Source organism: Anopheles arabiensis, chromosome 2 (assembly GCF_016920715.1).
Source record: "Anopheles arabiensis isolate DONGOLA chromosome 2, AaraD3, whole genome shotgun sequence".
Lineage (NCBI taxonomy): Eukaryota > Metazoa > Arthropoda > Insecta > Diptera > Culicidae > Anopheles > Anopheles arabiensis.
This window is the reverse complement of record NC_053517.1, coordinates 73,977,486-74,231,491: the sequence shown is the minus strand read 5'-3', so window position 1 is coordinate 74,231,491 and position 254,006 is coordinate 73,977,486. Positions and strand designations below refer to the sequence as shown.

The window sequence follows — 254,006 nt, the reverse complement described above, 5'->3', positions numbered from 1 at the left end:
AAGAATTGATAAAGTGTCCCACAGCTATAAGAACTCCTGGAAAACCCTGCAAGCTCTACCTTCAATTTTTATCAAATCCTCCTCAATTTTCGCGACAAAATTGATGTATTGCAGCTTTTGCATCATGATCCTGAGAATTTCTGCATGGGATATACGACCGGATCGAGGACTAGAGTGTCATATCTAAATACAGGCGAAATTCACCTAAAATGGTCGCATTGAGTAATGGCGTTATTGCTCGCCGCTGCGAATCCAGTGGACGCAATTTCTGCTTCTTGATATGTATGCTCATGTTTCCCAAGTGATATTTTACTGTTTGGCCGGTTGCATCGTCCTCCCGGCCAAGGCAAGCGACTTGTCTCTCGGTCGGAATCGTTAGCATCGTTAGAGCAGCTGGAATGGATGGAGCGCCTTAAACCAAAATAATTTCAGCAGTAAATGTGATAAGGCGGCAAAAAAGTTAGTGAAATAGAAAAAAAAATCTTTAAAAAATGAGCATCCTTGATTTCGATTATCAAAATGAAGGATAAACAATTGACAGCAACCTAGATAAAACACAATACAAAAAAATAAAAATCAATGTCTGAGATATCCTTCTTGTCACTCGCTTCATTTTTTGTATGCTTTACGGTGCCATGTCATCTGATGACCAAACTGCATCCCTCATCAGTAGGGTTTAGGGTCGGTTGATGCTGCAAATGTTAGATCAATTTCCTAGAATCACTGTCAATTACGGTATTTAGTCTGCTGTTCTGTAGAATGCCAATCAGGTTGATTTGCTGAGGTTAGTTCCAGATCTTCTTTTCTAAATCTTTTCGAACCTTACAAACGCTGATTGTTTAAAGTTGGGCAGAAACAGTTGAAACACTAAAAACGCATCGTAGACATACATCGACACACACTTCGCTACAGTAAATTTATTTATTGTTATCCATATCAAAAACTTTCACGTAAAACCTTCAGGTAGCAAACAAATGTATGAAACCCTCAGTAGCGTATAACTAAAATCCAGTGGCGGTTTAAGGGTATCGGGGGCCCTAGACAATTTTAGGCCCCCTTTAAATAGTAAATGGTGTCCTAAAGGGGTGGGGGGATAGGATAGTACTGAACTGAACTTGCTGTAGGGAGATGGAACAGTAAACTTGAAATGCAGCCAAGGGGGCCCTACGATAATCAGTCACAAGCTCTCAATTTTTTGCTGGCGGTAGGGGGAGGGGGCGGTGCAAATGATTCGTCAGCCTTGGGGCCCCAACGTCCATCCTTCCGGGGGCCCTTGTCGCTAGTACTCTGTCCATACGACATACTATAGACTACCGATCTACGGGGCCCCTAAATCGGTGGGGCCCCAGGCGACCGCCTAGTCCACCTACCGTTAGATCCGTCACTGCTAAAATCACCACCGATCTTGGCTAATCAAGTTCGCTCGACTATACCAGCGATCGGCAAAGTAGGACTCGCTAACCGCATGCGATTTTTTGCTGTCTAGATGGCGGCTCTTTGCCGTTTGTATATTCCATAGAACTTTTCAGCTTTTTAAGGTAAGGCCTCCTTTCGTCGAGAAAGGCATCCTGGAAGGCTCGCCCAACTGTCCTGAATGTGGGGAAGCCGTGGAAGACGTTGAACACGTGCTGTTCTACTGTCCACGATTCGATCGGATCCGGAATGAGATGCAGCAGCGGTGCCATTCCCGAGTAACAATGGATAACATTGTCTCGGAAATGTGCGCCCGCAGCGATACGTGGGAGGCCGTTCGCGCCGCCGCCAGGACAATCTTCTCCACTCTCCAAGCGAGATGGGATGTTGAGCGTCCACCAACGGCAAGGCGACACAGGCGGGCCAGACGGCGGGCGAGGGACGCAAATAGTGGTCCCTCAGACCCTGCGGCACGGCAACAACCCGCGCCGCAAGGGCCACCGTAAGCTGTAAAGTTACTAATCTTTTATCTCTTTTCTTTTCGTTTCTTTCCAGCTTTGTTTTTCTCTTCTCTCCTCTATTTTCAGCTTACTTCTATCTCTTTCTCTGTTTTCTTGTTTCCTCTATCAAAATTTCGTTTCAGGAGAACTGCCTTACGGGCTTGGAGTGGTGACCAACGATGTAGACCCCCCATTGCCCACCCGAAATGTGGGCGATAGGACCAAAGGGACAGCGTCGCACCACGGAAAGCAGCGTAATAAGCAGAATCAGCAGACCAGATCGCCGCAGAAGATGCGTCGTGACCCAGAGTGACACGACTCCGCATGAAGTAATACGCACCACAAGCGTACCGGCCGAGTTGGGTGAGTCGGAGAGGGGGATGGAATATGCTCACTCTTCGTTAACAAAAAAAAAAAAAAGTTAAGGCCTCCTTTCCTGAACAATTCCTGTCCCTTACTGCCAAAGTGAGAGAGGCGTCCCTTTTCATTGAGAAGCGATCTCCGCGGTAGATATACTTATAATAATATGATCAGACCCGCAGTCCTATACAACACGGATAAACCGCCTTCAGCGTATTTATCCTAGAATGATAAAGTAGAAGACAGCCAGCGATCTGCAGCGAGAGGATCGTCTTCTTTAATTTCCGAACCGTTGTGAAGGTGGTTGAACCTCTCTAGGTTGACACAACTGTCGTGTGTGTCGATCCGATTTTCAAAGAGCCCCGCAACAATCAGCCTCTGAGCGTTATATGATTTACTAACTTATCAACAGTATATGATGAATTACCCTTTAGTCCCTTTAGACCATAAGTGTAAAGTAAACCGAGAGATCTAAAGCTTTATTAAGACCAGAGAGACCCCTTAAACATCAAAAGCAAGGTCTAAGATGCCAAATACTAGCAGTGTTCTGAGCTTGAGGACTTTGCAAGAAACTAGAAAATTTATGAAAAATAGTTCCATAAATACGAGTAACGGATCGAGTTCTGATTTACATTTAACCAGGAATGTACCAAATCGGGTAATTTCGATTTCGGGAAAAAGTCCACGGGTAAACTTACCCGGTAAAAACGATATTTTCCCGGGTAGATTGGGGTTTTTTTCAATTTTTTCAATTTTTTAAGCGCAACCGCTAATTTCAGTTTTTAGATACTGGACTTAATTGGTATCAATGACATGACTAAGATATAATGGTATCCAAAAGAAATTTGAATTGAGAGTGTCAAGCATAAATGCACAAAGTTTAAGTGATTCCAATAGAACATATATTAAATGTAGAACATAGGAAACATTACAGCTACAGCTCCTAACAGAAAGCGCTTAAGCTATTGTATTAGTGATGAGAGGGTCAACTAAAACCTACCGTGTCGGAGCCATCCGTAGAGCGACCCTGAGTCATACGGGTCGACCCGAAAGGTACATTAGGTTCAGTAAGTGCAATGATTCCGGTAGGTGAAAGACACCATAAACGACTACAACCCGTTGATGTAGCGATTTCAGATCAAGTAGGGCCAAGGTAGGATCAGTCCGTTCCATAGGTCCAGCTGGGTGCGAGTCCGGGTCGACCCGAATCATCAGTAGGTGCGAGAAAGCATAAGCGATTCCAACCCGATTCTGAGCGTTCCCGATTCCCGATTCCGACCCGAGTACGGATCGGGACGGGTTAAGGTAGGTTCAATACCCTACCCGTACTCGCACCAACTGGTTGGAATTGCTTATGCTTTCTTGCAGTTTAACATCAAATTTTCTTAATTTTATTGCGTCATCATCTATACAAACATTAGATGACTATATGCCTTTTCTTAAACCGTATTTGTACGACAAATACGTCAATTTTCCGCCTCGATTAACGGATAATCTGTTACGTTTTTTTTGTGCTTCCACTCAAACTTGCCAAAAGATCTTTCAATAGTTGTCAATTTGTTATTTTATGGCCATGTTGTGTATAAACTAGTGCATTTTTTATCAGATCCTAATTGCCTACCTTCAATTAGATTTAATTTGGAGAATGCCAAATATATCAGGTAAAGTGCTTTGATTAATCGCGTTTCAACTTATTGTTTAAACATAGTTCTCAATTCGAGAAAAAAAGTATATGCTCTTGATGATTGAAGATGTTGAAAACTTTGTGAAATGTCAAATCGTCCTTTTAACTGTTTGGTCGAGCATATTATTAACAAACCAAGGTCTCAATGAAAACATAGAAGCATTCTCGTTAGAATAACATTTATCAAATATTTAGGTAAAGAAAGCATGTATTTGCCTAAACTGAATATAAGAATATAGAAAATAATAAAATAAATAATTAAAAATAATGATAATAATAATAATAATAATAATAATAATAATGATAATAATAATAATAATAATAATAATAATAATAATAATAATAATAATAATAATAATAATAATAATAATAATAATAATAACAATAATAATATCTATTTTATGTAAACTTTTCAGAAATACTTCAAATATAAGTAATAAAAGCATTAAAAATTCCATTCAATCGAAAATACCCTATATTAACACTAGTAAAACGAAATGTAAAAACCCAGAAAAACACCCAAAAAATAAATACCGTTATTAAAAAAAGGTATTTACCCCAAGATACAACACTACATGCAACACATACACGCATGTAAAAAAGGGGTTCTAAATTCCTTAATTACACCACTAATAAATCGCAATAGATGAATGAAAATTTATAATCAAAATGAAATGTTAATCTGTGATCTTATTGTGAACCAAAATCTCCATTAAACCGGGTTTAACGCACTCTAGTTGTTTAAATTAGAGAATTGAATCGAGGAAAACCACTTAATTTTTTAAGTTTTTTTCTTAATTGCTTAATTTCCATTTTTATCGTATTCAATAAAACGTAACTCATATTTTATATGAGTTATATGATTTTATATTTTATATGAGATATTTATATATTTTTTTCTCATGGTAATCAATGCACATGATAGTAGGATTTTAATTAACCTCATTTATTCTTGATGCGGTTGTGTGTGCGCAGGATGATAGGATAGAATAAGTGTAATAGTGTAATCATGGAAAAAGGTAGAAGTCGCATTTACTAAATGCTTTAATTTATGCTCTAGATTGTAAGAACATCGAAATGCATATACTCTTGCTTCAGACCTCGCAGCGAAAGATACTTACTTACTTACTTATCCGGCGCTACAACCGCTTTGCGGTCTTGGCCTGCCTCAGGAGTGTCCGAAACCGCTCACGGTCTCGCGCCTTCGTCTGCCAGTCCGTTATCCCGGCCTTAATGGCGGACGCCTCCACGCCATCTTGCCTCCTCAATTTGGGCCTATCACGCCTCCTCGGTCCTTGTGGACGGCCTTAAAAGACTTTACGGGCTGGGTCGTCCGTTTCCATGCGTACAACATGGGCAGTCCACCGGAGCCTGGCGAGCTTTATACGCTGTACGACAGTGAGGTCGCCGTACATCTCGTATAGCTCGTCATTATAGCGGCTCCTCCATTGTCCTTCCGCACATACGGGGCCAAGTATCCTTCTGAGCATCTTCCTCTCGAACGCGGCTAAGAGGGTTTCGTCAGATTTGGACAGTGTCCATGTCTCAGAGGCGTATGTGAGCACTGGTACTATATAGGTACTATATAGTCCCAGCTTCGTCCGTCGCGACAGGTTCTTTGAGGTGAAAGCGAAAGATACTACTGCAGACATAAAGAATTTCCCACGATTGATTGGTTGGTTCTTGTAATTTGTTGGGTTCGGCTCACAATTTCATAGATTTTTAAATCGTTGCCACGATTTCGAAAATCGTTCAAACATTTTCGGAAGACAAAGCTTTAGAAAACCCTGTAACTTACTTTTCTATAAAAAAAAATTTGTTTGCAGTGCCTGACCAAAATATAGGATATTCTCCTGAAAATCAAATACGATAAGAAACTTTGTACGGAATTCGGTTTGACAATTCTTCTAACGACGTAAAATATGTAATGTAATGTCCACATATGATGCGAAGATGGCTATTTGTAGTTTCAAGTGACGTTGTTGTCCAGTAATAATGATATGAGTTTTTCAGATTAATAAAGAAAACTCTTTAAAAAAAACCTTTCAAATAGTTCATTTGGCATAAATTTTTAAATCAATTTGCAGGTATTGTAGCTAATGCTAGCTATTGTAGTAATTAATTGCAAAATAAAATTTTCCCTTTTTCTTTTCTTTTACTTTTTGATTGCTTTTGTTTTTCAACAATCTGTTATACTCCACCTCCAATTATGAACCGTTTTCAAATATCAACTTTTTTGAATAACCTACTATAAATATCTAAACCAAAACGTAGCAAATGCAACACTAACCGTGATTCACTTCGGTAAATGCTTTTTTATTATCCAGGACATCAAGATAACCATAAAGTAACGCTGTTTGACCTTTATATATCGAATTTCTAAAACGGAGTAAATGAAAATGATTGAATGCCTCATTCAATAGTTTCATGAACTCTCTCCTTTATCAATCTTAATGTTTGTAAACGGTAATGTTTCCACATCATTGAAAAAACACCCACACACACAAACCTCTCATAAACCACCCCTTTATCAGCTTAGCACAAAACTGGAACAAGGCTAGAAATGAAAATAAGAAAAAAATACGAAAATCTTTGATCGTTTCCACACACTGTAATATTTCACATATAGCCATGCATGTTGCCCTAACAGCAAGTCATTAGACTAAACAAGGACTCTTTGCCCTACCCTCTTAGGGACCGTTCAGCTGAAATCAATAATCGATAAAAATAACTGTTCACACCACATCACCAATCGAGTCGAGCACTTTATCGCCGGGTTACGATACACTGCAATCAATCACGTAACGCTGAAGAGTGATAAAAACAAAAACAACATCAACAACAACGGCCACCCCAACTACAAAACAGAACACCCTCGTTTACCATAATAACACAGCAATACCACATCTAGATAAGCCGCTCAATAATGGCACACACACACACACACTTAAACACGCACAATATAACAATCTTTCGCCGATAACTGCCACTCGGTGTTAGTGAAGGGCTGCGTTTGCATATTGAGTCACACGCTTTCTTTTCCTCACTTGATTAAATGTTTCATTTTCCCCTGTGTATTTTTTCACTGCACATTGCGAAGAAATTTTCTTTTGCTTTTCTGTTGCTTTGGAGCTTAAATTTCGATGTACAACACTAGTCAACTACGTGTATTCTCAAGCAATAACAACATAAACAGTGTGTTAGTAACCCAAGAATACGCGTGGCCAACCAAGTTTTGCGATGAGTCGATGCACTTGCTTACTTTCACTATTAAGTCACTTTTTTTAATTTTATATCACAAAAATAGCTTGAAGCAGCACATATCAATTAAACACAAAAACTTAAAAAAAACAACAACAACAATCCTAAAAAACAGACATTGAAAACAATAATAATAAAGGTAACACAAAGCTTCAAGAAACGAAATGGAAAATTAATAAAATAAAAGAAGCGTAAGTATATATAAAACATTCAGAAAAAAGCACACCCTTCAGGCAACCGAAACCGATTATCCCGTTACACTCACCAAGATATCGCGATTTCGAGTCAAACATTAGGCGCCCAATTTTTCACTCACCCACTCACACCCACCACGTTCCTGTTCCCATCAGCATTATTGGCTGCCGCCGGTACAATAACGAGTTAATTAATTTCCTTTTGCTTTTCACGCTGCACCACCACCCGGCCGAGGCACGCTTCCGACGAGGTGTAATACTGTGAAAAGAAGTGCCAGAAGAAGAAGAGAGAGAAAGAGATAGAGAGCAATAACAGGAGAAACAGGAAACGGAAACTGGAAGGGAAAACATACACAAACACGCACACTCTCGCACACCTACACCGAGAAGCCAAATTTGGCGGAAGTGAAGGTAGTTCCAGCGAAGGAAACAAAAAATAATAGGAAAAATAACCCAAACTGAGCTAAAGTTGAACCGTGCCAATATTACCTCTGCGTAGAACACGGCTAAACTTTCCACCCCTTCACGGGCCAAAAATGCACGCAATCATGCTGCCCACCAACACAGGGCCGGGTGTGGAAACAAGGATGATAAAGAAGACTCGTTCGCATGAGGATAAAATTCGGCCGGGTGCACCCAGAACGGACGCAGGCAGACGATGCCCGATGAAGACCGAAGACGCCGTGGTTGACGTGGTGCCCGGGAGGAGGAGGGGGGGTGGCAGTGGCAGCAGGATGTCGGTTGCACGGGTGAAACCGAAGGATGGGGGGATGATGGGTCACAAAACTTATTATATTAATTTAATAGAGGCAATTAAACACACCATAATGGGCTTTTGTTGTTGTTGTTGTTGTTCGAAGGACGAACGGATGGATGGATGGGAACGAACCCGACACCGGAAGTAGTAGTCCGGGCCGGTCCGACCAGAAAAAGGGGATTCTTCCCTCCAGTCTGTGGTCGGACTGTTTTTGCCGTCGGTGTGGTTCCCTGTAAAAAGGGATAGAATTAATTTATTATAAGCCGTTCCCCGGTTTTTCTCACACCTTCTTCACGCTTGTAAAACGTGCCCCGGACCCTCCTGACCGTCTTTGCTCTGCCTCGCACAGTGCAGTCCAAACCGATGGACGCGACCGAAACGCGCGACGCAATGTGACTGCTCAGGTGTTTGTTCGGATCGTTTGAGTTTTCATCGCACGAAGGTGTCCGTAATTGGCGGCACTATCACGTGCCAGAGGCAGCACACTGCCGGTGCCCCGGAAACCGCACACTAAACTGCACTCCAAAGCTCGTTGCTCGAGCAATGTCGAACACACAACGCGCACGATGGTACAGACGCGGACTAATAATATCAATATCTCTTGTGAGCGAACGGGGTAACGACGACGACGACCGGCAACACCCAAGGCACTCCGGTGAGCTACAGGTTGTGCGGTCACTGCAGCCAACCAGTGACAATGACCGTTAACTTCCGGCGTTTCTTGCGACTGTCTTCTGAACCCTGCACCACTCGGAAATACGGCACGGAATGGCTTACGATGTCATTTAGATTGCACCACCGTGGCTACGCGATTATTTAACGAACGTGGTCCTGTTAGATGCTCGGGAGCTCATGCGTGCTAGAGGGATTATATTACTGCCGGTTGGAATTCTTTTTCATCCCTTTATTTTGCAATAAAAGGATGGCTCTTTTAGGGTGTTAAACCGAGAGCGAAAGAAAAAATCTCATTTCGATTGTCGTGCTACCATTTTGTGTTGGATAAAACTCACTGCACTGCTTGAGCACAGTGTCCGGGATCATTTGTGCCGCGTAGGGCCTTGGAGCTTGCTCTCGGTACGGTAAAGACATCTTTCCAACAACAGTGTCATTCCCACACCGTGCAACCGGATACCAGTTTAAATAAATTATAATTAACCTCAACCTCAAGGCGCTCGCTCGGCCAGCGCGAGACATCCCGGCAGCGTCCCACTCACCCATCGCATCGGAACCGGAACAAGCGACCGATAGCGCTCCGATGCCCCCCGGAGGGGTGGTACAAGTATGGCTGGTTGTGCAAAAAGGTCGTAAAAAGTATCAGTTGATTCCGAGCACCGAACGGCTAATAAATGAGAAAATATTAATCTCAGCTGAATGTAGACAGAACGAAGCTGGGGAAGACATCGGGATGCGCAACGTCTTCGTTCTCATCGTCATCGTCGTCGTCATCGTCGTCGTGGGAAGCGGGAAATGAATAGCGATCGTATTACCCCACAGCCCATCGTCACTTCTGTCCGTCTAGTGTGGCCCGAGGGACGCGTCCAGCGCGCGTTCCACCACTTTCAAAAGGGACACGAACGGAATCGCCAGTTCGAATTGCCACGCTGGAATTGCAACGGTGAAATCTCACACCGTTGTGCCGACCCTTTGGCACAAGACTTTCCCAGACGCGCACACACACCCAGCCACACGCAAACGGACGTAAGGGAAACTTCCTTTGATGGAGGTGCGAATGGAGTGCGAGTCTCGCGGGTGAAACCGAAGAAAGTTATGACTTAATTTGGAACATGACACTATTTCTAGCTATTCCGCCGTGGCCACACCATCGTTGGCGCTGGGATCGAGCAGGGCGGGCGGTCGATTACATGCTCGTTTCGCAATGAACTTTCCAACCGTGGCACCGTTGTGGCGTGGTTGGGTGGTGTATGTTTTTGGCTGCCGGCGCAAACCCTCGGTCCTTGAGGAGTTTAATAAGTTGCGGAAGTTGCGGCTTGAAGTTTGCGCCCGATGGAGGTTGGATTTAAAGGGAGCGATGTTCATTGAAGTGTGCTTAATTAAAAGATTTAAGACGCTGTATTTGTGTTTCGTGGAATATTGCTTCTATAGACAAATTTAAGGAATGTGCTTTACTTCAAAAGCTGTGAAATCGATAGTTAAACGTTAAAAAAGTATGTTCTTTCATGGTAAATTTTCTTCAAGCTTTTCTGTGGTATTTAATATGTGTCATGTTGATATTACTTTTAAATGATGTGAATGCGAAATTAATTCATCAGTTTCTAGACAATAATCAATGATAGTGAAGAAATCCCCTGTTACTGATAGGAGTTGATTCTATAAACAAGTTTGAACAATCTAATAATCTTTTGTTCAAATTCAACTTTTGTGTTTTGAGATATATCAATTTGTTTATTTTTCGCTCTTTATTGTTATATTGAATAGTTTGTTTTGTATTTCAAATCAAATCTGGCGTCCGAATTCCTTCCATTAACTTAATCTTATATTGTAATTTTGAAAAACCTGACTCGTAAACGTAATTTTTACAAAGTAATATTTAAGAAAATGAATACTAGTAATTGTTCCAGCTTTCACAATTTCTTGAATTTGCTCCCTTTCTTGAAAAAATCACCTGTTCATGTTGCTAAATAATTGATTTTACATGATTAAAGAGAATTTGCTATGTTTTTTTTTTTTTTTTGAAGAATCAACATTTAACAGTCTGCACCACCCATACATGACTTTGTAAAACTTTTGAAGTTGTGTGAATATCATTTTGATGAGTAAATTGAATTGAAGAACTCGTGGATCAAGGGCACATCGACCCTGTCCAAACAAATAGACTAGTGCTGGGTTGATGAGCATACCTTTGCAAGAAAACAGCAAACAAATGTCAAATACGAACCCACGTGTAACATTCTAGGAACTGTACGCATTGCGCAACAGGTCATCCTTTATAGGCTTGACCTTTTCTGATAGGTACCGAATTGGTATTTACGTTGCGTTAGTAAATGCAATTGTAGAAGTTTTTTTCCGAAACAGTGTAATCGCATGAAATGTCTCGAATGAATCGCTAAATAACTTGATTGATGACAGTACTCCTAACTAAAAAAATATAAAAACGATTCTTCTTGTATTAGTATGATGCTCATGATCATGTTCATGATGTGTATTTGTGGTAATTGGTAGAAGTATTCAGTTTCTGTGGAAACACTGAAGAATCAGCTACTCTAAAGATTTAAAAACTTTTGACTCATTTTTTATTATATTTTTAGTACTTTTTCATAAATCTTCAATCTATATTTAACTTTTTAATAACATTATTTAAGTCTTTTTGTCACATTTCATCTGCATTTCAGCGGATAATTTTCACTTAGCTATTGAGTTTTGAAAAATGTTGATGTCGATTGCTTTTTATTTGATTGATGTGATGATAAACAATATAACAATAAACAATAATTTTATATTTAAAAATCAACCAAATCCAACATTAAAAATGATGTAGCTTTTTCAACAAAAACTGAATAGCCTAATTAAGTCAGATTACACAATTTGTAATAATTGCAAATGGATCTAAAATAACTGGAATTCCTGACTAAAACTAACTAAACCTCTAATCAATACATTCACTCCTGTCGTTCCAGCACACACGAATGTGTATCTCATCAGAACATGTGTTCAAAGTTAACTTCATTAGTAGTGCTTCGAAATTGGCTGGAAAAAGCTCACCGACCAGAAGCTATAAATACGCTTCCAATTGATGGAACACTCGAACAATAGGAGCATTAAATTAATTCATACGACTAGCTGCACCAATAAACTGGTGCATAAATCAACTCACCATATTTCGTACGACGAGGCACGAAAGGACGCTGATGCTCTGCTGCTCGTGGACACTGCGATCGTACCATACGCTTTCCATTCTGCCAAACAGCACGTCACAGTACTACGAAGCGCATCAAGCATGCTAATTTAATATTAAATCGAATGTCTACCTACCTGTCCCCGGGCTGGAGGAAGGACCCGGTGCCTTGTCTTTTGCAATGAGGTTTGAATTTTAAAACACAACCATATCCTTTGGAATGTGGATGTTGGTGTGTCTTTTGCAAAGAAAAAGGATTGCACACAGGTTTGCACCAGCTCCACACCCTCAAGCGGATCGCCGGCGACGTGACTTACATACTTTTGTTTGGCTAATTAATCCCCACTTGAAGTGGTCAGCAGGAAGTGCCTACAACCGAATGGTAATGTGCCTTACCAACCTGAGGCTAATGAGTTTTGTAATTTGTGTGCAACTTTTCAAGCTGCCGGGGCGCAAGAGAAGGGAAGCACAATTTTCCAGCAATTTGTTGCCTTATCATTTGGTCGCTTTTTTGCTGCTCGCGACCTGCTGCGGTACAAAAAAACCACGGCGCAGAGATTCTTCAGTTCGTAGTACGGCTACGAGAAGAAGCTGAGAAGGAGCAACAGAAAAATGGGCATTATGATAATGTAGAAATAAATCTCATTACACAGAAGCTAACTCTTTCCTGTGCAAGCAAAGAAAAAAAACTATGTTCACAATATTCTTTACATTTAAACGGAACACTTTTATTTTAAATCAAAACAGAAGATTGATTCATTGGCCAACTAATAGAGCCATTTGTCGTTACGTATGTTCAAACAAATTTAAACACGGATGGAAACATATAACTTCGACCTGTTCCCCGACTCATTCAACCGTCCAGCGCAACCGGTTGGCAACCGTCGGTACCGTCGAAAGGCACCGAATCAGATGGAGGTAATTATAATTTGCATGCAAATTAACATAATTTCCTCCGGTGAACGGTGCGCTTATGAGTTTGTCTGGCAGAAAGAGAGAGAGAGAGAAAGAGTAACAGCAGCCGCTGAAGCAGCAGCAGCAGCGTTCTATCGTGAAAAACCATTCCCATCTCACCACGCACCACTCGATAGTCGGCGGACTATCATCCTGCCAGGCTCCACTTTGAACGAGCGAAATGCTAAAAGCAGACGCAAAAAGTGACAGAAAGAAAATGGGAAAGGATACAAGCACATCAGTCGGTCGGTCGGTCGGTCGTGTGTCTGCTGCAGTGGTGGAAATTTGCCTTCGCAACCCACCGGGAATTCCGTAGTACCGTGTGCCGTTAAATATGCCACCGACACAGACACGCTCGAGCTTGAGCACAAAACGAGCGACCTGTTGCTCTTCAACTTTGCCACTAGCTACTTTGCGGTGTGTTGTCTTTTAGGGGCACAAAGCTTTCCCAGCGATGGTTGTAGAGTGCGGGGAAATTACAGTCAAATGTGAAAGTTTTCCATGCTTTTGTACCAAGTTCGAGGGGAGAATTTTGGGTTATCTAATAGTTTCCATTTCGTAATCAAAAACAATTGTTATTTATTATGCTACGTTATTTTAAACACTTGTGAAACTTAAACTTTTTTTCAAATTTTAGCTTTAAAATAAGATAGCTTATTGTTTAGGCCGGTCTCATGGTACAGTCGACAACTCGCACGATTTCATAACATGTCCATCGTGGGTTCATGCCTCGTATGGATCTGTGAAAAACCCATGGCTATTCGGTATGGTACTTAGCAAGACCCTAAAATATACATTGTGCGGCATAACAGCGTAGGTCGATACGCCAAATAGAAGAAAAAGAAGATACGACTATTTTAATACGTAGTTCATCGAAAGTAATCGACGCTAGCTTACTTGTTTAGTTAGGCTACAAATGTTTAGTTATTTATCTGTACACTCTTTTGTTTGTTGATGCTCTTTTATGTTTTATGCTCTTATATACAAATTGAAGGTATGTGTATTACATTGGTTGAAATTCATTAGCTTTCATTTTTTTACGTACCATTTACTTCGTCTAGTTGGTTAATCCATGATTTTTTCTTACTTTTTTCGTTGTTTTAACCTGTTCTCCATAAACACTGTAAAAAAGAGAAAATCCCGAATTGAAGTTACAAGAAGGAGTTAAAGAGTGGAAAAGGATAAAAAGAACTTTTTCAAAATAATTAGTGTGTTTATTATAATAAGTAAAGCTAAGTCGTAAGTATACGTCGCATTGCTTCTAAATTGCCTCCTTGATTCTTCTTAAACATAACAATAATGCTTACACAGCCACTGCAATACGAACCGACCTGTTTCACCTTAGACAAACGTTCGCCACACCATTCACTGCCTCCATTCACGCTGTCACATCATCAAAACACATTCACACCTTTCGCGTCAAAACTCATTACTTTCAAACTGGCGTCAAGCTAGGTTAAGTGAAAGTGAAAAACAAAATAATCAAAGCCCCAATCAGAAGGCACATCGGTGAGGAAGCAACAAGCAAGCAAGACATTCACGTTACGTTGCCAAAGCAACTCGTGGAATGGGCTGAAAAGTTGATGATATTGTTGTTGATAAATGTCAAAATAAACAAACAGAACCGTCTGCAAAGTCTGCAGCACAAGTCACGGGTCAGGGTGGAAAAAACGAGGAAAAGACAACAACACAACACACGTCTGTAACACGAACGAGCGAATGAAAACCGGCTCGAGAGAATGGATTCCTTACATTTTGGGCAATCGCGAAACATTCGTTGTTGTTTTTTTATTCGAGTAATAGTAAGAAAAACACTGAAGACTCATAGAAATACGTTTCCCAACCGTCCTTTGCCCGACAGCTCTAGGAAAACGGAACGACGGAAAAGGAAAGCACCGAAGAAAGAACTGCAAAACCGTGTCATGTCCGGGGTCGAAATATTATTTTGAAGCTATCATCAATTGAAAAGAATGGTGAGCGTGCTTCCCTCCCCAAAACGCGCTACGAGAGGATGGAAAATTGAAGTGTATAAATAATACGACTGACTGAAGCAAAGCACTGAAGCTACTTTCGGGCTGCTCCACGAAACTCAACGTTATACTCGCTGTGTCCATAGGGCGTCTAACTATACAGCACCTGGACAGCATGCAAGGACAGTGAGGATACGAAGCAACGAATGAGAGAGAGAGCGTGAAAAGCTGTCAAATGTTCATCCCGTCCCAGACAAAGCCGTTGCTGCGTTTGTTTTCGCGTTTAAGCGCGATGGAGTGAAGCGAGAGCGTATGGGGGAGGGGAAAAAACTTTGACGTACTTTTTTTGTACAACCCAAAAACCGGAAGCAAGGAAAATTCGTACCGGAAGTTGGCGCTTTTCTTACATTGTAGAGCTTACATTTTACTGCCTTACTTGTTGCTTCGGTACTTACTTACCGCAAACGTCACCGGGAACGGTGAATTGGATGAAAATCTTTTTACGGGTTTCCTGAACGAAAGAGATGGTGCCTCACTTTGAGGGAATAGTTGGCATATTTTTACACAATAAAAGAATTTTCAAATCATTTGTTCGACTCCGTTAAACACAACCAAACCGTGGGTATATTTATGAGTGTATCAGCGACTAAATGAGATACTTCATCTTAAAGTCGTAGCGTCGAACTGAATAGAGAATATCTGAAGTTCTTTCACAGTCCTTCATTGAAAGCGTTAGTTGGTCGGGAAGATATTTCCTCAGTCAGTGTAGTACTTCTTTCTAGAAGTAATAAGTAGAATAAAGCAAAAAATATACCACAAACACGCAAAACCATGGACAACAGAATAGAAAAACAGGGAATAAAAAACGTTGATTTTTTCTAAGAAGAAAACAACATAAAAAAAGAAAAGACCACGCTTTTCCTCTTTCCCCTTGCATACACACCCGATGAAAGTAGAGAGAAAGTTAAATAAAAGAAAAAACACAGCACGGGAAGGCGCGGCAAGAAAAGAAAAGCCAGCCTGAATAGGACAACAACAGCGGCCAAAGCCAAACACAAAAGAAACATGGTTTGTTCATTTGACGTTATTGTGTGGTGTAGTTTCTCAGTTTCGTCTGATTCTGCTCCTCTCCTTCTGCCCTTAACTCTAAACCCGGGGATGGAGAATGAAAAGAAGAATAAAAAATCTTGCAACTGGCATATATCTCTTTCGATCCTTCCAGTTTTACGCTTCCCCCTACGTCTCGTTTACTCTTCCCGCTTTACCTAAATACTACCCCCAACCGGTGTCCTACTGGAACTGGTGCGTTCCGTCGCGAGTTTTCGATGCGGTTTTTCATTTCATTTCAAGCAATTTGAAGCACTCCAATGTACGTCAAGGATCTTTCCACTCTCGCCTCGTCCAACTGCCGGATGCTCTTTGATGTATGTGTATGGAAAACGAACCACAAAACGTGACGCTGTCGGTAGGTTTCCCGCTCAGGCGCCTCCACACCGCCATTGCTTTGTGTAAGAGGAATCCTCATTTGTGCTTCGACTTCAAGCGGTAGATGGGTTTTTTGTGTGCTCTGTTTGAAGACGGGCAGGCTTCCTTTCGAACCAACCAAGGAGGTTACTTTTTCGTCGCCCTTTTTTGCGTCGCCGTAAATGGAAAATAGAAGCAACGCGAGTATAAAGGAAAGCCAAAACATTCGGCGGTGCTAATTGTTTGGAAACTTGCTGTCCTTAGTTGGGAGGCGGGTTTTTTGTTGGGTGCTTGTTGCGTTTTGGGCAAATGGTCAGTGGTTTTGCGCAACGGTAATCAAAAGCAAAAGGGACAAACAAATGGTGTTGACGATCCTTTGATTGATGACGGCTGTGCAGGGGGTTTCACCAAAGTGTTTGTTTGCGTGCGGGATTCCTTGCTTTGTTGTTTTGTTTTGGGAAGATTTTGTTTGTCTTTAACTTTGTACCGTATCGAGTCCTTTTTTGCGGGATTGCTTAATTGTTAATCGAAATGTACTTTAAAATTAGTGCTCGGTTGTTGAGATTTGAAAACTGCCCTTCAACCTGTTTAACGATTCGGCTTGAAAGGATTCATTAGCTCAGTTTGTGTTAACATTAGAAGTAGTTATTTATTCTTCCTACAATACACATCACCTAAAACAATCTAATGCAAGAGTATCGCTCATCGTTCGCCACCTGCTCAAATTGCAACTGCGCTGAAGATATGTTATACTCAGCTTCACAGTAATACAACTTCGCAATACGAATGCATCGTTTACGCAATGTTTGCGGAGCCAACCACCAATCATTCAACCAATATGCAGATGTGGCAGACCGTAGGTTTTGTACAGGACACAGAGAAAAAGGAATCATTCGCAACGAGCCACACCTTCCCGGTGGAAAACATAATCGTTACGATTGGAGAGCGGGAAAAAAATCTCCAGCCCGGCATCATGAGACGCTCACATCAATCATCACGTCGCTCGTGATCACGTTCTTGCTCATCCTCCAGGCCGTTCTGGTTGCTCAGCCGTAGCCAACCACAGGACACAGCATTCCAACATGACACGGCCGAGCCTTTTGTAGTCAACCGTCCTGCAGCGCCGTCTGATCAAATAATTCCCGAAACATTAAAAATAGCACGAATTATTTATCCTTCGTGACAATTATTCCATCACGGGTGCGGCAAAGCAAACGAGGCGCCCGATGAGCCGGTGTGGCTGGCTGCGTCAATACAAACAACCAATCAATATGCTCCGGCGACAGTTGATTGGTTAGCATTTTCACGCGCCCCACCGAACGGGGGGACGGGGGCTCGGTTGAGAAGGATTCAACGGCGAGCAAAAGTTTGTGTCGTTAAAGGTTTTCCTAGCTCCTGTCCACCGTCCACCATCCGCGGGACGAACTAGTGCCCTTGACAGTGTGGGTTGCACAGGCAGGAAATGGGATGATTCGAGGCAGTACGACGGGAAGGAAATGACAAACAAGCTGTAGCCGGGGTAGTTTATCGATTTAAGCAACGACGCTCATGTGCGGTGGGAAGAAGTGATAAAAGGAACGTCTATTAGATTGGGGAAACCATTCGCCGATTGATAAGATATTGCGTTCGCATGGTCGCGAATTTGAGACAAACATTTAATATAAGCTATAAAATTAAAATAAATGATAATATTAAGGCATATGATGAAACTGCAACAGCTGATTTGAAATACAATAAAGGGGAACAAAACATTTCGCGCATTTTCTTTAGTTAATTAAAGTTAAATTAATGAAATAAATAATTAGAAGGTGAACAAAGATTTATGTGATATTTTAAAGTCGTCCTTAAAACCTTAATCAATGACCTTGATGAATTTCCTTAAAACATGTTATTTCATTGCCCAATAAATCAATCTATTAAACTTTCTTCTTCTTCTTCTTTGGCACAACAACCGCTGTCGCTGCCTGTAGCCACTAGGGAAGTGAGCTTGGCTTTCAGTCACTTATTGTTACCATAGCAGGATAGTCAGTCCTACGTATGGGGGCACGGTCTATTCGGGACTTGAACCCATGACGGGCATGTTGTTCGCCATTAAACCATAGTGTTACGCTTGATAAAAATTTGTTTATTTGATTCGCTTTTTAGATTTTTTGCAACTGTCGCTCGCGTGATAAAATTTTCGCCGATCAGTTAAAAAAACAGTCTTTTTTGCTTCGAGTTTTGTTGACAATTTACTGCTTGGTGGCACCTATTCTTGATCAGCTTATTAGTCTTGAACCCGCTGGACCATTTTAGATTATTTGACCCGATTTGATTATTCAAATTATATTTATTGATTTTATTGATTATTAATTTTGTTTTCATAGTCTGCAAAAGTAAGAGTGAATAACAAATATTAAATAGAACTTTTTCAATCACAAAAGATAAAAAAGCAAAATAAATTTTTTTTACTTCAACATCAATGATGTTGAAATTCGATTAAGTTGTACAGAGCAAATGATTTTTAAAAATAAATTCCATTATTTTACATTGTTGATGGCATTTTTTGACCGGATACTGAACTGATTTTGTTATCTAAAACATTGCATTCAGAAACAAACATACTATGTCCTACCAACAAGGTAAAAATATAAGACAAAACTAGTTACCACTTTCTTATTCACTTGGTTCAATAGAACTTTTCCGAACAATATCTTACGTGTCACTCATGTGCTTTAAGCTTTCTAAAACAAAACGCTTCGATAAAGCTATAAAAATATTCATATTTCTCAAGTACCTAACACCTTTCCCTTCTTATCACAAACCCATATTCCTAAAGTCACAAGCAAATCGTTCAGAAGCTGTCAGCCAATGGAACAAGAAAAATTGACCCATAACCTTCATATGTATTCGTGTGTGCAACGCATCATGTGAAAGTTGAGTCCAAAAGAAACAACCACAAAAAACCTTCAAACCCTGAACCCAACGTACGACACCCGCCAGACAAACTCACTTTGTGCAATCTCACTCGAGCGTTAAAAACACTCGAACGACTGCTTATATTTGCTCAGAAAGGTGAGCGAAGTATGGCAAATTTATTTTGCTAACTAACTTCATTCTCCTCTTGCCCTCCCACCACGGTATTCGGCAACTTTTCGCGTGAAAGGAAAATGGTTGAAAGTGAAAAATATCGATAACGACCGGAAAAATGCCAGACACAATAGAAGCGCGAAATGTGAAGGCGATAGAAAACAGAATGAAAAACCCCCCTCCAGAAATCGAGGAGCATAAAACAACAAAAACTGGCCATACACAGCACGTGTTGAAGCGTGAGGATGTGGAGCAAATAAAATTGGGGAATGAAAGAATGAACAGGGAAACCCAACGAGCGATAGGCGAAGACGTAACGCTGTATCGAAACGCAACCAACTTTTCTTCCTACTTGTATGAGTGTGTGTGTGTCTGTGTGTGTGTTATTTTGCCCGATCGGAGTGGTTTGTGACACGACTTTACTGTCGGACCGTCGCTGTTCCACCTAGCAGAACGTTTCCGCGTTCGCAAACGCTTATCAGTTTTTCTGCAAGACTGCCTTCTCACGAGCACACTTCGCAGCGTTGTGAAGGGCGGTGGGAAAATGAGCGAGCAAAACGGGCGAACCGAACGATCGAGAACGACTCCATAGTATCCAGGCATCAAACCGGAACGACAACGAGCACCCCTTTACACATGCTCTTCCGGTGTCTCTATCTCGCGGCGAATGGTTTTCCCTACTCCTCGTTTCGGTTGGCGCGCACACATCACACAGACACACGCACACACATATCAGTCGGAAAATGCCATCCGACCGTACCCTCACACACACACACACATACGAGGGCGCGCGTATGATGGATGATGATCGCAACAATGCCCCGCCGATGACACATATGAGCAGTGACAAGCATGAGGACGAAGACAGCGTTTGGTAAAACCACTTCAACCGACCCGCCAATGCCAAGATTTTCCTACTCCACGCACACACACACACATGCGGACACAAAGGCGACCACAAAAACACGGGCGGAAATCGGAACACGCAATGGAACGGCAGGAAGGAAGGAAGGAAGGAAGGAAGCTTTTCGCTTCCGCAATGGGAAATAAAAGCGTGTGCAGAGATATTTTTCCAGCGATTATGTTTGAATAAGTTTGACGGTAAACTGATCCAGCGTGCAGACGGCGAACCCGGGCGCAATCCACAAACAAAAAAACTTCCTGGACCTGTGCGTTACGTTCCTTGCGCTACATTCGAATGGTGGAAGACTATCGCTTTTGTTTGCGGGCGACCCCGTGGCGGAGAGGAGCGAAGAGAAAGTAAAGAAATACGGGCCAAAGAAACGGCCATATTCCATTTCTTCCAGCACATCACATCACATCAGTGCGCCGCTTGGTTTTGTGGGGCGAGATGACATCCTTGGGAAACGTGTGTCCTCGTGGTTTTGCTTTCGTACGTGTCGTTCAGGCACGGTTCAAGATTTGCACTTCACACCGATACGAGGGCGACATGGGCAAAAGATTGATGCACATACTTGTTACTTCATTTTCTGCCCAATGGCACCCTCACCCTCTTGTCGGGAGCGTCAGCGTAAAGATAGCAGCTACCACCCATCCCGGGATCGATAATAGATTTCGCAAACTGAGTTGACAAAGAGGGCTGCCCAAACTTAAAGGTGTTGGGTGGAGGGAGACGGGCAGAAGAGTGAGGCATGGGCGCAATATAATGTATCTCCTCTCATCGTTGGTTGGAGCGTGAAGATGTCGGATGCCGGAAATATTTTGACACGAGATAATTCGCTCGCCGTGTCACACCAAATGGAATTTGTCCGCACGGCTGCACACGGCCGTGCGGGTAGGGATGGACGTAGCGCAGGGATGCTGCTGAAGAAGGCAGAACAGAAAGTTTTTGTTGGTGTTGTTGTTCTGCTCCCAGCTCCCTATCGGTCAAAGTTATTTGTAACATTTCGGTCCACTTTGGCAAAGGCAAAGGCGGGTGGTGTATCTGCACACCCACCGGGGACATATTTTATCATTTTAATTAGGCCGAATTATTTTCGGTGACCTTTTTTTGGAATTCGTTTTGGTGTGTGCTTTAAACATAACGAGCAACAGGAGCGTCATGCGTTTTGGAAAATGTCTTTGGCTAAATAGCACCGAAGATGTCGATGATATAATGTTTTTATTTATTAAGAGGAAGTAGCAGTTATTAAATTCAAATTAAGTTAACAAATTGTACCATAAAATGTTATATGCCATTGTGAAAAAATGTGGTTTAATTTCTGCTACACATGTTATAACATCGGTTTAATTGTTAAAAAGTCATAATTTGTGGTTCGTTGAAAGTGATGCTTTCATTTCGCGAGACATATTGAAAATGTACTTTAATTGAGATCAGTAAAGCCAATCTTGGCCCAATCTTTAGTGTGTGCGTATGACTCGCAGGGCTCCTCTGAGAGTTTTCCGATGCCACCACTTGCTCGAATTTGTTTTTTTTTTTCATTAGACTTATTAGAGTAAAATTATCTTATGGATACTTTCGTCCTTCTCAAACCTGCTTTAGGTTTATCAAAAAAATACCTGCTTTAGGGTAAGAGGTGGAGCATATCATCATCATCTAATTCTTGACTTTATTTATTATTTAACTTTATAGCAATAGTTTTTTATTAAAAAAAAATCGGAAGAACGTAAATCAACACGAATAGTAATTAGTTATAATGATAATAATTATTATTACCTTAGCCATGATCAAAAGGAGAAATATTCGTCACACAACGTTTCTTGTTCTTGTTTTTATTAATCCTGGTTTGAACATAAATATTTAACACAAAAATGAGTATTTTCGAGATTGTTTTACTGTAGAATCATTTGGATTCATTGTTACAGTCGTTGTTGCTAAATTTTGACTCTGAATCACTAATATCTGTCTCTAAGGCACCAATTTTTGACAGCGTGTCACATTTGCTTGTCTCTAAGGTATCCATTTTTGACAGCGAGTCAATCGCTTTATGTGCAAAATTCCTAACTGAGTATTCCTTTTTTATTGAAATTACGTTAAGTAGTTAAAAATTTCATTGATAGAATTCAAAATATAACAATTGTTATACCAATTTTGGAAGGTTCAATGGAGTGAAAAAAGTGGGCATGTGTTTCCAGGTGTAATGGCTTTAGAATTAATAAAATGTAAAAAATAAAAAAAACGATCTATTTGCACAGTTTTTGTAATGTTTATGTGTTGTAAAATACATTTTTTTAAAATCTGCTTTAAAATCTTGAAGTGCAATGTAAAAAATAGAGCCAAATTTGGTGAAAACGTCTCTAAAAGAATGTAATTGAACTCTTTAGAAATACTTGTTTTTATAATTATTTGACAAGCCGCTAAGGTTTGTAGGAAAGGTTATTCCTGGGAACATTATTTATTCTTAGTTAAAATAACTGAACTTAAGCCCTTTCCATCTTTTCCATAAACTGCAAGTATAAAAAACTTTACATGATTAACTTATGCTTTAAGCCACCAATAACAATGCTGAAACCAATTCAAACAAAGTGCATAGATCAACGTAGCATCATAATTTAATAATTACTCCAAACTCATAACCCGGCTATTAGCTTTCCGTTTGCTAACCATTATTGACAGGCGGTTGAATAATGGAAAAACCGCCAAAGCTATTAAGGCATCTCCCGGGAAACCCACTTCAAACCAGCGTTTACCATTTCACTCACCACTTGTATGGTCTGCTGACAAACAGTGTAGCTTGATTTCATCCTAACATCCTTTTTTTCTGTGCAGTCGCCATAGCACATACGAACACAATCGTTATTAGTTGTTATTAATTAAGATAGAAGAGAAATCTGTTCAAACAATCAACCAGAGCGATGGTCAGGGTGTGGTAATAACAGTGTCCGAGCAAATAGTACAGCTCTAATGAAAGTTATTAAATTTCCGATTGTTATTAAAATGACCACCCGTGTGGGGATGATAATGCAAACTGCCTCCCTTTCGCCACCTCTTTCCTCTGCATCTTCACGCTGCTGTAAAGAATTATTGCAATGACTGAGAATGCACTGAGGCAGGGAGTGAGAGAGGGAGAGAAAGAAAAACGTCATCATACAACCATCATTAATCTAAGCCCAGCACCGATGGAAACTGGCCTCTAGTACAAGTGAAATAAAATGTAAACCCAATGCCGCCGTTTGATGTCGATATGGTTTTCCAACCACTTTTCGTGGTTTTCATGCCACACGTCTCCCCTGCTTGCTTCCGATGCTTGCGTGCGAGTTGAACCAATTACAGCCAACGCAGCAGCACCAACACGCACGATGAGGCAGAAGTGTTGCGGTAACGTTTTATGTTACCGACCAGCTCTGCAGCCCCTGACATGCATCCTTCGGCACTCTCTCGATCCCTCCACTTTACAGCAACCGACACCGAAACCAAAAATGCACCAATTATGAGCTTTTGTTTGTAAATCCATGCAACTGCTCCTGGACTACCACGAAACCGACCGTCAATGGGGGGAGCCGGCGAATATTTCCCGCACTTCCTGCGTGTGTGGCAAAACATAAAGTGCGACTATTTGGAATCTCTCCCAAACAGTGGCAAAAAGCCGTGGTTGTAAGCCGTGGTGTTTATTGTGTTATTTTTTTTGTAAAAAGGGTTTTTGCGTCCCAATTTGTTCGCTGCATTTGCAGAGCAGCAGTGTGCAACATGATCCCTTTTTCCAACACGATGGAACAATGTACCAACTGACAGACACCCGGATTGATCATTAACTGTACCCCCGCTTCGCACGATAGTAACCATTGAAATGAGTAAAACAATATCATATTTCGTGTGCGGTTTGAACGATAAAAATGAGCCCCACCGTGAAACCAACGCTCAGCGGCCACAATATTTAACGTCCACAGCTTCCCGCACTAATTAAGTTCGGCGAAAGGTTTCCGCCTGCTTATGCGGGCTGGAAAACAGAGAAAAATGGGAACTTTATTTGGGATTCCCCGTAGCTCGTACCGCATGCTGGGTGGAATACTTTAAAAGGCTTCAGGCCGGGCTAACGGAATGCATAATTGTTTCAATTTTCCTGTTCCCCGAAAACCAAATCAATGTGAATGGAAAACTTAAAAGAAAAGGTAAAAAGTTATCTCTTTATTTACAGCCGGGAAATTTTAAGTGGGAGCTCGATTCAGGCGAATGGTTCTCTAAAAAAGCGAACTATAGAACGCCTACCGATAATGCCTTCGTTCCTTCGAACGGCACGAACCGATCAAGTAGATAAAGGAGATGGTTTTAAAAGTTGGCTTACGGAAAGTGAAACAAAAACAAATAAAGGCCTTTTCTCTGTGCTTTACTTTAGCGTCTCAAGTCTTAAAAGTAAAACTTCCCGCTCTCGGATAGATGGCGAAGGCAGCGGTGCCAATGTAAGTCCACCCGACGCAGCTACGCAGGATTTCCGCACAATTCGTTTAAACCCTCGGACCCACCGTCGATGGGGATTAATTTCCATCATGCCAAATGGATTTTCCCGCAGCGGACAGCAGAAAAGATTGGCTCTAAAATCCTTCGAACATGCTGGGTTTAATGTATCTCACTGGCTGGCTACCGAATGCTAACGCTACCGCTGCACCCTCCCTGACAAGACTTAATCCTTTGGCTGCCCACTCGAAGGAGTCCGGATCAGGCTTTTTCCTCCCTTCGTCCGCTCGGCAGCATAAATTCCAATGATGGTGGAAAGCTTGCAGAGCCGCCGCCACCGGATCTCCTCCGTGTTTCACAGTTCATTATATTCATTATTTAGCAATTCGCTAAATTAAATTTTACAATTAACTCCATCTTAATCTAAATTTAACGATAAACGAGCCACGAAATTGCCGACGAGCGGGCGTACTTTTTGTGTGGTGAGCACCGGACGGTCGATGGTCAGAACGAGGGTTGGCCGCCGTAAAGGTGGGCCGCAAAGGCAATATAAAACACCGAATGAAGCAAAACCGGGCAGGAATTACACGACCGAGAGCAACGGGTTGGGGAGCAACCGGTGCTCAGTTCTTTCGAAAATGGACGCTTTGCTCCGCTGCCCGCTGTAGCGTCTGGTCCCTTTTGCGAAGGAAGGTGCAAAAGGTGATCGTTAAATTAAATCTGGAAGAAATTTGTCCGCCGCACACGAAACGACGATGCCAGTCGGTGGTCGGTGGCAGCATGGGAGTGCGATGAAGAAAAACGACACATAGATCCTAGGACCAGAACGGTTTTTACTTGTTTACCTTTTCTTTGGCTGGATGGGTGGTGAGTGTGACTTTCAAGCCGGTAACTTGTTGCTTTCCTTGGTTGGGTTGGTTGTGCTCTGGCCTGACTCTCTCCCTGCTGGGTGGCCGGGTTTGGTTCGCTGCTTCGAGTGCTACCGTACCGGGGCTACGCTTCTACGAAACGACGACCAATTGCCTGCGAGAATCACGGCTTCCATCCAACCCATCGGATTACGGACGCGAGCTGCTCGACCCCGGGCGCCCCCGACGCTTCGGTGTGGTGCTTAATGAAGATAGATGTTCCTCGTGCTTCGTGCAACAGTGAGACACACGCTTCTTCGCTTTCGGGTTTGTTTTTTGCTGCTCGCCGCTCCTTCCCAGCAGTGCCAAGGTTTGGCCTTCGCCAAAGATAACAAATGGTTTACCGCACCTTCCCGAAACTTACGCACACAGCAGCGAGTGGGAGAGTGCAGGTAGCGTGAAAAGATTTTCTTGCCTTACCCGGAAGATGGTGCAAGTTTCGACAGAAAGATGAATACCTCGAACCCTTCAAATAGCAGCAAGAGGATGCGAGTGACAAAAAACAACATTCTCAAGAAAAAGTGCTCAGCACGAAGCATCCCGCTCCAAATTTCCCTACGAAAGGATTGCCATTCTGGCACGGATCCAGAGTGGAGCACGTAACCCACCGCCCGACAGAAAGACACAACGCGTAAACAACACCATTTACACTAGAGCTGCCCGCTGTTAAGTCGTAGATTTCGCTCTAAAAAAAGAGTTTATTTTAATTAAATTCAAAGCCATAATGTAGATGGGAGAATACATTCTGGGACCGAACTTCGGCGCTACGACCATTCCCGTCTGGGCTGTGGTCGCGCACCGCATAATGTCCTGTGACCAACCCTCACCAATCTTGTCGTCCGAAGTAAGTCAGCTGGAGTGGAGAAATTGGTTTCACCCCTTTATTCCTTGCGCTGGAGAAACACCACCTGCGGCCAGGTTGCCAACCACAGCGAGCCGAATCGGTTTCATCCCGATACAGTCGCAAGAAGTAGACGTCCCCTTTTTTCTTTGTTATCCTCACGACACACTCGGGTGGCAAGCTCGTTTGCCGGTAAAGCTTCACTTTAGCCAGTTGCCGTGCAGAGAGCTCTTTTTTGCTATTTCGAAACAATCGAAGTAAAAGCAACCAAAAGATACGGTAGCGCTGGTGGTTGCTAAAACCAGGAAACAAATTTAATTCCAAAGCATGGTTAAACACAAGGATGAGTTTCTAGGGCTTGGCTTACTTGCCGGTATGATATACGACGTGGGCAAAGGGCTAGAGCGATGGCTATTGGGTGGAGAACTACTGCACCGGAATCGGTGAGCGAAATTTACTGAGCAGTGTTTTGTGTTTTTGTTTGCTTGTAGTTGGGTTGGTAAATTTATGCAGCTCGAGTCTGATTATGTTTTTTGCGTAAAGGGGGTGCCAGACAATCTGGGTGATTGCAACGTGTAAGTGGTTGGCGTGACGATTGTACGATACAACCTACATATAATACAGAGTTTAACTGAAAAAAATACTTGAACCACTAGTTATACATTCTTGAATAGATTGGTCCTCAAAAAATGATTCGAGTGAAATGCATAGAATTTTTTTTCAGATATTACTTATATTTTATAAAATTGAAACATAAAATTAGAGGTTAGCCAACATCTCAAGGACTTAATCTTTTATCTTGAATGTAGCTGAACAGGTGCTTTTTTACATAATTCCATACAGCTATTTGAAATAAAAAAGATTAAAATAATAAGTTAAATATAATAGACTGTTAGGTCCACGCGATCGAAATGAAATAGATATTGAAGTTGAATGTGTTTTGGAAGGTTTTCAATCACAATTTTTTTAACCAAACTTTTTGTTATTGATTGATTTAAACTCATACGGAAATTGAGTGATTGTTCATACCTTTTTGGGTTTTAAACATATTTGTTTACCGGTGACTTCGAATCTGGTACCACTAATCTCATAACAAATCTGACAGATATTTAGTAATATTATTTCGCTGAACGTATATTGTAGAGTATACGTTCGTAAAACGCTGGGAAATATTGCGTAATATTTGGTATGGAGTGTGTGCGAAAATAGTGTGAAAAGCCCATTTCAGACGAATGGAATCAAAAGGAAACTTGACGAAAACTAGTTTCTCCAAGTGAGTAGTGCGATGTCGGATAAAAAGGACTCTGTATCAGAACCTATATAAAACACCCTCGGGCTTGGGAAGTGTTCTTGGACTACTTGGTTCTTCTGATAAATAGTGCGTCGGGTCTATTAGTAAGTTCTTGGTGAACTTTTTCATTACATCTATTAGAGTAAAATTGTATTATAGATACTTTCGTCCTTCTCAAACCTTTGTTGAGGTAATAGGTGGTACTCAACATCATCATCTTTATGATTAGAGCGTGAGTTGCCACTCGCGATAGTGATCATCATGAAAATGATTCCTTAATTAAAATACACTCTCGCTTGCACTTTTATCCTTATCTTGGTGGTGAGGTCAACAAGCAAAATTGTCGTATTTGGAACGCCGGTAACTTACACTTAATTAAAGAATTGCCGATGCATTCATTGCTGTTTTGGTGTGGATTTTGCTCGAAAGGCATCGGCGGTTACAGTCAATTGTGAGCGATATAGGGCCATGTTAAATTATTAATTTTTTCACAACAAAGTTCCTCGCCTTTGCTGGTATTTGCTATCAATACGATGGCGCTCCATGCCATACAGCCCTTGTTACAATCGATATTTTAAGGACAATTTTTAAAGATCGAATCATCAGTCGAAATTCTGATGTCATTTGACCACAAAGAAACTGCTATTTGCAACCATTGGACCATTATTTGTGTGCGGAGACATGAAACAAACCAGCGACAAACGAAATTAAAAAAAACACCATTCTCAATGCCATAGTTGCAAAATATACTCAAAAGTTACATTGGCCTCATATACGGTCGGACCGTACTTCATGGCTAGCTGTGGTAGTCATATGGAAAAATCATATGAGTTTTTTGCTTTTGAATACTGAGATATGATTTTATGAACGAACGGAGTTTACCAAGAATCAACCAATGAATAACAACTCTTCCAAGAAGGCCCTTCCCTTAAACTACTGCCAAACGTTTGCCATTTTCCATTACATTCCAGCACAGATTACACATATTATAGAATACCGTGTTGCGAACCGTAAAACGTTGGTCAAACAAACATCCATCTATCGGTCGCTGGAAAACAACCACGGACGCACGGTAAAGCGTCCTATTGCACCGTCGTACTTAATCACCCAAACCCAATAACCCATCAACCGCTTCAGCACACACTCTATCGGCTCCAAAAATCTGTATACATTGCGATTCGTTGAACGATCGTGGAACCGTTTGCGTGTCTCGGCCCTGAGGTGAAAATGGCTTTCCATACCGATATTGGTCGTACGTAAATCGGAACGCGTCTATCGGGCCTGTCGGGCGAGGATGACCGTATCCTCGGCATATCCTGCGGTTAGACAACACGATCGCACACCATCGCCGAGCGATTGCTTCCCTGCCCGCGTGATGTTTTACAATTAGGTCAGAAAATCAAATTAACTGGCACTCGTGAATAATTAGATAAATATCGTACCCATATGTGCGAACGGTGCGTGCCTCGCCAGGCGGACGGGCGCGATGTGGCCGCTGTTGTGCGCAAATCAGACCCCGGAACCGGTCCCTGTGGAGTGCCCTATTTGTTGCGGTGGGTCACACATTTTCGATGTCCCTTCACGACAAGCGGGCACGTTGCAACCGTTTCTGGCACTTTGTTCAATGCCGGCCAGTCGAGCGTAGAGCAAAAGGTGTAGCCCCTTGAACGTACCAAAAAAGGGCCACTTCTGTGCGTGTTGTAATTTTGGCGTGTTGGGATTGAATTTTCGGCAGATCGCACATATGGTGACACGATAATTGGATTACGCTGTACCTTCCAGACGGGTCGTGCGAGTAAGTGTAGTTCAATGGTGGGTAGGTAAATGGGCGTACATTGGTATGGGAATCCGGGAAAGCCTCAACCGATGATTGATGGACGGTTCATAATGCAAGCTGTGGGTTGATAAGTCTCTGACTTTGAATTTTATTTTGCAATAAGCTAAAAATATGTGTTATTTTAAGTCATGCTGTAATAAGTCATTTATGTGAAGTCATTCTAAAACTCACTTAAATACAATTTATGTAGATCATAACTTGTTTTAAGTTTAAACACTTACTCAAGTTGAAGCCATGCAGGTGGGAGTTGAAAGTGATCTGTTGAAAAAGAGAGAAAAATGTCAAGCTCATTAGTATTTAAAGCGATTTTTAAAGTTCATTACGCACGCTTGCCATTGTTGTGACATAATATTATTTAAAGAGCACACAAATACCACCACTCTGTATATTTAAAGTTGCTCGGAAAGCAGTATGTGCGGTCATGTGTAGTCACGCGAGTCCTATGAATATGTTTAACAGCTTGCTCAGTCAAACCTGCACCGATGTGGAACAGTTCTTATCGCAGGGCAGAAACGGCACGGGTAAAGTCCATTTCATTTAAGCTGCACCCATCTAGCCTCGGGCTGTCTCGATGTCCCAAGCTACAACAGGTTCGACCCGTTTCTAAGTAAAAACACGGCGAAACTACCGCATCTAAACTTCACAATATTCGTTTATCGCACGAAAGCTCCATGTTGAGTTGTCTTCATTTCGAAGGGGGAAAAAGCAAAAACTGCAGCGCAAAACACAAAAAAACGACGTTGTGTTTTTTGTAATTAATGATACCGCTTAGCGAGTGGTTTGTTATCACATTTACACACAATTTATGAAACAACGCCAGCCGGCAACAATGAGGGTCTATTTTTAGTGCGCCCTGTGACGCCTGTGACTGCTCTGCATAGCGCAAACAACTCCCCCAGCACCTCCACCCCTCCCAATCCGACCGAATTCTATTGACTGCTCGTCCTGAGCACCGGACAATTGGCCTGTGTGGGGATAGGAGCGATACGGGAGGCGCAGTTTGGGTGTGGTCCTCGAATATGGTCGCCGAACCGGAAACGACACGGATCCGTGTCGCAAACCGGGGGGGGAGGCGAAAACAATGACAGTCATGCAACAATGGGTTGTTTGATTAAACGCTACCATTTCCCCATCCGCCAAGCACGCAGACCCTGTTGTCCTGATGTTCAGCTCTCGCTCTCCCATCCCACCATCCGTACACCCATCCGTGACCCGAGGGGTCAATGGGCAATTTATTAAGGAAAACATTAATTAGCATGCTACCGCACGCATTCACACAAATACACACCGGCATATTATGCAGTTGATAAAATAAAGCGTTCGGTGTGCTTAATGGAATGTGAGAACAGGGTTCGTAGTCGTACCTTACCAATACTGATTATTAATCTACGATTTACTACAGTATTTTTAGTTCACGGTGTTATACAGAGAATAAAATTGTTTATTTCTACAAATTTTAACATCTTTCACACTCAAGTTAGTTGAAACTAAGTCATTAAACTACATGAACTTTATTAGTCCCAACTTTCTGCTACAAAATCACAATGCACTTCTTCGACTGCTTGGCTTAATTATAACTATTTCAATTAACACTTACAGACATAAACTCGTAGGCTCAAGCTCAACACTTCCGGCAACGGAAACGTACCATTATCACGCCCCTCTATTGGCAATTGGGTGACAAAGCAAACCACGGTAAGGCAATAAAAACTTATCGCCCCAATTATCCGCTCCGGATCCACAATAAAGCTCCATCACGCACTCAATCGCGTTTGTGGCAAAGACTCCCCTGCTCCCCCACAAAAAACATGGAGTCTGTTGGAGGGAAAATTAGCTGCAAATTAATCGTTGGAAATTTTGTTACCGAACCTCCCCCAAGTCCCCAACAACCTGTCGAAGCGATTGGCCCTCCGGCAACCAACCAACCAAAACCCAAGCGAAACGAGTGTCACCAAGCCGCCTGCGGGCCACACACACACAAAATGGGCCTCCGAGAAGGTGTCATAAAAATTTATATGTCCTTTCCGGGCTCTTCCCCCACCCAGCTGGCAAGTGGCTGGGAAAAAGAGCAGTCGCGTCACATTTACGTCTTGCCGTTCGGGCGACGTGTCTGGGAGTGTGAAAACGAGCCGACGTTCTCCCGCCGCAAGGTGCTTTACGGATGATGGGTCTATCTCGGTGTGCGTATTTGTGTTCTCTGATGTGAATGCTGATGAGCTTGTGGTGGGTATGTGGTGATATTTTTGTGTCTCTCTGTGTGAGTGAGTGTTGGAGAGTGAATCAGTTTGTGGGTACGTTTGGTTTCATTCAGTTCGTTTTATGCTACTACTTCCATTTTTTGTTGTTGTGTCGCCATGCTTTGCCGTTTGTGGCACAGCGGAACAGGAGCGGTCTGTCTGGAGGGTGAACGTGCCCGTCATGCCCGTGTGCCAGCCAGTGTGACAAACAATCGTCGCACAGGCTGTTGCCATCATCCTCCTCGCTCCTACCGCAGCATCACTGACATGGCCACTTGAAGCAACCCATCCTCCGCCCCCCGGGGTACCCGGCGAGCACGAACTGTGAAGTCGGCAAATGTTGACGGTAATAATAACAATGATCATAATAGGGCTCATGATTTATTCGTTTCCCTTAACACGGCCACACACGGGGTAGGAGAAGGAGCTCTGGTGTGGATGATGAGGACGGTAAGCCTGAAGCTGAATGCAATCTGCCTATGAAGTTAGTTGGAGGATTAGGGGGGCGGGTTGAAAACTGACCGTAAAATTTATTTCAAGATTATTGAGCCGGTTAAATGAGGATTTCTGGGCGATGTTATATTCTTTCTGTTTTGAAATTATTAAAATATATACAAGAAAAATCTTTCATGCATGTCATGCTTATTTAAAAAATAAAAAGGTAAATCAAAGTCTAGATAGAGCAGTTTTATTGTTCATAGATTTTAGTGCATTTTGTATCGCTTAAAAAAAAGTAGTTAGAAACAAGTTTGCCTTTGATAAATTATTCATTTTATTATTACCGTTATTAGTATTATTAGCATTGTTTTTTTTATTCAGAAAGAACGGCTTTGGCCGTATTGCTATTATAAGCATTGTTGTTATTATAATAATTATCATTATTATTATTATTATTATTATTATTATTATTTTTATTATTATTATTATTATTATTATTATTATTATTATTATTATTATTATTATCATTATTATTATTATTATTATTATTATTATTATTATTATTATAATTATTATTATTATTTTAATTATTATTATTATTATTTTTATTATTTTTATTATTATTATTATTATTATTATTATTATTATAATTATTATTATTATTATTTTTATTATTATTATTATTATTATTATTATTATTATTATTATTATTATTATTATTATTATTATTATTATTATTATTATTATTATTATTATTATTATTATTATTATTATAATGATTATTATTATTATTATTATTATTATTAATTTATCTTATCAAAGTCATCTATCGGTATACCTAAGTAACCAAATACTTCCATTTGACAAATTTAAAGGTACAAAAAACTAACTCAAATATGTAGACACAACTGATACAACTGACACATTAGGAACAAGGATAGAAAGCAGATAACTTTAACCTGTTATATACTTCCATATTTTAGAGTAGTAGGTCGTTAGCACCAAACACAGTTCATCTAAAGGGGCTTTTAATAGCTCCCTACGATTCTAAGGTCTCTGGAGGGAGTAGAAAAGCTTATAACCGTTACATTTGAAAACATCGAATCTATTTGATTCGTATTCTCTATAAATAATCACGTTATTCCTAGCATAACATCAACATTCAGTAGATTAAAAATCAGTCAGTAGACTAATATAATGCATTTCCAGGAATGAACAAAAATCGAATCTTTTTAGATCCAATACTTTTCATCTCGCCCTTTGACTCACACCATAATGCACGATTTTCCACAAGCCAGCTGATCCACACGCACGGGCTCGACACGAATAAACGATGCAAAGCGACCCGCGGTGAGGTATCATCCTTGCACGTGCGATTCCCCACCTTTCGGTTCCACATCATCATCATCATCATCATCTGCGTGATCACCATCACCATCATTACCATGTCATGCTCGAGGGGAATGCGTTACTGAAATCCTCATCGTATAATTCCGCCCAAAAAGGGATATCGGGATGGTGAAGCCTAGCAGCGAGTCAAAATGAAAAAAAAAAAACGAAAGCAAATAAAATCACAATGTAGTACATCGGTGAACGCGTTTCGCAACGTGCATATCCTTCAACCCGCGGCTTGCGCTGAAAGATTTTGGCCATGTGCTGCCTTCCTGCCCACAGAGGAAGCCTACTACCGATGCTACACGACTCAGCCACGGTAAAGCCTGCGAGGGCTGAAGTCAAGTGAATATATCCATAATTCAAAGCGAACGAGGTTTTTATGAGTGTGCGATCGTTCATGAAAGCTTATATTCCTCTGTGCCCAAGGTTTCCGTTTGTCTTGCAGCCAAACGGGTACGGCACGGGTGCGTACACAAAACAGCACGGTCGAGTTCACACACATCGTCATGCTGCCAAGAACACACACATACGCACACATCCACACACGTGCGCAAACCCTGGCAAGAAGCTGCTGAAGGCTTTTGTGCGACCAGCTTGTGCTTGCCTGCCGCATCCTGGTCTCGCATGTGAATGTGTTTTATTATGTGTTAAGAAGGATGTTAAAGGATTTATTCATACACGCCAGTGTCGCCAGTCTGCTTTGCGAACTGGCGGGCCCAGTATTACACGGTGATGATGGTGGTAGTGGTGGTGGACCGGCCGGAGACGTTTTATGGGTTTCCGTGTTTCGTGCAAGAGGGTTCTCCTCTTCGTCGCTGCAGCACGGATAGGCCGGCTAGCTCTAGCGCCACCAGCACCAGCTTTTCTTCCCGACGATTTGATTAAGATGGTAAGCCCGGTACCCAGTTTAATTGTGCCGGCATTTATCCGGGTAACTCCTTTCCGGGAGGAGTGACGCAGCCACTTTCCTGGGACTGCCGTTTATCCACGACCGGATCTGGATTCTAGATCATTTAGCTTTCACGACATGACTTTGTGCTTGTTTCGTTCCCCGCACCGCCCACATGTGTTCCTTGCATTTGCTCGCCCTTAGCTGGCCGAATCGCTGTTGGACGACTCCGTAAACCTAGGGTCGTCATAAATAGGAATCAAATTGAGAAGTGTACATGTTGCGTTTTTTTTTCTTCTTCTCTTCTTTCGTTGGTTCCCTTTACGTCCTCTGATTAATCGCCATGTTCGTGCGCAAGGACGAGGTACATGTTGCTGTGATGAACGAAAATGTCTTTTTCCTCGTGTAGTCGAGACGCTGCCGCGAGCATAGGAATGTGTATTGCATGCATGTTGAACAAGCATTTGGCACGAAATGAAAATTGTACACCAAAAAAAGTTGAAACGGGTTATTTATGGATCAGTTATGGAACTGCTCAACATGTTTATGGGGTTGATAGGGTGTTTGTCAAAGGGTAAAAGGTTCTTGGTGGAAGCAATATAGTCATGTATAAACCTTCAAACAGTTGCCCAGTGCAGCATTAAAATGTTTTGATTTACATTAAAAAAGCTTATAAGGCTATGGCTAAATCATGGTTTCAATGAAACTGTGAAAAGGTAAAACATACTTTTAACTCCGAAGCTCAAGAAAAGCATTTTACAAATCTTGCAACTTGCAACATACCATTTGTGCAGTAATATAGTATGCTGTATATTAATCTTAACTTTGTTTGGAAGCTGTGCACACAATCTTATAACGTAGATACATAGACCTAGCGTAACCTTAAAATGAGACAAATCGTAGATACGTAAACTAAAGACTTACTTCTCAAATCACCACGACTGAGCATTTGTTACCTTATTATTCAAACTTATTTTTTTGGAATACCATTCACTTGAAATTCCACCAAAAAGTATTACTCTGCATAAAAAAAACGAACAAAAATCTTGGTGAAGAAATAAAGTCAGAATATAATCACGCTGAAATACTATCAAATACCACCACTCGTACAAGATCGTAAACAAGCAAAGTGAAATGACAGCTCATTTAAACCTGCTCGTCACCGCTGCCAATTTAAATCAGCTACATCAAACGACTCCTAGCAGCTTCGAGTAACCGGCAGAAGCATCGGCATATCAATAGCTCTAATGTAAAGCAAACATGTTCATTTGATAAACACCAGCGCTCGCTCGCACGCTACTCAACCATCGCGCCTGCCCAAAGGGCACACGGTCGCGTTAATTCCACGTAATGGCTGTCGGATAGTAGCGGGCGCTAGCGAGACTTTTACCGCAAACCGGAAACGTAACCCACATATATCCACTTCCACCTCGCAGCGGAAAAGCGCTAGGCCCACCCGTGGAGAAAAATCAACAACAAACCGCACAAGCTCGCGTTACTATGTCAAACGTTGACAAAACAATCAGGCACCCCCGGAGCACCCACGGGCGTGGAGGAAATAAGCCTGCTTTGCCATACCATGGGCCCGGGATCGTTCGACGTTCGTTCGTACGCACGCGGAGTGTAAGTGTCTTGCCTGCTAACCAACGGTGAATGACGTATCATCGGCTGGCGGAACACGTTAGGGCAGCGTCATAGCATAGGAAGTGATGTGTGGAATCGATGGCATCAAAACATGGTTTCACTTTCGTTACATCCCAGCAGATCCCGCTGGTTGTGCCAGTATTGCCTCCAACCACCAGCGGGGTGCGGCTACCTCCCACCCGCCCTAGATTTCGCAAACGCGTAAAATCATTTCACGGCAAAGATGCTTCGGGCATTGGACCACCGCAGCGGTTTGACGTACAACGCCCATCAATCGATTGAACCGGGGCACACTCGTACGCGAACGTTGCCAACCGAAACCGTAGCCTGACTTGCTCTGAGGTCGTACGAGCACAAACACATACGCACACCCGTACACAAGCATACACATTCGACGCAGACGTTGAAAGCATCCGGGGCAAGAGATGGAAATTTAAACGCAATGACGCACCTTCGACACACAAACGCTCACAAGCGCGCGCTTCCGGGAGTGATGCTCCACTCCCGTTTGTAGCTATCGTTTCGGGTGAACGGACTACAAACCACGCCAAACAACCGAGACCACACCGTGAGACGTTACGTCGAAGGGTTTAAATCTGATCGGGATGGAAGAGGGATTAAATAAACTCCCGGTGGCACCACAAGGCGCCTCCATCGATCGGCCTCACAACGTGATGGTTCCGTTGTGTGACAAACAGAAAAAAAACCTAAAAGAAAATTCATCACATAGGAACAGGTTTGTCTCTATACGTTATACAGAGTAAGTCCAAACGCCAAACGCCCGTAAAGTTGCGTCCAACGATGGAAAGGGAGCGCGGATCCAATCCTCCGCCAGCCGCGTTCGACCGTGGGGTGTCTAGTGAATTTTTGTAATTAAATTAAATCTTTTCGGCGGTGGAGACAGATCTTTGTACCCGGGTTAATGTAGCGGTTTACCGACGAAATACGCACAAGTGAGCACTCGTCGGTGGGTAGAACAACAAGCGAGCTAACCCGTGTTTAGGGCAAACCCAACCCAACTTCCCCATGCCTCTGTGGTTGGGTGATATAACGATTTTAATCCTTCAATTTAGAACCTCCACCTTCCTCCACCAGCGTCACCGGCAACCGGGCGTAATACAAGTATGTAAACGAGGCGGAAATCGCACCGAGGGGGCCACGACACAAAGGAGGTAAAGCAGAACGGTAACGTTGCCTGGTTGGAAGCTTTTGCAATTTAGTGCCTTGCCTTACGAGCAGCCCGCTGGATGGTTTTGCTGACTGCAAATAACAGACACCGCCATTCAGCTTCAGCTTGACTGTTCCTCTTTCGGCTACAGCCGTCACTACTCCTTTCCGCGCCACTTTGCACTGCTGTATGTGGGTGAGCGACACTGGAAAAGGAACAACAAGTAGCAAGAACGAGCAAAGAAACGCTCCCTCCATCTTAAAGGCCAACCGCGAACAGCGAGCGAGCGAGCGAGCAAACACTGGTACACGGTATGGGCTGCGGTTTTTATGTTTTGATGGCTTAATTATTTCAGTATGATGACGCATCACGATGAGACGTTGGAGATGAAACGAGATGCTTCAATAAAATTAGCGCTACAAGCAAACCGGGACGCTTTACGGTGGGATGAGAGTTAAGCTAATTTAACAGGGCGCAATGTAATGTATTGTTGTGGTGCGTCGCGCGTCGAAACAGAAAAAAATGTTAACCAGTTTATTGGGTTTTCTAGGTAAAAGATGATTTGATAATATTATAAAGTATGGTTTTGTATCATTATGATGAGTGTAAAAACTCATTTAAATAAGAAATTAAGAAACATTATTATAGAAAGAAACAAAACGAAAACAAAGCTATGAAAAGATTAAAATATCACAAAATGAGGAAATTTTGCGAGAATATTTCAGTTGCATAAAATAGTATAACGCTTACACCTTAATAAAAATATAAAAGACATGAATGGAACCCTTTTAGACAATTATTTCCCGAGGTAATTAATTACCGGTTAGCCGGTCTCGTGGTACAGTCATCATCTCGTACGACTTAACAACATGTCCATCATGGGTTCAAGCTCCAAATAGACCGTGCCGCCATACGTAGGAATTAATTACTGCCAATAATAAAACACAACACAAGCCTCCATAAAAAGATTAATTTGATTTCTAATAACGATGTTCGCAGTTGAATAACGAAAGTGATTAATCATCATGTTCGCAGTTGAATATTATACTTTAAAACATCAAACGTGTACTTAACTGTTAATCGTGAAATAAATATAAATCAATTCTTCTCCTTCTGAAAATTTTTGGATTTAACTATGGGCCACCATCTTAAATTAGTAACGTAGCTTTATATTCTTCACGAACTCAAAAAAACAATCATCTGATGCTAGTTATAAACGAACGCCCAACACCTTAACTGAGTAAAAATTTGATTGGATTGTCTAACAAATTGGTTAGCTGTCTGGCTTATAGGTTTGTTTGTTCGATGAATCTTTCAAAAGCAGCAGCAAACACTTGTGTACATATTGCTTATCTTCTTATGCTCAATTCAATGTGGAAAAACCATCACCTTATGGCTCACCAATATAAATCTACGATCCACGAACATTTCTTCTTCTCATTATAAATCAATTGATTTGCTCGAAGGTAATGGTGCTAAACGTCACGGTTAGGTAGCACCATTAGAAAACGTTTGCAGCAAGTGCTAAAGCTCAATCCACCACTCATCGCTTCTAACTTTCAGCACAAGTAGATAGCACGAACGATTTAGATTCATCGATGCAATTTCGCCTTAACGATCCCACGCCGGTCACACTGATAATCATCTAAATCGGGATGTAGGTCTGCCGTGGATTGATCCAAACTTTCCCTTCTCAACCAAAAAAAAAAAAGGTTGAATGATTTTCCTTGCACGATTTCTGTTCCAACCACTGCCCAGCAACCAGCGTACGGCCAAAGTCAAACAGCAACAAGTCGGGCCGGATAAGCTATACCCCTCGGGGAGGACCTTTGCAACGGTTCCACGGTTCTAATCCTTTCCACTGGACAACTCGGCCAGCAATGGTTAGAACGTACAGCAATAGCATAAAAAAGGGACCGCCATCGGAAAGGACCAGTCTTTAGGGCAAGACCAAACCAGCATGTAACGGAGTAAAACGGACACACACAAAGGTTTTTTGTGTAGACACATTCAACAGATGGATTCATCGGCAAATAGTAGCAAAACAAACACACACACCTACACGGTACCCAGCAAGTGTGTTGAAAGGTCGTTCAAAAAGGACGTCTTTGTTCACTTTCCCTTTCCCGAAACCCGTCGAAGTAAAAAAAAAACAACTCTAACAACTTTCCCAAAACGCCCAAAATCTCGGACAGAACTAACCCGAGACCCGAAATAAGCTTTAAATCGTAATATGATAATCCATACCCCATAACACACAAAACCCCTAGCTACGGGTACGGCAACATTCTCGCCGCTGGAGTTTGGCTGAACCGTCCCACAGTCGTCGTGTGTGTGAGTGTGTGATTGTGTGCTCCGTGCGTGCTCCACCCAAAGCCAGAAAGGTTCTGAACCAATTTCGGAAGGAGGAGAACAGTTAGTTTACTCGTTTTGCTAAGTGGGACCCATTTCGATACGATTTCACTCCTACCTGTCGGCGGGAGTGAGTTTCGAGTCGGATGCCAGTCTCAAAACGATACCCGGAATTGTTCCAGAGGAAAGCCGTTCCCGGGCGAAGGGGTAACGATACAAATCTCATTTTAACTCCTGCGGCAAATGGTTGGCACGGGCAGACACAGCACAAGGTGTGATTCGGTGGAAACGTAGCCGGTGGGCAGTTACGGTGGAACGGTCGCCCGAAAGCTAAACGATATGTTTGGCTCCGGACTGCTGTTTGGCTGTTCTAACCGCCCCCAAAAACTAAGCAGTGCTGATCAACTGAGCAGCGTAAGCCAGCCTTCCCGGGGAAAGGTGCAAAGCATCGCATCCACAGTGGAAGTTTGCCGAGATTCAACATAAAACGATTTATACGTAAAGAACAGATACTATCCCTTACCGCCAAGCGGTGAGTCGTTTTCCGTCACTCCACTGAGCCTCTTGCGTTTCCTCTTCCACTCAATGGAAACGAACTCTGCACCATCCGCGATAGTGCCGGTGTGGCAAAGTACACACCGAAAGCAACTTTGGGAAGCTTGCGCCAAACTGTTGCATGCTGAAAATTGGCGTTCTTACCATACGTCCAAACTCCTCTTTGCCCGTGCACTAGCGCGAGAGTGGCAGAATAGTTTTGCTGATTGTTGCTTTCCCGTCTGCTTGCTGCGGAGTAGCTGCTACTCTCATCCAACGGACGGATAGGTCGGAGGGATTTGGAATGCTTGCTTTCGTTCCGCCCGTGCCCGTGCCACGGGTTTTGCAGTTATTTTTGATCTGAAACACAAATTGCCATTACGAAAAGTGCTCGAGAAGATTGCGCGCTCTTACTTTGCACCTGGGCACACACTTGGCTGCCGCTTTGACGTGGTGGGTTCGTTTGAATCGGTGTGTGAAGATTGTTGCACAAGAGTGTTTTGAGACAAACTTTTCAAATGAATGGTGACAGTTATAATAGTTGTTGTTGAGACCGCTTTCGAGACGTATGCAGGAGGTTTTATAACTTTTCTTATTTTCAATCGGGAAATTAAAATGCAATTTTTGAAAGCTATTTTTAATCTACGAAATCTTCATACCACTGCAAATTTTAACTGCTTGGTTATGACATTTTTTAACAATAACATTTTAAACAATTTTTGGTTTAAGCATTTGCTGCAAATAATTAGAGGGATTGGCTTAATTCGGAACAATAAACGATATTTTCGGAATAGTGAATAAAATTAACTTGAAAATTGGAACACCTTTACCTTATCCTGGAAAAAATATTTTCAGAACAAATAAGCCGAGCATAGTTTTAAATTCGGATCATTTCAATCAATATTGCATACAATAAAGTTTATATACACAGAAGCGTCTTTATAAATAAATAAATAAAAAAAATTAATAAATAAAAACTTGTCACGCTCATAAACACATGAACACACATGATGTTGACAATTGTGAGCTTGATTACACATCGGCAGGAAAAAAATGTATCAGAAACACAAACGATGTTGCTAGCTATTTGTGATTTTACTCGTTTAAATATTCGTTTTGCGGGGTTCCTCTGTAATAAAATAATAACAATAATACACCAAAAGAGAAACCGAGAACCGAGACTTTTAACAATGTTATAATGCTTCTTATGCTTCACGTTAACGTTCGTTTTGGAAAACAAGAGCATTGACCGAGCAATTTGACAGCAATGTCTTGGGTGAACGAAGGAAATATTCAACAAAAATTGTGAAGACTCTAACGACCTTCTATAATACCGATAAAATATCCGTTTGTTTGGAATGTGTTTGTTTGACTCTTTTCCGTTTGACTCACATAATTGTGTTCTTTGTACGATGTTCAATTTCTAAACAACTTTTTTTTATTCAGGAGGAACAGTTCGAAAAGACCGTATTGCTTCTACTATAACTCATATCATGAACATATTTAGATATTATTATTATTTGATACATAATATTTTTCATAAATAACCAGATGCGGTCGCCCAAACAATCAAAGCAATTGTGAAACTCGTGTATATTGTAGTGGTTGTGAATAACAATTTTATTGCCAGTGTATTGTCATATTTTTCATTATTGGACAGGCGCTCCGTGGTGTGTGATCATTTGTATTGTTTTATAAAAATGACTCAATGGATACAATCTAAATCATAATCAAAATGCTTGTGGTGATTGTATCATCACGCTTTCAAGCATACTCGAGAACTTAACAACTCTACAATGGGCTGCATATTCACAGCAGTACCGTTGTGTTTGAAGTTAAAAGCCCTTCACCGGACAAGCTGTCAACTTGTAACGCAATCGTACGTAAATACTTCATTGCTTCAGGAAACCACTTCCAGGGGTCGAAAGGAAAAAGTGCTTTGGACAAAACTATGATAGTTGCTAGCTATATTAACCAGCACTCCCCTTCTGTACAAGGGCCACTTGACCCATATCTTGAGGTTTTCGACTATTATTTCCTAAAACCGACAGGACCCTGGAACTACGAAACGCATCACGCCGAACAATAGTTACAATTACAGTACGGTCAGCAAGGGCGAGTCAGGAAGCACATCGTGCGACATTCACGGGATCGTTGCGAGATTGGGTGGGATTTTCCATTAGTACGCTTTCATTCGGAAAACCCATTTGGTGCTCCCGGTCGCTCACACGATGGCGGCTGGGCACCAAATTGGTCAGCCAAGTCGAATGCTGGCAACAGTAAATCATGGTCATCGATACGCGACCATTCTTGCCCGATGCGAACCGGACCAGAGAGCGGTAAGGTGAACCTGTTGAAGCGTATACAGACGGTCGTCGTCGTCGTTGTCGTGGTAGTAGTCGTCGGATGTGAACCGTTCTGCACCCTCTCGCCATTTGCTATTCGATCCACGGGAGTGCCCGCGTGGAATCAAACTGTCATTGTTCTCGCGCTAAAGGGCGCGCTTCGCTAAGTGCAGTTCTCCACCATCCAAAGGCAATCGAACCGAAAAGGACAATGTAAATGCGCATACGGGATGAGACACGGACACCCCTCCGTGGCTGGGTGGGTACGGGAGAAAAGTCATGGTCGGACCACCCAGTCAACAGCAACAGTAATAGTCCCGGGAACGTCAGACGATACCGCGCCAGCATTCCGAAGGTGCCGCTGCCTGCGAGAGGTGTCGAGAAAATGGATTGAATATCCCACTTACTATGAATAGCATTGGCTTTGGGTGGTGGGGCCAGCAGTACCGTAGGGCAACGGTTGAGGGAGAGCCGCAGTCACCGTGCCGTACAGCCAGCGATGGATAAACTCCATATTTTACAAGTAACGATCCTTGTGCGATCCTTGCACAGCGATACCGTCCACCAGTGTGGGCCACTTGTGAACCTGGCTGCTGGTCTTCTCCGTCTACGCCCTACTACACTCACCACCAGTGCGAGTGTTAGTTGCCACACTCGACAGGATGTGTGCCGGGACACACGAAAGGCGGAACAGTCGCTTGACGAAGTGTATTCATTGGAAAGTGCTCGAGCGTGTACATATTGAGCGGAAAAATGCTTGACACTGTGCGCGTACCCACTACCACCAGCGCTACCCAGCCTCCTGCTTCTTCGGCGGGATGGTTACAGTCTCCATTCTCCCGCCACGTCGCGAACGTATTCGGTTGTAGTAGAACGTGGAAATAGCTTGCCGTTACCGGTCGCTCGCTCCGGTGTGACCGGATGCCGACGTGATCCGTGAGATGAGGCAGCGAACGTTACAGCCAAACGGAAGTGGTTTGAAGCGGCGGATGTGGGCGAAGGGCGAACACGATGGCGACATAAAAAAAATGGAAGCAGAATTTCAATCCCGCAAAGAACGTTCGTACCGGTTGCAGAACCCAACTACCGGCTTCGCAACAGGTCGCAGATGCTTCCAACTGTTGCATTTGCCGCCTGTTGCTTTAATTTCCTGCACTCTACCGTCAAACCGACTCCAACCTGTCGCACGTTTCCTTGTGCTCGTTAAATGTTTCGTCCCCTCTCCCCTCTACCATCGGCGTTATTTTCGCTCTTTCCTCATCCACTCTTTTGCTCGCTGTTTTTTGCGCATTCATATCCTCCCAGCAAGTGCAATCCTTGTTGTAGGAAACCGTTTTTCATTTTATTTCAATTCACGTCTCGCGCTCCGCTTTTTCCGGCAGATGCGCTGAATTTTCCCATTCAGCGAAGGGTTTTTCCTGCCGCGCATAGAAAGTGCCAGGAGCCAGGGAAATGGTTCGCGCTACGTACGGCTGCACCCGTACACTTTAAATTGGCGTTGGCGACGTTGGGCGGACGGCGAGCGACGTTGCTGCCCAATTGGTTCCGTGCAATAGTTTTCCACCTAGTTGGAGATTTATTAGACAAACTGCTTCCATTCAGGTGTCACTTTTGTGTGTCTTTTGTGAATGAGCCCGGCACTTATGCTTTGGGGAAGTGTTGGCAGAGTTCTTTCTGCTCAATATATTCACATTTTCATTATTTTGGGAACGTTTCTGTACTTTAATAAAAATATTGCAAATAAAATACAAAAAATCCACCGAATTAAAATAAGCTCAATTATCAAAGTTTTTCAATGGTTTTTGATTGTTATGCCTTTGTTAATTCTAAGCGTAAGCGATTAGCTACCTAAGAATAATCCCATGCTACTGAATTTGCATTATTCTGCTATGAATACACCAATTAGTCATAGATTGGCACAGGCAGGTCTAGATCACCTCGAAAGCCTAATTGTGCCAAATAAAAAGGAAGCTTAAAGAGTGAAATTCAAAGCTGTTTTAATATTTTTTTGAGGCCAAAACACGAGAACATACTTTACGAGGGGTTTATGTGCAATGCTCCTTTGTTCAATCCTTCGAAGGTTAATGTTTGATAAGTTATCAATTTATTCATTGAATTATCTTAAATTTAACATCATTTTATACGATCCTGTTTGTGAACACGAAAAAACGAAATTGATTGTGCAAATAATTTTTTTCACTATTTAAAACTATGCTTCATAAACCAGCAAAAGAGCCTTTTCCCAGACTCCCATTGCCCGTAGCACCTACTCCCCAACTATCGTTTGTCTCTATTGACAACCGATATAGTCATTTAAAAACACATAATATCATTAAGAACGTTTACGTTTTACGGTCTGAGTTTTATAACGAGTCTCACGCGCACCCCTCCCTTACCTTCAATCTCGCAAGTATTCCAACGAATCGGTACCGTTAAAGTTAACATCTTTTTTATGATTACCCCCATCAAACCCCTCTCTCGGAAATCCGAGAGCGTCACACGCATAAAGCGCGATTTCATGCAAAATTAACCACGTTCCCACAGTGGCAAAAGTGCTATGTGGATGCACTTTTTAAATCACACGTTTTGCTAGCACCATAGCGCAGCAAAAGCACGGCAACCGAATGCATTAGCCACCCTCACATGCTACCCCCTGGCTGCTTTATGAGAGCGTATCGAACCGAAACGGCGCTGCTTGTTCGTGCGACTTGCTGGATGGTTGAAACTCGTTTGGTTATGAATTTAAATTGCGATTGCAAACCACTATCAAACGGCGAACGGTTCACTTGGTAACGATGATATCGCATAATTTCGTTGCCGGCCTTTTTTTTGTACCAGCACGAGACGAAACCCCATTTACGCTACGACCCGGTGGCCCGTCTGCCGAGGACGGGATTGGAAAAAGGAGACGCAGTTACGGGTTGCGGGTGGGAAGCACGATAACTTACTTTACGCTCGCTGATTTATTCCTTTCCAGTCGGTGCTTAAGATGCGCAAACGAAGGGGAAAATTAAATATTGTAATAATAAAGATGTTTAGTCCGGGCGTTCATGGAGTGGCAACCGAGTGCTCTGTCCGCCCAACACCCGCGAATGCTGGCTGTGCAAGACCGCCCCTCCGTACGACATCAACGGTGGCAACAGCGGGAAGCGGCAAACAGCGCTCCTCGCGAAAGTTTGTTTGATCAGAAAAGTTCAAATTAAAAACTTTTGCTATTTTCGAGTCCAACCCAACGAGTTGGTGTGTTGCCGAGGGGCCCCGAACACGGGCAACACGCCCATCCAACTCGATACCCGTCTTCCGGATGCCGTGCCAATCGAATGCCGTGTTTGGCTTGTACTTGTGTGCACGCTGCTACTGCTCATATTGCTCGCCTCGTCTGTTCGCATCCCATGCCGCCGACGATAGTGAGGCTGTTTGTCAATGGAGAAAAATTACATTAATTCCGGAGGAAAATCTTTGATGCCTGGCGACAAAGCCAGGGCGCGGTGTAAGGAATGTGTTTGTGCGCCGTGCGGAAGGAAGCTCAGGAAGTTTGATCAAACTTTACCGACCGGTGTCTGTGCTGGCTGCTGCTGTATCGAACATGGTTTGACGAAAATCTGTTTTATTTGTAGATATTTTATTTTGTAGGAGCTCATACAAGAAATATTAGGAAAAAGATTAACAAAGATTTTAAATATAGTGTCCCAAAAAATAGAAAATGTTTTCCGCTATAAAACGCCGTAATCAACCATTAGGAACAGCCTAAAATATAGCTTCCGCTTTAAGAATGTTTTATAGTCTCCTGAAAAGGATGGTTTTGACTTCATTCTCATCACGCATGTAAATGAGTAACGCGAGCCAACGATTTAGGTAAATTGATAGCATAACAACACGAGTGAAACGATTAAAACTTTATCAACTGCCAAGTTTGCATTTTAGGGAAGAAATTGTCTCTAGATGCAAACTTTCCTTGCAGCCAATTACACATCCTTAGCCCAAACTTTGCTCCGTTTCCTTTCGTACTAATTGAACAATTACCAACAGCCCGTAAATTGGCTCGTAATCCTTGTAATCACTTTTAAGCTTTGTTACTGAAACATTCATTTCGTAATTAAAGACCAGTATCCCCCCACCTCGGAGACGACATCGTTCGCTTACGCTCAGCTCGGCTTATCAATTGCCCGGCCCGCTTTTGCGTATATGTACGTGCTTTGCCTTTGCCGAGTACCGTCACAGGATCGATTTATGGTTACGATTATTAGTACTATTATTGAGCATTATTATTCACAACATTTTTCATCCGATGCTTTCTTTTTGCCAGACCCGAGCGCACACTGTCAATAACGACCGCCTTCCTCGTGTTCCCGTGCCCCGCGTCGATTCCTTCGTACCGTTGTCGGAGAAAATTTAAATCTAATCATACTTTCATAATAGAATCTAATTTCAATGGAGGATAACCAAATATAATGTTCAGGATCGAGTCAGATTGAGAGCTGCCGAAGGCTTATTTCTTTTCGCTACCTTCGGTTCAGTGTTTCCTTCTTTCCTGATGAAGCCATCACGCGTCCTCTCTGTCTCTCTCGTTTGTGGATCACCTCGTCTTCAATGGTGTCCTTTTTTAAGGAACTTTTTTGTTGCGCTTCCTCATGAACTGCCGCTCGGAGTGGAGATTTTGAAAAGATATCCTCCGTTCTATCCTCTACCACACGGTTTATCCCGATCGAAAATAGGCCCGCCTATCCTGGAGGATGAATTTTCTATTCAAACGGTCGCTTCCCATACACGATGATCTTTAACGGAGACCCACAGCAACCTTTAAAAAGAAGCGGGAGTTCTGATTCCCAGATTTTTTATATTTAATTTTTTGCTACTTTTCATTCGGCGCCTTCTTCCGTACCTTCGTACCAGTGGTTCACTCTCGCCCTTATCCCCCTATCGGCTTACGCCCACGGACAATGAGGTTGTAGTAAATAAATCAAAATATTAGCCAGTCCATAAGATCTTCCCCGTGGGATAGCATTTCGCCCTTCGCTCCTCGGGTAATTGTCTCTCGCTGGCCTTCTTCCATCACGGTACATCTGCAATTCGCCCCAGAGCCATGACAAACACTCCAGCAACCCTGCCCGACTACTGCTGACACTCACAACGAAACGCGGGGATACGGCGGGTGTGGCGGCCCAGCGGCAAGGTTAGGTTCGGGCTGCTTATGGCTCCAGTGCGTTGCCGGGGTGGCATCGTTTATCTTCATCATAATCACGTTACATGCCGCTTTTGAAGTGCTTTTCGAGTCAATTCAAACGGCAACAGCGAAACACAAGCTACTGGACGAGCGCTGGAGGAAGCACAAAGACGATGAGCACGTCATCGTCGACTGTGCAAAGCACGATAGGCCCGGTAAGATTCTAAAGGAACGTGGCTTTGCGTGTCTTGTAGACAAATGAGAAAACAACATTCTCTCATCCACTGGTTGGTGTTGTGTGTGTGTGTGTGTGTGTGTGTGTGTGTGTGTGTGTGTGTGTGTGTGTGTGTGTGTGTGTGTGTGTGTGTGTGTGTGTGTGTGTGTGTGTGTGTGTGTGTATGTGGGGGTTATGTTTTTTCGTTCGTGTTGAGCCCACGAGCTATAATTTTCCCCATGGCTGCCCTGGCTTGCAACAACCAAGCGGGAACGTCACCGGAAAAGTCAATCTTGGCCAACGCCGTACGGCGTGAATGACCGGAGCGAGCGAAAGAGACCATTCTAAAGCCAGGAGTGACCTGAGCAGCTTCAACAATCGTAACCTGAGGCTGAAAATTCTTTCTTAGCAAGGAGAAGAAAAAAAAACAACACTCCAGCAAAATATGAACAACATGGAAAAGGACCTCGTTTTCGGTGAAATTTAAGCGTGCACGTGGAAGCTCGTGTTCTAATTTGCTCACCATATTAAATCTGCTGACAATGAGCAATCCTTGCCGCGCGGGCAAACAGGGCCATTTGTTTTTTCTGCTTTGAAATCTTAGCCCCAGGGACGCATATTGGACGGCAGACACACTTTGCCGAAAAGTGGCTCACAATTTTGGAAAGGTGAATACTAAACCGCACCACTGTGCTCGTCACCGTTTGACTGAACCATGACACAAGTGTGACATACACCTAGCGCCGAGCAAAAAAGTGGATTGGAGAATTGTTGGAGCTAATACTCAACTAAGCAAAATGATAAACGTTATTTTAACAAACAAAAAGCTTAGATTTAAACACAACTATAAGTTTATCCATTGTTAGAAAAAGGGTGACATTCATCATTGATATTAAATATTCAAACAACTAATAAAATAAGGTTTAGTTAATTGCCAGCTACATAAGCGCAATGAGATTAAGCGAAGCGTGATGTAGGTTCGGCCAACTATATAAACTAAATAAATTAAATTAAAGTTAAATTAAACTCAATTTATTTTTTTATCCGTTTTGGTAGGCATACGCGTCTGAAAATGTTCCTGCAACAAATAAACGTGAAATAAATCGGTTTGTTTCTCGTGCAACAAAAATGCTCCCGCAAGATGAGTTTGGCAGTTCGTCCATACGATTTGGTGACAAATGTTCAAAACAAAATTTTCATAGACCCGGGACTTTGGAGTCGTCCGTAATTTATGTTTAGAAAGTCTAGAAAACATGTCTTGTTCTTCTACTTCATTAATTAAACAACATAAAACGCTATTAGAATGCATCTCTATTCAAAGTATCTATAAGTCTATGAAGACATATTTGTTCTATCAACAAATGATATTTATAAATGTTGTGTCTCATTCAAAACCCTCAGAGGCTGCCAGTATGGACATACCGGCTCTAATCTGTATCAAACACCCATTTCAAATAGCATGTATAAGGATACTTAACATTGTATAGAATATGCACTTTGTAATAGATTACATAACTGTATGACTTTTTAAATATATGGACGAATTATTCTCTTATATGTTTAGTTTTAAAATTAGAAAAAAAAACAAGTGCACTGGTACATTCGTGATAATCACTTGCGCGAAAGTCACCACTCAATTTTTAAGTACACAGAAAATCGCTTTTGATGCCTTTGAACATTTCGTGTATGTGCTGTGAAACTCAATGGTGTAATTTTATGAAGCGTAATTCATTCGAAAACCATACATAGTATTTGAAATGTGTTGCAATGGGTCAACTCTTTGAACACCGGCGTAACAGACTACCGTGCCAGCTTATAAAAGGCCGTTCGGATTTGTTTTCTATTCGGATACATATTCCATAACTAAGATATTGGTATCAGTAGCTACATCCTTTTCTAGAACTGCATGATGGCATAGATCTTTTAGATAAACCAAACGAATTAAACGAGGAATTTTGACTAACTGAACCTACAGTGAAATCTTACAACAAATATCATTAAAACCATGTTGCAATCAACGAACGCCACCCTGTCTTGACAATTGATAGTTTTTCACTTTACCTCTAGTGTGTTGACTTACATTTAATATTTTGATCAAATTTAGCAACCCAATATTTTGAACAAAACATATCCAGCCTGTTTTCATTTTTAATCATTTGTAAATAAAATATTCACTTGTCATAAGTATTTCATGTTTTGTTCTTTACGTTGCCTTAATCAATCAAACATAACTCTCTGCTCTTCGCCACAGTTTGTTGTTACCAGCCGCACCGTACCGTGCGAAACAATTGCAAACGAAATGCTACACCATTTAGTGGACACATTTTTCCTTCAATTTCCCAACGCACATCTCGCAGTGCGTAAAAGTTTTAATTTCGTCCCTGCTTACCGGCCCAGGACGAATCCAACAATCAGCCTGAAGCAGCGGGTCGTACCAATCCGAAAAAGTCTTACCATTCCTAACTGGCCGAGGCGAGGTTCAAAAAAGCCCTTTTCAAACATCCCAACAATTTGCGAAATGAATTAAATTATTCATTGCACCACATTTATTGTCGCTCGGCGGGGTGGAACTGGCGCACATTGGATTCCTTCGCCCACTTAGCTCTCCATTCCGGAGAGTTGTTTATCGTTTCATCTTCAACGCGTAGCTCGTGTCAGGGCACACATTTTCCCCACTACTGCTCCCTTACTGTCAGACGGATTGTGTTCGGCTTTTTGGCCACTTGGCTCGACACTTTGCGCCAAACTTTTATCCCCCATGCCCCACCCGACGGTCACCGGAATGACAAGAGTTTCAGTGACGGATGATCTCTTCACTTTGGGTTTCACCCCGGACCTTTGCAATCGCAAGAACGTTTACCGCGAGCAGGAAAGGGAAGATCTTACCCACTGCCTTCGTTTTCACAATCTTCTCAACGTGAAAGGCTTTAATAATTGAAAACGGTCAACTTTATCTACCGTTTTCCGTAGATCCCGGCCAAACATTCCAAGGGCCAAAGAAGCTGGAATTGAGTTTGGAATGATTGAGTTTGAGCGAGAACAGTTCCTGTGAAACGGGTAACATCCGGACACTGTCCAAAGGTGCTTGTCAAAAAACCTAAAAATCTTTCCCCTCTTTTGCTACTGCTCTTCTGTTCTCTTGACGCCCAGTGCCATCTATGCTCCCTGACTGCGAGAAATTCTTTCTTGGAAGCTTCCGACTGCTCTGCGGCTTCAATGGTTGCGGTAGCATAGTGCCATAGTTGGTTCTCTTCCTTCGACGGTCAGAAGTCCACCCGTACCGGTGGACGATCCAACCATGCGTCAAGAGCAATGATGCTTCTCTCGATAGCCAGAAAAACACCAGCCAACCGGTCCACTTCCTTGGCTTGGCTGCACTGACTTCTTCGGTCGTCTTGCGTAGCGAGGAATTTCATTTATTTTCATTTCCTCTTTCATCTTTTCTGATTATGTCATTCTATCCAGGCGCCTGCTTGCTAGCGTCCTGGTGTCAGCTCCGAGGGTTTCCAGGATTTCTAGCGAAACCTTTAGTGGTTTGTCCAAAACCAAGGATTCGGTTATTGGTTGGTATAAATTGTATGCCACTCAAAAAAATACAGCTTCTCAGAGTCTTCTAACGAGAATTTGTGACAATAGAACCAGCCAGTAGCTGTTCAAGACATTTTTTTAGGGGTTTTCTCATAAATTATAAGTCAAACTACCTCTAATTGCGCAAATTTTAGTTGTCATTTGAACAGAAACTTACATATTTCATAATAATTTTTTCAACTCATCATGAATCCATTATTGCACACTTATTTCAATTTTCACCCAAGCCAATAAATTCAGTGCTTTTTTACAATACACACATACAAACGCAACCCCAATCTTACTCACTCAACACACAGCACAACGTGTCCCGGAAGAATAGGTTTTTTTGTTTGGTCGCTTCCCGACGTATGAAGACAGTCTATTTGCACATCTAGTTTTTTCTGCACACCACCATCTTCAACATATCGCACACATCGTTTTCTACAGATAAAATGTGCGGCTAGATATCGCGTTTGACTGGGCAAGTGAGTGCTCGGGTTATGTTTTATGAGTTTAGCTTTGCGCTATCGCCTACCAACGCTCCGTGGCCCCCTACCAGCGCAACACACCCGTCAACAACCTTTCGTCAAGTGCGGCAAACACACCGAATTCATAGTCCGACAAACGACAAACGAACGAATGAACGGTGAAAATGTGAAATGAAACGGAAAACGACCGAAAATCAACAATACCAACACCGTTTTCCACCCATCGACCAACGGGTCGGCTGAACTTTGGCTGAAGTGATTTCACCACGGCGAGAAACGTGACGAAGCAGCAGCAGCAGCAGCACTACCCATTTGACGGGGTAGCCACAACCGGCGGCGATGAAAAGGGATAAAGGAATCTCTGTTTAAATTTAATATTACCATCTCGGGGAAGTTTGCACTGCACCGCGAGGGTGGGTTTGGTCGAGCAGAGGTTGCGCGGTTGCAGACGGGTTGATGCGATACGAAATCAGGGCGAGATGTGTCCGGAACACGTGAGATCTCGTCTATGCAAGGATTCTTCCCGGCTTTAAAGCCCCCGCTTCGTACTACTGCCCTCTCGTTGCTGCCCCTTTGCAAATCGGCGTGCCCAAGTAGCTCCCGTGGTGGATCAAGGGACGTAGGGCAAACGGGAGCGGCTGTTCTCCGGAAGCCTTGGAGACTGTGGAAATGACATTCCAGGCACTGTTGGAAGGATTGCGCACGTGGGACGTACGAGACATGGCAGATCCATTCAGCACGAACTTTCCATTGGCGGGAGCGTGTACATGTGTGTGTGTGTGTGTGTGTGTAAGTGCCGAGGAAGTGAAACGCCAACAATGGCACACTCGGTTAAAGTGTTTTCAATGCTGCGCTGGTTTCGGTGCGACTGAAGAAGTCACACAAATGCACCTTATTTAGCGTTAGAGGACGAGGTTCGAGTGGGGATTGGAGAAATTTGACTTATGCGTTTGAAATGGAATCGATGGGCTGGAAAGCTTGCTCGAGAGTGCTCGTGTTGCGTGATGTGTTACGCGTGTGTTATCAAATATCAAATAATATTCGACATCAACTGGTATGATTGCTGCCGTCTTGTGTGTTTTATTTTCATGCTGTTTCTCTGAACCATTGTGCAGCTTATAGGGCGTGAGTATTCTTAGTACATTTCTTTTACAGCTGATCATAAACGTATTCAGCAGTAGTTGTAGGTTTCTCTTAATGATTCTTACAAAAAAGTTAATAATATACTTTAGACATATAACGTTAAGTCGAGATGAAAGATGAAGTGATGAAAATTGGCCTGAAGACTACTTCAATTGAATCAATCAACTTTATTTTTGGCACCATTTGCACCGAACATCATGTAACTCCTATTATCAACAAATTTTCTGAGTATATAAGTCATACATTCTTTGTATTTATCAGGTTCCATTACTATAGGTTAAACAATTAAATTTTAATGATAGCATTATACCGATTTCTTACGTTAATAATAAATAATCTTATAAATTATTTTCATTAGAGCAATTAATCAATATCCATTTTTTTCGTTAAATTTCACCTCTTTCGATGGTTCAAATGCTCTTATTGCAGATCATAGCACAATTTCAAAAAATTTATATATATTTTTTACACATTTTTTATTTTCGATAAAATATTAACGTTGTCAATGTTTTATTCGTAATGTACTAACTATTTTATTTCAATGATCATAACAAATAAATATCATAGAAAAAATGGAATACGGCCAAAGTAAATCGTAACGTAATCAAATCATCAATAAATTTCCATGTGCAGTAGAGCTCTAATACAAAATTGACGAATGCTTTAAACCAGTACAAACAATGTTTTCCTAATTTTAACACAAATTTTAAAACGCACACAACTGCTATAAAGGTATAAAGAAAAAATCTGCTATAATACCACCAATATGCATTCGTTAAACCACGCTTTCCCCATTCTACAATCCTTTACACTTTTGTTGGACATTACATCGTGTGTACTATATCCCACAGTTTCATCGCACTATTCAGTATTTCATTTACACGGATCAAATGAAACTGCTGCATTCCAAAGAGTAAAAGAATGTAACACCCCACTGCAATGCTTTCCGAAAACTAAATTTTATTCCACTTTATGCAATTACTGCCTGCTTCCCAAAAATGCTTTTCTTTTGCTTTCATGTACGTCCGCAGCATACCACAAATCCCCTAAACAAAAAGCTCGGTACACACGTACACGGTGCAGACCGACGAACAGGATCAACTCGTCGTTGGGTCACTGACAGCTACACCAGCACGACAATGGCACAGAGCACCCGGCATGTAAATGGCGTGATTTTGGTAGCTCAACAAAAAAATCCACTCCTTCCCAAAACTCATCATCCATGTCACGGCACCGAGACGGTGCAAGTGACGAACCTCTCCACTCTGCAAACCTGTTGCTGACGAGCCCGTTGACGTACGCACGGGAACTGTGTCTTGTGACGGGAAAATCTGACATCCTCACGCACACCATGTTGGCCAAATGTGACAAGGCTCCCAGAGAGACCTGCAAACCTGCTGCAGACGGAAGACCGACCGTACAACGTCCCTGTCCCGGCGCATCTTGCGCTCCCCATCTTCCCTCCCAGTGTGTGAGTTTGTCGAGTTGGAGACATAATTAAATTTCATTCATTGAATTTTCCTTTTCGAGCATCTGTCGTCCCTCCCAAAAGCGGAGCGAAAAATGGTTGACTTCCGGAGTCTGTTGAAGCAACAGGCACCACCGACAACACTGGCGATGGCAATGATGTCCATAACCGTACTGTGCTAGCACCCGCAACGGCAGACGGATGGTGAAGAAGTTTGACTCGCGAATGCAACAGATATCCGGTCTTTGCACGCTGGTAGTCCAGACCACCCTACAAGAGTTTCTCACACACACATATACACACACATCCGACAGCTGACAAAAATGGACAAACTACACGGAACAAACAAGGAGCAAAAACGGAACAAATCCTACAATCCCTTGAGAAAGCAGCAACGCGCTACCATCGAGACGGGACGACCGAGAGCAGAAGTGAACAAATTTTAATATTATAATAAAGTAATTATACGATGAAAACGGTCGAATACGGGAGTAGGAATCATGCTAAAAAAGCGTGTAGAAATTTAAGCTCACTAATGAGCGCAACTTCACTCACCGTATGTAGCTGGCCCGGACGATGGCACTTTTCTGCCAGTAAAGCTGACCGTTATGGATGCTGCCCTACCACACCGCACGTTAAAGTTCTGCCTTCGCTTGTGTGAGTCACTTTTAGTCAATTTACCGAGCCCACACTGTCACTGTCACTTCCGGGCATGGGTAGATGGGCCGTAACACCGCGGACACTAGCTCAAATCGGATCAAACAGAACAAGACTTGATAGATTGTTGGACATTTTTTGGAAAATTTCGCTGCTTCCCAGACCACCGCCTTAGTGCCGTGCCGAGTTCCTGCCTCCCGATTTACACCTGATTTCAGACACACTGTTGACGACGCGCACACGACGCGGACACACCGTTCCCTGCTCGAACTGTTCATAGTTTATTAACTCAATTTAACTTTATTCGGCGAGACGGTAATGATTTTTTCCCGACTACTCTACTCTCGCCTGCTCTAATGTTCATCTTTTTTATACGTACCCTTCTTAGCCGTCGTACGTTCTGGTCTCAATTTATTGACATTTGGTCTAGCCCAGTGTATGGAGGAAAAAAAACTGAAAAGCATACAAGCTAAAACGTAACCCGTGTGCAAAAGCGAAGGTGCCAACCGTGGCATAAAATCAAACAAAGCCGAATGGCGAGTAAAAAGCACCATCGATTGAAGAGAAGAAAATAAACTAGTACCACCAGGTTGGACGAAATTTTCCAATAATGTACAGGGTTTTTTTTGTTAGCTCCACTGTCGATGGAAGCACCTTTTTTCAATTTTATTTTCCCGCTTTACTCTCTAGTGTTTGCACTTCAACGCTTCCCTGCAATGAGCGAAAGTTCGTTCCACTGATCGAAGTATAATGATGGAAGGTGCCCCGTGATAGAGAGGGAGCAAAAAAAAGCACCGAACGCCAAAACAAAACAACATTAAACATTAAACAAACTTTTACCCAGCCGGCCAAGAAGCCACTGCAGGAGAAAAGTCTGTAGATGGCACTCGTTTGTACTTTCGGTTCGTGTTCTATGAGTTTTTTTTGCAAACACTTTTTGCTGCTTTTCTATCCGCCTTCTTTCGTGCGCTTTTTTTCTAGATTTTTTTGCCATATTTTTTGGCTTCCAATTTCAATGCTCTCGGTCGGGCAGTATTTGCTTTCGCTTCAGGATCTTAAATTTGCGCTCAACCGATGCGACTGGCGTTGTGTGGCGCTTGTTGGCCGGCGTCCGAACGAACACGATGCACTTGACAGGACCTGTTGGACCTGTTGTGGCTGTGTGTATCTGTGTTGAAACAGGAAACACACAAAAAAATGAAGCATATCCAATGCACAACGTCTCTTGACACCCGGGCCAAGAAAAACTCCGCAAGTGCACACAGGAAAAATCTCGAAAATAATTCACTACAACCTCCTCCAATGCCAATGAGTGTGTGTTGTGGGGAGCCTTCAAATTGTCCACTACCACACCATTATGGTACCAACCACCGACTACCACTCGGCTGCAAAGGATGCTTGTAAGGATGGTTAGAGTTTTAATTGGAAAAATATTGTCAATCTTCCAACCATCAGCTTAAGAAGAATCGACCCCGTTGGTTGGTGGAAAAATGGAGTTGAGTGTCTGGGTGGTGCGAGTTTTTGGAGAGAGGGTGAACGCTGAAATCGTGCTGCTGTGAGACGGGACCACAGTTTTACACGACACCTTGTTTTATCGTTTTCTCTATAAGAGTTTTAGGAGCGAGTTTAATTTAATTACTACGAGATTGGGAACCGAGACTTCGAAGCCATCGAAAGCAGGAAGGTGACACTAAATAAAACTGTGTTGAGGATGATGAAAGGAGAGATGAAAAAACTCATCAACTAAGTGTTGTAGATAAAGTTCGATAGAATGGTTTCCTACTGGAAATGGCGAGTAAAGAGATACAAGTATCATACGATAAAACACGATTACTGCACAAATACAAAAGCAGAAAGTCGCCTCCCTCTTTCTTTACTAACAAAAAAATTTGAAAAATCATTTAACAGTTTATCTTCAAAACAAAAGCGCTCGAGTTTCAAGTCCATCTGAGGATGGTTCCAATCGGCTAGAACGGCCAGCAGCTACACTTGTACGAAACAAGACTAAATTTAATGCGAATATTGCACCACACCAAAAAAAAACATCCCCAAACAATCTTGTTGCTCTAGCAAAGTAAACCTTTCGCCAACCTGCCCCATGCATCCTTCTGCTGTTTGAAAAATCAAAAGACAAATACAGCCTTTGCTGGATGCTGCACGCAAGCGAACAAGCGCAATAGAACACGGCTGGCTGCATGAAAGGATGCGGCGCAGAAAACACCAACCAGCCCTGCCCGATAGCAGAAGACTTAAGTCAACAAAACCACAACCAGATGGTCCGTGGGTACGGCCCCGGTAGGTTGGGTAGATCCGTTTTGCAACCTGGTTTTTTTTCGTTTCTTCCATGTTTTTAACTTTTTTGTGTGCTAGCTGTTACTTTTGTTATGATTTTTACTTTCCCCAATATATTCGCTCCCTGCGCTCATCAATGTTTTCATATTCTGCAGCCAAATCGAACGGAGAATGATCGCAGCCATGTTTGGTTGAAGGTAAAACAATATTATTTGAATTTCATCTTGCCCGCAGTCTTGTTTCTTATCTTGCTCGCTACCTTGTCACGGTTCGGTGGATACTTTTTTATGGGTATTTTTTTCGTATGCTTTATGCGACCGTAAATGGAAGACTTTTCTGTTAATATTCAAATAATATTTGCTGGCAAGAGTTAACCTCACTATGCAATTTTAATTAAACATTTCGCGAATTTGTATTTTATGTGGCTCTTTTCCATCTCGCAAAGAATTATCTCTTTGCTATCGTTATTTTCCCAAGGTTAACTGAAACGAAAACCTTTAACTACTACACAATTACTGATTTACTACGCATTGTCAATTTCTACTCTGGATGTTTACCAACCTCTTGTATAAGTTTCTCATAAGTTATCACCAACGAACCAACAACGTTTGCACACCTTTCTTTTGCACATAAGGTCTTTTGTGTGTCTTGAAGTACAGTTAAATGCTACAACCAATTAAGCTTAACGAACGCAACAGTGTGCCATCGGTGTGGGTTTTTTGTCTCATTGTATTTGAGAAACACTTAACAAAATAGCCAACAATAACTTAAACAACTCAACATAATCCTGCTACACTTTCTACAAAATTACACACAAAAAAAAACTGAACGAAATTCGCGGAGGATGAAGGTACGTAACTAAAGCGGCCAAAATCGGGCTCGCCCAGCGGCGAACGGCACTTTTCGGGCACAGGCTGGTTGAAACACTGGCAGGATGTTGTTGCTGCGGCCGCTACCAACTGACGACTGACACGATGGTCTAGCGCCCGGAGTAAGGTTCTAAAAAAAGTTCCCCAACACGGTCCTTCCCAGCCCCGCGACAGTTCTAAAGACGGCGACGGAGTGCGCACATACACATCTACAAAAACACACCCACTCATGGCACGCACATCGGGTGGCACTATATCGCATCCGCCCGGCCGCCCGGAGTCCCGAGCTGTAGTGCCGAAGATGCGGGCGACCAGAAGTTGTGGGAATGGAAATTTTCGCCCGTGCGTATGACGAATCTCGCTAAAAACTTCCCCTCCGGTGGTCGGGTGCTTTAGGAGGAAGTGATGAAGAGGCAGATGGAAAATCCACCCTCACCTAGGTACGAGGGGTTAAGTGGCATGAGGGTAAAGGAGAGGAGAAAAGTGACATCGATTCCATCGGGCTGTGCTGCTTTCCGCTAGTAAATGTGTCCATGTATTGGTGTGTTGCCGACGACCCGAACCAGCGGCTGACGAACGCCAGCCGAAGCCCGTACGGTTCGTGTACGCACCCTTATATCAACCGCCTGTTGATAAGCAGCAACAGTTTGGTGTGCCTGTCGGCGTCGATTTTTTTTTCTTGTGTTGCCTTTACGATGCGATGCGCGTTTGCGCACGACACGTGTCGTGCCCTTTTTGCCCTGCCCGGTGCCTTCGCATGCAGCCACCACCTCCTACCTTACACTGCCTCCCCGCCGCGGGGTCATTGGTGGGGAAGCGCCACCAGGGACGGGGGTTTCATTCTCCTCCCTTACGCCCCCGTTTTACGTCTGCGTCGCTCCATCGCATCGTCAACGATTTCAAACTCGACGATGTCACACCCGCATCGTGTCCAGCAGTTCCACACAGGCACAGCACGTTTCCCTTGGCTACAAATACACTATCTCCGGCAGTGTGCTGGTATTGGGCCAGTTGGGAAAATTTCCTCCAACGTCGCTCACTGTTCGCCCTCTGTTCCCCAATCAACGATATGCTCCCTCCCCCACACGGTGCTGGTGTTGTTGTGCACATCAATACATGTGCACACGCACAATACTGACATAATCACATGCTTTCACCGTCTTGCAGCGCTTCAGCGAACTGGGCGGGTGTGCAAGAAGGCATTTTTTCTGCTCCTTCTACTTCACACCCCGAAAAACCCCCCTGGTGCACCTCAAAGTCACATGCCGGAGGTCGAACTTCATCACCGTATGGAACCGCCGGTGCACGTAAAAGCAAATCCACGGTCGCGAAACTTTAAACCCGCGCGTAAAACACAGCACAGCATCCTATCCGACAGATCCTACAGATCAATGGAGGTGTTGGCGCTTGGCAATGTTCGTGAGAGAGCGAGAGCCGGGGTTGGTCAATCCCTGGTTGGTTGGCTGGCAGCGACGACGGTAAGACATCGAATAAAAACGCCATAAAGTAAAGCTCGCCGATCGATTGCAAAATATAAAAGATGGGCTTGATTTAAGGCAACGGCTTTTTGTCCCAACCGCTTCCAGATGGTAGCTGTGTGGGGACGTTTCTGGGAGTGGTATTTTAATGTTGCTCGGTGTGTGATGTTTTGTTACCCTGTTCTAGTGATTTTCCTTTTGTAGTATGCGAAACACTAAACTAAAGTCGTTGAAACTGCTTTGCAGAATTGAAATAAACCTTTAAACTCAAAGTCGATTTTTTGCAGCAGTTTAATATGATAAAGCAGCAGTTAAATATGACAAAATAATATAAAAATTTTTACTACGGAAATAGAAGCCAGTATACTCAGTTTTCCCACCCTCCTAGCACCCTTCACCTCTTTTCGTATCACCGACACGGGAAGCTGGCCAATCACTACCGCTTCCGGTTTTACGATTTCAGACAGTACGGCCACGAACGCTTTGGTGGAGCTTTTTCATTGAGTTTCACTTCCGCCAGAGTAAAAGCATCCAACATACCCCCTTCCGTAAACAGAGGGTTGCTTTGCCTACCCGCTCCTTTGCTGAGGTGGGTTATTTGGGATTTTTATGTTACGAATGAGCATACTTTATACTCCCTTTCTGATGTTCGCTTACTCACCCTCCGCACGACACTGCGAACAGAAAGCACCAGACAATAGCGTAGGGCTTTCGGTGCGGGCGAAGGTAACATAAAGTAAAGGGATTTTATGTGAATAGGTGTAGGGTGAGCTATCGAAACCAGCGGAATAGAATGCTGAAGAAACCCCAGACGTTTGGATGAGCCTTCAACGTCATTTAAATCGTTCACAGTTTTTTTTGTAGCAATTGGGTGTGAATAACACGTTTTTGGCGTTTACTGTGACAAGAAATATGAATGTTGGTGGTTACTCACTTTTGACTTTTATTGATAAGTTGAGATTATATTGAAGTTTGTTCACTTTACATCATAAAGATTGAATAGGATTCCCTTCTTTTGAAAAACAATAATCAATTCTGTTCCTCAAAGCTGGTGAACATTTCTTATGTTAAACTACCATTGAGGATTTTCAACGAAAACTTTTGAATTTGTCATCAATAATTTGTCAGTTTTTTTTTAAAACTTCTATGCCGTGTTCTATGCTTTTGAATTTGTCATCAATAATTTGTCAGTTTTTTTAAAACTTCTATGCCGATTGTTCAATTTCCCCCTGAAGGAATCTTGTTAATAATTTCGTAATGGGAATACTTATGTGTCATTCAAAAAGAATAATCGTAATGGCAGACCTGGATCGACAGCAGCTGTTGTGCCAAGTATGAAGAAGAAGAAGAAGTCAATTATTAGACCTTAAAAAGTGTGATGACATTTAAACTGTATCATGAGGTTTCACTCGGTTGTAATTAAATATTTTCTCGTCATATTCGTTGGGGAGAGAGCTCATGGATAAAAACAGATAATTTCATGGAAAGTTACAAATTATTGTGACAACAAAAGGTTACCCAATTCTTACATACTTGGAACAATTTTCAAATGTTCCCACACACACATATGCTTTCAAAATATTTTTAAAATCCTACTACATGCTCTGCTATGCAAACAAGTAGTAAAGCATCAAAATGTTCAGTATACCAAAAAAAGCAACATATGGAAACTGCTTTTCGCTTCATCCAACCACACCATGACCGTCAAACCGCAACACTTACCGCACGATGCAAACGTATGAATTTTCCACCTCTACCGATTTGCCGACCTGCTTCAATGAAACGATGGACCTCAGGCAGCCCACACATCGGTTCGTGGTATCTAAATTTTTGTGGCTTTCCGTGCGGTTCACACTTGACCGAACCGGCTCGGACGTTTCAATGTGAGTGTGAGTGGAGTGGAGTTCAATTACTGTCGTTCCAATGGAATGCGAATGCATGCTGCCTGTTGATCCTTTCCATCAAGCGATATGCGCCAACGAAGACAAAAACGCACGGCCAACCATAAGAATGAACGGCTAGATTCAAAAGATGAACCTTTTTGCTTTGGTGCTCAAAAAAAGATAGTCCGCTCGAATCAGATCGGTCCTTTCTACCCTCGATTTGTGCTGTCCAACATCTTTAGAGCGTGAAAGAACAGTACAATATTTTACTTGTGAGAAAAGGATAAGTAAAATAACTCCTCCAACTTCTCAAACGTAATGTTTCCCAAACGGAAAATGGCACTGCAGCAAGGGGGAGCGTTTCGCGACGTTTGGTAAACGTTTTAGAATGATTAGAAAATCTTCAAGTGCTCCAATGGGAACGGAAAAGGGAAACTCCGCACGGAATGGAAACGGTTTGCGGTAGCGTTTGAAGTTTTCTCAATGTGTCCCGAACGATTACGCAAGCCGCACGATGTTGGAAAGTAGCGAGGCTCCGGGAAACATGGATGAAAAGGTTAATGTTTAGCAAATTCGTCAACGGAATGAAATGTTGAACCTCGTCTTCCTTCCATCATTCATCCTCACCATCATGGAAACATGACAGTAGCAGTCAAAAAAAACACGCACATATACACTTATAAAAACCTTTTCCACAGTTATTGCATTGGGAAAAGTTCAAGCAGTAAATGGCTTCCATTTTCCCCGGCTTCTAAAACATTGCCATGCCTAATCCATTAGCGTGCGTGTATTGCCGATGATTAAGCGTTTCAGGTGCAGAAGAATTGTGCGCAAGAATGAATTGTTCGAACGATTCTTTCTCTTAAACTTTGTTCTGTGAATTTCAGCGAGGAAGTGGGTTCTTTAAATAAACTCCAAAGCTATTCACAATCCCCATTCCCCCATACGCCTTGGTGGTAAATACGATAAGCATATGTCAACAAAGGCTCAGGAAAAGAATGGTTTGAAATCAAGCCATTTCGCAATTTATTTTTCACTTTCAAGAGGCATCCAGTTTCCAGCTGTTAATTTAAAGCTAATTGAATTAACATGATCCTTCAGCAGCATGTATTTTCTAGACGAAACTGCACACAGCCGCATTCTGTCGGGATCAGAAATCACATATTTATCCGTTCTCGGTCGATGCGTTCTTACCCAGCTGTCAATTCAAGCTCATATTACTCGTGCACTAAAAAGACACTGGCTGCACTTGGAAGAGTTTCGTCATACAGATGAGTCTCCTTTCACCTTTTATTCCTTTTCTCTTTCGTCGGGTGCTGTCGCAATAATCTAACCCCCCCCCCCCCCCCATTTAAGCCTTCAAGTACGGCAAACGATTGAAGTAAATCGATTCCACTGTGCAGACGCTGCTCCCAGACGTCATTAGCAGTCCGGTGTAAGGCAATCGCTCTGCACCTCCGTTCCCACGGGACAGGCCTTGTTGTAAATTCTTGCCGCACTACTCTCAACCCCCTTGTGCTATCCCCTACTTTTGCTATGCTCGGTGAAACTCGGCAACCAATATTTGCACAAAACTTTCACTCCACTGCACGGGTGGAAGAAACTTGCGTTGAAGATCGCATAATCAGTTCGGAAAATTAAAGACATCATAGGTGCACTCTCGGTGATGCCTCCCTTCTTGCCAAGCTGTTTCGATTATCGATGGTTTTGCAACAGCAACCGTCCGTGCACGGATTTCGATGGTTGATTGGAAACAAGATTTAAAAGGAAGACTATCTCTCTCTCTCTCTCTATGCTTGGCTTCCTCCTCACTCTGTGCTGTCCATCGTTTTCCTTATCGTTTCGTTGTTACATCTTAGGCGGGAGTCTATGGAACCGCCTTATGGAGCTATCAAGCGTAAGAATTGCGTGCCTCTCGTAAGATGGAGAGTACAAGTAGAGGGAAAAAAACGACACTACGATCTAACCAAGTACTGTAACCCTGCAGGCATGGCAAAAGCATCCGTTCGAACATTGAAGCCACTGCCAAGCACAGCAGAGGTACGGGAGCAGATCTGCATATTAGAAGAAGACGTTCTCCCTGACTACCTGGATGTAGGGAACATGGCAAAAAAAGATGCAAAAAACAGCCCTGCACAAAGAAGTGCAGTGTATGGGGCCATACAGGGCCAGACATGCATGCATAAAATGGGAAATATTTTCATAGCATCATGCACACACCACACCACACCACCGATTGCTCGCAGTTTTTCCTGGGAAGGCACGATATCGAACTATGCTTTTGCGAACTGTACCGAATTCTGCTTCGGTTGAAAGCGTACTTCTCAGATCTGTACGGTTAGGCGGGCCGAATGGAAATGAATAGCAACAAAGTAAATTATTCCCTTTCGATCGATTTTGTTGGTATTACCATTCTTTTTATTGTGACTCGAGAGCACTATTTGTGTGCTCTTGTTTCTTGGAGTCCGAGTTTTTTTATTTTCTGGATAATCTTATTTAACTAATTTTTAACTACCTCGTCGATAGTCAGATTAACTTACGACTCCCACCACATCTGTTCCACCGGTGAAAAAAGATGGTAATAACAAAGCTTGTAATAGAGTGCTTTGAGTATAAAATGATTCTGGTGGGATACTTTACTTATGTTTATGAGATATTGAACCCATGATGAATACAGTTTTGATTCCCTAATCAATAAAATGATGCAGCCAAAAATGAACAAATATTCAAGAAAGTATTTTATTATGATTTCGGTCAAATTACAATATAAGAAGTAACTAACCCGGCAAATGAATATGAGAAGCTATTAAGATTCTTCGAATTAATTAAATACGACTATATTATCTGTGTTTTATAATTTATACCTTATGCATATTAAATTGTGTATATTTTCAGAATATACTTTAACTTTATGCAATTAGCTACTCTACATATTAATGAAAAACATGTATTTATTTTAGTAGCTAAATGTTATTTGCTATCATAATCCAACGAACATCAATGCTTCTAATGCATTAAAATACTGGCATAATTGCCACATATCATATTTTTCCAGCTTGAAGTGTTGAAAACGAGAGCAACAGCAAATAACTCATCTTGTAATCGTTTTTTTTTTTGTGAAATTCCTTACCCTTCTTCAGCAGCATACTCTAAAATATTTGGCTACCCTTATCGCTGAGAAACAATTGACATTGATAGCAGTGCAAGCTTTAACCAATTTTAAAAGCAGCTCGTCATAAATATTTAATAATAAGCACTGCTCGGCTAGCAGCAACGTATAAAAAAAACCCCAGCAAGACATCCCCGCGAGCAATAAAGGTTTGCAAATACATGATATCCACTAAGGTGCCCGGGTTTCGGTTTTCTGACCCCTACGAAAATTATATCCCCCCCCTCCCCCTCATATACCCTAGAAGCCCCAAAAAGGGATTCGAAATGGATGGCTGCATTCCGATTCATTACGACTGCCGCTAGTCTTGAAATGCTAGATTAATTAGACATCAATCATTCATTGCCCGGCAAGACGCTGCGGGGTGGCAGCAAAATTTGTGTACATGTGTATTTGTGTGTAATTATATCGGGTACAGAAGCTTGCAAAGCTAACCGGGTGCCTTTCAAACCGGTGCGCCAAGATTAGGAAGGGTTTTGGATGCTATCATTCCCCGAGCACTCAGCAGCAGCAGCACGAACCGCTCCAACACGAATCAGATCTGCTAGTTACTGCGCACGGTGGGTGCGGTGCGTACTAAATTAGATGAATTCCAGGACATCTTTTGACGGAAAGTTGAACGTTCGCCGAGCCTTGTGACAGGCACGTGCTAAAACATTTGTGCAGCTAAAGTATTTGTGCCCGATGCTCTCTGCGGCACGAGTGACGATTACAGCAGCGTAACGAGCTGCGTAATTCTCCGCGATGGATGGAATGTGTTTGATGTTGCTTAGAAGGATGTGCATTAGAATTAGGGGAAAAAATCGACTTGATATATCCTAGTATCTGAAAATAAAATAAGAAAACATAATCCTATGAAGCATCTAATAGCACCAAATTCACAAGCTCCAGAACCTTTTCCGTTTGTCCCCACCACTAGATTACAGCAATAAAGTCACCTTTTTTTTTAAAGAAATTCGCCAGAACAATCCCATTGAACAATATTTGTAATAAACATTCCCGTTGAAGTAAAGTTCCGAAAGCCGCAAGTTCGATTCCCCTTCCGGTGCTCCCTCGTGCTTTCGTTGGCCAACATTTTGAGCGACTTAAAATATTCTTCTGCGAGTGTTTTTAATCACTTCTGTGGCACGTCATTCAGCTGAGCCTGCGATTTGATTTTGGTCAAAAATTTCGTCCAGGCGGTAGGGGATAATTGTGGGCATTCTTCATCTTCAGCCACCACCCATTGTAGTCTCGCCCGGGCGCTTGTACAGACGACGGAGGCCGCAGGTTCCATTATGACGGCGCTACTCCACCCCAACCGAATAAAGTGCCATTAAAACTCATTTCCAACACCATAAACACTGGTTCACACTTCACACTGCGACTTTTCCACTCTTCCATCAGCACGTTGGCGTATCTCTGCGTACGAGAGATGGTGGGGAGGAGGACGGTGAAGCCAGGCAGAAAGTATAACTTTAACTCTTGCCCTGCGCTCGTGCCAATCCAATCCTTCCAGCATCCTTCCACCCACAGTGGCTCTCCGTAAACCGAAGCGATGAGCGAATGAATTGTGGGAACGATGCAAAAGGGATATCTGCTCGACCCTGATCGCTCAAGGGTCCTTAACCCAGATAAAACCGATTCTATCTCAGCGCCTACCTTCCCTTTCATTCCCCCCGAAACGCAACCCCCGCAGAAGGTTGGGTGGAAGCACGCAGTCCGTACGCAACTGGTTCAGCGCGTGGTAGGCCGGTTTGTCTTCGGGGAAAGAAGGCATACGCAAGACGTTGCGTACAGCGAACGATTCGAGGCAGGCGTAGGCCAGCATCATGTTGCTCGGCCGAGGGTGCGAGAGCGAAATGAAAACCGGCAAACTTCTTTCTGCCCTGTGTACACGTTACGGCCGGACGGGGGCTGTTCCTTACATTCTGCTGCCGGCGTTGTTTCAACGAAAACCGATATTGATCACGGAAAATTTAAAACCTCCCCCCTTCCATGCTTGGTCACCACCATCATGCTTGGTAGGCGCGTTGCTGGATCAAATGCGAGAGAGTGAGAGAACAAGCGAGGCTAGAGAAAGATGAAAGGACAAAAATAGGGCGAGGCAAGCGAAGACAAAAATCAAATCAGTTTATCATAAATTCTTGGCAAAGTCTCTCTTTTCATCGATACCGAATGGTAAGGTATGGGTGAGTGTTGATGTGTGTGTGCGTGTGTGTTTTGAAAGAAGCAACCTTCTAAGAAAACTAAACTACGTACACTCCACTGCAGGAAAAGCTGGAAACTGCCGATGCACAAACTCGTTTTCGCAACCATATGGAAGAACTGATGCAACAGAAACCATCGGTAAATGCCTCCCACAGGACATCGGCCACATGCCACTCAGTAGACGTAGTTTACATCACCATCATCGTCATCGAACGGCACTGTTGTCATGGTGACACCCTTTTTATTCTCAGCACGAACACAATTTTCAACACCGATCGGCCAGCGTAAGAGTCATTTTCATTCAACACTCGGGCCCGGCTGGCAGGGACAGCAAACGCGTGAAGGACCGATGCCTATATACAAAGCGGGATCGAAGCTTTAAGTTTTCTAATGAACTTTTACACCAAGCGGTCGGCCGAACCAAGCATACCTTTGGCACTATGGTTGTTGGTAGAGGTTGTACCAGCGTAAACAGCTGGCACGGAGCGCTATGACACTGGGGAATGGATCCTCCAGGCTGGGGTAGAGGCGATCGAACATGGGCCGACTCGCCAGATGGGTTAAAGGTTAGGTAATACACGCCTGCATTGAGCTAACCAGCAAGCAGCTTAGATGGCCGAAACCGGATGGACAGGGGAGCTGCTACTTGCTGATGGGAGCGACCCCGTCCATCTTTCGCTGGAGGGCGCAAGCACTTGGAAGGATCTTTGCCTGAAGTACGAGGGGGAGGAAAAGGAATGAATTCGCTCGGGAACAACTGGGTGAGTGTTATTTTCTCATTTTCATTTTGATAATGTATCAATTTCACCTTACACTCGCTTGCTCACTCGCACGCCCGTCCATATTGGTGTTGTGTTATTTTATTCCCGGTATTTTATTCCTGCCCGAGCTCTATTTGTTTGTGTGTGTGTTCGTGTGCTCGTACACGTATGCAGTGTACGTAAATGAGGCTTGAGGAAGCGCAAGAGGGACGCTATGGAAACTCACGAAGGAACTTGTACTACGCAAACAACATCCCCACTTGCTCCCCTTCGTAACCGTGTCTGACCCGGTGCCCATGGGTTGCTGGAAGCCTTCGTTTCACACAAACACACAACCGAACGTGCACAAACGCACACTTTTCCGAGTCTTCGCTTCGGGTTTCCGAGAAGCCGAAAAGCTTTTCGGCAACAGCGCTGCGCGATTTTCCCCTGCCGCCGAGTGCAACCCGAAAACGAACGCTTTTCCCGAACGAAGTCCTTTCCGCCTGCTTCAATTAGTGCCCCAACTCCACGCTCCACCCGTAAGGCAAACGAGTGAGATAGCGAAGCCTGTTGCTCGGGGCCGGTTTCGAATGGCCCACCAGCTATCGAAGCGGGACAGCAAAGCTTGTTGAATATCATTCAAGCGGGTGGAAGTTGGCGTTGGGATTTTTTTTTGTTAGTGCTGTAGCATAGCAAACAGCAACGAAAGCTTTCAACAGGTTTCCCATTTCGGAGTGCAGGGATTTTGTTTCGTCGTGCTTGGAGGTTTTTTTGTTGTTGTTGTTTTGCTAGCAATGTGTTGCTCCCGATTGCGATGCATTGGATAGTGGGCGATGTTTACCACGGTGGACTGGGCACGCGGTAGCAAATGGGCACTTCCGGTGCGCTGGTGAGCTTTTTTTGTGCGTATGGGTGAAACTCATACAGATCGTACCGCAAACCATCGGAAGCGAGGAAGCCCCCGTCCGGTTTGATACGCACACCAATGCAACGGTGAACCGTGTTGCTTCAACCGGCACCGAGCAGTATAGTGGCCACACTACACGATGGCAACACGATGCGAAGCAACAGATTTCAATCGCCTGTTGCTAGACAGCCTCACTCCACCGATCGTTCGTTGGGTAAAAAGCTCGCCATTGCGACTTTTTTTTATGTTTGGTCGTCGTGTACAATGATGGAGCAAGGAGCATAAAAAAACACTCGCACACACGTACACATGGTGCAGCGTTCCCTGCCAGGCATTTGTTACCACCGAAACGTTAACCGCTCGAGCTTGAACTTGCTGCCGATGTTTTGCGATGTCGCTCCAAGGCAAGTAGCTCGTATTTTCTAATGTAGCACCGCTTTCGCTGTGTCCTCCTTGGGGTTGTTCTCAACCTGTCTCTTGTTTTACTTTGGATGTTTGTTGTGTTTTTGTGTGCTTCCTACACATTCCTCGTTCCCACTCTCTCTCTCTCTCTCTCTCTCTTTCTCTCTCCCGCACGATTTATCCGGCAACTTTGCCAACATTTTATCAGCCTGGTCTTGTGGAGTAATAAATATCTCTCGACCATACACATGGTTTATAAACTTGCCTGTTTCCTCCCTTTTTGTTTCTGGCTTCTCTTATCATCTTATCTTCCCTTACTTCTTTTCCACCTTTCCGTGTTGTTAACGCGAATTGCAAAGCTAGTACGGATAAGGCGGGAGTATCCCAGATGCACCGAACGTTGATGGTTGGCAACATAAAAACCACTATTCCTAATGGTGCTGCTGCGATATTTAATTCTAATAAAAACAACAACAATATCTAGCCATTTCTATTTCAAAATAGCTTAGGTTCACTGGATAGTATATTCGCTATTTGTTAAGCGCTCAGAATAAATTTAAAAAAATCACAAAAATGTATGTTTTTCGATGTATTACACGGTATCATGAGCCACCATAACCTCGCATACCAGAGTTGGTTCAATTTTTAAAGCCTTTAATTGTTTCAGACCAAGGTTTTACATTTATTTAAACTTATAAAAACGGAATCAAGATTGAGGTTAATAAGCAATGCACAGAGGACGGTTTGGAACGATTGTCGGGATTGATTGGTATTTTTGTTTTTTTTTCGATAAATTGCCCTGCTCCTATTAATGTATCAATATTTGACAGGTGTATATTCTCAAAATACATGTATTTTTTATCATTTTCCTTTGAAATAAGCAAAATTTCGTAACATTCGTGATCGCGCTCGGTAGCATTTAGTTTTTTGACAAATGATAGCCAATGCTTTAGATTGCAATGTATTGAATTTAAAACCTTGGGATCTGTTGAGACTTTTTTTCACCTGTTTGAATATGAAAAAATATGATAATTTGGGCTGTTTTTTTAATAACAATTGACCGTTTTGTTATTTGAGATTTCTCTAAAATATCCGCAGGTTTTCCACACTGTTTTTGTTTGTTAAGCGCAGCATTTGAAATATTTTCCAAAAATGTGCAATAGGGTAAATGTACCTATAGTGGTGGTAGTACCAATAGTGGTGCTATTGCACTAAAATGCGGTTCATACGGCAAATTACAAGTAATTAAGTTATTTAAGTTAGTGTGAAATGTTCTTTAGCCTTTTACAAAGGGTTTAAAAGTTAAATGGGGCCATTCCGTTACTTAGTGACCGAAAAATCCATTATTTTGTTAAATGAGTCAACATTTTTCCAAAATCCTTAGGATTTCGTAACGAAACTCATTTTTCTGTTAACGTTCTAAACAACCACATAACCACGCAATTACTAGTTTTTCAACATAACTGTTATGAAATGTAATTGTTTTACTAATATTATTTGCCTTTTGACCATATTTATGCATTTTTAAGTGTTTTTTACCATAGTGCCATTATAGGTACACAAAACAGGCATGTTCCTATAGTGGTCTTAGTTCTAAAATCAATAAAATAATGACATTTTTTTTGACAAAATTTTCGACACGTCGTACTGTTTTCACTAAAATAAGCAACATAAATGAGTTTTATGTAGGTAATTTACCAAAAACAGGCCAAAATTCGCTTATCTGGCAGAATGAAAAATTGACTTCAAATCAAGCACACTCCTCCGGGTGTAGGTTGACGACAGGTGTGATGCAGTACTTTAGTGAATAGTTTCATCAATCAAATTTATACATTTTTTTACGATCAAATTACGCAAAAAACCAATATTATGGCAGTAATCCTTGCTATTCATACGAAAACAGCTTGTAAACTAAGTTTCATTGATATTATACACCATTTTTATGCATCTTTGTTTACCACCACTATAGGAACACAATACGACGACTATAGGAACCATACCACCATTATATGTACAACGAAGCAGTCCCAAAAATATGTATTTTTTCGTAATTTTGATGTATTTCATGATAAAAATGGTTGTGATTGCGAAGATAAAACATATTCCAATTGCTATGTGTTAAAATATTCAGAAATTGTCCTTCCTGATACTTTAAATCCATTAAAACACATCGGTACCACTACAAATTGCACCACTATTGGTACATTTACCCTAATGTATTCATATTTTAACGATGTCAGACATTGATGAGTTTTAATTTTAAAACTGTTTAATACAAAATTTGAAAAGAATAAAGGATTTATCACAATGTAATCCTTCTTCTTCTCCTTTTTCTTTTTGGCACAACATTGGCTGTCGGTCAGGGCCTTTCTGTACCACTAGTGGGGTTGACTTTCAGTGACTTATTTATTACCATAGCAGTATAGTGAGTCCTACGTATGGGAGCACGTTCCATTCGGAGCCCATGTCGGGCTTGTGGTTAAGTCGTACGAGTTGACGAGTTAAATTTCATCCCAGCATATACCCACTGTGCAGGGGTGATACTTTTAAATTGAAATACATGCAAAAATATTTTTACTTAGGACGAAGAATAATTACCACCATCTTTAGTAAAACTCTATGTAATAAATAAAACAATTTAGAAGAATGCTAATTAATTAAATTTTGCAAACAATCTTTTACTGCGTACTGTATCGTATGCACTGTATGCAAACGGAGCTTATGAATTTGTTCAATACTACTAAGTTGAAGTGGACTGAATTTAATTCGGTATTTTAAGATAAAAAATAAAACTAACAATAGATTTAATACATGTCAAACATAAGCATGTAACGAAAAACAGTGTATCAAAAAAACGAAAAACAATCAGTGGTAATCAATTATTGGTTTAAAAAGTATCACCAATAAAAACAGCAGCAAATGTGTTCAAATAGGTTTCGTCCCAGAACCACCATACCAATAACCTTTCTGGATAATTCAAAAGAAATCATAGAGCGCCGCAACGATGAATCCAATGCACTTCACTAACGATGTCAAGCACAACCAGGCAAAGCAGTTCGTGTTAATTAGGAAAGACTCAAATCAAATCCCACTTCCATCATCAACCTGCTGCTGCTACTAGTGCTGTCGCCGCTGCTACCGTAGCAAATAAAAGAAATAACCCCGAACCGTACCAATCAAAGAACGACCAAACAAACAGACGACCAGGATTCCTGCTAGACGGAGCATCGGTGTCGACCCGGTGCATCCTTACGTGACCCACGGTGGTGTACAGTTTGGTGGAAAAATATAATTGGAGCTCGACCAACCGCACACAACGCGACCGGAGGAGAGGCGCGTGCGGAAGTCGCCGGACAAAACAAAGACAACATCGAGACGGGTAAAACAATACCGAAAAAAGGAGAAAAAGAAAACATCGACTGACACCGAAAAGACAGCGGGCGGAATAATTGTTTGAAAAACTAATACGGTGGAAAATATTGTTTATCGACGTATTTACTGTTGCGTTCGTGACGAGATTGAAATTGAGAGCGACACCATCCGCCTGGGGGAGCGGCACTCGAGATGGCACTCCACAAAAACATGCCAACACTACCACCAGCACGATCGGTACCACGAAACTGCCACCAGTAGTCGATCGGTTGCAGTTTGCAATTGCAGTGTTTGTGTTAGGATGTTTCATTTGACCAAGCGTTCTCGCGCTTCGACCGCTTCCCGCTTCATCCCTGTGTGCGTCGCGATGGTAACGCCATCGATGATGGGTTATGTGACGAGAGATTGTGTCGAGGAATCAATTGATTGAATTGAACAGTGGAAATTGCGCATTTGCACTCGCGGTGACAAAAAGAAAACAAACTCTACACTCCGTAAACCCGTAACGCGAGCTGACTAACCGGGGACTCGCTAGTTGCATCCGGCAAATACTCAGAGAAACGAAAAGCGCTTCGACAAAGGATTTGCAGCTGGTGCGCTTGGGTGGTAACAAAAAACTACCCGCAGGATACAAACCATCATTGATACTGTGTTGTTTAGCATGAAGCTATTCATGCGTGGGATTTTCTGACCTTTTTCGTTGTTGGTTCTTTTTTTGCATTTTTTTTTATTTCTATACAATTTGTCACGTATGCTGAAGATACGCTTGTAAATATAATTAAAATCAGTTTCAATCAGCGCCCCATTCCATTCAGAATGTAGTGTCGACGCATTTCTCTGATTAATTAGATCGAAAGCTACTTCGAGCGAAAGATTGATTTTTATTCAAAACCGATGCTCCGTGTATGTGCCGGAGGTTCTGATTGATGAATAGAATTTGCACGTAGAAATGTTAAATTAATTTGATGCGATGGTGAGCTTCGCTATGTTATAACTCACAATTTATAGCTAGTGCAAAGAAAAAAATCCTTTCGTTAGCTTTGAACATGCCATGCTTTCATAATTTAAATAATATTAACATTTCAATGTAACAAGCTGTATCTATTTTTGTTGGGTATGGTTTAGTAACATAGATGTTTTTATTTATGATTTGTATTTTATTCTCTTAATAACCTGTATATAATTTTTTTAACATGTCAAATGACGACTCACTCAACCAATAAAAATAAATATGCCAGAATAACAAATGATATCATATTAATGACAAATGCAGATGTCTCACTGATTCTCCGATTTGTCAGTGATTTGCCGGTGATTTGTCGAAAACATGTTATTTCCCAGGATTCCCGCTTATAAGCTCTCTAAAAAAATCAAGCAAAACTCTTTCAGTCATGGAAGCGGTAAAACAGGACTCCGAACATAACAGGTAGCGTAACGTAAGCAAGGAAATATTGCAGCTGATGTGACTGACGAGCAACAACAAAAAACATGCAATCTCTGAGAAAAGAGTGCGCCATAAACGCGAAAAGAGAAAGGGACAGAGGGAAACAAACTGAATCGATTCACTCTGCAAGCGACAACACAATTGAGCTATTGTTGTGTTGCTTTCGAAGGTACGAAGACGCTGACGTTCAAGCGAATCCGTTGCCCAACATCACCTGTTGCTACGGTTCAGGCACCGTCACCGATAGTTATGGTGACGTATTGCCCAGAAACGTTTTCTGGTGGCAAGCAATGAGAATACAATGCAATTCGTCGTTTCATTCGCCAATCTTGTCATAATAGTTTTCGTAACCATTACCCGTCTCGGTGGTCTTCGCTTGCAGCCGTTTATAAAGGGCTGGGCGTCTCCATTTCGGGCGAGATACCACCTGCGAGTCAAGTCAAGTGAGGCCAATGCTTCACTGTATCTCGCATTTTCTTTGTTACAATGCGACAACCGAACAAATGTCTACATCAATAAGAGGACTTGATTTATGCATGTTTTTTCTCTTTTGATCCGATGTATCACTGCGATTTCAACCCGTTATTGGAAATGAAATGCAAGCCAAACACTTAACTCATTTACTTTCATATACGCGTATTGATGTAGAAACACGGTTTCTATATGACTGTAGAGAGATAATAAGAGGTAATGGAAGAATTATTTTTTATTGAGGAAAAGGGCTGCAACGTATAATAGAAGCTTTTTCTACATAAATGCTGGAGTGCTGTAATAACAGCAATGATTCTTTCGCCCGAAAATGTGCGAAAGAAAACATCACCAAAACCATGCGTTTTTTTATTTGCTATAAGTAAAAGATCAGTCACTGTTCCGGCGATAAAAATAAGAATCGCTGCAGGTCGTTCCCTATGCCACGATCGGGAATTTCTAGTAATCGAGGATCATCGGATAGATGGGATAGATAGATAGTGTCGTCTACCGTGAATCATGGAAAACCAAACGAACTAGCAGAACGATCATTAATATGTAATAATCATTAGTAAAATTGTTGATACCACCCAAAACAAAAATGTAAGTGTCACTAAGTCACTTCAAAGATCTTGTATGCGCATGATCTCATATTTATATAAAATGTTATTTTAAAATATTAAATTTTAAATTAATACAATAGCTCTTTAATCTTGCACCGCAGAGAAACCTTGTTGTTAAAATCGAAAAGTTTCGATATCAATAGACGAATAGTATGCTGTGAGACGTTTTATGAAGGTATATTTATCTTTGATTATTTTCTTTGCACTGTATGTAAGGGAAATTTTAGGAATTGTAGCCAGTGCAGAGCCAGAGCGGAAATACCTTCAACCTAACAACGCTGTAGATAGCTCAATCTATGTTAAAATGTACAATTGATTCTCAATACCACATCAATTGGCTTTACCCATTTCTATCATAATGGAGACAACTATCCATTCGTCCGCTCAAAGAAATTATGGTTTGTGGTGTGCGCTTGACGTAACGATTTTCCTTGGTGCTCTTTTATGATTTGTAAACAGTAAAGTAAAAAGCAGGACACTGTATGGATACTACGATGAAAAGTGGAACTTGATCGTACCCTTTACGAAATGCTGCTATTTTGGTTGCGTATGCATACTCGGTTTCTTGTATGGCTCCTCTAGAAGCCCGTAACAGTATTCACAGTATTCAACGTAACTTTTGAACCTAACAGAAACTACAACTCATCCCCACTTCCTTTCCTTCTCATAAAAGCGCTTTTGCACGGTCTTCAATGCAAGGCTTCCTATCATTTGTGTACAACCACCAATGTTGTAAGACTTGCTAAACTTACGTAAATATCGCACCGTTGACTAGAAACGAAAATAGTACATCAAAAGTGAGAATAAAAGCAAGAAAAGACGGTGTAATACAGAATGCATCATTGTCAGGAGACTTTCCTGCGGCTACATTCCGGACGATGGCTTCTTCCCCTTTGCTTAGAAAAGTTGCCAAATTCAGCAACGAGAAGCACAAGGAGCTACACGATTTCAAACAAGCAGGTTGAAGATCTACGCTTTTGTAATGCTTTGTTTGTAAGAATGCATCCGACATCGATAGTTGCATTAACTAAATTCGTAATAAGAAACAAATATTTTTGAAATGTGCGCAACCCGTGGCGATCATTCCCACGGATAGTAATGTGTTACCTACACACAAAAGTCTTAGTGGAGGGTTTCACGGGAATGATTTATGTTTACAAAAAATACCGACAGACGGTGAGTGAGTTTATGATATTTCATATAAGAATATTTTAAACTCAAAAATGTGGTTTGACATGTAGTTTAAATTACCTTGAAGGCAGCAACCACATTCAGCCAGTTTAACACTAGAACCGCCGGACTTTTCAACCTTACTAAAACCGTCATATGGGACAATTTTGTCCCATTCGTTATGTGTACATATTTAGACATGTTTATTATTTCCTAAGGGTTTCTTGTGGCAAAATAATTAATTAACTTCATAATTAAGAACAATAAATCTTTATAAACAACTCAATCAATAATAAAAAAAACGAATCGCGATCATATCAACCGCATACCATGGATTTTTCTTTGCATTAACACTTTGACCGCCAGCCTGACGTCACAGTTTTTGAGTGAGCACGTAGCGCATGGCAAGAGAGCGATGAGAGCGACAGTTTCTCGGGCCATTGTTATCACTCTTTTGTTTCATTGCGATAAGCGGCGTAGCACATGTCGTTCTCGTTCTCTCTTTCCTACCTCATTCGTTCTCAAGAGAATCACTGAGCGTCAGATACAAAGCTGAGTGGTGAGCAAAGCCGTCATACGAAATCATATGACGCGGTGCTTAAAGTGTTAATATAACAGTATAGGGCTTTAAGAGATAAACGCTCATAATTATTCCTTACAGGGTTGAACGACAGTAAATCTAGACTTATAACTATAAATTATTTAAACAATCAAGTGATAAGTAGAGTTTTTAAGATAATGAAACAAGTCTTTTGTTCTTAGTTCTTTTGATCTACGTGGGCGTCTGTCACTCCCTCTAGAACCATTAAAAAAATTCGACCATTCAATATAGCTCTAAATGACCAAAAGAGGGCAAGGCTTTTTTCAAAAGCAAACGAAACACCTAGATTAATTATTTCAAGCATCTACAACATATCTGTAGGTTTCTTGGCATCAGGAAAAAATGTGTTTTTTAGTACATTGCTTCATCAGAACCTGGCTCACATGAAACTCATACGTACAAAATTCTTTTAGTACATTTTTTACATACTAGTCTGTTGCATGTGAATTATTCGTTAGCACTTTTGCCCTCGTGACAAGACATTTCAACCTGACACTGATTTTTTTAAATTACCATATGAGATAAAAATTGTTTTAAAGGTGCATTCAAAAGATCATTAAAAATAAATAAAAGTCTGAAAATTTCAATGAGTTGCCACGACGGCAAGCGGAATAACACACCGTTCTCGAATGCGATGGGACAAAAAAGTCCCATCGGCGGTTCTAGTGTTTAGAGGCGAGTATCCATTAGACCCAAAGCCTCTATGAAGCAAAATTTGAACCAATATTCAGGCAGTAAACAGTACAAAAATTATCATAGTTCGGAAAACTACACACAACCTAGTTATTGTAAATTGCATGTAATAAAACTATATGAAATAATTAGACTACATAATAGCCTTGTTTCCTTGGAACGATTTTTCGTCCAATCTTTGCTTGTAATCTTTTGACAGGTGCAAAGAAAATTGTGTGTTTTGGTATTTACCTAATCGCAATGTTTTGCTGGAGATGGTAAAAGGCATTACTGTATCGACAAGTGGCAACAATACTGGAGTTAAGATGATCTTGGTCGCCATTGTCATTCCATATTACCGAAGGTTAACCCATGGTTTAGAGGCGTGAACGTTGGACGTTCTTTTATCAGGGCTATGCTAAGACCGATTTCAAATCACTATGGGCTAATCGCTCATCTCCAGCGCATCGGCTTGTCCAAGACAAAAGAGTGTCCGTGTGCTAAAGGACAGCATGCCATTGACCACATATTGTGGTCATGTCAAACGTACGAAACCACTAGATATCAACTCCTTGCATCTGACATCTCTAAAAAATACACCATTTATTTCAGTTCAAGACCTATTAGCTATGTTAGATATTGATTATATTAAAATTATCCACACGTTTATTAAAAATAATATTTTTTTCCATATAATCATTACATTTCGCAATACTTACACTTAATCATAGAGCTCACAACAGACAGGGTTTATTTATCTTTCACAAAATTACACTTCCCCGAAAGGGGTTAACACGGCCAGGCCGTAATAAAAAAAGAAAGAAACAAACTAACAGACAGGATAAAAGTTTAATCTTACTGCAAATCGATTTCACGAGATTTGTTCCACAAGATGTAAATATGATTAGATGATGTACCGTACTGCTTCCAATTACGGACACTTAAGGAATTTTTGGCATGTAATAATTTCTCACTAATTCATATTTAATTCGTCATACCCCAGCATAACCCATTTTACTGAAGCAAACATTCTACAATCGAGAAAAATTAAAAATTAAATTAAAATTAATTTCAAAAATTTCAAAACACTGCAAAAACTCATGAAACTGCAACGATATTTTAATTCATATTACGGACAGTCTCATATTAACGGACAGTCATATTAACTTACACACTACACCTTTTTTTGTTTTTAACTATATTTACGTCCGGAGAACAAATTCTCCTGGGTCGACAGGACAACGGTCTTACTGACAATGGGGTTTGCGTGCGATTTTCCTCTTGCATTCAACCGAAGTACTGTCCGGAATTAAAATCAAGATAAACAACATTGCTCCGAATTCCAGACAGTATTAAATACGTGTTTTTATGAAATTCAGAGCACAATATGATACAACACTATTGTTTTCGCGCTGACAACTACTTCCACAATGGATTCTGATATATTTCAATGCACGTTGACGCGAATAATAGGAATTATCGAAGAAATAACTCTGGTGTGGATTTGAAGCAAAACTGCTTAGAAGGTGAACTGACCGACAGAAAATATTTATTTACTGTGGCATCATATTTTTAATATATTCTAGCACATCATGGCAATTATATAAAATTAAAAAGCGGTGTGGCCAGGGACAAGATGCGAAGCAATTCAATAAAATCATGCCGAACATCCGGAATATGAAGCTGTCCGTAATTTGAAGCATAACGGTATATGCGTGTGATATAAACTTTTTGTTACGATAAGTGTATTGTTTTGTTGGATTCGTCCAAAAAGAATGTCTAATAAAATTGTTCTATGCCAGTTTCATTTTACGAAACATTAATCTAACCCCCAGAATCTAGCAATGACAGTATTTGAGAATTCATTTTTTTTCATTTACAGGCAAAACCAAAAACAATCACAAACAAAACACATAAAATTCTTATCCCACTTTGTATGCTGATGAAGAACAACAACATCAAAGTTCAATCAAATCTCAACCATCTGCAACCATCGTGGCAAATCCACTTCCAAGCGTCCGCTACAGCTTAGTTTAATTTTTTGTTCGCTAGCTCTCACCGCTTTCCAAACACGATGCACTGTAAAAGAATTTCCGCTCAATGTGTGCCCTAGTGACGATGGTAACGTCACGTAAGGGACGAGCAATGTCCAATCACGTGCACCGAGCGCTCTTGCATTTCACCTGCATATCCTCCATCGCCGTAGCGTTCCGGATCCATAGCGGATGGTGCGATAGCAAACATACACACTATAGCTGAGTGTGGCCCTTCGTTCAAAGGCCCTTTGCCAGCGACCACTAGCCCGTCAATGGATCGACACCGAATACCGGGATTCGATTGGAAAACAGGAAATGAAGATACGCGACAGAAAGGAAAGCGTAAATTTTCACTACTCATCTTGCTGTCCTAACCCTCCCCTATTTCTCACTCATACAACCCCGGATGTATACCGGCCGTCCTGCAACTATCGCGATTGCCAATTCACCAAGGCCATGGTGACAACAATGACTATAAAGCTGGCGATCCCGGCGGAAAGGCTAAGTTAAAACGTGTTTCCCTCACAACACATGGCCAATGGCAAACCAGGACATGGGGTTTGGAGGACCAGTTCGGCAGAGCACCACACAGAGATGAGACCATCATCCGGGACCAATGAAGTGGATGCAGAATCAGACTGAGCGGTAGTGAGCACGCGGAGTTTATCTGTGTGTGTTTCAAGTGTGTATGTATGCGATTTGTCGACCACTGCGGCTCACGTTGCACCGGCTGGACAGTTGCAATGTGGCTACCCATCCTCTGTGCACTAACCTCACCTATCCGGTTGGCAAATAGCAGCATGTGACAATTTTATTCAACGCCAACGGGAGACCAGATGAGTTGGAGTGGGGCAGAAATGGGAGGGAATTTATTGATGTGGTCAATTACGGTGCACTTTATTGACAATTATTTGAAATATTATTTCAAATCGAAAGGATCTCGTACTGCAAAGCGGTAAAAGTGCCGGTCCGGCGTCGGCAACAGTCATGGCCGGTATTGCTTCAGTTGAACGGTCTAAAAGATTTGTAGGCTAGACAACCAGCTTCCTGATATCACTAATAAGTGATCATCAGTCTTATTTTCTGCACTGAACTATCACTGAATAACAAAACTATTTTATTAATTACACAGCTTGTAAAATATTTTCATAGGCTCTTATATTGAGCATAGACTTGAAAGAATTGGCTTTGATATATCAGTGATAAATGAGATGCCTAAATTAATTGCGGTGTAAAAGTAATATAAAAGATCTTCCCTCTAACTCATAAGAAAATTTGTTAGTTTATATAAACACATGTACCTATTCCTTAAAGATACATCTGCAAGGTGAGTTAAACTCAAAATTACAATACTAGTTTTCAACTACCCAACAAGTATAATTAGGCTCACACTCCTAATTACAAATTTTAATGAGTAAATCACCCAATAAAACGGTTCTAGCCTTAAATTAGATCTCTACCGTTTTGTTATGATTCAATTTTGTGCAATAATTCTTCTATATAAACCTGCAAAATATTCTAAAATTAAACATAAGAAACTCCAAACCCAAAAAATAGACGTTATTAAACACGTTATCAAATATTTTTACTTTATCAAAGTCATGTTTGGCTCTTTTTGGGATTTATCAGCCGGGGATGATAGAATATTCCTGATCCAACGTTCGATTAAATATATTTCTGTTTCAAACATGCTACAATCCAATTTCATGAGATCTCAAAAACATCCAGAATGTGGTGAAAAGTCTAATTGCTATGTGAAGAAATTGCCAGATGCCCATTGATCAGATCAGTGCACATCGCTACCGTAATACGGCTAATACTCGTCATCTTTTTTTCTAGAGGTCCAGCAACGAAGGAAAAAGCGGCACCATGATCGGTAATTCCTTATTGTTCCGCACATAAAAACAAATCAAAATTTATCTCATTAAAAACAGATTATGACTCGAACATCCTCTCGACGGGATCAGCACCATCTTCATCGTCGTCATCATCACCGTCGCCAAGCAGCTGTGTACTGCATCTTGTGCCAGCCTGGTGCAAGAGATAAACAGGATGCAACCCAAAACAGCGCGCACCACCAGCGCCGGAGATGGCTCAATAAAATGCTCTATAAAATAAAATAGAATTTCAAGTGCAATCAGACTTTTCCTTTGCACCATTTCCCCGCGCACTGCCTTACGGACGTTTGACAGCGCCCGTGAATGGTGACAGGTTAAAGGCTTCGTCACAGGTTCGAAGATTAGCCCGGTGGAGAAAGGCGCTTGTCTCACCGATTGACGAAGGACAGCTTCCGCAAATCACAGACACCGGCCCGTGCATACGATGTCGCTCACTCCGTTTATATCAATTTTATTTCTTCTGCTAGCGAAAATAGATAAATCTGCATCAGGAATATCGGAAATTGATTTTCGATGTTCGTCACTTTAGATTGCAGTGACGAAAAACGGTCCCTTTGTCCATGGTCCCATGCTTTCAAAACCCTCGCATCGTAACACACCACCTGTCAAAGTGGTTCCGGCTTTTGGGGTGACCTTCTTTCTGTGGCCTTAGAACGGGCAGGGAATGGACAGGGGGAGTTTTCAGTTTGCACTTTACAGCGAATCTCGTTGAGCCAACGTACATCGTACAATGTAATACACCTGGACAAAATCTAAACCTTATAGTTTTTTTCTAATTGTAGATTACTCTTCTGATGTTTCAACTGTTTGTGGTGTCCCATTTTTATAAGGAAACTGTAATTGGTGTGGTACATGTCAGTCAGCTTAGTTAGGCTATTTTCAAGCAACAAAGCATATAAGGAAAGTTTTGGACGAAAAGTTGTGGTTTATGCATTAACATTGATTGACAAGTTAGCAAATAATTAACCAAGCATTCTTTTTTTCTTCTTCTTTTTCTTTTCGAACCTGTTTTAGGTAATTAATGTTTTAGTGCGTTCGGAATTCAATAGAAATAATGTTCTTATTTCTGTTTCTATACAGCGATGCCGGTTGTGGGTTCAAGCCTAGAATCGACCGTCCCGTCGTAGCAAGGACTGACTATACGTCTGCGTGGTACTGGCTAAATCTAGAAAGGCTATATTTGTTGGCATGTTTTAATTATTTATTTGTATAAAGATATTATTCATTTATTATATTATGTTTCTAAGGGGTCATTCAGATTTTATAAAATATTTCTATGTGTCCAATAATCAGTCGAGCTCTGATCTCTATGCTTAGTGAATTTCTGGTCTTCTATTATGTTTACTCCCAAAGAACATTTTAAATCTTATCATACTTTGAACGATGTTGTAACGCCTACTTCATTAAATCTTTCTTTTTCATTGGAATGTCTTGTATGACATAATAAGACTATAATAAAACTCACTTAAGACTGAAAAAGCTCATTTACAGAACTCTGTAAAGACTACTAGTTAAAACCATTTCTTAGCCTTCAGGTTGTGAAGCGTAAATAAAATATCAGAATTACAGAATTACATTGCTATGGATTTTTTGTGGGACAGTAATGAATTCATGATAATAAAGTCATAATACTGTTTGAGATTGATTGTTAAATGTTGACTGGATATTTTTCTGCTGAATTCGCTTGCGTATGAGCAAATATCTATGCCAAGAAAATTTCACCGTTGAAATACTTCATTATAATTTGAAATGTTTCTTGGGCTGGCAGAGTTATTAGTTGTGGAGGATATTATTTGTAAATACATTAAAGGCAAACTTCTTTTTCTTATTTGGCTCAACAACCGTAGTCGGTCAAGGCCTGCCTACCACTTGTGGGCTTGGCTTTCAGTGACTGACGTAGGACTGACTATCTTGCTCAGACACATTGACAAAAGACATTGAAAAAAGGCAAACACATTGACATAAAAATGCAAACGTACACATTTACAGGAATTTTAAGCAATTAAATCATCTGTAATGTTCGATACCGGTTCAATCAATTTGGTGCACAAGGCATTTTTATAATTATTTTCTTAATTGCTATATTTTTTTTCAAAATTCCATAGCAATCAAGCTAATTATTCAAGAGAGTTAATGGTGTTTTTCAGTATGTATGACTTTCAACCTTTAAAAATATGAAAGGCCATGGTGAGACCTTATTCGAAAAAATATTTGATAATCTCAATCACTTTAAAAGTCACTTTAAATCACTTTATAAAAGCATTATTTTTATGGTTTTTTTTTTTATGTTTATACAATTTTAATTCATTAAAATCTTTTAAATCCATATTTCAGTGTATAATCTGATTTTATAACGTAGATAAGGTTCTAAATTTGTATTATTTTATAGTTTAACGCTAAACCCAGTACCTTCCATTATACTATAAGAAAATAACGACTATAAGTTCTTATAAAAAGTATTGTTTTAGGCTGAAGGCTGTACAATCCAAAAATGTTACGTTTGACAAATAAAGGGTTTTACAGTCCAATAAACAATCATCAAGATGTTTAAAACAATGCCTGATTTGAAAAACATAATTGTCTGCCACTAGTGAATACGTCAATTCACATTTTGTACACTGTTCACATGATTTAAATAATTTTCGACTATTTTCCAATTATGTTTTTCAAATCAAGCATTGTTTCAAGCATCTTGACGATTGTGTATTGGACTGTAAAACCCTGTTACTAGAAACTCTATTTTTTAGGCTTTTATCCCTTATTGGCTCATTTCGTATTAACCGGATTGAAGATGGTGTTTTTGTTTGAACTTCATTGTAAATATGTTTTACATGATATAATTCCAACCTAAAAGACAATGCAGTACAGTATTGTACAGTAATGAGCGTTCCTTATGAGAATCGTTCCACGCCTGACCATGTGGGAATATGGAAGTTTTTTTAGAAGGAACGGTTCAGGGTCAAATAATTTTATTTGACTACAAAATCAACAGATTAAACCATACATCGTAGATAAGTTAATACTGAAATATTTCCAAAGACCCAAACGGTGTTTGTAATGGGAAATATGGAGAAAAAGTTTCAAAACAATTTTATTCACACTATACTAACGTTAGAGAAAAAGCCTTGAGCATAAAATGTTTAACTTGTAATCTATTGATTGATCGTTGAATTCTCCCAAAACATCGGTTTCGTGTTTACATACACGCTACCAAAGAGTCATGCATCAGTTGAATTCTGTGAAATTCACAAAACTGCCCTCAAATGAGACATTTTACGACAAATTTTACCAATACTTCGATAATATACAACAAGATATCCACCAAAGTTAGTTGGCAACTCGTTTACCAAAACCAAAATTCCAAGCATTTCACAATCCGACAAACAACAAAATCAATCTCCCAAACGCTAGTGATCAGTTGTCCGCACACTTCCATCGCCTTGGGAGTGTAATGAAGCATACATACACACATATGCACGCATACACAAACACAAACAAAGCTGCAACAAAGTTTCACCCCACGGCTTCCCATGTGCCTGTGATACATTTACTGCACGTAAACATTTTCCAATCAATCAAAATTGATTGACACGCTAAAGGAGCCGCGGGACCAACACATTTGACGAAGGACAAACAGCTTTTCTTCGCGTTCTAAAGTTGCAAACGTTAGCACAAAGAGAAGTTGCTCTGGGACAGTCGGAACCGATCGGCACTATTTCAGCAAAGGGTAAAATAGTTTATCAAAGCTACTTCTGCAGCGAGTTGGCAGGTGGACGGAGTGATGAACAGGGGTATCGAAAGGTAAAGTTAAGTACCATGTTTCGCCTTTTATCCTTCCAGTTTCGGTGACATCTTTGGTGTACTAATTCTACAAGCAACCCGAAAGGTTAGCCTCAGCCTAGCAACGATGCTATCTGCTACAGTCGCATGGACCGACTCGCTACGCTTGACTTGGTGGAAAACAATTTTCCACGCGATTGAACTGTGTCACAATAATTATGTAAAGAAATTCGGAACAACCAGATGTACGAGTGTGTTTTCTAGAATTGATAGGAAAAAAGACACGTACAAAAACATATCCAACACTACACCAGCCGAAAAAGGGTTATCAGTGGGCGCTGTGGAACGGTGAGAGAGCAATGAAAAATGCGACAAAAAATAATCTCATGCAGCGAAACCATACAACCGATTCCGATTGCTGATTACCGATAACATATAATTGTTCCATCTGGCATCGAATGGATGGAAGGGACCGGGATTGTCAGTGCGGTTCACCAATCAGGGACAACAAGTATTCGTTATCTGTATGTATGTGTGTGGTTGAGTCAAAAATTGGATACTGAACCAAACGCCTTGCTTCACAGCGCAGTTGAAGGATTTCGTCTGCCATTTTTAAATATAAGGCTTGACCAACGATCAAAACCGATCAATTGCTGTACAAAAATTCATTCTACGCCCCCGAACTAAGCGAAACCCTCTGTGTGCGTTAGTATAATGAATCGGAAATGAAATGAAATATAACATCATTAATTAAGGCTGGGCTGGTAGCGCAGAAACCGATCCAACTGATGCTCGAATTGAGAGGAAGAAAGGAAGTGAGCTTGGTGAGGATGGAAAAATACCAACATTGGTACATTCTCGTGCCAGAACATCTTCTACTTAAACACAGATTTTATTTCAAAAATGGTATTTTACATCTAACCAATTTAACAATCCGTAAGCTGTACAAATCAACTGAACGTATTACCATTTCTTGTCTTCGTAAACTTTTTGTGGTCAAACTCCACCCAAAGTAATACTGTATTCAAAGTTTCAAATATCCTACCGATTTCCAAAGTTAGCTGAGTTATCGATTATTTTACTCAATCAAAATCTAATTAAATAAAATTAATATTCAGTATTGTACACTCAATTCAGTTTGTTTCCGATCACTTTCATTATATTTAAACTTGCGCAGTTTATTCATGTTCATGACAGTATTTCATGGTGATGATGATGACATTTAAAACATTTTAATGACTCACATTTTAATAACAGATCAACTTAGAAATTTTTATTTCATTTTTTTCAATTCGAACATTAAAAACATTTAAGCAATACGGCCGAAGCCGTTCTTTCTGAATGAAAAAAAACACATTAAAAACATTCATACGAGAATGTTGTCATTTTGAAGAGCCATAATATATCTACTAAATTCGTTATTGTAGAAAAAAGCATTAAAGATTTAAAACGATTAAACAAACAAACACATTTTTGTTCCCAAATCTGACGAATTTCCATTTCCGTATCTGCACGGTATGTTGACCTGCTTCATGAAATGTGCAAACAACTATCACTACACATTTACTAGCAACTTAGTTGTTTGTCAAACTTATATAATTCTTTGAACTTTATCTTTAACATTCATTTTATCAGAGAAAACAGCGCATTGTCCAAAACAGTGTCCAAATATTGCAAATATTCTATAGTTTACGTGAATGATGATTTTCCAAATATTCGATAATTTACGTAAATGATAATGAACAATGATACTAGAAAAATTAAAAATGTATTCGTATTTTTGATGTATTCATTGGTAAGATCTTCCAAAAATCGACCCTTTCGAAAGCTTAACAGAAAATGACCTACCGAAGGGGTACACAAATCTTAAAATCTTTTTCCATTCCCAACATACTGCGGAAACGCCATAGCGATATGATAGAAACAAACAATTATCGAATCATTCAAATGCGGCTCTTGAGGATATGATTATACACATAGCTACTCACAAGTTTGCTCCGACCTCTTGAGCCTCTTGATGTATGTACTGTTCATCGCGTCGGTCCACACACTCGCACAAAATACTATAAACTCTCGCAAAACCACTACAACACTGTTTAGTACCTAACACTAACACCTCACCCATGCGGTTCGCATATTCGCTTCACTAATGCTTCGTTTTTAATTCATTCCGCTACGAAGTAGGAACACACTACACTACAACGCTGGCACACAAACTCCATCCGATTGACGTGCTCAAACATTACGAAAACAGAACCGTTCAGATAGCGACGGTTGATGCAGGGTGGCAAAAAGCCCGTGCATCCACTCCTAGGTAAGCCAGGCTAAGCATAGAGCACTGGCATCGCGCGGTCGGACCACTTTATATGCCACTTTGCTAACCCAGCTGGCGTCTAATGAAGCGTTTCCATGCACCTCGCAATTATTCTGCGTGGTTCAAGTGTTTTCTCATTACAAAACCGTACCTGCACTACCACCGCCACTCATCGAGGGACCTGATTTGGGAAGTTGGCTTTTTGAGCTTTACTGCTCATTAAAATTGTGCCCGGAAAACATGCTCGCCGGCTTCTAGAGCGTTGCTTCTAGGGCCAGCAAAGCTCACCCTCTGCCAAGGCGCTACGCAGTGCCCGGGTATGTGCCCTCGGTCAGCCGGGCGGGCAGTTTCAAGGAACTCAAGAAATAGAACCCTACTGTTTTGGCTTCCTCGAGATCAATTCTACCGTCCATCGAGTCGTGCTTCGGAGGAAGAGGATTGGTGTCGTTATAAAAAAATAACATCATTTTCTCTACCTCGCTCACACAATTAGAAACGAAGAAATTGACCAAAACAAAAAGCATCAACATCAAATGTTCTACGAATTCGGACGCTTCTTATATAGGGGCAACAAAATACTCCAAGTGCGCAACAGGCCCGTGAGTAACAGCCATGCGTAAGAAAAAGGAAAGAGATTCCTTGCGGAACGGAACGTTAGGATGTGTAGTAGGTAGCGTGCACATGTCCAATTATCTCTGTTTTTATTGGATGGCATCAGCTTAAATGATAAAACAAATGGATACAGGTTTCCTAATCGTGCCACTCAAAGGAACAGACAAAGGCAACGGAATATAGTAGAACCTTTTCGCCAAATTCGGGTGAATTCTGTGCTCAAAGGTAAATTTAATGACAGTAAACACGACCCATCCGTACAGTGCGTAGATGGGGACCGTGGAATGTGTTTGAATTAATTTGTTTAATTTTCCGTTTCATGTTCCACCGCACGGACCATACCAATGGTGCGACGCATAGCAACTGTTAGCATAAGTACAACCACGGAACTGCTGATTTATAATCATCAAAATACACTTATATTATAAACTAATTTTACATTGTTAAGTCACACTTCCGATTCTGCCAATTATCAGTGGTAATATGTTGTATGAAAACAATATCAACTACATTTATTCAACTGTTGGCACTAAAATACATTCCAGTAGCATCCCACAAACGAGACTAATTAAACTACATCTTTTCCTACCCAAAGTGCTAGAGTTCAATTCGATAGTTGGCTGGACTACTGGAACCATACCAATCCTTACGTATGTGTGTACACACTAGCACACGTGCGTACACAAACAGGGCAGTCACCTTTGACAAGCTTCTGCTCACCTGGCGCATCCAACATACTCGGCAACATTATGTGGCTTCGGAAAGGAAATCTCACTTTCAGCACCGGGAGCGACCGTGGTCGATTATGAACGGACACTTTGCGGGGTAGGTAACATCATCACCAACAACTGGGAGCTGTCTTCAGTCCGGAACCGGAGACCGAAAATGCACACTGCTGCTGGTAGGTCCCCTGCCTGCCTGTTGCATCAAACAACTTTCAGAATAAATATCACTTTCCGAACTTTGGGAACTAAAAATAAACAGCAAAAGTACATAAATATGATTCCATATTTGCATATCAACTGGGTAGGGAGTATTATGGCCTCCCGTGTGTACCGTCACCCGTGCAGCTACGAATAGGGACCGGAAGCAAGAACGCCGAACTACAAAACGAACAAACGAACGAACATACGAACGATTCACCGGTACATCTATTGGAGTTTGTGGGCGTACGAAATGGCTTATCCTTTCAGACATCGTCCGTCTAGATGAGCTTTTGGACCCGAAACTCTTCAAATTACTTTCCGTGTTTAACTTCATTCTTTCGCTCTTGACGCAGGGCCTAGGAAGCATATATAGGGGTTTGCTTGTTATTTTCGATACATGCCCCGCACAACAACACTACTCCACAAACAAACACATAAAGTTTCAAGCATTTATATGTACTACTCTCGAGTGGCTATAAGGCTGTATTATTACTGTAAATGTGAATTTTAATCACATTAATTACTTACTTTACTAATCACATTAGGTGATAACTGTGAAACTGAACTTTTGTGAATGTGAAACTCAAATAAAATGTTTCCGTACAATGTGGCTTTACCTTTCGGCTGGTCAAACTGTGACACTATGAGCGTATTGTGCGGCTTAGGGCTATACAACATTATGTTGGCTGCCAATTTTGATTGCAGCTTTAACGAACATAGAGTTGATTATCTGCTGATTATAGGATGGTACTGTAGCGTTGTCATCCTTATTTGGTTTGTATTCCATGTTAGCTGTACACTTTGCTCACATGTTTTCAACATAGCTGGAGTTGTTTCAGTAATTTTCTTCTTTAAGTTTGATTTAGAAATAGAAAAACAATTCCAGTAAAATGCAATGTTCAATCATTTGCGTAGATCGATACGTATCGAAATATCGCATGAACATTTCCTCCCAAAAATTTATTGGAACTATATTATTTCTAATGTTTTTGGCTAGAAAGTAGCTTTGCTTTTGAAACCGAGTGCGTTTTTGTAAAGATGTATTGATAAAAGGGCCAGTTCTCAATAACTTGGAAATTGAACTGATCTCTAAATGATTCTTTTTTTATGAACGCCAATCGAATACCTATACAAAGTTGATTATAGGTAACAACATTTTACGTCCACAACATTTTTGACGAGAATCGGTAATGATAAAGTGCATCGTTCTCCTTCCCGAGGCTTCGCGCCTACTTTTTCTTTTGGCTCAATAACGGTTGTCTGTTAAGGCCAGCACCTGTACCTACATAGCAGGATAGTCCGTGAAACGTAAGGCGGCACACTCTATTTGGGGCCTCAACTCATGACGGGCATGTTGTTATGACGTACGACTTGATGACTATATCACGAAACCTGCTTCGCGCCTTCTAGGTATAATGAAATTATAAACCATAAGCCATAAACCATAAACATGATCTCTTTCTATTCATGGGCTACTGAGCAAATAAACACTATTTAAAGTATTCGTATCAACAATCACCAAATAATGAACAACGATATTAAACATATTTAAACATACCAATAAGAGACCTGTATATTTTTGCTGAGCTCTGACGAATTGTATGTTTTTGAAACACGATCTAACGAAATATGGAAAGCTATGTTGCTTTTTATCGAGTTTTATGAACAACTGTCCATCATGATTCACTAAAGCAAGTGGGAATGGATATTTTTGTTTTACCATTGATCACAATGACGCGCGTTTACATTCATTTTTCACTCGCATGATATACGGTTTCACTTTACTTTATTGAAATATTTATTCAGAACTCACTTGTAAATATGATCAAATTACCTTTCTCTGTTTGATGATGCTACACAAAATACGAAAATCGTATAACATAAATCACACAATTGAACATTCGATTATTGTACGATCAAATAGAAAAAAAAACAGCATGAAGTATTTTATCCAGAAAGCTAATAAAAAACGAATCAAAACATTGAAAAAAATTTAAAGTGCTTTTTTAATGTTTTTTTACAAAATAAAATATTACCTGATAACGTACAAACATCAATGAAAGATAACAACAAACGGTTTAAATTCCAGAAACCTAATATATATCCTCTATCATCTAAATCTGCTTAAGCCAGAAAGCAGACATTTTAAGCTTTTCAGTGGAACAGTATTCATCATCCGGGTTGTATTCATGTGACTATTACGGTGATTTCCATACCATACGTGATTTTAGCAATTTTGTACGAACAAAGATGCAATGTTGGTTTGTTTTCTTTTCCCTGTTTGTAATAAGTTATTGTACTTTTATGAAACTGAAAAACAATTATCCAACGAGTGTTTGACCTTTCTTAACACAATATTTATCCACAATATTAAAAAAAAACAATCCTTCATCAACTTACCTGATTGTGCCTGTCGGCGTTTATTTATATATTTTTCAGAACGAAATATTCTAGACTGCAAATCTGTGGCTAGTTTTGTGTGTGGTTTTGTATGAAGTGTTGACATGATTTCAGCCACCAAGTGTCAAACTCCATATAAATCAACTTCGCTGCCCAAATTTTGATAATATTTCCGGTAATCTATCCTTTTCATTACGTTTACGGTTGTAAAAATGTTTGCCATTCGATATATCATGGGGCTCGAGTTTTTTCTGTAAGCCCTTTTAATTAAAGCAGCATTCAAACATCTCTACATCCCCTTTGCCAGCCCAGACATCAAACAGCGCACAGTGTTTTTTCCAATACAAAAGCGCATAATTTGATCAGAGATAGTACTCACGCAAATTACTATAATTTAGTGTCATCAATAACGTTGTTTGTAAGTGTGGTTTACGAAACACCGCTTTAAAGTATCTCTTAGCACCAAAAAAAACACCCCTCGCCCTCGAATCGATAGTCAGTTACAGTGGGACTGTTTGGGTGCTAAAGGTGCCATGGGCAGAAGGGGGTAGCAAGATGTGTCGTTTGTATCGTTTGTGAATTTTCACCACAAGTTTCCGGTCACCCCCGGGGAGCTACAATTTTTCGGAGCAGCAACGTGCACATTAGGAAAAGCCATTGTCGAAGATAATAGCGATGATTATGATCTGTTGATGGAAACTAGTCACACATGCTGTCTCTGGGCGCTGTTCCTGCTGCAGCAGGACGACTTCTTCAAGCAAAATATGTTGCTTTCGAAGCAATGGTTACGGGACTAAGGGAAAACTGCCCCCGCAGCACCCGTGGTGAGCGGGCTTGACAGCAAACAAGCGATGGTCTGCTGCTAGGATGGAATCCTACATAACAACCGACGACGCACTCGGTGAGGAACGTTGCTAGTTTGCCGGCTCGTTACGGTCGCCTAGTCTAGTTTCTCTATAATTTTCCTCAAACGACTCCTTTTCTTAAGCTACACCATCACGCGGCAAACGGGGACCAATTTGGTCCGAGGCCATCCCGGTGCCAAGTCGATGTAAAAGCGGCTGCAAAGGTTGTTGTTTGCCCGTTTTTCGCCGAACTGCCTGCGACAGTTCGGTTGCGTTGGCGGTGAATCAAGAGCAAAACGGAAAACACATCGAAAACGTGCTCGCCGAAAACGAAGTAGAAAGAGTCGGTAAAAGTAGCGGTAGTAGCACTAGTGGCTCCACTGACGCTTGATGGTAACATATCGGCAAAAGGGTCACTACTAACAACCGAGCGCAACAAGTCCTGATCGTTTCGATCCAATTCTGGAAAATTCAGCTCAATACTTTGGACCTTTACGTCATGCTAATGGGCAAACGTGTTTTAGCAAAACAGGGCAAAACGTCGTAATCAAATCTCAAGGATCTTGTCTAAATTATTATGTTAATATGTATGATATAAGGCATACCAAGTGTCTTGATAATGCCATAAATGGTGTAGGTTATTTTTACAAAATTATTTGAATATCATGCCATCAAACATTCCAATCATCCAATTTCCAATCATACTTATAACAAATACCTCTGAAATATGATTCTTAAATGACAACCACGTGTTTGATCGTTTAGCAACAGATCATTCTACAAGAGTTCTATCTTGTGCTGTTATTTGTCTCTAATTTAGAGTACAGTCTTCAAAACAACAGTGTAACCATTATGGCTATGTGGCGAATAGTGTGGCTTTAGTGAGTCTACAGATTTCATCACTGCAGATGACAATACATGATAATACATTGATGAAGGTCCTAAAAGGTTTGATGGAATTAAAATAAAAAATAAGGTAATGTTGACACACAGGACAAATTGAAAGTTTAACTAAACAACTCACCACGATTCCTTTTCCACCCTACGGGATATTCCTGGACACATCTGCCATGTAATGGGAGGTGAACCCACACTACATCAATTAAACTACATTACTTTTAAGTTCTACATAATTATTATTACCACTGTCACCAACTATCATTACCGGCTACCATCATCAAAAACATCATCAAATCAAAAGCTAATAAGAGTTAATTTTAGTTTCAAATTACGACACGCTGGGAGGATATTTTTTCAATTTAATTAGATAAATAAATATAGCCCCACAGGCGCATGTGATGCCCTGCGAAAATTTCCTACCCCCTCGGCACCCATTTTCAGCCCCCTGGTATGAAACGTCCGTGGACCGAATTTTACGCACAACATTTCCCATCCAATGACCGAACACGTCGAGGGTGCTGATTACCTACGAAAACAAACAAGCTCCGTCCGCTGCAGTGCCGTACGGAATCGATACCAGCGGGAGAGAGCATTCGCGGAAGAAACTAGACTCCAGTGAATACCCGCGGGCTAATAATCCGTACCGTACCGTATCGGTGCGTACGAGCCCAACCAAGCTCAGGCCCGTCATCGTCTGCCTCCGGTTTCGGTGTCCTCATTCGCTACGGTTGACTTCTTAAACCTTTGCAATCAGTGATGCGACGCTGAGCGATTGCTCGATCCCAGCGACTTCTTCAGTAATTGTCCACTTTATCACTCAACCAAAATAATCTCTGGAACCGGTGTGTGCGAAGTGTCCTTTCTGCAGTAGCTAAGGATTGGCTACCCGTCCCTTTCCTGGTCATTTTTATCACGATGCGTTTTATTTTTTACTCTCACCGCGGTCGAACCTAATCTGCTCCTTTTCATTTTACCTGCACACAAAGGAAAATAACTTCTCCGAAAGAAAGGAAAACAACACACAAACACACAAGAAGCAAGAATGAGCAACGACAACACGGCAATCGGACAAATTGCACCCAACACAAAACAAGCAAGCGCACGGGTGGGATCAATCTACCCAGTGCTGGTGAAGGCGAAAAACAAAATTTCCATGCAATTAGTGGTTGCCAAGGTGCGTCTTGCTCAGCTCGGGTCAACATGCTTCTAGATAGATCGCCGAGCAGGGCATCCACTTACTACTGCCCTTCCCTATCGAGCACAGCGAAAGAAAGCGCCATATCCTAATTCCGGCATCTTAGCCCATCCCTCTTGGAACCGCGCGGAATCGTCCTCTTCGAGTCCTGCCTGCAACCGAACAAGCTCGTAGCGCGCCGGATCGAAGATAGCTCACAGGAGGAAAATAACAAATAATTATACCTCCCAGCTATTAGATGCAGCCCGCGCCGTTCCAGTCCGTGCACTGGTCGCGCTAATTCCTTTCGGTCGTATTTTTAATTCACCGTCCGGTCGAATCATCCTGCCCTCGCTCCCGATTTGGTCCCGGTGCGGATTGCGCCTGCTACCAACACGCTAGCGCATAATCAGCAGGAGATCCTCCGAGATCCGGGTTTGCGTCGTCCTGCATTAAAATAATTAACTACTTTCTCGAACGGATGTCGGTGGTCGCCTCGGGGTTGGTAACTGGATAAGCAAGCGAAGCATCGTTAAAAAAAAAACCAACAACAAACCCAACGATGCAATAAGTGTTTGACAATTGTTTTTGAATTAGTTTTTTTTCTACATACATTCCACTCTTTGCTATACCATTTCTAAGGCGCCGGTCATTATGGAACTGTAAACAGTGACGACTACATATCAGGGCTCAGATTCTCGGATCCTATTGACGGTTGTTTGTGTGCAATGATTACGCTTACCAAGCGTATCCATTACGAAACGGAACATTATTCTTCGCTAATGATGTGTTATGGAATGCAGAAAAACACTTAGTGTTCATAATTATGTGAACATAACATAATATGTGAAAAACGAAAAATACATTAGCAGACATATTTCTTTCAGTATAGCTACTTGTTCAATAATAAACACACATAAAAGAGCAATCAAAAGACCACCTGAACAAATAATACATATAAGAGGTAAAACCGATCAAGTATAACATAAATAAGTCTCGAAAATTATTGTTTGAGAAACATGGATTAGAGTTAAACAGCTAAAAGTTCTATTTTCTGTTTGTCATCAAAATTTGAGCCATATTCCCAACCATTGTCTATTTAGTCATCTAGTGACAAATGAGATACATAGTGCGATAATGAAACAAGATACAGTGGAGCGCCGGGTTTATCCGGGTACCTTTTATCCGGCTTTCCGTTTATCCGTGCTGTTGACAAATGACAATTCAATACAAAGGTGACATTGTGTTATGAGGAGGATATTTAAAAAAGCAGTTATAAGAGCACATTATCATAGCAAAAAACACTATAATTCATGGCAATTTTCAAATATTCTCATGAGAAAAACTGAAGTTAATAAAAACTGAGTTATTTCTATCAAAAAATAGGAATTTTTTAAAGAACTAATCAGAAATTGGTGAAAAATATATCGTTTGACTCATTTCCGTGTCAAGTACCGAGAAGCCCGGATAAACGGCGCTCCACTGTATTACATTTAAGTTCGTTAAATCAATCAAAGATTATTAAAAATCGTTACATTTTATATAAATATAGTGTGTCCCCTTCTGTTTACAACAAGATAGTAGGATTTGGGGTATTTATTACATTCTGCAATGCTTCTACAGTGACTGCTAGAATCACCAAAAAACGTACTAAAAATATGTACATTATACTTTTTAATATTGTTTGTGCACAATAAACTACAGAAAGTTTATTATAAATTAATAAGTTAGAAGCACTAAGCTTTATAAACAACTCTAACCAAAACCACATTTGTAACAGACAATAAGTCAACGGATAGCTTTAAGTAAACCAAGTATACTCTGTATAAGGTAACTGCAAGCCACAAATGGCTTGCAAAGAAGAATGTTAGATTTTAAGTATAGAATTAATTAACCGATTGTAAGAGTCGAACGAGGCCAATTGACTCAAAGTCTCTGTAAAAATAAAGAAAAAAAATTAGAAGCGTGAATAATGAAAAAAACAACACAAATGAAAGTTGACAAGATGTTCTACAATGCTTAAATCTATGTAATTAAATATTTCTATCAATCAAAATCATACATTTCTGAAGATTAAATTACACATACATTCAATGTTATGACATTACTCCATTCATATCAAATATTCATATCAAATGGTCAAACAGTCAACGCTAAGCTATATTCCATTAAATTTACGTTATTTTTTATATTTTTTATTATTTGCGGATACCACTACCTATAAGGACACAGTTTCAGTCAACTGTCAACTAGATTTAAACATATTTTATAAAAAAAAGCTGTGAAAGAAGCCAACAAAAGATATTTATTTATTTATTTGTATATTTTTATTTATTTATTTATTTATTTATTAGTTTACCAACATATGTGTCTTGCACTCTTGAGGCTGTGGCAAACTAAGTACTTAAATCCTATCCTACACCTAAACCCTAAATTTTTCCCCTAACATCTCCCTTGATCGAGTATCGCCAAAATTGAAAATTAATAAAATGTTCTCTTTAAATGCATTGGTCGTTAAATTAAAATCAAAGTGATGGGACCATGTATTGCACTCAATATACTGTATGTTGACCACGGCGAATGTATTTACAAAGCTAAGTGGTGCGTGATCCTTAAAAGGTAGGAGAGCACCGAACTAAAGGAACCAAACCAAAATAATGTGTACATCGGAGCTGCCAGAAAATACTATGTTTCCGTTAATGAGGAGTTTTACAATACTAGGCAGTTTTTTTTAATATGGTGTTTGTCAATTGGTGGCTAAAGCCATGTACACTCAGTACAAAGCCAATTTGTCAGCTCACGAGGGAAAGAATTGTTTTAGCTAAACAATAAATTTTGTATCAAGGAAGGCTAACAATTGCTTGGATTGATTTTTTTAGTTTAATAATAGTACTTTAAAAGCAATACGGCCTTTTTGTACCGTTCATCCTAAATAAAAAAAAGTAAAAGTACTTTAAATCATTTCAAACAGAAAAAAAGAAAGCAAACCGATTTGAAAATGTGTCTTTGATTGTACACAAATGGTGAGATCCAATATGGAGGAATGTAATTGTCAAATGGATACAACCTGGATGATGAGTACTGTTCCACCTACTGGCTGAAATTTCAGCTTGTTGGCTAAAAATAGAAAACTGGAACGAATAAAAGATTTTCATTCGGAATATGATGTCATATGTAAACATTCTCCTTATTAACACATACATTCCATGAAAAAATATCTGTTCCACAACAAATAACCACACTACAGTGGTGCGACTACCCTATTAAAAATTGTTTCTCGCAACCGAAAAAAAACAACAGCAACATACTTTAATTTCCAACTCATATTTGAGACAGAATCAATAACATTGGAGTAAAATTTGTTTTCCATCGTTTCGTTTAGCAAAAATGAAATCTCTTTGAAGTAATTCTTTAAATAATTATTATTATTCCTTTTATTAATCGACCAGTTTTGAACCTCACACACACCAAGCAACCCCTCACAATTGAATAGCAACTGTACGCAACATAATTGTCACTGTTGACGGCGAAATCTCTTCACCCTGTTAAACAGTCCGTTAATGGACGAACAAATATGTACACCCAGTTACTTCTACGCGTGATAGCTTTATTATACGTTTTCGCACCGATTAAGCTGTACGAAAAAGCTGTTCCATAAAAATGGGTTTTTACACGAGTGAGTATAAAACAACGGCATTCCCAAGTAAATGTTACAGCAACGCTTAACACACACTCACAGGAGAAAAAAAATCTGCATCCGGAAGGTTCCTTTGGGAGAAAGCGTCTGCGTGCCCTGGGAGCAATCAGCAGCAGCAGCAGCAACAGCAACAGCAGTAGCAACAGGCAAATATGGGCAATGCAAAAACGCTCGCACCAGACCAAGCGCAACAGTTTTCCATTATCATAATCATGTGACATGGTTAAATTAATTTTATGCCACTTGTTTTCCAAGTTTTCCAGCGGTCACACTTCATTTAACAATTGTCAAATTACATTAACATTTTCATGCAACCGTAGTTCCCCGCGCCACGCGTTTGCGCGCCGCTTCATTCCGGTGTCCTCTTTTGCTCGTAGCAAACCAGCCGCTATAGCTAGGAGTCACCGGAAGTATATGAAATGGAAACGATTCACTGACCCGGGGCGGGTGAGGGAATGAGGTTGAGGTTGAGAGAAGCGCATCGAACATCGATAGTTTGGTTTGGTGGCCTGGCGCGATGCTTCGCAGTACAGATGCTGAGAGGCTTGGCAGCGAGAAGAAGGTGTGTGTGTGTGTGTGTCGCGTTGTCAGGGCGGTGAAGGGTCACCAGTGACAAACAGTCACAACCTCAACCTCCCGCCTAACGCATCCTCCCACCTCCAACAACGGCCCAAACCAGGCAAGCGATGACAATGACGATGTGGCATTGCGCGAGACGTGAGCCTGATTTGCATAAGCAAATAACGCGGGCGCGCGGCAGCAAGTGCCAATAGAGTAGTGTGGCCGCATGTTTATCCCGGTCGTAAGGGTGGCCGACCCGCACTGCAAAGATAAGCCATCCGGGCGTGGCGGTGGGGCAGGAGTCCGCAAGAGGGACAGTGGTAGGGGGAGCCCTCATCAGCAGGCAAAAGTCGACGCGTTCATCATACGGCACATTGTTCAGTTCACTCATTTATTTGCCATCCATAATCATGCTGCCACCGCATCAGGGGTGGGTTCCGAGTTTTCCTCCATTTTCTTCGGATGTTTCAGTTCGGACAGCTGCTTGCCCGTCTCCCATACCCTTCCACCCACACACACACACACACACACACACACACACACCATGATAGCAGCACGTCATAAATAACAACAGCAGCCCGAAAGCGTACGACAACACCTAGGCGTGGAATAACACTTGACAGCTTTCCTCGAGCAGAGAAAATCGAACCACCAGCAGTATTGGAAGCTGTCCAACGGTGGTGGAAGAAAGGGGAGGCGGAGAAACACGTGCGGAAAAGTGTGTGGGAGGCATAGAAGCCTGGAATGGGGAGTTGTTTTTCTACTAACGCATCCAGAAGTGAGGAACGTAAAAAAAGAGCATCGTCCACACACACTCACACACACACCAACGTGTCTCAATGTCCACGGGCCGTTGGCTGGATTTTGGGGTGCTGATAAATATGAAAATAATTGTCTCCACAATATCGAACGCTTCATGGTAAATGGCAGCACATTCAGTCCAATGGATTCTTGTCTCGGCCGACCAAACGGCCCTTCTGCGCGGCACCGTCCACTCGTTGATTAAGTTGGCGTGAACCTGATTGACACATCGAATTTCACTGTGACGAAAAAAAAAAAAGCCTAGCTACACAAACATTATGTTGGTACGGAAAACCACAAAGAAATGAAGCGTTTTAAGCGAAAGCTTAAAATATTTATCATCACCTAGACAGTAAAAAGATTGAAGCATGAGGTATTCTTTTCTATGATTTTTTGCTCGATTGTTTGTACTGATTGTGATGCTGAATACTGAATACTTTGACTAGATGGTGATGTTTTCAATATTTCATCAACAACAGATATCAATCGGTCTGTCATGTATGAGTTTTTGCAGATTAAAATAGAATATATACCAGGAAATGTCGATTATAAACGACGACAATAACAGACGAAAAATGTTCATAACACTTCAAGTGCTACAATAATATTATAAATCATCAAGGTCTTTCGCATTTTTCATCGTCAGATTGCTCATGTATGTATTGAAATAGTAAAAAAATAAGTATGAAGTAAGTTACGGAAGTTTTTAGGAATAAAAAATAACTGCTCAATTCTACCTGTTTTTATTTGAGTTTCGGTGAATTTAATATTATTATCATTTGACATCAGATAGCCAATGTAATTAAATTCATCGAGACAGTTAATGTCCTTGGTGGTATATTAAAGCCTAGCATCAATCAATTTCAGAGTGCAGCATGGTGTCAACTTCCAAAATGGGATAAACAAAACATTTTGAGGAAGAAATCTCAGCATGAATACATGAAGCAATAATCATGTTTTTGTTTAAACTAGGAGATAAATTGTGTTTCTAGAAGATCATTTTGCTAGAAAAGTTGTTGAATGTGGAATTACTTCTTCTTCTTTGGCTCAACAACCGATGTCGGTCAAGGCCTGCCTGTACCCACTTGTGGGCTTGGCTTTCAGTGACTAATTGATTCCCCCCCATAGCAGGATAGTCAATCCTACGTATGGCGGCACGGTCTGTTTGGGGATTGAACCCATGACGGGCATGTTGTTAAAGTCGTACGAGTTGACGACTGTACTACGAGACCGGCTATTACTGGAATTACTTATATGCCTTAATTATAGTATTATACAGTCTGTTCCCGAATTACACGGTTCTCGACTTACGCTGATTAGGAGAAACGCAGTTTTCTAAATTTGACAGATAAATGTCAAATCAGTACAATTTGCTTCAAGTTCGGTATAAATTTCATTTTTTAACAAATTGAAACCGCTTAAAAGCCAGAAATATTAGAATTATCTGCACAAATCATATCAAATAAATGATAAAGTGTATAAAAGTATTAAATTAAATTAAAAAAAAACACCGAGTAATCAATAGTATTTTAGACAAAAAACGTGAAATTCTATCAAATGGCTTTCTAAGAATGTTATGTATTCTACTTGCACTCATGAGAACTACGTGTTGATTAATCATTCATCCAAGCTATTTTACTAGATTCAACAGTGTACCTACCCCTATAAAATTTCAGATAACTCCGCTCAAAGTGCGAGTTTGTTCTTTTGGCTGGTAGGTTACCTTCTAATCTGAAATGCTCTGCAGGGCTTACAAAACTTTATCATTCACATTGGAAACATTTCCCATTTATTAAATATGTCCACTTGTCAGTATACGAGTGTTTATTTGCATAAATGGAACATGGTTGTAAACAATTTCGCAAATGTATGTAAATTTAATGTGCACCAAGCGGTTGAAATTAAGAGGAAAATGATTACATCACACCAGAAAGTGTACAATAGTTCATATTTGTTTTGAAAATTATTTATTTCAGGTATCATATTCAAGTCAAACAACAAGGCAACATATTTACTGAAAGAACGGTAACAATGTGTAAATCCAGGTTTGGTTAGATGCGTTATAAGAGAGCTTTGTTATACGAGTGATGTTTTAGACAATGATTATCTGATTATATGTATAAAAAACGTGTATTTAGAAATTCAAATTCATTAGACATATTTATACAAAATTGAAATAGATTTCGAACTAGTTTTTAATTAAAATTGTTGTCATATTTAACGTTACGAAACAGACCAACTCACTGGTCATACGAAAAAAATGGCGATTGCAATACAAAGCTGTTTGGATATCAGTAAAGTCAGCAACTTAGAGATTTTGTTAAACCATACCATACCATACCATTAAGTGACTATTATACAAACAGTAATAAGAAATATCCAAATCAACAACCATTCATATGTACAACCAATCAATTGGGATAATTTTTTGTAAAATAATGTTAATAAAAAAGCGTATATTTTGATCCTTTTTACACGAGTGCAAAAATTGTATGTGAAAAGTAAAGTTGTGCAATATTTTCAATAGGATGAGTTTTTAAATATCATTATAAATTGTGGGCTAAATTTGAAATGAATCCAAACCAACTTTAAAAATCTTTGAATTCATTCGAATCACTTACATTTCCATTTTCGCTACACATTGATTGAATAAACACAATTTTCTCATCAACAAAAATCTGCCTCTTGCATCAAATTTCCTTGCTACATGCATGCTACAGCGAAACTGTTTTTAACACATCTTTCCCCAAACAAAAGAAACAATCTAAATGCTATAACCCCTTTTATTTTTCTCAAACAGTTGCCTGAAACAAAACCAAAAAAATAAGTGGAATGCTGTCCCATTGGTGTGCCACCCCTTTACGCTTAACACCAAACGACGTGCGAAACCCCCTACGAAAACCAAAACCCAATTCTCAAATGGAAACCCGACACTTCTATGCAAATTTAAATACACGTAGGAAAAATCTTTCACCAAGCGTTTGGCCACTGGTGCGCTACTGCTGCTACTGTTCGTACTCGGTGCACCACAGCACGATTTGATCTGATTGACCAACTTGACTTGTGGAACGAACGCTACCCGAGCGAAAATCGACCGAGGGTTTTGTAATCTAAAACCCGTTCCGGTTCATTAGCTGTCTTAGGAATGTGTGATGATCGGGGTTTGAATTCGAACCATCGTACAGTACACTGTCCGTAACCAATGCCCGCACCCTGAGTATAACCACGCATGGGGTGTACCCAGATTTCGGTTGAGATGGTGATTTGCGAAGGTTTGCGCCGCTTCTTCGCTTTGGGTTCTGCTAGCGTCGTAATCATCGGCACCTCGATCCGCTCGCACTGACCTCAAACTGTCCAATCCACTCTAAATTTCAAATCGATTTCCCCGGAGGAATATCTCGTCATTGCCAGCTCGTCCGTCCGTGGTCGGGCAGGTTGACGAACGTGGAAACTTGGTCGATGCGATATCAGTCCCCCCATTCGGGGTTTCCTTCCTACATTCCTTCCTTTGCACGTCTGAGTGTACGGCTCCGGTCAAGACGGCGGTACCCGCCGAGTGTGATGAACCGCTCGGCACTACCGATTTTCCACTCGCCAGGTCTGCGGCCTGAAGATGAAATTGATACGTTAGCACCAGGTTCCGGTGGCGACCGGTGGCGCAATTTATTGGATGTCATTTCCATCTCTTCCCATACTTCGATTGCTACTGTTGCTGCTGCTGTGTTTGTATCAAGCGCTCCGACTAGCGCACACCAGACCGATTTTCTTTCGTTTCTGCTCTCGCTTCCCTGCTTTGGTTTAGCTTGCTTAGACCGATGTACTCATCCCGTAATACGCTGTTGCTCAATTTCGTTATTTTTGTATTCATTTTACTTTACATACAAACTCCCTACAAGCATTTCCTACTGCTTTCTTACTAGCTTTTTTGTTCGTTGTTTCTTACTTAACCTTCCTGAACATCCGGCAAAAACATCCCGTACCAACCTTTCTCGCCACGGGAAGCAGTAGATTCGTATGGATTGGGTTTTGCAAGCTAATGCTTCGTGCTACGGGAGGAGATAAAGCGGTGGGAGGAAGAGACCATGTTTGCACTGCTCCACCGTCAACCGTTGGCAATATGTCAAAAGCATAAGCATAATTATCGATATGTTTTGCAGCCGATGACAGCCAATGAAACTGATCACTTGACATGGGTGCAGCACCGTACGCAACCGGGCTGCCCTGCCTGCCGTCAGCCGACACGGGAAGAAGGGATTTTAGGTTTTAAACTTTTGCGTAACAGTACCAGCAGCAGGCTGGAGTACGGTTCAACGGCACAGCAGTACCTGCCATGTGATAAAGGCATGAATTTAACGCTATTAAAATTTCACGATACGAGGATTTGACACGTTGATGGTCTGCTAAATTTGCAACAACACGCACATGAGCAAGTAGTAGAGTAGCAGTATAACCATTGCAGAGGGAATAAAAGAATACATAACGAAGGGATTTTATGCGATTTCGGTTACAATGCAAGTGTGACTATAATATGCACGCTAATGTGGAGTAGTATGTCAATTTATGCCTTCGTCTTGAAGACATTTTCTGTGAAGGGAATACTTTCTTTCGAATCCCATTTGCTATGCACTACGAATATCGAATGGAGTAACAATTGAAAGGGTGGAACAGTACTTCAAGCAAAGCTAAATAGTTAGTCATGATTATTTGGAATTTAACCCTTCTAAATAAATAAATAAAAAAAAAACAAACCTTTGTTGTGAGACAAACATTTTTTATTCATTATGCTAGCGATAGAGAAATGGCCGTTTTTAATTATTCAATTGTTTGCCCTAGTGGATAACGTCTCAATGATAACACATATTCTGGAAATGTTTCATCTTATGGTGGATATGTAACTCAAATCTACATTAAAATTATACCACGGAAGAAGAACCACATGATAAGTGGCGCATAGCGTTCTGGTACAATTCTGGTGTTCGCAAGCTTAAGTATGTTTACTTTTAATATGTTGACCCCAAGAAGACTCCAGCTATAAAGCTCATGGAAGTTCACTTGTTTAGAGGAAATTCTTAGATTTAAAGTGGTGTTAAGAAAGAATTTTACAAGCTACTCTTTGAGATGTTTTACTCACGACATACTATCAAAGGTTTTGAATCGGTTAATTAATCCACTTTCATAACGCTGTTTTATGCACAAATCCCCGTTTTGCAGTCTTTGGTGACGAGCCGTTCCATTCAAAGACTAACTGTAATCCATTCCCGTTTCTGAAGAGTCTTTTCATTTGCAATGTTGCAAGTAGTTCCTTGCAGTGTTGCAAGTAGTAGGCTCAGTAATCAGTGATAGATATTAATCTGATACAGATAGCACAGTTTGGCCAAAGACTATTAAATATTCAAATAATGAAACAATTCTACAATCACTCTTGCAACCCCAATTGCAATAACCATGCAACCTGTTTTCCTAAATTCAGCTTCAAACAAGAATTCCAACACTCTTTTTAAGACCGACAACATAACATGACCAACAACGGTTGTTTGTTGTCTAATAGTTCCAAGATGTCGTAGAAGCCGGGACAGGCTTATACGACGACTACAAACTGCAGCACGGGATCCGTTTTAGACGCTACAGGGTGCAGTTCTTTGATTGTCCACGCTTCAGCACAAAGTTGCTTCACTTTTTTGGCCATCATGGTTAGAGTTCGATTGATAGAGGTGTCAAACTTTTGGTTAATGTTTCGTAAGGGTGGGTTAAGATCGGCTTTTTTTCTTTTTTATTTTTCATGCAAACGTTACATGGACTTTGTATGAATTTGACGTACAATAAAGCTTTCTGCACAGAGACGCTCGAGTATATATTTGCCTATTATTACATACTATATACTATAATTTCTTCTTCTTCTTATTCTTTTTCTTCTTCTTCTTCTTTTTCTTCTTCTTCTTCTTCTTCTTCTTTTCTTCTTCTTCTTCTTCTTTTTCTTCTTTTTCTTCTTCTTCTTCTTCTTCTTCTTCTTCTTCTTCTTCTTCTTCTTCTTCTTCTTTTGACTCAACAAGTGTTGTAAGTCAAGACCTGCCTGTACCACTTGTGGGGTTTGTTTTTAGTGACTTTTGGATTCCCCTCCTTATCAGGATAGTCAGTCCTGCGTATGGTGGCACAGCCTATTTGGGGGTTGAACCCATGATGGGCATGTTGTTAAGTCATACGAGTTGACGACTGTACCATGAGACCGGCTTTAATTTCAGATGCTTATGATATGATAATATGATAATTTACCTATCATATTTTACTCTTGCGCAGATCGTTCAGAAGTTGCAAGAGCGCCAGATCTCTACGCACCACGATTTAAAGCTGGGCTACAGCATCACAAATCAGACAGAACTAGCACAATTTTTCCCACAAAAATGCAAATGTTCAAGCTCAGCCAGTAAGCACTACTTATACAATGTTGGTAATATATCCAATAACGGACACAACAATCTGTTCACCTTGACTTTTCATACATTAATCAATTAGTAATGGATTAGAAAAGTAGTTTTAATTGGGTTAAGAGTTTAAAGCATAGACCTAGATGTCATAAACTAAATTCAATATATTTTCTTTCCAATTGTACTCATGAATTGATACACTAACTCTTATAACTATTTCGTAATGTTTATTATTCTTTTAGCACATTTCTTACTTTTACAATTAAAACATCAATATATTGGCTTGTGATGAATGATTTTATGAAGTTGTCGTCAGAAGTTTGATCAATCAAAATAATTAAATAATTACGCTTGTATCAAACAATTTCCCCTAGTCAATTGAATCATATGCTTCAAACAAAGAAATACAAATAAACTCCCTACACAGGTTTAATATTATGGTACAGATCTGCTAACCCAGAGCAACATATGCAAAAAGTGAACGCACTGCAAAATGAATATCTGTACTTCGTTCACCGGTAGTTCCGGTACTTTCTTTTGAGTTTTTTTCCTTCTTCGAACTTTTTCAAACCTCCTTTACCAACCAAACTCGCTTCCATTCACTTACTACTGCGTGTTATTTTTTTTAGATCTTTTATGCCTCAGTTTTTACACCAGCAGCACTGGACAGTGGACAATAAAAGAATGAACAAAAACTACTTCCATCAACCACAACCACCACGCGAAGAAACAAAGAGACCGTCATCCGAACTAATAAAACATCCCTTTCCCTGCCCTCCAGGTCAGTGTCCCGCGCACGGCAAGTAGTGTCCGGAAGCAGGACTTTACTACCCCTTTGCCGTACTGCCCACTCGGTACTATTCTCCCTTTTCCAGTGCCGCTTGCGGCAAGCCCTTCCTCGAAGCGTAACGATTTCCTTCATAATTGAAATGCCAAGGCGGAAATCGTGTGCTGTAGGTGTGAAACTATTGTAACTTTTCCTTCCGGGAAATGAACCATACTTCGAAGCCACCTTACGTTTCGTTGTTCCGCTTCTCCCCTTGCTGGCCATCCGATCACAATGCCCATTCTTCGCCGCCGAGCATCCGCTGAGCATCCGGAGCCGATCGGGGCGCAAAACGGCTCCCCGGCTCCCAGGGGCCCGCCTGCCTTATGGATTGTGTAGTGTATTTGTGTATGTGTATGTGTGTATGTAAGACGATGCAGCTCGAGTTGCCGTTTGATTCTTCGCCGGGTGCCGTTAAGTTGCCACCGTACTCTGTGCTCTGGCGTGGGGAATCGTGCTGCAATCGTAATTGTCTCAAGACGCTGACGACAAAGTTAGTAATTTCCTATTTTGCTAGTTTCATAAACAATCATAATTAAAATTAATACCGGGTGCGGGCTGCAAGGCGCATAAGATGGATGGAAAGAGGGTGGACAATCATTGGCAACCAGTGAAAAAGGGAGAAATTGAGCAATCGGTGGTTGGTGATCGTGCGAAAGCACACAAAGCATCAAAGGAAGTTAACACAGAGACATTTGCTCAATGATGTTAAGTTTCATCGTTAACTAATCAGAAAGGAAATATCGAACAATGTATTGCAGGTAGATAATCAAAAAGGACCCCTCGACTTTTGCTAGATGTTTTGAGACTGTTTATTACTTTAAAAGAAGTCTAAGTTTTAGTATTTTTACGCGAAGACCTTAACTTCTATGATTTAGAACATCCCAGTACCTGTAATGTTGTTAATGTCAATAGTCTGCCTTACAGGTTACACATATTTTCCTTAAAAACTATGCTATCCTATACTATCCTAAATTAATTAGCCTATGCTATTACCCAACTAAAAACATTGAAAGTAGCTTGATCAGAAATGGGAAGATAAATTTATAGAAGATCTTAAACCGAGACGGAAAACTAACAGGGTTATGTGGAAATCAAAAAGGTTACATGAGGAGTTAAACGAAGACAGTGCAAAACGGATCGTTACGAACACATGCAGAACGGCGTCTTGGAATTAGTAAGGAAGAGCGAATACGGATCGTTTTGGCAAATAAATTGCAATAGAGCTGAGCTGAGAGCTGATTATATAGAAGGGAGGCAACGATTAAGGATTGGGCATGTTAGCGGTGGATTTCGAGGAAGTCCAGACCCAGCAACCGATACCTAGATTCATAATCGGGCAAGGATGCATAAGGCCCACCAAATAATCTGCTGGCATCTAATCTGGTGAATGCCTTCTAGACCCGCTCGACACCCTTAACTTATAACACTCGTGACTATACAAAATCACTGTTTTACCTCAATAACAACCATCAATAGGGGAAAGAGGAGGGGAACACAACGAGCTCGACAGCTCGATTAGGTGAAGCAAAACCTGTCGATGATAGACACCCGATCATGGATGGGAGGCTGCTGCCAGCGATCGAGTGTCCTGAAGAGTTATTGTTATTATTGAGTACCAGGCCATTTCACGACACCGTCCTCTTTTGTGAGTGGGCCAACAAGTGTGAGCGAACGAGAAAGAAAAGGTGTTGAATGGAAAATTTTATTGAATTGAAGGCTAGATTTTTAATAAAGTAAAATTTAAACCAGCCCATTAACATCCCTTCGCGACGATTGAGCATGGATGGAAAGTAATTAGCAGCAAGAATCCTAGTTACTAGGTCAAATACTTTGTTCACAATTACTTCAGTTATCGCTTACGACCCTGTGACTCTTTCATTTGGTTAATACTTTGCGTTGCCTACCGAACAAGTACTTAAGCTAAAAATGTTTTTTTTATGATAATGATGATGATAATGATGATGATGGTCCCACCCATGACAAAGGAAAACTATCAAGTTCCACTAGTTCCAATCATCTTGTATACATTGGCCCATGTTCATAGTATATGTTTAAGTGCGAGAGACATGAAAACTCTGATTAATATGTTTTACATCACTTCTAGTTAACAACTTTGTTTTTCAAAATTATTTAGTTAAAAAAAGAAAAACATAAAATAAACACGCGCGTTCTAATAAAGCAATCGATCTTATTTGTGTACCATGAAACGGATTAACGTATTTTCCCTATCCGCAAAAGGCGGTTTTCGCCGCGATTTCCGACCAAGCGAAAACGTTTTTTTCACGATTTGTATGGAGCGAAGACACACACCCAAATTATGGTCACAAATTATGGATGGGAAGTGTATGGTTCTGACTTCTGTTTCACTCTCGCTCACAGAGGATGATCTCCCGTCGCATTCTTACAATCCCACCGGCTCTACGGTTTGGTCGTTGCTGCTCTTTCTCGCACGTGAGGGAGTTTTCTTTCTCCTTGTTTTTCCCGTGTGTGGCATTGGGTGCGAACGATCAGTATCCTCATGATCCGTTAGTTAAAGGTAAATTGCTAGAAGCAATGGCTCTGGCACACCAAATGCTGTACCTATAGAATGCATTTGAATCGTCACTCTGCTGCTCTTTTCGACATGCGTTGCGTACCGACTCCTTCGACGCAGGCTATGATTAGACCGGTTCCTACGAGGCCAGACGAGATCGATTCTCATCAGGACCATTCCCCCGATAGCTAGAACCGAGTATCCGATAGCGTGACTTTAGTACGGTTAAGGAGCCACAGCATTGCTCGGTATATAAATCATGAAGAAAATTTGTACGGGAGGCTTGGTATACAGATGGCAGGGACCTGTGGGGTCTTATCGGCCACGGGCTGTAATCGACTAACCACGTAGTCGTTCCAGTACAAGGAACGCTGATATGTGGTCAGCGAGGCGCCAGGTAATTCGGCAGGTACCATTCCGACTCGTGGGAGCAGCGATTTGGAATGGAATCGTACCTTCCAAATGAGCCGGATGGTTCCGACCCGGTAGGTCGACCCGCATCCAGTGGCGGATTAGCACGAGTGGGGACCCTAAGCGGACACACGAAAGTTGACTATTCGGATGAGTCGAGCGAGAAGTTGTAAGAGGAATTCTAAACCAGAGAAGGATTGCGAAGCACTTTTACTTCCGTGTGCGAGGATGGGTTCTCTCCTCGGGGCCCCACGCGGCCGCTTAGTTGGCGTACTGGTTGAACCGCACCTTACTATTGTTTGCCTTAAGCACGGCAAATACAGTTTACATTTTACATTTAGTTTACATTTACATCCTAACCCATACTAGCTTTATTGAACAGCAACACGAATAGAAAGGAAAGAAGGGGGAAGGAAGTAAGGAAAAGGGGGGCAAACAAGAGCGGAAGGAGGAGCGGGAAGGGTGATAGTCGAAGAGGTGAGATGAGAAGATGAAGGCGTGGGTTGCGTGCAGCAGCGCGCATTGTTCTGGAGCGACGATGGGTTCTAAACAATGGAGGACGAGAGCGAAGCACGCTGAAGGGAGCATACAGGAACGGGGAGGACATACCGGAAGGGATCAACATGCATATTTTGTAGGTCGATGTTCTTCCTTCCAGCCATAATTTGGAATGAAATTTCGGATAGTTAGCCCTTGCTACGAGAGATAGTCCATACGAGGATTGAACCGAAGACGACCATGTTGTTAATTCGTGCGAGTTGACTTTACCTGTTATTAATTGGTTTTCCGGAACAGCGGGATAGCCAGTCCTGGGTCACTATGGCCACGCAACGGGGCTTGAACCTAGGACGGGTATGTTGTTGTGTTGTGTTCTGGTAGCACAACAACGAGGGGCAGTCAAAACCAGTCAAGCCATCCATATAATGCGGGGATGCGTGGCGTAATGGAGCAGCTTGACGCGTGGCTCCGGTTGCATCACCGTCATTAGGGGTAAGGGAGGGGGGAGGGGGGGGCGGTCGGTACAGACAATCCCCGAGCGCAGTCGCAGCGCCATCGACAATGCATACAGCATAAACGTCACTTACGCATGCTGCGTCAATGGCGAGTGCAGCGACGGGCTAGAACACAACTCTCTATGCCACCCTCCAGACAGTGATATGACCGCGCAGCACCATCCGCAACGATGATGCGTCTCCAAAAAAGAGCGAGAGAAGGAGCAAGCTAGGCAACGCAAGCGAGCGATGCGTGCGCCACCTAAGCCGAGGCGGGCCCTGTTCGCTTACAGCATTGAGCGAGAGGCAGGGGAGACGTGCCTTTTTCTCTTCCAGAGAGGAGCCCCCGTTAATTAGGAAGAAGACGGTACAATATGGTTGTTAAATCCTTACCTGTATTCCCGATTGTGTGGAAAGGATGGAGAGGGGGGGGGGATTGGAGGAATTGAGCATTGTTGAATAAAAACAATAAAAAAATGAAAAGAAAAATGTGTTCAAAGACATCATCCCTCATTTGAATATTTGACAATTTTAAGCATTGGTTGGCTTCACATGATATGTTGTGTGTGCTAGTGCATTGATGATCGTCCATTGATTGATTATTTTTTTTTACAAGTGCAACTAACTGCATTAAGAAACAATATAAAACCCGTACTCAGCATGCAATCAATCGATCCGGTAAATAGCTCCAACGGTAAATCTATTCATACATCCACGCGACAACTTGCACGCTGATCAAATCCAGATTCGAACGACGGCTCTAGACAACGCGCAATGCATCAAGCAGCCAAAAAAAAACGGGAGGGAAAAAAACAATAACCCCTAGTCAAGCGCGCTCACACAAGGTCAAGCATTCGCCAATAACTGCTAGGAGAGAAAGGTGGGAATGAGGGAGGTGGGGAAGCAACGTCACTCAAAACGAATATGATCTGGGTGAACGGATAAAGAAGACAGCAGACAAGCGATATCACTCCCGCTACCATGTGAGAATAGCGAGATGGATCGTACGGTACCCACCCAGAGAAAGAGTGAGGGGGAGAGAGGGTATCGACTTTTTGAACCACTTTTTTATGGCCATTGTCTTAGACAAAAACCACGAGCGAAATACTCCAGAAAACATGCCATAATTGTGGCGTTTTTCGTTTGAAAAAATTTCGCTTCGTCGTATATTGACTTAAATACGACGAGCACCCGACGTCGGGTGAACGTTCACACGACGTACACACGACGTCGAAAATATTTGAAATTGTCGGTTGGGGAGCAAGCTAGGCAACGCAAGCGAGCGATGCGTGCGCCACCTAAGCCGAGGCGGGCCCTGTTCGCTTACAGCATTGAGCGAGAGGCAGGGGAGACGTGCCTTTTTCTCTTCCAGAGAGGAGCCCCCGTTAATTAGGAAGAAGACGGTACAATATGGTTGTTAAATCCTTACCTGTATTCCCGATTGTGTGGAAAGGATGGAGAGGGGGGGGGATTGGAGGAATTGTGCATTGTTGAATAAAAACAATAAAAAATGAAAAGAAAAATGTGTTCAAAGACATCATCCCTCATTTGAATATATGACAATTTTAAGCATTGGTTGGCTTCACATGATGTGCTGTGTGTGCTAGTGCATTGATGATCGTCCTTTGATTGATTATTTTTTTTTACAAGTGCAACTAACTGCATTAAGAAACAATATAAAACCCGTACTCAGCATGCAATCAATCGATCCGGTAAATAGCTCCAACGGTAAATCTATTCATACATCCACGCGACAACTTGCACGCTGATCAAATCCAGATTCGAACGACGGCTCTAGACAACGCGCAATGCATCAAGCAGCCAAAAAAAACGGGAGGGAAAAAAACAATAACCCCTAGTCAAGCGCGCTCACACAAGGTCAAGCATTCGCCAATAACTGCTAGGAGAGAAAGGTGGGAATGAGGGAGGTGGGGAAGCAACGTCACTCAAAACGAATATGATCTGGGTGAACGGATAAAGAAGACAGCAGACAAGCGATATCACTCCCGCTACCATGTGAGAATAGCGAGATGGATCGGTACGGTACGGAGTAAGGGGGCGAGAGAGTATCGACTTTTTGAACCACCTTTTTTATGGCCATTGTCCTAGACAAAAACCACGAGCGAAATACTCCAGAAAATCCACCATAATTGTGGCGTTTTTCGTTTGAAAAAATTTCGCTTCGTCGTATATTGACTTAAATACGACGAGCACCCGACGTCGGGTGAACGTTCACACGACGTACACACGACGTCGAAAATATTTGAAATTGTCGGTTGGGGGGGTCGGTTTTAAGACAATGGCCATAAAAAAGTGGTTCAAAAAGTCGATACCCTCTCTCCCCCTCACTCTTTCTCTGGGTGGGTACCGTACGATCCATCTCGCTATTCTCACATGGTAGCGGGAGTGATATCGCTTGTCTGCTGTCTTCTTTATCCGTTCACCCAGATCATATTCGTTTTGAGTGACGTTGCTTCCCACCTCCCTCATTCCCACCTTTCTCCTAGCAGTTATTGGCGAATGCTTGACCTTGTGTGAGCGCGCTTGACTAGGGGTTATTGTTTTTTCCCTCCCGTTTTTTTTGGCTGCTTCATGCATTGCGTGTTGGCTAGAGCCGTCGTTCGAATCTGGATTTGATCAGTGTGCAAGTTGTCGCGTGGATGTATGAATAGCTTTACCGTTGAAGCTATTTGCCGGATCGATCGGATGCATGCTGCGTACGGGTTTTATATTGTTTCTTAATGGAGTTAGTTGCACTTGTAAAAAAAATAATAATCAATCAATGGACGATCATCAATGCACTAGCACACACAATATATCATGTGAAGCCAACCAATTCTTAACATTGTCAAATATTCAAATGAGGCATGATGTCTTTGAACACATTTTTCTTTTCATTTTTTTTATTGTTTTTATTCAACAATGCTCAATTCCTCCAATCCCCCCCCCTCTCCATCCTTTCCACACAATCGGGAATACAGGTATGGATTTAACAACCATATTGTACCGTCTTCTTCCTAATTAACGGGGCTCTCTCTGGAAGAGAAAAGGCACGTCTCCCCTGCCTCTCGCTCAATGCTGTAAGCGAACAGGGCCCGCCTCGGCTTAGGTGGCGCACGCATCGCTCGCTCGCGTTGCCTAGCTTGCTCCTTCTCTCGCTCTTTTTGGAGACGCATCATCGTTGCGGATGGTGCTGCGCGGTCATATCACTGTCTGGAGGGTGGCATAGAGAGTTGTGTTCTAGCCCGTCGCTGCACTCGCCATTGACGCAGCATGCGTAAGTGACGTTTATGCTGTATGCATTGTCGATGGCGCTGCGACTGCGCTCGGGGATTGTCTGTACCGACCGCCCCCCCCCCCCCCCTCCCTTACCCCTAATGACGGTGATGCAACCGGAGCCACGCGTCAAGCTGCTCCATTACGCCACGCATCCCCGCATTATATGGATGGCTTGACTGGTTTTGACTGCCCCTCGTTGTTGTGCTACCAGAACACAACACAACAACATACCCGTCCTAGGTTCAAGCCCCGTTGCGTGGCCATAGTGACCCAGGACTGGCTATTCCACTGTCCCGGAAAACCAATTTTTAACAGGTAAAGTCAACTCGCACGAATTAACAACATGGTCGTCTTCGGTTCAATCCTCGTATGGACTATCTCTCGTAGCAAGGGCTAACTATCCGAAATTTCATTCCAAATTATGGCTGGAAGGAAGAACATCGACCTACAAAATATGCATGTTGATCCCTTCCGGTATGTCCTCCCCGTTCCTGTATGCTCCCTTCAGCGTGCTTCGCTCTCGTCCTCCATTGTTTAGAACCCATTGTCGCTCCAGAACAATGCGCGCTGCTGCACGCAACCCACGCCTTCATCTTCTCATCTCACCTCTTCGACTATCACCTTTCCCGTTCCTCCTTCCGCTCTTGTTTGCCCCTCTTTTCCTTACTCCCTTCCCCCTTCTTTCCTTTCTAATCGTATTGCTGTTCAATAAAGCTAGTATGGGTTAGGATGTAAATGTAAACTAAATGTAAAATGTAAACTGTATTTGCCGTGCTTAAGGCAAACAATAGTAAGGTGCGGTTCAACCAGTACGCCAACTAAGCGGCCGCGTGGGGCCCCGAGGAGAGGAACCCATCCTCGCACACGGAAGTAAAAGTGCTTCGCAATCCTTCTCTGGTTTAGAATTCCTCTTACAACTTCTCGCTCGACTCATCCGAATAGTCAACTTTCGTGTGTCCGCTTAGGGTCCCCACTCGTGCTAATCCGCCACTGGATGCGGGTCGACCTACCGGGTCGGAACCATCCGGCTCATTTGGAAGGTACGATTCCATTCCAAATCGCTGCTCCCACGAGTCGGAATGGTACCTGCCGAATTACCTGGCGCCTCGCTGACCACATATCAGCGTTCCTTGTACTGGAACGACTACGTGGTTAGTCGATTACAGCCCGTGGCCGATAAGACCCCACAGGTCCCTGCCATCTGTATACCAAGCCTCCCGTACAAATTTTCTTCATGATTTATATACCGAGCAATGCTGTGGCTCCTTAACCGTACTAAAGTCACGCTATCGGATACTCGGTTCTAGCTATCGGGGGAATGGTCCTGATGAGAATCGATCTCGTCTGGCCTCGTAGGAACCGGTCTAATCATAGCCTGCGTCGAAGGAGTCGGTACGCAACGCATGTCGAAAAGAGCAGCAGAGTGACGATTCAAATGCATTCTATAGGTACAGCATTTGGTGTGCCAGAGCCATTGCTTCTAGCAATTTACCTTTAACTAACGGATCATGAGGATACTGATCGTTCGCACCCAATGCCACACACGGGAAAAACAAGGAGAAAGAAAACTCCCTCACGTGCGAGAAAGAGCAGCAACGACCAAACCGTAGAGCCGGTGGGATTGTAAGAATGCGACGGGAGATCATCCTCTGTGAGCGAGAGTGAAACAGAAGTCAGAACCATACACTTCCCATCCATAATTTGTGACCATAATTTGGGTGTGTGTCTTCGCTCCATACAAATCGTGAAAAAAACGTTTTCGCTTGGTCGGAAATCGCGGCGAAAACCGCCTTTTGCGGATAGGGTTTTTATTTAAATTTGGTATTAGCGACATCTACAGGATACGCACGGGAACCATTTTCAGCCGTCCAGTAGCATACGCCTGACAGTATGCAATATTTAACGTCATTCAGCACCTGCATGCAATTTGCGGTACAATTTCCGCCACAAACTATGCAATATGTACAACACAAGTTGACACAATCCGCCCCTTGGCTAAAGTTCTTCCCGTCTGATCCGTTTCCATGCGCATGCTCGGTGGATGTTGCCGTTATGGACATGTTATTAATTTATGTTTAAATATTTATTTAACAGGAATACATCATACGGAAGTACATTTCCAGAACCAGCTGAGGTTACATTTAGTTTCCCAATTGCCATCTAGACATAACCGAACATTCAAAACATATTAGAAAACTGTCAACCCGGCAGTTCCCGGCAGCGCTCCCAGCGTGTTTTTTCGCCCTACCTTTCTATCTCTCTCACACCCGGTTCGCCCGATTCGCCCGCTTACTGGGGTGGAACGATTTTCCGGCAGCAGGAAAATTGTAAACAGCTAAATTTTCCTCCGTACCTGCACGCATGCGAACCCCCGTCACGGGCGTGTAGTTTGTCTTCATTTCGATTCTTTCCCATTTGTTCCTTTCTCGGTGTGTCTCGCGTTTTCGTGTTTCGTGATTGCCTGCTGTACGTGTTGGGCATGGCGTGAACAATTAGAATCAATACAAGCTGGCACTTGGAAAGTGGTCAAACGCTTTTCCACCTACCGACCACTTGGTTCGTTTATGCGAAGCAACGACATCGCTTTTGCTGCAGGCACCGCAGCATACCGGTATTGTGTGAAGCAAAAGAGTGTCGCGAGTGGTGAATGGAAAGTGAAAAAATAAACACGCGCCCAGGACAAAGCAAGCAGCAAGCGAAAGTTTGTGCGTTTTTAGTGCATTCGAAGCTGCCAACAGGATACCCCTTCGCCCCGGTTCGGATTCTTAAGACGTGCAGCATGATTGGCGAAGAGTAAGACAGCGTAGCGATCGCTGTGTCCTGTTTCCTTCCACTGGCGTTCGAAGGAATTTATCGATCCGAGTCGCGCAGGTATGTGAATGTAGCCGAAAATGTAGTATTCTTTGCTTCCCGAGCCATTCCTCTGGGCAAACTCGCATTTGTTTATGCAATGCAATAGTGTACGGGGATGTTTTCAATTAGGGAAATATTTAAAAAAAATCAATGCATTGTTTAGGTAACGCAAGTAACAAAATCATGTTTCCCAAAATATTTCAATTTAATGTTTTTTTGTATGTTTGTTGAAAACAACTTCCTCTACACAGCTTAAAGAAACTCTTAGTATCGGTTTTACTGCTCCTTACTAAAAATACTCAAAATAAACCATAAAAACACACCATAATACACTCGCGATAGCACCATTTCCGCTCCCGGGAGCGCCTTACGGCAAACGCTGCTTTACGGCACCGGAAACCACACGTACCTCGCACGGAATCGAAAAACGCTTTTGTTCTGCTTCGGGGAGTTGTTCTTTTGCACACTCTGTACACCCGAAGATTTCTTTACCACAGGCTGCTGCTGGCAGCTCATAAAACATACTTTTTATGACAAAATTATGAAACGCGCACGCACCGGGGCAACACAAAACCGCAACCAGTACCAGCTTCTTCGCACCGGCGGCAAGAAGTTTAGGTCGGTTAATTACTACTTTTTCCAGCACGTGACAACCGGGGCTTTTGTCGTGCCCGGTCGTGCTTAGTAGGCTGGCGAGCAGCATCATCCCCGCGGTGACGAGTCGATCGAAAGCGAAAGCGGCAACGGAAGCTAAGCACCGCGCTCTGTTGGCACGGATAAAGCGAGCTCATCGATGTGTGCCATCCAAGCAATCGAGACTAGTTGTTTCCTAGTGCGGCAGTAAGGCAGTGAACCGGTGAACCAGTTTTGTTTTCCCTCCCGGTGTTCCACTGTTTTTACTGGCGATTGTTTTTACTTAGGCGCACTATCAGCTCGGCTCGACCACCCGATGGGAAGGGCCAAATTAAACTCCATCTCATCTCACAAAGCTCATTACACCTTAATTGCTGTGTGCGGCTGCATCTAATCAACTATCATCGCAGCAACTGGTGGTGCATTGATAGGTCATCAATTGGTTTGATTAAAATCTTACAAGACACTCCAGTGCTCCCCTCTGTTTTCTTTCTCCCTCTTTACCACCCATGGCTTTGGATGGAATGCAAATGGAACCCCCAACAGCCTTTGTCACACTGGTCGCTGGTAGGATGTCGCTAGTTTTTCCGATGCATTTTTGTTTTCTACACAAACGCGCATTCACGCACGCACCGTCCCGTGCGGCCAGCACTTCGTGAAGCCAGCACGTGAAAGACATTACGAAGTGCGTATATTTTAATGTTCTAACGGGGGTTTTCACACAGCCGTCACCGCCACAGCATTGGCACGTGCCTCCCCCGTTCGTACGATAGATGAACGTTCCATTTTTTACACACATCCATTTTGCTTCCACCTCCGTCTGCTAAAGCTCCGTTACGTTTTTGAGCTAGTAAGATTTTGTTTCTTTCCTTCTTTTTCTCGTTCCTTCACCATCTAATCGATCGGATGTTTACTCGCGACCCTAACCATGAAAAATGGAGGATGTTTATTTTGTGTTTCGTTGGTCGTTTGCGCTGTTGGCACACGTCCGTCTGTTCGATTGCAGTTGTTCGCTGAGTTTTACACACGAGTAGTAGTAGTAATGTGACGGGCAGCGAGTACTATAGCTGTATTGAGATTTAATCAACATGGTTGTAATGAGAGTTTGGCCGGATAATGAAACACATGCAACTTTATTGGCGTATGGAAACATTTGAACGAGTGGAGTGGGTTTTTTGTACTGAATTAAGCTTTTTTATTTCTTTTTTGGCACCACAATCGTTGCTGCCCTTAGACTACTCGTGCCAAGGGTTTAATAGCAATATTGTTTTGAACTTAAGCACTTATTGTTCAAACTACCGTGCCTTATTGTTTTGACCCAGAAAAGTATAACCAGACTTATGAGGGGAGAAATTGCCAGTATGGAAACAACAAGGGAAAATGCTTTTTACCTGATTTATCTGTTTCTTGATCTCGGAACCAAGGGAATAATTTGGACAGAAATCGTGTTGCAATTTTTTTTCTGAAAACTACATGCATTTACTTCATTTTGTCATGTAGTTCCAATAACAAAAAAAACCTATTTTCTGTTGTTATTAGTCTTGTTCATCTAATGATTTTATACTCTTGTAATATTGTCCCAAAATAGTTCGATAAATGATATTTACTAGAGGCATTGCTAACTCACAAACAGACTTAGAGAATTGGATGAAAAACTTGATGACCACTGTAAAAAAATCGGTCGCTTTAGACACAAGTCAACTAAGTTTGTATTGAACAGGATAGTTTGAACTCCCGATTTAATCGTTTTGTACGATTTCCGTAAAAAATTTACTGGATCAGTGCAGTTTTTTGCATTTTTTTAAAATAATTGTAACAGCTTACCTTTTTTTAGAAGAATTATATTGCAACAACTTTATTTCCGCGATATTTACAATAAATGTAATATAGTTTGCCGTGCACATAGGTAGATAATGAGCCGATAAGAAGAGATCATTCGCTTCTTCGTCATTTCCTTATATAAGCATCGTCCTGTTTCTCCCTCTCTTCTTATATTTATTCGAGTCCTGTACGACTATCCCGTTAACATCGTTATCGTTAATTTCAACGATCTCTTAGCCTAGCTAATATTTCTCTCATAACTGTGGGAATATTTATAAAAGCACTCCATTCAAGCTTTTTTCTTTTTCCATCCAACGAGCTGAAAATTCAGGCTGTCATTGGAACAATTATTATCATACGAGTTCTATCCATGTGACAGTTACCGTCCGCCATATTATTTTGATTTCATTTTTTCTGTTTGAAATTAATTGTAATACTTGTATTAAATTATTGTTTTATTAATTTATTGTTCAATTATTTATTGTGTGTAGTTTTGACATGATTTCAACCGCCAAGTGTCAAACTACATATAAAACAGCTGGCTAATATCGTAAAAAACCCTATATCAGATTCTGTGTGCCACGGGGTTTGTCTATTTATAATAAGAACAAATGCACTCACTACTTCCACTGTTCAAACACAAAACATTCTTCATTGAACATGCGGCATCGAATATAAACTATCCTTAAACTCCAACGGCTCAAGTCAAAATAATTCTTCATTGAACGCTCCCATGTCGGTCCATATTTTGCAACCGTTTTGTGCCGACGCAAATATTTACAGCTTCTAGAATAAACCGCACCATGTTTGTCTCCTAATTGTAAGCTAACACCACTGCATCGGAATCGGCGGACGAAGATCTGCTTTAAATTGGCTTAATTCAATGCATTTCCCGTCCCGAACCACTGGAAACCGTTAGCTCCGTTGTTCCGCATTCACTATCACCCGCATCTAATCGCATTTTCCAACGGCACAGATCTGAAATGGGCACAACACGCCCCCTTACGCTGTGCCCATTCATCAACTCCCGCCTGATGCTGGTGGACAAGCAAACGAATTTTGCATAGGCTTTGGTATGGTTTGTCCATTGGAATGCACTCGCGCTTGACCAGCGATGCCCGCAGTAGCAGTATGCGACGAGAAAGACACCAAGCCATCGCGGCCGTTGCAGATTTAACTGCCCATAAAACATATCGAACGTACAAACAAACGATGCTCATGTCTGCCATCAAGTCTCGTACTGGCAATGCTGCTAGTAGTCCTCCACGGGAAGGCAAAGGGATCCCGTAGGAAGGAGTACCAAACCGAATGACGTGCAGTTTTATTAGGTGAGAGTTGGTCTACTTCGACTCGACTGCCAACTCCATCTAGGGTCCCAGCCCGTACGAACCCGAAAGCAGCAATAGAGACATTTCGATACTTCGGACACAGCAGGAAGTCCGAAGCACCACCGAAACTAACAGCTTTATTTTTTCCAAACTGTGATGCACTCCATTTTTCCTGAACCTGTTCGAGCCTTGGTTCAACAGCGGCTTTGCGGTATATCACGTTCCCGCTCCCGCGGTGAGGTTTTGGAACTCCACGCCCGAATGACCTACATAAAATTTTCAATGCTTTTCAAACGTGTGAAGTGATCGACCTGCCGATCGGTTGTCGTCACCAGTGCATTTAGGCAACATGAGCCGAAGAAACCTCATAAAGTCGTCTTTTTCCTCAGATGCGTGTAACTACGATAGGATGTTTGTGCTGCGATGTTATTTTAGGGAGCTAAATTTAACGAAATATCGCAGGAAATCTCCCCTTTGCGCAATGCTATTTCAAGCAATTGACTCCGTTTCGTAATTTTTGCCGCGAAAACGATACACTGTGTTAATCATTTGCAGAAGAGATCTTTGTAGATCTACCCATTATTCTGATAAAATTACACTTATGCACGAGATCAAACACTCGCTGTTTATACTTCGTTAGCGTGTGCAACCCTTTCGGTTGTGCAAACACAATACGCTCCGAGCGGCACACAATGTGAAGTAAGTTATCCTTCTTGCTAGACCCGGAAGTACAAGCGGCACAGCACACGGCACGTAACGTCATTCCGATGCCGGGCGTACGGATGCACCTGCACCCCGAGGTTGGGATAATTCCTTCCTGTTTACTTTCCCGAACGCAACGCTAATGCTGGCAATAACTGGTATACCACAAGGAGGGTTGGCTTTACTTCTGGGACGGTTTGGTGTGCACCTTACGACGCCGGTAGCACAGGACCAAACGGTAACGGTTATGATGCTTCCATAACGTACGCCCAGTTGTTATGGAATTGCACCCCCAACACAGTGCCGGTTGCGCAGAGACCACCGCCTCCGCCTCTCGGAAAGGTGATGCTAATGGGAAGTTGTTTACGATTGTTCGACTGCCGCCGGTACGGCGGTAACTGAACAGCAGTCAAATCTGAGATGCATATGCAAACGTTACGCGAGAGAGCACTAACCGTACCGTAATATTAACACATTTGCTTTTACGAGATCGGAAAGCAAGGACAGTTCCGGGACAATGTTCCTGGGAATAGTGGAATTGTTGATTTTTGATTGTCAAGTTTGTGCTTTGCTCAGCTTCCCCGGATCGGTACGCCACAACTGGCAAAATTGAAGCTCAAACTAAACTGGCTGCGGGCAAATCGATTGTTTCGGAATTCAGTTTTGGTTGTGCCTGAAGGCGGAGCCCTCTTTACATTAGTGGCCCATAAATCGATCATAAATAGTGCATCTTTGCCATCCTAACGGAAGCCCGTACCCGTGTCAACGCTTGTTGAGATGAAATAATTCCGAAAAAAAACCTAACATCACATATCCACTGGGTGCAGCTCAACCAGCTGTTGAGGTTCCTTGCACGGTAAGTACTCATAAATTAGCACACTACTAGAAATTAACTCCTGTTAATTTTCCACTGCAGTGCCATAAATCCTCAAACAGCAGCCCATTCAAGAAGAGGGTGAGAGCGACCCAGCCCCAAAACAGCCGATGGCACTTTACCGCTGCAGAAAACTGATACGTCTCGGTATGAGGTCGGTTGGATGTACAAAAAAAGCCTAACAATGCTTTACGTTTTCCTCTAGCATCGTTTGCTGAATTGCGCACTTCGGTGCCGGGTTCGTGTCAATGCTGGTTCTATTTCCTCCTGCTCTTGCCATGCCGTTTCAGTATGTCACCGATTGCCAGTTGTCGATCGGTATTGGTACTGGAAATTGTGCAATAAAATTGATACCGACGAAGGGCGAAGAAGCGATCGGATATAGTTTTTCTATCCTTTCGAGAAGGATCGCGTCCTATCGCACCGGTGGTAATTTGATACATGTATGGTGATTTTATTACGTATTTTTGCTGTTGCTTTTCGTTGGCCGTTCACATTCACATAGATTTTTTCATCTTTTATCTTTTTAGTTGTATTTCATTTAATGTTACAAAAGGTTCACATACTCCGTTTAAGAAACAATATATTGTATAAAAACAAAGGAGTGTTATTACATGTTACATGCGTTATTAAAAGAAAAATAACAACGGCTTAAAAAAGGATAAAGATTTAATTTATCGCCAAATGCCACGGACCGTCCTTCTGACAGTTTGATCTTCGAAACGACAAATATTATCCTTTCATATTTCTTTCCCACTTGTACTCTCCACTGAAGCCATTCGTCTCAAGAGCACTTCTGTCGGTCGGTGCTACTGCTACTGAGCGTTCGTTTCATCCAAAGGCAACTAGCACACCGGTCCCAAAGATACCTTTTACTGATTCCTTTCCCGATGACAGAAGCTCTAAGCGCATCACCACACGACCACGACCCCGCATGTGTACTGGCTGAGAGGTGGTGAAGAGTAAAAAAAGCAGCATGAAATAAACGTTTTACAGTAAAGAGAAGGAAACATAAAAAACAATCCAACCACGCTGAGGTAAACTTGTCCTGTGCAAATGGCGCTTCCTGGAGCGTCTAGAAAGCGCAGCGCAGGACACACCGCCTAAACGGACAGGTACGGCCGACCCAAGCAGAGCAAATAACGGATCCGTTCCAAAATGATACCTTCTCCAGCGCACCAAAAAAAGGTGCATGTTTGAGGGTTTTTGATTCTCCCTTACCTGGGATTCACCGGAATCGATTCACAGCACAACCAACAACGGTGCGTCCCTAGCACCGGTGGTGCGGCTAATCGAGAAATTCAGCTGAAAAAAAAAATACAGGAACCCAGGATGAACGGGGATGAATTTTCGAATCGTTTCTCTGTTTCCTTCGAACGGCTATCTGTCTCTGTGCGCATGTGTGTGTGTGTATTTCTGTGTGTTCCTGCCAGGAGCACCCGAAAACGGAGAGCCATCACATCATCACAAACATTCGACAAACAACCGTTTGTATACGAACCAGATCAAAAAAGCCTGGCAGGACACCAAAGCATTCAGCAAAGGAAGAAGAAAAAAATACGGCTCCGGGGGGTGATAAGCGCACATTGTTTGTATTTGCTATCTGTTTACGGTTTCTCCTAGTCAAAGGCTAACGACAGGTTGACCAGGCTGAAAGGTACCGACATCCGGTAGGTCCGAGTCCGAAAGCAACACCCCCTACCCGGAAGTTCCGTTCCATCGCAAAAGGGCTAGCAAAGTTTGCTGTATGTATGCAGGACAGCGAGGATGTCGGATCGATCATTTTGCATGAATGAATGTATGGGCAAGCAGGTTGAGGTAGGATAAATGAACCTATAGCAGTGTAAGCAGTGACCGAAATGGTTTGTATCGAATGTGAAGTATAAACCCGGGCAATATTTCCAAATTTTAACATTTGATGCTTTAAAATCCCATTGATGTTTCAAAACGTACGCTGTTCAACATTGTTGAAGGTTTCGATATGTATAATTTTAATCTATTAAACTATCTAACGTAACAGAGTGCTCTAAGACTTTTACTTTAAACCATGATTCGGCTTCTATTCGATTCAGCTTGAGATTCAAGATTTGGTACTAAATTTATTGAAAAAAATATGTAACATAATTATTTTTATTGTTAATTGTTATTTTATGCACGGAGAACTGTTTTAGAGACATCTTAAGCTTACAGGGTTTATTACTTGATACCGTGCTTGTGATATTGCGATAGTTGTCTTAAGCATGATGACATTCCGAAAATGACTGATGCGCTTGTCCTGTCAAATGCTGCAGTTGCGTTCAACGTTGCTACGCTACGCGAAATGATGTAAAAACCTCTGTAGTTGATATGCGAGGAACATTTCAAATTACATTGTATGCAGGGAATCAAGATAAATTCGTGAATGACTTATCCAGATAATTTGATTACTATTTACTACCATGATAAGGACTTATGTGACTTATTATAAGGACTTATTCCAGGCAGTTTGCCTACATTTAGTTTTATGTTTAAACCTCTACATTAAGGTGTGCGTTGAGTAAGGATAATAAGTTCTTTATTCTAATTTATCGTAACAAACATGTTTAGTGCACTTTTACCATTTTGGATACGAACAGCTGAATCATTGTGCCATGGACAAGGGTGTTAAATATATATATTTTTTTTACATGATGCTAGAATATCTCCCAGTAAAGGCATGATTTATACATTTTTGCAACACGTTGTGGGCCGTTTTTCACAATCGTCTTATTTATCAGACCGTAAATAAAATTACCCTTCGATTCACACTCTTAGATTAAGCCATTGCTCACTCATTCTCACCACCGATAGAAGAACCACTAGCACGCTGTCACACAAGCGCATTACTTGCACCGAGGCACGGTTCTGTATGGAAGCAAAGGGAGCTAAATCAGCTGCCAAGAGTCACCATTTATTAGTCCCTTCACCGGCGCACCACACACCACTACGCGTTTATTTTTTACCCTCGTATCCGTAGTCTCATCTCCCGTCGAAGATCGATCGACCCGCATAAGCGGTCGTTTTTATCGCTTTTAACCGGCCCCGGCTAGGCCATGCATTCCTTATCAACCGTCTGCATCTCGACCGATCGTGGCGCAGCGTGTATACGATGCGTTCTGTGCTCGGTCGTGGAAAGTGTACGGCTGGTGGAGTGAAGCGGAATTAAATCACTTCTTAACATTTCCATTTGCCGGGGTCAGAAATTTTAATATCCGGCAAATAGATGACGGTACCAACCGCCGATTGGTTGCACATTAATTTTCATCTTTTTTGTCATTCGGTTTTAAACACTTTCTTCTTGGTCGTTGGACATTTGTCTGCACAACACGAGAAGGTAAACCATGGGTTTTTTTGTACCAACCTTGTTCAGATTGAACTTTTTTCTTGTAGGCAGTGGGTAAACATTTAGCGCTTCCACGTTAGCGTCCAACTACCCGCGGCAGTGCATCTTATCGATACCTTTCTAAATCTCCCAGCACGTGCATATTTATTGCGCAGCTTGATGCCTGTCAAGAATTCACCAATCTCCCACCTCTCGCCAAGATGCAGCCAAGTCACGATCCGGTCCACCGGCTAACGAATACTTACGCAATAAGTCAGCTGTCCGGGCGCAAAGGAAGCCGCCGAATCGTACGCTGACGCAACCGTGTGCCACCTAACCGGGCTAACCGGGAGAGGTGTTTATTTTGGAAATGAATATGTACGCTTGTTTGATTATTTGTTCGTCGATTTGGGGTGGTTTTTACTCCCGCTCTCTCTCTTCTCCTATTCAATACCTTCATTGCATCACTGCCACGCAACGTTCTCGCGTGATCTTGCGTGTTTCGTTCACGAGTGTTTAAAACAAATATGTCGATATTGAATCGACAGGCATCAAACGGGTACCGGCTTATAAAATCTTCACCCTGCAGTAAAATTCTGGTCTCTGAAGAAGAGAGCGAAGAACGGAGGAGTTAGATAACTAGACTCGTTGCCCAATATTATTTCCACCTTATACGTTCATGTACGGGAAGTTTATTTCATGAACACGAACAGGGTAGAAGCAACTGAAAATCGCTACGACGATTTGGTTCGATTTCGTCACTAACCTACAATGCAGGAAGCGATCAATCGACGCTTCCACATGCATGGTTTGATTTTCTCGACTTTTTCATTCTTGCTCAACTGAATCGTTGTTTGGTGGTTGTTAGATTGGATGCAGACAACGAACGGCTGACATTTTCTTCCGGAGCTTCCTGTCACTGGATATGATACTGGATATGGTACTGGAGCTGTTGAAACAAACTCACAACGATTCTGGGATTTCTATATCGGTCTCGTTCAACGAAAGTACCCCTGTTAGTTTTAGAACCACATTTTTGGAAAAATTGCTTCAGGATATACATTTTTTTCCTCTTGTGGAAGTTTTCTGGTGTGTTGCAATTAACAAGGGTGAATGCATGAGAAAGATTTGGAAAAAATTTAATACCGCTTTTTCTCTCCATGACCTTGAGGCATCACCCTTCAGTGCTAACCTTCAGCAAAAGGGTTTCGCTTTGTTGCTAACAATCCGTTAAAAGGCTTATTTTATCGTCATTAATAAATCTTTTCGTAGGTATGATACAGTATGATAAATGCGCTCGTATTGTAAGGGGTAATATTGTTCAAAATCAGAGCTGGATTATTGCTTCTTGATTTGATTTTATTTATTTCACTTCTAAATATCTCATATTTATCCAATTAGCTTTCAATGTGCAGTCTTTGTTGATCGTAAATCATTTACAGAGCCATCTCCTCAATGATTCAAATTTTATCTCGCATTTCTCACAGCTTGATTGTGGTTTCTATCTGTGGATCTATACTCTCCTGCACGGTTCATCGTACATTCAATTAAATGTACTCTTGATGCTTGTACTGCCAACAGCAAATATGTACGAAACTTAACCACAAGCTCCATTCTCTTTGATTTAAAACTTCAAACGTATATTTGCAAACGAGTATCCAATCACTAGCACCCGGAAGGCTTTCCATCATCCCATTTCTATCGGAACCGTTAGGAAGGCGAGTTCATTCCACAAATATCCTCACTCTCGTTGCACAGCACCACCATCAACAACATCAACCACATCGTGTACTGTACGCTCTGTAGGATACTCATCGTGCCAACGAAGGGCGCATAAAGGCTGGGAATTTGGCAAAGTATTAGATACGCTTCGTCGCCCGGCAGTTCGATGGTCTATTGATGCTCGGCTGGTTTGCACTTATTGTGGGCAGCAAAATGAGGCCGATGTCAGTTTGGTGCCCATCGTTGCGACTGATTGTCGAAGTTGGCTTGTAAACACATTCACAAGCCAGCGTCTAGCTAGAGCGGAGCAGTTCTCTCTTCCTATTCTTCTAATTTGCAGCACAACAATGAGAAAATCTAAATATTTACGATACCTTTCGGTCTGTTCTGAGATGCAGCGGCAACATCTGCCACATGCGCACGCTGCTGGAGGTTTGGTTGGCGTGTTGAGTTTGAGGACAGTGTGCATCAACCGATGTCGATCGATGTACAGCAACCAAGGGAATGGTTGTCCCGTAAATGACCTCACGCTGACTGATGCATCCATCTTTGCCACTGTGGGGGAAAATGTAGTCACAACAAGACTGGAGCGAACAAATAGGGGGAGTAGATTTGCATTTTATAGTACACAGCTCCAACCCGCCCCACTCTGATGATGGTGTGATGTTATTTACTAGCTTTGTCAGACCATTTCTACCATCATACTCATGATGTGCATGCGCGGGGAAAACAACAACTCTCATGTTAGAGATGCTTGGAAAAAATCTCTCCTCACGCGATTCCATCACACGCCATAGTGCAGCGTATTGGTTTGATGCAGGGCCGCGGCGAATGCGTACCATAAACGCGGAGGGAGCGAACCATGGCCCACAACAACAACAAGCGTGTATTCCAGCGTGTATTCTACAGCCTCCCTGCGAGAAAGCGTACGTACAAAGAGTTGACGATGGAAAAATTGGCTACATTGCTGACTGTAAGCTGCTTAGCAGGCCTGATCTGCTTAACAAGGAAGCAACCGAGAGTCGACCGAGCCTCGGGTCGACTTTATTTCGGTTGCTTCAGTACGGGATGGTCATTATCGTTTTCAATGCATACACTGGTGTGGTGGTGTATCATCTTTACTGACCACACTCATTCGCAACGAATAACACGTGCTTCGGTATGTGGATAGTATCCTGCTTTAAGGCTCACCACCAATGACAAACAATCAACCAGAGTCCGCTTACAAATTCTTGTTATTTTTTCAAATAAAACTCCATCAACACATCGTCAGCCATGAAGGGGCCCAGTTGTCTCGTTCTATCGCGATGCGTTGATATGTTTTTCGATTTTCATATCATCGTGTATTACGTTTTTTTTGTTACACCACATACGACGATGAAACTCTTGTATTCTTAGCTCATTTGCAAAGGAGCTTTGCGCCTTCAATGGCATCATTAGTCGACGGGTCGAGGTGGGTTATTTTCATGTGATTTGGGGTCATCATTGAAAAGGTGATACGAGGTTTTTTGTTCGTAACTGATGCTCTTGGATCGATTTTTCATGTCAGACCCATTTTACTTTCATTATGGTGGGCTTATTGAGCATATATTTTTATGGCGGGATCAATGGTGTAATTAACTGACAGGCTTTTATGTAGGATATGTGTGTAAAGAAGAAATTATAACAGAATGAATGAGGTTGGAAGCTATTACTCTAAATGTCACATCGATTGTTACGTTCAGTGTACTTTACTTTCATGTAAAAGTTATTATTACGATTGATTTCAACATCACTTATAGTGGTGGCGGAGTACAGAACTCGTTCTAAATTGATAAAACAGTGAAATTTTTATTTCTATTTGTATATCGTTTAAACAACACTACATAAACTCAACAAAAAAAAACTTCGATATATCCTTACCAGTCTTGGTTCCATTTCAGTTCTTTTTCTTTTGCACAGCCTTGCCCGCCATTTTCCCATTAGCTGCCGCTTTGCCTGTATTGATAGTATTCTTCAACTTTCGCTCGTGAGTCTTTCGCAATATGATCTGAATCAAGGTCGCAAACAGTCCCACCGGTATCATGGTGATTAGCACCAGTATGGTGGCAACATCTACGACGTGCCGGGGCCAAAAGGATAGATACAGTGCACCACTGCGCAAATAATTAACGCCACTATCCTGCTTTAACACGTAGTCCACGTAGTAGAGGACTTTGTCCATGGGTTTAAGCGGTTGTTCTCGGAACTGTCGGGAAGCTTTTAGAGCTGCATAACGATATCTGAGCAAAAACAAAAAAACAATTGATTATGGGTATTTGCCCCCAAAAGAAGGTTAATTTTGTTCACACTTACGTAGAGTTGTTAAGCATCTCGTTGATCGTGTGCAGCACCTGCTCCTCCGTTATGTTCTGATAGTCGAGCTTCAGACCAAAGCCAGCCTCTATCGCACGGTTTACCAGTATCTCCTGATCTCCAGCCAGCGGTAATCCAACGATCGGTTTGCCATAGTGCACCGTTTCCATCATGCTGAGCAGTCCACCGTGCGTGATGTGTAACCGCACGTTCGGATGGGCCAGTAGCTGCTGCTGCGGCATCCACGGACCAATGATCACATTGCCCGATTGATTGGGCAGGGTGGCATTTTCCCACTTCCAAATGATCAGCACCTGGCTCAGCTTGCTGAACGCGCCCACGAACGCTTCCCGCAAGGTGTCGGGGAAGTCGGCCGAGCGAATGTTCGTGCCCATGCTGAAGTAGATCACTCCATTCTTTGCCTTCTCTACCCAATTGATCACGTCCTGCGAGAAGCCCGTATCTTCCAGCTGGCGGATGTGTGCACCGCCAATCTCAATCATGTTCGGCACGAACGGACGCGCGAAGTTAATTACCGGATGGCTATTTATCAGCACCAGGCTAACGTTGTGAATGAGATCAAGCAGCGGGGGCAGATCGCGCCGCGCAAAGTAGCGCTGGTAGACGGCTTCCTGCGACGGCAGGTACAGGTACTTGTAGTTAAACTGCTCGCAGATCGACACGAACGTGTTCCACACGCGCTGCACCAGATGCATTCGGTCGGAGTAGCCGAGCGACGGGATCGGATTGTAGGCCGGGTTGTGCGGGTTGCCCACCATCTCGTTCGTGTACTTGTTGGGGGCATCGGCGCTGTACACAACCGCCGGCACCCCGTAATGATAAGCCAACCTGTGAAATGTGGACGGCATGGCGCGATAAGATTGTGCGCGGGAGCGATTGTTCGCCGCCCATATCGATGGGGCGTCTTGAGAATGAGGAAGGGTAAAGGGTCCTTGTGCCCTTCTTTTGCTTACCCGAGTAAACTTTCACACAGCACCTGATCCAGGATTAGCAGGTCGAAGGTTTCGGTTGGGTTCTTTAGCAGCTCCTGTAGCGCTGGATGGCCGAGCGTATAGTCGGCCAGCGCGGCGGTACCATAGATGACATTGGTATTGCCATAGAAGCTCGATTTGTCACGCTTGGTAAACACGTTCGCGTGGAGTCCATAATCTGTCCAGAAGCAAACGTTTTATAGCACCGAGTTTTTGATAAGACGCCGCTCCAAATGCGTTTTGCCCACCGACCTACCTTCTATGTGACTAAACAGTCCAGTTATCCTCAGCTGTCGAATGTTCTCGTACGCATACTGCACCTCAAACGGGCTTACGATGGTTACCTGCACAGATGTACCACCAGACAAACAAACATCGTCAGTAACTATGAGTCTGTGTTTGATGCGTTCTTACTCACATTATGACCTCTGGCTGCGAGTGCCTCAAACAACACCTGTCCAAAGAGATAGTTCGTCTTGCTGATGCTCGGAAACACGGCCAGTATCTTAGCGGCGCTGGAAGTTCTGCACGTGCCGGCTAGTATGACAGCCGCCAATGCAATACAGCCCAGCAGAGACCTACTTCCGACGACCATATCTACCGTCGGTTAGCGTGGAGTGCACGAGGGTATTACTCACGAGTGCGCACACTTACCGGTGTGAACGTCTGACAGACAAACAATCGTTGTCGAAGCGTTTAGCCATACTGACGTAGTCCACTCTGTTCGCCCGATAATGCGGCACGAAGAGACGCGCGCGCACGCCTTCCACTGATAGCAGCGTCTTCGATAAGGCGACCGAAAAACATCGAATTCTAACGCTCCACGTAGCTTACCAATGGTTTCCTCACTTTGGAGCAATCTGGACCGGGTTTCATTAGCCCGCATTGTCGTGTGTGTTTCCCCTCGTCTGAGACAGTACTCGCCCGGGACCTGGTTCATTCAGTACGGCAAATTAGCCATACCGGATGCTGAGGGTGCAATTTTCATCGAATTTCCTCCCACTCGTAAATGGGGGAATGAAAGCAAAAAAAACATGTGCACATTTTGGCCGACCTTGAAAAAGGGATGTTTAGTGTCCCTAGGCAAAAATCGTTCCCTCGGGCAACACCGAAAACGAAAGAACCGTTTCGGAAGCAATAGAGAGGAAAGAGTGGAGAGTCAAAAATCGATATTTTTCGTACATTATGGTGAGATCGGAGTGTCGCCACCCTGGTCCTGGTGTTGATTGTAGGCAGAGTTTCCAAAACCCGAGGCCAACGTTTAAACAATCACGTTTCATCGCTCCTGCTGCCGTGCAGAGCATGCACAAGCCGCTGTCTGTTGTCATGGTAACTTGGGGTGTATCCTGCATCACTCGACATCATGTCTGTCTGGCTAGCTCTGTGTGTCCTGGCGCGCTGTTCACCGAGTCCGACGCACCAGTAAGCAAACAGTAACACGCTCGTACACACATACACGCTACCCACCCTCCCCGTTCTAAATGTAATAAAGAGGAGAAACCATTTTGCAATCGTGCCGGGACAGACAGGGTGGACGTGGCGTAGTTTTGATGCCTCTTTCGCTCTCTCGGAAAGTGGCAATTTTACTGCCCCGCTATCCTGCCGGTGAATTCTCCCGACCAAAGGAATCGCATTTTGTCGCAATCATCAGCGAACAACATGAGACGGAAAACGTGGAAACTGTGCTTTTCAACAACCCGTAACTTTGTGGGATGGAAATTTGGCGTGTAGTACCGGAGGCACGTTTAGCTCAAAACCGTACGCGAACGTTTAAACATGTTGTTTTTATTGCCACTCGCACATTGTTTATCGAATGGTGGAAATAATATTAAAACAGATGAAAATGAAATTCATGCTCCCATGGGGTGGGGTTGGGCCTTTCCGGCGAACTGATAGAAAATTTACATTTACATCATAGCCTTTATGATGGTCTACACTTTCGGAGGCTGTTCTATTGATCCGTTTCGTAATCTCTTACATTCTATTAGTCTTTACGTTTACTTTATGATGTTTGCAGTTGATTTTAAAGAATTTTGCATAAATAATTTGTACTCAGTTCTATATTGCTGTTGTACTTGATTTCCTTTCGCTTAAAGACTGTTGGGCAACGTTTTACAATGCAACAAAAATGCACAAATGCTTATTTTTCATAATTTGTAGCAGTTATATGTCTTTCAAAAGACTTATTTTATCTATAAATTTAATCTTATAATCGATCTAGAACTATGATTTCAAATCCCGATTCTTGCTCCTTTCGTTTTAGTTACTTTCGAGGTACAAGCTTTCAACAATAATAAAGTATCATTATGTCACCATATACGCAGATAACATCTTACTCTTAATATAAATGGACAATTGTTTCATGCATAGTTTTGCAGCATGCGTCAAAACAAAGTTTCTCCCGTCCTCAGAATAAGCTCTCCAAATTCGCTTGAGTATCGTGTTGCAACAAAACCATACCCTTGAATCCCAAGTGTAACCGCCCGGCCGAGAACAAACCATTGCCGTATAGTTCACAAACACTCGTCAGATGCCTTATTTGCACGACACGGCCTTTCCAAAATCCCTACGGTTTTTATTTAACCAACTTTAAGCCACCAGTGCCGGTGCAACGTCCGCTGCTGCAGTCCTGCCTAGCAAAACCCAATAATGCATCAGCTGTTGCATCCCGACTCTCATTTTACGGACTTTGAAAGCCATCTGCCATCCTACGCATTCGTCCATTCATACCACGCATTGTTCCTGTGCTTGCTCGTGCGTTTTACACGGTCGGCCTCTAACCTTCGGTCCGTTCTGTGCCCACCTGGTCAGTAAATTCGCTCTGTGGCCACCATAACAATTACAACTGCGGACAAACTTTTTCCATTCGTCAGAGGGTGTACTTGTGTCCCTAAAAACGTTGCAGCCCAACGTTTGCCATGTACGTATTGCAGGATCCTTTAGTTCCTTCTGTCTTCCTCTCGACTTCTTCGGGGTGATAATTGCACAAACAATGTGAGGTTAGGGTCGCCGCACGTCTAGGTTGCTGATAAACGTTCTTAATAGCGTTTCACGCCTTATTAAGCGCTTCATTATTGAACCGTAATAAATATTGGTGTTTTTTTCGTCATAGTTAAGGATTTATTTTTTTCAATTTTGGCAAACTTATTCCTCCATGCAGTGTGATTTTAATTAGATTCTTCCGGCAATACAGGTTTGCCACAAATATTTCATCACAATGCTTCCTGTCAGTAAAAGTTTTTACCATTTCAGGCATAAGTTTGCCTTCTTGTTGAGCCCGATTGTACTCGCTCACTTGAAGCAAAGTCATTCCCGGTGGACACAATTGGCCTTTCGGGAAGCAGGAAAGCAAGTCACTACTCTGGCCAACTAAGCCCTATGTGCCCGATTAGTGTTGAACCATAACCTAAACACGGCTCGATCCAAAAACTTTCTCTATCTTACATCAACCACACACACACACACACTGTTAGTCCGAGAACTTCTCTTTCGGCTTCAACGAAAATAAGCCCAACTTTCCTAAGCTGATTTTGTTCTACACGATGTTCTCCAGCGGCAGCATATTCGCATCTTCATCGGACGTTGGCTGTCGTCGTGTGTGAAGAAATAAATCTTTTATCCATCAACCAACCCCATGCAGCTTGAAAGAAGTTTGACTGAACGTTATCCCAGGGGATCACTTCATATGTTTTTATTTTTCCTCGCTTGTCTGCCCTGAGCTGCCCGTTAATATCTCGAGTTTGAGAGTTTAACTTTGCGTTTTTAGCATAATATTGATTTTTTGTGTGTATGGTACATCACTTCATTGATTTTTGTATATTCGCAACATAAGGCAATTGACAAAAATCTATCATACATTACCACGACGGAACCTCATTTAAACGCATTATTCTGGGCTTTATATTTATATTTTGAATAAATTCTACAAATTGCACAAACGTTGCATGTTGTGATGCACTAAACCAAGTTCGCACTTAAAATCAATGGTTTCTGCGGCATGTGTAGTCATAAACGGTCTTGTTCTGTATACTTTGTACAAACGTACCAGTCCGAACCAGCCCGTGCACTTTTGCGCTGATTGATTTCATTCTATTTATCCTTAGGGACATACAGTTCATTCCGAACAACACAACAGGAACATGGTCTGCCTCGGTGCTGGAGCAAACTTTAGTATCGTAGCATAGTAAATCCGAAACATAATAAATCTCCTGCCAGCAATTCAACATGACAGAAAATGGGATTTATTATGTACATACACAAACCGTACAAGGTGCTTCTTGATGGGGCACAAGACCTTACCGAAACCATCCAGAGGCAAGAGGCGGCCCACGTGCTGTTATTCTCATTACAAACCTTGGCCAGCGTTCCACGCGACAGCGCTGTTGCTGCCGCAGCGAGCAGTTTATATGAAAATGTGAAAAATTATATCGGAAAACAACCGCCGTACGGTGGGTTATTCTTGTACAAGAAGGAAAACAGAGGAGAAAAAAAAAACAGAGGTTGTAGCAAGTTGCTACAGTGAGCATCGTTTTTGGATGCTAAACTGTTGGTGTACTACCACCGAAGGGAATTTATACAAGCACAAACGTTTATTGAGGCATTAAAGTAATGGACTTGTCATTTTTATTGTTGCACCCTTTTCACAGAACAGGTAGCTCAATTCATCCGCTAAAACAGCTGCTTTGGACATGTTTGATCGAGATGAGATTTGATCCCTTTTCAAACCAAAAACTCGGCCAGGTTCAATAGCTCTCTATCTCTATGTCTTTGTGTAACACTCCATTAAAACAAACTGTTGCCATATGATAAAACATGCTCCTCTGCTAGTTACCACAATCGACTTATCACGCATAGAACTAAGCACATTGCAGGATCTGGCAATAACCTTCCTACAGAAAGATAATGCCCAAAGTTTGTTCCTAAAATTTGTTCAAGCATCCCTCCCCTGCAAGACCCTACCAACTATCACCGCACTCTCATTATGAAAAGAAACATTAGAAATCATGTGACAAACGCAGATGCTCCCTATGAATGCAATGCCTTTTTAGTTTGTTTGTTTCCCACCATATCATGCTTAAAAGCGTTTATTACGCTCATGCACAGTCCTCGCTACAGATGCTATTAATGTTCATTTTATTGGTGGTCCTAATGTTCTTAACCATACACGTCTACCATACAGGAGCCTCCGAAGACCAAGAGCGGGTTCAAATCGTGCAGGACCCGTTTTAACCATTTTCTACGACGTACCAGGACCTCCAGCGCCCAGCAAGCACCCGTACCGGAAAAGTGGGCTATAAAATTTCCACTTTCTCAATTTTCTTTACCGTTTTTCTTGCATGTGCACCAACGGCGGCGTAACTGTGGCACTTTGCAACTCGACGGCATCAATGGCCCAGCTACCGAGAAGTGCATTGTGTGGCTGCTAGCGTGCACGCGGAGGGCAATGGTCGACCGAAAAGATTTACGATGTTTTTCAATCACCCAAAAGCCACATACCGAAATCTATACCGGCTAACGTGGTAACAAGCTCTGTTTGTCGGGGATTTGTGGATGGGTTTACGGGTTTCGACAATTTTCGATGGACGAAAAGTGCAATTTGTCACGGACTTGTTGCCGACCCGGTTTTACCATTCTGGCAGTGGGCTCTGGCTGCAAGGTTTTTGTTTTTTCTTGCTCTTTTCAAATCCGTGGAAAATCACAACTCCACACAATCTATGTCGATCGTGTGATAAGCTAATTGGAAGAAGCGAAACTAGAGGATACCCTGGTACTTCATCCATCAATTTGGACTACGTCCAAACAGGCTGTGCAGCATGATTGATGAAACTGCAGGGCGACACCAAAAATTGCTTACACTTTTTGGCTAACGTACAACAATGTTGGATATTAATATTTAAAGCAATTGTGATTCAATTTTCATTTTATAAAATACAACAACTTTGCTTTTTCTCTCAAATCCAACGCTGACTTGTCTCCTGATCGTTAGGCGGCCTTTGTCAGAACATTTTCTGTCACTTTCACTATTAATTGAAGTGGTTGCCACGAGGAAATGCACCATACGCGACTCATCTCGCATCTATCATCACGTGCAGCCGCTTCTGTGTGTGGCGACGTACAGCGTTACTGTTTATTTACTTACCCAACTGTCACTGTATGATTTATTAATAGAGTGTGCAGCAATTTCCTGGTTCGACTGCGCTTTTCATTATCGCCCGTCTGCCATCCATGGCATTAGTGTCGATGACTAAAATACTGCTCGCATCCACCATTGTCTCAAGTGTGTTATTCCACGCAAGTGTCCGACATTGAGCTCTTATTTCCTGTAGCAAACACTTCTCCGCTGCTTATTGTTAATACTAGTTCTTAAAAACAACGCAGGAAATAATCAGAAATGAATGTATAATGCACATTCTATTCCTAATGATGCCATTTCCCTGCCAAAACATACGGGAAAAGAAGCAATATAAAGATATGACACAAGCTACATGCCATAAAGTGTAGTCATGCATATAAGAAGTAATTCGTATACGAAGATATACGAAGTCATAGAAAAATTATTTGATACCAAAACAACAGCCTTGCTTATTGAACATTACTCGAGCTAGATTGGCACGAATACTTCAGTACGCTTCAGCGTTTTTTTCCTCGGTTTTTCTGCTTTTCTAATCGCCATAATTAATTATGATCAAACATTAAGTCACTTCATTAGAGTGATAAACGGTAATGATAAAGATGAAAGTTATAATTGAATTAAGTGGAATGATAGAGGATTCTACTTTCCTGTCGGGGAAAATGCGATGTATTCAGTATTAATAGCTCTGTATGTATAGTTTCACAAACTATGCAATTTAAATACAAAAATCCATGAACTACTACTATATTGGATTTTTTACATAAAAAATAATGTTTCATATAGATCAAAGCACACTCGTAATACATTATATGAAAAATAAAATATATTTATAGCACTGATTTTTGTAGCTAAACAGCTTGCATCGCAGTATCTGCTAGTAATTAAATTAATAAAAGCAACATTACGTTTAGTAAAATATCGCTTAAAACGTAGAAAAACAAGCTAGAGTTTACATTCTTCACATAGCATACATTTCTATGAAAAACAGTTTTCTCACAGTTTTAAAGATATTCCTAACCTCTTAATTAAACATTAATGTATTCAGTCCAAATATGCAAAGACTCATTTAACAGCTATTTTTCATCCCGCGCTTGAATGTAGTACATTGAAATTCGGAGATAATGATCTTGGTGTTGCTTGTCCAACGAATCCCTTCTACACAGCCGAATACCTAATTACAGTAGCTCACCACCAATCCGTTCTTGTCAGTGATCGCGGCCCAACACATGCACACGAGAGGGGGGGAGGTGGTAGAGTTAGACAAATGCAGGTCAATAGCATTTGCTGAGGACGTAGCTTGTCTCAGATGCATCTTGGTGGAGGCAAACAAACGATCGAATTGTTGCTTCTGGCCAGATACAAACTGTTCTTTTTCTGACAATTCCCAGCTCCATGCATCGTGCAGCACTACTCGCAACACCAAAAGTACGTGCGCCTCGCTCAAGGGTACATATTTAAATTGGAGAAAGAACCCACGCTCAGTGTAAATTCAAACAGTGCCCCCTATTTGTTGACAGTGCTGCTGCCGCATGTTTGAAGAAGTATCTTTGCAGTGACCCACAGATCCGACCGAAGATTACGATCGTTCCCTGTCACATGTGCGTTTGCACTACCTTCGACTTGCGGGTACGACCAGACATCCTAGCGTCATTGAGATGTCGGTATGCCGACTGAGGGGCCATATCAAAGAAAGAATCTACCGAACTGGTAAACGATCTTCATCTTAATGGTTTGGCTAAACTAAAATGCTACTTTGTGGCAGGTCTAGAAACTGTAAAAGATATTAAATATTTTTTGTACTACCGCCAAAAAAAACTCAAACCAACGTAGCGATCAAAAGCCATAAGCCACCTCGATTATTTTTTGGCATGTTTCCGAACGAGTGTCCGAACACGATCACTACAGGATTTTTCTAAACATCATTCCAAATATTCATCGTTTATGGCACGCATCTTGACATTCCATGCATCTTCAATCTTTAATCACAGTGTTTTCGGCAAGTATTATCGCTCATCTCTTTACTCATCGCGTTGGCATACTTTCTCCATTTACAACTATGACTCATCTAAAAAATCTCCATATTTCCGCGAAGGGAATAGTCGAAACCTTTGATGTCAAATGCACAACTCTGCTTTCGATGAACGATGTTGTTAAGGGGGGGGGGGGGGGGGATAGTTTGGGTATTCTTTTTGCAGGATCTATTTTTACATTTTCCCAGCGGAGGGACACAATCTCCAATGCTCTTGGGGTGCTCTTTTTCTGGTGAGCATAGAACAGACTAACTGTTGGCGACAGAGTGACAGCGCTACTTGGAATGGTCCGCCGGACGTGAGCGGTCTATTGGGGATCGGCTATGTCGTGTAATGTTTTCTGTAGCATCTACAACGACGCCTTGATGTATAAACATTAGGGCAAGGAACTGGTTGCAGTAAAACCGATTGCATCATTGGTCATAAGCTTAATAATAGATTTTATGTTGCATAAAACGCAGTAAATAATATCATCGAGGCATTTTTCGTTATACTTCGTACACGAACGGCTGACGTCAAATGCAAAGCATTACCGCATCAAAATGTAACAAACTTTGAGAGGGGAACTTTTCGTGGGGAGTACCAGACGAACTCCACCGAACTGTAGTATAATGGCACACGCATTAACCCAGCTGATTGTGGCTACTGTTTTGTACTCATTTGTACATTAGGAATTACTAAGCTCTACCAGCGTGTGACCCGACCATACAACCCATCGGTACCCAATGGATCGACCAATAAAATTCGAATCAAACAATTAACCACGACCGAAGAAGTTCGTAGGGTCACGATGGTAGAAACCATAGCGGGACAAACAGTAGGTCATTCCGGTTGTTGATCTTTTGTCAAGATGGATTCCAACCAAAGATAGGCTCCAATTGACAATAGATTGCATTGACCCTTTCCGCTTGAAAAAAAAAAACGAAAGTCTCAGTAATACCTTCCTCGATGTTTTGCTTTTGTACTTTGCCGACTTTGCTGCAGTGACGCGTCATCAATTATACCGTTCAACGCGCTCAATCGTACTTACTGTTGTTGGTTAGCTAAAAACCTTTTTTATAGTCCTTCCAACACATGGATTGATTTAATTTCATGAAAGTTGAGAGGGAAAACACGATTTCGGTAAATTTTCAACGAAACAAATCATTTTTTTAGACATACGTTTGTTTAGTTCGAGACATAAACTATAATCCCTGCTAGCTACATACCTGTACTCAAGAAGCGTCTGTAAAGCAAATCGGGCAACATCGGAACGAAGAGGTGCAAACCATTAAGCTTCCTTCTTTTTACTTGAAACAATCATTAACAGTTATCTCCTACGAAAATTTCATTCCAGCTTTTGCTTATTTTTAGCTATCAGTATACTGCATCAAACGAAACGTAGTCCAGGAGGTGTCGGCTGCTCAAACACGAGCAGTACGGGAACAATAATCCTCAAATATTGCTCAATCCATAAAGGTAAGTACTAACTACGCGCATGGCATTCTCAAGGTAACTAATTTAATTGCCCACTGATTTGGGTTTCAATTAAAAATGGATTCCTACACCTTCAGAACGGCGCGAGAAACGGCAATTGTCCATTAAAATCATGCCGCGTATTCTTTTACGGCAGCCGCTGCATCATGTTGGCTCGATTTTGCGCGTGCTGCCTTAAGTATGCCTATTTTCAGTGTACAGTGGGTCACTTTAAATTCTACACCTACCGCAATCATCACGTTTGATGATCGTCTGCAAGACGATGCCTCTTTTTTTTACATACACAGTACACACTTTTAAGGGCTTTTCTAAAACTGCACATTCCTAGACGATATTTTTTTAACGATTTTACCAACAATTGACACACGCTTGATACGTCTGCTTTATGATCGTACGCTTTTGGGTGGAAGCAAACTTCTTTCACAGTGCTGCTGAGTAATGGCACGCATTCGAAGTTGGTTCTTCAAAAGAATGCGGCACTCATTAGTAATGCAGACGCCATAATTCGGTGATGGGTGAATTAGGGAGGCTAAAAAGATGATTTTTTTATTGAAATATCTATATCTAGTATCTGTTTCTTTTTTCTAGTTGCAAATATAAAATATAATATATTAAACAATAAATTGGTTAAGTAAGTGAATGGTTTTGGCTGCCATAAATAAAACTTAAAATGAATAATTCGTTTGCCTTTGTATCGTATTATTTTGTTAAACTCTTTAATTTAGCATCGCAAAGTGCAGGCCAAAGGTATCTTGGCGGTTTTAATTTAATTAATATAGTGAATTAATTAATGAAAGGAGTTAATAGAGCATTTCATAAAAAATGCCTCTACTTTAGCTCTAGCTAGAAAAGGTTACGCAAAACAATCACCTTTCGACAATGCAAAAGTAAATATACTACACCACCAATATAACAAAGTCAACATATTTGACAGGGTTGACATGCTCTGTAAAAGTCTATACAGAACTCTTTTTCTCTCTCTCTGGTTTGCATTTGCTTGTCAGCAAGTATAAAACTTTTTGCCGAGAGGAGAATGGCAAGTAAGAATATAACAGAATCCTGTACCACGGATTCGTACAAATCATAGTAAGAATGAAATGAAATGTCTGTGTAAAATACGTCCATATGTAACGGGCAGTGGTTGTTAGGCGTGTTTTTGTTTGACCATGTTAAGCACTGGCCGGAAATTAATTTTCCCCTTTCTGTGCGAGCCGGTGTGCGTATTCATAATTTTGATCGTTTTCATTCAGCAGGAGGTATGCAGGACGACAACGGTGGCGAACGTGTGGAAGCAATTCATGAATGCATATTTTATGGTTGCCGATTACTTACCCTTACGCTCCGTTATGAGTAGGTCCGTCCCGGTATGTAACACCGTATGTCTCTCTCACACACACACATACGGTAGGCGACATCTTGCCGACATTACATCGCCACACGCCTTACCCAGGTGCCTACACTGTGACTGTGCGCCCAAACAAAACCCTCGGCTCAAATACGAACCAAATTCAACCACCATGACAATTCCCGATTGTTTTCGTACGAGTATTTTTTATGATTTTTTCTTCCTCTTGCTGTTCCACTGTCGGGTTGCGCACCAGAACGACCACACCTAACCATGCGTTAAATTATATTAACAAATTTATACTCAGCATAATCACTTCCAAAGGTGCATTGTTGTGAGCGATGAAATGCAGCGCCTCGTTATGTTGTATGGGGCTTTTTTTTTCTAAACTCAACCATAGTCACTGGCGATTGGAATCGAAGTCTTGGACAGATTTCAAAGTTGACAGTCATCGTCAAGCCGCCCCGACCAACGCCCCGATTCCGGCAGATGACGCCATGGGCTAAATGTGACATTTTGGGGATTTTTTGGTGAGTTGTATTTGCCGCATTTGATGAATACACTGAAACACGCTGCATGTCCAAAACATAGCTACCGATCTTTTGGTGACTCTTTCATCACTCTTTAGGCTTGGGTTATGCTCCTTTCGGCGTTCGAATCGGTGGGGAAATGGGAACGAAGCGAAATTAATATTCCGCTGCCTGCAAGCAGCCGGCGGCATGTGTTGGGCACGTCATTGCACATGTTTGCCATTTATGTGCGAGTATTCGGTTAGCTCTCATGCAGAGGGAAAATAATACAGATCATGTGTGACACTGGCTGTCATCTTTGTGATGTATTTGTTGGGTCGCGTCTGGGGACGATGGAAAACGTGCGGATAATGTTTATTCCTCTGCTTCTAAGCATAATATGTATCGGGGCAGCACGTGAAATCAAATGAACTGTGGCAATAAGTTGTTATGTTTATATGCACGATTTTTTTAAAAATATAAACCAATTGCAGCGTAAGATGACATTAACCCCAATCTGTTCAACATTCCATCATGGAATCATGAAACTGTTCTTCCACAAAGTCAACATGGTAAGAATAAAATGGAAACACCTCACATACTAATCGTTGCTATTAATAAGTATGCGCTATTTCACCAGCTACTACAACACAATAAGCACAATAAGAAAGTCACTGCCGGGCCAGAAGACACTTACGCAAAGCCGCGTTTAAGCCGCCGTGACGTGACCGGAAGTGCATGCTCTCTCCCGTGCAGCACAACCGCGGTGAGCGGATGCGCGATGAGTAAAAACCCGATTAGTAATTCCCCACCGGCCCGGGGTGCCCTTGGACACACGACCTAATGCGACTTGCCGTGTTGCCGCGGTGTTGATGATGCGATCATATTTATTTGCGCAATCACGCGCATAGCACCGTTTCGCGGGAAAAGCAAAACCCCGCGTGAGCCGTTGAGTTCTGTCCGAGCCAGTCAGCGCCATTCACCGACTACGCTCGCAGCAAACCCTTTTTCGCAATATTTAAACGTGTGTTTTATAAGCTCCACGGGTTATGTTTATAATTCGTTGGCGTTCCCCCTCCCCCCTGCCTCACTTCTGTTTTTACAAACATTAATCAACCAGAACCAACCCGGGTGGAGGTGGTGGTCACTCGCTACCTCCCACGCAAGCCATCTCGGGATGCCGACCGTTATTAGCCGGGCAGGAAATCGCATCCGGACGTCCGATAGTGGATGTGGAAAATTAACGGGAAAAGATTAATGGTGGCGTGCTCGTGCGTGCTGAAGGATTCGCGAATCTGTGCACCCACGCGCCCAAATGTTTGCGTTTGCATTGCTGTGTGTTTGCATAGGTAGGTGGCGTCCCCGGGGCCGGTCATAAAACAATCATCAAGCTTACACTTTTGGAGCTTCGCTCGAGCGCCAACAGTTCTTCAACTTCAAATTCAATCTACTGTTCCTAGAAATGGGAGGTTGATTCGTGCTTGCACTGGACTGTTCGGCTTAAAACGACTCCTCTTCTTCACACACAAGACTGGACATTCAATAAATTGCTCGTCAACAACAGCCCATCGCCAGCAAACACTGTTTTAAAAGCCATACCTCACCGGGGAGGGGAACGCTTTAGCGGCTCCTCTTTAGCGTTGGATTACTACGGACTGAAGTGTAGCTGGCAAGCTATTGCAATTACTTTAGAATCGTCCAACACTCTATCGCTGGTTTACCTCACACGCCGCACCACAGAGGGGCAAAAAGGGCTTATGCAGGCTCATGGTAAATGATGCAAGCGAAGCGGAATGGAAATGCCTTCTGCCGTTTGCATTCTGAGCCACATGCAATGGAGCTAAGAAGCTTAAAGGCAGCTCACTGTGTGCGAGTTAGCTAGGTTTTTTTTTTTTGAGGCACGGCTTGCCTTTGGAAATCAGCTTGTAAAACCACGAAATAACGAACGAATCGATCGGCCAGTCGCGATGCCACGGGTGTGCAGACAAATAAACCGAGCGAGAAAAACGGCAACCGGTAGTAAAAATGCAATCCATCCGTGGCCAACCCCGGTGGAGTCCGGTTAAGCCCGCAGCAAGAAAAAGAAAAAAACTGAATTTCTCTACCTTCCGATAGCGAGTGTAATCCTTTCGAACGAAGCGTCGAAACTCTTCACTGCATTAGAGGCACAGATTTTCTTTCATTTCGGTTTCAGCTGAAGCGGGCGTAGAATTTCTTCAACGTAAGAAAAAAGTGTTAGCTTTGTGTTTGTGGAGACTAAAAAAAAACAAAATTGTAAGAATACGATAGTCGATTGCCTTCTCGGTAAGGACTTTTAACTTTTTCTGATTTTTTTATGCTTCTGTTCGATTTCATATAAATGACTTCAAAATTCGATATATTGGCCAGCTGAAATTTCCGACAGCTTCTTACTGAAAAGGCATGCTATAGGCAACAAAAATCTGATAAGAATGTAGGAATATCTGCAATTTCGATGTACTTTAATATGTTTCACAAGCGTTGATGATATTAAGAAAGGGTGGTTTTAAAATTACGATATAGATTCACCATAAACATTGTTAATCTATCTGTGTTGCTCGAATAAACGTCCTCCTTCTTTGTTGGTATAACGATTTGAGTGGCTTTGCCGATCTTTATAAACGCCAAATTGTCTAACCACATTACATATCGCTTAGCTACCATCTTCTTCAAATTCGTTTCTATTAATTCTAAGAAAATTCTTCCTGATAGTCCATTCATAGCACTAGCATCTCATACCAGGAATTTGGTCATCAAGAATACTTAGCCAGTAGTATTCTATTCCTTGATAAACCCATAACCATACCTAGAAATGAGAGACACCCCAATTTCAATTCATTCAAACGCTTTTCCTTCAAAAGAAGCACAGGAAATTATTCGCTTTTTCAAAGGGATACAGGTGAAATAACATTCAGTAAAAAATAAACTAGCAAACCAACCCAACGGTACGCTCACGAATAACATAGCATCAACCTCCGGCAGATACCAGGTCCAGCAGCGGCCAGCAGAACTGTTCCATTAAATATTTATGAGCAAAGTTGAAGTACATAAATTAAGCGCCAATGTAAGATAGCACTCGAGCACAAGGATGCTTCATTTTACATGCTACTACTTTCGTTTTGTTTACCTAGCCTGGTAGCACTCGTTGGACTTTTCGATGATTTCTGGCCGGTTGCTGCAAACCATTAGGAGCGCATTAAAAGCCAAGTATGGAACAAAAAAGTGTTGCCTCAAGTCGAGCAATGAAAAAAGTGGTCCTTTTGAAAAGAATGATCCTACGTTTGAATTTTTGACGCAACGGACCAGTGCTCGAAGGAAGCAGAAGTTAATATTGCTCCACTTTTCAATTTGGCTTCACTGGACGCAGGTCCCAGTAATGCGATCCGTTTAATGGACCATGTTTCCGAAACAAGGCAAAATATCGTAAAAATCCGTCTGTTTACACTTCTCGCATCGGCAATGCACTTTGCGTTTTCGTTTTGCATCTCTGCGACGGTCACATTGCGGCCTCGAGCGAAATGATAAACGCTCGTACCTATCCCGGTCAGTGGGTTAAGGATAACAGGTTCTGTCTGTTAAAGGGTTTTTATTTGTTTGTATTCTGTCATGTAATATCACACCCAAGCTGCGTCGTCCGATAGGAGGTAATTATTTTTCCATCCGTTTCTTTTGACTCGTTTTTGGTACAAATCCATCCAACGAAATATGGCTCTCGTGTGAATTTCCTCTACAGTAGTTCATGCTGAGCTTTCATCCGACGGTTACGTTGGCTCAGCTGTTAAATTAGTTCATTCTGTTTAGATATGAAAATGCTTCCCCCGAGGGGTGTGTGGTTGTTCGCAAAACTTTCGTTTTCTTTTGGTAAAATAATTTGTGAAGCCTTTGGCTGAATGATTTATGAGGCTGGTAGAGGGTTATGTCAAAAAAGTTGCTTACCCCCGACAGACGGTGCCGCTACTGTGTAGCACACGGTGGAAAGGATGAGCGATTACCTGAAGCGCCGAACTTTGAAGTTCAGGGCTTCCCGTCGGACGACGATATGTTTTGTAGCCCTTGCAGAACGGAAGGCATAATTATGCTGTCCACGCAAAATGCCGACTATGCTTCATTCCTTCAGCATAGTATACCACATTAATCTCTTGCAGGAACTGTCATGGCAAAATTGGAATAATCACTTTTGGCAATATGATTGTGTCATAATAAAACAATCCGTTCGCTCATTTCATGCATTGGAAGGCGATTTCATTTGCATATAAGCCCTCAGGCTTTTAAATACCTTAAATTGGTACAGTTAACGCGATTAATACCTATGTTTTATTGCCAGTTACAGAGGTGAATGCTCAAAATTATAAAGGCTGGCTCAGCATTTACAATCACCAAGCTGCATAAAGGTGAATAATGCACTTTTAAACGCTTTGCAGTGAGTGGGGGATTTCGATTTAATCCTCCGTCCCATTCCCAGTGGATCCTAGTCGCACTCACTGTACACTGCCCATTTCACACCAACCGACGACGTGGCCCTGTTGAACCGGTCAGGCTGCTGCTAAACGAAACTGCATCCACCGGCCACCGGCCATGGGGATGAGTAATACCACCAAAGATCGCGATCACGATCACGATCGCTGCGGACGGCACCAACACGAAGAAGCCCCACGCGAGACCGGCCACTTGCACACAGGGCGCGCTATGTGTGAGAGGTTACTGCACTTTTATGCTTTGGATGCCGTTTCGCTACGTCTCCCGATCGGGGCGTCTCTACGCTACTCCGGGAGTCTTTGGGCCGAACGATGAAGCGAGTCTTTTAACGAACTGACTACGGGTACCGGTCGATTCGTTCCCATTATTCGATGCCTTCGAAAGCAATGCTAATGATTGCGTTTACTGGTGAAAAAATAACAACCCCACTATCCCCGACGATCGCAGCACATCGGATCGTTGCGCGGGCATCGGGTAGAATGATGAATTTGCATTTTCCTATCCGGGTCGGGTCGCGCCTGGTATGGTTGATTTTATCGTTTAAATGCTAGATTTCTGGAACAGACAGTTATCGTTCTTATATTGATAGAAGCGTCGGAAGAATTTGCTAACTAATTACCTTTTTAAAAGTTATAAACCATTATTTTGTGTTAAAAGAAAACTCAAGGATTGCACATTACAATTGAATGAAATGTATAAACTTTATTTGAATCACCAACACGTTTCTAACGAGACTGTGTCGCTCTGGCGCCCCATTTCCTGCTGCTCTTTTCACTTCTTGTATCAATATTGAATATCAAGCTACCTTCGCCTGATGTTTCGATTGTGCAGACGCTGTTTCCGCGACACGGTTAGCATAAGTAAATCAGCTTCCTCGGCCAACACTTCCACCCGGGCACCAACAACCAAACAAAACCAAAGTGTATCTAAGCAAGAGTCTACTCGCACCCTGCATAGCGATGAACAATTGCATATCCATGTGTTTCAATGACCTCTGCGCTGCTGGCAAACAGCGAAGCATAAAATGCTATTTTAACCGCATAAAGAAATTCCACACAGCAACAGCAACAACGTCCAGACGGGCTCAACTCGTACGAATCCTAAGGCTGTGGTCTTGTGGTGTGCATCTTTCCTGCAGCAACATATTAGAACGAAAGCGAACTCGACTCACGCTCGATCGAAGCGTTTCACGCTCCTAATCCGCTAGATAATTTTTGTTTTGTTTTTTGCTGTGCGTCCCATGTTTCTCTCTCGCTTGCAGCGATCCGTTTCTTTTTCTTGCTCGCTTCGAAAGAAGACCAACGCTGGCCGGCTGAGAATGACTCGTTTTATTTCCTGAATTGCTGTGGCGGCACAAGTTTGCCATTAGAGGCGATTGAAAAGAATCGAAACCATTCAAACGCCCAAGTGTACGAACGGGATGCAGATGGAAGCAGTCTTTGCTACTTTGGAATTAAACAAAAAAAAGCTCACGCGCAAGAGTCTGCCGAAAACAGGCAAGCGACGAGCATAGGAAAAATAATTCGAAATCAAAAGAGTATGTTGCACCCGATCGAAAAAGAAAGATCAAAATATAGTAGGGAACGCAAAGGCCTGAACGAGAGAGCGAGAAGGAGAGAACGAGAGCATGAAAGAGCGAGAGAGTGAAGAACAAGGTGCAAAAGGTTGGCCAACAACGCAATGGGGTGATGGGTGGAAATGGGTTCGTACAAAAACACACGCATACTTTCATTCATCCCGATGCTGCGCCCGTACGCTCACCCTTAGAATTATGCTCATTCTCTCTTTCTCTCTCTCTCTGTGCTCTCTTGGAACTGCGAACCGGCGAAACACATTATCATCACACCTCTATACCATCGCGCGAGTGTGTTCGACTTCAGGCCCAAGAGCAGCTCGGGAGAGATGAGAAAACGGCGTTGCTGTTCTATGCTCGCGGATGAGAATGTGTAAGGATGTGCTCTACTTTGTTCAAATATTTGGAAGCATTATAAACATATTTTGTGGATTCTACAATTAAAAGCTACGATTCTGACATTGTGCCCGTCGTACACAAATTCAGTCTCATGAATGCATCTTCATCAACAATTGTTATTAACAGAAAACCAAAGGATGTAACCAAGAACAATTTAAAATTTTAAAAACACAATCGGGGATAATTTAAACAAAATTACTTAGGATTTACCAAATGAGATCCTTTTTCAATCAAATGAATGGCTTCGGACATGCTACTTAAAAAGGAGTTATTCAAACATTTAAAAAATATGTTCCATATTACATATTTTGTATATCTTTACTTCAACATGATAATATTTTCTAGCAAATTCTCCTGCTACGAAAAAATGCTACTTAAAAAGGAAGTTACTCAAAAATTTATGAAATATGTTCCAGATTACATATTTTATATATATTCACTCCAACAAGATAATATTTTCTAACGCATTCTACACATAAAACTGGCTAGACTTAATGGCCAGTAGCAAGCAAGTGTTGACCACAAAATTATTCCACTAAAGCCATAGAGGTTAGATACATGGCCGTTTCCCAATCAAAAACATCTCCATTTCTCAAAACATATACATCTTTTTGTTGATAGCTTCAAGATATAAGACAGCGCTACAACTAAACACTATGAAATGTTATTATTGTCACTTGCGAGCCACATTTGCTAATAATCGGCATGGCTACTACAAAAAATGGGGACAAGGGAGAGCTATCGTTGCCCGGGCCTTGTCACGATGGCCTGCTCTAGCATGAGTACGCCAACATGAATGAAATACTATAATTTTATAGCAAACTCGTCGATGTCCTCTTTACATTACATTAATATTTTTTAAATAGATTGTTCATCTAAACGTGCTTAAAATGTTAGTTATTGTCGTTGTTTTTTTCTTTAAATTCTATCATCTTTTTCTTTATTTTAATATGTTTTATTAGAAATAAGCTCTGTTTTGACTACCAATTTAAACCTTTTATGTAACTTTTATACCAATATTAGTATTGTTTTCGTTTCAAAAAAGTAAAACCAAACTCCGTATTTAGATTTAAAAATGAAATATTTACTTAAATGCTTCGTGTTAGAATGTTTGGCAAAATTGCAATATTTATCGATGATTGTGTTCCTGTATAAATTTTACTTTAACAATTTCAAATTTACAAAAAATGTTTTTTAAATTACTATTATCAGTAAAACTAATGCATCGATTAAACATGCACTAAAACATTCATACCCAGCAACATGAACCGAGTAGAATACGGCCTAACTCTCGCGAGACATCGCTTGGCCAGGTTGCCGCGTGAGAGCGCCGGCTGGTAGCGCACTCAGTTTCAACCAAATCTTTACGCAGTTCGGTTCGTCGGAGGGTACGTTCGTTCGCGGCATTACCATTTCGAGCCTCCATTTCGCGCTGCACAGAAGCGTACAAAACGCTCAAAACGCACCGGCCCGGTCGTTGCCGGTTGCACTTATTATTCATTTTGCGAGCCGTGCCAAAGGTTTCCGTCTCACTGGCCCTTGCATACACATACGCCGAAACAACGCTCGCCGATTGGGTGGCGTCCGCGCGATTACTTACCGTGGCTTGTGGACGCGTTTCCGGTCAGAGTCAGGTATGGTTTGACGGATGCATGCGTATACGCAATGAGAATCACCTCACCGAATTCACTATCGCGTGTTGCGGCCCTACACGAGTGAGTGTACCTGTGTGTGTGTGTGTGTGTGTGCTGCGCTGTGATGTGATTCAATGTTCTGTTTACCACCGTTTACCGTGGCATTGAAGGCAAGAAAGCATCGGAGAGCTCTTCGTCCAGTGTCCGTTCTAGCGCGCCGGCAATGATAATTGTACATTTAGTTCATTAGGGAAGCATTCAACCGATCCGCACCAATATTATCCGCGAGACCACCGTGAATCGCGAGGTAGGACGTAGTGGCAAGCAAAACGCACTGAAGAAGGGTCTCCGATGCTACACCGGAAGGCGGAACGCGGCCCCCACTACATTCGTCTCGAGCCGGATTGTTGAATCGAGAAATTCGAAACCCAAGCCCTGAAAGGGTCGTAAAGCTGTGCCTGTATGTGCGTGTGTCTGTGTGTGTATGTGTGTGTGCATGTGTATGTGTGAACGTGTGTGCTACCTGCGTGGAAGGCTCACCTGCCTCTCGCGTACGAATAATTACCACACGCCGGTAGAGTGCGTCTCCCCGATTCGTTTCAATCCGCGCTGCCTTCGTGTTTGTCTGGCTGGCTTGCGAGAAATCATGGAAGTTTTGTGAAGGCGGCATTCGGCAGTTAGATACATCCCACCCTATGTGGCATTCTCGCGAGTAAGACAACTGTTCGTTTCAAAGCAAAGCAAAGAAAGTGCTGCCATGCAGTGTGAAGCTCTAGACCGCCACATAGATCATACTCGTTAAGATAACAACAGCAACCACCGGCAAACCGGGCTCAACGGTGCAACTAGGCCCTCTTGTCCCGGATGCTGCGCGGTTGGTTCGGTTATTTCCGCACAGTTTCAACCACAGTGTGTACCGTGACAGTCTGTGTCTGTTTGTGTGGGGTTTGAAAGTTTAACGAAGAATATTTCATCTCCAGTCCAGTGACAGTGTTTGTGTTTTACCCCTTTTTTGTTGTTTCATGTTTCTTTTTTTCTCTCCACCCACGTTATTCCAGCAAAGGCACGCATCGAGCGCGTGGTGACGCAGACAAACCCGCTCGTGTGGTTACCATCTTAAGTGATAGTGAAAAACATACTCATCCGGCTTGGCCCGGCGCCACAGGCGGAAAAAGTGTTCGAAACAGTCGTGTAAAACAATCTTGTCCTCCGCTGCCAACGTTCAGCGAAAAGCAGTTGCGCGTCGTGATTTCCTCGTGACCAGCTTCCCAACGGGTAGGTGTTTAAGTTAAGCGCCATCGTGTGAGCTGCTTTCTTGCAAGTCCGTTCCGGTTCCATATTGGACCCGTTCTGGGGGGTTCCCATGTGCGAAGCTCATTAATTCTGCAAAACGCATTGCTGCGCCGGCTGAAACAGACGGAGAACCGTACGGTGACGCACCGTACGCCATGCAAAGATGGCAAATCCGAGGCCGCGTGTAGGCAGTGGTGCCAGTTTCGTAGAATGTGTCATGTGTCCTACGCCACCACCCCCGCTCTTCACCCACCATCTCTCACTCTAACCCTTACTGCTTAAGAGTCATCACATTGCATCGCAATTGCGTAGCATCATCCTCAGGGCACAAATAAATGGAACTGGCATGTTCCGAATACTGATGCCAAAGTTTTAAACCCCACAATTCTCCTACGCCAGAACACACGCACAGACAAAGGGACAAAGTTGTTCAAGGGCTATGCGGGGAGCTGGGGGACCACTAAGTATGAAACTTTAAACAGCTGCAGATTAAATTTTGTCCCAAGTCTGCCAATGTTTGTTTGGTTTCCTTGCTCGGAAACCATTGCCACGTAAATACAGATTCCAAGTTTGTTGCTGCTGTACAACCCCTCTCGTACCAACATAAACGAGCGACAAACACTGAGTCTGCCCGCTCCCGGTACCTGTTGTGCTGTTGTGGCTCGAAAAATCATCTCTCCTCAGGTGATGGATAAGTGGGCACAAAAACGGGTCACGAAGTACCCTCAAGAGCGTCTGTGTCTGTGTGGAGACTCGTGAAAATTGTATTTTGTAATTTATACAGCGCTTGAAGGACGTTTTGCACAGTGACCGACCATCCTTGGATCCACCTCCAGCACGAACGTTAATGAAGGCCCAGATAAACTATCGGTTCACTTTCAGCCGACTCAGTCCGCCCAGATCGCCCAGTGCGAGTTGCTACGTCTGCAAATTTCGCACTCCCATAACTTGAGATACTTTATCGCCCTTTTTATCGCAGTTTGGAAGTATAACCGTTGCCACCAAGTGGACGGGAAGCTGCCCGACCGCTCTGCGCTACCTGCCTATTGAAATCAAACTCGAGGGACGCAGTTTTACTTTTCGCGTTTTTGTTTGCGTACGTCAGCCCTCGATACGCCAGACGACGACGACGACGACAGTTATCGTTGCAATTTTTGGACCAGCACCAGATTTGTAAGGCTCCAGACAAAACATTTCAATTAAAACCCGTTCGTCCGTCTGGCCTTTTCGGCGCGGACTTGAGCAGATTTCAATTAAGCTCCAGTAATACGCGTGTGTGTGTGTGTTTTCTTTTTTCATATCAACCCCTCCGTATACTGTCAGTGCTCGGTGGTTCCCAAATCCCCACTGCCTTCTCGAATGGTGCTCCTGTCAGTAACGCTTCCTCATCACAAATGTCTCGTCTCGCGCACCGCGCAACCCTTAATGCTCAGCCCCAACGAGTTGATTCGTGAATGGACTTGATTTGCATGCAGCTTGCCTCGATCCTGGTCCTCGAGTGGGGCAGTGGTTGCGATTCGCGAACGCAATAGGCTTCACCCTTGGAACACTGGTTCCAGCTTTGCAAACCCTTTCGCCGTGCAACCCTGGAAAATAAAAGTAGCGGTGGCCCTTATGTTGTGCACACTGCTGTGTTCACTCGACAGTCCGACTGCATCCTCTACACGACGCAATTTTCGGTCTGGATTGATTTATTTTTTCCCTTTGCCCCCTCTGGAGACCAGAATACAGTGGAGTCGCGGCAAAGTAAGCCGATTTGCTTCTGCCCACTTCAAACATGGCAGTCCGGAGGGGACAGCGACAGAGCCTGGTGAGAGCTGTATCGTAGTAAAAATACTTCAACTTTACTCTTGCGCCAGAAAGGATACAACCACCAACGGGAGGTATGCAGCCAAGTGCCGAGTGGCTGAGAAAATGACTCCCCGCCCGGTACCGTACTCATGGTTCGATCGTGAGCGGATTAGCCAGATGACATCCGCTCCATATGTGCGCAAGTAATTGCGCTTGCCTACGGGGACACGGTGTACGGCAATGCATGTATGTAAGAGCGGACAACATCGAAAAGCAGAGGGAGATGAAGAAAAAAAATTAACCATAATCCTAACAGTCGATCCAGTTGTCGGAGAAATACCGAGGCTAACGCTCTCCAACGCAGGCCCGAATCAAAACGCACCATTGTCCTGCCACCGCGTCCCTCGACAGAGTTGTTTTTGATCTGCGGGAAGTTTGTCTGTAAAATTTAAAGACATCGCGATAGCACCACTTGATCGAAAGGGAACGACATCATGCCAGAGTGCAGCATCAAGTGGCTTACGTACGGGCGGATGTGGACGTATATGGACGAGTTTTTTTGTTGTTGATGTTGTACTGCTGTCTGTTCCTTCTGCTCAGCTTCATCCTGGCTCTTTGCTGCGTTCGTAAAGTTCGACAAACTGAGCGATAACTTGCGCAGCACATTTCGGTCGGTTTCTGGTGTATCTCTTTCTGACTTTTGAGTGGGATTTTAGGTGATTTTTTCAAACTGAAATGGAATAATTTTTCGACCTTTGGGGCTGACTTTTCCTTCCAGGCAAGGGCACTTTATCGTTCCAAAAAGATCATTGAACTGAAGCGAGCACATGTGTGTGTCGGATCTTACGTGAAGATTTATCGAACAGAGAAGAACAAAAAACAATCCCCCAATTGTAATTTTACAAATTGGGCTTGGCAGCTTAAGTTGAACAATTTATTAATTATTTGTCTTCGCTCTTCCATAGCGTTTCTAATAAAGCACAAATAAATTAAAAGGGTGTATCGAACGCCGCGAGTCACAAGCGCACGAGGGGGGAGCGGAGAGGGGGAGAATACCAGCTGCAATAAATGCTAATAAAAATCCGTACCCACAACTCCCCACGCCGTCCAACATACAGCAGAGTTGCTCGTACAACAGCTGCTTTCGATTGGTTCCATTTGCCGAAACCATCGCGCAGACACTCACACACACGCACACATCCACACACCCTTCTGTTCTAGTGGTCGCGCGGGGAGACCAACCCCGACCAACGGCACTAACTGTACGTGTGGACATTAATTAAAATGCGCGCGTACCAATACCGCACATGACACGCTCGCTGCGCGTTGCGCATTAGTTGCGTTGCGCGCCCTGGCTGCGCCCGCCTCGTCGGAGTGAATGTCCTCCCGCGTGAGGCGCTTTTTGTACACCGATCACGGTCTAGTGCGGACACGATCACACCACACCCTTCTGCCGTCCCTTCTCCCACTCACCGGCATTGCGTGGCCAGGCCTGTTGGGTCGCCTGTTGTTTCGCCCCAGCAAAGCACTCTCTGCCTTTTGCATCGTTCCCGGCAGCTGCGGAGTCCTGCAGGGAAGGCTTCAGCAGCTCCAACCAGATCTATTGTGTACGGGCCGAGTCCGATAGGATAAACTTACCCAAGAGTTCACGCAGGGTCTGCCCGTCTCATCTTGCGCTGCTTTTCTGCGCCGCCCCTTCCACGCACATAACCGCAAGCGCATGCAATTTATTTTTAGGTCCCGCGATGAGCAAAAACCGGCCGGCTTTTTTTTTTTTGTTGCTTTCCACACCATCTTCCCAGCATTTCGGCGCTTGCTGTCCTCGCTGTGGCGGTTTCAAAGCCATGGCGGTGGACACGCCATTTAAGCGGGCGCACAGTTTGCGCAGTTTACTTCCCGCATCGTGTACCAATGGTGGTCGCCGAACGGGGGACGGTTGGGCATAAATCATGGTTCGGTGGACGCGGGTGACATTATGGGGTGTTTTTGCGGGTGTGTGTGAGTGCGCGAGGGCAAATGTGACTCACCAGCATGCGCGGCGTACCGAGTTTAGTGGCCGATCGGGTTTTGGAGGGTCGTAATGTTTGCAGCGTTAAAGTTTCTAAAAAAACCTTTTAGCATAATTCTCGGAAAGTTTATGCTGTTCCTGTGACCGTTTTTTTACGATTGGTTTATTTTAATAACTTCGAAGGGAATGTCCCCCGCCCGTTGGTATGGTTTGAGTTATCATTCAACCGTGACCACCTAGACCTCGCATACTTGCAGCAAACCCAACCAAAAGGCCAGCCTGTTTTTAGGTCCACTTTCAATGAAAGTTCATTCCCTGCAAGAGAACCTTCATTCCTTTCACTCTCTGTACTCAAACTTTCCGTGCTGAAACAGTATCAACATTGCTCGACTTTTTTTTAGTCACAAGATTGATAACGGCGCGCGTCCGTTATCAGCACAGTGGAAGGGATGTCATGCAAAGATAAGGCACACGGTCCAATCGAAGTGACACAATATCGTATCAAACTGACTCGTTGACGGAGAAAGGCAGATCGTATCATGTGCGCTCTGACTGTGTGAGAGTAACTTCTTCCTATCGGTGTTACTCACTTGTCACTCTGGAACGGCGTCACCATCTAGTGCTGTGCGGTGACATTTTTTTCTTCTTAGTATAGCCTGATAAAACGAAAACGAACAGAACGAGGACAGCAAATGGTCTTGCCCGGTGCTTGCTTAATTTCCGGCGGTGTTGGCAAAGGAAATTTAATACACAAATGCGCAACAAACAAACAAACCACGCCAAAGGCCATACGGTCGTTGTTGTGGCGCGACGCTCTTGACCAGGTCAGCAGGTTCATGTAGCAAATTTGAGACAATCGAAACCACAGCTCCACAGCTCCCTGTCAGCATAAACGGCAGTTTTGCTTACCGGCCGATGTTGTTGGTTGGTATGTGTGTGCGTGTCTGTATTTTTCCACTACGTCGTCTTGACAGACCTGCCTGTAACCTTTAACCGGCTGTCAACAGCTTCAAGGCGCACCAGCAGAGCATTCTCAGCCACGTTGCCCCGTGTCAGCAGTTATCCGTTTGCAACCACGTGTTGGAGCGACCGTGGAGCAAACTATTTGCGTAAAATTTGCGTATATGATCGCAATTCTAGTTTGGGGTTTTATGTATTTCTTTCTTGCGAAACTGTGTACTTCTTTCGGGGGCCGATTTCCAGACAAGATTATGAACCTGCAACTGTTGAAAATTCCCAGCCAGTAATGTCAGCTTACTGCACTCCTCTTGTTCTTTCTTGTAAGTTCAAAAGATCAACGCCCTTTTACACACGAAGCTGTGGACAGCAGGGAAAAGCCGCACTCATGTTCGTTTCCTTCCACATCGTGGTGACGACACTGTTTTCGATTATGAATATTTCCACTTTGCGGGGAGCACAACTCACACATAAAACTAGCCCCGCAGCAGTGGTCGTAAAGTGTGTTTTCTCTCACGAAATGGTCCCACTCGCTTCCCACTCTGGTTGCGACATCCTCGCGAGACCATGTTCGGAAGCATAAAACTAAGCAATTTTTGATGCATGATTATGTGATTCTTTCACGCTCGTGCTTCGTTCGCTGTTTGGGGGAAAATTTGAGCGCGGCAGGAATGCCAGGGATGACCGGGAAAAGTTTTCGGAAAAAATGTGATTCATGTCCTCACTTCTTATGCTTCGGTTCAACACGAGCCAAAGTGGATTGAGTGGCCCTATGGCGAAGGGGGAGAACGAGAGCCACGACCCACTGGAGAGCTCTTGTTTGCTAGCAAATCACTTTTCCGAAGAATAGAAGAAAAAACAACAATCCCCTAATGCCACCGCGAGTTCAAACGTACACTGCCCTCTGCTTTCACAGAGCGGTGATGTGGAAATGAAACATCCATCCACATCCACACACGCGATGTGTGACGTACTCCAAACACACAGCGACTGCAATTATGTATGTTTATGCGGGGGCCTGATGCATCGATCGATGACCGATGTTGTCATCGTCATCATCGTCAGCACAGGGCGAGCGTATGTGTGCGGCTGTGGCGGATCACTTATAAAGCCTCGCTGTGTGTCTACAAAGTGTGCTCAAGAATACAGCATCATCTTCAAGCCGCTGACTGTTACACGCTCCTAAGAAGGAACGCACTATATTCACGTTTTCAGTTTTCGGTCAGATGTTTCGTGTCATTGGTTTGTAGGTTAAGTTTTTCGGAACACTCTGTGTGGTTTCGTTCTGTTTGCGTGTTTCACCCGCCAGGGCAGCAGGGCGTTAGATCGGTTACAAGATGGATCGAACACCCGTGCCGCAGCTGCTCGATACGATGAATATCAATCAACATGCTCAAGAGCCCGGGGCAAAGTCATTCGATCGACCTCCGGGCACCCACTTCAAACTTTTTATGGATTGAGAGGATGGAGCAGAGAGGAAATGTATGTGCCGAAACTAACCGCAAGAGGAATGTGTGCAAGAGGAACAGCAATTCAAACTTCCCAAAAGTGCGCTGTGTTAGGCTGAGGTAGGCAATACATCATAATTGGCATTGGTAAGGGTTCACACTTAATCCTTCCGGAAGCGGCGTCGAATAAAAAGTGGGCAATTTCGGGAAAAACTTTGTTGTATAAGAATTTTTATCAACTATTTACTTCGATTCAATCATTTCCGACCCAGTTACTCTTATCTTTAATATAATAATTCAATGAATAAAGCTAATTTTCTACACGTTAAGTCAAATGGAATATTATCAAACAAAACTGTCCAAAACATTAGGAAAACATGAAAGCCTTCCCACCTTGAAAGCCAGCAACGTACCAAAACCTTACTCCGGGAATATCCCATGAAGCAAAGAAACGAGCTCAATCTTAAAATCACAACCACTACCAAGCAGAAAAAAAACAATATAATCAAGCTACACATCCACTCCAAATCACACAACCACCAACAAAAAAATAGGGACTCAACTTTGTGTGTGGAGGAGTCGTCCTCACAAACGACGATAAGGACATACGAAAGGCCGGAAGAAGCCATTTAACTACTGTGTGCGACGAGACCCCACATCCTCCGCTGCCCTCAATTAGAGGCGATGTGGCGGCAAAAATGTGTTCCTCCTTCGCAAACTTCCTCAACCGTGATGCGTAACGGATTGAAACGACGCCGATATGTAGCGCGAACGAAACGAGAAACCATTGCTTTATGTTTTTGGCAGCGGAGCCCTCTGCTTCCGAGAATGAGTTATGCTCTTGTCTCGGACCCAAAATGCGTTGTTTGTTGTTGGGTGGAAAAGTGTGGCGGAAAAAATAAGCCACTCACCAAACAACGTCTTCTAATCGTCCAGATTAAGGAGAGTGCGGATCATCCGCACCGACAGCCACTCTGTCGACACGGGCGACACGGCAAAGGACGAACGATAATCATCAAGGACCAATCTCACAGGAGAGCCAAATTAGCTTTCAAACTGGACGGGAAATGGTGGTGCTGTACGTTATTTTTCAGCCGTGGAGGCGTGCTGGGTGAAATTGAAAATATAAATGTACGGGTACGAACGCTCCTAACCTTCTACCAAGAAAAAGGCTAAAAGCATATAATAAAGGCATCGGTTGGACGTAAAATCATAGAAAATTCTCCCGAAAAGACGCACCAAACGACCCGTAGATGATGATCAATCTTCATAGGTCGACTTTGAGTCGTGAACTGCCGTGCAAGTGATCCCTCAAGTGGGACAGTTGCGCTTTTTTTGGAAAAGGATTCGTGCGGCGTTGTACGCACACGCACACCATGGCCACGGGACATCTAAGGCACACCAAGTCCGCACGGGGCTGGTGTGTGATTTAATGAAGGCATACTCCCTAAAGGCTGCTCCGAAAAATGGCTGCGACGGATGTCTTATTTTGTTATTCTTCTCTAGATTGATTCCTATGAAGAGCACTCAGACGAACGTAGCACGGAATAATAAAACATGAAGGAGTGAAACACAAACCAACATGGGCTCCATTCGTTACGGGACGCACCTTCCAGCTCCTTGGAGATAGAGCGAAAAAGAGAGAGAGAGAGAACAAGAAAGAGCATTATAAATGGATTGTTGATCAGCACGAGCCGGGTGAAAATTGATGAAGCCATCCTTCATGTCCATTGTCCTTGGTGGTTCATCTCATCATGCGTCTTGTGAGAACGATGCACCACTCGGCACGCATTATACATGGCGTGATTGATGCGGTCAGGACCACCACCACCGCAAAGTGAAACATTCAATTAAACCCCACAGCACACTACCTCTCCTTGACAACAAAACCCCTGACCCTAACATCCATCGAACGCTGTCGAGAAGATGTCGAGATGACGACTCATCGACGAACTCCTTAATGGTAATATTCAAATGAGCGGCTGCGCTGGGGAAGATCTTCCTCATCCGTTCTAAATTAGTGTCCTCCGGTGGTGATTGAAGTGTGTGTAAGATTGAAAAGGGATTTTTATACGTATTCCAACACAACAACAACAAAACATCTAGACGGAAACGTATTAGAACCGATAGAAGTGGTTCCAATTTCTTCTCAGAATTGCAGAAGAATGGAAGGCACAAAATAGACATGGAAAAATCTTTCAAGTTCTAAACCTCATCGAAACTGACTCGCCAGGCGGGTAGGCATAGGAAGGTGTGTGCACGCCGTGTGCACCTTGTAATATGCGGCCTCACGACCGGAAATTGATGGCGGTGATTAGACCGGGAATGACACCATTAGATGCCGCCTCCGCGAGGTCAGAACGGTGTTGGTTACACTGGCTGAATTGATCGTGCCTGTGCGGTCCCGTGTGCAGCTGGTAATGCACCCGTAGGCCACCTCAAACCGGGTGGCCCGTGTGATGTAAATAAACATACCACTGGTGTACTGGGAAGGAAGAAAAAGAAGAAGTATCTAGTACGGGGTGGTTGAGCGAGGGGTGAGGACAGCATCCGCTGTGGAGTTTTCCCCTCTCATAGACGCACGAGCATCTTCGGGACGCACGAGGGTGGCGCGTGCGTGTGTTCAAGACAGTTTAACCATTTTCTGTAATATATTAGCTGATATTTTGTAGAACTAATTGGGTTTGGGCCATTTTCTTTTCTTATCAGCAAACGGAATGCACCGCAACCATAATGTAAGCATTTGGGCTGTTTGTCTATCGCTGACATTATTTCTTCCCCTGCGAAGCCAACTTCCCATTGTTTGAAGCGTTTAACGTGTTCTTTCCAATAATGATTATTAGACTCAGTTCTCTATATTTGGATGAAAAGGAAACATGGAGCATTCTTTGGACACAAAAGCAAAAAAAAGATCTCAGCCAAGATCTTTTTCTAGCCCTACATTTGTTCCGTGCATCCAATACGTCCCGTGCATTGGTAAACTCGATGGAATTGGTTTAAAGCAACTACCATCAAACTCCATATCTTTGTTTTCAATTTCTTTTATGAGCCCATCGTGCGCAGAAGCGTCCAATGAAATCGAGACTGTTATTCTTCACATTACATACCACACACTTTACGTCCGCGGTCGATTTCTCCTTCGTGTCTGCCTTTGCTTTTGTAATGCTCTTCTTCCGCGAGTCTGCAAGCAGCGCAACGAGAAATTCGTCGCTCAGCTTGTAGGATGAAAACAAAGTAAATAAATAACATTTGTGACAGGGCATACTTTGAATAGCTGCATGCTGTGTATGCAGTTATATCGAGCGCAATGATCATGACAAGTTGAGAGGGGGATATTATTACAATTTTGTTGAGGTGCAAGTAACCAAACATTTTTGTTTCAAGACTTACGCATCTCAGATATATTGGAGTGGGTAGTTTAAAGAAGAGTTATGAATGTTTTTATCTTCAATACAAGAAAGCATTTATCCCATAACGATACACTGTTTCCTCTTCAATTACTCTGCGAAAAGTGTTTCTCAATTCAATGAAAGCTTATTGTTACTCCATTAGCAAATCAATATCACTTAAAGTCTTCCGAAAAAGGGAACATATTGTTTACTACTCTAGGGGGAGTTCTCAATTGCTACTTTCCCGCTTCTAGTGCTTCTCAAATGATGTCATTAGAGTTTGCCATTCTTCTTCCTCCACAAAAACATGCTCAAAGAACGAACAAACCATAGTCTATCCCCATTTAGCTTCCCAAATCTATAGGCAATTTCGACCCGCCACTAGATCACACAGCCCCAATGGAGCATTGAGCAATCCACGATTAACGACGTCAAAGTAGCGGCTCGACAAGCACTATTCAAATGAAATCGTTTGTCGACCGAGTGTCTAGCCGAACGTACAGACCCGATTGATTTCAAGCAGAACGAATAGGTAAAAGCGCACTATTGCGCATACAAATTGATTTGTCATCGGTTTGGCTGATGGTGGACGGAGGCTTGATGTCGTCGAAGCAGCGGCGGGCGAGGGTATGTTTGCATGAGTTATTCGAGTTCAAATTGAATATTCATGTCGCCGGGAGCCATTCACCCGTAAAAAATATACCTCCCCCGCTGGGCGGTGGGTGGCAACATAAGCGACGGCACACTATCGATTATGCACTCCAGCTCCGGCTTCCGTGAGCGAGTTTCCTATCGTACTATTAACTCGATGACATAGGAAATGGAGCGCGAACAAGGAAATGGTATGTTGCCGCCTACCGATGCAAGGATCGAAGGGTCCTTGTGAGCATCATCTGTGCCGGGACAGGAAGGTGGAAAGGTGATGATTAATTAAGCGTAGGTTGATTGGTTTCTCCTGAGCCACAAATGTGAGTGTCAACTCGTCACCCTCAAACCGCTCTCCGGAGGAGCGATCATGAGCGGTTTAATCTTTGTAAAGCAATCGCACCACCAATAGCCCCAAAAGGTGGATCTTGCTCGCTGTGAACTGCGGTCGATAAAGTTCGTAAGCCGTTTAGCTAATGGACCATAAATCAGGAACATTCCTTCACATTCAGCATTCATTTAGTCGAGTCCAAACGAACGAATCGACCATTTAAACGTGCATTCGTAGCACAGTCTGACTGCTAGACGAGCAAGATGGTATTCACAAGTAAAGACCTACAGAAAGAGCTCACCCTTTTCGCTACCTCTCGCTCTAAACATTATACCCTTATGTATATATATCTCTCTCTCTCTATCTCTCTCTCTTTCTTTCTTTTTCCCTCTGTCTGATTTCAATCGTAAAATCGAGATGGAAAGAATCGAAACCTTCCGGTAATGTTTATGATTTTATGCTCCCAACAACAATGGACCGATTCACGGGTGTAATTCGTTCGACCGCGGGTCCCGTTCAATATAGCCGCGAGGGCGTTGGCGGCTTGTTGAATGCTGTTAAAATTCCACCAAGATTACTTGGGGCCCAGGCTAATTTCTTCATTAGGAGATCCTTTGAAACAAATCGACTGGGCAACGTCGGTCTGTCCAAGCTAGTTTCTTTTTTTCTTCCTTTCTCTCATCTTTGCCCTCTTCAGTTTAATCATCCCAAGCCTCAACCCCGCTGTCCTTCAACAAGCCACCACGCGCCTGGCATCATCCCCGACATGGCCGACTTATGATATGAAAGGAAAGCATTATTTTTATTGCGATTTTCAGCGATAATATTTCTTCGTTTACGACGGCAGATGCTCTGATCTCGCACCACCATTCATGATCCTCCCCCCGAGGGGAAGTAGATTCACGCGCGTGTAGCCGATGAGTTCGACCGCGGGGCTACAACATAAACACCGCAGCATCGATCGTACGGTTCCGCTATGTACGGCAAAGGCACGGCACAGCACTGTGTGCGAGTGTGGGGTGTGCAGCCCTTGAAGGGAGTTTAATTAAATTTTTACTACACTCCACGCACAAATGGCGATGGTTCTTTGTGGGACGAGTTTTCCGAAGCGCGATATCTTCGACTCTCCATCGAGCGCTGGCCTAGAAAGGGAAGAAAAAATGTAAGATTACGAGTTTCTTTCTCTCTTTTTTTAAGAACATCGACCTCATCTTTGCTGCTTGCAATGAAGTACAGCGAAACCTTCAATTGGCGTTGTTTGTATGTTTTTCTTTTTTGCCAACACCTTTGAGCGAGTTTTGATGTTAGAAGTGGCTCCAATGAAAGCTCCAACGGATGTTAAGAAAATTGCATTAAAGTGTATTTTTATTCTACACTTTTAATTTCCCTTCTTAGGCAACATTGTAAACAGCTAGTACAGTTCGTTAGATTACTAATTCTTCATCTTACTCCGTTTTAAAAGGTTAACCTTCTCCTGGATTGGATCAACATTTTTTAAACAAAAAACAAAACCATTCTTATCGATGACTTCCACCGTGTTTCATGCCTCACTTCTACTATTGATTAATAGCTCCATCGACCATAACCGTCTGACGATACCATAATCGTAACCCTAACGCCTCGTTGCCAAATAAAAAAAAAGGTCAAGTTGCACCCTGGTCAAGTGATTACTAGCGCTCTCTCGGCAGTTCTTGCATCCACAGCACGTCCATACCGTGCTGTAACACATAGTGAAGAAAAATATGTTCATAATTTATCAAAATTTATATGATGATTGAAATGACGGTCGGGAAATGCCCAGGATCGACCTTATCTTGCAGAAACAAGGTTCAAAACTAATCCATCCCTTCGTAAAAAAAACAGAGAGAAAAACAAGGTTACCGGAATGATCCGGAAGATTGTTGTTCCTATACTTTTTCTGCCTTCAGTTTCACTTCTGTTTGATGGGTTCAAAATTGTATTACAGCACGCCCTGATGGCTTCGTGTACTAGTTGTGCTCCCGACAGTAAACATCAAACGCAATGCGATTGTATTACAACGTTTCTACTTTCTCTGTCTCGTTTTAGGTGAGTTCGTGTTCGCGAAACGGCAGGTGGCGGCACAAATCTACTGGATGAATTAAATTTCCTCCTAACACGGGCCCACGATCAAACCAGATTGTGTGTGGATTAAATTACAAACAGCCTGGCGCAGGTATCTACTTCCGAGCACAATCGGGCCAATCCTCCTTCCCTGCAACCACTAGGTTTGGTAGTACAAAAGAGCTACGATAGTTTTCTACATTATAATTTAATTCGTTCTACGAGCAGACGAGCGCACCTTTGCGTCTACGCCCTTTCCGAAAGGCTTAAACCATCGGGGCTGAAGATGGATTTAATGACAATCGTCCCGAGCGGGATACTGTGCTCTGCCAGCCGCTTCATGGCCCTACCCCGGACCAACAGCTGACGGTGGAAGATTAATTGGAGCGTAAAGAGCATAAACACCAACCAACCTTCCACTTTTCAAATATCCCTCCGAGCGCTCCGAGCGAGTTCGTTCCGGGGTGCTTCCTTCGCATCATGTCTCCCGGGGGGCTTTGCTGTTCGGATTGAGCAATAAATTTTCCACCAGTAAGGTTGGAAAAATGATGACATCACAATGGTGATTGTCACCGGTTGGAGAATCGGGCGTAGCGAGTACTTAAAGGCGAGTTCCACACTTCCTTAACGACCAGCTCACTCCAAGATAGAGAGAGAGAGGGAGGTCCTCCCAAGATACGGAACGCCGTCCGACATGACCATAAAGAAACTGTTGATGGCTTCGCGGTCTAGTTTAAAATGCAATCAATATTGTTCAACTTCTTCCCTTTTCCTCTCGTGAACCATCTGTACGAGCGTTGAGGGATAGGCAGCGTTGAGTAATTTTCATCCCAGCACGTGATGGGAGTGTAATTTCTAGTTTACGAGCTATTTTACAACAGCAATGTAAAAATCCCGCTCGTGACATTTGATTTAAAAAGTATTACATTATGCTATCGCATTATGTCAGACAAATACACTCACACACACACTCGAACACAGATACACATTGTAGCGGAAATCGCTTTGGCCCGCGTTTATTGGTGTCCAGTGACCTCATCAGAATGGTTTGAACTCAGCCGAACATCCCAAAGGTTCACTGCGCACAGCAACTGCTCGTCAGACACGGCCCGAAACGTCCCACACGGGAGGACGTTAATAAGGCAAGCATCTGGATTTCATAACTGCCGCGGTTTTCCATTCACCACGCAATCGTCTAGTTGCAAAAGTATCCAATTTTAGATTGGTGGGATCACTAAAACCAGCAGCAAAAAAAACACACACTGACGCTCCAACCCGAAGGGATCGAAAGATTCGGGCTGACCTACATATGTCGGAAAACATATGGATCAACTGCATCTTCTGGGCGGAAGCAGCCGTTTTAAGCTGTCGGATGCGGTTGTCTTACATTTGGATTGATCTTCCTTCGGGAGTTGCAGATAAAAGTTGGCAAAGGAGGTCATTCGTTTGGGTTTGGTTTAAGTAATACAACCTGTTGATAGAAAACTTTGTGAGTGTAAACTCACACTGCTGTTTAAATGTAGTGTTAAGTACATTCCAAACAAAAAGAAACAACATCCAAGCAAGGTTTTAATTTAGATTGCATCGGAAATACTATTTACGTGTTACTGCATTCAGGGTTTTTTTTACTACAGCTGTGATCACATTACAAACCGTGAAACCGATGCTCTCCACCAACGAAGCATTGGGAGTAGAAGCGTACTAATGCATAGCAACACGCCTTTATACCTGCGAGTGAAAACAAATCACACGCACACATCGCACACGTCTTCGACGATCGATCGTACCGGTGCGATGGAAAATGAGCGTCGATTAAATTTAGAACATCAACCAAAATGTTCCGCACCCGCCACAAAACCGAGGACGGTCCGGATTCGGGCGTGGGCAAACTGGCTTGACCAAAGCGGTACACGCAAAACGCGAGAGCGCCACAACAACACAGCCGACTGGGAGGTTTGTTAGACGCGCAACGTTTGCCAGTGCATTGATTTATTTTCGAATGCAAAGATTAATGCGCCCGAGCTACGGTTGCTGGGCCGCCGCATTGGCCACGGTTGCTTTCGATGTCGTCTTCACATCGCAGCGTTGCCATTACCCGATGGTGCTACATTCCGGGTGGCATTTGGGTGTGAGTTGTCGGGTGCATCTGCCACGGATTGCTGATTGCTGCCGGGGCGCCGTCACTGCCGAGCGTTGCTAAACGAAAGCTGCTACTGCTGATGCTGCTACTGCTTGCAACTGGGTATGAAGTGAACGATATTTTTAGACTGCAGTTGCGATCGCAATGCATCTCGCCGCCCGGCGCATTGCACAGAGCATGTTAGGGGTTTGTGCGTGCGCGAAGTGCAATGTACGCTTAAGGAGTTGTCGCTTCTTTGTGCGGAAAATTGATTCAACTGGACTCACAAGCTAAATGGGACGGGAAAATGATGCTGAGATACGGTGGCAGTAGGCAGAAGTCACAGAACTCGGCTGGCTTTAGTAAGGAAGTGCACGCAGTTGCAGCTCGCTGCAAGTGATTATACTTTCGCAACAGTTAATTTAATTAATCTAAATGGAGTGACGACAGTCTGGTAGGAGTCGAACGTGTTGCATCGCTACTTGGACGAGTGTTGACCTTTTAAAGACAAGCTATATTTCCGTAGACTATGGCACGTCTGATGAGAATGTATGACATCAATCTAATGAAGTTTCACTGTTAAGTTTAAAAGTACAAAAGATTATTGCACGGCAACCGCCTGTCCGTTCATCTTTCAAGCATCTTCAACAAAACTTTATTTGACGAATCCTGAATGTAACACTCCTTTCGCAAACAGTTTGCGGACGTGTCCGGGTTTGCTTAAAATCTAGCACAACACTTGATAACTTCCACGTGCTAGCTGCCTATCCGTCTCACCCGGTCGTGGCGTGTAAATGAAATTATCTTTCCAATGAACCTTCTCAAGCATCCTTCAGCACGAAGTGCCTACCGGAGCAGCGAAGTCCTTGGCACGCTATACGCCCCAGAGAGCAGTACGAGCCTCGGGAATAACAACATCAATGTTTGTGCTCTCGCTCGAACGTATCCACATGTGAGACGTGTCCTGTGCATTAGCGATGATGGGTTTTTATGAGCCGTAGAATTGATTGAATGTGTGGCGCCTGTTGTCTTAGCGAAGCCACACTCATCCGTCTCAACGTTACTGTTCGATGACTCACAGCTGGAAATAACTGACACCGACTGTCCCTGGCGCCCCATAAACAGTGGCCCACTTTCGAGCAGGAGAGTCGGACCGATAAGCAATAGGCAACAGACAGGATGCCTCAAGTTACTCTCTAGCTAGTCAAACTTTATCACTGCGGCAGCATTTTCCCCCTTTTTCTAGGAAGGAACTATTGCGCTCTGCTATGCAACGAAGTCATCATCAGGGATCCAAACAACAGTGGGTCGCTTTGGAATTTCCTATTCTCTAATATTCCCCAGCCAAAGGGAATGCCACATCAATGTAATTGAATCCGCTTTCGGTGATGTATGAGATCATCAGAAATAGAGCCATCGTCAGAAAGGGAACCTTACCGACCGATGAGATGTCGCGCGCGTGCCCGCTCCCGGAACAAACGACAAATGGAGCCACATAAATCATTCCACACTCGTCGCCGGCCGAGCCAGGGGCGCTCTCGCGACCGTAGGGCGTTGCACATGAAATTTTAATTAGGGCAACATTATTTATGGTAGTTCTGCTCGCACCAAACACGATGCAACGCGCGATGCGATGCCTTAAATGAATGCAATTGATAGTGGCATTTCGGTTTCGGTCACCCGCATGTATGCACCGCTGGCCACAAAATTAACTCGGAGCGCGGCAACAACTCCGGGCGCTTTTTCTGCTAGTCCCACAAAGGCTGTCTGGCTGTTCGGTCTGATAAAGCTATTAAAATCGTGGAAAGTTAACGTAGCACGACCTGGCTTTTGGTGATGATTAACGCCCGCCTTCTCGAGGCCCACCAGGCCACGGGTTGACCTTTTTGGGAAGCATGGAATGTATTTTGGGGTGGCGTGTTAATTTGGGAAAATGTTGCGCTACTGTTCGCGCACTGATGAGCTCTCACACTTGGATGCTAATTTGCCCGCAACAACTAGACTGTCGTTTAAAGCGGCTCACAAGCCCTAAAGAAGACAATGATTTAAACCGGGGTCCACCGTCTCCGTGTGTGTGGTCTGGTAAGGTTTGCTCATCGATGAGACGCGAGCAACAATGCTAGAGCAAATCATTTCCCTTCATTGAACAGTCACAATCTAACGGCATGAAAATCTTGAATCGCAGAAGATTCTAACTCACACACACACACACACACGCGCACGCTCGCGTCTTACCGAACGCAATGAAATTCTTGCGCCATGACGAACACACGCAGCTATTTTTACATAAATTACACTCGTTCGCCTAACTTCCTCAGGCGACGGCATTATCATCGACCTTCAAACCGGCACTAACCGGTGGCCACGGCACGAGATGATTTCGGCTAATCTGTGCTAGCCCGTTCAGGGCACGCACCGCCATCGGATGAACGGATGCGTCAAAAATATAGTTCATACAGTTGCCTGGTTTGTTGTTTTTTTGCGCTTCGCATTTGTCGTATTCTTACTTCTTGCCTTCCAAACTGTCTCGTAAACAATGGTAAATCCAAGCAACCTCCGGTGACTTCCGAAGTGTAAACCCCTTCAGACCACGGGTACCTCCCTTCACGGGGGTCTTGATTTCTAAACCAGAGTTTGTTCAACGAACAGACAACGTTATCACCCGATCGTTAGTGTGCGCGTTGAAGCGTTCATCGTGTTGGAAGTTTGTACAGTTTTTAAGCAGCATTCTAAAACCTGCTGCCGAAACTAATTGCTTTTTTGCGTGTGGTATTGCCCTATACGTTAGCATTTTATGGCGGTTCTTCAGTTTATGTCTCTGTTTTAAAACTCCTTTCAATTAGTCCGCGCTGCTTGATTGTTTCTTTTTCTCAATTAATTTAATCAGTTAATTGTGTGGACTTTCCTTCACCGCGGATTCAACTTTATTATATGAAAGTAGACTGCATTCCAAGCTATTTTACACTGGTTTTCATATCATTCGTCAAGGCATATTTTAGACAAAGTGAAGTTTTTTTACTTTGTCAAACCTTTTTACCGGGAAACTTCACTATTTGCTCAGGACTCGCTAGAACGCCGGGTAATCAAATTTATACCCTTCAAATGCCAATATTTCTTTTATTTTTCAATCTACCATAATCCACACGAAGAAACAAGACCCGAACTGATCAAATTTGTGTTCATCTTCAGCACATTTTCCAATAATCAAAGACCGTCCCCATATGGACACACACACACATACGCCCTGCTGTGCTGTGTAGGTGGCTGTGGAGAGAATGCCTAACATATAAACGTCGGAATGTAGCCCTAAAACATACTCCCAGACGCTGTCATTCGCCCTTGGGCAGGGCGCTTTTTTATTACATCGATGAAGCAGATCGCTTCGCTTTGCAGTCCGATTGCGTCCACTTGTTTCACACCAAGTGCCAAGTGCGAGGGAACGCACCCGAAACCGGAGGGACATTAGGGAACCCAAAACCCTTTTTTATTAGCTTCAAATAACCATCCTTCTGCAGTATCCCTTGCGCCCTCCACAAAAAAGGACATTTCTACCATGGTTCGTACATACACAGGGATAGAGAGAGAGATACCAAGAAAAAGACAGAGAGAAATCAAAGGTTTGAAATGTTTGGCTTGATAAATGAAACCCAATCGGGGCACACTTTTTGCTACGTCCCACACGAGACAGTCGAAGAATTTCAATCCTGGACAGAGTGCCGCTGGTCAGGGAAAGGGATTGGAAATACCATGCTCCCCCGTTTTTCGATGAGACCTCCTGTAATATGTGCTGTGCAAAAACGCAAACGAGTGTTTGCCGAGTTGTGATGAAAACACGCAGCACAAATACCATCCAACCTTGGTCCGTGAACTTCTCCTGGTGAGGCCTTTTCAGTGGGTTTGTTTGTTCGTACCAGGAACTCGGAACTCAGGCTCCCTGGGCTACGTTTTATTTTTCATTACGCAAACATCTCACGGGATCGCTTGCCCGAGAACCCTGCACAAGCGAGAGGCCTCCATACGGCCGTTCCATCTCCCAGTGCCTTTTGCAGCACAATCGCTTCCCGTGTTAATCAGCAAAGATTAATCTAGCAGATTAACCTGACAAATAGGATTAAGCAAAGCCTGACTCACTGTTGTACTGTTGCTGTACCCGCCGAAGGCTCATTTCTCGAGCACAGCGGCGAGAAATAGATGAACGTGTCAGCTGTTGCGATACCGTATTTTGTTAGCAACGCGCTGATGTGTTTTCCTACCCTTGCTAGGACTACCTACCGGTGTAAAGTTTTTTATAACGCACCTATCTGCCTATACATCATCTCTCGTGCACGTCACGTTTCAATTGTGTAGTTACGGAAAACCATTCCACATCTCTATCCACGCACGCAGATACATGGTGGATGGGTCAAAAATTATTACCCCTGCATTATACAGAAAACTATCATCCACGTTTTATGGGTGCATTTAATGCATTTCTGATCGATTGGTCCCACCGGACAGCTCGCACAGTACCATAGACGACTAACCTAACCACCATTTATGAGATTGGCTCATGAAATACCACCCAGCGTTTTGTTGATAAGAAAGATGGCGTAAAGCGTTTTGTTTTTCACTTCGTTTGGTTATGTTTATCACCCCCAACATGCGTCAGGGGGAAATTGTTTATGTGTTTATGTTCATAATTCAATTCATTCCGAATAGTTTTTTTTTTTGGGCTCAAATTCTCTCGGGTGGGACGTGCAGAGATTATGCATTCGATCAGATAAAACCATGGATTTGAGGTGGTGCCTGAAATGGCAGACGTGTTAGTGGTGGTGATTGGTGAATATTAAACACTCTCCATGTGCTAACGTGCATCATAAATAATTCCACCTACCTAGCTCAGTGTAGGTAAAAAATACAAAACAACTGAAAAGTAAACCATCATCGCGATAATGCAAAATCAGATTCCAAGGGCCGCATCACGTCCCCGGCGTTAGTGCATAGACATTTTGTAATGATCACTTTAAGTGGCGTCCAAATTGATTTGTTCGACGTGTCATGCGCATTCCAAATTTCGGTTGCCTATCGTCATGATTCCAATCGAAGCGTAAAAACCTGATAATTCCGATGTAATGCTAATTGAATGTTAATTAACTTTTTATCATCAGAATTCGTCGAGGTTGTGCAATGATATCACTATTTTAATGGCTAATCAAATTGCGCTTCAAACTGCTTTGTATGTGTGTGTTTTCAATGATTTAATGCAATTTACTTGTGTTTGTGTCGAATAGATGTACGCACAAATAAAAGAGTTCATTTACATTAACAGCATTTCCCCGGAGACTCGAATACTGTTCCTACATTAATTCATAATGCTACTTTGTTGTGCAGCACGATCCAACGGGCCTAACCCTGAAGCAAACATGAAAACACATTCCATAGGGCACGATTTCGATGTTCCACCTTGAAACGGGGCAAAACAAACATTACAAAACTCGCCCTGTATGTGTGTGTATGTCGGTCTGTGTGCTTGGGCCGTGCAGTCGCGGTCTTCTCTCCAGCAGCACAAAGAGCACGTCCAGCAGGCACACCAACACAGCGATTGAGAATGAGCCGTACCGTCGAATGAGGTCCATCCTTCATGCTTCTAGCAGCAGCCCTCTAACAGCCATCCAATCCGTTCGATGCCGTTCGAGAGCATAAATTTCGTTCCTTTCGGTCTGCACCCCCTACAGCTGCCCCCGTTTGCCCACCGACGCTGGCAGTCTTATCGGAGTGTACAGGCACCAGTTGACAACCGTGGCCGTTTGCCCCTTCTCTCTCGCTTGCCGTTAGACCAGAGACAATCGAATGTACACATGAAATAATTAATCCTCCCTTTTTCTGATGCCGACACCAGTAATTCATATTGCGCTCTCGAGCCGCATATCTTCGGGGCACGATCTCCGCGTTACCGTGAACTCTTCGGGGGCCGTTTTTCATTTTCGAGTGGCTCTCTCGTGAAACATGGCCAATGTTTCGATCGGCCACAGTGTAAGCTCTGTTTTGTGTTATATTTGCTTTTTTTTGGTTTTAAGGTCTGCGATCTTGTTTTATCCACATCATATTTTCCTCACCCGCGTGCTCTGGCGTCTGGTTGGGCAGGGTACATTTGGACTATGAAATCGAACAAGCGGACAGTGCAGATAAAGACTATCCAATCAACCGTGCAAAGCTTGATGATGTATTTGTTCAGTTCTGTCTAGTGAAGGGTTGCATGAAGCACGGCATGTCCTGCTACATTGGTATGTGGAAAAGAATGAATGATAGTAATTGGTCTGAGTAAAAGCGGAGCGCAAAAAGCATTATAAAGTGTGTTGAATCATTGCGGCGATACCTTTCTGGTACAGCGATTGTAGATGATAATGTTGTAAAATTGAATTTTCAAAAAAATGATGGTTTTCGTTCAAATATCTATTTGATATTACACTATTTTGCAAGTCTGTGATCATTCTACTACTTTTATTTTGAATAGATGATTTTCGTGCTTAAATAAACTGTTGGAACAGTAGGTAAAACTACATACTTAATTATTTTGTTACATTTTGGTTTCGGTAAAGCTTTCTAGCTATATTGCCTGCAAAGATAACACTTTTTAAAGACTCTCATAAATTTATATCCTCATGTTGATCACTTTATTCCTCTTTGATTCATCAAGAGCAATGTATTTCGTTATCTATTCCTGTTTTGAGTGGATGTTGGATGAAAAAAGCCGCACCGAATTTGTTTGTGCATAGCTTTGAATAGCTACCTTGTTTGGTTTATTTTCTTGTTTATTTATTTTTTATTTTATTTTCCTTTCCGAATCGTGCGTACATTAAAGAATAAATTTAATGATACTATTTATAACCAAAGGTCTTCCCCGATCTTTTCCATATACTCACCTACGCATATTCATAAATTTTAAATTTTATGACGCTAGAACATCTTTCAATCGTCTTTCTACGTTTTACAACCGGTCACTAGAAAGCCGTGGAGACCCATATACGCCTACAACTTTGACGACTAATTTCACCTTCGGTCAACGAAGTCAACCCCTTTCGAAGAAATGAATCACAAACCGGCTTTCCGACAAAACTGGACGTTTTTCCAGACACTGTCGAAATGATTGCGACAGAAGAGGGGGAAAAACTCCTTCGATCAGCAGGGAAAGAAAGAAAACAAACCAGAATGAGTTCATCGAGGCGATCGATTGCGCTTGCCAGACATCCCGCAATGAGTAAGCATCGAGATATGAGCCCGTCTCCCGTCCGAACGGCCTGCAAGCGGCAACGGCTGCGTACATGTGGATAGGTGCGTGTCGGCGATACTCTATCGCCCCACGAAATGCATTACAGATGCAAGAGACGACGAAGCCGTTGAGAGATGCTCCGAGCTGCATCGCTTCGTAGGAAATGCGTTTGCGTTCGACATCAATCATTCTTTATTATTATCCACCCAGACGGCCGCAGACGTTCCGCCCCGGTGTGGCATATATCCAGCTCATGCATGCGGCCGATCTAGTGGCTGGAAGAAGAATATTATGCCAGACAAAGGATCGTTCATGCGAAGGAAATAAAAAGTGTACAAATGCCTTTCTCAGGCGTTGCGGTTTGGTAAAGGTTTTGCTCTGTTTGCTTCCCTAGTGACAGTGCATGGTCGGGAGAGTCGAACAGTATCATCGTGTCCGGCGTCTTCGTGGGCGTCAAAATGGAACCAAAGCCGAAGATGACCACCCGTAATGATGATCAGCGTTGGGATTGATGGGTAACAGGTAACCTCAAACCCTGAACCTGAAACCCCGGACGGTAGACAGTGGCCAAGGGTTCACAAAGCTCTATTTACACGAGAATCGTAATTATATGCTAAACGTAAAGCCTCGACTCAAGGGGAAGTAAAACGAAACTCTTGCAAAAGAGACATAGAGAAGATAGCTGGCACGAAGAGGATCTTCAACCGTGGTCAGTGCTATTACGCTCGTCTGTGGTGGAATTCGCGCCTCAAACTCTAGGTAGCGGTAGGCGTTTCCAACCCAATGTTGCTGTTGGCAGCTAAACCTGAACTTTGAATGTGCAAGTGGAGGCCAGATCGTGACGATCGCGGTTGAAGCGCCTAATGAAGCAATGAAGTGTTTATTATTCATAATTCCCAAACGAGATCCGGATGATGGTTTACGGAAACGATGAAGCAAAGGTTAAGGGACTCTCATGTAATGCTTAACCATTGGTGAGATCGTCTACAGCGCATTGAGCATTGTGTGAAGGCTTAACTTGATCCCATATCAGCGGTGTGGTTGCTGAAAATCGCATTATATAACAATAACTTTTACTAGAGATTATACATTATTTATCAGCTGTTTTGGGGAGCTTTCCGTAAGACGCCACTGATCTGCGTGATAGGAGGTCTCTTGGATGACCAGAAACTCCCAACCCCGTCGGATATCCGTTCCACCGGGTGGTCCAGCAGGCGCCCTACAACACAACACACAGCGTTACATGTGTTCCGGGTGTGGCCATAAATCATTCTCGTTAAATTACGGTAATCTGTTATTATGTAGACCCGACCCACCCAAGTTTTCACAAGGGTGGTGCAGCATCTACGAACAATAGACGGTGGGCTAATTTTGAGGTCGGCTCGGCTTGGTTACGTTCCCTTGTCTGCCCTACTGTAGCGATTCGATGATCCTCAATCAACGTTTGATTTCAGTGCAGGTGCAGCACGTCGTAGGGAGTCTCTAGTTCATTACTACCCTTGTATCCGTCACCTTACCATATAGTTTTGGAATAAATTTCATGTAACATCACCTTCCTCTAGCTAACATGCTTATTGTGTCTGGTGTAATAGATCGGCTTTAGTGGTTGATATTCCCTGGTAGATCAATCATGTGGCTCAAAACCAGGCTGAAATTACAATCGTCACGCAACATGTAGACTTGCTGGAGGCAAGCTCATTCGCACAATTTCAACGCTTCGACTATGTCAACGGTGCGGATTAATCTATGCCTGTTCCGGGATTCATGATACCACTGGTGACAGCGTTTTGTTCTATTATGCTTCGCGTGCTGCCATGCAAGATTAATACGCGCTCACGCTCTCGCCTCAATTGGTTTGTTGTGACTCGTCACCATCAGCATAATGTGTCAACATGAAGCATGATGATGGTGTCCCGCGAGTGCCGGCACGCAGCACAGCGGCGAACATCGTCCTTTGGGTGCGGTGTTTCTTGTCGGTATTTGCATACCCACAATGGATCGCTGGAACGTGCCGTACCATACGGATGATTGAAATTAATTGTACATATTGTACCGATGCACATTCTTCTGTAGACTTCGTAGAAGTCCGCAGCAAACAACCCGATTGCCCATCGGACCATACGACCATAAAATATGATGAACTTTTATCAAACATTCAAATCATTCCCTCCGTATTGTTTGCTCTTTTTTAAAGAAACTACTCTAGTCTTTCTACCATAAATAAATCAAAACAATCTCTTAAGGTATATTTCATCACACTTACAGCGTTCCTCTTTTTTTAATGCACTCACAAACGGTGGTATCAGCTGGTACGCACTGAATAAACATAATCTTATCAAAACTTTCCATCACAAAATATTAAATTTCGCCCTGGCACTGTTCGCACCAGCAGAAGAATAGCACATTGCCAAGTATTTACCTCTTTCAAGCGCTCGGAGACGATCGTTTCCATCCAATTTTTCCGCACATCCCGCTTCCACCACAGACCGCGTTGGAATAACTTTCCACTTTGCCACTCGCGGCAAAGCGGACGTGCCGTTTGTGGAAAACTTTAAACTCAATTCATAAACTTACTCCTTTCACCGCCTGCAAACAACTAGAAGCCACTCTCTTCCTTACTGGTGGCCACTTGATCTAATCACACTTTATGATGGATTCTCGGTGGCCCCGCCGTATCGTCACAGACCCCGTTTCATTCGCCAGAAAGAAAACAAAGCAAAGCAAAGCCCGCTTTTGGATGTAAATCACGCAAAAAAGGGACAATATGGCTGGAAAATATGGTTGCTTGCTAGCAGAACTTGGACCGGTGTAGCGTTGATTGCTCGCAGTTGTGGGCAGCATGTTACGCTTTTCCCACCATTCCCTCTGTCCAATGTGCGACCATTAAAACAATCATTCTTCTACCAAAACAAAATCTATCGCCTACCGCTCGGACACGCATTTGCGTGTGCTTAAGTGGCATAATAACAGTTTTACAAATTAAACGATTTATACCACTCATCATGTACTATTACTACTGCACGCGTCCGTCTATCCATTTGGCGTTCCACACAGTGCAGCGGTTCACGAACACGAGTGGATTTGTGAAGTGGGCACTCTATTACTCAATTACGAGCTGTGGGAAAATCAATACAGAAGCACGCTCCAAGCTCTAGGCTTTGTAGAATCTAAGTGGCAGTTTTACCATTATAAACAGCAGCTAATGAGATGTACAGCACGTTGAAAGATTGTAACAATTACACAATCTAAGAGTATCAATTTATTAAGGTAAGCGCATAATGTCTCGGTTGCCTTCACATTTTCGAATTACGTACCACGACAAGACTCGACGTAATTCCGTAATAAATTACGACTTCCTAGAATGTGACAATCTCGCTGATCGTGCCTTTGCTCTGTTGTCTTGCCACGGCACCGTTGACATTCTCAAACTCCAGCTCCATCACAGGCTCATCGTCGTCGCTCGCCGTGTTTAAAGATGCGTACTCATAGCAGCCGGTATGCAGCCCGCGATGGCAGCTAAAAGAGGAACCGTCACTTGAATTAATTGCACGCAGTGTATGTGTCGCTGCATGTTCTAGCGCTCGTTGACAAATAGTGTCTACTGTGGGAGACACATCCCCCTCTAACCACCCACCATGCATTGCACACTACCGACACTAGGGGATTCAACAAATAACGCTCCAAAACGATTCAAATGCGGCTCTTCCGATTACCTTACGCTTGCCGAAAACTTCAACGACACGAACCGCCGGCACTTAGTGGTGCTTACTTGTCAGCCACCGCGCACTCCCAGAAAACGCTGGGAAGACACTGCCACATATCCAGTGTCAAATCGGATGCACCGGGAGCGGCCCCCATCGGATGACGAGCGGAACATACGGGCAGCGGCTACCTTTTAGCGCTCATGTCACGCTCTGTCGCCGAGCCCGGTAGCTTTGAATTTGCATTCGCTGCATAATGATGTAGCGACGGGCCGATTCTTGGCGCTGCTCAACCGTCAGCGAGGCCTAAACTATCGTCACAGAACTTTACCCAAGTTGTTCTTTTGGTTTTGTTTTGATGGTTTATGCCGTGCCGTTGGTGAAGATGGCATCAATGACAGTCTGTCGTAGAAGTTCACCCCGGGCTCTGGCGCTAGATACGAGCTGCCCGAAGGACATACACGCTCTCGATGGCGTCAAGCACGCGTCAAGGCTCGGCGGATGAGTCATCGCAGTGTGGAGGAGGTGGAGTGAAACGCGAGCATTTACGTGAACAACCGCGTGTGTGTGGAAGCAAACGCATCAACATAAACAATCTTTGTGGGCGCCCGTTGCTCTCGGTGGCGTGCAAGCCGCCGCCGAGACTTCCAACCCACAATAACACCTCGTAGCCGGGATAACGATGTAACATTTACACCGACCGGCGAGAAATTGCAGCTGACGACGATCGGGACGACGGTGTATGCTGACGATCATCGCCTTTGCCATAAGCCTAGGCTGCTGCTGGCCCTCAGCTGCTTCCGTTTCGGGAATGCAAATGTGCTCTCTTTGTGTCCGCAAACACAAATAGCTGCTCTTATTTCACGATGCGCGCCGCACGCATATCCTCTCACTTCGAGCTTCGAGCCATAAAAATCCCAACCGTCGTTAGAAACCTGGGCGGGGGAATTGGGTACAGCACCGAGGAAAAAAGGGGTGCATTGTGGCAAGGTGGGCGGTGTTGTTTACGAATATTAACAAAACCAACTAAACCAACCCCCAACCGACCTATCAACCAAGTCGATCGGCTGCTGCTGCTGCTGCAGTTGCATCTTGCATTTGTTTGAGGGTTTTTTATGTTTGTCGCTCCCTCTCCTCGCCAAGCTGTTCTCACATATATTTATGTGGGTTCGGTGCATGCAGCAGCACCTTCTGTCAATATGGGCTCGTGCCGGATCCGTATGGTGATGGGCATGATATAAGTGAACAAAAAAAACACACACACATAAGCAAAACAAAGATTTCCATCATAAAAGAAAACATTAGACAATCTCGGTGAATGAGGGACGCCATCTCGCCATCGGCAGCCAAGAGGGAGTTGTTTTTTCAGTATTGTTTTCTCAAGAAATATGACCGCGCAACAAAGAAAGGCTTTCCCTCGAGCGTACATAGACCCCAAACTCTATGAAATCGCAACCAGCGTGAGAAGCGTGAAGGTTTTTTTTTCGGAATCTTCAAGAATCGACGAAAGAATTCAATTTAACATTAAAATTCTCTTGCACATCATCATAGTCCCACCAAACACCACGATAATGAGAAATGCACATGCATTTAAATGACGCTCATTTAATCACGCCCCGCTAGGCCGAGCGGCGATTTATAATGACATGGCTGTCAACATACTCATTTTTTTCTTGGAATGTACTTTTTTCTTGCATTCTTCTCGTTTGCTCTCAATTTGGCATCTCGTTTGTCGATATGCTTCCACGAAATTCCATCACACTCAGCACCATGATTAACTGCACGATGCAGATGGGGCGGGAAGCAAAGAAACACATTAAAAATCCTTTTCAGACCATTTATCTTCACGATTAATAATTTCCCTAATGGGGAGGAATGGAAGCAGGGAGCACAAATGGTGCTCGCAATGGAGTGAATTGGTGAGATGAAATGTGTCGCAAGCAAATTACACTCCCGAATTGTAAGACGCTTCCGAAAGCCATTTCCATGCCAAATGCAAGACGCACGTGCTATCCAGCAGTTTTACTTTTAGATTTGCAGCGAGTGAAGGAAGGGTGTTGGACACGTTACTAGCAAAACTGCCTGCGAAGAAATGGACGCCTGCCATTTGACGGAGTGAGTGGGGAGAAAGCATCTCGCTTCATGCTTCAAATAAGCATACAAACAAATAGACAAACAAACCAATCGATCCGTGAGAGCGCGGTAAACGAGGGACGACTGTCTGGTGGCAATAAAACAAGAAGAAAGCTCCATAAATCTTCTCCATTGTGTGCACCTCCAACAACTGGCACATATTTTACCCGCCATGCGCCCCAGGACACGCTGCCAAACTCTCCTGCCCGACAAGACACGGCCTTACTCCCGCGCGTGTAAGATGGCAACAGTCACTCACCAAGCAGCCGGCGCTTGAATCTTGCATGAATGGAGTTTGTTCACGCGATGTCTTACCGTAAAGACGCTGCTGCTATCGGCAAGACATTGTCAAGCGGAAGTCGTTGATGATGGTTTTTTTCTTTTTTGCTTTCATTTCGTTTTGTACCGTTGAAAGAGAGCACACAAATTGTTTCCACACGTTCATCCAGTGTCCTAACGCGCGGAGCACAGTAGCGGAAAAGCAATGCAAAGGCAGGGAGTGGAAGTCCCATCCAGTATTATCCTTCCGATAGCTTACGAAACGGACACAATGCATAACCGTGATCTAAAGGCAATACGTCAAAGATTTCAATCTTCCCGCGCGATCATCATCATTCAGCCAGACCCAATGTTCAATTGATTGATCGGGCGTGGATGAAAGAAATTGGCGAAGGCAGAGTCGAACTAAATGATTGTTTGTTTTGTATGTGCGTGTGTGTGTTTTTTTTGTGTGTTCCACAACTGCCCAGCGGAAGGGCGAAATCGATTCCACAGCATAATCCGGCACCGGGGATGAACCAGGGCCAGGGGTGGCTTATCGCGTTTCGGTTGTCGGTAATTTTAGCACCGTTGGTGACAGATTGAACGTCGCACAGACCCCTCCCACCACCCTACCAACGCATCTGACCAGGGAGGGCTTTGCAACTGAAGTTGCCTGGCAGATTGAAATGTTGATTGTGTCGAAAGGGACCACACAAATGTATATGTTTGGAGGCGTTATGGTGAATGTTGTTTGGAATTCGACGCATCGATTCGATTTTAGGGAAATCGGGGGATGTGTTTGTTAGAAGTGATTCATTGTTCTTTACACGCATTGTACGCTGTAGTTTTATATTCCATTCAATATTTTATGGTGATGAAAAATGTAACTGCACATTTATTTTATTCATCGATAACACGTTGTATTGTTGATCCACTGCTGAAGAAATACTTTTGTATTGAGTGAAATATTTGCTTGAGAATAATTTTGTTTGATTTTTTTTTGCATTTTTATAAATTGTTAAGTTATATTAAGGAAATTTAATAGAGTTGTTTAAAATTATTCTAATGTTAAAAAATTTAATCTAGAAATGTATAGTTTCTGTGGAAGCATCTCTGTATTGGAATCTTGGCTGTTCATCGAAATATAATAGTTTTCTCTCATATGTTCAATTTTACTCTATAGTAAACTATACTAATTCAATACCGGTCTCGTGGTACTTTCGTCAGCCTGTATGACTTAATTACATGCCCCGAATGGGTTCAAGTCCCGAATGGACCGTTCTCATATTCGTAGGACTAACTATCCTGCTATGGTAATAAATAAAACACTGAAAGCCGAGTCCACTAGTGGTTATAGGAAGGCCTTGACCGGCAACGGTTGTTGAGCCCAAAGAAGAAAATACATTGAATTTCATCAATTATGGATCAGGTGATCCTTTAACAGTCATGAGTAGATCGTTCAATGAGGTTTACACACTGTACGACTTTAACATATCGGAACAATCTTTCAAAGGCAGGTTGCTCAGTAGGCGACTTCAAACATAATATAATCCTGTATATTCCAGTTTCTGCTCTTCGCGATGTATCATTTATATATAAGGACCAAGATTCACCAAGACGTTTATGTCAAGTGGATAAATGAATAAATAAAATAAATAAAATACATCTCTAAAGCCTTGTAGAGCGCCAAAACGTCATTTTATTTTTGTAGATTATTTATTTGATTTGGTGAGGAAATAATTTAAATAAATTTAAAGAGCATAATTTTAATTTTTTAAAAGAACATCGCACAAACGTTCCAAACGCTCCACTTGCCTCAGCATAAAACTCAGCATAAAATTGGAATTTATCATTAGTTCATTAGTTCATTACATTTCACAATGTACAATGTAAATATCATCAGTATTTTGTGACACATAACCTTCACGAGCGATATTTCTCTGTACTGTAACTCTGTAAGTTTTGTTACTATATTTACATCACATTTTTGTGAAAAATAATTCTTACCAAGCTGATGGAATAAGTTGCTTCTGCTAATCGGATCATGGAGTAAAACAAAAACCAGTCGTACAGAATTTGACTTGTTTTTTTTTTTCTACACAACCCTTGCGAAACGTTTCCCTGGCCAAGGGGAGGTTTTCGCTTAGACCTCCTGCCGTGATTTGACTTTGAACGTAGATTGTTTGCGTGCGTTGAACACACATCTGCAAACTTTCCCATGCCAATTGCACGCGTCTCGGTGTGGCGATTCTTTGCGCTACTAGCGCTTTCTTTGCTCTAGATTTTTTTGTTTTTGGTAATATTTTCCACAAACCTTTTACGCTTTTCATTCGTTTACATTCGTTCCCTCGAATTCCCGGTGCCAGTTACGCTTGGTGTTTCTGTTTCAACTCAACCCATGATCTCTACCGTATAATAAAACCAACCATTTCGACTGACTCTTGATTTATTTGTCCTTTGCTGAAATCCAATTGAAGGCGAGTGGCTTCCTAGCGACGTCCGATTTAACCAGCCGCACTCTGAACCGGTTCAATGCAGGAAGCGGTGGCTTCCACTAGTGCCCCAGGTTCTGTCTGCGTTAGGCTAATGGCATTTTGCGCGGCCCAAGTGACGCACACTTAACAGGATGTGTCACCGATGCGGGTTCGTTGAAACAAATGGTGGTTTTGGTGGAGATTTTGCTAAAAATATCCACCCACTTCTCGGCTCCAGCGTGCCGACGACGGTTTCGTAAAGTTTGTGGTTATTGGATTCATCCGAGCCTGGTGCCAAACCCTTTTAGCGACCGGAAGTGGAAGTGAAAGACAACACCGACCCATCGTCATCGATGCTTTTTTCGCACCGGGGGTTGAACGGCGTAGACGATCCGGTACGGGGTGTGATTCGAAACCATCATCCGGTTGTTAGAGGCTTTTTTTAGCTGCTCCATTTGAATAGACAGATTGCTTCTTTAGATTTGTAGCTATATTATATTAATGCATGTCGTGTTAGTGGCTTTAACATCTTTTTTCAATACAATCGAATGTGTAATCTCTTACTACATTATTCATTTCTGTTCTCTCCTTTTCGATTATTTATATTTTTCTTATATTGACGTTAAAATGTTTTTTTTTTTTAATTTCAAATGGAATAAAGTTTCAATTACATCTTCGTTAAAATGGTGGTGTAGAATAATGTGGTATTTGTATCACATTTATAATATTCTCATTTTCTTAATTAAGCTCTAAAATGCATCTTGTTTTAATTGGACCTGAGAATAAAGATAGCTCGTACGATGTCTTTAATCAACGTAATTATTTCGATAAAGGAATTGTTCCTACAATGAAAAAACAACGCAAGGACAATTATAACCGAAATTCTTTCGGACATTCTTTCACGCATTTGTGGTTTGCGTTGGAATTCCAAAATAAATCAAATGATAAATATTTCCCACGCGATGCGTTTTACTTGTTTCTCCTTTCGCGCTTTATGTTATCCCGAAACGGGCATAACGCTCCCACCAGTAAATGGCTTTTTGCACGCCTCAAATCATAATTAATATAAGAAAGTGCGCACTGCAAACGCTACACCACCACCACAGCTTGATTGTAAAGCTACTGTGACAAAGAGGAAAATGCAAACAGCAAACGCAGGAGACACCGCACAATGCTTACAGCCGCAACCAGCTGGATGCTAACAATTTAGGCCCACTCTTGCCCGGGCTGCTCAATTGAATGGAATGCAAGCATCAATTTTCCATACAGCAACTCACCCCCAGCATCGCCTCGAATGGGTGTTACTGCGTGCAGTTGTTCATTTGAAATGTGGCGTAAAAAAAACCTCCAAAGCGCAAAGCCAACTGTAAACTCCTCTTTGAGCGCTTGGTAGATGTGTTGGATGAAGCGAAACAAACTAACGAAAGCGGCGCGCTCGTTGCGGCTCAGTTTAGCGCTTCCTCTGATCCTGCCCCGTGCGACAAACGATCACGATCAACTCTGCGTGTGAAAAACACGTGAATGCAAACCGCAGGCAGAGCACTTTTGCGTTTACAAAGTATACCACAAAGTATGATACCAAGAGAGCAGCAACGCTCACTCGATGGATTATGCTCCACGAGGACTTAGTCAGCGGGCACAAAACATAACCAACGCTCAGGGAAAACGCACACACAGAACAGTGTGTAGTGCATCTTGCAAATAAAAACTTTCCAAGGGCAAGAACAAACCATCTGCCTCCGGGAGCGCACCGAACCAGACCCCGACACCGTATCGTAACAACGCATGTCGTAAGCGGAGCGCACATAAATGCTGCGCTTCTGGTTCGGGAAATTGGAGGGGGGGGAGCAGCCAGTGCCTGGGAGATTTTTATGGATGTATCAACATCACTCCGGATCATCATTATCATCGTTCCGAAACAAACGGCAGTTGTGGGAGCAGAAGCATTCGGGTGGAGCAGAACCGAACATTGGACATAGCTGCAACTGGGATGCTGGGAGTGCAGTTTGGGGTAGCAGCAGCCGCAGCATGCCACATTTATCATTTGGTTCAGCTTGTTCACACCACACACTTTAGAGGGATTTTTTCCCTCCGCCGGTATCAATCAGCGGCGAGGAAAAGTGCGAGGAAAAACAACCATTTGCTTTAAAGCTACAATTGTACCTAGAACTCGGAACATAACTTGTGCGCCGTGGTCTGCTGCACTCAACCATGCACTCTGTCCATGGCGTGTCAATGCTACAAGCATGCTTTTTCAGCAACAAGTTTTAATCATCGAACCCACTTAACTTATTAATGAGGGCGTGTGTATGTTGTTTGGCCTCAGTGCCAGACGCGGCATAGGGCTGTTCGTTTCGTTCGTTCATTCGTTCGTTCCAGAAGTTCGAGCACTTTTGCGATGACAAATTTGTGTTGATATGGGTTTTGTCTTGACAGCGCTACCACTATAAGCATAATTCAATTGAACCAAGCCGATGAGTAAGTGGCAAGCCTTCAAAGAATTACTCTCATATGCGCAAGCGTTTTTAATTAGAAAGCAAAATATTTCCATTCCCAGAATCGGATCGGAAAACATTGTAACCCCAAGCGACTGTCTGTGCTTATTTCTGTCGAAGCTTATCGCGCCTCGAAGAACTCCATTGGCCACATCGCTTTAAATGGCTCACTGACACGATCGTAAATTGCACTCACCATCATCAACGCGGCAATCCGGCAATCGGAAAAGAACTTATTGATGATCCTAGATGGGTCTTTCACAACAGTGAAGCACTGGCCAGATCCCCTGGTCCACTTTGCCGTTACGGTGTGCCGCCGTACACTCTCGTGAATCAGTTGGCCCCAAACGATTGCTTGCCATCAATTATCATCTATCAATTTACGAGCTCATCAATATGCGGTTCATCAGCGTTCGTCGACGTCTTTGGGAGGGGAAAGGAGGAGCCGGAACTACCACGTCTGCCGGATCTACCTTTACCGTCTAAGGGTGCTTCTTACCCTAAGAGAGTATCTCGCCAACGCAGACGTACTCTTGGCCATATACGCACGCATTTCACAGGACGGCACACTTTTCGCACTTTCGTTCATCTTCCGCCGTTGATTATCGACGCTCGTGACTCGCGTTATTATGCGGAGTGTCGAGCAATCGAGCTGGGCAGAACAAAATACACCGATACAGGGTGTGCCCGGTGGACGGTGGTGCCAGACCGGTCGATTCGCGGCCGGGGTCGCATATCGCGCAGTGCAAGAGCAAATCAATTAAAGTGTCCTCAGCTCGCTCGCTCTCTCTCTCTCTCCCTGCATCACTGATGATGCTAACGAGCAGCAGCAGCACCATCTTGCGTACATCGATTGAAGGACGAAGGACGATGCTGTCTAGCGTGGCGACCGCCGCTCTTCAGTCTTGGCCATTCTGATCTTAATGACCATAAATTAAACAACACACTGTGCAGTGGAATCTGTGCTACGATCGAACCGCGCCTGTAATGATGCGGAAGGACCAGTCAATTACAGATTAAACGTCGTCGTTATTATTGCAATGACGATGCACGGGTGGTGCGTTTTAATGCGAAAATTGCTACGATGGTCACAGTATTATTAAGATGTACTTCTTGCAATTAAAGTTATTGCAAATGCAATTAAACGCCCCGATCAAATTTTACTAAATAAATGGATGTTTAGTGATCAATTTTATGTCGGAACCTTAGTTATGACATGCAAATCTTAAAACTTATAATTAACTATCGTGATTGTTCTAATGATCTTGGCACATTCGGGCACATTCATTGCATACTCTTCATACACTCTGCAGTCCTACCGTTTTTATTCGTACAGAATTAAGCTGTTCGTAATAATCAATTACGCGGTTCGCTGATTCCGATTTACTAGAATCAGACAAAGCATACTGACTTATACCACATCGTTGAGTTTGCACTACCACCCAATGTGTTCCATCAAAGAACGGCTGTGTCTCTAGTGGATGCAACAAGAAACCAGTGACCCATTCGGTGGCTTTGCCCCATGTGTTTACAGTGTTTCAATTTGATTATTTTCTTTCGTTTGTCATGGTCGGTTGTTCCCATTTAGAGCGTTTTCGTTTTTGCGCTGCCAACTCTCTTACGTTTTGAGCATCCTTCAATATTCTCCCCACATTAACGCCTCTGCACTAGACTGCGACGACCAGCCCGGTGTGACAAACTGGGGCATAAATAAAGGAAGTAAAATAATTAATGGTATTTCCCATGGCCCCATTCTCGCGGCGGTGGGGCTCCAGCATACAGCAACTTTGCTCAGTTTATTTGTCCTGTACCATTCTGCCCTCCGTAAATCGGCTGAGCGAACACTCGCTTACTTAATTTGCAAATGCATTCCATGCAGGGACCACCGTTTGTGTTTGCTGGCAATTTGCTAATGGCTTTTAATTATTAAAAACCCATCTCGCAACCTACATACAAACGAGGCTGAGCGGTTGGACTGGTGTAAACTGTTACAAAAAATAAAAATAAAGTTTTCCAATTCAAACATTTCTATTACTATCATTTATGCTTCATTTATTGCTACACCAGCAAAATCTGCGTTCTGCTGAGGGTTCACATCTATTAAATCAATAATTTTATGGAATTCTACTGTTAACTTATAAACGTTCAAATCTGTTCATCTCTTGTAACTGACAACTGTACTTTGCAGTAGATGACTACTCCAAGTCACGCAATTTTGTGCTCTGTTGTCAACAAAAGCATAGCTAAGTAGTAACCTCAACAACGTGTTCATTGAATAACGTATTGATGTGCAGTGGATTAAAAAATTAGAGTGCCGCTAATACATATACAACGATCTGCGTAATACAATTACTCACGTATCCATTGTTTTGCGAATTGAACTACGGTTTCGGACGATAGGTGTAATAGATGCGAACAACAAATCGCGCCGTCAAGAGAAAGTGAATGGAAACAAACGCCAAACAATTGTGAAGTTGGTTGTTCTAATATTCCGAATACTGTTATAGGACATGTTCGCGCGTTTACTTGCACTTAGCCGCCACGGTCAACGGTGATGTTCAATAGCATAGTTTCAGTATGTTGCAGTCATGTTGCGCAATGCCATCTGTAGACATCCTGAAATAAGTAGTTCGGCGAGCAAATCGGTGTTTCCTCGGAATTTCATTCAGGTCACTCTCTTACAATTCATGCGTTTACCTGGTCCTGTATAGATTTGACGATCGTGGCGTCGGCGACTCAAGATGGGTTCAGTTTGACTATCTCGAAAGCAGGACGTTACGAAACACATGTTCTAACAACCCGTTTTACAGGATATTCACCACACTTATGATAACGACGCACACACTACACAAACACACTTGACACACATCACACACACACACCACAATTCAAAAATCTACCACATTACACACACACACGGCTATCACACGTCACGATTTTCGACATTAAACGCAAATCTGCATCTCCTACTGACAATTACTGGTAGTGACTTCCCGTTTTGTTGTGCTGTTTCAACAACTTGTCAATTAAGATTAGCAAATAAAAAGTGTAAATCGATCCCGCTGCGTAATCTTACACCGTATCAATTGTTTTGCGAATGCCGGGGGCGAAAGGTGAGCGACAACAATCGCCACCCGAAGAGAAGTGAAAACAAAAAAACGAAACGATTGGAAGTTGTTGTAAATGGAATTGATGGACATGTTCGCGTCACTTAGCGCCACGGTCAACGCACAGAGGTGTCATTTCGCGGCTGCAGACAAATGGTTGACAGGCGCTGGTGATAAATGTGATAAAAATAGAGGGAGCATGTATATGTAGACATTGGAGCCGGAGAGGTGTTTCCATTCATTCAGCTCTCTTCAATTCTCCTCCTGTATTTGACCGTGGCGTGGCGCAAGAGTTTAGTTTGTCTATTTAATTTGAAAGCAGGGCGTAAATAGATATTCGTCAACTACGTACCTTGAGCGCGATAGCACAAAGTACGGGAACGTGTTGGGAGTGATTATTCAATGTGGGACCGTGTCATAATCGCGGAAGTATTATGCGGTGGTGAACTATGTTCGATGCTCACATTGATAGCTAAATGACGCCAGACAGTAACGAAACAAAGTTCTCGGGAATGGGTGGAACAGCAAACTGCCGTTGTGCAGAAGGGGTTTGTTTGCCAAACATACAACTAGCAACTAGCGATAATGTGTAGCTGTGTTGGGGTTAAGTATAACAAATCACTATAAAAATCGACAAAACGCCGGTGAAAGTTTATTTCAGGCGTATTATCTCATGCTTCGGCCTAGTCATCCACGGAAGGCGGTGCGCTAGTCGTAGTAGAGAATTCTCCTTAATCACTAACGCACGGGCCAGTTCACTGTGATGACGCCAGTTTGACATTGGAATGAACTACCTCATCAGTTTGTAATGACCAGCGGTGGGGAGTGGGGGTTTACCTACTGCCTAATGAGTTTGTTGCCATTTAAACACGCTCACTCTCGCGATAAGGACCTCTGGATGGAGAGCACTGCCGTGACCGTACCATTGTTGATGAAAACATACTGAGCTATTGCACTTGAAAAAAATGCTTCAGGAAGCAAAATTTTGTTGTGAAAGCTCTAAAACCAAAACAATAATATTTGTTTTCTAATGCTCTGTGATCCAATAAGAGATGATTTTTTCAAACAAATGCTGTTATAGAGATGTGTTTAAAAAATTCTCACACTAAACATCGACTGGCACAATTGTGGAAAGCTGTAGAATTGTAGATATTGTGCATCTATTAAGTTCTTATTTCTGCTTGCATATCCATCAATCAATCCAAAATGCAATTGATGCCTCTACTTTAACTTCTCAGACATTGTAACAAAATGCTCTCCACCCATTTCACCTACAATCTATGAATGAAGCGACCCTTTTCTCAGCCTCGATGGCTAGATTAAACACAATTATGCCTATAATGACAGTCATCAACATCATCCATCTTTCGGATCACGACTCAAAATCTATCGCACTCTACACATAATGACTAATGTTTTAATGCTTTCTCTTAATCTCTCTTTCCAGATATTCACCACGAACGTCTTCGTCTTCCGGATGAAAAACATCTAGTGTTGTTTACTCCAGGTCGAGAACTTCCAAAGACAAATCAACATATCACGTCGAGAACAACAAGTAGCACTGCGCGAAAGAACTGATCAGATCCCGTAACATATAAGCGAACGCTTATAAACCAACCGCGCATGTGATCTACCAAACGAACATCGTGTCATCCACCTCAACTACCAGTCAAACGATACGGGGCCGACGGACTCGATCCTAAAAGGGGTAGCACGTCCTTTCCCATGCAGGCGAGATCAATCAATCACTGTTGGATGGATTGACGAGAGCGATCCGTCGCCGTACCCAGAAGGTGATAGATTAGCATCAGGAGAGCGGTTGTGACTCCGCTGTCAACAACCGTGGACCGATTTCTGGTTTGGTAGAACTAGTAAAAGTGCACATTTTGGTAGTTGTGTGCGTGTGAGCTTCCGGTTCAACTGCCCATTATCAACAACGAAACCAATACAACGAACGTGGCACACATCGCAGAGTGCAGAAGCTAGTTAGCTCACTGTCTTAACTAATGCCCACGAGCGCTTTCTAAGCGGGAGGACATATACCGAAACACCACCAAACAGCACAAAACGACGGACAACTCAAACCCGCTACTACAATGAATTTACGATATCAGGAAACGTTTTGTATCATATTTTTACTATGCACCAGTATTACACTCGCAGAAGACTTTGACTTCGTGCCGGAGCAGAACGACGATGTTGAGGTGAGTTGTCTTGGTGGTTCCTCTTTCTGGTCACTAACAGCTAACAGCACTAACAGGCAGTAAGGCAGCTTAAGAGCACAATTCAACTCTTCCCAAAAAGGTCCTCCAACATATTCGGCGAAGTTTTGATGGTTCCAGAAATCAATTTACCGCTTGCTCGGACACAAGCGTGTGGGCATGCCTTGCTTTCAAACATACTTTTCTTCGCCTACAGTGAGGATTGTTTTGCCTTGAGGAATGAACCTCTGGTAAAAGTTTTGCTACCTTCCAGTCAATCCTTTTTGCCGCCTTTTCCGGGTTCCCGGTTACAATCAGTTTACAGTACTGGCTCTGCCATTTATATACCTTGGCTTCCATATATTTTTTTTATTTTGCAGAAATGAAATGTTTTTCTCCACCAATCTCTTCCTTCCTCTACCAATTTTCACTCATTATCTCTGGAACTCCTTCTTGCGTTCGCGCTCCCGCACTGTTAACTTCCCATCGTCCCAAACGGTCGGCCTACAACAGCTTTCCGAAGAAAAGAGGCACACACAAAACTTAATTATCAAAATGCCAATCAAATGCGCCAAGGTGCCGGGCTCCCTGCTGCTACTCCCTCTCTCCCATCCACGGGCATCGCATTCCGGAAGCTTATCAAACTCTAAAAACACGAGAACGAGAATGCTAACGCAAGCATTCGCTGCCATTCTTCCACGACCACGAGGAAACACAAACATAGACCACCAGAAAACAATTTGTAAATCAATTAAACTCGCTTGACTTGGCGCAACGGGCAGCGCTGGCTGGGCTATCGAACGGCGCACCGGAACGGACGCTTGGGCTCGCCAAAGACGCGAGAGGTACACGACGAAATGCGTGACTTCCGGGGGCGTGTGCACGCGCTCAGATGAGCTTAGGGAGGGAACGGTGGTGGTTGGTGGCCCACTGATAAATAAGGGAAAATTTGATTTGCATAGCGATTTTGGACCCGGAATGCCGGAATCTTCCTGCCCTCTTGGTTGCTCAGATTTTTCTACTTTTTTTTTCTATGGAAAAGACTGCTCACGTACCGTTGGGAGATTTCTTTTCCGCTTTCTTTTACGCTGCGGTCTTCGGACGCAATATGCATATGGTGCGGAATGGTTTATCATCTATTTTTCCTGCTGATTCGAGCTTGTTTTTTATTGTAGGATCTCAAAGCAGCAACCAAAAACGTAACTGGCAAGTGAGATCGCGAGATGGATATGAATGGAAAAATTATTCAAATCAATGCACGGTTTCGGGTCGGAATAGGCGAACTGCTTCTGGCGCCTTCTAACAGTTCGAATCAAATTAATTCTTCCCCATCGTGCTGATCGCTATCTAAATGGAGAAATGATTTTACACCTTGTAATAAAACGAACACACACACACATGTGGCACGGCATCGCGCTTCGATGTTGTTAACAGAGCTAATCATTTACCGAACAGTGTTCTTCTTTCCGTGACTGCTGCTGACTGTCCGTATCGTATAATTAATGATTTAATTTGTTTTTATTTTCCGTGTCCGTTTTTGTTATCATCTTTATCGCAATCATAAACGCGACCGGGTGCAGCCGATAGCCGCGGAACCTCCAAAAGTAGATAGCCAACCGAAATTATCCAAGGTAAGTGGTTAAATTTATTCCGATAAACTTATGGTAGCATCTTGTTTGGAGACAATCATGAATGAAACATGATAGATATAATTATGTGTTAGTTGATAAAAAATATATGCGATGTTGTATGAAACAATTTGTTCTTCATTTTCTCAAAATACTATGCAAAATATTTGAAATTTAGTTCTCAAAAATCATTCAAATAAATGAAATATTAGGATCAGCTTTTTCTTCCCACACAATAACATAATTATAAGGCGCCGTTTTGTAAAACAGTTCGATGCAACTTAATATAGTTTTAATAGTCGCTGTCACCTACATTCAACACGGCCCACAAACACAAACAGGACACAAGCCATCACTCACCGTCCTACAGTCATTTTCCGCGTTTGCCCATCATGCCCCTGCCCGTGTCAGCCATCGAACGTTCGGCGCCCCCGCGGGACTAAGATTCTACCCGCAAGACATGGCTCACGGCGCTCGAGATTGATCGATGGCCTGGCAGGGGATTTAATTTCGTCTGCTACACACGCAACGTGTCCAAAAGCCACGGCTTTATTTCTCACTCACCGAAGAGCCAAGTTCATCAATTAACTCGGTGTTTCAGCGCATTTCTAAACGTTCTCTTTTTTTTTCGTTCGTTACAGGCCGGTGTTTGCTGTCTGCCAACGGAAAGCACGATCCAACTTTCTCTGATACTCCGGGCCAAGAGCTGGAAACACGTCCAGACAAGCCTAAAGCAACGCACAATCAGTAAGCTGGCCGAATATTTCTTAGTCCCCGAGGTAAGTTGCTGGATTTCGATGGAATTTCAAACAGAACTGGGCTGCCACTAGAGTACCTGTCCCCCCTCGCTGGAAAATCGATAGCGTGGGAAAATGTTAAGAATTAAAGTTTTCGTTCTTGTAGCGGATAATGCTGTGTCTCAAATTTAAATCACTTTAAAGCACACACACAAAACTTGCCTGTTCGGTCGTTAACGCATCCGTAGTAGCTTAGACTTCATTATCACCGACGTAATGGAAATTGTTCATTTATCAAGATGCTTAATCTTATTATTAGCTCACTCTTGCTTGACTGATCTGGCAGTGCTTTGCTCGCTTCTTCGAATGGACGTATGATCCATTAACATTCTTCAAAGTCGTTCAATTTAGCTCCAAACTGAACGGTGTTTCTCGATTCCTTGGAATCAATCCAACCGAAATGTTGTATCGGTTGCCCAAAGCAACGGGTAAAGCAGAACGCTCTGGCACCCGTTCCCACTGGTGCACAATCTGCCTATCAATCTAGCTAACGGCTCAGTTAGTTAGATGTGATAGGGCCATTACTTCCAAATGATGTCGTTACTGTCATCCGTCGAAACTGTACCACAACGGAAATCCCGAATCGCCGGACACTCTGCTCTGCAAATAGGAGACCGTACGAAAGCTCTATGACGTGCCTTCCAAAAGATGCAATTTAAACCATTAGAGCAGGTCAACAGCACTACCACAGTCTGCCTGCCTGCCAATGGATCGTAAATTACAAATTGCCGCATTAGGTGCATTTGGTGCGGTTTTTGACATGCTTGCACCTGCACCAGATGGTAAACTACTGTGACATGTCGCTGCAGAATACGACTTTGGGCATCAGGATGTCCGAAGGCTATCGGAGTGTAGCACCGGACGTTTGATGAAGGCCCTTTGATCCCTTTCGATGGTAATTAAATTGGATCTAGTTTTTTGAGTGTTTGCGTAATTGATTGTTGAATTTGGAGATGTTTGGAGCAGCGTTTGTAGAAACTGGAGTTGATGATTTTGACAGGGTGGTTTTATCTATGAGCTCTCTAATATGATAGTAAGAATTTGCACAATAACCAAAACAGATCAAAGTTTAACTCTTTCTTTTTTAATACTTAGTGTAAATATAAACAACTGCCACAAATTGAACTCATAACACAGTGAGTAAGCAGATATTCATTCACCTCACCAACAATGTGCAAAATAAAAACCGTCCATTTACTTGCAATAAAGCGTGCTGGACATTATCAGAGCACATCTCGTATCTCGTACGAACATTAATTCCACGCTATGTAATACGCTTAATTACTAGCAATAATGTGTTCACACCATCGCGTTAAGCAAACGCCAACGACGTTCGTTTCTCTCGGTAACACAAATGATTTCGAGCTTCATAAAATCAACCAATAACAGAGTCAGCAAAAGCGATAGCTGCTGTTCAGCAGCAGCACTTTCTTTATTCTCGCCGCGCCGGAAACGAGTCAACAGAGGGTGGGGTTGACCCCCACCCGACAGACGGTCGGGCACGATGCTTCTTTTATGCTTGAACGATTAAACACCGAAACGATCTCATTTGATCCGGATCCGGTGTCGTACGCTGTCCCATGTCTGTCTTCTGCTTGGCTGAGCGCACTCGCGTTGTCTCGCTGCTGGCCCAGATATCGTCCCCCGGAATAGCAATCTTGCATAGTTGCATGTAAAGCAGCCAAACCCAAACGGCAGTGATGCCACAAGAAAGGGAAGACGATGGCTGGAATGCGAATCAGTTTTCTTTTCCTAAACCCTCACCCACTTTGAACTATGCTGCCACACCCTTTCTTTGTAACTTTGTTCAATATGAGGTTGAATTATTAGCGTACTTGTCGTTCGTTCACTTCATTCTCTTCTACCCGCTGTCGATACCTTAGCCTGGTCGTTGTTTCCACTCCAGCCACTGCTAACGATGTGCAGTACCACGGTCGCTAGCGGATGGGTCGTTAAAATGCACGCGCATTATGTTATTGCATCGATTGTTCGTCAGAACACACGTACTCTTCCTAGCTTCGAACGAGCGCAAAGCCAAGCCGCTTCGTCTTATCTAGCAACAATTTTCCTAATGCTTTCCGGGATCTCTCCCGTCCGCAGGAATCGATCATTGTTCGAGATGCAACGAGTAACGACCTGCACAAGATGGTGGAAAAGGCCCTCCAGCACGGCAAGAAACCTTCGCGGACGGTTGGAAAATCGCTGGGTTGGATTGGATTTCCGGTAAGCGGGCGCTGCATTCTGGCATGCTTTTGCCTTTCCCTTTTGGTTTTGGTATTTAACCTACGCGCTAATTTCACCATACCCTGTACAGGTTGGATGCGGCGAGAAGATGTCATCGAGTGCCAAGGAAACGGTGCGCAACGTGAACACGCAGCTGGCCGAACTACGTGACCTTACCGGTATGGATTTTGGCTGGTGGATCATCTGGAAGGAGCAGACCGGTGGTGCGGCTGCAAGTGATAAGAGAATCAAGCGTGAGGTGGATCCAGACGATGACTACTACGACTACGACGACGATGAAGCTGCAGAAGATGACGATGAAGGGTAAGTGCAGTTTCGGTTTTGCGAGTGAATGAATGAATCTCTAATACAAATACTCTTTTGATTAAATTTAACTTATTTAAATAATAATAATCACATGTCTTGAAATGTATCTATGAAAAATATAAATCGGACATATTTCGGTACTGTGATTATGTATAAAATTGTTACTGTGGAGTACATAGATCGATTTTAGTAAATCAAATAGATAGTTTGTTATTTATTCAGCATATATTTTCGTGTTGATATATTGTTAGCAAACTGGATGAGGACTCTAATATTTACTCTCCAATAAGCGAGCTAAGCTCAATATCATGAAAAAATACAATCGTAATACTTGATAACACTACAAACACAATTAAAACAGCCACTTACCCAATAATGTTAATCCTTGAAAATTTTAAATTCAAATATCATTATTCTTATTACAATTATGTTTCTATTCTTCATATGGTTTATCCTTATTATCATAATGGATGAACCATTCCCAACAAATTTTTGATAGAAATCAATCAATCGATCATTTGTCGATCAATTGCAATGACGCGTTTTTCGGCCAACTTTTGTGTTTGGTATTTTTTTCCTCTTTTCTCATTATTCGTGCGTGATTTTTGTTTCAATCTTCAGCGAAACGACGGAAGTTCCTCATGCCCACCGACACCATCACGGTTCCAGTGAGGTAAGTTTGCACGATAACCATCCTATTGCCCTTAGCATATACCATAGCAGTAATAACCTCGCACTAATGACGATGATACCCATTCCGATAATATCTAACACTCGTTTACAATGCTTCACCGTACCGCGTTATTCCCCGTTTTGTTCCGGTCCGCTCTAACAAACAACAACAACTAATACCACCACCACCACCGTCGTTCCCTGCTCGGAAATGGTATCCCTCTTTTCCCCCCCTACTAAAAGCTCCAGCACGGTGAGGTGCCGTAAAGTAATCGTTTCTCGCCACTGCTCCATCTCCACTCTCCCAAATAGTCCATGCACTGTGAGGTCGAACATGTAAAAGAAACATATACACCTAAATGATGATCAACATTCACCGCCCGACACCACATTTCCTGTGGTGGGTTTAGCAAACTTGTTTCTCCCTTCATCAGCCCACCACCACCCACCAGCAAGAGACCCAACTTTCATTCCAACGCGTACTTCGGACACCTCAAATGCAATTCCGTGCCGATCACGTCCAGTGCAAATAAATTGATAAATTTTCTCGTTCGCTCCGATCCCCTTTCACCTTCATCAATTCTGCTTCCTCACACACACTCCCCCCCATCCAGTAGAAAATAACTTTCCGACACCGATTTCCTTCTTTCCGCGGGAATTAGTTGTGAAACATTTTCCCGGACCGTGCTTCCCATTCACCCTCCTATGGGGCGCTCCATCATGATGGTGGGTGGCCTCGCAATTACGCTTCTAATTGAGTCCATTACCGCGCGTTGCTAAACCACCATATTCAATTCAGGCGCGCGCGATTATATCCTTTTCCAACCGTTTCGGCCATTACCATTACCCAACCCTGTACAGAGTGCACCGTACCGATTGGACCATTTTCCCTTTTGCGCGTACTTTATGTACATCTCTCGATAGGGCTCTTCCTCCCACTAACCCTTATCTATCGATTAGCGTTTGTTTTGATGTAAAGTTTGTTCGCGTTTTGCCGCGTTTGCTAGATATCGTTGCCACACCTTTAGCGCTTGTTTGAATGGCAGTTGCATTTTGGGGGCTAATATTTAACAACGCCAAATATCAGTAAACTAACAACCAGACTGGGTCCCTGTTTATCCGTACACTAATTTGCAAATCGGAAATGCGTGTGTGAATATTACATTAAGTCCAACTATTTAACATTAGTGCCTGATATTACCTATACATAGCTGTTCACATAAACAAGTACACTCATAGCCGAAGAGTACCATTGCTACTACACCAAAATTCCACAAAACGATACATTAGAGGTCTGCAAACAAAGTTTTTGGGATGGTTTTCTTCTAGTGCACCCGTTTCTTCACTGTTTGTGTTGTGATTAGTTGTTCTGTTTGGTTTTGTTACATCATAATCTGCTTACACTAATAGTGTTTATATTGATTTTTAATCCATCAGGTTTTGTTTTAAGTGTGTTTCTCGTTTTAAGCTGTTGATTCGTTTTTTAGCAATTAGCGTTCATTATTGTATCTTCCTTTTTATTTGTCCTTTCTTTCATAAGTATATTTTACAATAACTTAAAGCATCTATTCTACTAAATGACATCGGGTTTCCTTGAATTTTATAAGAAAAAACACGAAAGAAAAGATACAAACAAAAGGGATCCGTGCTTCATTTTCCTTTTACGTTTGTCACAACCTTTTTTACTTCTTTACCGTTCCATTGCAATTTTTACATTTTTCCGTTTCGTTGTTGTTATGGTTGCGTGTTACGTAGAACAAGTTTCTGCTCCTTCCTAGAGCTTTTCAAAACCTTTTTCTTTCTCTTTGTTTGATTTCTCTGCCACTCGATCATCTCAACCTTCCCGCCACGTAAACCACCTTACATTGTCCCATCCGCTCAGCCGCTTTTAAACGGTTTCTCCCTATATCGTTTCCACGCTGTCCATGCCGATTGCACAACGGAATAGAAGGCAAACCGAACAATCAACCACTTGCTAACTTTTTTTATTTTTTTGCTGCTCGATTAACGACAAACGGTCAATGTGACCAGGCTATGCGGTGCGTCCTTTCGTCCCGAACCCATTTGGTTGGCATTTACGGAGCGCGATCGTTGTCGCTTTCTTTGCCATTTTGTTATTTATCATGGCGACGACGCAACCTGCTGAACGGGGCCGGTTTGCAGTGAATATTTTCTCGTTTTTTACCGCGAAAATGTCAGGAATTACACGCATACTAGTGCGGCCATGGGTCTTCAATTTATCAGAGTGCCGCTGTTGGAAAAGACAATGTTTCTATGATGAATTGTGCCATTTTAAAAACATGGGGATTTCACAAAGAGCATATTTTATTGTCTGCTCTTGTGCCGTAATGATTATGAAACCTTGTTGGCCATCAGCATCGTCAAAAGGTTTGGCTTTTCTTCGGTGAACATATTTTTATTGCGGCATTCATATGAAATTGTCCGAAAGATGCCCTTTTAAAAGAAATAAATAGGTGAATATAAAAAGCTCCTTTCGACATTTTTTGCTTAAAACATATGCAAATGTTATAAGCCATTTTGGCACCATTGTTAACTCTGGAAAGCTCCGGAATGCTTTATAAAAACTCAAATAAAGTCATCTGGATTTCTTCATTTCCATTTCCCTTACTTAATCGTTTTAATATGGAAACCATCCACAAAAATTATATCATCCGACGAAGCACCAACCTGTGCGGAAATATATTTCCGCCCAAAGTAAATCGATACACCCAACCGAACATTGCGCCGGTTGAAACGCAAACGGCAAAAGCTCACCAAACTCGATCCCGTACGTAATGTAATCCTTTTTTTTTTGCTCCGCTCTGCTGTTATTGTACGCCATACTTTCAGCGATGACATTTCCTTCATTTTAGGGACGGAAATACGGAGCGGATATAATCGTTTCGAACGGCACTAACTATCGAGCGCACTAATTGTGTAATTCAAGGACGGAAAGTAACGCAACGGTTCAGATAGAGTGTGAAAGAGAGAAGGAGAGACGCAAACAACACACAGACTTCGGTTTTTTTTTGCTATGCATTGCATTGTGTGCGTGAGAGCGCGTAAAAGGATGAAATTAATTACATCCTTCCGAAGAATCGGGCTGGAGGGATGGAGGCGCCCAGCACCGTTCGCGTCTTGGTGTTTGTCGTTCGAGTGGCGGGACCCGCTGACAGGGCGCCATTATCGCTAATGGTAAATCAACTATTGGCCCAGCTATGCGTGACGATAGCAACATAAAGGCTTTGTTCGCCAGTTGAACTGCCGTTAATCCCTGGTCGTTTTCCCTGGAACTCCATTGCCAATCAATAAACGATCACCACTAACGCAATCGTAATCGAAACCGTAGTGCTCCGGTTTGTCGGACAGAAGGCATGGTGGAACACGATACTTCCTCTCCATCCACGTTCAGTATTTTTTTTATTATGTTACAGCTTCTCTAGCAACAAGCTGCCAGCGTATGCTGCCCTCCAACAAAATCCTTTTGTTTGCGTTTATTTTTTATTTTTTTACTTTCCAATTCCCAACAATCCTGAAAAGCGTGCACGTCCTGATAGTATTCACTTGCTATTTGAATTAATTTCCATACAAACTAGCAATCTCTTACTCTCTCCTCCCGTTCTCTGTCCATTCTTCTCTACAGCTCTGCCCTGTTTTCTTTTATATCTTTCCATCTCGCTCTCTCCCAGTCCACCTCTCGCACTGCCTTTCTCTATCTCTCTCTCTCTCTCTCTCTTTCTCTGTCTTTCCGTATCGCACAGCACAGCAGTGTTGCCTTGAGTCAAGTCTTCGCCCTCGGGATCACACCATTTTCCGTGCTCTGTTTGTCTGTTTGTGTTCGCCCGTGAAAAAACCCCCCTCAATTGTGCCCCTTTCACTTGTGCACAATTGCGCAAAGTTTCACCAAACAAATGCCGGCCGTGCTTATCACATAAAATACACCCACACTCACTCACACCCACTCATTGGTTTCTGCGTAAAAACAAAAAACTCACAAGCAAAACGTCGTGTTGTGTTCTGCCGATAGTACAAACTGTTCAAGTGTGCGCTTTTGAAGCTTTTCTTGTATGCTAGAATGTGCGTTTGTGCGTGCGTTTGTGTGTGGTTGTGTGTATGTGTGTGTGTTCGTGTGTCTGAGTATTGTTTTGCGTTGGTGGTTTGCAAGGAAACATCTTTCACCTTAAATGGAAGCTACTTGTGAGTGCGTTCGCTTGTGTTTTGCAGCAGATTCTTCGCTAACGGGTACAACACTGTGAAGTTCATCCTTACCATTTCCTGTACTCTCTCTCTCTCTCTACATAACATTTCTTTCCTTACATTATCTCTCTCTTTCTGTTTCTTCTCTCTATTCCCATTTCTATCTTTGTGCTCTCACCCATCACTGTCTTCGTCTGCTGTACAATGTCGTTTCCCTTCTCGATGTTTTGTGTCCCTTCGGAAATCGATATTGCTCCCGACGCTTCGCACAAACCAAACCATTTCAAATCCGATCAAATTTTGGCAATTTCATGTCGATGCTTCGCACACAGCAGTATAGCACCAAGGCTGAGCACCACAGCTCGCCAACACACGCCACTAACAAGCATACTACTAACAATCCCGACCATACGGTGGAAACGCACCATCATCAACAACATCACCATCACCATCAGCAACAACATCGCCATCATGTGAGCGCCGAGAAGCAGGCGGAACCATGGCCGCGTGGTGGTGCAGCGACCGGGGAGCACTGGAAGTCCCCGGTAATGGTATCGGTAACAGCGCCATCCATCACTGCCGCCACCACGCAACCATCGCAACCCAAGCGCAAGCACAACCACGGCCTGTACGATCAGGTGAAGGAACGGTCGGCAAAAAAGCAAGCCGCAGCACTGCTCGCCCACACGCACCAGTCGGATCGTGCCTTCCAGCCGGCGACCGAAACGTCGCACGTGGCCGGCCACCCCTTCACGCCGCCCGATTTGCGCGAGAGCGTGTCCCAGCTCGAGTCGACCATCAGCAAAACGATCGCCAACAACGAGCAGCTGAAAAAGGACGAAGAAACGCTGCTCGCCCGCAAGGCGAAGCACAAGCGCATCGATATCGAGCGTATCGTCGAGACGGAGCTGCTGCTGCCGGAAATCGAGCGGCTGCAGGATGAGGTGTTCCGGGACGATTACGTGATCGAAGATGTCGTGCGGGGGCCCAAGTTTTACGATTTCAGCACCCAGCCCCAGCTGGACAGGTTCGTACCGCTGGAGCCAGAGCCGGAGAAGCGACAACCGGCGACCAGCCCCACAACCACACTTCCGGCGAGTGTGAACAGATCGCCGACCACCGTAAAGCCACAGTACGTGACAGTTGAGAAGACCACCACACCCCCGATGCCCACTACCTCAAAGCAAGTTCCGGCTACCACGCCGAACAGTAAGCTCAGGACGAGCCCAACCCAAGCCGTCTCCACCTTAACCGTGCCGAGGCGACACACGGACGAATCTTTGTTCACCACAAAGCTTCCACATCCGGCTATCACACCGGTGGTCAGCTCGATTGACGCCGACGAAGATGCACCGTCCCGATCGGACACTACAACAACGATCGGCACAATCAACCCAACCGCCCAATCCCGTCTCGTTCCACCGACCAAACTTGACCCGACGACGACGACAACGACAACGACGACGACGTTGTCTTCCACTCCAGCAAGAAGTGCAGCAAAGACGACAAAAATGACAACGACCACGGCAACCGCAACGTCCACAAGAGCTAAAACGATTCCTACGGAGTTGATAGAGCTGCAAACTTCTCCGGCAACTATGCCACTGACCACCACCACCACCACGGCCTCTACCACCAGTACCACCGTTTCCGAGGAGCCAACAAATCCCACAGCAACCACCACCACCACGCCGGCATCTTCCGCTTCCGCTACTAACACTCGCTCTACTAACCTTTTCGCTTCCGTTCCATTGGTGAAGGTAAGCTAACACTGCCATCAACACATCAACCTTATGGACAACCCCTGTGTCTAGGCTGGTGTGGCGAGGGGGAGGGAAATAAGGGCAACACTCCAACGGGTTTGCTAGACGTGAATGGCTGAATCTTCTGTCAAAGGGTTTTGTGTTACATACTTTTCCGTTCTGTTTTTCCTTTCGGTTTGACACATACAGAAACTACGACACAACTTACGTTTCCCTCGAATTAAATGGCTTCAGCAGGCTGCATTAGCTGCATTTTTTGTTTTTAAAACTAAACCGTTAATAATTTATTGCAACTTATTTTTACCACTACCACGGCTCACCCGGGTTGCCTCTAGTACTGGCTCTAGTGTGGCTCGCTCGCACGTACCAAATCGATAAGTCAAACGTTCGATCCTTTTGGGGCGAGCATCGGTTTGGCGAAGGGATGAGGTACAAAAACTTTCTGCTTCTGCTGCTTGTCCAGTTCTACCGAAAACCTCCCTCCCATTTCTGCGAAAGTGCCATTCGCAGAAGAAACAGGTCATCAAAAATTTAAAACACGTTTCGGTCAAAGTAGGAAGACCGGTGAAGGATCGTAGGATCTTCCCTTAGCCTCTTTAGCGGTCGTCTCCTCTTGTGTGGCTATGGCTAATGGAAAACTCGTACCTCCCCTCCTCCTTGGGGTCCGAGCTTGGTCCTTTGCTTTGCGTTTCCCAGGAACGAATGCCCGTAACGATACAAAAGTTTACCATTGAGGTGGAAACTTTCATTCCAACTTTTGCCGTTGGTAGAGTTGGAAAGTTCTTCAAGCTCCACCACCACCGACATGAGCAACATGAGATCCACTGTTTTCTTGGGATTTTAAAACTTTGCGTGCTGCGTGTTGCGTTGCGCCCCGCCGGTGGCCATTCGGTAAGATAAATTGTGCCATTGCATTGGCCATTGCTGATGAACTCTCCCGGCTGTGGGAGGGTATTCGAGTGTTCCGGTGAATGTGCTGGAGTGTAATTTTATCGTAGCTGTAAGATTTCGGTTCATTACAATTAATTTACCATTGCGTTTTGTACGTTTGCCTTGCCGTTATGCAGAGAAGGTGGAGAATTTTCCCTTTTTCTTGGTATTCTATTCCATTAAAATGTTTATTTCCCTCTTCATCTACCTAAAAGTAAACTCATTTTATCTAGTGTTTTATTCCGTGAACAAAGTCAAATGCAGTGCAGTTCCATTTATTGCAGCTCTGCTGCAGATTTTGTGCCTGCATTTTACGCTCTCCTCATCACAAACTGATTGTAAACGTTTATCCATTTACGGTGGTACAGCAGAAGCTTAATTGTGTAGAAGTAATGCAAGGTGATAGACGGTGCTTAAGAAAACAAGATAACGAGATAGCTTGAGTAATTACATTAAAAATGACACAACATACTGCTTACACTACCGTCGTCATGAGTTTTTCTGATACCAGTGATTCAGAAAGCAATAAAAAATAGATCCATGTGATTATTATAGTATCACTTACACTTATCACAGTGTAACCTTCTTGCTGCGAAATTATATAAAAGTGAAAATTGATCTCAAATTTCATGATATTGTGTATTTAGAATTATTCATTAGTAATTATACCAATGTGTGCGTGTGTGCTTCTGTTTGCGTCTATGCGTGCGTCCTCATGTGTGTGCGCGTGATTTTGAGTGTGTGTGTCTGTCTATTTAGTGCGTTCGTATAATGTAATTATACTATCTCTTATATATTAAACATTAGTCCAGTATAAACGCTTGTGAGTGTTTGTGTGTGTGTGTGTGCATTTCTCTTTGCTTCCAAATAGCTTCATATAGACATTAGGCCCTTTTTTACCCTTTTTGCATCAAGCATACGTGGACAACTCATTATAACTTTTCCACTGCGATTAAGCTGCGCTCAAATAACCTTTATCAACGTTTTGCTCGCTCATTTACCCCGTATAAGCTGTCCCCCCCCCCTTTTGGCGCGCTCTCTCCACCGCTGTCGTAATAATTAAGGCTCGTTCACAAATTTGATTACATTACGCTGTTGCACAAACTGAAATTTCTCCACCAAAAACCGCGCAAAAAGCTCTTTTGCAAACGTCAATAAGCAAAATTAAAACCATCAAACATTAAACAAGTCGCGCAGCCCCCTCCCAGCATCATACGCACTTAACTCATTTACATTTAAATTAAAAATGTGTGCGAATGCATGTCGAAGGTTGATGGTGTACATGCGCGGTGGTAAATATGGTGAAAAAGTGGTGGAGCAGTATGGGGCAATATTGAGGGTTTTGCGGTTATGATTAATCCTTGCCATGAGGATCAACGAATGACCAATTTCCGATTAAAGAGTGTAAGAGTGGGGCCTTTACTCGGCAAAACGGGGCGGAAAATTGGAGGAAATGGTACGAGCAAATTAAATACAAACACACATACGGAAAATTTTGCATTTTTTGTTTCGTATTCATCCAATGTAAATTCCATTCGATTCGAATTCTGTGCCAATGCAGTTAAACCATGCTTGAAGTGTGCAGCAGAATTTCCATGGATGCGTTTATTTTTGTTATTTTTTTAGCACGTTATTTATTTACTCTTTACCATCCTGTACCGGAAGTAAATAAAATGTGTTGAATTTCGAACGATCGGTTGCAGAGAAGGGCCTTTTTAAATTAAATTAAACTCTATTCAAACACAGCACAGTGCACCGGACGCCGGCAGAATAGCAACAACAAAAAATGTGAACATTGCCTTCACAATACTCCAAACAATTCATGGCCGCTGCCCCTTGTTCCATGCACCGATAGAGTAACTGCTTTTAAATTAGTACAATCGAAAACAAAATAATCGATCGATACATTCCGATGAAAAATGCACGCCTCGTAACAGAATAATGTGCAGGTTTTTCCCGATTGCAGCGAATGCGAAAATGCATCTCCCTCTCTTCATGTATTGCCGTAACCGGATGGACCAAGTGCAAACCAAACAAAAATCGCCAAATTGCTGCACACCGTTTGGCATTCGAGGTGGGGTGAAAAACAACAATTGCCTTTCAATGCATGCGCACACATAGGTACGCGCTTACATACGCAATGGGTGTCGAAGCGCGACAAGTACGGCACAAAATCCCGTACCCACGTTTGTATGGGCTGCTTCCCGGCTGACTTCCATCGTGTGTCATTGTGTTTGCTTACAACAAATGCAGTTTTTGTTCGGTCGTCGCTTGATGTTCAGCCCGGCATATGTGGGATGCGGATGTATGGATAGACGTTCATCGCTTGTCTTTGAACCAACACAGCCGTACGTGTGTCTGGTCTATTGTCATCCGCCAGTCACACAGGTTCGATGGCCGTAGTCGTTTGTTGGACGCTTGCTAAAACTTGCTTTTTTGTGCACATGCACAAGGAAATGGAAGGAAATGTTGACTCGCGAAACTCATCTTACCAAGCCATGTTGGTGCAGACAGAAATAAACTGTACATGTTTGTTTAGCGAGATCGTGTTTTTGCTTGTGTTTTCCTTTTTTTAATGAAGCAATATGCAAGATGTATGTTTATGCAGTGCTGCAAAATGTCATGAGCATCACGAGATGTTCACCAACGAAAACAATGAACATATTCGTGGTAGCTTGATGCTCATTGCTGATACTCAATGAAAGTGCGTCATGACATGCGGAACACGATATGCGAGTGATTGAGTCAAACGCGATACTCTGACTGACAAGCTGAGCTTAATGCCGTCGCAAGCATAATCATGATTTTTTCTGACTGTGAACAGTGCTTCCAAATGCCAATGTTTCAGTCACCATGACCATTCAGTCATGACTGAAACACTTGATGGACCAATCACATGCTTTGTGACATTTTGTGTTGCACCCAACTCTTGGTCACTCACTTGGTCATGGAATTTTCTGTCGGTGATAATCATGAAATGCTTAGAACATACTTGACGTGTGGTCCCAAGCTACAAAATGAGCATGCTTTCTCATTTCGATCATTTTACTTCTTGGAACCACTCGCACGCACCGCATATCTCCCATGACTATCGTGATGATCACCGACAGAAAATGTCACGACCAAGTGACTGACCAAGAATTTTTTTGCACACAATGCCACCAAGCATGTGATGATCGCAACAACTGTTTGAGTCTCACCTCTGATCATCACAGTAGAGCTCGTGACGCTGACATGATTTTGTTTTAGCCGGAATTTGTCATGACTATGTCAGTGACATTTTGCAGAACTAATCACAGAAAAAAAAAGTCATGACATAGTTACTGACTAATCGTTGGTTGCAAAAATGTCACGAATCATGCATTGATCACACAAATTATTTTGAGTACCACCTATGGTTATTACAATTGAGTACGTGACGCTGATATGGATTTGGTTTTAGTCAGATTTTTGTATGACATTGACAGTGACATTTTGCCGCGCTGTAAGTAGCTCTTTGAACATCATTTGAAGTTCGTTTTTTATAAATACAGTGAACCCTCTCTTATTTGAGAGGCGATGGGACTGTCGAATAAGAGGGGTTTTCAAATTACAGAGGTGGAAAGTGAATGAAAGGTCCATACAAACAAGAAAGAGACAGAACATTTTGTATGCAGCCTTAACTGTTGCTATAGGAAACTGCGAATAGAATCACTAATTTGAGCATACATCTTTTAATATGGTAACACCATACTCAAATAAGAGGGATACAGATTTGAGAGGTTTTCCAAATAAGAGGGGCAAAAATGTACTAAAAAAGAAGGGACTTTTAAAAATGTTCAAATAAGAGAGGTTTCTCAAATTGGAGAGGTGTCAAATAAGAGAGGGTTCACTGTAAATAACTTAAATAACTCGATGAATTGATTAACTACAGTTAAACCAAAGGAAAACTAACTCGTTCCTTGAGTTTTTTTCAAGCACTTTATAGACTTATGTCTTAGTTTCGTTCTAAAATTATTGCTTTCTTTTACTTGGTTTAGTCAGTAAAAGATACAAATTGATTATCACGTGTAATATGAGTCATAAATTACTTCATGTTTTTATTTATATTAAATAATCAATAAAATTCCGAACAAAATGAATCCTGATTCTACTTTGGAATCGATACATTGAATGTACAATTTTTGTCATTGCAATTGTGCACATATTTAATATTTTGTAAAATATTTTCCAAACTAAAACGTAATGATCAGAGCATACAGAACAAAACAGTAAACCACATTTATCCCAAATTCAAACAATATACAACTTTTTAATACCTTCTATTAACAACGACGATTGTTTTAAAGTCTTTCTACAATCGCTAATTCAAACCCCCGAGCGCGATAAAACGTTGGTCTTTAAAACAAACCACCATCCTCCAAGTGCACCATAACCAAGTCTCGCCACTGTTCTACCATCAATCAAACAACGATTAATGCGGACAAAGCTTAAATGTGACACAAAAGGGAAGCACAGCCAAGCAACAAAAAAAAAAACAAAGCAAACAAAACCCCAACATAATCGTGTCAGCTCAAAAGATTCACCACCGGCGCAAATGGAGACGCCTGGTGATGGCTTGCCACCAGAGCAGACAACGGTGCCCAGCGTCAATCAGTGCGTACCCGGCTTGTTACCGGGCAATGAATATTAATTGGCAACTTGCCGCCATTGTGCGCTAGTAGCAGCACGGTCAAGCCAGCAAGCCCGGGACATCACCGTAAGGCAGACCACCGTACAATCGTGCTGGTGCTGCTGCTGGTGCTGCTAGTGGTGCTGCTAATTTTCACACTCACGCTATAACGCGACCGGACCCCAATTGCGACCCAATAACCGTGTCACACCTGTCGCAAAGTCTTCCGGCTAGAGCAGGAAAAATCTAGCAATAAAAAAATCGATGTTAATGGTCAAATTCATGCACAAAAAATGGCTTCAAGCGGTAAATAGAGCCATGAGGGCGAGTGGGTATCAAACTTTTTCCCTTTATCTAACCACCTCCAGCGTGTTTTTTCGCTTCATGTTCGCTTTCTGTGTGCTTTTGTACCGTGTATGCTTTCGTGTATGTGTGTGTGTGTGTGTAAATCTGTGTGTATGACGATGACTGTATGTGTGAATGTGTCTATTTCACGTTCGCTTTTGTTGTTTTTTGTATTTTAAAAAGTTTATTTTGTCTTACCGTGGTGCCCTTTCTTTTAGCCAGCGAAAGTTCGGTCCCTCAAGCTAGCTTTTACTGTTGGCGGCTAGCAATTTTCACCACTGCAAACAAGCGCCTCAGCACCTCTTTTCCCCACTGCTACTGTTTTAAACCGTTTTTTTCTTCGTTTGCCCGCTCTTGCACCATGTCCCTGTTGTTCGCTAGTCCGTTAGAAGAAACCGCCGTTGTTCGCCTTTTTTGAATTTCCTTTTTGTTTTTCATTGCCTTCTTTTCGCTCTGCTTGTTTGTTTGGTGGTGTGTGCTGCTGCGTGGTTGAGTGTTTGACGTACACTTTTCCTCTTCATTATTGTTTCCGCCTGTCCCTTCACGCACCCCCGACTCAGCATTTGCACGCTTTTCTTGCTACCAGGCGCGCGACCGCCTCCCCAAACGCCCTTCATTCGCTGTACGAGATAAGAGACAACCAAGCCCCGGAAAGCACACTCTCGAAAAACACTCCAAACGTTTAATCAATTTCAAGTTGTTAAGCTCCAACGAGCGGCTGGGCCCGGGCCGGGATCATCCTTACATCCTCACATTTTAATCCAGCCCGGGATTTTTGAAGCGCGAGCTTTCCCGATGAAGCTTAACCGGTCGTGCACACTGCTGGCTGGGAGCAACATTACCGTAAACATGGTGGCCACTTTAATCGCCCACGAGGCAGCAAAGCAGCACCTCCAGCAGCACGAGGGAATGCGTTTCAAATGGTTTGTTTGTTTGTTGCTGTGCTGTGTTGTTTAAAACGGGAGCAAGGTTTCCCACTTCATTCCACAAAGCACAAGGTTGGTAATGAATGTATGACACTCAGCGAAAGCGAAACAGGATTAAAAAAAACGAAGATCCGGGATGTAATACGGGGTTTTCCAAAGCATCTCACACACACACATACAGTGCCCTGTTGGCACCGTTGACTCCGCACGACACACTCTTAACATCCTTGTGCTTGTTTTCGACTTGTAAAGTGGGTGCTTTTTGCGACCATTTTTATTTACGCTCGCTCGTTCGTCGTGCGCTTGCCCGCTTAATGGGTTGCAAGTAATGTGAGGTGGTAAACACTTCATCAGGATTTAATGTGCCACTACTGCGACACGACACGGTTTGCAGAAGACTCCTTCCGCCACACATTGGTGAGCGGTGAATGGAAAAAGTACCATTTTGCTCATTTTTGTGTTTGTTGCCGTTGGAGATGCGAGAGGTTTGTTGTGTAATTTCCACGTGTGGTTGAAGAAAGTGTGTTCTACAGAGAAAAACTCACACGTCCTTAACCACTTCATGTGAAGTCGTTATGTTCCCGTTGATAGGAAAACATTATAATTGGCTTCAATGTGGGACGAAAAAAGGATTACAGAAATAGGACATTATTCGTCATTGAAACAATGCCATACACAACCACACATACAGGATTTTGCTCTTTTACGTTTTGGTCACTTTCACTCTCTCGCTACCTCTCTCTCTCTATCTTGCTCTGTTTCTCTCATCTGACCCCTATTCGTACCCCTTTTGCTGGCTGTATACATTTCTATGTCTATTTGGCTTATTTTTTCTTTTTTATCCACTGCTCTCCACCAGCCGCTCCAACGCACTTTTCTTTTGGGTTCCCATGCTACAACCGCCCACAACACCATACCCCCATACTTCACCCCCTTGGCCATAGCTTTCTCGTTCCCCTGCTCACTGCTGTTGCTGATGCTGATATGCTATCTTGTTATCATACTGCACTTTTTACACGTCTGTGTTTCCTTCCTGCTATCTTTTTTCCTTCCTCGTCCGTTTCTATTTTTTCTCTACCTTAACATTGTTTTTTTACCAAAAAACATCGCCTTTCTCCCCCTTTCCAATCACAATGTTCGCTTTTTCAAGCACAATTGTGGGCCCCGTATGCGCTTTTTATTCTTTTTTTTATTTGCTTCGTGTTGTTCACAACTGCTTTTTTTATAATGTGCGCTTCTATGTCCCTGCTAAATGAAAGAATTATACGCTTTTTGTGTTCAGCAACCGGATGAGGATGTTTTGGTGTTTCGCTACATGTATTTTTAGCTTGCATTTCGTTTTTGCTTTGCTTTTTGTCGTTGTGCTCTCTTTTTTGTTGTTATATGATTTAGATATTGTTATCATAGTTATAATTTTTGCCATAGCTATCCGCCTTTGTTTTCATTTGAATGTTAAAAATGAAACAAAAGAACCTTTTTTATTCCTATTTAAGATAAAACTATTTTATTAACATAAAATCTATTAGTCCTTCAATTGATAGCTGAAACTGAGTTTATACGTCATATCAGCTACAAGAAAAACAAAACTTTCCTCGAACCATTACTAATTATTAACGGTTCGTGCTAATCGTATAAACTTCCTATAAATTATCAAAAACAGAATCTCTCGAAATTAATATTGTTTCCTTTATGACTTATTGTTATATTTATTTTGCATGAAATGTTGTTGTTGCACGTTAAAGCTTTAGTGCCTGGTACGACGCACACGTCAAACGCAATAGTTGCAGATGGTTTATAACCTGCGTGCAAAATTCGTGCCGCTTTAGACCATTGAGGAAAAGCACGTAGTACTGCTGGCTAAGTAGTGTCGCAAATCAGCAAGCGAATGACTGTATGAATAATCGTATCAAATACAAATACAACACAATACCACTCTATACTACCGTACAACTATATAGCATATATGCAAACAGTACATACTTATACAAACCGAGCTGTTTTAATGCCGTGAAAGCGAACAAAACAGCACAACCTTATAGCGAGTGTGTGTGTGTTTTTTTCTTTCGAAAGTCGGCCAGTAATTATTACCAATAACTACCATTACTTTTATCCATCTACAACCTTTACTCTTTCGCGACCAACCATCAACACCACCATCACCATCACACAACTCACGATTGGACGCGCGATTGTATGTTGTTGGACAAAAACAAACAAAAATTCCCCCCCTCCAAATTCGCATCCACTGCAGAGCGATGATGAACCTGCGGCATCAAGTTCCAGCACCATCAAAACGATCGTACCAGAAGCGACCACCGAGAAGAGCTCAACGCTATCTTCCTACTCTTCTGCCGTCGAGTATTCGACGCCCTCGTCCACGACGACCGCGACGACGACGACGACGATCGCAGCACTTCCATCAATAACTTCCACGCCGGCCAGTTCGTGGCATCTGGGCATGGATGAGGACGAGGAAGCGAGCTACGAGTCGAAGGAATTTTTCGATGAAATCGATTCGAAACCTTCAACATTTGCTAATCCTGAAATGGCATCCATCACCTCCACCACCACGCACGGTAGTGAGGATCAAGGCACGAGTGACTACACAACCACCACGGTCAGTTACGTGCCACTTACTACTACTACGACGACGCAGGAAGAGTTGAGTCGTTACGCGACGAACCTAGATCGTTCCCCGTTCGGTAGAAAGATAAATGACGAAGACATCAGCGCCGACCAGGAGGAGGAAGACCAAGAAGAAGGCGAAGACATCGACGAGGAGGAGGAAGAGGACTACTTCTCGCAAGGGGTCCGTATAACGGTTCTACCGCCCAACAATCTACCACCCCTGATTCCCCGTGCCGAGGAGGCGGAAGTAACTGTGCCGACCTCCACACTAACTCCCGACGGTGTCGACAGTGACCGCGTACCTAACCCGACGGAGCAAACTGGCGACCTGCGCTTGCCCGGAATGGCTTCTCCCGCTACCACAACCAACGCTATGCCTACGGACGACAGCACTGCAATAACGATGACGTCCTCCCAATACCAAAACACACGCACCACTACACAGCCAACTACTAATAGTGCCTACTACAACATTCCGACAACAACAACAACAACTACAGTAATCGCATCTGCAACACCATCCATTGCTACTACCAATATTAGTACTTCCTTCGCTGCTACTACTACTACTACCGCTGCTAGTGCTGCGTCCGCCAGCTATCCCAGTACTACCCTGGCACCCGAACCCGATACCGTTGCTACTAGTACTGCCCTAGAGCTCCAGGTAGCAACTACAACTACTACCAGCCCTTTACTCTAATGCCCACCACACCAGTTTTAGTACTACGTAATCTCAGTAATCTCTTAGAGAATTGCATTGCCGTTTTTGTTGTGTCGCCTGGAACGTTCCTAGCGCGAATGTTCACACGCAATTTGTTTGATTTTGATTTTCAACTTTTCAACACTCTTTTTTACTAAATTTAATGAAATATTTTAAAACTGAAAATTCTACCAAAAAAAAAAGCAAGAATATGAAAAGATCAGTGATGAACCAGGGGGGAGGGAAAGGGAAAACAACCTAAGTGGTAGAGCTTTCATATAAAAAGAATACAGTGAAGCTTTCAACAAGCACGCAAGCTACCAGTGTATATGCACCCAACTGTACTCGATTCGTAGCGTTCGGTAGACTCTGCAGCTTCAATACACCTGTTTTTATGTTCTGTTTTGTTCGTTTGAGTAGAAATTATCGGCCAACTTGCTCACATTTTTTCCAACTCTGGTGTCTGCTCTGGTACACACAACGTTTTGAGGGGGTCGTATCAAAAGAAACCCAAAACTGTACCATGCTTATACTCAGACGCAGCAAAACCGTGCCACAAAATGCCTTTGAGACAGCAAAACAAACCAATGTGTGTTACCAAGCACCAATACGTTGTGTTTGTATGTGTGTGTGGAATTAGCGAAAATGTTCTTCTTTGATCGTTTACTTTTTCATTCTTTTTTGTGTCTTTATTGACACTATTTATTGCACTGAAGCATTTTTTTTGGTTTTATTTTACATTACACGAACGTGTCGAGTTGGTTTCTTTTCTCTCTTTAGTTTTGTTTCTTTCTTTTGTCTTGCAATCGATGCAAAATTTAGGTTTGCAATTGCATACAAAACGATACTATGCACGCCGCTGAGCTCTGACAAGCGTCACACACCTGCACACTTCTACATATCGACACAGTTTATTGAAACGGTTTATTTTCTTGTATTTTTTTTTGTTTGAAGCTTTTAATTTAATGACATCAAAACCGACCTGTAAAAATGTACATTTTTAATTGTATATTTTTGTACCATTTACCACCAACGTGCGACCTTTCATTAGCCATTTACCGTTAAATAACTTTGTTTATAGTTCTTGTGGGAAAACAATTGGGGCAAGTTGTTTGTAACATAATACATTGTATAGTTTAACTTGTACAAATTATTCATTTTAAATTTTATGTGTTTTCGATCACAGTTTTTTTTTCGGTTGCTCACAAAACTACACCAACGATCATTGCCATTACTCCTTACTTTCCTTTTACTTCTGGCATGTGTCATCACATTCCTTGCGTTTCTTTCGTTGGTTACAAACATCAACTACAACACAGCAAATTAAAAACCTACCCATGCACAATGCTTCTTTCGGTACGCTTATTAACAAACTAGAGACACTTTAACTTACTTTCACTTTACGAACACACGATAGATTTCTTTTTTAAATACATTTTCTCAATACCTTTCAACTCTCTTGCTCTCTCTCTCACTCACTTTTTGGTATCTATTTTTTTAACGTTATAATTATTTTAGCAAATTAAAAGTGTTTGTGTAAAATTGCATTTGTATACTAATGGTACCTTACTTTCGTTCCCCCGTGCGCGTACTTCTGCATCGTTCGCCGTCTGCAGCCTACATCGACGCAACGTTCTGTGTCGACCTTCACCACCCCGAAACAGGACAACGAGGAGGAGGACAAGGAACTGGAGTACGAAAACTATGACGATGAGTACGATGACGAGGAGGAGGGAGCGATCGAACTGACCACGCAGCCCGATCCGCGTGTACTGTCATCGACCACAACCACCGAGCGACCAATGCCATCGTCGACAGAGGTAAGAATTCAAAGTGTTGGGATAAAGGGAACCCGGGATAAAATAGAGCGCAAGTGATCTGTACACGAAATATCGAGGCTTCTCGCTTATGTCAGACCGTAATTACGAGAATTACTATCACTCTATACCAAAGATCGACAAAGTACGGCTCGCGAGTAGTATGTTTTCGATTGAGCATTGATTTTGCTCTTGCTACATCTATTTGGCTCTTCACGTGGGACTCTACGAACATTTTTGTAGAATTTGGCTTTTTCGGTCTAAAAGTTTGCCGACCCCTGCTCTATACGAACCAAACTCAGTCAAAGATAAGATATTAAAGACCTCCAATTTCTTCTAGAAATTTCACATCCTTCAATATTTTAACGATCACTCAAAGTCGATCCTCGCAATGAAAGGTATAGCATTAGGCTCCTAAATGTTTTATGAATAATAACTGAAAAAACTCAAACAAATGTTAGTTTCAACAGTACATGAAGATGAATACTAACAGTTTTTTTATAGTATGAATGTTCAGGAATTCGATTGGTCATCTCCACCATTCCACATCATTACAGATCTTTGACTCGCAATTTAGTACAGTGTCAAGCTTTTTAGTACAAATTATTTCTGACACAACATTCCGAGTGACTACTCAAAAAAAAGATTGATCTCAATTGTTTGCCTTGAGATGTTTGTAGTATCCTTACCTGAAATATTTTCGGACTCGTTTGTTCTATTTCGAGTAAGAATTGGCTGAATTCTAGAACTGAGCTAATCGACTTCTTGAATATGCTATTTTATTAAACTAAAATAAAAAGATCGTTACTGGATCATAATCTGGATCAATCTCTTCTTGTCCATGATCAGTAGGATTTGATCGGCATTGGATACTGGACAAACACGGTTACAAGTTCGGTTGTGAATAGATTTCGATTAGGAATGCCTTCCTAGACCTTAACACTTATTATGCTGTATTGGGTAAAAGTAAGTCACACACAAAGCAATCCATTCTTTTTACATAAAAAGACTTCTTGACCAGGGAAAACTCAATGATCTCTCTGAGAATCTCTCTGTGCTTTGTGCTTTCTACCACAGCCGAACAGATACGAAAGAATGAAGAAACACTTATTCGAAAAACAGGAAAAATGAGCTCTGAAGATTTTACTTACAATATAATTTTCTCTATTATTCTTACTGCAGCCAAGCACTACCCCAACAACGGTAACGATGCCCACCACAACGCCTTCCACGACCACCACCACCACCACGGAAGCACCGACGACGACAACGACTACGACAACCTCGACCACTACCACCACCACCACGACCACAACCGAGGCATCAACTACGACCTCAACGATGCTTACCACGGAGCTGGATGAACCGACCAACCTTCCACCGATCATTCGGAACCGCATTCCAAAGCAAGCCATCCCGGCCGGCAAAGTGTTCCGCTACCAAGTCCCGCTGGAAACATTCCACGACAACGAGGACGGTAACAATCTAAGCCTGGAGCTGCTGGATGCCCGTGATCAACCGCTCAAACCGAGCTCGTGGATCCAGTTCAACGAAGACACGAAAGAGATCTATGGCCTGTAAGTCCCACGCACACACAGTGAAGTCTCTCGTGCAGCTTAGCTTAATATACCGTTTTGTTTTGCCATCCTACAGACCGCTCGAAAAGGACGTATCCCGTTGGCCTTACAAGCTACGTGCTACTGACTCCGGCAATCTTACCGTCACGGAAAAGGTGGACATACAGGTGCAGCAGCACAAATCGCACCGCAGCCTCAACCACGAGATCAGCCTGGCGCTGCGCCTGAACCGCAAGTTTGCCAGCAACGTCGACTGGCACATCGAGACGGCACGCGGCATCTCGGTCGTGCTCGGTGACGTGACGCTGTCGAACATTATCGTGCGCGACATCCGCAACAGCATACAGGATCCCAGCCTGGCCACGTTTGTGTACACGAACGAGACGCTGCCGAAGGATCGCTGCCCGGAGGAGAAGCTGGACGAGCTGGTGGCGCTGCTCACCGAGGAAGCGCTCAACGATGCGCTCAATCCAGACATTACGGTCAAGTCGGTGCAGGGCCAACAGATTGCCCAGTGCACCAAGGTCACCCCGCCAAAGGTGAAACCGACGCAGAGCATTCAGCGCAACTATGCGCCGCAAACGCGCAACCAGGTCGATCAGGTGAACGCAACCGTGGGCCATCTGCTCGTCTTCAAGGTGCCGGTGGTAAGTGGGGTTGGAGGATTCGGATTCACGTTGGAACGAATTGTGACAACACAGATACATTGTCGTGCATTTGCCTTTCTAGGACACATTCTACGATCCGGAAGATGGTAACGAGCTGAAGATGAAGCTGCTGACAACCGATCGCAACACGCTCGATCCCAACCACTGGCTACAGTTTGACTCGAAGAACCAGGAGTTTTACGGTGTGCCGCGAACGAATGACATCGGACGCAAGGAATATCTTTTGGTGGGTGATCATTTTCGCACGCTTTGCATGCCAGAAATTGGTAATCGTAATTCTTACGCATGTGCTCTTCCCACTTCACAGATGGCGGAAGATCGCGAAGGTCTCACAGCAACGGACGCACTGGTGGTGGTAGTCAACCCGCACCACAAGCGCGACTACAGCGTCCTGTTCGAGCTGACGCTTGACATTAGCCACGAGCAGTTTAACACGGCCCAGGTACAGCGACGCTTTATCGAACGGCTCGCGCAGGTGTTTGGCGACGCCTCGACGCACTACATCAAGATCCACCACATTCGGCCGATCCACCATACCGGGCAGGTGCAGGTGTCCTTCTTCAACACGACGCTGAGCCGCCAGCACCAGCGCTGCCCGCAGGAGGAGATCGAGACGCTGCGCAACATTCTGCTCCACCAGGACAGCACGATCCGGGCGAAGGTGCGCGAAATATTAGGCCAAGAGTTTAGCCTGCAGAACGTGAGCCTGGTGCCGCTGGACAACTGCCACGGGTTCGATACGCCGCATCACGCCACGAGCGAACCGGAGAAGGCCGCCCCGAAACCGATCTCGAAGGACGACTACCTGCTCACGTTCGTGCTGCCGTCGGTGATCATCATCGTGATGCTGCTGATCGCCGCCATCATTGCGTGCATTCTGTACAAGCGCCGGCTGACCGGCAAGATGGAGCTCGGTAAGTACGATCCGCCCCAGCCCGCCAAACCCCGCTACGGCACTAACACAAGCGCACCGACACCACCGGAAGAACTAATATTGATGAGTAATGAAAGAATATATCAATTTCAAACCTATCGCCTCCTCCTCCTCGTCCAATCCCCAAGGTACTGACGAAGAGCGCAAGTCGTTCCGGTCGAAGGGCATCCCGGTGATCTTCCAGGACGAGCTGGACGAGAAACCGGAGATCGGCAACAAGTCGCCGGTGATACTAAAGGACGAGAAGCCCCCGCTATTGCCACCGTCCTACAGCAGTACCAACCACGATGGTAAGTGTTTAAACTACTGACCCGCACAAAAGCAGCACCATTTAAAATTGAACGATTTCTACAGGCGATAACGAGGACGTCGATGAGTACGTGCCACCGCAGCCGGTGATCGTTGGTGGGCGCGAATCGCGCGGCAAATCGCCCGTCACACCATCCTACCGGCGGCCGCCACCGTACGTGTCACCATAGGCCCGGCGTCCACCACCGCCCCACCAAGGAGACAGCAGCATTCACTAACTATTTGTTCGCAAAACAAGGGGGCGCGGGATTGCGTATGGTGCGCGCGAGCATCGCCATTTCACTATTTGTTCCGTTTAGTTTTACTGACTCTTCTCGATCTGTTTGTGACAAACAATCGTTTATGTGTGTGTGTTTTTGTTCTTTTTGTCATCTAATTTTTGCACTCGATTTACCAATTACCACCAAACACCAAAAAAATGGGAAAGAAAACATTAGAGAGAGAGAGAGAGAAGAAGGAAAACACAAACAGTAATTAAAAGGCGGGATCGTGCAGCGCTTTAAAAAGAGAAGCAGATCGTTACAACCGGTTATGATAAGGTAGGGTTTCTGTGTGTTCTAAGAATTCGTTCAGGAAGGGTTAAAAGAAGATATATTTGATGATAGTACGTGATATGCGAGCAACAATACAAAAAATACGTTTTTTTCTAATTTAACAAAAGAGTGCGAGACGTAGTTCAGCGGCGAAATTGAATTGTTTGGAAAATTATACAAATTATGGCGCTATTACAATGCTAAAGTAGTAGTTGCAGCGCTTTAAAGTGTATAATTTTTGGTACAATTTCAATCGTGTGGAGGTTTTTTATGCTTTTCTTCCTCTTTGTATTTCTCTCATTTGCTCGTAAGTCTGTCTCCGAACAATCAACCGGGTAAACTCCGGGACTGGCTTTGTAAGCAAGGCTGGCTGGCTGGCTGGCTGGGTGAGTCAGGACTTTATGGAATGCCGTTTGGTTTTTCCACCTATAATTCCTCACTCGCAGTTCGCAATAGAGAGAAAGGGAGAGAGTATTATAAGGGAAAAAGTGGCATTTGGATGGGAACACAGGATTTAAAAATAAATTAAACAAAAACACAAGGAGAGACGCAGGGATAATGTGAACACATGGACGTTAAACGGAACGGATATAATCGTGAACAGTCGCGCTTGATTGACGAGAAGAGAGCGAATGGTTAGTTTATAAGGAGAGAAGGAGCATAGAAAAGAAGAGAAAGAGGAGAGAGAGCGAGAGAGCAGAAGAGAAAAGAATCAATTTATAGTCATTTACAAAGCGTTTCAGTAGTAGCTTAGGTACGTGTAGTAGTGTTTAAAAATTCAGTTAAGTTCATGTAAGCCCCCCTTACTATTTCCGACCGAAGCGGCTACACACGGCTTCCTTTTTGCCCAAGCGGACCATTTAATGAACAAACAAACAAAGAGAAACAAATGGCAAGGGAAGTTGGTTAGGGCATACCGCGCGGGTTTGCTCTGTTTTGTCGTTTGCTTTACAACTACACGCGATCCTTCCTTGGACGACGGTGAAGAAATCGGTCGCGTCGCGCAATGCGCCCGTTTGTTGGCTTCCCACGTTGTTCCACTCCTACCCAAACACACACACATTTATGGTACCGCACCACTAACGCACAATCATTCACGATGCAGGGTATGATGATAAACGTATGGAGGAAGTAGGTATGAGACCCGTTGTTGCTGTGTCAAGAGACTGGTTCAAAGAGAGAAAAAAATTCGATCTGGGCGAACGGAACACGGTCGCAAGGATGATGCTTAGAGATGACTGCATAAACGACAGAAACGCTACGCTAAGCCTTCTCTTTAAAGAACCAGCTTTCCACACATATTACAAACTTTGAATGAGCTTACTTCGGAATAGAGAAGATAGAGAAGCGAGGACGTTTTACAGATTTTTGCAAAATACACACCGTTCTTTGTTACAGGCCAGATAGACCCACGGAGAGGAGGTAGATATGGAATGTGTTCCGGTGTTTTGTATCGCAATATGCGTTTTCTTTTGCCAGTTGCCATAAATGCGTTCCATTTTGAGATTTCCAACCGATGCAGTTAACATTGGCCATAGCAATAGCATAGTGTGGAGCAAATCTGATCTGAGGATCACTGATCTCAGAGCAGCATTCAGCCAATTTTTCCTATACTTTCCGCCTCACGCTTTCCAATGACGCTGCTGTTAGGTAGAATGCATGTTCGCGAAGTGCAAGACCCCTTTTGAATGCTTCTGTCTGTTGTATCGATTTTATGCACATTTTTCCATACCGCTGAACTTAAATTGGAATATTCGACATCAAGAAAGAAGTTTTTCATTAGCTAAAACGAAAGGAAAATTGATGTTAATAATTAGATAATGAGCAAAGTAGCAGTGCTTTCATCTACCTTCATTTTAACCATTCATCATCAATGCAATCATTAGAGAGCCATATCATTTTGGAAGCGCTTTCCTTATACGAACAATTTGTAATACAAACACTCCAACTGATAGATACCGCCGCAAACAAACAAAACACAAAAAGATAGAAGGAAACAGTTAAGCAAACCAAAAAAACACCTCTACTCTACGGTGATAACCGAACACAGTTTAATTGTGGTATTATTCCTAGCTACCCAATTTAAAAGCAACACATTTTGATACATATTCTCTTAGTGTGTGCACACTACTTGTCACTACTACTTGTTCTGCAATTGAGTTGTTTTTTTTTTCTTGTAAAATACCGATCAAAATGCATTTTGCATTTAAAAAGAGGAAAAAATCGCATTCATATTCATACTCTCATAGAAGCATGTGTTTCATCTCTGCAAACCATCAGAAATTGGAAAAAAGCAACATAACGTACATAATCCTAGTTCAATTCAACCCCAGAGTGTGTGTAAAGCAACCCCTTTTCCATCCTTCGGATAGGACTCATTGACAAATCACACCGGCGCAGTGGACACGTTAGCACATTGCAGAACGCTAACAGCACGACTGCATAAATCGCGTAAAAATTGTGCACACGTGCATGCAATATAGCAAAATTTACACAACTATATAGCTAAGCCGAATGGGGAAGGTGGAGCGACTTTTTTTTTGTTTGTTCGTTACAAACTGGCCGGATGTCGCTATCATGTGCGAACGCTCCGGGTGCATAGTGGGTATGGAAAAAAAAGCTAAACTTCAGATGTACGTGACTGAACTTTCGAAACATGGGCATGTGCATGAAGCGCCGCTGTAGCCAGAAGAAGAAGGGGTGGGTATAAGCATAAGCAAGCACAACGGAACCCCGCCCCGCACTAGGGAGGAACAAATGCCAACAGATTAGCAAACGCGAACCGTTCGGATAGGAAGAGCAAGTTAAGCCATAAAACCAGAGTTGAGGAAGTTTGCGTGTGTGTGTGTGTGTGTGTGTGTGAAAGGCAAAAGTGGGAGAAAAGTTAATGTAAGGACACGAAAGCAAACAAGTTACGGATAAGGGAATGCGAACGAGAGGAATAAGTACTATACATAAAAAGGTATATATACATATAAATATATATATTTAATTGGATGCATTGAGCGCACGGAGACGCAGGAGCGCGAAAAGCGAAGAGACGAAGTCTAACTGCTGGATCGGTCGTGTGGAAACGTACACATACACACAGAAACACACAACATTTTCATGAAAAGCAAGAAAACTTAGGGCATCGAGCTCGTCTGGCGCGAGAAGAGACGGAATGCAGGAATGTGCAACCCTATTAATTCTAATTTGGACGTTCAAGAATCGAAATGCCGCGAACAGGATAAGAAACGCAAAAGAGAGGGCGGCGGACGGGAGAATGGAAAAATAAACGTCGAAGAAAGAAGAAAATCGATAACCAAATTGTACATTTTTTAATAAAAACAAACAGAAAAAATATACTAAAAATTAAAAAAAGAACTTGTTTTTTTTTAAGTTTTGCTGTAAAACCAGCTGATAATAGATGACAGAAACGAATCTCAATCTTAGCGTCGAAGTGAAACAAAATCAACTGGAGAGGCAATTTCCGTTGGTTTTTTAAAAACTGTTTTCGTTTTATTCCTTCCTTTACGGTATAAAGTCATTTGGAATGGCCAAAATTTAATTAAAAAAACAACATATTCCACTTTAATGATTATCTTTCAGCTGTTTTGAATTGAGCTCATTCCGCTGTATTGTAAATCTATTGTATCTTTCTCTTCAATTTTTGTCTCAAATATACACAATCAAATTGTTTTGATTCCGTAATTTGTCCCTCTCACTTCCGTTGTACAAACATTAAAAGGGTTTTTTTCAATTAAATTTAGCCGTTTTGCTGTTTCTTGTTTCCTGGATTATGCTACCATGTGTAGTGGACGTTGCAAAAAGCATTTTGAGATGAAGTATTATAAATGAAATAATGGGTAATTTAATTTTCTCGATGATTTTAAATTATTTGCTATGTAAAGTAATTCTTCATTGTGTGTTGACAAACATCATTTGACGAAATTTACTATGTGGAATCGTCGAATAATGCTGAAAACGTACAAAAAAGGAATCAATTTGACAGGAAACCTTCCAGCATTTGATGTGTGAAATTTCCTGTTTCATCTTTCAATTCAATAATCACTGCCAATAAGAAATCTTTTTAATTTTCAGTTCCTCAATACCTGTACACACAGCTGCTATTAGTTAGCTTCTGTAACTGTTTGCTATCAATTTACTTTTTTACTCAGCTCAGTAGCTAAATAGAATGAATATTGACAACGTGAAACGAACAGAGACGCGGAAGTAGAGATTTACGAAAACAGTTTATCCTTAGGCCTGCACCTGTACGATCGACATGTTCTGAAGGTACGGAATCGTACCCTCGATCTTGGGACTGCAGTGCAGGTATACCTGGCTCGGAAGGCTCGTACTGCCCATCGCTAGCACATTCGTTTTGGCCAGCTGTTCCGATGAAAGAGAGTGCAGCAGGTACACGTTGTTTTCCTTCTCATCGACGCTGCGCACAATTCCTGTGGGGTTTAATCAGGCATTTAGTACACAATGCAACAAATAGGAGCAAATAGTTACTTACCAACACCGAAGCAATTGTACTGGTCGGCTGCAAGCTTTTCGCAAAGGTACACCAACGTACCGTTTAGCGCACGCTTCATCATCTCCTTCGAGGTGCAATCTTCGCCCGTGCTTATAATACTCAGATCATCCAAATGAGCCCTGCCAGAGTAAAGGAAAAGCGGGTTGATTAGATACACGACTCATGTAAGACCAGTGCTGCAAAATGTCACTTTTAATTTTTAATCTGACTGAAACAAAATCCATTTCAGCGTCACGTACTCAATTGTGATAAGCAGAGATGATACTCAAAACTATTGGTGTGACCAATACATGTTTCGTGACATTTTTGCTACAATCACTTGGCCAGTCACAATGTCATAACTTTTTTTTACTGTGATCAGTTCTTCAAAATGTCACTGACATAGTTATGACATATTTATGTCAAAATCATGATGATCAGAGGTGAGACTCAAACAGTTATTGTGACCATCACATGATTGAGGACATTTTGTGCAACCAACTCTTGGTTAGTCTCTTGGTCGCGACATTTTCTGTCAGTGATCATCACGATAGTCATGGGAGATATGCGGTGCGTGCGAGTGGCTCCAAGAAACAAATTCAGCTTGTTTTCTCGCTCTGTTTGACCCGACAGATAATCAAAACAGATCAAGGGAGAGAGCATGGTCATTTTGTTGTTAGAGCCCACGTGCCAAGTATATGCCAAGAATGTCGTGATTACCACTGACAGAAAATGTCGTGACCAAGTGAGTGACCAAGAGTTGGGTGCAACAAAAAATGCCACCAAGCATGTGATTGGTCCACCAGCTGTTTGAGTCTCAACTCTGATTATCACAGTTGTGTACGTGAGCTGATTTGAGCTACGTTTCAGTCATGAGCATTGGTGACTGAAACAGTGGCATTTGGTAGCACTGTTCACAGTCAGAAAAATGATCATGATTATGTTTGCGCCGGTATTAAGCTCAGCTTGTCAGTCAGAGTATCGCGTTTGACTCAAGCACTCGCATCAGCAATGAACATCAAGCTACCACGAATATGTTCATTGTTTTCGTTGATGAACATCTCGTGATGCTCATGACATTTTGCAGCACTTGTGTAAGCCTACACCACGGCACATTGGCACTTACATGTGCGGCTTCACGTCGGTGAACGTTTCGGCCGTATCGTTCAAAATCCTTGCCAGCTGTGCCATCATCGCGATCGTGCGCCGTTTCGGCGGCAAAAAGGAGGTTTTGTTCGGTTCGTACACGACATCGATCGGATGGAAGCGATAGTTGGCCGGTGCCGATTGCAGCTGCACCTCCTCCCTGAGAATGTTAAAGTTGAACCCGTTCACCAGCTCGGCGGTCAGCTGGTTGGCGTAGTTTTCCGGCTTCAAAAAAGGAGTGGACGATTTTTTGCCGTTCTTAGGAAACGACAGCTGAATTAGATCGGTCGGCTGCAGCAGGCGCACGATCGCCATCGTCAGCTCCTCGCCGAACCCGACCACATAGCCCATCGTGTTGATAATCCACGGGATGTCTTGCAGGGCTGGGTCCTCGTTGCAGTACTGCACCAGCGACCGAACGTTCTGCACGTACACCAGCGGCGAGGAGACGACATTCAAGCTGCCAAACAGCTTGCACTGGCGCGGCTGCACATTGGCAAAGCAGCCCACCCCCAGGATCGGTTCCTCCAGCACGCTAACGCTCAGCGTTTCCGGCACAAACAGCAACGGCTGGCCAATGTCGAGATCGAGCAGCAGCACCCGGCCAAACTGCTTAATGTACCGGTTGATCAGATACTGGCAGAGAGTGGACTTGCCGGAACTTTTACCCCCCACCACCATCAGCCGACTGTTCGCGCTCACGGGCACCGTGTCCCAGACCGGATTCGGCTGAAACTGTGGCACAGCACTGCGGGCGGTGGGCTGACTGGGCACGAACATCGCCACCTCCAGCAGGGTTTCCGTCGTACGGAACGGTGAGCTGGTTTGGTTAAGCGTAATCGCAGTCGGGAACAGATCGAACTCGGGCAGGAGCCTGCACACCATCGGTACGGTGTCGTTCGCATCGAACGAGTCCGCCCGCAGCAGCACCAGCGCACTGTCCGCCGGATTGAACTCGCGCACCAGCTCCCGCATGTCCGCCTCGACGAAGTGGCGGCTCAGCTTGTTCAGGATGCGCTCAAACGTCGCCGTGCTGTACGTGTCCGGGCTGGGGAGCGGCGTCAGATTGAGCGCATTGTAGCCGCCGGAAGCAAACACTGTACGCTTCTCGGCCATATCCAGCTGGTAGCCGAAAATGTCCACCTTGCCGAACAGTGCCTGCACGGACAGATGGCCGTGGATGTAGAGCGGAGCCTTCAGCACCACAAGCGACATTCGCAGATCAACTGCATCGTAAAAGGTGTACGTCGTTGGTTTGGGGCTTATCTCCAGCAAGGGTGAACATGATCGGTCACTCTCCGCTCCTTCGTCCACGACCTCTTCCGCTTCTTGGACAACATTTTCGCTTTTTCGCTCCTCGGCTGCCTGTTTTTCTCCCTGCTTATCCGATTGATCGAGGTCGCTTCCCTCCTTCTCCATGCCGTAATCAGCCGGAAGCTCCACTATCTGCGCGTATTTGCCCGACGCATCGAAATGGACAATGGAATCATCGTCCAGATCGCGAAGAACGGCCGCCCCACGCGGAATATAAACGGTATCGTCACCCTCCGGCGGTTCGTAATCCTCATCATCACTGTCCGTTTCGTAGGGCTGACCGCTGGTAAATCGACTGTAGCTGTTTTTGGGCGAGCGACATTCGTCGGAACTCGATTCATAGTCGTCATCGTAGCTATCGGCTCCGTTCATGTTCCCGTCAAAGCTGTCGCTATCGTATCCCTTTTGGAGGTAGTCATCGTACTCTGATTCATTGGACATATCGTAGATATTGTCATAGAACTCAGTGACCTCTGGATCTTCATCGTCGTCGGTCCAATCGCAGTCATCTTCCTCTGAATCGAACGTGTCATAATCGTCGTCGTCGTCATCGTCATCCTCATCGATCTCTTGCGCCTCCGCCGGGGGTTCCTTTCGCTTGAACGCCACCACCTTCTTTGGAATTTCTGTCGCCCGAGAGGCGGACGGGTTGCCAGTAGGTTCCTCGTCCGAACTGGGCCCATACTCCAGACTACAATCGTTGTTCTCCACCACCCACCCTCCTGGGCTTACGTTTTGTGCGGTCGCTTTCTTTGCCCGTTTCTTCGGTTTGTTGCTCTGAGACCCTTTTTTCTCTTTCGCTTCCGGCTGTTCGTCGAAAAACTGTTCAATGTAGTCGTCGTCATCGCTGTCAGTGTTAGAGTCGCTCGTGGCACAATCCTCCATACCGACGCATTGCAGGACTGGCACTTTGTGCGGTACCGGATCATTGCCAGACGGTTTGCCAGCAGAATGTGCCGCTTTCTGGTTAACTTTCGCACCTGAAGCAACCTTTCCGACGATATTTTTCTTCTTAGATGGATCGTTGGCGGTTAGGCTTTTGCTGCATTTTCCATTGTTGTTGCGGGTGTCGCTGGAATCGCTGTCCAGTTTACGGCTTCGCTTCGCCGGAGAACCATCATCTACCGTCGGATCGCGCTTGGCAGACACGTCCGATGCACTGCCTCCAAGCGAATCCTCATCCACCCCGTTAGCATGGCGCTTTTTGGCCCGTTTTTTCGAACGTTTCTTCTCCGCTCGTGCCGTTTCCTTTCCATTTTCCTTCGCCGCCGCGTTATTCACGCTCGAATTGCCATTCACTGGAGTGGATTTAGACGCAAGACAAGCATCTTTGTTCTGTTTTTTCTTACTTTCCATTGTTGCCGACTCCACCTTTACTCCCTGCATTTGGTAGACTGTTTTAGCTTTTGAGTTGGTAGCTTCCTTTGCCGGCTTCCTCATGCCTGTCTTTACGTCCAGTTCTACCGGCTTTGGTTCCCCATTTGTGGCAGGGGTATATTTTTTACGATTCTTGTTCTTGCTGCCCATTATTCAACAGCGAAGCGACCTGGAAGAAAGGGGAACTCATACGATTAGCGACACCTTCCACACGAGTAGCCGGCATGGGCGATGAAATGATGGAACATTCTAGTACCTGTTTCTAACCTTTCAATGCCTTCAATTAACCACGAACTGGTTGATAGTGATTGCACGTACACGCAAGCCAGCACCGAGCACGAAAATTACAAGCAGAAACTAATACAAAGTACACAACATTCAGTTTTGGCCACAACTTTTCTGTGCAATTTCCATGAAAGCGGCGTTTCGCGAATAACGTAAATACGAACGTGCTGCACGGTTTTGACAGTTCGATTTGTGGAAACGAGTTCCGTTCAGCTGCCCACCTGTCAGCCATATTGATGGCGCGTTTGACAGCCATTGGACGGTAGGGTTTGGGAATTTATTTGATTGGTAAAATAAACCCTAGAAACCTCTTATTTTGTCTCTTTACATTTTGTTATTAATTTCCTTCTTATTCCATCTTAATTCACCTTTATTTTCGTTGTTTTGCCCAATTGCCATCTGTCATGCTGTGATGGCACTTGGCGCCCGACCCAACCTGCCATTCCGCATCGTTCGCTTTCCCGTGTCGTTGTTTTGCTCGGTCGGTCGACGACGTTTTTCTTTTCAGGAAAAAAGGTGTGTGTGTAAAATCCAAACATAGAATTTCCCAGTCGCTACTGAAGGTGATAAAAACAACTTGCTGCTCGGTTTGGGGGGCCCCGATTGTATCGGACAAGACAGAAGTGCAACTGTTTTCATCCCCATTCTGTCCCCAAAAAAAGGCACACGATCCGCAGCAGTTTTCTCTCCGAACCGTAGGAGTGACCGTGGCAACCAGAGCGCCCCAAACATACCACAAGACCAAGAACCACCCAGAACCCGATCGTTCCCACCTTCCCTCAATTGCCGCGGTTGGGGAAGTGAATGGTTCAGTTTTGCTCCCGTAAATGAATCCCACCCGTTGTGGGAGGGGGAGGGACGGGGAAAGTGCACCGTCATATTCTATTTCGCATTAACCTGCCCTAGGAAGGCAAATTATTATTCATAAATCACAGACACACACACACACATACATACACAAACATATAGGGCACCTCGTTGGTGGGCGGCCCTTCAATACCTTTCACCCCCTTCCATGCCATGTGTTGAATGTGCTCTGAGCGACGGCGAGTTTTCCCGGAGTGGAAAAAAGCCATTTTCCTGCCCACTAGACCCATTTGGCATGAGCTCGATAGAGCTTCTCTAGCATTCTGTTCCAAGCGGATCTTGTTTTATAGGCTCTGTTACCAAAGTTACAGCTGAAAAGTGGTGCCTTCTTTCCCTTTGTGTTTATTATTTTTCCCGTTTTCTGTTACTACATCACCACCCCCTCGTTTTTCTCTCTTTCACTTCAGCAGTGCGGAAAAGCTGAAACCAGACACACAAACACATACAAACAGATACATTTTACTCACAAAACGCCCATACGCACCGCCGGGAGGAGGCAAGCGGCCAGTCAGCCAGCCAGCCAGACAAACGAACAGACCGAAACCCTTGGCGTACGACGCAAAGCAGCAAAGGGCACCGCGCAAACACGTCACCTCATCATCATCATCATCATCGTCATCCCGATCATCGCTCGGCATCAGCGGCAGCTGTAACTCTGGTCGGATCGTTACATTAAAATAGTGTGTTTTTGTTGCTAGTGAAAAGAGTCGTGCCGCCGCCGTCGTCGCCGTCGTCGTCGTCGTCGTCCAGCCGCAGAAACAAAAAGCACACGCCCGCGCGTAGCACGTGAAAACGCGAATAAGAAGAAGAAGAGAAAAGAGAAAAAAGGTACATCCATTGTGCAGTGTTTTGTTTCATGTGTGGTGTAAGGAGATAAGTAATGTGGTGTCTTTCATGCGTCTCTTCTCCAACTAATTCAGGTATTATTTGTTTTCATCTGTAATCTACTACTGTTTGCATTTCGTTTTAGAGCACCCCCTTCCCTTTCCCTCGTCCCAAAACCCTTGCTTTGTAGCTCCCATCACCAGTGTGTGTGTGTTTCTGGTTACATATTTCTTCCCAGCGCTCGCAATTGCGCGATGTCTTAATCATCGGATGAAATTCCTTCCCTATCGCATGCCGATGTTGTTAGTTCCCCCGTGTTTCAATCAGCCCACCACCACCCACCCCCCTGATCCCAGTGCTGCAGCTGCAGTTACAGTTTAGATTCCCCCTTTACTCCTCCCCGGAATGGGGCGAAACCTGCTTTGTCACCCTTTTCCTGCTTGTTTTGTTTAGTTTCATGTGTGTGTTTTAGAAGCTTAACACTAGTCTGTGTCTCTGTTAGCTGTGTTTTCTTCGTCTCTAGCTTTCTCTATAGGCCTGCTTAGATAGGCAACACACTATGCAAACGCCATCCATATACACCCCGAATGCATTTTGTCTCACTTTCGCATTGGTTCCCTTTTTGGGAGCTTAGTGTACAGGTGATAAGTGTGAATTGAAGTGTGTGTGGTTTTCTTCAAGTGAGAAGAAATTTAAAAACCCGCAACCAGCAACAACAACAACAACGCACACCCTTTTTATCGGTGTTTGCCCTACGAGAACAATGCCGTTCCGGGTTTGCCCGATGATACAAGGGGAAGGGAATCGAAGACGGCCGTCTCACGCGTGTTCCCGTTGTTGTTTGGTTGTGTAGTGCGTTCGAGTGTTTCCATAGCAGCCGCCAACATGGAATACACCACCCACTCGCGAACACGAACCCCACTCCACACCGAACGGGCAAACACACACACCAACAAGACAGCATGATTATGGGTGGGTGCTGGTGGGTGGTGCATTGTGGCGTTATGCTATGTCCATCCTAGAAGAGAAGCGGTACCATATGAATGCGTTTGCGTTGTGCGTCTCACAGAAACGTCCAGCTTGCAACGCGGCCGCATGTGTAGATGGTGAACCTTCCATCTATCTCCGTGGTGCGTGGTGCCTCGTGGAGGATCAGAACGATGAGGCGATGGTGGTTATCCAGTCGGAACTGGATCAAACTCGCTCCAATTGCTTTTGGGAATGGGTTCTCGCGTTCCGCATTGATAGCAACACGCCCGTGACAACCAAGACGAGCGGCGTGTGTAAGAGTATTAGTGATGGGAAAAATGAACAGTTTGTCGGAATCGATTCCAGCTAGCTCCGAAGTTTTCTGGAATCGAATCCGGATAGTAGGTTCGGAATCAGTTTCCGAAGACGGCTTCGAAATCGTCTCCGTAATCAGCTTCGGAATTGGAATCGGTTCTGGATTCGAAATCGGCTCCGGGATCGGAATTGGCTCCGAAATCAGAATCGGCTTCGAAACGGAGTCGGTTTCGGCATCTCCAAAATTATAGACGATTGGGTCCAATGATGATGTTACGTATTAATGGCCACAAAGAATCAAAACTTATTTGTAAACGATCCACTCGTATGGAGATTCCTGGATTGATTTTGCTTCTGAAATTTCTTATTCAAGAACCGATTATCTTTCCGGAGCTTTCTTTCTCCATTTCTGGAGTCAATCCTGATTCCGTTACCGAGTAAAATTGTGCTTTCCAGGTCAATTCCGGTTCCGGAGCCGATTCATAGTCGACTCCGGAACCGGCTTCGGATTCAACTTTGGAATCGGCTCGGAATCAACTCCGGAATCGGAATCGGATAGGTTCGATTTCTAGCTCCCATAACTAAAGTGTATGCCTAAAACGGTAGTGTTTGTGCTGCTTCTACCTATCCGGTACACTGCCAATTCTTTTTGGGGTCTCGCCCCGGGAACGGTAATTAGTGGATTGTCTAACATTGGATCCTACTTGAGGCTGAAAGTGGAGTTCTGTTTTGTTAAGTTAAGTAAAGTTGTCCCGACTAGTTAAACGATGAATCGGAGATGGGGAGGGAAAGTGTGTTCGCATTGTGTAATTTACAATCTTAGTTACGCAATTTAAATATCATTTCTGTTTTTTTTCTGACGCTCATGTAAGGGCCATAATAATCGAATACATTGCAAATTAAAATTACAAATAAGCACGAAAAAGTGCGTACACACATGAATGCATAGATCTTTATTGGAGAACATGTAATTAATTAGATTTACAAGGTTTTCCAGCGGTTCTCATAGTTGTATGGCACCCTATTTGGACAGGCTCCTTAGAAATTCCTATTGGATTTGTCATATAATGGTGCTATAGAGTCCAATTCCCACATTAACTCTTTCACGGCCAAGGGAAATATTTTTCTCTTGAATAAAACTCGTAATTGCGTGTTAAATTGTTATTGATTGAATTTTTTGTTGTCATTACGTCTAAATATGTCGATAATGGTAAATATATCTCTGAACGAATACAAAATAAAACAACTTATTCGTAGTATTCTCTTACTTTATATTAACTATAGTATTGTAATCCTATGGTCGCGAAAGGGTTAAGTTCATTTCACGGAAGAAAGAGTCAATAAAGTGTTCCATAGCTATGAGAAGTCCTGGAAAACCCTGTAAAAATGGTCATTTAGTCTTTAGAACTATCCTATTAAAACAATTTTTATCACCATATTACTGTTTTGGTCTTGTCAGCAAATATCTCACATGCAAAAATGTTCTTCGAACGGATATTTTACTTTAGGGTTAATAGTAGCAATTTAACCAATGGCAAGGATTGTTGTACATAATTATGCTATTTTTTTCTGAAATGATGATTTTGTTATCATTTTTCTTTTTTCTTTGAACATTTTTTTATTAAATATATTAGTACATGTAGACTATAGGTTACCCGTACTTATTCAAGATCTGTATTTTAAAACCACTCTAAAGCATAATGCAAGATGTCGAGTCTAATTCTAGCTGCCTGATAACATGTACACACACCATTGCTCTTTTTCATGCTTTTTTTCTTCTGTGAATTTGTAAAATGTCCTTCACAATGCGTTAGTTGGCAGTAACAACACCACCACTTCGCTGTGTTCAACCGTTCATCCATCATCTTACTATGTTGTAGTTCATTATCTGTATAATTTTTTGTTGCCGTTGCTGTATGGTAGCTTCCTATCTAAAAATGGTATTTAGACTACGAAACACACACACACACACACACACACACACACACACACACACACACACTCACCGTTGTGATTAGGGAGACAATTTACTGCTCCCGAAGTTAGGGTTTTGGACAGTTTCATCCCTTTGAAGGAAACAGAAGCATATAAATATGATCTTTAATCTGATCTGAATAGATTTAAATGTGTTAAAAGGAAGAAAGGGATAGGGACATAATTAGATTTTTCTTGTTTTTAAACCCTATCAGGGAATTTATACTCAGCTTTTAATGCTCGCTCTCGTTATGTGATAATCTCCTAATAACAAAAATTATGTTCTTCCTCCACTGTTCTGGTCGAAAGATGTGATAACAGAACATCATTATTATGCCTTTTCGTAGAACTGCCAACTTAAGACAACTGATGATGGAATATAAAAGCAAAGTTTCCCTCTATCCAATCGCGCCACGTTGGGGGTGAAAATGAAAGGACAACATATTTTTGCCGGCGAATGTGCAACGGAACATTTGAATTCGTTCGTTAAACAGCTGTGTAGTGGTTTCGTTAAGAGAGAAAAACTGGACGAAACCCTAACGTCACCAACCTCGGGTTCCGCCGGGTTCGTTGTGTGTGCGTATGTGTGCGAGCGGCATACCGTACGTGTGTGTGTGTGCGCGTATTGGTGAAGCAGCAACAGCGCCTACTTTTTAGCTTCGAGAAAAAGCTCCACTCCCCGTGTTTGTCCAGTCTCGTCGTCGTCTTCGTCGTGTGTCAGTCGTCATCGTCAGTTTTAGTGTGTGGTGCTTACGTGAAAAGAAGCAAACTCTCCTCCTTCCAACTAAAGAAAAGGGTGCAACGAGTGAGTCAATTTTGTTCCTTGCGCGTGCAAATTGCCATCATCTAGGTGAAGCACATACGGTACGACGAGTTTTTCTGGTGTGTGATGCCGTGGCATTAGCTCTGCAACCCAGGGGCCGTGTGTGTCTGCCCTCCCTCTATCGGTTTCGGTGGTTTGCTCTTGCTGGTTAGACCTTGAAGACAGCGGCGGCGGCCGACTTCCCCTTCTCCCCTATTCTCCCAGTTTCACATTTGGAATTGGACACAAAACCCCCGGGCAAATAGGGACCATTTTTCCCCAACCAACAACCGAGCAGCCGTAGCAGAGCACACACACCTCAAGCACACACGCACACAGTCGGTTTTCCGAGAAGCGCAACAGCGAAAAAGATTTTAATCTTAGCTTACTCATCTACTACCACATTTTTACCATCTCTTGCTAATTCGTCTGTGAACGTTTCTTCTTTCTTTCTTTCTTTTTCATGGAAATCATCATCTTGCTGCTGCTGCTGCTGCTACTTCCTCTCTCTCTTGCTCTGTGCGCTCCCCATCGCTCATCGATATGTGGTGTGTGCTGAAAATAAATCATCCCCGAACGCCGCGGATCATTGCCGTGTCTCGTCTGCCTTTGACCGCCCTTCTTGACACACCCTTGCTGCGTGCGCGCCCGTCGCCCGTCCACGGATGTTCCGCACCGATCGGGTCGCAAACGGTGACCGACGATGATCTGCAATGGGACCTGCTGGACATCGCGGAACATCACCGGATGTGTCGTTCTTCACCACCACCGTCATCATCGTCGTCGTCGTCGTCGCTTTGTGTGCACGAAAAAAACGTAACTTGCGGAATCGCGGGGGGTGGGTGATGTGATGCCGATATTTCTTGCGCTCCGTGCGTCCCCTTTTCTTGACCCGCCGTCTCACCCGATCGCGAACGGGTCATCTCGGGCTCCTGTTACCGTATGTGTATGTGTGTGCGTACGTGGTGATCGTGTGCGCTTGTGTGTATGTGTGTGCATAACGTTCGTCCTGTGTGCGCGCGCTTTTACGCTGGTGATTGTACAAAAAAACGCGTGTGCGTGTGTGTGTGCACGGTCAATGTGTGTGAAAACGGTCGACCAAAAAAAATTGTCCCATTATTCACGTTCTTGTAAATACGACGCAATGGAAATCTACATAAAAAAACGGAAACATTATGCAAAACTAATGCTGCATGCAAAAACACAACTGAAAAATTAACCGTCTCTCAATGGCCACACGACGGTGCGACACGCGAACGCGCCCGCGACATTCCGCGATCGCCATGATGATTGTCTCAAAATTCCACCGATGACGATATCGCTCCCTTCTTGCGCTCGCGTATGTGTGTGTGTGTGTGTGATGCTTCCGGTGCCATTGTGTGTATGAGGTACGCGTTTACGCCTATGGAAATTTTGAAATGCTACACTTGAACGGTGTATCTGTGTGTGTGTGCTGTGTGTGCGCGCGTGTGCGGCAAACGCCTTGTTGCCCGTCCTGTGTATTGGTCCGGTCGTGTGTGCGTGTGGTTGGTTTCTTTGGTGTGGCAATTCGTCCCCTCCGGTCCGATAATCTAAACGAAACAACGACGCAACAATCTTTTTTCTTCTCTCTTTAAAACCATCATCCCATCGCGCGACACCATCATCGACGACCGTGTGCGTAAAACCGTGTGCGCCGTGCGGCTGTGTGTGATTGTGTGCGTGTGCGCGCGCCCTTCGTCAAACGGTTGCTTCGCTTGTAACGTCCGTGCCGTGTCTGTCTCGCTCTATCTCTGCTGCTCCCATCATACGCACGCATACACACTCAAACCCGTTGGCTCATCGTCGACGACGACGACGCGCTCCCGCTCTGTTTGCCCGTGTTTTCTCTTTCCTTTGGGTGCGGATTTCGCTGCGTTTCGAACGTGTGTATTTCTTGCTTGGAATATTTTCGCGTCTTCCAACGACCCGCGTCCGGATTTGTGTTGGTGGTGGTGCTGGTGCTGGTGATACCCTTCTACCGTCGTCCGGGGGCTATCTCTTGCGTGGCGTATCATCGTCATCGTCGTCGTCGTTCCTGCCGCTGCTCTGGTGCTGTCCGGTGTGTCCGTAAATCGTCTTTATTCCCGGCAACGGTTTGCCGCCCGACGCGTGTGTTCGCGAATGGGTGAAATCAAACTTGTGTGACATCCAACAACACGCCACCATTGTGCCAACAACAAACACTGGCCGGAACCGCGTCCCGCAATTTGGACACATACGCACACACCCGCAAACAACCAACAGAACCAATGGCTGCTATAAGGAAAAAGCTTGTGATCGTCGGCGATGGTGCCTGCGGTAAAACCTGTCTGCTGATCGTCTTCAGCAAGGATCAGTTCCCGGAGGTGTACGTGCCGACCGTGTTCGAAAACTACGTGGCCGACATCGAAGTCGACGGCAAGCAGGTGAGTCATACTACCCCAATTCCACCACCTACCTTCTGTGTTTGCCCCTTTCGTTGTTCGATACCCCCTTCAGCACCGACGGCGGGGGCTCATGTGATCGTTAGCAGCGATGGGGGTCAGCTCGGGGAGTCTTAATGGGAACGATTTATCAGCTTTATTGTTGTGTGAGGTTCTCACACACTGCCAGAGCTAAATTAATTGCTGGAAAATCAAGCTTTTGGTTCGTTTTTGAGGAAACAAAACTGCACAACAGCTCGCTCCGATGTGGCTGAATTGTAGAAATCAAGGAGCTAATTTTTGATTATCTTGTAGCGAATGTTGGATTGGTTATCTACAGGATAGGACAGGAAGAATTTGAAGTACTTTTCTATTAGTTATGTCCTGAACTGAAGCATGTAATGCTTATTTGTTGAGTCAGTTGACCACATTTTATTGCATAAAACAGTTCTTACACGATGCTCTTTGTACAAAATGTACTCCAGCTACCGGCTAGTGTTAATACCGTATCGGTCAATAGCGTTCATTGGCCTGTAAGTTTCGTGGTACAGTCGTCAACTCGAACGACTCTATAAAATTCCCGTCATGGGTTCAAGCCTAGAATGGATCGTCCCCCCGTAGCAAGCATGGGCTATTATCCGGTTGCGTAGTGATTATCAATTAAGTCTTGGAAGCCTGTATAGGCCGGCATATGTCCGCGTAGGACATTATGTCAAATAGAAGAAGAAGTATCAAACCAATCGATTGTTTTTTTGGAATTGGTACTCAAAATCGATTTTTATTATAATCCTTTTAGTGATCCTAAAGTTTCAATGGTTTTGGCAAACGTCTCTATGCGAATAAAAAAATTGCCCTACTGCACGTTACATGACGTTTTTAAGTTACTTCGTTTATCCGTTTCACTGTTCGATTTGGGCATAAATTCAAACAAAACTGCAAGGCAGCAAGACACCAATGTGTGAATGCTCTGTAGTGAGTCATAGAACGAATTAGAGTCATGAAATGGAACTGTAGATTCCAATGGTATGTTCTAATCGTTCATTTATATTTATATCCTTTAAACATGAAATTAACCACCAACTATGTTTTATTGCTTACCTCACTCATAAACCATTCAGTTTTATTTTCCACCAACATTGTTCCAACATATTGTTATAGGTAGCTCCCCATCAAAGAGTGATACTTAACAACAGCATATATTATGTTTCGTTTGCATTAGAAGCTTTCGGTTGAAATTATGCAGCTACAGAGGAGAGTAGGGAGGTGAGGTAACATGATGTTCCCCCCTTTGCTATCCTTCGCCTATGTGCAAATTAAGAAGGCAAACGAACCTGCCACATCATACCCACACACACACACACGCACACGCCTCATGTGCACACAGTAGTGGGGACAGCAATATTTCTGTGGGACACAAAACTCCATACGTTCGTTTAAAGTCGCCAGCAGAAGGAGCGGGAGCGAGAGAGAGAAAGAGAGAGAGAGAGCCAGTGAGAGACGTCCCCATCATTCGTCTTTTCGTTGGAGGCCAAATAAACGCCTAGGAGCGCGGCATTTGGCGAAAGGAAAATGGCGAAAAGGGAGGAAAGTTCATCCGCAGCTGTGGTGTGGCGGTCGTCCCCCGGGCCTACCAGTAGAAGAGCAGAAAAGAAAAAGGCAGCAGCAGCACAACACAAGAGGAGGGTGCGTTTTCGTATAAACAAACACCACTTGGCTGGCTAGCTGGCTGGGTCTGGGCCGGTCGGAACGTCGCACACATACCATGCCATGGGGGGATGGCAAGAACGTCGGTGGACCATGTCGTCGTCGTCCCCCTGGATGAAGTTATCCCCTCAAGGGTGTGTTTTATGCGAGCGTGCGGGGATCAAGAACACGATGGAGTAGCATTTTTGCTTGCCTTTGCTTTTCCTTTGCTCTGGCCCCCGAGCGTAGAAAAAGGGCAGAAGGGGAGCGGGCACACGTTAACATTTACCGCTTTCCGACGATCCAACAACAGTCGATCTGCTGTTGCCGCCGGTACGAAGAAGCGCCTGTGTAACATTCATTTCGTTCTAGGAAATGTAAAACTCCGTTGCACACACACTCTCTACTCTGGCAAATGCTGGAAAACAGTGTTAAAATATTTTGCTAACTAGGCACGCAACTCAGCTACCCGTGATTGAAGTCCGAGGCATTCAAATTGCCCATGCTTAGAACCAATTGATCTTCATAGCTCCATCCTCTCCTTCCCAGACGCTTTGAAAACATCATCACCACAACGGGGACGGGGCCATAACTTCTTCCCACCAGCCATCAGCATGCCGCAAAAAGTGTGCGCACCCCTTATCCCACCTTACTCCTCGAGAGGAGGCACGCGAGAGTGAGAGTTTTATGGAGTTTTTATGATGGAACGGCGTCGGAGCAAGAATAGCGCAGCACAACGCAGACGACGCGCGCGCACACCGCGATCCACACATGTCTGTCCACACTTGGCCTCGTTAGCGGGTGCTTGCTTTGGTTGGCGGGAGCCCCCATGATGCTAAAGTGCGGAAAAGACTCTCTTCCTGTTTGCTGCTTCTGCCGCGCCCGGCTGGCTGCATATTCTTCGACACTCACAAGCTCTGCTGGCTCGTGCGATGATCGTGAAAGGATCATGGAAAGTAGAAGTGCTCTTTTGTGAGGAAGGAACACACTTGAGCACTGGGTTTTGTTAGGGGATTATTAACATTTACAACGAACCTGTTATTGCTGCATGGTTTGCTGCTGCGGTTTGCAATTCTGACAGAATTGAAGATAGTTTGCGCATCCCGTAGCAGTTTGCAGCCAATTTGATTGTCATGTGACGATCAGCTTTGGTGCATAAAACATGTAATATCTTTCTTTTTGCTATTAAATTAGGGTTTACAATTGAAACATGGTAGATACATTTAGTTTTATGTTTTATATTTGATTGAAAATGTGATCGAGGATTTTGTTTCCTATTTTCGGCCTCTCCGGTCGGGGGGTGAGCTACTGGAAGAGTAAAAAGGCTCATCTAAAATACTCAACATCGTGTGTCGCGGCGTTTCCCTTTCCCTTTTTCCGATCACTTGATGGAAGACGTTGTATTGTACACCTTATTTTGGCCAAAACTTTTAATGGCGAACGTTTTGTGTTGCTTCTTTTACTTTTGTTTTGCGCAAGACACGGTGGCAGAGCTGCGGCAGACGCGTTCCCCTTGTCGAGAGTTAGTTCAACTTACTAATTTAAGTTGTGTACTGTTGTCTTTTCTTGTGCCGTCTGTTTTATCGCCATTTCGTTTTTCCTCTGTTTGTGGTCCGTTTCTTTAGCCACATAATTTCCTGTTCAATTCCGGATTTTTCCAGTTGTGGCTTTGTTTTATTTCGGTTGATTCCGTGCTGTGTTCCAATGGTTGAATCCATTTTTTTTATTGTTGTGATGCAGCAAAAATGTTTTTTAGCCAACAAATGCTACATATATTTAGTTCAAGCGGTTAAATGGTAAATGAAGAATTAAAAATGTACAAAACCAGGAAACTAATTAACAAACAATTTATTACAATATTCTTTCTATGTTGTGTTTATCAAACAATCGGTTATCCGTCACTGACTTTATGAATGCTGCATAAACAACGATTTCATAACAAAAAGTTCGTTCATTCGTCTTAGTAGCAAAAAGGACAGAGGCATGCATTCTTATTGCGATTTAAATTGCTCATCAATTTTAAAGCTTTATTTGGAATGGTTTCCGTTCTATTTTCTGTGCCGTGATGATGAATCGTCTGGAATGGAATGTCCGTGCGTGGTTTGCTGTTTGTTATTGTTGTTCTTGGCAGCTGGCCAAGGGATTGAACAGATTTCATGGCTTTGATCTGCTCGCACAAATTTACTTCAGAAATCATCCCTTCCATCATTTTACACTATAGCTTTTTGCTTTGTATATCGCGATTTTGCGATGAACGTTTGGACTTAAAAACCAGTGTATAATATTCCACGATTTTTTCCGTGACGAAACATAATTTATTAAACGCGCAACAGCCGGCCAATTCATCGATCATCATGTAGCTGGGTGGTGTGCATACCTTCCAAAAGCATACCACCGTGCAGCTAAACCGACACAAACACACGCAAAAGGAGCACACCAGCACCGACCGACACATGCCTACCGGACACCATCTCCCGATGGCCATTTTATCCCAAATGCACAAACAACGACCACAAGCGGCTGCTGCTGCTGCTGCTGCTGCGGCTCTGGACCGCACGCGCGCGCACGACGCCCGTTTTGCGCTCGCTCATGGTCAATATTTACATGATTGAAACGCAAAATTTCAAACTCGCGCCACACATTGCTGCATGCATTCCGTTGGTCAAAGCAGGAGATGGGGGTGAGCGGGAGAAATATGGTCGAGAGCACGCGGTATGTGTGGTTCTTATTTAAATGGTTTGCTGGCTTTGCTTCGCTCCCGCTACGCGTTCTTGTACGATCAGTCACCACCACCCATCCACGCTGCCTTTTTTCAGACGTCGATTTGCTGCACTCAAAAATCGCGAATACCTGCGAATCCTGTTGCTTGCGCGTGTGTGTTGCGTGTTCGCGCGCCACGTTCCTCTGTGTCAGGCGTCAATCAAAATCTGGTTTTCCAAATCTCCTCGCCGCGAGCCACGCCTACCCTCCATGGCTCTTTGGCTAGAACTACGCGGGGCCACCATGGTCTTCAGACGTTTCCCCAGCAAAGCCATTCCCCATTCTGCTTTGAGCATGCATGTCGGCGGCTCCACCAAACGAAATGAGATGAATGTGGGGAGTGGAGGACCACATGACACAAAATACCGTTTTCGGATCATTTGTCTTCTTTAAAAATACGCTAAGGTTTATAGAGTACGTGGATTTAAATGGGAAATGTAGTACATTTAGGTGATACAAAATATTTAATAATTTATTAAATTTCTTTCTAGTAGAATTCTAAAAGATTTAAAACAATATTTTACACTACTTTCCGGTTCAGTTCAGTTCAATGTGAACAACATTATTCAAATCTTGCAAGATATTTTTCAACAGCTGTCATTATTTGTGACAGCTGGGCTGTTGGTAAAACCTCTTGCAATGTTGAATAATGACGTTCACATTAGAAACTGACACGGAAAAACAGTGTAATACGCAAACTGAGTCAGTTTCATTCTGTGTTTTATGAATTACAAAACCATTTTTAAGTAAAACACATTTAAAAAATGAAATTAAAAAGAACACCATAAAAGATCTCTTTACTTGAGAATAGCAGTCAAGTAAGATGTTTGGAGCTTTTTTTTCAAAGCTTCCACTGCAAGCAACAGACGGGGAAGGTGCTCTCCTCACGTTGCAAATTGTTGAAATTCCTATGCCATTGGGTCACCGCGATTTCTTTACAAGGGAGCCTCACGACGCGGAAACGATCGTTTGCTTTTTTGCTTCCCTTTATTTTACCTCTTTTCAACACTCTTCTCGACATTCACATTATACTGTTAGCAATATCGAGAAGCGGTAACAACTCAGGTAGAGAGGGAGTATCACTTTCGATGATCATTATTTCCCATAAAGAGACTGACCTTTTAACGATCAAACCGTGTAGTGGTAGTAGCTAGCGCAAACATCGTCGGATAATTGGAGCTTTTTTGGAGCTTCATCAAATTTCTCTCTCAGCTGTTTTTTTTCTTTTATTACTATTACTACCGCTGTTTTTGTTTTGATTCCTTATCGCGCGCCTCGGCGTAGAACCTGAAAATTGATCCAATGTCTCATTAGTTTAGCAAGAATCGCAAGCCAGCCAGCCAGCAGCAAGCGAAGATTGTTCGGAAATTAAGGAATTAAGAAGCTTGCTACCCTTTGGGACCCGGTCAGTGGAACGCGAAATCTCCATCACTTCAGAAGAGCGTTAAATAATCGCTTGCTGCCCATTTGCTGTGACCACCACCCTAAGCACACACGTGAAGCATTTTCTTTTCTGCGTGTTGTGTTGGATTGGTGCGGCTATTGCTAATATGATTTGCTTCCGTTTTATTAGATGGTCGGTCTTTCTCACGTGTACTATTTTTAGCCTGACTCTGACGAGAACCTGTGGTGTGTCCGTTGAGAGACGCGGAGGATGGCAGCCCCCAGAGCAGCAGCAGCAGCATGTCTGTCAAATCTCCATGACGTTGTTGTTGCTGAATGTTCCATTTTCGATTCAGGAGTTTCGGATGATTCGAACCGAACCTTCTATCCATTCGAACATTCTGTATTTCTGGCTGGAATGTTTTTGGACACTATCCGGCGTCGGGATGTACGCGTGTTAACCCTTTTATCGACGTTGCTAAAAGGGATCAATCGAAGCGAAGGTTGTGAAAGGTGAATGCCATAGGGCGATTTACCATATTTCTATTTCTGGGACTGTATTAAAATAAATCGTCCTCCTAATAATAGAAAAAGGATACGTGGACTTGAAAATTGCAACATTTTGCGAACCCTTTGCAAATGTTCTCGAAAACGGTAGAACAGTAGGTACCTCACACACTTAAACAAGATAACTTAAACATATCTTAGAATAAAAAAGTGCTTTTGATGATTGAATCATGTACACAAAGTACTCGCATAGCTCATTTACAATATACGATCGTATCCAGTTGCCCTTTCGGCTCTCTTAGTGGGATGTGGTGCTGAAACGGATGATGTCAGCTTTATTTTACGGAGGTTAGAAGATGAGAACTGACCCTGACAGGCGGCGCGCTCTACACCTTGCTTCGTTTTTTTTTTCGTACGCGGTCGAGACGAACGGTCGATGCAAAAGGTGAATAATAAAACTCCCTCCATTTTATAGTTGTTAGGGAAAGCTTCACATATCGCTGCAATCGCCAACCGGATTACATTGTCCGGGTTTGCTTGCTGGCAATATGCAACGGCCGGGCGGCAGGCGGGGTGATGCTGCGCTTCAACTCGGATCGATTATTCAGCGGCAATTTACATACACACAGACTCGACTAGTGTGAGAGATTTATATCTATAAGCTGCCTTTGATATGCTTCTCGAGAATAGCTGTATCAGTTTGATTTGATGGGTGAGAGCTTAGAAAATACTAAAAAATGTATTATCGTTTTTAAAGGTAATGGAGGTGCTTTTAAAATCACTGCTCCGTACAGTTCCTATAGCATTAGACGTCTGATAAATTTGAAATATGCTACATACAATTTTTACTCTTTTAATTAGATGTCGTTCTTCGATATATTTTGAAGTTTCATTATTGTTAGCCAGCTGAGCCACATTTTTTGCAATCTAATTCAAAGAATGTATTTTTCTGGTTAATGTACAACATCCTGTTGCACTTGAATTTTATTTATTTTGAACCCGACTACGACTTGCCTTACTATTGACCTCGTTCAGGGTCAATGATGTGTGGTACGCCTTGCTCCTCACTTCAACCAACCACGTGTTACCATAGTGGTTGGAGCTCGGAATCGTTCCTATCCGATGCCGTGTTCGGAATCGATTCCGAAGCCGATTCTCATGCTGGAATCGTTTCTGATTCCGGATCCAATACCGGAGTTAACTCCGGAGCCGATTCTGCAGCCGATTCCGGAGGCGACTTCAGAATCGATTCCGATATTAGAATCGGCTCCGGAATCGGAATCGACCTGGGAATCGTAGTTTGCTCTGGTAACGGAATCAGGATTGACACCATGATTGGAATGAGAATCAGTTCTTGAATTGAAATAATAAGTTTCAGAAGCGAAATCAGTCTGGGAATCTCCATGAGAATTGATCGCTTATAGTTAAATGTTGATTCTTTGCGCCTATCAATACGTAGCATCATTGTACCTCTAAACGTCTATGGTTTTGGAGATGCCGAAACCGATTTCGATTTCGAAGCCGATTTCGTACCTACTATCCGGAATCCATTCCGACGAAAACTTGATTTTTCTCATCACTAGTTACAAGTGCAAGAATTCCGCTTCGCACAATGTTTTCTTAATAACATTTTGTTACATTTATTTTCAAATAAATCGAATATATTCTGATATTCTGATCTAGTTATCAAGGACTAATACTAATAACTAGATGTCAAGGACTCTCTTACGGCATTCTCTGTTATCAAGGACTAATATTTAAAAGCCAACTTCGATCATGATTATGAACTAGAGAAACTCCATTATGCATTCTGTCAGCAATTAATTGTAGAATTGCTTAATTTGTGTTTCCTTTCGCTTGTTTGTCATGTTCATCATGTTCCCCATGTTGCCGTTGTTGTTTTTTTCTTCTGTGCATTGTCTGCAAGCTGCTGCAGCAACTCGTTATAACAATTTGCCTTTGCATTGTAACGTTCGGTTGAACAAATGAAACGGAAAACAAGCCTTTGGGGGGAGGCACTATTGCCGACATCATTGGTTTTGGGGCTCGTCGTCTCTCCTTCACTCGCATTGCCGCAAAGACCCTTATAATGCTGTGGCTTAATTTTGCAATGCGATGAGAGGCCCACACCAGACCGAAGCAGTGGGCAGCAGCAACAGCAGCAGTCAGTAGCAACAGCGAACAGCAGCGCAATATACTAGAAGCCGGAAACAATTCTGCAATTAGTCATTGGTTGGTAAAAAGTTGTATCGCTCTTTCTCCATTGCCTCGGCCCCACGGGTCTCTGCTGGACTATGATGATGATGATGATGGGGACCGCTTGAGGGTGAGAGAGCAATATACAATATATACAATCAACCGAACGTCTCGCCCCCATCGCAGAGCACCCTTTGAAGTGGCAGGGAAAGTCCGCGCATAACAATCCTCATCCTCCTCTCCCCCCAAGCTATTGTGCAATGCAGCTCTTCACTCAGGTCATGCATTTTCTTGGAATGGATACCACTATCACCGAGGCCGTAGACACAAGCCCAAGCGCGCGCTAGAGTACCAAACCCGCGGGACAGAGGCGGCAGCTGCTACAGCTAAGGTTTCTGTCCGATTCTAGAAAACTGTCGCTTATGGGGACGACGATTCCCCCTTCTCCCCATCCTTGGGAAAGATAAGAAATCTGGCAGTGGAGGTATAACACAAAAAAACAACCCTCCGCACCCTTCCAATACACCACAGTGTATCATCTCTAACATCAGCGCAACATTGCCACCAATACATAGACACACATGCTGCTCAGACGAATGGTATCTCCTCCTCGTGCCTCCAGCTCATCGTACGCGGATAACGCACGCAAACCTTCGCTTCTTATCGCTACCCAATGCAGTGAGAGAGAGGCGCGCATCCTTTCCCACATCTCTCCAGCCGTCACACTCCAGCTTAGAGCCTCTATGACCGCCCGTGCGTTGCCACGTTTTTCTTCCCCCCCATCCGAACACACTGTACTGTACTGTAATAGGTGTAAGGTGTGAAGAATTTATATCACTGCAGCAGGCGACGACGGCGACGGCGACGAAGACAACAGCAGCAGCATCGACATTCGCGCTGCGGGTGCGCACACGGACGATTCACTGATAAGAGAAAACTCACCGATAACTTTCGTCGTATCAAACGTCGTACACACACATACAGACACACCACCCTCTAATGTTGTCTCATGGTGTGAGGGTGGTAGAAGGAGAGCGGCGGGGGCGGCATGGTGGTTCACACCAACATATTTGTTTGGTGTGCTGCTCGCGCCCGGTGCTTGCTGGTGGTGTGCTTTTCTCTTTTTCCTCGTCTCCATTCTATCGTGCAGGGCCTCTCTCTCTCTCCATCCCCATCCCCACACACCTACCACATCCACCTGACGTCTTCTGACCTCTGTTGAGTAGGGCTGACGCGGGGGGGAGCAGCAGGGAGGAGCTATATTATTGGGTGGCCAACCCTTCGCCGGAGAGATATCGAATTAGTGGCGAATGAGGGCGAAAGACAAATTCCTCCTCCTACTCCTCCTCCTCCTCCTTTTCGCCGCTCGGTGGTGGTTAGGTCGTCGCGTATATATGGGTTTGGGAAACTCGAGGCAAAAAAAAACAGTGCTTACTCGCGCCCGGCGTAGCCTACTACTCCCTACCACCACCTGGAGAGAGGAACTATTGGGGTATATCACCTTTTTGTAAATGTGTATATGCGTGCGTGTGTGTGTGTGATGGTGGAAGTTTTGGTGTCAGAGAAAAGGGCAACCTCGCCTCGCCAGTTTCTTCACCACGCTCGGTTTGGCGCTAGCTGGTGGTAACTAAAAGGTACCAGGAGGAACAACGACTAACGGTGGGATAATGCTCCCTCGGCGTCGTCGATAACGCTAATTTTGCTTTTCACCTATCACAAGACACACACACACACACACCAAGGTTTGGGGAGGAAAGAAAGAGCTAAAATCTTCATTGGATTGTGACAATTTACTTAACGCTCCAAAAACCCCCCCGAGAGAGATAGAGAGCAAAAGGCTTCAAAAAACTGAAATCGAAAATTAACTTTCCAAGTCGAATGTCGCGAATCTCTCAGATTGACGGTGTGTTGTCCTTTGCACTTTTTCGTTTTCGTTTAATTTTGCTCAGCCCTTAACACGATCGCTATTTTTCCTCATCGTGTTACTCTGCTGGTCCCCATAAAAAGATAGGATTGGTAAGTTCATTCAAATAATCAGAAGAAATAATCAGCCAATCTTAGGTAGCGAGCGGCTCGGTGTCAAATGCATTTCTTTCCGCTTTCGCTAGCGCACACACACACACACACACACACACACACACACACACACACACACTTCTCACATCCGTGTTCGATATCTCCTTCGCTGCTCTGCTCAGGTTGCACTTTAATCCAACGATGTTATGAATCTTCCTTCGTGATCGTCATGATCATCACGACGGTTCCTCCAACCCTCCGGAGTAATCAAACCGCTTTTGAAGGGCTTTGGAATGTGACAGTCCAACAGTTGTGTTTCAAAGCGGAAACAAATATGCAAAAGGGAAGATGATACGTGCGTTGTGACTTTCGCAGGTATTGATGAATAGAAAACAGAGTTTGAATGGTACCATAATTGCTCTCAAATGAATTCCCAGCGCTCTGTGCCCCTTCAGTATCAATAACAACATAATATTTTATTTTCATCTCAATGATGTGCCGAACTTCCCTTATTCGTTTATGACAATCATACAAATTACAATTGCACAACAGACCTGGAATACGATTCTAATGACCGTTCTTTTTTCTCTCTACTTTGCTATATTTCAGGTTGAGCTGGCACTATGGGATACGGCCGGGCAAGAAGATTACGACAGACTGAGGCCGCTGAGCTACCCAGACACCGATGTTATTCTCATGTGCTTCTCTGTCGATTCACCCGACTCGCTGGAGAACATCCCCGAAAAGTGGACCCCTGAGGTAAATATGAGATGGCTTTCAGAGCACACGAAGCTTGAAAAGCTCGTCACAGCAGCTCGTAATTTAAGTCCCTTCCCAAAGTCAGATGCCACAAAAATATAGCAGAATTAAATTTAAATTTTCTTATTTGGTTGTTATTTGGTCATTGTCGGCTATTTAGTACTCGCATAGCGGCAACGCACACACATAGACACACTCAGCTCGGTGAACTTGTTTGCTTTAGCGTGTTTTGTTATCAGTAAATAATTTCCTCTGCGTACTCGGCGAATGGGCAGAGCGGCGGATTCGCCATGACTCACACGCAATCTCAGCAGCTGCGAAGCATGGCGCACGATTCGAGGCGATCATAAGTGAATGAATCATCATTCTATCGGTCTCTCAATATAAACTTTAGGTACTGATGTTTTTGGAAGGAGGAGAGGGTACATTGTAAACTGGTTTATGTTCAACTTTTGGTGGCATCGCTTAAATGAGCATTCTTTCCCGATTGCGTGTATTTAATTAGTTTAAAACTACTGCAATACGTTATATTTACTATTTAGTAAGCGGTGAAACAATATTCATGTTTTTCTATTTTCTCTTTTTATGTATAGGTAAAACATTTCTGTCCTAATGTACCCATCATCTTAGTCGGCAACAAAAAAGATCTCAGAAATGACCCACACACAATAAAGGTTTGTATATATTCCTGGCTGCACCGCTCAGCTCCATCCCCATATCACACGTGAACTGTGCTCTAACCCGATATCTTTTTTTATCTCTCCCACACTCTCGAACACCGATCCACATCCGGCTGTGCTGCAGGAATTGGCTAAAATGAAGCAGGAGCCCGTCAAGCCACAGGAGGGACGTGCGATGGCCGAAAAAATAAATGCTTTCGCTTATTTAGAGTGTTCGGCCAAATCGAAGGAGGGCGTGCGTGAAGTTTTCGAGACTGCTACGAGAGCAGCGTTACAGGTGAAAAAGAAGAAGAAGAGTAAATGTGTTCTGCTCTAAAAGAGCAAAGCCAGCATTGTGCTCCCTATTGCGATGGTGTTTGCGCGGATAAAAAAACACTGAGCCTGTTGAGTAAAGCGAATCGTAAGAGAGGGAGAGAGGAAAAGCAACCGAAGAGAGCAGAAAGCGATGCAAACAACGGGAAGCAGCAAGTAGAAGAGCGCAGCATCAGCATATGTGTGTGTGGTGGAGATGTGGAGGATCGAGAACGGCGGTGGTAGTAGATAGATGGCCCGAGTGGCGCTATAACATTAATCGTTTTGGGAATGGCAAAAGGAGAAGTGAAGACGCTAATTCGTAGGTAAAAGCGCCACATCATTACACGCAACAGCAGAAGCCTCAGAGATCGAAGAAAAGAATCCTTTTTTTAGAATGAAAAAGAAACATCTTTCGACCACCTTTTCACACAAAGCAGACCAAAAAAGGAGAAAAAATGAAGAAAAAAAAACCAACAAAAGAACACAAGAACATAGAACACATACCAATTCAATGCCAGGGATTACAACCAGGGATTACAAGAAGCCTAGACGGGAGACGGAAAGAGGAGAGAACAGCAGGCAACAGTGAACGCGTGAACACTAGCTGCGAATAGATCTACTTGGGGTGAGTGATGCGCGTCACCCCAGCCTTTTTTTTTTTTTGTGGTGTGTCAAGAACTACTACTAGAGTTTTCTGCATGCTGGAGAACGTAGCGTAGTCACCGAACGCCTTTTTTAATGTGTGTGTACCTAGCGTAACGCATGCCATGATGATGAAAATGATGATGGAAGAGAATATGAGGATGTGTAAGGCAAAAACGTTTTCACCCGATACCGCCCCCACCCCCCGCGAGGGAGGGTTGTTTTGGTATGCAAAAGCAAAAGGAACTGCAGCGTGTTTGCTCTGTTAGGGAATCATTTTACAACCGAACCCAACTAAACACAGGAACTTTGTATGCAATGGTGTGTGGACGCAATCAAATCGTTCAACAATCACACGCTGCCGTTGTGTAGTGCACGTATTTTGAAGTGCGGGCCCTATTCGACGGGCTTTGGTTAGAATGTCTGCAGAAGTAGGAAGAGGTCAAGCATCCACATTCGCGCACACCACAGCCCTTGGAGAGGGAGTGGAGAAAAGTACGGATAGTTTCTCCAAACGTTCATGTTTCTCATATTTGGTCCCATTTTCCTGTTTTTATCTACACAACACACACACACCTTCTTAGATACATACATACATGCATATATAAGATGGCATCTACTAGATGTGGTTTTTTTTATTATTAACTATTCGGTAAGCGATTAAGTAAATGAGTTGAATATGCAAAAATCAACAAAAACAACACAAAAAACACAAAAAATACGGGATAAAAGCAAAACGTTTCGTAACAAAAGCATGAACGACAGAGAAAGCTAGCGCTCATCACAGTCGGAATAGGAGTTTAATTGAAAGGAAGCAAACCACTCCCACACACACACACACCCCCTATATATAGAACGTATAATGCAGAAAGGAAGGTTAAGCAGAGATAACACACTCTTATTTTAATAGCCCCAGGAGTGTATGATTCGTTCGTTCGCGATGGCATATTTTTGCAAAAATATCCGAGCAAAAGTTTAAACACACATACACACACGTCGACAACACCCATCCATGTAGAATGAGATTATGATCAAAAGTACCAAGCTCGGAGAGAACGGAGAATCAGGCAGATTTAGTTTGACTGGTTTGTAAGCGAGAAGATGGAGAAAAACCCTATTGTAACATCTTTGTCGTGTGCATCTTCTCAGCTTTCGATGTTTTAAACAGTCGACCGTGCTTGAATGGGGGCAACATAGCAGACCATCAGAGAAGGGTAAAAACCACGCATTATTGTAAACCACGCGCACCTCCTAGCCCCACGGATCATGAATCCGGGGGCGGCAAAAGGCAGGAAGGAAGTGAATCGGATTTTTGGAATCGAATTGTTTTCGGTGCGTTTTATATTTAAATCACACTCTCCCTTATAGTGTGTAGCGTAAGGGGGAAGGGGGATGCACCCATTGCCGGAAACGCTACACATTGTTTTGGCAAAGCAGAACTAGCAGGAGAAGTGTTGGTGTGTGTGTGTTTTTGAAATGGAAAAAAAGTCGCGGGATCGCGCCATGGGATCGCGTTGGAATCGTTTAGTAACGATGATGATTGCAAAACAAAACAAACAAACAGACACAAATTGAAGTGCATATGCAAAATGAAACACGAAGCATGATGAAAACGGATCGGATCTAGGATAGTAATAGGGTAACACAAATTAGCGCGGAAGAGAGATAGCGAGAGAGAGAGAGGAAAGAGAAGGAGAGGAAGAGTCAGAATTTTAAAAAAGAAAGCAGAATAATAAATTCTAACCAATGATAAAAATGAAACCAAACACATACAACACAAACATCAATCCGATAATCTTCGTATGAAACATAGCGCGTGGGAGGTAATACTGGTGATGGTGGTAGAGGTTGGTGGTGGTAATTGTAGTGATGGCCGAGGTAATTGTTGATGAGATTGTTGAACACATGCTTGTTGTTGCAATACGGAGGAGAAATGGGAAACAACTGTGTCCAACCCTAAACTGTGTACCACAACTTCTCCGTGTGTGGACGGATGTCTACATTGTTCTCAAGGATCATATCAAATCCCGGATCAGTTTTGCATGCGTTGAATCGATGTGTTGTATTGTAATGCGAGTTCCCCGAGAGGTGTCATTGCGTCGGAGCCTTCTGCTGACAAGGAAACAGTGAACAGGTGAGTAAAAGTTGTAAATGCACGTGCAGATCGCAACATACTGATCGACTTCGTATTATGTTTACTGTTTTTTTTATTTTCTTTTTAGAAGCGAAACGCCTTGTATTTCAACGAAATGCTGTGAGAGAACTGCATTGTTTGGTCAAGGTTATGCGACAGAGACCTCGGAATGGAATGGAACGAATAGTGAGATATGCTGAAGGAAAACAAAAATACAACGTACGCTCTAACCAATCCCAAAAGCAGGGACGTTATACACAGAGATGCGCATGCACTCTATGTGTGTATGTGTCGGTGAATGAAGTTACGTGCGAACGATCGGATTGATCATGCTAAATCCCTTCCCCCCCTGTGTTTGGGTAGTGTGTGTGATTGTTTGGTGGCATCTGTTTGTTGTGTTGTTCATGTGAGTGTACACGTAGCTGTAACTTCTTGGTATGTTCGTAACACTTTGGAACCGTTCGTGATGTTTACAAGTGAGGAAATTTGCGAGTTGTATGCATTTGGAGAGTCCCTCCACACCCTATCTACGGGTAGCACACAATATCCCCCGTCATTGGATAGAAAAGGGCAGGCTAGTAATAATGTTGAAGGCATTGGGTGTGTCACGAGGTCCATCTCTTGCAATGTGTGGGTATGTTTTTTTTCATTCTCGTGTCAGTCGATCTGATGAGGATCTACGTTGTGTAGCTTTTCTTGAGACAGCGAAGGAAGCTTAGGGTAGAGAACAAAGAGAGAGAGATAGAGAGAGAGCACAGCAAGAGCAAAATCGTTCTCAGTAACGTGTTTCTGTAGGAAGTAAGCTCCTACCTACACTAACAACAACTAAATCGGGTATTTTAGCATCTATTATTAAGTAGTGCATACATTTAGGTGCATTTGTCACAAATGCCATCATTTGTAATACAACCACTTGCTGTTTATTACCACTTGGTGTGTGTGTGTTTATGTTTGTGTTGTGTGCCCATCGCGTGGCGTGAAGTGTGTTCCGCCTAACTGTTTCACCTTTCGAATTGGGGCAAGTTGGCAAACACTGTATGGTGCCATGGCGTGGCTGGTCGTCTCTGTTTATGTTTTAAGTTTTTGATGCTAACGTAAATATGTGCATATGCTCGTACGTCATTTACCATTAACCCGCGGTAGTGTAGCACAACAGACACCTAGAAGTAACGTCAACCAACCGAATTTCTGTGTACGATACGGATCCTACAAGTGTTCCATCCCGGCATTCATTGTGCAGAGGCAGGCAGAGGCCTGGGCAATAGAATACACTCACAAATATGAAACAACCCTCCCCACCAAACGGTTTTACAATTTCGGCCCATATGCGCCCCCCTGGACGCGGGGCGCAGGATAAGACAGCTTAAACCCACGTCCGGCGTAAGGTCAAAATCTCTTTTGAATCATTTTGTTTGAAGCGTATATTGGATGGATGGAAGCGCCGTCGCACTCTGTAGCCAATCCCATTATTTGGGAGGACAGGTGGAGAAAGGTTTATAGTAGAAGCACGTCGTTTGGACTGAACCACGCAGTCGCTGACGTGTACTGATAAACATACACAGAAGTGGTGAGCCACTCCTAGAAACTATTATTGAATTACCATTGTTTCTATTTCTACTACTACTACAACTACTACTAATCCAAGCCCTATTAACTTACTACTTTTCATATTCGATCTAAAAAGAAGGAGTATTCGGCGAAGAAGAAGGAGTTGGCATCAGATATACACATACGAACAAATCGATAACGCTTTTTAGATAAAGAGGTAGGCCTTTTACAGAAGCTTTTGAAATTTACCGACACTCGCTCCATCTACTCTCCTGATCGGATGTACATTTGCCGTTTGAAGCGAAAATGCGAATGAACCTGGCACTCACCCCTGTTTTGTTGGACTCTATATGTTGTGGGGTGTTGTGTGTGTGTGTATGTACTGACACTCTTGTAATTGATTTTTAAATAACCATGCTGCTTTTTTACACTGACTGGCAAGATAGTTAGGACGAAACTGCTGTAGGGCAGCATAAAAAATGCAAAATTGTGCGATTTTATGTTTGATCGTATAGCTAACAGCGCAGAAAGAACAACAATTGGTTGATTGAACGTATGATGTTGATTTATCATTCTTGATTGTTTCATCATTAGCAAATCAAAAGCTTAGAGAGCATTTTTTCCCCTATTTTACATATTTGTAATGGACATAATGGATCCATTTGTAGCACACAAGCTGTGTTTCTTTTCTTTCTACCGACTGAGTGCTTTTGAGTTTGTCCATTTGTGTCCGGTTATCCGCAGGACTCGATGGGGGTGGTGTGTATTTGCAAATTACTCACAAACACACATAAAATCTCGTCCCTCGACCATGTTGCATGGTGATGGTGGTAACTATTAAGATCATAACTAAACGTAAAACAACATGTACGTGTGTGTGTCTGCTTTCGAACACACATACACTAATTACACGATTTGGTTTTTTCACAATCAAGCCTCATTAATAAGAAGAAGGAGCAGAATGCAAGAGAAGAATAAAAACCCCAACAAATTTACCATTCTTTGCTGTATAGTGCTAATAAGGTAATTGAAAAAATAGTAACATAAAGAGGAAGAAAAAAATGGATACCAGGCAAATCAAAGATAAGCGCGAACACGTGTGGCATGTGATGATGATAATGGGGGGGTGGTAGGTACGTACATAATATACAAAACGTTTACAAAGCCAGGAAGGTGCAACCAAACGTGTTTGACGCAGAACAACAAGTTCAAACAGGCACGGTTTGAGCACAACTTCTCCGCTGCTGATACTTTTAGTCACTATCAACGCTCGTATCAATTATACAATACAAAAGCTGATAGAGGGGCGGCAGATTAAGGCTACAATTTGTTGCTGTCGCGGTGCCCGTATCCACCACTACACGATGCCATTTTTTTTGTTTTTGCATTAAGCAGATCCATTTTTGAAACAAACAAGAACGCGCTTATGCAGGTGCTGAAAAGCACATGCATACTGCTAAAATACATTACACATACCCTTGCATACATCTTTATCACTCACGCATGCGAAAGGTGGCACGCAGTGGCCCCCCATACTACATCTCTTAGAAATATCATAGATAAAAATTAACTAATTATTAAACAGAAAAGGTGAAAGCAAGGAAGAAGAATTTACCGCAATGATGAGCTAGCTAGTAGCTGGTCAACTACAAACACAATCGCAGCCGTGTGTAGTGTGTCAGGTGACACGACCGGAGGGAGACAATTTTGTTTTACAAGTGAAGAAATCCAACATTCGTAACTGAATTAAAACGCGTACCACAGACACGAGGGGGAAGTATCAATTCACTCAGAGCGCATATACACGTGTTGCCGATTTGACAAAAAAAAACGAGACTTAGCAATGGGAAAAAGGCTTCGGATGGATGACGAATGAAGAGAGGAAAAAGGGGTCGCATGGTGATGGAAAGAGTACAGTGTGGTGGTGTTAGATTAGAAGGATTAAGAATGAGTAAACGTATATTGTTTTGCAAGAAGGACACACACAACCCTACAAGAATAGCAGTTTTACTGTGAAGAGAGCCAAACACAAGATTTGGCACCGAGGAGGAGAAAGGGTGTATGTGTATGGGTTTGGTTTGGTTTTGGGAAGCTTAGTAAACTACTATTGCGCTAATATTACTTTTGTGCTGCGAAGCTATTTCACGAGAAGGGCGTTGTGGTGGGGGTCTGTGTGTGTGTTGTTGCGCAAAGAAGGAGAGAAGCATGTATGATTTAGAACACACTGTAAAGAAGATAGTTGGCAAAACACACGAGGTTGGCGAACAAACAAAAAAAACGGAAATCCCTCGGAAGATGTTTTTAAAACTTTATTGATTATGTAAAACGATCGCAGAAAGCAAAAGGATAATGGAAAGTAAGGGGAAATAAAACCTATGTTTTCAAAAAAAAAAGGTAATTGTATCTTGATTTCGTATAATTACATAGAACAACGTAAAACCAAACGAGGAAAAAAGAATATTTATTTTTATCTAACTGGTATTAAAGGCTGGACGCACGTGGTTGGATCCTTACTCTAGAAAGAAAATTACAGTAATAAACATCATAAATTGTCTAAATGGGTTTATGTGTCTGTTGGTTAAAACATTTTTATTCGTTGCTGGGTATCTTCTTGTTGGTTGGTTTTAAGCTTATATATAGAGACTTTAAATATCCTCTTGTTGCGAAACTATTTGTCACAAGTGAGTCCATATATTTATCACCCACAAACTTAAGCTACTGGGGTTTTCCAGGGTTTTTGATGCGTTTGGCACACTTTCTAGATTCTTTCGCACGGAAAGTTATACTTTTGGTGCACTTTTAGAATCTTGTATGGCAAGAAGTGGATTTTGAGGCATCTACATCGGACGTTCCAGGCTCAATTGGAATCCAATTCGATTTTCCGATGTGTCCCTTCCCGTGCGAAACTGTCAAGGAAGGGTGCCTAAAGCATCAGAACCCCTGAAGACAACCTCATTAACGGATAAAGTACTATTTTTTAAACACGACCACCTA

At 43.1% G+C, this 254,006-nt stretch overlaps 4 protein-coding genes across 18 annotated transcripts; 2 read left to right on the top strand and 2 right to left on the bottom strand.

The window, feature by feature from the left end:
- Positions 1–116,437: 116,437 nt before the first annotated feature.
- Positions 116,438–220,975, top strand: LOC120897247. Of its 8 annotated transcripts, none has more exons than XM_040301964.1 (18): positions 150,024–150,054; positions 151,359–151,575; positions 164,230–164,356; positions 189,231–189,987; positions 191,565–191,615; positions 192,254–192,391; positions 194,510–194,632; positions 194,724–194,956; positions 195,581–195,632; positions 200,164–201,588; positions 210,695–211,252; positions 213,388–213,591; positions 214,771–215,165; positions 215,242–215,812; positions 215,895–216,059; positions 216,141–216,747; positions 216,845–217,057; positions 217,122–220,975. In XM_040301964.1, exons 4-18 carry the CDS (start codon positions 189,880–189,882, stop codon positions 217,244–217,246), a joined length of 4,968 nt encoding a protein of 1,655 aa, XP_040157898.1. In that variant the 5' UTR covers positions 150,024–150,054; positions 151,359–151,575; positions 164,230–164,356; positions 189,231–189,879; the 3' UTR covers positions 217,247–220,975. The 8 variants fall into 8 exon arrangements, with proteins under 8 accessions (XP_040157900.1, XP_040157898.1, XP_040157895.1 ...); XM_040301961.1 differs by having other exon boundaries at positions 150,031–150,300; XM_040301962.1 differs by having other exon boundaries at positions 150,031–150,381.
- LOC120897249 (UDP-glycosyltransferase UGT5-like) lies at positions 129,188–131,401 on the bottom strand. Its single transcript, XM_040301972.1, has 5 exons — positions 131,126–131,401; positions 130,964–131,051; positions 130,690–130,885; positions 129,716–130,564; positions 129,188–129,642 (listed from the first exon to the last, which is right to left on the bottom strand). The coding sequence occupies exons 1-5, from the start codon at positions 131,300–131,302 to the stop codon at positions 129,300–129,302; spliced, it is 1,653 nt and encodes a 550-aa protein (XP_040157906.1). The 5' UTR covers positions 131,303–131,401; the 3' UTR covers positions 129,188–129,299.
- A 109-nt stretch (positions 220,976–221,084) lies between the features above and the next one.
- Positions 221,085–226,424, bottom strand: LOC120897248 (polynucleotide 5'-hydroxyl-kinase NOL9). Of its 2 annotated transcripts, none has more exons than XM_040301970.1 (4): positions 226,207–226,424; positions 223,240–226,119; positions 222,114–222,253; positions 221,085–222,051 (listed from the first exon to the last, which is right to left on the bottom strand). In XM_040301970.1, the coding sequence occupies exons 2-4, from the start codon at positions 226,098–226,100 to the stop codon at positions 221,852–221,854; spliced, it is 3,201 nt and encodes a 1,066-aa protein (XP_040157904.1). In that variant the 5' UTR covers positions 226,101–226,119; positions 226,207–226,424; the 3' UTR covers positions 221,085–221,851. The 2 variants fall into 2 exon arrangements, with proteins under 2 accessions (XP_040157904.1, XP_040157905.1); XM_040301971.1 differs by having other exon boundaries at positions 226,218–226,424.
- A 225-nt stretch (positions 226,425–226,649) lies between these two features.
- On the top strand, positions 226,650–253,281 carry LOC120895756 (ras-like GTP-binding protein Rho1). 7 transcript variants are annotated; one of them, XM_040299351.1, is made up of 7 exons: positions 226,650–226,751; positions 227,510–228,022; positions 234,253–234,413; positions 245,565–245,714; positions 246,308–246,388; positions 246,519–249,464; positions 249,553–253,281. In XM_040299351.1, the coding sequence occupies exons 2-6, from the start codon at positions 227,983–227,985 to the stop codon at positions 246,708–246,710; spliced, it is 624 nt and encodes a 207-aa protein (XP_040155285.1). In that variant the 5' UTR covers positions 226,650–226,751; positions 227,510–227,982; the 3' UTR covers positions 246,711–249,464; positions 249,553–253,281. The 7 variants fall into 7 exon arrangements, with proteins under 7 accessions (XP_040155285.1, XP_040155284.1, XP_040155286.1 ...); XM_040299350.1 differs by having other exon boundaries at positions 226,668–226,751; positions 227,513–228,022; XM_040299352.1 differs by having other exon boundaries at positions 226,679–226,798; positions 227,513–227,930.
- Positions 253,282–254,006: the final 725 nt, after the last annotated feature.

Coding starts and splice junctions, on each gene's coding strand:
- LOC120897249 (XM_040301972.1), bottom strand. CDS start 131,302: ATGGTCGTCGGAAGTAGGTCTCTGCTGGGCTGTATTGCATTGGCGGCT. Junction 131,052..131,125: donor TCGCAGCCAGAGGTCATAAT/GTGAGTAAGAAC, acceptor ACATCTGTGCAG/GTAACCATCGTAAGCCCGTT. Junction 129,643..129,715: donor GAGATGCTTAACAACTCTAC/GTAAGTGTGAAC, acceptor GTTTTTGCTCAG/ATATCGTTATGCAGCTCTAA.
- LOC120895756 (XM_040299351.1), top strand. CDS start 227,983: ATGTGGTGTCTTTCATGCGTCTCTTCTCCAACTAATTCAG. Junction 228,023..234,252: donor CTCTTCTCCAACTAATTCAG/GTATTATTTGTT, acceptor AACAACCAACAG/AACCAATGGCTGCTATAAGG. Junction 234,414..245,564: donor TCGAAGTCGACGGCAAGCAG/GTGAGTCATACT, acceptor GCTATATTTCAG/GTTGAGCTGGCACTATGGGA.
- LOC120897247 (XM_040301966.1), top strand. CDS start 189,880: ATGAATTTACGATATCAGGAAACGTTTTGTATCATATTTTTACTATGC. Junction 192,392..194,509: donor AATATTTCTTAGTCCCCGAG/GTAAGTTGCTGG, acceptor TCCCGTCCGCAG/GAATCGATCATTGTTCGAGA. Junction 213,592..214,770: donor CAATGCCATCGTCGACAGAG/GTAAGAATTCAA, acceptor TTCTTACTGCAG/CCAAGCACTACCCCAACAAC.
- LOC120897248 (XM_040301970.1), bottom strand. CDS start 226,100: ATGGGCAGCAAGAACAAGAATCGTAAAAAATATACCCCTGCCACAAAT. Junction 222,254..223,239: donor ACCGACGTGAAGCCGCACAT/GTAAGTGCCAAT, acceptor TTACTCTGGCAG/GGCTCATTTGGATGATCTGA. Junction 222,052..222,113: donor GTACAATTGCTTCGGTGTTG/GTAAGTAACTAT, acceptor TAAACCCCACAG/GAATTGTGCGCAGCGTCGAT.